The sequence below is a fragment of the Mustelus asterias genome, chromosome 1 (assembly GCF_964213995.1).
Source record: "Mustelus asterias chromosome 1, sMusAst1.hap1.1, whole genome shotgun sequence".
NCBI classification, from domain to species: Eukaryota; Metazoa; Chordata; class Chondrichthyes; order Carcharhiniformes; family Triakidae; genus Mustelus; species Mustelus asterias.
The window spans coordinates 124,393,111-124,659,452 of record NC_135801.1 but is presented as its reverse complement, the minus strand read 5'-3'; the positions used below and the strand labels follow the sequence as shown (position 1 = coordinate 124,659,452).

General features: G+C 43.2%; 3 protein-coding genes and 2 pseudogenes across 4 annotated transcripts; 3 read left to right on the top strand and 2 right to left on the bottom strand.

The window, feature by feature from the left end:
- Positions 1-5,426: 5,426 nt before the first annotated feature.
- Positions 5,427-63,448, bottom strand: LOC144497190 (small glutamine-rich tetratricopeptide repeat-containing protein beta-like). The gene is made up of 12 exons (XM_078218065.1): positions 63,190-63,448; positions 42,412-42,519; positions 35,263-35,366; positions 34,161-34,242; positions 26,022-26,121; positions 22,208-22,312; positions 21,636-21,774; positions 18,793-18,855; positions 17,807-17,844; positions 17,635-17,718; positions 9,925-10,045; positions 5,427-9,357 (listed from the first exon to the last, which is right to left on the bottom strand). The coding sequence occupies exons 2-11, from the start codon at positions 42,509-42,511 to the stop codon at positions 9,934-9,936; spliced, it is 927 nt and encodes a 308-aa protein (XP_078074191.1). The 5' UTR covers positions 42,512-42,519; positions 63,190-63,448; the 3' UTR covers positions 5,427-9,357; positions 9,925-9,933.
- A 29,706-nt stretch (positions 63,449-93,154) lies between these two features.
- fam149a (family with sequence similarity 149 member A) lies at positions 93,155-211,904 on the top strand. Of its 2 annotated transcripts, none has more exons than XM_078218029.1 (16): positions 93,155-93,798; positions 159,293-159,406; positions 164,308-164,443; positions 165,678-165,820; positions 166,362-166,487; positions 167,889-168,068; positions 174,568-174,764; positions 179,630-179,787; positions 184,675-184,778; positions 188,400-188,627; positions 191,099-191,203; positions 196,060-196,183; positions 197,613-197,738; positions 200,980-201,058; positions 205,413-205,559; positions 209,867-210,050. In XM_078218029.1, the coding sequence occupies exons 1-16, from the start codon at positions 93,245-93,247 to the stop codon at positions 209,926-209,928; spliced, it is 2,583 nt and encodes an 860-aa protein (XP_078074155.1). In that variant the 5' UTR covers positions 93,155-93,244; the 3' UTR covers positions 209,929-210,050. The 2 variants fall into 2 exon arrangements, with proteins under 2 accessions (XP_078074155.1, XP_078074166.1); XM_078218040.1 differs by lacking the exon at positions 93,155-93,798 and adding an exon at positions 144,043-144,570 and having other exon boundaries at positions 209,867-211,904.
- LOC144502071 (5S ribosomal RNA) lies at positions 131,754-131,865 on the bottom strand (annotated as a pseudogene).
- LOC144497182 (ubiquitin-like FUBI-ribosomal protein eS30 fusion protein pseudogene) lies at positions 176,946-177,419 on the top strand (annotated as a pseudogene).
- A 6,888-nt stretch (positions 211,905-218,792) lies between the features above and the next one.
- On the top strand, positions 218,793-257,832 carry LOC144497176 (cytochrome P450 4V2-like). Its single transcript, XM_078218014.1, has 11 exons — positions 218,793-219,222; positions 221,048-221,160; positions 223,953-224,038; positions 228,157-228,347; positions 231,874-231,943; positions 234,015-234,141; positions 236,141-236,329; positions 246,393-246,495; positions 249,675-249,809; positions 252,283-252,462; positions 256,136-257,832. The coding sequence occupies exons 1-11, from the start codon at positions 219,042-219,044 to the stop codon at positions 256,297-256,299; spliced, it is 1,539 nt and encodes a 512-aa protein (XP_078074140.1). The 5' UTR covers positions 218,793-219,041; the 3' UTR covers positions 256,300-257,832.
- The last annotated feature ends 8,510 nt before the right edge of the window (positions 257,833-266,342 follow it).

Genomic DNA, 266,342 nt, shown 5'->3' with positions numbered 1-266,342 from the left:
GAATCAGATGATCTATGGGGCTGCTTGGAGTCAGTGGACTGGTCAGTATTTAAAAACTCTGCGACCAGCCTGAACGAGTACGCCACTACAGTAACTGACTTCATTAGTAAGTGTATAGAAGACTGCGTGCCAAAGAATCAAATCCGTGTGTTCCCCAACCGGAAACCATGAATGAACAGGATGTCCACTGCTTGCTGAAGTCCAGTTCTGAGGCGTTCAAGTCAGGCGACACTGACCTATACAAGAAAGCCAGATACGATCTAAGAAGATCCATCAAAGATGCCAAAAGACAGTACCGGACCAAGTTAGAGTCCCAAGCTAGTCACACTGACCCCTGCCGACTATTGCAAGATCTGCAAGACATAACAAGCTACAAGATGAAGGCATGTAAAATTGCCAGCTCGGATGCACCCCTCCCTTATGAGCTCAATGCATTCTATGCCTGTTTTGAGCAAGAGGTCAGCGAGAGCATACCCTCCACCCTGGAAGCCCTGGATGAACCTGTATCTGGGGTCGTCACCATTGCAGATGTCAGAGCAGCCTTCTCGAGGGTCAACCCATGGAAAGCGATTGGCCCGGATAGGGTACCCAGATGAGCACTCGGATCCTGCAACCTCTCTCTACAACGATTTGAGGTCCCTATCTGCTTCAAGAAGATGACCATCATCCCGCTATCTAAGAAAAACCAAGCAGCGTGCCTTAATGACTATCGGGCAATCTATGTCACTGGTGCTGTATGTTTCCCTTCCTGGTCTATTCCCCTCTGAAAACATTCTAAATTTTCTGACACCTAGTGTCAGAAAACTCTAGCCAGGCTTTTGTCGAGCTAGAATTTTCTGAATCATGGTATATGGGATCCATAAAAAGATCAAGTCGGATTCCATGACATAAACCCTTTGTGACTTTAATGGAATCCAAACCCAAATAAAAATGTTAAATGAACTTTCTAAACTACCTGTCAGAACTATTTTTGGTCATGGGATGTGGGTGTCACTGTCTCGGCCAGTGTTTATTGCCCTTGAGAAGGTAGTGATGTGCTGCTGCCTTATGTGTTAGAACCATCTTAATTGCTAATCCTCGCACTCTTTTGAAGGGCAATTTGTTGCAATTATTAGAACTGGTTGCAGCACTCCAATAGACACTAACACTTACTAAAATTAATTGCTTTTCTGTAGGCACTTGACCTTGCACTCATTTTCATTTCACTCACTTATGAATTGTATATAGCCTTTTACGCATATTAATAGCTTGCACATTTTAGCAGGAATTGTAATTCTCTAGCTGTTTATTTGCACAGTTAACCAAATCCCCTCCAAATTCATACTTATCTTCACTTTCCCACTTAATTTACTATACAAAAACTCGAACAACCATCTTTTAAAATGAAACCACCCCAATTAGTATAACATTGTGAAATAAAACAATATCCACAATTTTTGACAGGAAGCCATTGGGAAGAATACAGAAACACCCAAGGTTCAGGGAGGCAGAAATGTTCAGTCGAGTGTTCAAGTACTGGGCCTTCCAACTGTTTTTGATCTGTATAAACCATCTGAATTTAGAAATCTGTGTTGGGTCATATTTGCACATGATGTGGAGGAACATGAGAGTTTGATAAAGCAGTCTAGGGATTATAGTATGATCTGGATCATATAAGTAGATAAAAAATGTAATACTTTGCACTGAGAATAGTCTTCCTCACGAGAGGGAATCATATGGGAACATGATGTTGAACTAGCTAGAGGAAAGATTTTAAATGTATCAGTGATTGTAAACCATATAACAACTATGCAGTTATTGCAGACACTATAGCAAGCAGAATGTTGAACTAAATTACCAAATCAGTGGACTTTAAGTATTTAATTACAAGACTTAATCTGGATACTGCTTGGTAGATATTAGTATCTTGTATGTATCTGTTAGTGCCTATTCCAATGGAACATGGTGCACTTTGGGCAGCTGGACAAATGCTGAGACCAGAAAGGACATTATGAAAAACAAGTATACCATTGTAACGCCAATGTGCACTATTTGTTTTTGCTTTGTGTATGACTATTAATTTAGTATGAAAATCTTCCATGAATATACTACATACCAACAATTCTCTACATTCCATAATCCCACTGCATTCCTGGATTGTTCCCTCTTAAACCACAAATGCTTCAGAGGGAATGAGTGCCAAATGTTGGGAACATTTTTAGTGACCGCTTACAGCATTTTAAGACCATTCTTTGGGATCCTTTTCAAATTTGATGCTAAAGCCCTTGTTAGCAATCCTATTTGGATTTATTTTGTTGTGAAGTATTAAAACTGGAATTGCAGGTACTTGTGGTCAGGAATTAACCAGCAGAGTACTTCACTGCATGCTGCTTAATGTTATCAAAATTCTGTTTGATGCCACGATGCCAGCAACATACTTATTGCCTGAACCAACCCTTGATTATTGGCATTTGTACTAGGGTTTAGTCAACTAGCTAAATACGATTTGCCAACATAGCTGATTATTCTGTCTCAAGTTCCTATCAAGCAGCACCTGCTTAGCAATAACCAGTTTGGGTTTTGCTAGGGTCACTCAGCTCCTGACCTCATTACAGCCTTGGTTCAAACATGGAGAAAAGAGCTGAATTCCCGAGGTGAGGTGAGAGTGACAGCCCTTGACATCAAGGCTGCAGTCGATCAAGTGTGGCATCAAGGAGCCTTAGTGAAACTGGAATCAATGGATATCAGGGGGCAAACTCTCCACTAGTTGAAGTCATACCTGGTATATAGGAAGATGGTTGTGGAGAGTCAGTCTCAGCTTCAGGACATCTCTGCAGGAGTCCCTCACGGTAGTGTCATAGGCCCAACAATCTTCGCTGCTTCATCAATGACCTTCCCTCCATCATAAGGTCAGAAGTGGGGATGTTCGCCGATGATTGCACAATGTTCAGCACCATTCACGACGACTCAGATACTGAAGCTGTCCGTTGTCAAATGCAACAAGATTTGGACACTATCCAGACTTGGGCTGACAAATGGCAAATACCATTCATGCCACACAAATGCCAGGCAATAACCATCACCAATAAGAAACACTCTAACCACAGCCCCTTGACATTCAATGGTGTAACCATCACTGAATCCACCACTATCAACATCCTGGGGTTACCATTGACCAGAAACTCAACTGGACAATAAACACAGTGGCTACAAGAGCAGGTCACAGGCTAGGAATACTGTGGCGAGTAACTCATCTGCTGACTCCCCAAAGCTTACCCACCATCTACAAGGCACAGGTAGTGGGCAGCACGGTAGCACAGTGGTTAGCACTGTTGCTTCACAGCTCCAGGGACCTGGGTTCGATTCCCGGCTTGGGTCACTGTCTGTGTGGAGTTTGCACATTCTCGTCAAGTCTGCGTGGGTTTCCTCCGGGTGCTCCAGTTTCCTCCCACAGTCCAAAGATGTGCGGGTTAGGTTGATTGGCCATGCTAAAATTGCCCCTTAGTGTTCTGGAATGCGTAGGTTAGAGGGATTAGCGGGTAAATGTAGGGATATGGGGGTAGGGCCTGCGTGGGATTGTGGTCGGTGCAGACTCGATGGGCCGAATGGCCTCTTTCTGTACTGTAGGGTTTCAATGATTTCTATGAAGTCAGGAGTGTGATGGAATACTCCCCACTTGCCTGGATGGGTGCAGCTCCAACAATACTCAAGAAGCTTGACACCATCCAGGACAAAGCAGCCCGCTTGATTGGCACCACATCTACAAACATTCAATCCCTCCACCACCAACGCTCAGTAGTAGCAGTGTGTACTATCTACAAGATGCACTGCAGCAATTCACCAAAGATCCTTAGACAGCACATTCCAAACCTATGACCACTTCCACCTAGGACAAGGGCAGCAGATAAATGGGAACACCACCACCTGCAAGTTCCCCTCCAAGCCACTCACCATTCTGATTTGGAAATATATTGCTGTTCCTTTGCCACCGCTGGGTCAAAATCCTGGATTTTCCTCCCTAATTGCATTGTGAGTCAACCCACAGAACATGGACTGCAGCGACTCAAAGGTAGCTCACCACAACTCCTCGAGGGCAACTAGAGATGGGCAACAAATGCTGACCAGTCAGTGACACCCATGTCCCACAAATGAATAAAAAAAAGTGAAAAGATGTTCCTCAGGTTCCTGAGGAATAAAACAGAATTACTTTCCACAGACTAATCCATTCACTACTGATGTGAGTAATGACAGATGTTTTAATGTGGATGATGGTAAGAATATTACCTAAATATTACATCTTTTTACAAAGAGTTCACCAGCAAAAAGATAAAAGGTAATGAATTAGATGATATTTCCATATTGAAAACATTCAGCTGGAGCTATTAATAAGACTATATCAAATATTATGCTTTATCTCAAACGTATTGAATTAAAGTCACAGGTTTCACAAAAGCAGAACTCCCATTCAGACTAAGTTTATATAAATGGCAGAAATAAATAACATTCTAATTAGCTAACAAATTGGAATCAGATTGTTCTTCCATCTTCAATTTCAAAAAAGACCGCAGTAAATCTTGGCAGCAGTCCTAGGATTGGTGTATATTAGGATGAATGTGTATTTATTGAGGAGAGGTTCAGTGATGCCCAGCATCTATGTATATTTATATAAGACTTTGTTAAATTATTAAAAATTAGAGTTTGGTCTTTTATTGTTTCATTTCAGTTGAGTATTTACTGCTGTTTACTTGCTGTGTTCCTTTGTTTCTGAGAAGTATTTCTGGTAAATAAGTTCAGCTCCTTATGGTGCTTCCTACTGAAGAATAAACAAGCACATGATGGATATGTTTTATGGATATTTGTTTCTTAATAGTGGTAAAAGGTTAGGTGTAAGGCCTGTACTGTTAGCCTATTCACAAAACACTCAAGATTATGAATTTCAGACTACAGGGGATGCTGGTCTGCTTATACAAATTGCCTTTGTGCGGTGAATCCAACGTCTGAGCTGTAACATTAGCTTTGCAAGGACCTTTGTTGGCCAGTTTCAGTATACAACTTTATGCGCCTTATTTTCAAAAGTGCATACATGTGGGACATGGACCATTGATGAATGATTGCAATATGCAAAGGGCTCAAAATTACCAAGCTTGATTTGCAGAGATGAACTGGTTTTCTTTGGAAGAAGATCATCCAAAATCTTTAACCTGGGTTTGGTAATAGTCCCCAGACAAAAATCACCCTACAAGAGTCCCTTTAGTCAGTCATTAGTAATAAGTTTGCATGGATCTCATTTAAAAGTTGTTAACACAAGCTAAATATTTATGATCCTGATTACAGGCCTTGAGTGTACTGGTTGACACAATATGTTTCAATGTGGATGTGAGCAGATTACTAAACTTTTGCTGAACATGAGACTAGAGAATCTTCCAGACATCCTATCCCCACTTCCATAGGTTGCATTGCTCAACATACAACTGTTCTACGTCAAGCAAGGAAAGTACCTTTAATGAAACTCCAGGACAGAACCATACAGGCATCATCAGACTGTGAAGAACATTTGAGATGGGTTTCCTAATGTAGAATGTGTGAGAAATATTTAGTTGAAGAACACAAACATTGACCAATAACTCTGCCTTTCTTCTCCATTCCAACCCTCATCCCATCAAAAATGACACTTAGGCAGCTATCTTCCTCATTTAACTAAGAACAGCACATTGTAAATGTTGAAAAATAATTTTAATATACAAATTACAGTGTAGGAAGCCATGCAAGTTTGAAGAAAGGTAGGGTTAGCATTTTAATTGACAGCATAAAAATATAGGCATATCAAAGATCATGATTTGTCCACAACAAAAACATTAGTGTCAAATAGATTACCATGAAGATTTTTATAAATGAAAGTGCTTACAATGAAAGATGCAGATCCCATTCTAGTGAAGTTACAATGTAGAAACTAGAGCAAAGTAAATGAAGATGAGATATGTTTCCTTATCCCATAACCTGTTGTGCTGGAAAAATTTATCACCTCGTACAGTAATCAATTGATGTGCGTGAAACACAACTGGTTCATTTAAAATGTTAGTGCCACAGTGCACGTTTCAATGAATTACCGTGTCATCTAGGAACTTTGAGCATTGGAAAAATGGGATGTTCAACAGTGCTCGGTAGAAGATTAGAGGCAGTAATCAAAAGTAAACTGCAACCACAACTAAAATATTTAGAATGTAGTGTCTAGCTAGGCACTATATAACAGTTTACCCAGATGGACATTAAACATATCACACCATAGGTTTTATGTCTAATTAAACAGGTATTTTAAATTTGGTATAGCTGTATCATTCCTAGTCAATCAAATAGAAGATATGGAATGGTACAGGAATGTGTAATTTAAACTCCATTTATGATTGTTAGAGCTAGGGGTAATTTTCAAACAGATGTCAAATATATTGTTTAGGATTCAGGTTCTGCAGAATTTTAAGGTTTTATAATTAGACATCAATCCTTAACACATTTGATATGCTTTGGATAGGCTTTTGGGTTTATGGTGCAAGGGAGAAATAGTTACCAATTATCATTAAACTGATGATTACTCCATAAATATTGCAACAGTAAAGATAAAAAACAGAATAGGTTACTGGACTAATGTCCAAACTTGGCCCATATTGATCACTTTAAATAAAGGAGGCAGACAGTCATTACACTTTTATTAGCAAATATTTTAAACCATGAAGACAAATCTACATTATATGTTTACTTTAAGGACTGCTTGGTGCAAATCTCGCTCTAATGGATAAATTTGTATTCTTTTCGAGGGGCATCACAGTTGCCTGAAAAAGAGTAATCAGCAGCTGACAGGAAATTGGGATTAGATGATGTGGCTCATGAAGGAAAACACCAATAAAATCTTGATGGGACAAATTAAGTTTCTATTATGCAGCATTTCATGATTCTAAATCTCTTAATTCACCTTATTAGAAACACAATCTCAAATTAGACATTTAGTAAAAGGGTAATAAAAGAAGCAAGGCCAAATAGGGACAGAAAGTCAGAGGGACATGTGTATTTTGCACCTGTCTCTACTGAGCAGGACGATGCTGGGGTAAAAGCAAATTACTGCAGATGCTGGAATTCACAACCACAGAAAATGCTGTAAAATCTCAGCAGATCTGACATCTGTGGAGAGAGAACCGAGCTAACGTTTCAAGTCTGGATGACTCTTGACTCTGTTCTCCCTCCATTGATGCCCTCAAACCTGCTGAGAATTTACAGCATTTTCTGATACTGCTGGGATCATGATGAAAGAGGTGGCAGTTGAGGTATTGGATGGTGCTGCTGAGTTGCCAACTGTTCTTGGTGGTGGAGGCGGATGGCCATAGTGGCAGTCGCAGTGGTAACTAATTAGTTGCCTGACTCCAGCAAAATGTGGCTGGGGGATCTGCAAAAGGCAAGGTCATTCTAGCTTTCCGGCCCACCATCAGCACTCGTGCCACAATGATAACTTTGTTCCTTCAACAGTCACTTGGACAAAAGTGGATTAATTATAGAAAACCAACAGGATTTGTTGAAGGCAAATTGTGTTTAATTAATTTGATTGAGTTTTTTGATGAGGTAACAAGGTTGATGATGGTAATTTGATGGATGTGATGTGCGTGGACCTCCAAAAGGTGTTTGACAAAGAGCCACATAAATGGTTTAACTTTGTTAACAAGCCAATAGAATAAAAGGGACAGCGGCATCATTGATATGAAGTTGGCTGATTGATAGGAAACACAGCAATGATGAAAGGTTGTTTTTCAGACTAAAGAATGGTATACAATGATTTCCCTAGGGAATATAAGTACCAATACTTTTCCTTATATATTAATGACCTAAACTTGGTGTATAGGACACCATTTTGAAATTTGCACATGATACAAAACTTGGAAGTATTGTGAACTGTGAGGAGGTTAGTGACAGACTTCAAGAGGACATAGACAGGCTGATGGATTTATTGGACACATGGCAGATGAAATTTAATGCAGAAAAGTGCAAAGTGAAACATTTTGGTAGGAAGAATGAGGAAGGGCAATATAAATAAAGGTTACAATTCTGCAGCGGGTGGGCAGAAGCAGAGGGACTTGGGGGGTATATTTGCCAAGTGTTCAATAAGGCATATGGGATCCTGGGCATAGAGTACAAAAGCAAGGAAGTTATGGTGAATCTCGAAAGAGCTCTGGTATGGCCTCAACTGGAGCATCATGTCCAGTTATGGGCACCACACTTGAAGAATATGAGGGAATTGGAGGTGAAGAATAATGAGAATGAGCTTGAGAGATTTCAGTTACGTGGACAGATTCCTTAGAGAAGGAAAGACTGAAAGGTGTGATAGGTGCGCTCAAAATCATGAGGATGGAGTCAATACTTGTCGAGCACCAGAGTACACTGATTTAAAGTGATTGGCAATTGAACCAGAGGTGGCATGTGAAGAAGAAATTTATGCAATGAGGGATCTGAAATGTCCTGGCTGACAGTGTGATGCAGACAGATTCAATCATGACTTTCAAAAGGAAATTGGAAAATTATCTGAATAGAAAAGATTTGCAGGACTATGTGGAAAAGGCAGGGGAGTAGGTCTAGCTGTGGTGCTCTCGCTGAGAGCTGGCACATATGTCGTGAGCCAAATGGCCTCTTTCTGTGTTGTAACCATTCCATGATTTTTTTGGGTAACCAGCACAGAATTTTGAAGAAGGTGGGGATGAAAGAAGGAAGATTAATGTTAACATAGTCAATGGCATAATACTACAGAACTCCAGGATTATAATAAACATTTTAGCTCATCTCAGTGCCATCCAGGATACTATTTGATAGAATGCCCAAGATGCAGAAACAATTGCAGGTATCTCCCCTACATTGCAAATTCACAATAAAGTAAAAATTGGCTGAAGTAACTAATATCCTTAATTTTAATTATTTCAGTGGCTGATTTTCATAGTTTGGCAATATATTGTCCAAATGCAATTCTACAAGTGTCACATTTTAATGAGTGCAGTGCTAATCTGTTGCTGTAACAATTCACATTTGTACAGCAATATCAACCTAAGCCTATGGACCAGATGTTCATATTTAAGGTGACAGAACTGCAAATTAATTCCTTAATATTCATTACTCTATACATACTTTAGAAACAAGTTTAATTATCTGCAAATATATTACATCCAAACTGTAAAATGAATGATACAATCCTCTCGCAAATGGTAAACATTCTCAAATCTTCTTAAATGTTTGATAACTATGAATTACAGCCAGATCCCCCATCTATTTTGAGCAAGCTGTGGTATTCTGAACCAATGGATACTTGCTTTTGACATCCAACATTATTGGGATCTCCGACATATGTATTCCCTGTTTGAGCAAAAAAAGTCAATATGAAAATGCAACTCAAAAAATGGATGGATATCCTTACAGTAATCCAGTTTTTAAAAAAGTTTATAATGCAACTTTGATATTTAAATTTTTTCATATCACTGACTAAAATATGTACTTTTTTATTCATTTGTAGGATGTGCGTCACTGGATGGGCCATTTGTTGCCCATCCCTAAATGCCCTTGAACTGAGTGGATTATTCAGCCATTTCAGAGGGCAATTAAAAGTCAACCACTTTAAAATATTTTTTTAAAGTTTAAAGTTTATTTATTAGTGTCACAAGTAGGTTTACATTAACACTGCAATGAAGTTACTGTGAAAATCCCACATTGCTGTGGAAGTCACATATGAAGCTCGAATGAAGAATCATCCAGACTTGAAACATTGGCTCTATTCTCTATTTACAGTTGCTGTCAGAGCTGCTGAGATTTTCCAGCATTTTCTCTTTGTTAAACACTTATCCATCTGAAGACATTTCACCAGAGTTTTTTTTTCAACTCGAGGATTGCATGGATGTTAAATTGGGATCAATAAAGAAAGTTTACCGCTGCTTATCATGAGTGATCTTCATTGCTGCCACTGAATGATCGGGTTCGGATCTGGTTCCTTAATTGTTCTATCAGTTCTGGGTTCTCTTCCTGCATCTGCTGTGCAAACTGCTGCCCTCTATGCAAAAGATGATGAACAGGGTAGTAAGCAGAATTATAAACCATCTCTAATGCAATATAAATAGCACCAATGGTCCATGTAGTTGGAGAAGTGTGCAAGTGAAACTCCCATTCTGGTTCTGGTAAAGATAACCAAGAAAAACCCATTTGTAAGCATAATGTTTTTTCCAGAAAATTTCTGCTGACAGGATTGTACAATGGTGTTACTAACAAAATAAAAATATAAACTAGTACTCAAGGAAGATGTAGATACTTCTGAGCTTTTCATAGAAGTAGTCCTCGATTTTAGTCAGGCTGAGATGAAATTAGGAAAGATGGTTGATACATAATATACAACATTTCTTAACCGTAAAATATATAAAGTGTGCAAAGATCTAAAGAGAAAATCATGTTTGTGAAAAAAAGTGGGGAAAAATTGAAAATGTTTTTTTCCAAGTCCCTGAAGAGAGAGACATTTGTACTGCATCATTCAAAGATATTTTCTTCCAAATACCTTACCAAAACTACTTCTCATATGGAAACATGTATTGCAAAATTATTTTGAGCATTTCAGATCATTGATTTATTGTGGTCAGATTCAAAAAAGAGGGAGAAGCTTTTAAATCCTTTAATTCATACTATTAACACTCTTTGAAGAAGAGTTACTCCTTCATGATGAATAGAACAAGATTTTTTTTCATTTCAAAATGTTTTTACTATGCTAAGATGTGGTTTTGCTGCAACATAGTTAAATTAGAACATTTTGTTCTGAACTGTTTGGCTCTGGATTCAAGTAGTATTCCATTTCTAATGTAGATACTCTGAGTTGATGAAATAAAAAATATCTTCAATTGAAACCTTGTTACAAGAATTATACTAACCAATTATCAGTCAGGCCTGCAATGTGGCTCACTTATACTTGCTGGAAGCTATTTATATTCATACTCAGAGACCGATCCTCTGCAGGCAAAAGGAATGTGCCCAGCCACTGCACCTTTTTCAAGTAAACAAAAGTATGGGGATAATAGTTCCTGTGCATTCTCCATGGCAATGTCTTGATGAATCACCATTGACTTGCCAACTAGTCAGTAAAGTTAAAGTTTATTTATTTGTCATAAGTAAGACTTACATTAACATTGCAATGAAGTTACTGTGAAATTTCCCTACTCGCCACAGTCTGGCGCCTGTTTGGGTCAGTACACCTAATCAGCACATCTTTCAGAATGTGGGAAGAAACCAGAGACCCGGAGGAAACCCACGCAGACACGGGGAGAATGTGCAAACTCCACACAGACAGTGACCCAAGCTGGGAATCGAATCCGGTTCCCTGGTGCTGTGAAGCAACAGTGCTAACCACTGTGCTACCGTGCCGTTCCTTCTTTCCATACAACATAAATTGTTGCTCCTTTTGAAATCTGGGATTCTTGCCTCTTCTGATGAGTGTAAGACAAAACATTACAACAGCATATCTTTCTTTCAGCAATAAACCTTGTTATCTTAGTTTTGAGAAAAATAAGATTTTGGTCATAACATATCATTTAATAATTTAAATTTTTTGCTTTATTTTTATAACCTTCACTTCGGAAGACAGCTGATTAACAGAATTTTCAGATGTTTTAACCTTATTTTCTGCAGGTTTTGCTTTTATAGCTTTCCTGCTTTAATATGTAAATTGAGAAATCAAATTTGTGGGCTAATGTTGATGCTGCAGGATATTAAGTTTACAAAAGATTAAAAGATAATACAAGGCAAATCAAAATAGTAGGTGACAGAAATCTTTACTTCACAAAAATGAATACTATATTTGGAAAGAAAATAGTTAAGGAATTGTTAAGAGTTTGGGAAGGAACAAATTGAAGTACAAAATTGCACAATGAGTCTTAATAAAAACAAGGTGTGGATGAAGGAAGGAAGTACATGAGCACTGACCATAGTAACATTTATGAAATACATAGAGCATAGGCTTGTTTTTGACAAGAAAATGAGGGGAAAAAAGATTAAGATTAGAACTGACATTCTTGCATTCTTTTGAAAAGAGCAGTTTTTATTTTCATGGAGTGCAAATGTGGTTGGCAAGGGCAGCATCTGTTGCCCATCCCTAATTGCCTTTGAGGTGTTGGTGAAGTGCATCTGATGTAGGTACACATGTAGTGCTATTAGGGAGGGTGTTCCAGGTTTTTGAACCAGAGACAGAAGGAATGGCCTATAGTTCCAAGGCAGGATGGTACGTAGCTTGGAGGAGTATCTGCAGGTGGTGGTGTTCCCATGTGTCTGCACCTCTTGTCTTTTAGGTGCTAAATGTGTTGAAAGTTCTGCAAGGGAAGTCTTGGCAAGTTGTTGCAATGCATCTTATAGACAGTACACACTATTGCCATTGTGCGTCAGTGGTGGAACAAATTAATGTTTAAGGTGGTGGGGATGAGTGCCGATCAAGCAAGCTGCTTTTTCCTGGATGGTGTTAAGTTTCTTGAGTGTTGTTGGAGCTGCACTCGCCCAGACTAGTGGAGAGTACTCCATCACACTCCTGACTTGTGCCCTGCAGATGGTGGACAGGTTTTGGCAAGTCAGAAATGGAGTTTCATGCTGCAAAATTCTCAGCCTCTGACCTGTTCTTTTAGTCATATGGCTGGACCAGTTAACTTTCTGGTCGATGGTGATCGCCAGGATGTTTAAGATCATGATTCAGAATGTTAATGCCATTGAATGTCATGGGGAGACGGTTAGATTTTCTCTTATTGGAGTTGGTCTTTGCCTGGCACTTGTTTGATGCAAATGTTGCCTGGCACTTGTGTAGCACAAATGTAATTATCTCTTATTGGTCCAAGTCTGAATGTTGCCTCTGTCTCATTGCATGCAGGCATGACTGCTTCAAAATCTGGGACTAATAAATGATTCTGAACATTATCAGTGAACAGGTCCATTTCTGACCTCATGTTAGAGAGAAGGTTACAGATGAAGCAGCTGAAAGATGGTTGGGCCTAGGATAATACCTTGACGAACTCCTGCAGTAGTGTCCTGGGGCTGAGATAACTGGCCTTACAGTATAAAATCTATCACATTTTTTCCCCTCTATAGTTCTGTAGAAGTCATACAGACTCGAAACATTAGCTATTTCTTGCTCCACAGATGCTGCCAGACCTGCTGAGGTTATCCAGCATTTTCTGTTTTATTTTAGGTTTCCAGCATCGCACTATTTACTTTTATTCCTTTGTGCCATGTATGACTCCAACAACTAGAGTTTTCCTCCAGATTCTAATTGCTGTCAATTTTTGCTAGGGCTCCTTGATGTCAAGTAACTGTCACCTCTGAAATTTAGCTCTTTTGTCCACGTTTGTACCAAGCCTATAATGAGGCCTGGAGCCGAGTGGTCCTGTCTTCGACATGTGAGAAGAGTATTGAAGTATTTGTTGAGCTACCTGGAAAGAGGCTAATGAGAGTAAAATAAATCTATGGTATGAAAGAGTAAAGTAAGCTTCTCAAAGGCATCTTAGTTATGGGGAGTTCTAATTGAAGCCGTGGGAAACAGCAAGGCCAAGAAGTGTGAAAAATGGAGAACTGAGGTTGGTTTCATTGAAGAGATGATGTAGCTGTTAAACTTAAGATATGAAAAAATTGTCAAAAAATATGAAAAAGCCTGAGGGTGAAACTGATCTCTGCCTGTAGCTGCAAATGAACAAATGGTTAATGTGCACCACATTTTATTTTGTTTGAAATAGAAAAGCACACTGGGTGCCTGTGTAGAATGGACTACAAATTCACTTTTGATCATGGGATGTGGACACTCGGCAGGGCAGCATTTATTGTTCATCCGCAATTACTCTTGGGAAGATAGTGGCAAGTAGCCTATTTGAACTGCTGCAGTCTGTGTGGTGAATGTACTTTCATAGTGTCATTAGGGAGGGAGTTCTATGATTTTGACCCTGTAATGAAGAAGGAACATTGATACAAGTCCAAGTCAGGATGGTATGTGATTGGGTGGGAACTTCCAGGAAGTGGTGCTCCCATGTCCTTGCTGTCTCTGCAACAAGGTTGTAGAGGTTGCAGGTTTGGAAAGTGTTGCCGAAGGTGCCTTGCTGAGTTGCTGCAGTGCATCTTGTAGATGATACACAATTTAACATTTTGCCGGTGGTGGATGAGTGCCAATCAGGTGGACTGCTTTGTGCTGGATTGTGTTGAGCTCCTTCGATGTTTTTTCAACTGCACTCATCCAGGCAAGTGAAGAGCATTCAATCACATTCCTGCTTTGTGCCTTACAGATGGTGGAATCCAGATGATTTAGTCTCAACAGGAAATTCAGCCTCTGAACTGTACTTTTAGTTGCACTAATTATGCAGTTAGACAATTTTTTTTCTTTCATAGGATTTGAGTGCCGCTGGCAAGACCGTCATTTGTTACCCATCCCTAATTGTTCTTGAGCGGAGTAGCTTGCTAGGCCATTTCAGAGGGCCATTAAGAGTCATTCATGTGGGTCTGGAGTCACATGTAGGCCAGACCAGGTAAGGAGGCAGATTTCCTTCCCATAAAAACCAAAGAAGGGGGGCCATTTGACCCATCTTGTCCATTGTGGAAGTTAAAAAGTTCAGATTGAAGTTTCATAGTTTGGAAGTTAAATTGTGCGGAAGTTAAAGTGTTCAAATTAAAAAATTCATGCTTTCTCTGTACAGTAGTAGAAAATGTTTATCAGCTTACTGACCTTCAAAAAGATTCAGTCTCTGCTATTTCTTCACAGGCCCCCATAACATTTTCCTTTTTCGCCTTCAAAGGGTGTAGAAGACCAGATTTTTTCCATAACAAATACCAAAGGCAAGATATGAGGATATGCTATGCAAATGAAGGATTAGCAGAAGTCAATTTTTTATCAAATGAGAAAGGGTGAAAGGCTGGGGTTTAATTGGCTAATATATATGTCAATGAAAGATGTGAAAAATCTCTTGTTCCTGATTTGCTGTAATTGGCTATAACTGCTGAGCTGTTTCTCTGTGACCTCAGAACTGCTCCGGTCAATCCGATTTGGCCGTGGAGAGTTTTCCTTGTGCACAAGTAATTAAAGACCTTGCATTGGATGCATGGTGTCCAGCGCTGTTTGTGCAAGGAGTTGACTGAGTGCCTCGAGAGAACTCTAACACCATGCTGACCCAAAGACACCCAGGTGCCCTTCCTAATCCTATCGTCCTTTACATGGCCCATAGCCCTGCAACTTACATGGTTTGATTTGATTTGATTTAATTTAATTTAATATTGTCATGTATTAGTATACAGTGAAAAATATTGTTTCTTGCGCGTTAAACAGATAAAACATACTGTACATAGGGAAGAAAAGGAGAGAGTGCAGAATGTAGTATTACAGTCATTGCTAGGGTGTGGAGAAAGATCAACTTAATGTGAGGTAGGTCCATTCAAAAGTCTGATGGCAGCAGGGAGGAAGCTGTTTTTGAGGTGACTGGTATATAACCTCAGACTTTTGTATCTTTTTCCTGATGCAAGAAGGTGGAAGAGAGTATGTCTGGGGTATGCGGGGTCCTTGATTATGCTGGCTGCTTTTCTGAGGTAGTGGGAAGTGTAGACAGTGTCAATGGATGGGAGGCTGGTTTGCATGCTGGACTGGGCTTCATTCACGATCCTTTGTAGTTTATTGCGGTCTTGGACAGAGCAGGAGCCATACCAAGCTGTGATACAACCAGAAAGACTGCTTTCTATGGTGCATCTGTAGAAGTTGGTGAGAGTTGTAGCAGATATGCCAAATTTCCTTAGTGTCCTGAGAAAGTAATGGCGTTGGTGGGCTTTCTTAACTATAGGCTCGGCATGGAGGGACCAGGACAGATTGTTGGTGATCTGGACACCTAGAAACCTGAAGCTCTCAACCATTTCCACTTCGTGCCAATTGATGTAGACAGGGGTACGTCTTCCACTATGCTTCCTGACGTCGTTGACTATCTCCTTTGTTTTGTTGATATTGAGGGAGAGATTATTGTCGTCAACTAAAATGGTGGGGCCTAGTATATGAGTGTAAAAGACAAGACTGAAGCATTTGTAATCCATCTCTGCCTCCTCCTGAAATCTCCCACATCAATGAAGCCAGTCCTCTGTATCTTTTTCAACATGCCTTTTTTGCTCTCCTTGGGCATGTCTAATTCTGGTGGCTGTGATTTCAGTTCTATTTTCTAAATGTTTTGTTTTCTCATTCATTACTATCCTGGAGTCTTGTCCATTGAAGGTGGAATGTCCATATCTGGCATCACCTTTTCAGCAACCCGTGTTATTGTGCAAGAAGTTCCAAGAACAAGGAAGCAAGGAAAGAGTGGAAACTGAGAAATTTCAGCAAAGGAGAACATCTTAAGCTCCTTGTGTTGGTCTCAGTGCCCTGTAACGCCCAGTTTCTTTAATATTCCTTTCTCAGATATTTATCCTCTTCACAATCATACTAAATACTTGTCTTAACGGCCACATATGGTGAAGCATCCCAATGTCTAACATCCCTCAGTCTAAGAACCTTCCTCTTCCTTTCCCCCTTGGATATTCCACATTATGGGCTGCTCCCGCTCCATGTTGATGTTGCTTGCGGGTCTACAAACAGTGATAGTGCTCATCTCCCAATATTCCAACTCCGAGTCCCCTTACCTTCCATTTCTCCCTGTGATCCCTATTGCCAGTCTCCCTCATTCCCCAAGCTCTCATCCCTCCCTGGCCCCGTTCTATGTCTTCCTGCCTCTGAATTCAGAGGCCCAAATTTCAGACATCCACCTCTAATGCCAAGACCAGCTATCAACTTCACCACTGGGATATTATACAACGAATCAACCTTAGATGTGGAGTACTTTTTTCTGCTGCCATGGATACCGAGTAATGAGACCTGCAATCCACTAATACCATTTTATTTCACCGGTTTCCGCCTCACACTTACCTCCAAGCCTGTGTTTTCAGTTGTAAATGGACTTGATGTGTTGAAGGCTGTCCATAGTTCATAATTTGCGAATGTCCTTGGTTTCAAGATGCAGCTTGTATCTATTATAATGTAAGTTATTTGGGATTGTCAGTAAGTGTCTGTATTTTGCAGGTGTATTTTTTCGGGAGGGGTGTCTGTTTGTTCAGGTTTAATATAGTAATATTTTCCAGAAATTTCTTCGTACTGACGTTGCAGGAAACACAGGTAAATCTGTACATGCCGTTATCTGATTTGTGACAAACTATTCAACATCAAATAAAAATCTGAGAAGTGTCTGTATCAGTGCAATTTAAAACCATTTCAAGAGATTCAGAACTCATTAGGCCGGCAGTCATTGATGAAGTGTTACTGGTTGCATTGTTTAGATAAGACAAATCAGGTCTTTATGTATCAATCTTATACAACTAAACTATTTAAAAATAATAAATTTGAATGCAACTAATTTCATTCAATCTCAGGTTTCTTGACTTCACAAATTGCTTGATCTATACTTCAGTAGTTGGAACTGCTAGATTAAAATACTATTTGTAACTCACTTAAGGAATATTTTACCCAGTAGTAAATCCTCAGCAATAACTAACATGAAAATTCAAATACTCTATCACAGTTCTGGGAAAGAATTTACTGAATTATATACAATTAAAGATTACAAGATAGATACTTACGCTTGAATAAGGCTGCCCATGTCTGTTAGACCTCCTACACCTGCTGCTGGACCACTAATCGCATTAGACATCATCCCTGACATTCTGTGCATAATACAAATATAGAAAAATGTTCAGTAAAAAAAGGCTTTCCTTTAGCCAATTAATAAAAGTGAAAAATATGACAACTCACAGTTGTTGTAACTGGGGGTTTTGCATCAAACTTGCAGCCTAGAAAAAAGGATAGTAAAATAAGCAGCAATTTTCAAGTATTTTTTAGAATGCACAATAAATTTGAAAAGTATGTTTTTTCTCATCCAGGCAAGTGGAAAGTATACCATCATACTCTTCCTTTCTTGTGCCTTGAAAATGGTGAACAGGCAATTAGGAAAAATATTTTTTTGCCTGTTTGCCAGACATTTTTGTCTTCCCTATTCGTTTGAAAAGTGTCTTAGTTTGTTTGGTCTCTGCACATAACAAAACTCTCTAATGCCTGGTATCATCTAAGTGAACCTCTTCTGTACCTCTCCAAGGCCTTGATATTCTTCCTAGAATAGAGCACCCAAAGTGGACACCATATTCTAACTGCAGTCTACCCAGTAGTTTATCAGCATAACCCTATATTCATTTTTCCCTCATATGTTTATTTGGCTTCCCTTTAAATGAATCTATACTATTCATCTCAACTATTCACTGTGATAGGAAGTTCCACATTCTCACCACCCTGAGATAAATAAATTTCTGCTCAATATTGTGTATCAGTTTTGAAATCATTCAATTTGTGGGAATGTTTGCTATCTCTTGGCTGTGGTGTGGTTAAAATTATGAAATTAGCAGATTGGGGATCTGCATTTTGTGGCACCATGTTATGCTGATGCCATGTTCTGGGTTGTTTTGGTCATCTCTCCTAATATCTTTGGCCCAACAACAACTTTGCGAAGCTCCTTGGGACTTCCTCAAAATTACAGATGATCAGTGCTTGTTGTTAACCTATGTCCCCTAAGGGAATGGTGATGAAAGAAAAAATGTGAAGAGAAATAAAAGTCAACCCTTCCCTCTTATTTTTCCTTCACTAACCAAGTAAATCTTCTAAGCCACTTAATGTCATCATATGAAACAAATCCACAACTAATGTTTTGTATAGGTTTGTTTTAGAACACTGACTTTAATCATACTTACCATGCTTACAAAACTTGGGTTATTCAGTAAACTTGCCAAATCAAATCCCAAACCAGCTCCTGTCTGCAGATATAGAAATCAGTTCAAATCCAGTCCTTATAATTTACCATTATAAATTTATCACACTTCTGATCAAATCTAGACAGCATCAAAAATAGAAAAATAGGTCGATAAATGGTTTGATGGAATGTTTGGCCTCTATAGTATAATTAATCTTAAACTGAGTATTAGCAACTCTGATAGCCTATATATCTCTCATTACTATACAGTTTCTGGCATGGCTTTGATACGATTACACAGCGACATACGCATTAGCATAGTGAAGCAGTTGAGCAGTTATGTTTGCTCAGGGTAGCTGCAGGTTTTGCTGTAGAATACTTATTACAATTATGAGGTTTATAAGATTATTATGTTTTTGTATTGTGCCTTTAATTTGGGGTAAGGTGGGGAAGTTCCGTGCTGTGGTTTAAAGCTGTATTTTTCATAGTTGGGGGGCCATGACCCTTGGATGGGTTGCAGGAGCCAAAATTGATTTCTCAAAAATTGATTCCCTAACATTTTTTCTCTGGGTAAATGAAATACATATTCTCTCTGCAGTCCACTATATGAACATATGAAGCAATAAATAGGTCAGTGTGCCCTGTATATGCCCAACGCAAAGCCAGATGCAAAGCCCATGTGTGTTATATGCAGGGAAATATTGACGAATGAGAGGACTAAGCAGGCTCACATTCATGTTAAGTAAGTGACTTTAGTGTGGATCACATGGATTAACCATTAGGTTAAAGTGGGTTGCCAAGAAAAAGTTTGAAAACCACAGGCTTAAAGTATAAGTTGCCTATAAAGTCAATAGTGCTTTTAGTCTTTTGTTTCAGTCTTATTTAAGACTTAGTTTCTCCAGCCCCATACAGGACAATCAGCAGCACAACTCCACCTTAGACTGTTCATTGCAATCACATTTGCACCAGCCAAGATGGGGTACCACTTTTGGAGGTCCTTCTTAACCTATTTTTCCAGGTCTTCTTTGGCTGGCCCCATCTTCTTCCTCTGCCTGGTGGTGCCCACATTATTGGCACTCTGCTGGGGCGTACATCTGGGGAGCAAAGGACATACCCTGCCAACATCAGTCACCTCTCCATTGCAATACCCTATATTTGCCTCTGACCAGTCCGCTATAGTCACAGTGGCTATTTGGAATGGAGAAACTGAAGGACAAAGACACACCTGCCAGTTTCTGGTTGGTCTTCACCAAGCTACTATTGATGACTGGCAACACTGAGGAAGAGTGGGACATCTTCAAAACAGGGATTAAGGATAGGGAAGATGTCACCATCGGGCAGAGGGAAAAAAAAACAAGTAAAAATGATGGCTACTGACCCAAACTGGAAGTTGACTGGTGAAAGAAAGCTGGCAAAGATCAAGAGGGACCAAGGAAAGAACATTAAACAAAGATGACAAGACGAGAAGGACAGAGGACTGGATAAAACCATGAAGAAGAACTGCAGGAGAGACAAGCGAGGGTGGAGAGAGTTCAAAGGCAGCAAGGCACATGTAGTAGCAAATCAGATCAACTCCAACAGTACAGGATACAGCTGACTGGTGCAAGAAACAACAGTACTGTACCAATCAAGGGCAAGGACAGCAGGACGCTATTGGTGTACAAGGAGCAGGAGACGTGATGGGTGGAATACTTTCAGTAGATTCTTACCCATTCCAACACCAGCTCCATGTTTGAGTTTGATGACAGCACTGCACCTGAGTAGCTGAACATCAACCTGGGACACTGCCACATAAGAGCTCCAAAGCCATCAAGGTCTTGAAGAACACAAGGCATCTGTGATCAATGAGATGACACCACAGCTGTTAAAACATGGCAAGAACACCATCACTGAGTTGATGGACCTGTTCAACAAGATGTGGACTGCAGAGGATGTCCAAGATTACTGGAGGCGATGGATAATTGTCAAGCTGCTGAAGAAAGGAACCTCGATGACTGCCAAGACTGGTGGAGCATAACACTGCTGTCAATACCTGTCAAGGTCTTCAGCATGGTGCTCCTCAACAGAATGAAACCAGAAGTAGACGGTACCCTTCGTAAGAACGTGCAGCAAGCAAATCTTTATGCTCAGGAACATCAACGAGTAGCAGAGTCAAGGCTCTCAGAAGCCTCTTGCTATCAACATCATTGATTTGAAGATAAGATTTCAACAGCATCCATGGGCAGTCACTCTGGTACATCACAAATGTGTATGGCATCTCGGAATGGTATAATAACATCTTCAAAACCTTATACCATGACTCCAGCTGCTGCATCAAAATTAGCATGGGCACCACTTTTACATCACTGCAGGAGTATGGCAAGGCTGCATTTTCTCCCCGTTCCTTTTTCTCGACAGTAAAAGTCTTAAGAAATGAAATCTTATTGTATTGTCCTTCCAGCTATTGCATGGAAATTTGAATTTATTTTTTAACAGTTTTGGTCTCCACGGAGATCACAACATACCCAAGGAGAAACACAAGAAGCATAGATCCCCATTTCCAGAAAATAAATAATGGCTATCTTATGATTTCAACATTTGTATCCATACTATATGTCCCAAATACACAATACGTACATGATTGGTAGTAACTGTCTGCCCAAAATTACCTGAAAGTCATCCATAACAACCAGCTGGAGATCATCATTGAAAAATATTGTTATTTATTTTTCAAGGGGCAGGAGAACAACATGACACAAAAAACACATCTCAATGATCTGTAAAACCTAGGTGTAAAGTTTAATTTTAAAGCTGGCAAGTTACAGTGCATCACGTGGACTACATCATCAGTAAAACAACACTTACTGGACTTGACGCCTCTCCAATTTTCTGTTCTGCCACTCTCAGATTTGATATGAAAGTGCCATTTTCAGGATCCAATTCCACAGCTTTTTTGTAATAGGTGATTGCTTCTGAATGTTTATTCAAAGAAGTCAATGCCAAACTGAAAAAAATTGTAATTATTAATGGTATTGGATGTGTTATTAAATTGTAGGTAAATAATTTTCTAAATTTAGTTATCTAACCAAAGAATACAAAGAAAAAGCACACAGCAATGCAGGCAGTGATAGGTACATGATTTATAATCCCTGTGACCATTAACCGCAGTGACGGTATGTTTGGACACAAAGCACAACTGATATAATCTCTCTCTTTGTCCCAATCACCACAATCAGTTGCCAATTTTCATTGTCCAGGATCAAACATGAAGCATGTTGATTGGATGAAGTACTGGAGGACTACTGGCACTCATGGCATTGCCTGAAAAATTATTGACCTGCAGTCACGCTTATGTGGGCAATCACATAATTAACCTTTTAAGATCTTTGCTTTTTTTATATATACTTAAAATAAAATTGAAAGATATAATTACGTACCCCATCCTTCCATAAGCCTTGCTATAGCCTGGGTCAATGGTTATTGCTCTCTTGCAGTCCTCTATTGCTGCAGTGTAATTGTTAAGTTTGCTCTGAGCAGCAGCTCTAAACAAGTTAGATTACAAATTTTAGCATCTGAGTTCTATGAAAAGAAAAATCAGGTTACATCATATTTCAGTGTTGGGTGTAAAAATGAAAGATTTATGTGCCAAAATGTACTGGCCAAAGATCTAGGTTTTAGTATATTCCAACTTTAAAGAGGCTGGGCCCGATTCTCCCATCCCCACACGCACCATTTTTGGCCATTTCGTGGGATTTGTGCATGCGTTCCCGGCGCATGCGCGTCTTCCACAGCCGGAGAGGAGGCGCAGTTGGGACCGTGCTGGAAACCGGCGGGAAGACGGATAAGTGATTTAAATCTGTTTTTAATCTTACTTAAGTGTCATTATCGGGGCCAATACTGAATTCTCTGGGCCCGATAGCATCTCCCACCCCGCGAAGTGTATTTCACGCCGGCGGGGTTTAGACCACCTCCCCACTTGCAAGGAACTAACAGGAGACCCTGCCGGAGTGAAGGGGGGGAGCAATCGGGGGCCCCAGGGGATCAGGCGGCGGGGGGGTGGTGCCCCCTGGGCATGGGCACCTTGGCAGTGCCAGCCTGTGCCCACCTGGCACTGTCCATGGGGCAAAGTGCCCATGCCTAGGGGGCACCTTGGCACTGCCCACTGGGCATCAGGCAGTGCCAACAGGGCAGGGCCTAGGGCTGGGGCCTATTGTGCGAGGCGCCTATTATGGGTGAGTGTGCGGTGCTCTGAGACGATGGTGGGTGCTGGTTGGGGCTGGCCCAGGAATGCTTCTGCGGGCCGTGGAGGTGTTGCGAGGGGCAGGAGTGCGGGGGTCCTGGGCTGGCCAGCAATTGAGCTGGCCAGCAAATTGCAGCCTGACAGTTCGGGGCCATTGTGCATGTGCAGAGGCCCGGAACTGTCAGACTCTGGATTGAATAGAATCGCCTCCCGAGCTTTTAATGATATTCACGATTGTGACCTCTGCATTGCACAGAGTGTGGGAGATTCGAATCTGAAGTTGCACTGAAAAAACAATCACGAATTACACCATTTTTCTTGCCAATTCAGCACTTAGAATTTTTTTGGGAGAATCGGGCCCGCTGTTGCTGAGTAGTGTTTCTGAAACAGTTTGCAACACAAGATACCAGGATCACACACAACAGGTAATCATCAGTAAAACTGAACCAAGCTGCTTTAGCACAGCCTTCTCATCAAATGTTTTAGTGACCAATAATTTAATGATAAATTTCTTATTAAATAAAAAGCAAGCGATCAGCCAAGGTACACAATAGATCCATGACATAGTGTCAACAAGAAATGTATACTCAGATACTTGCTAAACACCCTTTGACTGGATTACATAATTTTTAGATGATCAAATTAATTTTCATCTGGTAAACTGAAGGTCAAAATTATTAAATGGTGCTACCTAGAATGGATGTATAATATAAACTATTATACTCTGTGCATCACGATATTTTATTGTGCAATTGAAATACTATACCCAGTTAAGAAAGGCAAACCAACATTTTACTTAACAGGCAATATCTCATTCAACACAACTCAATATAAATAGACTGAGTGTTGGTGCAACATAAAATATGGTCAAATTCTTCATGCTTTATTAAAGTAATCACTGTTTCAATAAAATACAATAGACGCAGCGGCATGAATGAAAGGCTTTCACTGGAATCTTGGGGTTTCCTTGTCATGAAAACAGAGGGAGGAGTTAATCCGTGTCTATTGTCAAGAACAGAAGGTTGGTTAGGGCAAGTTTAGGGCCAGTTATAGATGGCAGAGGGAAGTTATGTGTGGAACCGGAGGAGATTGGTGAAGCATTGAACCAATATTTCTCTTCGGTGTTCACGCAAGGGGACATGAATATAGCTGAGGAGGACACTGGGTTGCAGGGGAGTAGAATAGACAGTATTACAGTTGATAAGGAGGATGTGCAGGATATTCTGGAGGGTCTGAAAATAGATAAATCCCCTGGTCCGGATGGGATTTATCCAAGGATTCTCTGGGAGGCAAGAGAAGTGATTGCAGAGCCTCTGGCTCTGATCTTCAGGTCGTCGTTGGCCTCTGGTATAGTACCAGAAGATTGGAGGTTAGCGAATGTTGTCCCATTGTTTAAGAAGGGGAACAGAGACTTCCCCGGGAATTATAGACCGGTGAGTCTCACTTCTGTTGTCGGCAAGATGTTGGAAAAAATTATAAGGGATAGGATTTATAGTTATTTGGAGAGTAATGAATTGATAGGTGATAGTCAGCATGGTTTTGTGGCAGGTAGGTCGTGCCTTACTAACCTTATTGAGTTTTTTGAGAAAGTGACCAAGGAGGTGGATGGGGGCAAGGCAGTGGACGTGGTATATATGGATTTTAGTAAGGCGTTTGATAAGGTTCACCATGGTAGGCTTCTGCAGAAAATGCAGATGTATGGGATTGGGGGTGATCTAGGAAATTGGATCAGGAATTGGCTAGCGGATAGGAAACAGAGGGTGGTGGTTGATAGTAAATATTCATCATGGAGTGCGGTTACAAGTGGTGTACCTCAGGGATCTGTTTTGGGGCCACTGCTGTTTGTAATATTTATTAATGATCTGGATGAGGGTATAGTTGGGTGGATTAGCAAATTTGCTGATGACACCAAAGTCGGTGGTGTGGTAGACAGTGAGGAAGGGTGTCGTAGTTTGCAGGAAGACTTAGACAGGTTGCAAAGTTGGGCCGAGAGGTGGCGGATGGAGTTTAATGCGGAGAAGTGTGAGGTAATTCACTTTGGTAGGAATAACAGATGTGTTGAGTATAGGGCTAACGGGAGGACTTTGAATAGTGTGGAGGAGCAGAGGGATCTAGGTGTATGTGTGCATAGATCCCTGAAAGTTGGGAATCAAGTAGATAAGGTTGTTAAGAAGGCATATGGTGTCTTGGCGTTTATTGGTAGGGGGATTGAATTTAGGAGTCGTAGCGTTATGTTGCAACTGTACACAACTCTGGTGCGGCCGCACTTGGAGTACTGTGTGCAGTTCTGGTCCCCACATTACAGGAAGGATGTGGAGGCTTTGGAGAGGGTGCAGAGGAGGTTTACCAGGATGTTGCCTGGTATGGAGGGGAGATCCTATGAGGAGAGGCTGAGGGATTTGGGATTGTTTTCGCTGGAAAGGCGGCGGCTAAGAGGGGATCTTATTGAAACATATAAGATGATTAGAGGTTTAGATAGGGTGGATAGTGATAGCCTTTTTCCTCTGATGGAGAAATCCAGCACGAGGGGGCATGGCTTTAAATTGAGGGGGGGTAGTTATAGAACCGATGTCAGGGGTAGGTTCTTTACCCAGAGGGTGGTGAGGGATTGGAATGCCCTGCCAGCATCAGTTGTAAATGCGCCTAGTTTGGGGGCGTTTAAGAGATCCGTAGATAGGTTCATGGACGAAAAGAAATTGGTTTAGGTTGGAGGGTCACAGTTTTTTTTTTAACTGGTCGGTGCAACATCGTGGGCCGAAGGGCCTGTTCTGCGCTGTAATGTTCTATGTTCTATGTGTGTATTGTGTGTAGTAAAATGGAAATGTGTTCAAAAAGGACAAATTTGCACTTCTGATATTCAAAAGCACTGGAGAAATCTTCTCTCTAGATTTGTTGAATCATAGCTTTACTATTCGCTTCCAGGTGATACTTATTTGGTTTTAAACTTGAAAAATTTAACAATATTGAAACATACAAATCAATACAAAAGTGACAATGGAAATAATTCTTACCGGTTACAAAAGTAAACTGCACTATTTGGATCCAATTCAATTGCTTGAGTGTAAGAGTCTACAGCAGCTCTGTAGTTCTCCTCTTTTATATAGTTGTTGCCTGAAATATTTTTTTAAAATGAAAATTACAAAGTAAAGTCAATCATTCATATTTAAAAGTTTATTCTCACACCATGAGTGTGATTTTCCCAGCCTGGGAAATACAAGTACCCATTATCCAAAGATGGCACAGTGGCCAGGAAATACCAGCGGGAGGGCTGAAACGGGAATCGCGTCCAGACAGTCATGACTTTCCCAGGCCATTTTTATGGCATAATCAGCCTCACGACGGGAAACAGCACGAGGCTGATTACAATACGGAAATAGTGATTTGAATCTCATTAGCGGGTCCAGGACGGTATTGTCCAGGCTTGCTAATGTTTCAGACCCCGGCGGGGGAGGTTACCACCAGCAGGGATTAAATCTCGTCCCCAGCAATGGAGACCAGGTGTGATCACCTTGCTAGTGGGGGCAAAGGCCAGTGAGGCTCCCCAGGAGGTCGGGGGCAGGGAGGGTGTCCCTTGGGCAGTGCCAGCCTGGCCCCCTGGCAGTGTCCACTGGGCACTGGGGTAGCGCCAAGAGGGTGGGGCCTGAAGGGACAGGGCCAGAGAGGGGGCGGGACCGATTGGTGGTGGTGGTTAAATTGTCTGTTAAATCTGTCAATGGGGATGCTTCTGGCTCCTGGGTGCGCCCGCCAACTGTAATGTTGCATGCGAGTGCGATGACCTCAGGATGCACATCTGACATTTTCTTGCGCATTTTCACACAATTTCGGGTCGGGTATGCACCTGCTTAAACAATGTGAAATTCTGGCCACAGTATCATCAATCACAAAGGGCAGATTAACAATGCCAACTTTGGATTTTAAAAACCTGAAAATCCAAGGAGAATGAAAGACTGAGGGATGCCAGGAGTTCGGAAGTTTTGAGATCCTGAGAGAAAGAATTCCGATCACTGTGCATCCAGTCTTGATTTTATTTCCAGGGGAATGTGGGGAGAATAGAGAGGATGCAGGGGGTATATTGGAGCTCCAGAGAACATACAAATATATACTATACTCTGAATAGGTTTAAAAGGAGATAAAATTAAGAACTGTTTACAGTGCTGATATCCCTAACAAGATAGTTAAAATATCAGAAAAGATTTGCAATTAAAAATCACCTAATCACATTGCAAATGTTTCAAAATGCTTCACATATAATGAAGTGTAACAATGGGGAAATAATATTTAAGGATATTTTTGAAAAGAAATCAAAGCAAAAATCACTTTAGAAAGCGAAACAAAATGAATGGAAAGTTAAAATTTCCAAACACTAATTCATTTCCCTGCAGTATTGCCCACATACTGTAGATCACAGCATATAAGTAGACCATTGAAGCAAAGAACAAAGAAAATTACAGCACAGGAACAGGCCCTTCGGCCCTCCAAGCCTGCACCGACCATGCTGCCTGACTTAACTAAAACCCCCTACGCTTCCAGGGACCATATCCCTCTATTCCCATCTCATTCATGTACTTGTCAAGACGCCCTTTAAAAGTCACTACCGTAACCGCTTCCACTACCTCCCCCGGCAATGAGTTCCAGGCACCCACCAGTCTCTGTGTAAAAAATCTGCCTCGTACATCTCTTTTAAAACTTGCCCCTCGCACCTTAAACCTATGCCCCCTAGTAATTGACTCTTCCACCCTGGGAAAAAGCTTCTGACTATCCACTCTGTCCATGCCTCTCATAATCTTGTAGACTTCTATCAGGTCTCCCCTCAACCCTCGTCGCTCCAGTGAGAACAAACAAAGTTTCTTCAACCTCTCCTCATAGCTAATGCCCTCCATACCAGGCAACATCCGGGTAAATCTTTTCTGTACCCTCTCCAAAGCCTCCACATCCTTCTGGTAGTGTGGCGACCAGAATTGAACACTATATTCCAAGTGCGGCCTCACTAAGGTTCTATAAAGCGTCAACATGACTTGCCAATTTTTAAACTCAATACCCGGGCCGATGAAGGCAAGCATGCCGTATGCCTTCTTGACTACCTTCTCCACCTGCATTGCCACTTTCAGTGACCTGTGTACCTGTACACCCAGATCCCTTTGCCTATCAATACTCCTAATGGTTCTGCCATTTACTGTATATTTCCTATCTGTATTAGACCTTCCAAAATGCATTACCTCACATTTGTCCGGATTAAACTCCATCTGCCATCTCTCCGCCCAAGTCTCCAACTGATCTATATGCTGCTGTATCCTCTGATGGTCCTCATCACTATCCGCAAATCCACCAACCTTTGTGTCGTCCGCAAACTTACTAATCAATCCAGTTACATTTTCCTCCAAATCATTTATATATATTACAAACAGCAAAGGTCCCAGCACTGATCCCTGAGGAACACCACTTGTCACAGCCCTCCATTCAGAAACGCACTCTTCCACTGCTACCCTCTGTCTTCTTTGACCGAGCCAGTTTTGTATCCACCTTGCCAGCTCACCTCTGATCCCATGCGACTTCACCTTCTGCACCAGTCTGCCATGAGGGACCTTGTCAAAGGCCTTACTGAAGTCCATGTAAACAACATCCACTGCCCTACCCTCATCAATCATCTTCGTCATTTCCTCGAAAAACTCGATCAAGTTCGTGAGACACGACCTCCCCTTCACAAAACCATGTTGCCTCTCACTAATACGTCCACTTATTTCCAAGTGGGAATAAATCCTGTCTCGAAGAATCCTCTCCAATAATTTCCCTACCACTGATGTAAGGCTCACCGGCCTGTAATTACCTGGATTATTCTTGCTACCCTTCTTAAACAAAGGGACAACATTGGCTATTCTCCAATCCTCTGGGACCTCCCCTGTAGCCAGTGAGGATACTAAGATTTCTCTCAAGGCCCCAGCAATTTCCTCCCTCACCTCTCTCAGTATTCTGGGGTATATCCCATCAGGCCCTGGAGACCTGTCTACCTTGATGTTTCTCAAGAACCCCAATACCTCCTTCCTTTTTGATCTCAACATGACTCAAACTATCTACACATCCTTTCCCAGACTCATCATCCACCAAGTCCTTCTCTTTGGTGAATACTGACGCAAAGTACTCATTTAATACCTCGCCCATTTCCTCTGACTCCACACATAGATTCCCTCCCTTGTCCTTGAGTGGGCCAACCCTCTCTCTGGCTACCCTCTTGCTCTTTATATATGTGTAAAAAGCCTTGGGATTTTCCTTAATCCTGCTGGTCAATGCTTTTTCATGACCCCTTTTAGCTCTTCTTACTCCTTGCTTAAGTTTCTTTCTACTTTCCTTGTATTCCACACTTGCTGCGTGTGTTCCCAGCCTCCTAGCTTTGACAAATGCTTCCTTTTTCTCTTTGACTAGGCTCACAATATCTCTTGTTATCCAAGGTTCCCAAAACTTGCCATACTTATCCTTCATCCTTACAGGAATGTGCCGGTCCTGAATCCCTATCAACTTACTCTTGAAAGCTTCCTACATGCCAGATGTTGATTTGCCCTCAAACATCTGCCCCCAATCTACACTCTTCAGTTCCTGCCTAATATTGTTGTAATTAGCCTTCCCCCAGTTTAGCACCTTAACTTGAGGACTACACTTATCTTTATCCATCAGTACCTTAAAGCTTACTGAATTGTGGTCACTGTTCCCGAACTGCTCCCCTACTGAAACATCGACCACCTGGCCAGGCTCATTCCCCAATACCAGGTCCAGTATGGCCCCTTCCCTAGTTGGACTATCTACATACTGTTTCAGGGAGCCCGCCTGGATGCTCCTTACAAACTCTGCCCCATCCACGCCCCTAGCACTAAGTGAGTCCCAGTCAATATAGGGGAAATTAAAATCTCCCACCACAACAACTCTGTTACTTTTACACCGTGCCAAAATCTGCCTACACATCTGTTCCTCAATCTCCCGCTGGCAGTTGGGTGGCCTATAGTAAACCCCCAACATTGTGACTACACCTTTCCTATTCCTGAGCTTTACCCAGATTGCCTCGCTGTATGAGCCCTCCGAGGTGTCCTCCCGGAGTACAGCTGTGTTATTCTCCTTAACCAGTAGTGCAACTCCCCCACCCCTTTTACATCCCCCTCTATCATGCCTGAAACATCTATATCCTGGAATGTTAAGCTGCCAATCCTGTCCTTCCCTTAGCCAAGTCTCTGTAATGGCAACTACATCATAGTTTCTAGTACTAATCCAAGCTCTAAGTTCATCTGCCTTACCTGTTACACTTCTCGCATTGAAACAAATGCACTTCAGTCCACCAGACTCTCTCTGATTAACAATCCCACCCTACCTGCTGTTTCTCTGAGTCTTACTGGCCCTACTCTCTGGTTCCCCTTCAGCTAATTCACCTTTGCTTTGGGTCTCACCCCCCTGCCAAACTAATTTAAATCCTCCCGTGTGACACTAGCAAACCTCCTGGCCAGAATATTTGTGCCCCTCCAGTTTAGATGCAACCTGTCCTTCTTGTACAGGTCCCATCTGCCCCAGAAGAGACCCCAATGGTCCAGATATCTGAAACCCTTCCTCCTACACCAGCTGTTTAGCCACGTGTTGAGCTGCACTATCTGCCTATTCCTAGCCTCACTATCCTTGAAAATTCCTTCTAAAAACAGGGATCAATTTATACACCAAGTATAAAATGTAAACTGCTGGTGCTGTAGGTGGTCACCATTTTCAGACGTGAAAAAAACCAGTAGTAATTCAAATTAAAATCTTTGTGACACATTTTATTGCATTAATTCCACAAGGATAATTTTATCCACAATCTAAACATTTAAAAAAATCAAATTCATCACCTTCAGCATTGAATGCAAAGTTAATCAAATTTATTCTGACTCATTTTGGCATCATCGCAAGGTTCATACTATGGATCAAATGGAGCTTTCAGTTTCAGAATCATCCCTCCACAACAAATCATCTTACTTTCCACCCACTGAATCGGATCCTCCGCATTTTTTTTGAATGACTAAATGACAATTTGTACAAAAGCATCCGATGATTTGATAATGAAACCACACAAAACATCAAACGGGGCAGCATATACATTTTAACTCATTGTAAAGGTTTTATCTCCATCCACCTGTTCCATTCAGTGCAAACATGATTCTTGAGTGGTTTGTTGAGGCATACCTCTAATGGTTGATCTACAGACATTAGACCGTCTGGTATAACTATAATTTGGGTGTTATTTCTTCACAGATGCCTGTTGATCTCATCAATTATATGGGATCTGAACATGGCATTGGCCACTGGGAGATTTATTCCACATGCTATCAATCCACAACTTCACTCCATGTTCATCCATCCATTGTCACAAACATGCAGAAAAACATCTGAAAAAAACTTGATTTTAGGCATAGTTTTAGGTTTGAAAATTATCAGAGGCTTTAATTTCATTCCATTTGGCATGGAGGCTGGTGCCACTATGAATCTTGTCTTATTATGTTTCACTAGAACTGTCTTCGCACCTTTCCTCTCCACAGTTCAGTTGCTGGACATATTGAAATTCATGGGCATTTCATCCATGTTGCCGATGTGGTATAATGGCTACTCGTATTTTTGCCACTGTCTGATGAAGGATCATTGGAAACATATAATTTTGACATCTTTTAGTAGTTTCTAAGCTATTTTGGTTTTATGCGTCAACGCTAAACATTTTCATTCCATAGAGTGGCTACCCCAACCAGCGGTTGCTCTGAAATCTTTGCTGGACTCAGGGTTTGATTTGGCCTACTTGAGTGCATATGTATGCATTGCATTTCCGGTGACGATGTAATCATTCTGAGGATCTTCCAGGACCCATTCTGATGCATGCTTCTCATGACCAGGCCAGTGGCTGGTCCCTGTTCTCATGGACAATTTGGTCTTGGGTGTCTTCTACAAGAGGATTTTCTTCTTCTATTTTCACACCAGTTTTTCCACTTACACTGAATTCCTTCACTGCAGCCGAGGTATTTATCGAGTTAGTAAATGTTCTGACTTTTAGCTGGAAACCAGCTTCATACTTTGTTGTTTGTTGGGTGATCTCTTTTTGTTCATCATTCGCCACACACAGTCTGCTCTGTGTGGGCGTGTCTTAAACTCCTGGGCATCTTCTCGCCAACAAAGCCCATATCATCTATTTGATTTCATGTGCCTATTTACAAAGTAAGTAAAACATGCATCTCTGAAGTGAAAAAATGAGACTAACTCTTAATGGAGTATAGCATTTCTTAGCAGAAAAGGTCAACTTATACACCTAGTATGGGCCTGAACATGGTTTTGGTGCTGATAAAACAGGGTCTCTTATATGATGGGTCGACATTTACGCTGCGATCTACAATAACTATTTTTTATTTATGATGTCTACCTGAGCACAACAGCTTTTAATAATGTGACATTTTCTGAAGCAGTAGGTACTGCAACAGGATAATCTAACTATGTTTTATTTTATGTTATGAAATTTTAAAGCATAGCTTTCTTTTTTAATAAGGTGGTCTGTTGCACACAAAAAAGAGTTTTTTACCATAACAAAGGCAGGGAACTGAAGATCGGGCCTGATGGATAAAAAGTACAGTAATAGTGTTGCTTACTTCCCTTTCCCTTGTCTATCTCCACTTCCATTTGGTGCTCCTTAATGTAAAAGGATATCAGTCATGGGAAAATTGTCTTATTTTAATTTGCATACCTAGTGTCAACATGAGGTGCTCGCTGGTTAGATACTGAATTAGTGAGGTGCAGAACAAAGTCACTTGTCCCAAAATTACGCTTTAATCCTGATTTAGGATGAGGACCTTCTTTCTACTTGACATTTCTATTCCCCACACCAGCAAAATACATTGTTTTAATCTGTCAAAGCTCACAACTTGGAAGACCAATATTTACCAGATCTCTTCCATCTGGCTAGGTTACGTTGGGATTTCTGTCGGCTAAGTATGACCTTCTTCAGATCTCACATATTGCAAATGCTGCTTTCCCTTTCATGGTTTATTGATCTTAGTAAAAAGATATCATGTGCAGTTTTTATTTTGGAAGATGAGTTGTCTCAAATATTATTTATACAGGCTTGGCTGTGGGCAGAGCTTTCTTTTACAAGGCACTTATATTTTTCTCCCCTAAAACCCCCATCTTCTATTGAAGGACCAACAGGTTTCTGACCATAATATGCACCAGTAGGTGCACTGGAGCAAAAATGACCCATCTCCCATTTTTCTATCATTAATGTAAAAATACAACAAACCTTTGATGTGCCTCTCTATAATAGCAAAGTTAAAGGCATCATGCATGTGTAATTCCTATTACATTGGCGGAATAGAAAATGGATTGCATGGAAATTGTATTGTTTTAGGAAGAGATATTTGCCAGGAACAGATAAAAATGTTGTGTTAATTATAACAGGGAAACATTACAGACCTGAAACATTGGCTGGAATTCTCCGATCTCGCATGCCCCACTAGTGCAGCTAATAATCCCAACTGCAGCTAATAATCCCAACTGCAGTTGAGGTCGAAGAATTCCAGCCGTTAGCTTTATTTCTCTCTCCAAAATTGCTGCCATTTTCTGTTTTTATTTCAGATTTCCAGCACTTGAGTATTATGTTTTGGAGCTACTATGGAATGTTTCAGATTTGAAACGTATTTTTCAATAAGTAGTCCTAGATGAGCCAAATGATTAAGTTATGTAGAGTACAAACAAGTAAGAATTCTCCAAGCACTGGTTAACTGCTGCCATAGGCTTTTCTGATATTTTTCTAATCTTCTCCAATATCTGCTGAGGCTTTACTATCTTGAATCTACAATATGTGCCAAGACAAATACAACACACCATCCCTCCCCTGACTGGAGGAGCGGGGAAATGTACCGATAGCTGATTGCTTAATCACGTCTAAACCAGCAACTACGCTGGAGAAAATGATATAATTCTCATACATTTTTAACATTTCAAAATGATGACTGCTTCTTAAATACAGTAATTTGCAACAACAAACACCACCATCTGTTGTCCCTGAGCAATTCCATCAAGTTAACAAAAATATTGTGGTCATTTTGAGCACTATGATTAAGCATTTTAAAATGATGACACAATAACTGCTCCTACACACAAAAAAATACCTTCATTTTTCAACTGTTCAGCTCTAATTACATCTTGTGCAGATGGAGTAAAGTCTGATGGGGTGTTCCATATCAAATCGTTCTAGAAGAAAAAGTATATTGTACAAATTTTGTCAGTGATTATTTTTAGATCAACGGCATTCCAATAAGTGGAAAATTTTCCATTGTAAATTACTTTATCTTGTAACAAACTACTGGGAACTCAAATCATGCTGCATATTTAGCATAATCTCCCTCTATATGCTCGAACACAAAATAATTAAAATGAGTTTTCCACTTTACCAAGTCCCCACCCCCGCTCCCAACACACTCATTCTCAAGAGCACACTGCCACTTGCTAGGTTGGCTTTGGTTCCAAAGGGGACAGTAGCAGCCCATGAATATAGTACCCGAATGGCCATCCTTCATGCAAAACTGGATAGTGAGTTTTGGAAGGATATTTAACCATGTAGGGCAAACCCAGTCACATTCAGGATGAAAATCCACAGATGCTACTCTTTTCAACAGTGTCCCTGAGTCTCAGTGTGGCTTCAGTGCTGGTAGATCGACTGTTGACATGATTTTTACACTTCGGCAGTTACAGAAATGTCGCAAACAGTGAAGACCTTTCTACATTGCCTTCATAGACCTCACCAGCACCTGTATCAGTTGCTTAAGGACTGTCACACACAAATCAGCCTCTACACTCACAACAGACAATGTTCAATACAGAAGTTAACATACATCCTGGGTGCAGTCCATTGTCTTCCTAGATGGACAGATGCCATAGAGATGGAGCCTGGGTGGTAATCAAAAGCTGCAACTTTGGTCGATTTTTCTAACCAAGGGCTATGAAAGCCAATTGTTAGGTACCAACTGTTGCCTCAGCTATGAAGAATAAGTCATCACACAAAGGTAATTAAACTCACATCCCTCTAATCTGTATGGCTTAGTGTTACGGTAGGTGTTTCTTTTATCCACCATGAATTCTAAATTTGCAGCCAAATGGCTCACGTTTTGGAAGAAAAGGTTTCTGAACTTAATTCATATCTATTTTCTCCATTATTTTCCTTACTTCCTATCCATTATTATTAGTTTTTTCCTGTGTTTTATTTGGACCCACCTTAGTAATGGCTGCAGAAAATATCTCTGTTAAAGGTGGTGAGATTGCCAGATGAATATCTTGTGAACTTATTTTGAAGACATTTTCCAAGCACTGCATGGCAACTGGAAACAAAACAGATTTTATTCCAAAGTTGATAGTTTGATGGGCAAAATTAGACCAAAAGAAATGTTCCTATGTATGGCATTTTTCATACAATGAATTTTCAAAATATAATTTTTATTCCAAACAACAGGTATTACTATTAAAGCATTAAATTGCTTAAGATATTAAAATTCAGTAGTTAAGTACAGTAAAGGCCATTGAATAGTTAGAATTGAAAAGCCTACAATTACTCATTTGGATTATCCACCCCTGGCCCCTTTCAATTTCCTGATGAAAACATAGTGCAAACAGCATAAAAATCAGTGAGACTCGCCTTACCAAATCTCATGGTGGGCTTATATGACCCAATCCTCGAGTACACCTTAAATTAGGCATTCAGCAGAGGAGGTGGGAGCTTGCTCTCCCCCATGACCAATGCATTGCCTTGGAGCAGCCATTGAACACTTGCAGCTCATCAGCCACATGTTAATAAGGCCCAACGCCAAGATGGTTCAGAACTCTTTCTGTTGCAATTTGGCAGACGGCACAATTACAATATCTACCAACAACCCGATTATAGCAACAAGCCAAATCAGCCCCATCATTCACGAAAAAAATGTCCGTTTTTTCTCTGCACTCTTTAGAATGAATGAGGCTGGAGTTAAAACCTTTATAGTGCTGTATCAGGCTGTATCCTAATTACTGCTTTCAATTCTGGTCACCAAGAATTGCATGAAACATTCAAGTGCTGGAGCCAAGGATCTAATTTGAAAGCAGTGACTAAATAACTGAAATTGTACTGCATCTTTGATTAAAAAGCCCAGCCTTCATTGATATAATTGCTATAAAAATGTTTATTAAGCTTTCTTCCAAAGATCAACCTATAAATCTCAAATCTTTTTTCAAGGAATGGAGAGGAGGAGGAAAGAGAATGTAGGAGAAGAAATTGAGTTATAGATTTATTTTGCTCCAGAACTATTTTCATAAACTCCCAAGATTAGGTAGGCCCAAAGTGAGACAAGACCAAGCAGATTCTGTGACAGTGTGGATTTTGTAGATCAATTGCTTCTGTGCAACATTACTCAGGGCGGGACAGAGATGTAAGAGTTTTAAGCTAATTTATTAGTGTCACAAGTCGGCTTACATTAACACTGCAATGAAGTTACTGTGAAAATCCCCCAGTTGCCACACTCCAGCGCCTGTTCGGGTACACTGAGGGAGAATTTAGCATGGCCAATGGACCTAACCAGCACGTCTTTTGGACTGTGGGAGAAAACCGGAGCAAACCCACGCAGTCACGGGGAGAACGTGCAGACCCCACAAGCTGGGAATCAAACCCAGGTCCCTGGCACTGTGAGGTAGCAGTGCTAACCACTGTGCCACCATGCAATGCTTTGGTTAATACAAACAACTTGTCTTCTTGTGCCTGCTCCTTCAAGGATCCTATGTTAACAAAATGTCAACTGTAGGTTTCATGTCTCTTGCTTCTTTCAACAGTTCATCCAATTTGAGATTATGTAATTTCTGCAGCAAGCAGAGATTCGATGGATATAGAATGCTGTGGCCCTGGGTACAGCACAGGCTTTTTGCTTAGCAAACCACCTTCAATAGTGCACCATTAGCCCCGAAACTGAGGAAGACATATCTTTTCCTACAGTCATGTTATTTTTATAAACGTCACACTAAAAGTGCTTATGGGACCAGAATTTGCCCTCACTAGTTTTGTATTCCAGACTCTGGTCATTAAAACCAAGCTGTGAATGACCAGAGTTATTTCTCAGAAGATTATTCACTGGTGATAAATATAATCATGGCTGTCATTCCAACAATCTAAACTGAACACTAATTGAAGCCTTTGAAGTAAAACACAGCATAATGCTAACCTACTGCACTATGCAAGGTTAATTAAACAAAACACTGGAATTAAAGAAAGTTCTCCTGGGCCTCCTTCTCCCAATAGCAACTTGATTGAGTGAGATCTGCAGTGAGACAAACTAAAAGCAAATGTCTTTATTTGTTTAAGTGACTCCTATAGTTTGGAATATTTTCAAAGGTTTAAGCATATATATATCAAATCAGACAAAACACAATGCTGGGAATTCCTGTCGGCCAGAGAAATCCTCTCATCATGCGCATTAAAGCAATAATAAGGCAAAATATTGTCCAAGTACCATACAGAAAGGTCTGAACAACAGAGTTACAAAATCCCTGTGGAGTGGTTAAAAAGTACTGAATTTTGAGATAGTTTTGATGGAGAAAATAGTATCCCTCACACAATGTTGCCAGTTGCAACTGCGATTAACTTTTGTGCAGAAATGCATGGTCTCCAATATAATAACATAGTACAAAAGCCGTGGAGGCAGGAAATCTGACACAGATGTAGATAATACTGGAAATATTCAACAGGTCAGGCAGCATCTTTAGAGAGAAACAAAGTTAACATTTCAGGTCAAGATAACCTTTCATCAGAACTGAAGAAAGATAGAAATGTGAGTTTTTAAGCGAGTGGAAGTGGGGAGGGGGCAGGAAGGCTAGAGAGTGCTGTGCTGTTCCTTGGGCTTGCATTAAATCTAATTGCAACGCTGTAGCAGGCCATAGATAGAAAAGTCAGCATGGGAGCAAGGTGGGGAATTAAAATGACAAGCAACTGGAAGTACGAGATCATGCACTGTCATCACCCAGTCTGCATTTGGTCTCCCCAGTGTAGAGATGACCACCTGTAAATACAGGTAAATACCTGTAATGACCACAGTAAATACAATATACTATATTGTAAGAAATTCAAGTAAATCGCTATTTCACTTGGAAGAAGTGTTTGGGGCTTAGAAGGTGAGATGGGTGATGAAAAGATAGGTATTACATCTCCTGCACTTGCATGGAAAGGTGCCATAGGGAAGGGAGGGGATGGAGGGGCTGACTGAGAGGTTAACCACATTGTTGTGAAGGGAACAGTCCAGTCGGAATGCAGGAAAAGATGTGTCTGGTACCTTTTTGTTCTTTGCTACAGTATTCCAATGAAGTTCAGTGCAAGCTCGAGGAACAGCACAATCATTGTGAAGTATTATAAAATCCCTACAATGCCATTTGGTCCATCAAGTCTGCACCGACAACAATCCCACACAGTTTCTATCTCCGTAACCCCAGAGAACATAGAACATTACAGCGCAGTACAGGCCCTTCGGCCCTCGATGTTGCGCCGACCAGTGAAACCAATTTAAAGCCCCTCTAACCTACACTATTCCAATATCATCCATATGTTTATCCAATGACCATTTAAATGCCCTTAATGTTGGCGAGTCCACTGCTGCTGCAGGCAGGGCATTCCACGCCCTTACTACTCTCCGAGTAAAGAACCTACCTCTGACGTCTGTCCTATATCTATCACCCCTCAATTTAAAGCTATGTCCCCTCGTGCTAGCTATCACCATCCGAGGAAAAAGGCTCTCACTATCCACCCTGTCTACTCCAATGTAACCCCATGTATTTACCTGACACTAAGGGGCAATTTATCATGACCAATTAACCTAACCTGCACATCTTTGTGACTGTGGGAGGAAACCGAAACACCTGGAGGAAACCCACATAGACATGGGGAGAATGTGCAAATTCCACACAGTCACCCAAGGCCAGAATTGAACCTAGTCCCTGGTGCTTTGAGGCAGCAGTGCTAACCACTGTACCACCTTCATCTTTTGACTGGGCACTTTTACAGCCTTCCGGACTCACCATTGAGTTCAACAATTGTAGATCATAACTTCTGCCCCATTTTGTTTTTTTTATTTTTCTCTTGTTTCTTTCTGAATTATTTCACATTTGGAAGGCCACTTTCCTGCCACTCACACCTCCTCCAGAGATCTTTTATTTCTTTACATGTCCCCATTAGCTTTGCATCATTAAACTTTTAGTCATTTGGGCCAGAATTTTCTCGCCCTTCCGGTGGGGCCAGTGAGCCATTGAAATCTCCATTTATAGCAGTGGGACTGGAAGGGCTAGAAAATTCCTGTCTTAATCTCTCCTACTCTCTACCCTGTCACGTACTTTCCCTGTTGTTCTTCTTGTCCCGTCTCCCCCTGCCCTTTCACTTGCTCAAAACCTACTACCTTATTAACTTTTCACATAGAATCCCTATAGTGCAGAAGGAGGCCATTCGGCCCATCAAGTCTGCATCGACTCTCGACAGAGTATATTGCCCAGGCCCTATCCCCGTAACCTCACATACTTACCCTACTAATCCCCCTCACCTACACATCTCAGGACACTAAAGAGTAATTTAGCATGGCCAGTCCACCTAACCTGCACATCTTTGGACTGGGAGGAAACCAAAGCACCCGGAGGAAACTCACGCAGCCATAGAAAGAGTGTGCAAACTTCACACAGAAAATCACCCAAGGCTGGAATCGAATCTGGGTTCCTGATGCTATGAGGCAGCAGTGCTAGCCACTGTGCCACCATGCCGCCCTGCCCATCACATTTCTTATGAAAGATTACAGACCTGAAACATAAATGCTGTTTCTCGCCATAGACGCTGCTATATCTACTGAGTATTTCCAGCATTTTCTATGTTTTATATACAATAAAAGGTACGGTGCATTTAGGGCTAACTAGTTGAGCTGCAAAATAATAGAAGAAAGTCATAGAATAATTCATAACACAGAAGAAGGCTATTCGGCCCAGAGAGTTCATGCCTATTTCCTGCAGGGCAATCCAGTCAGTCCCACTCCCCTGCTCAAACCCGTGGCCCAGCAAGTTTATTTCCTTCAAGTGCCCATTCAATTTCCCTTTGAAATCATTTATTGTTTCCTCTTCCATCACATTGACAGCAAGTTCCAGTTCATTACCACTCGCTGTGTAAAACAGTTCTTAGAAACTTAGAAACCCTACAGCACAGAAAGAGGCCATTCGGCCCATTGAGTCTGCACCGACCACAATCCCACCCAGGCCCTACCCCCATATCCCTACATATTTACCCACTAATCCCTCTAACCTACGCATCCCAGGACACTAAGGGCAATTTTGGCATGGCCAATCAACCTAACCCACACATCTTTGGACTGTGGGAGGAAACCGGAGCACCCGGAGGAAACCCACGCAGACACGAGGAGAATGTGCAAACTCCACACAGACAGTGACTCAAGCCGGGAATCGAACCCAGGTCCCTGGAGCTGTGAAGCAGCAGTGCTAACCACTGTGCTACCGTGCCGCCCAGTTCTTCCTCTTCTGTATTAGATTGTTCTTTGTTCTTCACCATTATTAACCTAGACCTTACAATATGATGATCACTCTTACCCAAATACTCCCCACAGACACTTGGTCCACTTGATCCATCATTTTTCCCAGCACTAGATCCAGCAATGTTTGCTTTCTAATCGGGCCATGAACACACTGGCCAAGGAAGTGCTCCTGTACAAAGTTCCAAAATTTCTCCCCTCTTTGTCCTTTAGCATTATCCCAATTAATATTTGGGTAATTAAAGTTCCCCAGTATCACCACTCCATAGTCTTGCACATATCTGTGATTTCCCTGCAAATTTGTTCCTCTATTTCTTTTTCCCACTATTTGGAAGCCTTTGAAAGTAGTGTGATCTTACCTTTTTTGCTTCTCAGTTCTAACCAAATGGACTCTGTCCTTGTCCCTCAAGGACATCCACTCTTTCCAGCACTGCAATATCTTCCCTAATTAGTACTGCCACCCTACCCCTTTTATCCTTCTCTCTCTTTTCGGAACACTTTTTATCCTTGCACATTAAGGACCTAGTCCTCACCATTTTAAGCCAGGTTTCTGTTGTTGCCACTACATCATATTCGCAACAACGGCTTGCAGCTCACCAACCATATTCAGCACACTTCGTGTGTTTACATACATGCAATGTAGTCCTGTCTGTATTCTTCCTAATCCTTCATTGTCTGTTTCTGTCTAATATAGTACCACTTCCTTTTCTAGTACTGTCCAACACTCACTTTAGACACCAAAATGAGAGAGAAAAAACACATAGTTTTCTCTGTATTGCAAGGTTCTGGGGATAGAAGAAAGATAAATATTTCAAAAGCTACATAAAGCTCCCTACTTGAGTTCTGGATAAATATAGCAATAGTCAGTTGCCTGCAGCAGACTTCCCACCCCCTTATTATCAGTTCCAGATAGCACTCTCAGCTGGAAGAGGAAGAAGCAAAGGAAGAACAAATAATAAAAGGAGGGTGTGAGCGCTTCATTAATATGTTCATCAGAAGGTTTACTACACCAATACCAGGAATAGGCAGATTTTTTTAATGGGAAACGGTTGGATAGGTTATGCTCTTTTTTAATGCACACTGATCACTGTTAACTAGATTGCTGATGCAAGTCTCTTAATTTTCCTGCTGGTTATTAATTTCAACATTTTACATGGAATTGAAGTAAAGCTAATAGGTTTATAATAGCCTGTGTCGTTTGTCTCATTTCTTGAATATGGGTACTGCACTGACAGATTTCCACGCATATGGAAATAAGGCATTTGGAATGCTCTCCTTCCTTGGCAGAGGTATAGAATACAAAAGTAAGGATATAATGATGAAACTATATAAGGCATTGGTAAGGCCACAACTGGAGTAGTGTGTGCGGTACTGGTTACCTCATTATAGGAAGTACGTAATTGTTCTGGAGAGAGTGTAGAGAAGATTTACTAGAATGTTACTAGGGCAGGAGATGTAGCTACAAGGAGAGATTGGAGAAGTTGGGGTTGTTTTCCTTGGAGCAGAGTAGGCTGAGGGGTGACATGATTGAGGTATACAAAATTGTGAGGGGTAGGGAGAAAGTGGACAGGAGGAACTTGTTTCCCTTGGCAGAGGGGACTCTATAGTTAGGGGTGCAGATAGGCGCTTGTGTGGAGGCAAAAAGAAGAAATTCCAGAAGCTATAACCTAGACAACTGAAGACATGGCCACCAATGGTGAAGCAATTAAAATCAGGGATACTCCAAAGGCCAGAATTAGGTGGTACCATTTACTCTTAGAAACTGAAACATGTGCAGCTCATAACCAATAACCTTGAAATTGAGGGCATTGCACTGAATATTATGGATTACACCAACCTTCCAGGCTTTCCCGTTCATCAGAAGTCCAAGCCTGGGACTTTGTCTGTTCACGCAGAAAGTCAATAATTGAATAGGCAAGACGCTTCAGCTCTGACATTTTACCACCTTAAAAAATTTAAAAAGAACATTAACTGATTAAATACATTTGATAATTTTTCAATTTTATGTGAAATTAAGCCTGTAAAATGATTCATGTTATAACTTGCAGATATTGACCACTCATAACTTTAAATAGTAATTTATCGACCCTCTCAGACTCTGCGGGTGGAATTTTCCCATCCCGCTTGCCAGGGGAATCGTAGCGGGCAGGGGTGGACCATGCAAAGGTCCGTTGACCTCAGGCGATCTTGGGGCGAGTGCAGCTGGAAAATCCCGCCCTGCAACTTAACTCCAGTCCACAGAAACATCACTCTTGAATAAAGTTGGAGTGCACATCAAGTTGTATTTGCAAAGAATTTCATAGAAGCGAAGAAGTTAACAAAATGAATTCATCATTCATTCTGCATCTCTGTTTTGGTGTTTCTGTTGACAATATCCTGCTGTTATCTCAGTTGTAAGATTAACCATCTTTGCCTACACATCTACATCCTCTCTCCAATAAAATTTAAGCAAAATTTCTAATGTGTTAAACCTGCCCCACTAACAATGGTGGAGAATTATTCATATGCAAGATCCACAATTTTAGCATTTTTTTAAGGTAGGGAAGCGACTGCAAGTGAGGAAAAAGCACAGCTTGATTGCCAAGCTGTGTCCTCTAATATGATGGCAGAGAATGAGATTAAATCTATATGCAATGCCTATGTGCATCCATCAAATCATAAATTTTGGTTCCTTTGCCTTCCACACCATTTATCTCTGAATAATGTGTACAAATACAATTATAGTACACTAACTGCTTGCTGATAAAGATTGAGCAAGCAGCAGTAATGTTAATGATACATGCAGAGTAAATTATTTATAACAAGCTAAGATAAAAGGAGATACATAGCTGAAGAGCCAAAGATGGCAAAATAGAACTGTTTTGCATTTATCCAGTAACGCCATCCTGAATATTATTTCCTTTTCCTTGTCAGAGTATCAAAATTTTCATAAACAATCTAGCCTCTGCAGAATTTTAAAGCTTTATTAATTTGTCAAGCTAACTTTCTTCAAAAATTGAACTTCACTTACCAATTAAAATTTATAATGGATTTATGCTACATGCCTTTGTAATTAGATTTCTCTTTTTGTCTCTCCTACAATGAAAGGGTTAGCTTATGAGGAGAGACTGAGTAGACTGGGACTATGCTCATTGGAATTTAGAAGAATGAGGGGGGAATCTTATAGAAACATATAAGATTATGAAGGGAATAGATAAGATAGAAACAGGGAGGTTGTTTCCACTGGCGGGTGAAACTAGAACTGGGGGGCATCGCCTCAAAATAAGGGCGAGCAGAGTTAGGACTGAGTTGAGTTGGAACTTCTTCACCCAAAGGGTTGTGAATCTGTGGAATTCCCTGCCCAGTGGAGCAGTTGAAGCTACCTCATTGAATGTTTTTAAGGCAAAGATAGATAGAATAGCAAAGGAATTAAGGGTTATGGTGTGCAGACGGGTAAGTGGGGCTGAGTCCATGAAAAGATCAGCCATGATCTTATTGAATGGTGGAGCAGGCTCGAGGGGCCAGATGGTCCACTCCAGCTCCTAGTTCTTATGTTCACACTTGGCAATGACTATCATGCCTTGGTTTGAGTATGAAAGCTGCAAAGAAACATCCAGAAGCAGCTGGGAGATAATTAAAGGCTGGCCGGAGCTCTTCATGGGGCTGAAGCAGAAAGTGCAGAACAGGGGTTAGGGAACACCTGCTACACAGCCAAGTCAGATGAAGAATTACCTGAGACCACTGCAGGGAAAAACAGGGTCAGCACTGAATCAAGATTAACATTTAAAACACGCTCAAGTTAGCATTTTCTTTTGGCAGACAGTGATCAGTTGTCTCCTTTGTTGTTTGATAAAATATGAATACCAGGACAGAGAGGAGAATAGCATCTCGTGGGCACACTGCCAATAATGATGAAAGTCAACCAGCCCAGGTTTTCCTACAATGGTGAGATGTGCACCGTAAACCTTGCTGTCTGGGGAATCCATCTTAGCAGTGGCATCATGCCCAAAATTCTGACAGTTTTCTAATTAGAATACTTTGCAGTGAGCACAGGGATGTATCATGCACTTATCAATGACAGTGCATTCATCAGAGGAGCCATCGGGAAGTTTTAAAAAAATGAAAATGCAACTTAGTAAATAAACTTTAGAAACACAGAAACTAGAAGCAAGAGTAGTCCATTCGGCCCTTCGCGCCTATTCCACCATTCATTTTGATCATGGATGATCATCAAATTCAATATCCTGATCCTGCCTTCACCCATATATCACTTTAGCCCCAAGAGCTGTATCTAATTTCTTCCTGAAATCACACAATGTTTTAGGTTCAACTACTTTCTGTGGTAGTGAATTCCAATTCGCTACCAATAGTAATTTACAATTATTTTAAAGTTTTAGAGTTGATGGGCAGAATTTTCCGATTCTTTTCTGAATGTCAGCTTGGGTGGCAAACGAACACCCCACGTGACCCCACCTCCAATCTCTGCACAGAAACTCCCCCACCACAGAAATCCCGACACTGCCCAGGCACCATTTTGTCATTGACTGGGGCTGGAGACAATTGAGCGGGTAAATCCTGTTGGCCTAAAAGACGTTTTGGGTCTTCCACTCAAATCTCCACCATTTGGGGCGGCACGGTAGCGCAGTGGTTAGCACTGCTGCTTCACAGCTCCAGGGTCCCAGGTTCGATTCCCGGCTCGGGTCACTGTCTGTGTGGAGTTTGCACATTCTCCTCGTGTCTGCGTGGGTTTCCTCCGGATGCTCCGGTTTCCTCCCACAGTCCAAAGATGTGCGGGTTAGGTTGATTGGCCAGGTTAAAAAAAACAATTGCCCCATAGAATCCTGAGATGCGTAGGTTAGAGGGCTTAGTGGGTAAATATGTGGGGGGAGGGCCTGGGTGGGATTGTGGTCGGTGCAGACTCGATGGGCCAAATGGCCTCCTTCTCCACTGTAGTGTTTCTATGATTTCCTGCCCCTCAAAAACAGAGGAGTAAAGTCCCCCTTAATATTTCTCAGTTCCATCACAATAAATGATGTATGAATTCAGGTCATTCCAAGTATATTTAGGAAATTAGGAATACAATTAGTTTTTATTTTTATGCATTTCAAAAGCATAAATTGGGCTGAGCAAACTCACCGTAAACCTTAGAGAAGTTCTGATAATTATTTTGGTTTGAATGAGATTGAAAATCAACAGCAAAAATATAAACAATCACATGCTGATTTTTATCTTCGTAAATGGGCTTGAAATACTTGAGATATTTCACTGTACATAATTTCCTCATCACTGAATAAAACAATACTGTGTTAGTGGCTCTAGTGAAGTTGAGCACTATGAAAAAAAGGAGTAATTTAAATTCTAAAAATCTGAATTGAATGGGTTCCAGATATGCGGCAATACTTAAAATTTGGATCTCAGGAGCAGAAAATGGATACTCAAAAGACCTTAGTTGTTTAACTTCTGCATCAGTAATGCAATATTAATAATCAACAGTTTAGAAATAAATAGCACCACTGCCACATCACTAGCACCATTACTTTAAGTCTTAAGTGGAAATGGTGTGAAAACTAGTTTAATTGCAAAACACTGACAAAGGACTATAGTGCAGAGCTAGAAAATGGATTTTTTAAAAAGAGATTAAAAAGTGGCAAAAGAGAACACTTAAACATTATCAGAGATGAAACTAATGGTTTTTACAAACACATACTTTTTAAAAGCTGTCTTCACTATATAAATGCCGAGATGCAAGGAAAACTAACATACAAACATACAAATTAGGAGCAGGAGTAGGCCACTTAGCCCCTCGAGCCTGCTCCGCCATTCAGTAAGATCATGGCTGATTTGATTGTAATCTCAACCCCACATTCCTGCCTACCCCCAATAACCTTTTATCCCGAGTTAATCAAGAATCTATTTAGTTCTGTCTTAAAAACATTCAAATACTCTGCTTCCACTGCCTTTTGAGGAAGAGGGTTCCAAAGGCTTACAATCCTCAGAGGAAAAAATTCTGTCTTAAATGAGTAGTCCCTTATTTCTAAACAGTGACCCCTAGTTCTAGACTCTTCCACAAGAGGAAACATCCTCTCCACATCCACCAAGTCGAGAACCCTTAGGATCTTAAAGGTTATGATCAAGTCGCCTCTTACTCTTCTAAACTCCACTGGGTACAAGCCAAACCTGTCCAACCTTTCATCATAAGACAACCCGCCCATTCCTGGTAATAATCTAGTAAACCTCCCCTGACTGCTTCTAGCACATTTACATATGTTCTTAAATAAGAAGACTAATGCAGTGCACAATACTCCAGATGTGGTCTCATCAATACTCTGTACAACTGATGTATAACCTTCCTACTTTAATAATTTAACAATAATTGACGGTAATGGGACTGTAGGGGGTGAGGACCTGAAAACGATCACTATTACTAAAGAGGTAGTGCTGGGTAGGCTAATGGGACTAAAGGTAGACAAGTCCCCTGGTCCGGATGGAATGCATCCCAGGGTACTAAAAGAAACGGCAGAAGTAATAGCAAATGCATTAGTTGTAATTTATCAAAATTCACTGGACTCTGGGGAGGTGCCAGCTGATTGGAAAACAGCTAATATAATGCCACTGTTAAAGGAGGTAGACAAAAGGCAGGTAACTACAGGCCGGTTAGCTTAACATCCGTAGTTGGGAAAATGCTGGAATCTATCATTAAGGAAGAAATAGCAGGACACCTGGAAAAGAATGGTTCAATCAAGCAGACGCACCGTGGATTCATGAAGGGAAAGTCATGTTTGACTAATTTACTGGAATTTTTTGAGGATATAACGAGTGCTGTTGACAGAGGGGAACCGGTGGATGTGGTGTATTTAGATTTCCAGAAGGCATTCGATAAGGTGCCTCACAAAAAGTTGCTGCATAAGATAAAGGTACACGGAGTTGGGGGTAAAGTGTTAGCGTGGATTGAGGATTGGCTATCCAACAGAAAGCAGAGAGTCGGAATAAATGGGTGCTTTTCCGTACTCATTGGAGTTTAGAAGGTTGAGGGGAGATCTTATAGAGACATATAAGATAATGAAGGGGCTAGACAGGGTAGAAGCAGCGAGGTTATTTCCACTTACAATGGAAACAAGAACTAGGGGGCATAGCCTTAAAATACAGGGGAGTCAATTTAGAACAGAGTTGAGGAGGAACTTCTTCTCCCAGAGGGTAGTGAATCTTTGGAATTCTCTGCCCAATGAAGCAGTAGCGGCTACCTCGTTAAATGTGTTTAAGTCACAGATAGATAGATTTTTAACCATTAAGGGAATTAAGGGTTATGGGGAGTGGGCGGGTAAGTGGAACTGAACCCACTATCAGATCAGCCATGATCTTATTGAATGGCGGAGCAGGCTCGAGGGGCTAGATGGCCTACTCCTGCTCCTATTTCTTATGTTCTTACACTTTTATAATTAATTCCCCTCACAATAAACAATAATATTCTATTAACTATCCTAATTACTTGCTGTACCTGTATACTAGGCCTTTGATGATTCATGCACTAGGACACCCAGATCCCTCTGAGTCTCAGACTTATGTAATCTCCAAACTAAAAATAAAACTAAGGTAAGGAACTAAGTGGATTTAATACAAATTCTAAAAAAATAGTGATGGAGAAACAAATGAGGTTAAAGACAAATAAATCTCCAGTACTCGATAGTGTCCTCCCCAGGTTTTACATCTTCTGGATCTCAAAAGTTCAAAATAATCACACTTTTAGATTGAAAATGTTTGAGCTTCAACAAGTGTATTTGTTATAGTTCTCCATGTGGATGGTGGACTGATTCTTTGCTGTTAGCACCTAGCTGCAGTGCAGCAGTAAATGTGGCACCGTGGGTGCACATTTTCAGAACAAGTTCCTAGCTCTTTACAAATAATAAAAATTCCCCTTTCTTTAAAAAATATAATACCTCTATGCTTTGAGTAATAATCTGCTACTATGAGATATCATTCTTGATTATGTGTGAATAAATCAGATTCCACTGTATGCCCTGATCTGGGTGGTATTTCAGTGGCGAACATCTCCTCTTTCTGCTGTGTATTTCCGTACTTCTGGCATATATGCATGTAGGTACCATTCATTCGATGTCTTTGTAGATGCTATCCAATACACAGCTGATCTGGTTCTGAGAAATTCATTCTGCATAATATTGGGTGTGATTATTCTGAATCTGGCCAGCAGAGTGTGGTGTCTTCTAGTGAGATGTCCTCTCTGATAGAACCATATTGCTATATTGATAGCTGCTCTTGCTGGATCTTAACAGGCCATTCCTGGATCACTCGTTGTGAGAGCATATGTAACTCTTTATCTTTGCTGGGCTCATCTCTAGAAACATAGAAAAACTACAGCACAAAACAAGCCCCTCGGCCCCACAAGTTGTGCCGAACATATCCCTACCTTTTAGGCCTACCTATAACCCTCCATCCTATTAAGTCCCATGTACCCATCCAGGAGTCTCTTAAAAGACCCTATTGAGTTCGCCTCCACCACCACTGACGGCAGCCGATTCCACTCGCCCACCACGCTCTGTGTGAAAAACTTCCCCCTTTGGATAGGTAACTGGCTGTCTGATCGAAGACAGAGGGTGGTGGTGGATGGAAAATTTTCGGATTGGAGGCAGGTTGCTAGCGGAGTGCCGCAGGGACCAGTGCTTGGTCCTCTGCTCTTTGTGATTTTTATTAATGACTTAGAGGAGGGGGCTGAAGGGTGGATCAGTAAATTTGCTGATGACACCAAGATTGGTGGACTAGTGGATGAGGTGGAGGGCTGTTGTAGGCTGCAAAGAGACATAGATAGGATGCAAAGCTGGGCTGAAAAATGGCAAATGGAGTTTAACCCTGATAAATGTGAGGTGATTCATTTTGGTAGGACTAATTTAAATGTGGATTACAGGGTCAAAGGTAGGGTTCTGAAGACTGTGAAGGAACAGAGAGATCTTGGGGTCCATATCCACAGATCTCTAAAGGTTGCCACTCAAGTGGATAGAGCTGTGAAGAAGGCCTATAGTGTGTTAGCTTTTATTAACAGGGGGTTGGAGTTTAAGAGCCGTGGGGTTATGCTGCAACTGTACAGGACCTTGATGGGACCACATTTGGAATATTGTGTGCAGTTCTGGTCACCTCACTATAAGAAGGATGTGGAAGCGCTGGAAAGAGTGCAGAGGAGATTTACCAGGATGCTGCCTGGTTTGGAGGGTAGGTCTTATGAGGAAAGGTTGAGGGAGCTGGGGCTGTTCTCTCTGGAGCGGAGGAGGCTGAGGGGAGACTTAATAGAGGTTTATAAAATGATGAAGGGGATAGAGTGAACGTTCAAAGACTATTTCCTCGGGTGGATGGAGCTATTACAAGGGGGCATAACTATATGGTTCGTGGTGGGAGATATAGGAAGGATATCAGAGGTAGGTTCTTTACGCAGAGAGTGGTTGGGGTGTGGAATGGACTGCCTGCAGTGATGGTGGAGTCAGACACTTTAGGAACATTTTAGCGGTTATTGGATAGGCACATGGAGCGCATCAGGATGATAGGGAGTGGGATAGCTTGATCTTGGTTTCAGATAAAGCTCGGCACAACATCGTGGGCCGAAGGGCCTGTTCTGTGCTGTACTGTTCTATGTTCTAACATTTCCCCTGTTCTAACATTTCCCCTGTACCTACCCCCCAGCTCCTTAAACCTGTGTCCTCTCGTAGCAGTCATTTCCACCCTGGGAAAAAGCCTCTGAGAGTCCACCCGATCTATGCATCTCAACATCTTATATACCTCTATTAGGTCTCCTCTCATCCTACGTCTCTCCAAGGAGAAAAGACCGAGCTCCCTCAGCCTATCCTCATAAGGCATGCCACTCAATCCAGGTAACATCCTTGTAAATCTCCTCTGCATCCTTTCAATCTTTTCCACATCCTTCCTGTAATGAGGCGACCAGAACTGAGCACAGTACTCCAAGTGCGGTCTGACGAGTGTCTTATATAGCTGCATCATTATCCCCGGACTCCTAAACTCAATCCCTCGATTGATAAAGGCCAGCACACCATACATCTTCTTAACTACCTCCTCCACCTGCGGGCCTGATTTTAGAATCCTATGGACCCGGACCCCAAGGTCCTTCTGATCCTCTACAATACTAAGAGTCTTTCCCTTAATATTGTACTCCTTCATCCCATTTGACCTGCCAAAATGGACCACTACGCATTTATCTGGGTTGAAGTCCATCTGCCACTTCTCCGCCCAGTCTTGCATCCTATCTGTGTCCCTCTGTAACTTCTGACATCCCTCCAGACTATCCACAACCCCACCAACCTTCGTGTCGTCGGCAAACTTACCAACCCATCCCTCCACTTCCTCATCCAGGTCATTTATGAAAATGACAAACAGCAAGGGTCCCAGAACAGATCCCTGGGGCACACCACTGGTGACCGATCTCCATTTAGAAAAAGACCCATCTATACACACTCTCTGCCTCCTTTGGGCAAGCCAGTTCTGGATCCACAGGGCAGCAGCCCCTTGGATCCCATGCCCTCTCACTTTTTCTAGAAGCCTTGCATGGGGGACCTTATCGAACGCCTTGCTAAAATCCATATAAACCACATCTACCGCTTTCCCTTCGTCAATGTGTTTAGTCACATTTTCGAAGAACTCCACCAGGCTCGTAAGGCATGATCTGCCTTTGACAAAGCCATGCTGAGTATTCTTGAGCATACTAAACCTCTCCAAATGCTCAAGAATCTTGTCCCTCAGGATCTTCTCCATCAGTTTACCAACCACCGAGGTTAGACTCACCGGTCGGTAATTTCCTGGGCTATCCCTATTCCCCTTCTTGAAAATAGGAACCACATCCGCAATCCTCCAGCACCTCTCCCGTCTCCATCGACGACGCAAAGATCATTGCCAGAGGCTCTGCAATCTCTTCCCTCGCCTCCCACAGTAACCTGGGGTACATCCCATCCGGACCCGGCGACTTATCTATCTTGATGCCATTCAAAGATTCCAGCACAAGCTCTTTGTTAAAGTCCACATACTCAATCTTTTCAGTCCACCGCAAGCCTGCAGTACATCCACCCAGGTCCTTCTCCTCTGTGAAAACCGAGGCAAAATACTCATTAAGCACCTCTGCCATTTCTACTGGTTCCGTACAGACTTTCCCACCTTCACCTTTTATAGGCCCTATTCCTTCACATCTCATCCTTTCACTCTTCACATATTTATAAAATGCCTTAGGGTTTTCCTTAATCCTACCTGTCAAGGCCTTCTCGTGACCCCTTCTGGCTCTCCTAATTTCCTTCTTTAGTCCCTACAAGCCGTATACTCATCTCAATCGTTATCTTCGCCTAGCTCTCTGAACCTTTTGTATGCTTTCCTTTTCTTCTCGACTAGGTCCTGCACAGCTTTCATGCACCACGGTTCCTTTAACCTACCAACTCCTCCCTGTCTGCTCGGAACGTTGTCCTGTAGAACTCTAGACAGACATTCCTTGAAAAACTGCCACTTCTCTTCAGTACATTTCCCCGAGAATACCTCCTTCCAATTTACTCCTCTAATTTGCTGCCTTATGTCTTCATATTTCCCCTTACTCCATATAAACGCTTTCCTAGCTTGCCTGATCCTCTCTTTTTCCAATGCAAGCATAGAGGAGATAGAGTTATGATCGCTATCCCCAAGATGCTCTCCCACTGAGAGATCTGACACCTGTCCAGGTTCATTGGTCAGTATCAGATCAAGTACAGCCTCTCCTCTTGTAGGCTTGTCCACATGCTGTGTCAGGAAAGCCTCCTGAACACACCTAACGAACTCCTCCCCATCCAATCCCCTTACCCTAGGGATATTCCAATCTATGTTTGGGAAATTAAAGTCTCCCATCACAACAACTCTGCTATTATTTCATCTCTCCAGGATCTGTTTCCCTATCTGCTCCTCCACCTCCCTGTTACTATTGGGCGGCCTATAGAAAACTCCCAGCAAAGTGATCGACCCCTTCCCACTCCGAACTTCCACCCACAGAGACTCTGTAGACAATCCCTCCAGCATACACCTTCTCTACAGCTGTGACACTATCCCTGATCAGCAGTGCAACTCCACCCCCTCTCTTGCCTCCCTCCCTGTCCTTCCTGAAACATCTGAATCCCGGCACCTGGAGTATCCAGTCCTATCCCTGAGACATCCAAGTCTCCGTAATGGCCACCACATCACACTTCCAGGCATCGATCCACGCTCTGAGCTCGTCCCCTTTATTCACTATACTCCTGGCATTAAAGTAAACACATCTCAATCCTTTGGTCTGAGCTCTCCCCTTCTCTATCCCCCATCCATCCTCCCTCTTGCACTGTCTATAACCCTTCTCTGTTTGCGAGCTAACTTCCTCGCTCCCAGTCACCTCGTCTCGATCCCCTCCCCCACAACCTATCTAGTTTAAACTCTCCCCAGTAGCCTTAGCCAACCTTCCCGCCAGGATATTGGTCCCCCTGGGATTCAAGTGCCACCCGTTTTTTGTGTACAGGTCACACCTGCCCCTAAAGAGGTCCCAATGGTCCAGGAACCTGAATCCCTGCCCCCTGCACCAGTCCCTCAGCCACACATTCATCCTCCACCTCACTCCATTCCTGCCCTCACCTTCTCGTGGCACAGGCAGCAATCCTGAGATTACTACCTTTGCTTTCCTCCTTCTTAGCTGTCTCCCTAATTCCATATACTCTCTTTTCATGACCCTTTCCCCCTTCTTTCCCACATCAGTGGTACCAATATGTACCGCTATCTCTGGCTCCTCTCCCTCCCCGCTCAGGATTTCTGGGACTCGACCAGCGACATCCTGGATCCCGGCCCCAGGGAGGCAGACCACCATCCGAGACTCCCGCCTGCCTCCGCAAAAACGCCTGTCCGACCCCCTTACTGTCGAGTCCCCGATTAACACTGCCTTCCTCCCCTTTTCCTTAGCCCTCTGAGTTACAGGGCCGGACTCCACTCCTGAGACACGGTCACTGCTGCTTTCCCCAGGCGGGCTGTCCCCCCCAGCAGCACTCAGGCAGGAGTACTTGTTGTGTAGGGGCACATCCACCGGGGTGCTCTCAATCACCCGAGCTTTACCCTTCCTGGCCATCACCCACTTAGCCTCCACCCATGGCCCTGGTGTGACCACCTGATGATAGATCTTGTCTATCACCTCCTCATTCTCCCTTAACAGCCTAAGATCCTCGAGCTGCAGTTCCAGCTCCCTAACACGGTCCCTCAGGAACTGCAGCTCGACACACCCCTCACAGATGTGGATGTCTGGGAGGCCAGGTGCCTCCAGGACCTCCCACATCCTACACTGGGAACAACACACTGGCTTCACACTCATATTTGACCCTTTATACTCTAATTTGACTCAGTTTCATTTACTAAGTGATGGATGTTTCTACCTAGATCTTTTATCTCATGTTTCTTTTGTGGGATCAGCTGGCATCATTTTTCTTCCTGGCTTGTATTTCAGGTGAAAAAGCAACCTCTGCAGTCTTTCTGGTTCTCAACACAGATAGGTCCTTCCATATCCACTCTGTCAAGACTCCCTCATTATTTTATGTACTTCAATTAAATCTTCTTTCAGCCTCCTCTATCTCAAATTTTAAAACCCCAGCCTATTCAAGCTTGAAGTATGGCAGAGTTACAAAAAATCAATAAAAGAGAAAAAAAACAGTATTCTGAAGCTTCTGAGTTCAGTGAGAAGCTTTGCAGGTAAGAAGAAAGCCAATGGGAAAAATAAGGTATTAAAACGTATATCGGTGTTCTAGGAGACTTGAAAAAAGAACGGCAGTGTTAACTTAATAGAGCCAGACAGAACAGATGTAGTAAAAGGAGGAAGCACTTCAGGCTTAATGGAGTGTAAACTGATTGTATCAACAATGAACTCTTTGATCTGCCATGGTGATGTCAGTCAAAATAGTTTAAGCAGCTAATGGACCATCAGTTCCTTGTGTAAACAACCTTGGCTAATCCCCTCTTTCATCTGCTCTGGAACTGTCAATCAAAAAAGCTTGAAGAGGTTTCAGAGCTGCTGGGGCTTATGAGAGAAAGCAAAGCAACCTCCTTCGTGAAACTGACAGCTCCTGTCTCTCAAAGCACTTTGAAGAGATTTCAGAGCATCTGGGGCTTATGAGAGAAAGCAAGGGGATATCTCTCGTGAAAAGAGGACTGGTAACACACGGGGCTTCTGAAATCAACCAAGGGCAATCCCTACTGTAGATATAATTGCTGCTGTGATTTTGAAGGCTTCCAGGAAGCTTGGATTTTAATGAGACCAGACCACTTCAAAGATTTTACAGAACTCAGACAATACATTAATAATGAAGAATTTTAGCAGAAAGGTGCCTGAAGTCACCATCCTAAAATGATTTCCACATTTCCCAGGGCAACAAAGAGAAGTCCAGCCACGAGAATCCCACCCCAAGGGTGACCCCCGAAGGTCAACCCCTTCTCCCCGGCCCTAACCCTAACGCAACCCCCAGGTCCCTTGAGGGACCTCCCCTCTGCAGCCTGGTAGAGGCAGAGGAACCCATGGGCACATTTGGAGGCAGTACCCACCTCCTCCCCCCCCACTCCCCCCAGAGTACATGGCACCTGGTCCCCACTTGTCAGGACTATGAGATTGGCACCTGCAGGATTTCCAGCAGGGGAGCATATATCAGGAGGTTGAAATGTCCAGCCTCAAATGTAGTAATTATATTTAAATGAATTTAAATTAACTCTGATCAGGTTCTCGCTCACTCTGGGCGAGAACCTGATCTCACAAGGTGCAACGGACTGGGAGACTCACAACGGGCTTGGCACCCGGTGAGAACCCCGATTCAAGGGGCCATCGGGAATCACGGCTAGATTAGTGGCCCCAGAGAATCGCCCCTTAGATGTTTGAATAGACAAATGAACCGAATGAACAGCCTCCAAATATTAAAGTGGCAGCTCCTGTGAATGACAAGTTATCCCCATTTACACTGTGTTGCAGAACCCAGATTTTTGTCACATATAAACAAGGTACTTGCAAGAGTACTTTTATAAGGCAAGAAAATCCTTGCAGTAATAAAAAGCATGATGGAAGCCAGTTAGCTTTTCAAGTCCATTTGGACAATGCAATACTCCTCCATTCGTCCAATCAAAATTACTGTTTGACAGCAATTTTAATGTACCACTTCTATTTAACATTTGGAAGCAACATTTGGGTGATTTTAATTTCATCTATACCAAAAGTGAATTACTGCCAATACCAAGTTTCAAACATTGAGCTCTAATTTTGGATGGCTCTTAGACCTTCAAGACCTGTGGCTAGAAGGAGAAGGGCAGAACCCTGTCATAGAACAAAGAGCAAAGAACAGTACAGTACAGTACAGCACAGGAACAGGCCCTCCAAGACCGCACCAATCACATTTACCTCGCTAAACCAATCGCTTATATCCCTCTATTCCCCGTTTGTTCATATGCCTATCAAGATAAGTCTTAAATGTGGCTAATGTAACTGGCTCAACCACCTCATTTGGCAGTTCATTCCAGGCCCCCACCACCCTCTGTGTAAAAAACTTCCCCCGCACATCTCCACTGAACTTTTCCCCCCTTATCTTGAATTTGTGCCCCCTTGTAATTGTCATAGTAGCAATTATTAAGTTTAGAGTTGCATTATTGAACAGCTTTAGGAATGCAGCCACTGACTTGCGTTGCTCAGCTAACACTGGTTGTAAGGTGTTCTGGTACCTGTTATCTGCTAAGCCACTTTCCCGGTATTTGTTTCAATATCTTGCTGTTACTTGCAGGGACCCTCCTCCTGTGACTTTCCCCATGTCTCTGGCCTGCAGCACCTCCTTCCTGCATTTATGTTACCCGCTGAACCCCCTCCTCCTAAGTATCTCTCCTCTGTGCTATCTCACCTCCCACCCCAACACCCCTGGTATTTTTTGCACATAAAATGTGCACATTTTTTGCTCCGAAGGCTAGTGGCATTTGAACAAAGGACAAAGAACAGTACAGCACAGGAAACAGGCCCTTCGGCCCTCCAAGCCTGTGCTGCTCCTTGGTCCAACTAGACCAATCATTTGTATCCCTCCATTCCCAGGCTGCTCATGTGACTATCCAGGTAAGTCTTAAACGATGTCAGCGTGCCTGCCTCCACCACCCTACTTGGCAGCGCATTCCAGGCCCCCACCACCCTCTGTGTAAAAAACATCCCTCTAATATCGGAGGTAGGCGGGATTCTCGCATGGTGGTCTGCCTCCCTGGGGCCGGGATCCAGGATGTCGCTAGTCGCGTCCCGGAAATCCTGAGGTGGGAGGGAGAGGAGCCTGAGGTAGCGGTACCGCTGATGTGGGTAGGAAGGGAGAAGGGGTCATGAAAAGGGAGTACAGGGAATTAGGGAGACAGCTGAGAAAGAGGAAAGCAAAGGTAGTAATCTCAGGATTACTGCCTGTGCCACGGGAAGGTGAGGGCAGGAATGGAGTGAGGTGGAGGATGAATGTGTGGCTGAGGGACTGGTGCAGGGGGCAGGGATTCAGGTTCCTAGACCATTGGGACCTCTTTAGGGGCAGGGGTGATCTGTATACAAAAAACGGGTGGAACTTGAATCACACGGCGGCCAATATCCTGGCCGGTAGGTTGGCTAAGGCTACTGGGGAGAATTTAAACTAGATAGGTTGGGGGGAGGGGAGCTAGAAGAGTTGACTAGGATCAAGGAACTAATTGATGGGGGGGAGGATGCAGGGGTAAGGGGAATTACAAAATTAATGGTAGAGGAGAGGGTGCAAGTGAATGAAGGCGGTAATTTAGATAAGGGAGTAGAGGGAGAGGGTGTTCGCGACTCATCAAAGCGGGTCCAGATAAAAGCTGGAATAAGGACACTTTGCCTGAATGCACGAAGCATTCGGAACAAGGTAAATGAGTTGATGGTGCAAATCAGCACAAGTGGGTACGATCTGGTGGCCATTACAGAAACGTGGCTGAAAGGTGACCAGGACTGGGAGATGAATATCCAGGGGTATCAGGCGTTTAGGAAGAATAGACAGGAAGGAAAAGGTGGTGGGGTCGCACTATTAATAAGAGATAATATCAGGGTAGTACTGAGGGATGACATAGGCTCTGAGGAACAAAACGTGGAATCATTATGGGTAGAGATGAGGAATAGTAGAGGGAGAAAGACACTAGTAGGTGTGGTATATAGGCCCCCAAATAATAATGTTGAGGTAGGGAGGGCTATAAACAAGCAGATAAGGGATGCGTGTAAAAACGGAACGGCAATAATCATGGGGGACTTCAACATGCACATTGACTGGCAGACTCAAGTCGGTAAGGGTGGAATGGAGGAAGAGTTCTTAGAATGCTGTCGGGATAGTTTCCTTGAACAGCATGTTACGGAACCGACGAGGGAACGAGCTATTTTGGATCTGGTATTGTGTAACGAGGTAGGTAGAATTAAGGATCTTATTGTGAAGGACCCTCTTGGGTCTAGTGACCACAATATGGTCGCATTTCTGATTCAGATGGAAGAGGAGAAAGTTTGGTCCCAAACCAGTGTCCTCTGTTTGAACAGAGGGAAATATGATAGGATGAGGGATGAATTGGCGAAGGTAGACTGGGAGAGCAGGCTGGCAGGTAGGATAGCTGAGGAACAGTGGAGGATTTTTAAGGAGATCCTTTTCAGTTCTCAGCAAAAATATATTCCAGCAAAAAACAAGGATTGTAAGAAAAGGGAGAACCAGCCGTGGATAACGAAGGAAATAAAGGAGAGTATTAAAATAAAAACAGCTGCGTACAGAGTGGCCAAAAATAGTGGAGAAACAAGTGATTCGGAAAAATTTAAGAAACAACAAAGAGAGACTAAGAAAGCGATAAAGAAAGGAAGGATAGACTATGAAGCTAGGCTAGCAATTAATATAAAAAATGATAGTAAAAGTTTTTATAAATATATAAAAAGGAATAGAGTGGCTAGAGTGAATGGTGGACCCTTGGAGGACGAGAGGGGGGAGTTAATAGTGGGAAATGAGGATATGGCTGAGTCTTTAAATAAGTTTTTTGTGTCGGTCTTCACGGTGGAGGACACAAATAGTTTGCCAAATATTAACGATAGAGGGTTGGCAGCAGGAGAAATACTTAATACAATTAATGTTACCAGAGAGGCAGTGCTGGGTAGACTAATGGGACTGAAGGTGGACAAGTCCCCGGGTCCGGATGGAATGCATCCCAGGGTATTGAAAGAAATGTCAGAGGAAATAGTGGATGCGTTAGTGATTATTTATCAAAACTCGTTGCATTCTGGGGTAGTGCCGGTTGATTGGAAAACGGCTAATGTTACGCCGCTGTTTAAAAAAGGAAGGAGACAAAAGGCGGGTAACTATAGGCCGGTCAGCTTAACGTCTGTAGTAGGGAAAATGCTGGAATCCATTATTAAAGAGGAGATAGCAGGGCATCTGGATAGAAATGGTTCGATCAATCAGACGCAGCATGGATTCATGAGGGGAAAGTCGTGCTTGACGAACATGTTGGATTTTTATGAAGATGTGACTAGGGCAGTTGATGGAGGAGAACCGGTGGATGCGGTGTTTTTGGATTTCCAAAAGGCGTTTGATAAGGTGCCCCATAAAAGGCTGCTGAAGAAGATTAGGGCACACGGAGTTGGGGGTAGTGTGTTAAAGTGGATTGGGGACTGGCTATCCGACAGGAAGCAAAGAGTCGGAATAAATGGGTGTTTTTCCGGTTGGAGGAAGGTAACTAGTGGCGTGCCGCAGGGATCGGTACTCGGGCCGCAACTGTTTACCATTTATATAGATGATCTGGAGGAGGGGACGGAGTGTAGGGTAACGAAGTTTGCAGACGACACAAAGATAAGTGGAAAAGTGAATCGTGTGGAGGACAGAGAAGATCTGCAGAGAGGTTTGGACAGGCTGAGTGAGTGGGCGAGGATATGGCAAATGGAGTATAACGTTGAGAAATGCGAGGTTATACACTTTGGAGGAAATAATAACAAATGGGATTACTATCTCAATGGAAACAAATTAAAACATGCTACCGTGCAAAGGGACCTGGGGGTCCTTGTGCATGAGACGCAAAAGCCCAGTCTGCAGGTACAACAGGTGATCAAGAAGGCAAATGGGATGTTGGCCTATGTTGCGAAGGGGATAGAATATAAAAGCAGGGATGTCTTGATGCACCTGTACAGGGCATTGGTGAGGCCGCAGCTGGAATACTGTGTGCAGTATTGGTCCCCTTATATGAGGAAGGATATATTGGCATTGGAGGGAGTGCAGAGAAGGTTCACCAGGTTGATACCGGAGATGAGGGGTTTGGATTATGAGGAGAGGCTGAGGAGATTGGGTTTGTACTCGTTGGAGTTTAGAAGGATGAGGGGGGATCTTATGGAGACTTAGAAGATAATGCGGGGGCTGGATAGGGTGGAGGCGGAGAGATTCTTTCCACTTAGTAAGGAAGATAAAACTAGAGGACACAGCCTCAAAATAAAGGGGGGTCGGTTTAAGACAGAGTTGAGGAGGAACTTCTTCTCCCAGAGGGTGGTGAATCTCTGGAATTCTCTGCCCACTGAGGTGGTGGAGGCTACCTCGCTGAATATGTTTAAAGCGCGGATGGATGGATTCCTGATCGGTAAGGGAATTAAGGGTTATGGGGATCAGGCGGGTAAGTGGTACTGATCCATGTCAGATCAGCCATGATCTTATTGAATGGCGGGGCAGGCTCGAGGGGCTAGATGGTCTACTCCTGCTCCTATTTCTTATTCTTTATCCATTCCGGATAAATGCGAAGTGATGCATTTTGGTGGGAATAATGTAGGGAGGAGCTACACGATAAATGGAAGAACCATAAAGGGTGTAGAGACGCAGAGGGACCTGGGTGTGCAAGTCCACAGATCTTTGAAGGTGACGTCACAGGTGGAGAAGGTGGTGAAGAAGGCATATGGCATGCTTGCCTTTATAGGACGGGGCATAGAGTATAAAAGTTGGGGTCTGATGTTGCAGATGTATAGAACGTTGGTTCGGCCGCATTTGGAATACTGCGTCCAGTTCTGGTCGCCACACTACCAGAAGGACGTGGAGGCTTTGGAGAGAGTACAGAGGAGGTTTACCAGGATGTTGCCTGGTATGGAGGGGCTTGGTTATGAGGAGAGATTGGGGAAACTGGGGTTGTTCTCCTTGGAAAGACGGAGGATGAGGGGAGACTTAATAGAGGTGTATAAAATTATGAAAGGCATAGATAGGGTGAACGGTGGGAAGCTTTTCCCCGGGTCGGTGGTGACGTTCACGAGGGGTCATAGGTTCAAGGTGAAGGGGGGGAGGTTTAACACAGATATCAGAAGGACATATTTTACACAGAGGGTCGTGGGGGCCTGGAATGGGTTGCCGGGCAAGGTGGTGGAGGCGGACACACTGGGAACGTTTAAGACTTATCTAGACAGCTATATGAACGGAGTGGGAATGGAGGGATACAAAAGAGTGGTCTAGTTTGGACCAGGGAGCGGCGCGGGCTAATTGTTCCTGGTTTCTCGTTTCAAGGCTTCATTCTATGATCATCTTGCTGGTGCCAGTACAGAGTGAGACTGCGGATAGTTGGGAACCTGTCTCGGGGGCAGGGAATTCATATGGTGTTCGTGGAAGTGGAAATGACTAGGGTTGGGAAGCATTTTGTGATCAGGGCCATTGTGATCTCCTGGACTCGTTTCGATCGCCTCAGGGGGTCGGAGAGGAATTTCCCAGATTTTTTTTCCCCATATTGGCCCTGGGGTTTTTCACTCTGGGTTTTCGCCTCTCCCTGGAGATCACATGGTCTGGAATGGGGGGGTGGGGGTAAGTTAATAGGTTGTAATGAACAAAGCATTGTAGCTGTGAGGGACAGCTCGGTGGATAGGATATTGGTATGTAGATAGGCTGGAAAATTGGGCGGGGATCCTGGATTCAGGATTCAATCCTGGACCGGGGAGCGGCGCGGGCTTGGAGGGCCGAAGGGCCTGTTCCTGTGCTGTATTGTTCTTTGTTCTTGTTCTTATGTTCTTATATCGGAGTTATACTTCGCCCCTCTCACCTTGAGCCCGTGACCCCTCGTGAACGTCACTTCTGATCTGGGAAAAAGCTTCCCACCATTCACCCTATCTATCCCCTTCATAATCTCGTACACCTCTATTAGATCTCCCCTCATTCTCCGTCTTTCCAGGGAGAACAAGCCCAGTTTACCCAATCTCTCCTCATAGCTAAGACCTCTCATACCAGGCAACCTCTCATGCCACCTCTCATACCAGGCAACATCCTGGTAAACCTTCTCTGCACTCCCTCTAACGCCTCCACGTCCTTCTGGTAGTGCGGCGACCAGAACTGGACGCAGTACTCCAAATGTGGCCTAACCAGCGTTCTATACAGCTGCATCATCAGACTCCAGCTTTTATACTCTATACCCCGTCCTATAAAGGCAAGCATACCATATGCCTTCTTCACCACCTTCTCCACCTGTGTTGCCACCTTCAAGGATTTGTGGACTTGCACACCTAGGTCCCTCTGTGTTTCTATACTCCTGATGACTCTGCCATTTATTGTATAACTCCTCCCTACATTATTTCTTCCAAAATGCATCACTTCGCATTTATCCGGATTAAACTCCATCTGCCACCTCTCCGCCCAATTTTCCAGCCTATCTATATCCTGCTGTATTGCCCGACAATGCTCTTCGCTATCCGCAAGTCCAGCCATCTTCGTGTCATCCGCAAACTTGCTGATTTCACCAGTTACACCTTCTTCCAAATCATTTATATATATCACAAATTTGCTACCAAATAAACCTGTTGGACTTTAACCTGGTGTTGTGAGACTTCTTACTGTATTTTTTGCACATCCCTTAAAAGGGATGATCCTCCCTGGATCTCTTCGCCTTAGCCTTGCATCTTCCCATTTCCATGTATCTCCCACCCAGTATCTCCGCACCCTAAACCTTGCTCCATTTCGCTGACCCCACCCAGTGTCACTGTTACCTTCCCCAGTTTCTCGCCCCAACTTATCCCCTTCCCCCAAAATCTCTCTCCCCTGATACCTACCCAGCATCTCTGTCACCCATCCCTCCGGAATCTTGCTGTCCAGATCTCTCCCTGGGATCTCCCTCCCAACTCACTGTCTGGGATTTCTGTATGAATCTCTCAACCCCCAGCTCTCCACATGGGGTGTCTCCTAGTGATCTCTCCCCAGAATCTTTCTCTCTTCCCTGGATCATTCCCTGGGATCTCTCCCTCCCCATGATCTATATACGGGATCTCTGCTCCTCATGATTTCGCTCCCCAGCATCCCTCTCTATTTGGGATCACTCTCTCCCAGGTTCTCTCTGTGGAATCTCTCTCTCCGCGGATCACACTCTCCCCGAGAGATTTCTCTCCTCTAAATCTGTCTCTGGGATTTCTCTCTGCATTCGGCTCTGCATTCTCCCGGGGATCTATCTCTCCCGGGGATCTATCTCTCCCGAGATCAAGCTCCTGGATCACTCCCCGGGATCTCTGTTCCCCATGATTTCACTCCCCAGCATCCCTCTCTCTCTCTGGGATCACTCTCTCCCCGGGATCCGGATCTCCACCCACTGGGATCTCTCCCTCCGCCCCGGAGATCTCTCGCCCTCTTCCCCGGGATGTCGGTACCTGCCGCCGTTACCGCTCCTCTCCGTCTCTGCACTCGCGCTGCCCGACACAAAGTTCCAGAGCCAGATGGCGGCGCAGGCGCACTGCCCCAGGCGGGTGGAGTTGGCTGCTGCCCACAGCGCCCGAGACAACAACGGCAGCAGAGCAGCAGCAACGCACGAGGCAACAACAGCGGCAGCAGCAGCAGCGCGCGCGACACAGCGGCAGCAGCAGCGCGTGAGAGAGGGCAGCAGCGGGCGACACAGGGCAGCAGCAGCGCGCGACACAAGAGCAGCAGCAGCGCGCGACACAAGAGCAGCAGCAGCGCGCGACACAAGAGCAGCAGCAGCGTGCGACACAATGGCAGCAGCAGCGACACAATGGCAGCAGCAACACGTGAGACAACAACAGCGGCGGCAGCAGCAGCGCGCGAGACAGGGCAGCAGCAGCGCGCGAGACAGGGCAGCAGCAGCAGCGCGCGAGACAGGGCAGCAGCAGCGCGCGAGACAACAGCGGCAGCAGCAGCTGGCCAGGGGTCCGCTTTCAAGCTCTAATCAAAGTTGTTTGGAAGTAAACCAAGCCATGAATGGAATGTAGCTCCTGCATACAATCACAGGATCCCTGCAGCGCAAAAGGAGACCATTCGGCCCATCAAGTCTGCACCGACCACAATCCCACCCAGGCCCTATTCGTGTAACCCCACATATTTACCTTGCTAATCCCCCTGACACTAGGGACAATTTGTCATGTTTTTTAAAGTTTATTTATTATTGTCATAACTAGGCTTACATTAACACTGCAATGAAGCTACTGTGAAAATCACCTAGTCGCCACACTCCAGCACCTGTTTGGGTCAATGCACCACCTCAGTACGTCTTTCAGACTGTGGGAGGAAACCGGAGCACCCGGAGGAAACCCACGCAGAGACGTGGAGAATGTACAAATCCCACACAGACAGTGACCCGAGGCCGGAATTGAACCCGGGTTCCTGGCGCTGTGAGGCAGCAATGATAACCACTATGCCACCGTGCCGCCCACCTGCAGACCAAGAGCAAATTGTGATTTTTTGATTTGATTTGATTTATTATTGTCACATGTATTAGTATACAGTGAAAAGTATTGTTTCTTGTGCGTTATACAGACAAAGCATACCGTTTATAGAGAAGGAAAACAGAGTGCAGAATGTAGTGTTACAATCATAGCTAGGATGTAGAGAGAGATCAACTTAATGCAAGGTAAGTCCATTCAAAAGTCTGACAGCAGCAGGGAAGAAGCTGTTCATGAGTCAGTTGGTACGTGACCCTCAGACTTTTGTATCTTTTTCCCGACAGAAGAAAGTGGAAGAGAGAATGTCTGGGGTGCGTGGGGTCCTTAATTATGCTGGCTGCTTTACCGAGGTAGCGGGAAGTGTAGACAGAGTCAATGAATGGGAGGCTGGTTTGCGTGATGGATTGGGTTACATTCATGACCCTTTGTAGTTCCTTGCAGCCTTAGTCAGAGCTGGGGCCATACCAAGCTGTAATACAACCAGAAAGAATGCTTTCTATGGTGCATCTGCAAAAGTTGATGAGAATTGTAGCGGACATGCCAAATTTCCATAGTCTTATGAGAAAGTAGAGACATTGGTAGGCTTTCTTAACTATAGTGCTGGCATGGGGGGACCAGGACAGGTTGTTGGTGATTCAGACACCTAAAAACTTGAAGCTCTTAACCTCCGGTCAGTGAACAGGCAAAGGATTTTACTGCAGGTTTGCATTATCAGAAATAGCAACTGCAGACTTACTGTACCCACGATGATCCAGAGAAGGATAAGAATGGTTTTGTAATAGGCATTCGTAGCAGAGCATTGCACAGTGTATATGAAAAGCTGCATTGTAGCTGCGGTAGTGATGAGCATAAATGCCAACTGGACAAAACAATGGGAGAAGCAGGCGTGAGATATGCTGCAGACAGGCAAACCACTGAACATAGGAGAATAGGCCATTTGGCCCTTTGAACCAACTCCACCATTCAAAAAGATAATGGCTAATCTGGTTGTGGTCTCAGATCCACTTTCTTGTCTGCTGCCCCCAGCAACCTTTTACTCCTTTGCCTGCCAATAATCTAACTCAGCTTTGAATAAAGTCAAAGACTCAGCCTCTATGACTTTCTGGGGAAGATAATTCAACATACTAATGATCCTCAGAGAAGACAAATCTCCTAATCTCAGTCTTAAAAGTGTCCCCTAGACTGAGATTAGATTTTTTTTTCTCTGAGGGTCATTAGTGTGCCAATTGATTTCCATTCAGGAATGTAAGAGCTTAGAGCCTATTATTTCCTGTGTATAAAATCACATTCTTATTCTGGCTAGTGTAGTGGCAGCATGCTGAAGAACCTCAAAACTAATGGTCAGGGAGTTTACAAATGGGAGTTAACATTGATGTATGACAAAATTTTGTTAGCAAGACATTTGTCCCAGACATTTACCAGTTTATGCATGGAATTCGTCCTGCAGTTATCAGCGTTTCCTTTTCTAAATCTGTGTATAATATATGTAAAAATCTGGCAGATTGTCAGACGTTTGGGAAGTGGAGGAACGGATATGTCAGGAGATTCTGGATATGTGCAGAAAAAATAGGGTTGTTGCAGTGGGAGACTTCAATTTCCCTGGTATAGACTGGAAAGTGCTTAGGGCTGGGGGTCTGGATGGGGAGGAATTTGTAAAATGCGGACTGGAAGGTTCTTTGGAACAGTATGTAGGTAGCCCAACTAGAGAGGGGGCTATACTGGATCTAGTTCTGGGAAATGAGCCCGGTCAGGTCGTCAAAGTTTCGGTAGGGGAACATGTGGCAAATAGTGACCACAACTCTGTTAACTTTAGGATTGTAATGGACAAGGACGAGTGTTGTCCTAAGGGTAGGGTGCTAAATTGGGGGAAGGCTAACTATAGCCAGATTAGGCAGGAATTGGTGGCTGTTGATTGGGAGAGGCTGTTCGGGGGTAAGTCCACGTCTGGCATGTGGGAGTCTTTTAAGGAACAGTTGATAAGGCTGCAGGACAGGCATGTGCCTGTAAAAAGGAAGGACGGGAAAGGTAGGATTCGAGAGCTGTGGATTACCAGGGAAATTGAGGATCTGATCAAAAAGAAAAGAGAGGCGTACATTAGGTCCAGGCAACTGAAAACAGATGGAGCTCTGGAGGAATACAGAGAGAGTAGGAAAGAACTCAAACGGGGAGTTAGAAGGGCAAAAAAAGGTCACGAAATGTTCTTGGCAGATAGGATTAAGGAGAATCCTAAGGCATTTTATTCATACGTTAGGAACAAAAGAGTTGTCAGGGAAAAAGTCGGACCTCTCAGGGACAAAGGAGGGGAATTATGCCTAGAACCCAAGGGAATAGGGGCGATCCTAAATGAATACTTTGCATCGGTATTCACAAAGGAGAGGGACTTGTTGACTGGGAGTGTCTCAGAGGGAGGTGTTGACCTGTTAGAGAGAATCTCCATTACAAGGGAGGAAGTGTTAGGTTTTTTAGGTAACATTAAAACTGACAAATCCCCAGGGCCTGATGGCATCTATCCTAGACTGCTCAGGGAGACAAGAGATGTAATTGCTGGGCCTCTGACTGAAATCTTTGTCTCTTCATTGGACACAGGTGAGGTCCCTGAGGATTGGAGGATAGCGAATGTGGTACCGTTATTTAAGAAGGGTAGCAGGGATAACCCGGATAATTATAGGCCAGTGAGCTTGACGTCTGTGGTAGGGAAGTTGTTGGAGAGGATTCTTAGAGACAGGATGTATGCGCATTTAGAACGGAACAATCTCATTAGTGACAGACAGCATGGTTTTGTAAGAGGGGGGTCGTGCCTTACAAATTTGGTGGAGTTTTTTGAGGAAGTAACAAAAACGGTTGACGAAGGAAGGGCCGTGGATGTCGTCTATATGGATTTCAGTAAGGCATTTGACAAAGTCCCTCATGGCAGGTTGGTTAAGAAGGTTAAGGCTCATGGGATACAAGGAGAGGTGGCTAGATGGGTAGAAAACTGGCTTGGCCACAGGAGACAGAGGGTAGCAGTCGAAGGGTCTTTTTCCGGCTGGAGGTCTGTGACCAGTGGTGTTCCGCAGGGCTCCGTACTGGGACCTCTGCTATTTATGATATTTATATAAATGATTTGGAAGAAGGTGTAACTGGTGTTATCAGCAAGTTTGCGGATGACATGAAGATAGCTGGACTTGCGGATAGCGATGAACATTGTCGGACAATAGAGCAGGATATAGATAGGCTGGAAAATTGGGCGGAGAAATGGCAGATGGAATTTAATCCAGATAAATGCGAAGTGATGCATTTTGGAAGAACTAATGTAGGGGGGAGTTATACAATAAATGGCAGAGCCATCAAGAGTATAGAAACACAGAGGGACCTAGGTGTGCAAGTCCACAAATCCTTGAAGGTGGCAGCACAGGTGGAGAAGGTGGTGAAGAAGGCATATAGTATGCTTGCCTTTATAGGACAGGGTATAGAGTATAAAAGCTGGAGTCTGATGTTGCAGCTGTATAGAACGCTAGTTAGGCCACATTTGGAGTACTGCGTCCAGTTCTGGTCGCCGCACTGCCAGAAGGACGTGGAGGCTTTAGAGAGAGTGCAGAGAAGGTTTACCAGGATGTTGCCTGGTATGGAGGGTCTTAGCTATGAGGAGAGATTGGGTAAACTGGGCTTGTTCTCCCTGGAAAGACGGAGAATGAGGGGAGACCTAATAGAGGTGTACAAAATTATGAAGGGTATAGATAGGGTGAACAATGGGAAGCTTTTTCCCAGGTCGGAGTTGACAATCACAAGGGGTCACGGGCTCAAGGTGAGAGGGGCGAGGTATAACTCAGATATCAGAGGGCCGTTTTTTACACAGAGAGTGGTGGGGACCTGGAATGCGCTGCCAAGTAGGGTGGTGGTGGCAGCCACGCTGGCATCGTTTAAGACTTACCTGGATAGTCACATGAGCAGTCTGGGAATGGAGGGATACAAACGAATGGTCTAGTTGGACCAATGAGCGGCACAGGCTTGGAGGGCCGAAGGGCCTGTTTCCTGTGCTGTACTGTTCTTTGTTTGGCAGGAGATCCAAGTTAGGATACCTATAGTACCCAAAGATCCTTAGACAGCACCTTCCAAACCCATGGCTACTTCCATCTAGAAGGACAAAGGCAGCAGATACATGGGAACACCACCACCTGCAAGTTCCCCTCCAAGGCATTCACCATCGTGACTTGGAAATATATCGCCATTCCTTCGCAGTCGCTGGGTCAAAATCCTGGAATTCCCTCCCTAATGGCATTGTGGGTCAACCCACAGCACATGGACTGCAGCAATTCAAGAAGGCGGCTCACCACCACCTTCTCAAGGGCAACTAGGGATGGCAATAAATGCTGACCAGCCAGCGATGCCTATGTCCCATGAATGAATAAAAGAAAATGTACTGAGCTTGTAAACAATTGTCAGTTGACTCTGTAACTGATCATTCATTTGTACAAATGCTGTAACAAGAATTTTCTTATATTATTGATGAGCTATTCATCTGGAAGGTCCAGCTAACTAAACATTTCTGGTTCATATTAGATCTGGCACTGAGAGTTTGTTAAAATCTAAAGGTTTCAATGCCCAAACATCCTACAGATCAGAGAACCCTGAACAGAAAAAGGATGACTTCTGACCCTTTCCTAGCACCGTGTCAAAGATTGGATCATGAAGCCACAATCAAAGCTATCATTACTTTCCCTTTAGATGTGAGAATCACGAAAACATATTGGGGGTGATTCTCCCATCCAGCTGCACTGCTTTTGTAACGCAGTAGGCTGAGAGACTTGAGCAGAGGCCGTTTCGCAGGCTCCCCACTTGGCGCCACGGCCTCTGCGCATCTCCAGCAGTTGGATTAACGATGCCATCAGCTCCGGGCCAGAAATCGACACAGAGGGAGGGGGGCCAGGGATCGGGGTTGGCCATTGGGTGGGTGGGGGAGGGGCTGCTGGGGAGGGGGTGGGGTCGCGACTGTGGGGGGGAAATCGGGAGATGGGAGCAGCAGGGGGGTCATCGAGGTGGGCTGGGGGCATGGGGGAGTCAAACAGGCTCGGGCATGTACAGGTGACCAGCGATTGGGCTGTGGGGGGCTGTGGGGGGTAGGTTGCACAGCGGCGACCGGGAGGCCGGCAGTACGGGGCCACTGCACATACGCCAATCTAGGCACTAACAGATTGGCGCAGACACAGTGGCCTGCTCAGCGCTCTGCTGCCAGCCTCGCCAGCAGGAGTAGACCCCACCCACTGAATTACAGCATGATCCATGCTGAGGCACTCTGCAGTACACAGAGCGTGGGAGATTCATTTTGAAACTCCTGGAAAAAACAGTGTGATTTACTCCAGTTTTTACGGAAATGCGACGTAGAATTTTTTTGGGAGACTCCGCTTACTGACATGAACTCCTGCTATAGTCAGTCACTGGAAACCATTTGAGCATTACATCCAATTCCTCTCCAGAGTGAATTAACAAACCACACAGCCTCAAATATTGTTAGCAGCTATACTGGTTCACCCATTTCCCTTTGGGAAAGTGCATCAAAATTGCTAGCCTCTCCTTGCTTTAACAGCTAATTCTGGCTGCCCAGTCAGGAAAGTATTTTGAAATTCTGATAATCAACTCATAGAATCTTGAACTTAATTGTATCAAAAGCATACTGTGACCAAAAATGCATTTACGGTAGGATGCCGTTGGCCATGATTGATGCAATTGACCTATCAAAAGTTTGTGGGTTGGGGTATGCGGGATCATCACAGATAGCCTTTAACGCTTGAGGACTGCCTCTGGGGGCCCCTTCCAGATAAAGGCTTTATTGTGTGCTCTAAATGACCAATGCGTGGAGTTCTGGACCATGGAGTTAAGTACAGCGGGAACCCTAGAATCTGTGAGATCCCTGCAAACTTATTTGTGAGGGTTGCTCTTTCATAAGTTCAAGTCTCATCCACCCATTCCAGTGGGACCCATTTGTGCTGGGAATGGAGGTTAAATATCTCTTGGTCCCCAGCATGACACTGGGTCTCCTATTGACTGACCATATGGGATCTCAATACCCCTGCCCTTGATCCTGCTCCTGCTATTTTCTTTTCAAAAATATACTTTTTTCATAAAATGTAGAAAAGCACATTACACTGAGTCATAGAGGTTCACAGCATGGAAAGAGGCCCTTCGTCCCAACTTGTCCATGCCTCCCCCTTTTTTTAACCACTAAGCTAGTCCCAATTGCCAGCGTTTGGTCCATATCCCTCCATAGCCATCTTACCCATATAACTGTCTAAACGCTTTTTAAAAGACAAAATTGTACCCGCCTCTACTATTACCTCTGGTAGCTTGTTCCAGATACTCACCATCCTCAGTGTGAAAAAATTGCCCCTCTAGACCCTTTTGTATCTCTCCCCTCTCACTTTAAACCAATGTCCTCTAGTTTTAGACTCCCCTACCTTTGGGAAACGATCTTGACTAGCTGATCTATGCCCCTCATTATTTCATAGACCTCTATAAGGTCACCCCTCAGCCTCCTACGCTCCAGAGAAAAAAGTGCCAGTCTCTCCTTATGACTCAAATCATCAAGTCCCGGTAACATCCTAGTAAATCTTTTCTGCACTCTTTCTAGTTTAATAATATCCTTTCTATAATAGGGTGACCAGTACTGTACACAGTATTCCAAGTGTGGTCTTGTACAACTTCAACAAGACGTCCCAACTCCTGTATTCAATGTTCTGACCAATGAAACCAAGCATACCGAATGCCTTCTTCACCACTCTGTCCACCTGTGACTCCATTTTCAAGGAGCTATGAACATGTACCCCCGAATCTCTTTGTTCTGTCACTCTCCCCCACGCCCTCCCCTTAACTGAGTAAGTCCTGCCCTGGTTCAATCTACCAAAATGCATCACCTCGCATTTGTCTAAATTAAACTCCATCTGCCATTCGTCAGCCCACTGGCCCAATTGATCAAGATCCCGTTGCAATTGGAGATAACTTCCTTCACTGTCCACTATACCACCAATCTTGGTGTCATCTGCAAACTTACTAACCATGCCTCCTATATTCTCATCCAAATCATTAATATAAATGACAAATAACAGTGGGCCCAGCACTGATCCCTGAGGCAAACCGCTGGTCATGGGCCTCCAGTTTGAAAAACAACCCTCTACAACCACCCTCTGGCTTCTGTCATCAAGCCAATTTTGTATCCATTTAGATACCTCACCTGTGAGATTTAACCTTATGCAACAACCTACCATGCGGTACCTTGTCAAAGGCCTTGCTAAAGTCCATGTAGACAACATCAACTGCACTGCCCTCATCTATCTTCTTGGTTACCCCTTCAAAAAACTCAGTGAAATTTGTGAGACATGATTTTCCACTCACAAAGCCATGCTGACTGTCCCTAATCAGTCCTTGCATCTCTAAATGCCTGTAGATCCTGTCTCTCAAAATACCTTCCAACAACTTACCCACCACAGATGTGAGGCTCACTGGCCTGTAGTTCCCAGGCTTTTCCCTGTAGCCCTTTTTAAACAAAGGCACAACATTTGCCACTCTCCAATCTTCAGGCACCTCACCCGTGACTATCGATGATTCAAATATCTCGGCTAGGGGACCCACAATTTTGGGCCAGACCTATCATTCTCCATAGTTATCTTAAAACTAATAGAATCTCCTTACATATTTTGTAACCTTACATATATGGTTTGGTCCAATTGAATGAAGCTTTCCGCAGCAACATGACCAGACCCTTCCTTAGTGTTTGAGTACTGAGGGTCTATGGCCAGCTATGCACACAATGGTGGTCATCAAGAATGAGGGCAACATTGGTTATGTTTGTCAACCGTTATCTAGAGGTTTAGATATCGTGTTCCTGCATTCATGGTCTTTTTTCAATCTCCAGGTGAAGCAGAAGATGATTTGGGTGACCACCTGCACTATATAGAGCAACACCGAGAATACTTTGCACCTGGGTCTTACCCACAATGGCGAGGAACATCGCTCCCACATATCCAGCAGGGCCCGGGAAAAGGGGGTGCAAATGGTGTCAAACACACAAGAGCTTTGTGGGGGGTGGTTGTGGGAGGCTGGCTCAGGCTTAGTATTTCAAATATTTTCTCAACCTCCACGCTGAGTAGCCAGAGCTGCAGACCTGGAAGACCAGCTTTAAAAAAAAACGTACTGTTGGGTTGAGAGTTTCAATATTTTTAAAACTGGCCTGTCAATGTCAGGTCAATGTTACCAGTCTCTGCTGCTACTTCCAGCCTTCATGCAGCTTTGCAATTCCGATTTTTAAAAAAGCCCGCCAGCAATTCCCAAACCTGCCCAAACGTGAGAATCAGCAGCAGCAACTAAGAGTATTGAAAAATGGAAAGTTAAATTGGGCAGCATGGTGCCACAGTGATTAGCACTGTTGCCTCACAGCTCCAGGGACCTGGGTTCAATTCTGACCTTGGGTAACTGTGGAGTTTGCATGTTCTCCCCGTGTCTGCATGGCTTTCCCCCGGGTGCTCCGGTTTCCTCCCACAGTCCAAAGCTGTGCAGGTGAGGTGGATTGGGCAATGCTAAATTGCCCCTTAGTATCCCAAGATGTGTATGTTAGATAGATTAGTCATGGGAAATATATGTGAGGTTGCAGGGATAGGGTGGGGGAGAGGACCTGGGTGAGATATTGTCTCAGAGAGTTGATGCAGACTCGATGGGCCGAATGGTCTCTTCTACACTGTAGGGATTCTATTAAATCCCTGTAATTTTACAACTAATTTAGTAGTGGGAGAGGGAGGCTGACAGGAGCTGGGGGGGATGGTTGGAGGAGAATTGGTTGACAGTTGTGGGGGTTGGATAAGATTGGACGGGGGTTTGGGGAAGGGTAGAGGGGGTATGGGGGATTGAGGGGGGATGTGGAAATTTGGGGTTGTGGGATGGCTGGAAGGGGTGTTGGGGGGAAGGATAGGGGGATTTGGGGTAAGGTTAGAAGGGAGCTGGGGGGAGGATGGTGTGGGGCAGGGTGGGGAGCTTTGGGGGATTGAAGGGGAATTGGGGGAAAGTTAGAGGGGGTTGTGTGAATGTTAGAAGGGGGGTTGGGGAAGGTTAGGGGAGTTGTTGGAATGTTGGAGGAGCCATGATGTGGAATGCCGGCGTTGGACTGGGGTGGGCACAGTAAGAAGTCTCAACACCAGGTTGAAGTCCAACAGGTTTATTTGGTATCACGAGCTTTCGGAGCGCTGTTCCTTCTTCGGGTGAGTCAGGTCAATCTCCTGAAGAAGAAAATATGAATCAGGAGATGGGGCTACTGGGGAAAATAAGGCCAATGAATTAATATGCTTGTCTTAGGAATAGTTCATATTTCCTCACCTGAGGCCAAAACATTTATTGTTAAAATGTATTTGGCTTTTTCGTTGTCTTGCATTTATTGGTCCTGGTTGGCTAAGCTAAAGATACATCTGTATATCTAATGAAATAAGTCTGTCATATAGTGTTAGTTACAAAGTGATGCAGAGACAGAATTTAATTACATCAGAAACCTTTTATCATGCTACCTATCAGTCTGCTGCATCCAAATATTGACATGTAAAATGGATTTTCCCATAAACGACCTAATATACAAATTTCAATGCATTTGAAAACAAAGCGGTGAAACTCTCTCCGCTTTTTAATATATAAATAGAGAAGAGCCAAATAAGAAAAGGATATTGCCATAATTATCAATTAAGAACACAAGAGCTGTGAATAAAGCATAAGGTTAACCTTTAAGTTTGTACTTAAAACATTAAGAAATTAAAACAGAACCATTTGAATTTGGAATTATCCAAAAGTGATAGTGCTCTTGGTAAACAGGATACCAATTTAATACATGCAAAATGAATTCTGCTGCTGATTCTATCAGATTTAATTTTTATTTTCATATTGTTAGAGGACTAATTTGCTAAAGCTACAGCAGCAGGACAATGAGAGGATGAGGCAGTGAATTCATTGCTTTATTCTGAGCTAATCCTAATTAGATTGAATCAAATTGTTGATAGGGCCAATTTCCTCTTTCAACATTTCCCATGTTACATGGAGTCATCACAACGCTAGTCAATATCAACCGTCATTTTTGGATTTGGCAGTTGGAGCCAGATGCTCTTGATGCCACTAACCCTAACCATTTATCCTGGCTGGGGACCAGCACTGATAAACACCAGCCAGCCTGCAGCAATTGTTCGGTTCTTTCATAGCCAACAAGGCCTGCAACAGAACTTGAACCTGGGGCCTTCCAGCTCAGAAGCAGGAGAGCTACACACTGAGCTACTTCAGCTCTGACATGGCCAATGAATATTGGTGATAAAATAAAAATTCAGCTGAGTTTTATGTTCAGACCCCATAGTTCCTCATTTTTTAAACAATTTACATAAGTTGGGGGAGGGTGGAACCTAATCCGCTGGAGAGGCCGGCAGCAGAGTGTTCAGGGGGCTATCACTCATGTGCCGATCTCCAAATATACTGGGAGATCGGTCGTCATGCCCCCCCGCCCCTCTGATTGCTGGCCCCGACCCCCCCCCCCCCATACATCGCCTGCCCCAACTCCCCCCCAGATATCACCATTCTCAACTCCAACAACCCCTCCGATGGACAGCCCCAACCCCTGATCGCTGGCCCCACCTTAGCCCCACCACCGTTTCAGAGTTCCCCCTTCCCTCCCCTCTCCTCCTTACCCCCCCCCCCTCCCCCACCGCTCCCTGGGGTCTGGCTCTGCACCTGTCTGGCCCTGCCCCCCTCGTGAGGCCTCAGGCCCCACCCCCTTGGCACAGCTAGTGTGCCAGGCTCCCTCACACAAACACTCATAGAACATAGAACATAGAACATTACAGCGCAGAACAGGCCCTTCGGCCCACGATGTTGCACCGACCAGTTAAAAAAAAACTGTGACCCTCCAACCTAAACCAATATCTTTTCGTCCATGAACCTATCTACGGATCTCTTAAACGCCCCCAAACTAGGCGCATTTACTACTGATGCTGGCAGGGCATTCCAATCCCTCACCACCCTCTGGGTAAAGAACCTACCCCTGACATCGGTTCTATAACTACCCCCCCTCAATTTAAAGCCATGCCCCCTCGTGCTGGATTTCTCCATCAGAGGAAAAAGGCTATCACTATCCACCCTATCTAAACCTCTAATCATCTTATATGTTTCAATAAGATCCCCTCTTAGCCGCCGCCTTTCCAGCGAAAACAATCCCAAATCCCTCAGCCTCTCCTCATAGGATCTACCCTCTCACACATACAAACAGTCTCCCTTCTCTCCCTCACACACTCTACCCTTTCTCACATACACATTCCTGTCTCTCTCTCTCATACACACACATATGGGCACAAACACCCTCTCTCTGTCTCACACACACACACTCCCCTCTCACTGAGAAATAAATTAACAATTACTTTATCATCTCCAAATCACTTTGCCTCACATTTGTGTGTGTTTCTCCGTCCTATTTTTCCAGTACTCTCACATCTGCTATCCTTCCTTTTTAAGAGGTGAAAGATGGCATCAGTGGAAAAGAAAGGGAGAGAGAATATAAAAGCAAAATACAGATGCTGAAAATATGAAATAGAAACAGAAAATTATGGAATTACTCAATAGATCAAGTAACATCTGTGAAGAGAAACAGAGTTAATGGATGAAGCTCCACACTACCCTCTACCCCCTACCTCCCAAAGTACTACTGCCAAATAAATATTTTCTGGATTATGCAAAAGAAAAAAAATAAGGCCTTATTCTCCTCGGTTGAGTGGGTTTGGAGGTGATTCAAAGGTAAATATTTTCACCATTTTATGATTCCAACCATCCATTGGTTTTGATCAACATTAGCCTTGCTATTAAGAAAGCCACTCTGCCTTTATCATCAAGGTCGGGGAGGAAACATCATTTAAATCCTGTCAGAGCTTGTGAGCAGCCAAGTCAAGAATGTAAATGGCAGGATTTAAGACAAGAGATATTAATCTGTTGTAAATACCCCATTTACACAAAACAGTGAGAAAACACACTTCTTTCCAGTGGCAGAATTGGAACTGAAAATATATGGAACACAACATGGACAGATCTCAGATGGATCCAAGATTCAATAAATATTCCAGTCTTCCCAAAAAAAAGTACCCATTCTTCTTCCGTCTTCGCTCCTATCAGAATTCTAGGGTTAATGGTTATGTTTCTAAACAGATTATAATGAAAATCTAGGCTTTTGTCCATTTTTTCAAGAAACAAAAGACATTTGACCTTTACTTCTCACTGCATTAAATCACTAATCACCACTAACTCCATGCACGCTAACTTTTCTGCTCCCTGATTCAAACCTTTCTCTGGTAATACCTTTATTTTTCAAATGCCATTGTAATATATCACTGCAAGCTTACCTTCTAATCTCAGCTGAAAATGTTAGCTTTAATAAAAACCAAGCTCAGCAGTATTGGTTCACTGGTTATATCAGTTCCCAGTTGGTATTACTATCTGCTAATCATCAGTTCCCCTAACGCCTTCATAGCAAAGGTTCCTTTATGCTCTCGAAAGAGCTGCATCACTCATTAAGTACTGCAGTATAAGCTTGTTATCTTAATGTTAAGAAAATACTTTGTCCCATCAGTAGCTTCAGCCCAGATGATCCTTTAACATGTTGAGGTATATTGTTTCCAGTACACCATTTGACTGAAGCTCCCCAAAGTACCAAGGGTACAATGATACTTGTTCACAGGTTCCAGTGTAAATAGCCTGGAAGAGGCTTTACAGTAGACCTGCTTGACACTGCTAATCTTTTGTTCTGGGATAGGTCAACCAAAGAGTCTTTACCTAGGTTACTAGGAATGCACTTGGTAGTAATGTACTACAGAGAGAGAAAAGTGGAGGAAGCTCTTCTAGTGTTTTTAAAGCTTTCATTTGACCCAACATACTGAATTTTAACAATTGACAATGGGAAGACTGATGGTCTCTTTATATCAACTAAATTGTTGCAACATACAAAACCAGAGCTATAATATTAGGTAGATCTTTCAGAGATACATTTATGATCAGCAAATGTGACATAGATTACATAATCCACATAAACCTACGAGGATAAAATTGCAATTGGTGAACTTCATGTATCACACTAAACATCCCCAGACTACATTCCTATATACATTATTTGTACACAAGTGTTTATTAGTTTCCAGTAGTATAAACACAGTGTAGGTTGTCATTTTTGTCACTAAGTTTGTTGATTGGAATTTCTGTGTTAATTTATTTATGAATGTGGCACACATAGAGTCATAGAGGTTTACAGCATAGAAACAGGTCCTTCGGCCCAACTTGTCCATGCCGCCCTTTTTTTTAAAACCCCTAAGCTAATCCCAATTGCCCGCATTTGGCCCATATCCCTCTATACCCATCGTACCCATGTAACTGTCTAAATGCTTTTTAAAAGACAAAATTGTACCCGCCTCTACTACTACCTCTGGCAGCTTGTTCCAGACACTCACCATCCTGTGTGAAAAAATTGCCCCTCTGGACACTTTTGTATCTCTCCCCTCTCACCTTAAACCTCCAGTTTTAGACTCCCCTACCTTTGGGAAAAGATATTGACTATCTAGCTGATCTGTGCCCCTCATTATTTTATAGACCTCTAGAAGATCACCCCTCAGCCCCCTACGCTCCAGAGAAAGAAGTCTCAGTCTATCCAGCCTCTCCCTATAACTCAATCTATCAAGTCCCGGTAGCATCCTAGTAAATCTTTTCTGCACCCTTTCTAGTTTAATAATATCCTTTCCATAATAGGGTGACCAGAATTGCACACAGTATTCCAAGTGTGGCCTTACTAATGTCTTGTACAACTTCAACAAGACATTCCAACTCCTGTATTCAATGTTCTGACCGATGAAACCAAGAATGCCGAATGCCTTCTTCACCACTCTGTCCATCTGTGACTCCACTTTCAAGGAGCTATGAACATGTACCCCTAGATCTCTCTGTTCTGTAACTCTCCCCAACGCCCTACCATTAACTGAGTAAGTCCTGCCCTGGTTCAATCTACCAAAATGCATCACCTCGCATTTGTCTAAATTAAACTCCATCTGCCATTCGTCAGCCCACTGGCCCAATTGATCAAGATCCCGTTGCAATTGGAGATAACTTTCTTCACGGTCCACTATGCCACCAATCTTAGTGTCATCTGCAAACTTACTAACCATGCCTCCTATATTCTCATCCAAATCATTAATATAAGTGACAAATAACAGTGGGCCCAGCACTGATCCCTGAGGCACACCGCTGGTCACAGGCCTCCAGTTTGAAAAACAACTCTCTAGAACCACCCTCTGGCTTCTGTCAAGAAGCCAATTTTGTATCCATTTAGATACCTCACCCTGGATCCCGTGAGATTTAACCTTATGCAACAACCTACCATGCGGTACCTTGTCAAAGGCCTTGCTAAAGTCCATGTAGACAACATCAACTGCACTGCCCTCATCTACCTTCTTGGTTACCCCTTCAAAAAACTCAACCAAATTTGTGAGACATGATTCTCCACTCACAAAGCCATGCTGACTGTCCCTAATCAGTCCTTGCGTCTCTAAATGCCTGTAGATCCTGTCTCTCAAAATACCTTCCAACAATTTACCCACCACAGATGTGAGGCTCACTGGCCTGTAGTTCCCAGGCTTTTCCCTGTAGCCCTTTTTAAACAAAGGCACAACATTTGCCAATCTTCAGGCACCTCACCCGTGACTATCGATGATTCATGAAAATAGGTTATATTTTTAAACGAATGTGAGTTAGCTTCATTTCAGCTAAGTAATTTTTTGACAATTGTGTCTTGCAGCACCACAATACTAATTCATTGGTTAAGATAAATGAGTCTGTCCCTTTCTTCATTTCTTGTTAATAGACTACATCTGATGCTATAACAATAAATGCAATGCTAAGATTTAAACCATCAGAGAATGCAAGCAGATGGGCATCTTGAGTCCTGAAGTCTGAGCTCACTTTGATCCATAAGTCCAGTTCTGGAGTACAGGACCAACATTTGGGCTTTAATCAGGTACAGCTGAGACAACCTTTTATAAAAATGTATTTATTAATTTCTGACAATACTAAATTAGGGAACGCAGTAAGAGCTGTAGTTGTCATAGAATCCTACAGTGTGGAAGGAGGCCATTCGGCCCATCGAGTCTGCACTGACCACAGTCCCACCCAGGCCCTATCCCCATAATCCCATGCATTTACCTTAGCTAGTCCCCCTGACACCAAGGGTCCATTTAGCATGGCCAATCAACCTAACCTGCACATCTTTGGACTGTGGGAGGAAACCGGAGCACCCGGAGGAAACTCACGCAGACACGGGGAGAATATGCAAACTCCACACACACAGTGACCCAAGCCGGGAATCGAACCGGGTCCCCGATGCTGTGAGGCAGCAGTGCTAACCACTGTGCCACCGTGCTACCATGTAGGAGCAGGAAGTTGCTTTCATTGCTAGGTTAATCGAGTGGACAATTTATGGCAGACGGCTTTCGGTGTGTGGAGTATGAGATCACCCATTTTGGACGCAAGGCAGATTAGAGTACTTCTAAATGGTAAGAGGCTCGGAACAGTGGATGAGCAGTGAGCTTTAAGTGTCCATGTACATAAATCATTAAACAATTAGTGTACAGGCATACAAAATAATCAAAAGATGAATTGAATGTTGGCCTTTATCTCTAGGGGGCTGAAATACAAGGGGGTAAAAGTTGGGTTACAGTTAAATAAAGCTCTAACTAGACTGCAATTAGAGCACTGCATGAAGTTTAAGGCAACCCATAGAGAAAAGTATAAGTTGACCTTAGAACATGCAGCATAAATTCATCAGAATGAATGAAAGAAAAAATGGCATATAACTGATGAATGGATCAGAATTTAATCAATATGCTGAGGCCATTTGAGAAATGAAATGCAACTTTCAGTGAAGTCATTTTAATTGCAGGAACACTGACAGAGACTTGTTAAAGAAGCTGTCTGGATCTGAAGCCATACAGTGTTCGAAGCTATGTTTTTGAGGGAGGGCAGAGGAAGATGGAACATGACATTGTTTAAAGACAGACCATATTTAAAGGTCTCACAACAGGTATTGCCTAATCCAGTGTGGGATCCAAACTTGATCTGGAGTCATGTTCATCCTCTGCCACATAATGATTTCTGCTTTGCTTAATGGAACTACTCTATTTATGTTGAGGGCTGGATGCAGGTACCAGGACCACCAGGGGAGAGCCAGGAAATGAGTCTCCTTGCTGATCAGGAAGATCAATAACCCAACCCAGAGAATATACAGGCAAAGGATGTCCTATGGAATGATGGGAGCTGTATGTCAGGAGACAATGCTTCAGCAAAGAAGCAATGGGAAGCTTGTGTGAAATGTTGAAGGAAGACCTGAAGCTAAACTCAGAATGCCACACTGCCTTAACAGTGGAGATGAAACTCACAACAGTCCTGAATGTCATTGCACGTGGGTCATTTCAACCTAGAATTGGTGTCATGTGTAACATTTCTCAGAATGTTGCGAGGGCCTGCGATTGAGGCAATTTTTCATGGGGCTTCCAAGTTGATTTGTGTTGACCTGTGTCCTGTGAGGGTGAAGGAGAGGTCCCTCATGTTCTACAAGATTGGTGGTTTCCTGGATGTTATTGGGGCTGTAAATTATATGCACATTTCACTGAAGATGAGACCATTTCCTTCATCAACAGGAAGGAGTTCCGTTCATTGAATGTGATGATAGTGTGTGATACCCAAATGAAAATCTTCAACATAAATGCAGACAACTGGGGAAGTGCCCATGACTCATTCATCAGAGAGCGGCATGGTGGCACAGTAGTTAGCACTGCTGCCGCACAGTGCAAGGGACCTGGGTTTGATTCCAGACTCACGTCACTGTCTGTGTGGAGTTTGCACATTCTCCCCGTGTCTGCATGGGTTTCCTCTGGGTGCTCCGATTTCCTCCCACAATCCAAAGCTGTGTAGGTTAAATGGATTACCCATGGTAAATGTGTGGAGTTATGGGGATAGGGTGGGTGTGAGGGTTTGGGTAAGATACTCTATCAGAGAGTTGATGCTGACCCAGTGGGCTGAATGGCCTCCTTCTGTACTGTAGGGATTCTATGAACCTGGCAAACTTGCATTGGATCACCACAACATCACCAGGAATTACAGGATGGCGAAGGGGTAATAAGGGATATCCATTGAAAATGTTGCTTACAACACCATTTCGGAGACCAGCCACAAAGCTCAGGAGTGGTACAACCATCAGGTGTTGGAGAGGTCAGTAGGACTTTTAAAGTCACATTTCCGTTACCTGGACAGGTCAGGGGGCACTTTACAATACTTATCTGTGAGAGTTTCTAAGGTTGTAGTAACATGTTGTGCATTGCACAACTTCACCCTATAGCAAGGACTGAGCCTTCACCCTGAAGATGATTTAGTGCCAGAAATGGAGGAGCTGGAGGAGTGCCATGTGGATCCAGATGCAGACATGCCTCCAGGAACACATGAGGAGGCCCGGGCACCAGTTGCCACCAGGGCAACTCGAGATCGCTACTGCTTTTGGACATTGAGTTCTGAAAATTCACCATCTGTTCATCCCTCTCTTTTTTCAAAATAAGACAAGACAACCTTTGTGTACAAGGTTTACAAAATGCTTTACCTTAGTACAATAAATGTGAGAAACCTGAGCAGTTATTATCCAACATTTCAAAGTGCAGTTGTTGAAAGCATTATTGTGTTCTCAAATATTTTAGATTTTGTATCTCTTCCATTTGTTCTGTGAATAAATATTTTTCATAAAACTTTTCAGACTACTATAAATGTGTTATTGCAGCATCAAAAATACTGAAATCTTACATATGAGAAAAGTTAGAATTCAATAACATAACTCAAATAAACAACAAATTTGAAGTGGAACAATGTATTTTTAAATAAAGGCATAAATATACTAATAAACAACACAAACCAAAAATAAGTCAAGTGTAACAAAACACGGGGCCCGATTTTACCATCAAGTTGTGCCTGTTTTTGGGCACGAAAACTTGGTAAAGTCAGGCGTGAGGCAAGTAGCGTGATCCGCGCCTGCCTCTGCACTGGTTCCCCCTTTTACCAAGGCCCAAAAATGGCTAAGATCAGGACCGCGCCCGAAACGGGCGCATGGCCATTTAAATGCATTTGCCCCTCCAGAGTTGGTGCAAAACAGACATGCTCCACAAAAGTCCAATTCAGGCAATCCAGTTGCTTGAGATCAGTTGGGGGGGGGGGGGGGGGGGGGAGGTGATGGGGAAGATGGGTGCAATGGCTCTCTGCTTGAGATCGATAGGTGGGAGGGGGGCTATCCGCTGCTACTCTGCCTGTGATCAGTGAGGGGGAAGGGAGGGTCCGCTGCCACTCTGCCTGTGATCAGTGAGGTAGAAGAGGGGGGGTTTGCTGCCACTCTGCCTGAGTTCGGTGAGGGGGAAGGGGGGGGTCCGCTGCTACTCTGCCTGAGATCAGTGAGGGAGAAGGGGGGGTCTGCTGCCACTCTGCCTGAGATCGGTGAGGGGGAAGGGCCCATGATCGGTCTGGGTGGAGGAGGGGGTCGGGGGATAAGGAGGTTAGTAATGTTGTGGTGGTGGGGGCTAGGGGGGGCATTATCCGGCCTGGGTGTGATGTGACAGGGGAGCTGCATTAGAATCATAGAATCATAGAAACCCTACAGTACAGAAAGAGGCCATTCGGCCCATCGAGTCTGCACCGACCACAATCCCACCCAGGCCCCATCCCCATATCCCTACACATTTTACCCACTAATCCCTCTAATCTACGCATCCCAGGACACTAAGGGGCAATTTTAGCATGGCCAATCAACCTAACCCGCACATCTTTGGACTGTGGGAGGAAACCGGAGCACCCGGAGGAAACCCACGCAGACACGAGGAGAATGTGCAAACTCCACACAGACAGTGACCCAAGCCGGGAATCGAACCCAGGTCCCTGGAGCTGTGAAGCAACAGTGCTAACCACTGTGCTACTGTGCCGCCCCGTGCATTCTATCATTTCTTTTTCTGCGCATGCACGGTTGGAGATGCCGATCGGAGCTGCAGGATTTCAGGCAGATTAAGCTCCGCGCACAGGCGATTCGGACTTGCTGATATTTTTTCAGGCAGAGTGCATCTGGGGGTGCCTCAGAACGGGCCTAAAAGTCGGATCTGAAACACCCCCACATTCAAGTCCGCTCAGCACTTAGAATCAAAATGGTAAAATAGGGCCCACAGTGTGCAGTTAAGTCAGTGGTCAAAATAGCAATAAATAAGGAACACAGAGAAATGAAAAAACAAATAAAATATCCATCATTAAAAAATGGGGGTGAATAAGGTAGAAGCAGTGTTGGGGTATAGGGGGTGGGCCCATAATTCCTTCTGCATCACCCCCGTCCCCATGATGCGACCTTCTGTGTCCCAGATGCGTGGCCAGCAGCAAATGCCTCTACGCTGGGCAGCTGCTGGACAGAAGGTGCTGCTGCAAGTGCTACAATTTTAGCCAGAATCTCTCAGGGAAACTCATTATGCCGTTTTATAAGCTAATTTGGCACCTGAATAATCTGCACATGCTGAAAATGAACTTCAGTTCATCTTCGCAGATGCTGTCTACCATCTGTCTTTATATCATAGAAATCATAGAAACCCTACAGCACATATCGGTTTAAGGCTTGTTGATGCAATTATGAATTGGCCTCATAACTTTCAGCCCCTGTGACAGATCCTGATGTAAGAGGTCAAGAATCAGTTCAGCACCTTCATCATAACCTGCATGGGCAGCAAATTGCTGCGTGGTTGTAGAGATGGTGAGCTTCTCCTGCCAATGCTGTAGGTTCCTCAGCTCTTGAATGTTCTGAGTGCCCTCCAACCAACACTCGGGTCCCAAGATGTCAGGCCTGGGTGTCAGTGTCAGGGTGCCAGGGGCAGTGCACTGTTAGCTGTGAAAGGGGTTGAAGAGGGGCCTGAGTGAGGTGTCTGAGAGGGAAAGGGGCCTGAGTGGGAGGTCTGAGGGCAGGGGACGGGGTGGGTCACCGACATGCTTGCATGGCGTGGGGAGGGAGTTCCATGAGGAGGAACACCATTTTGGTTTTTGATGGGGAGGGGGACCTGTCCACCGTCGCAGAGATCGGGGTGCGCTGGGTGGTGTGGACCGTGGGATGCATGTATTCGCATCAATCAGGTGGCAGCACGATTCACTCCCATTTTCATGCTAGCAGGAGCACTTAGAGTAAAAATGGATAAATACGCCCCCTATAAATCACTCATAGAATAACAGATACAATAATGAGATTACAAACATTTGTAAGGGTCCCCGCACAAATGCTGTACCATGTGCAATCTCACACTTGTTCCAATATGGCCTCCTGAATCATGGATCTCTCACTTTTCTCACTCAATGAATTTAATCTTCAGATCACCTGCAGTGATAGCTCCACTCCATTCGAGTCCCCTGGAGACAGTTGTCCCCTGGATACACTCCTGCAGAACGTCATTAGCTAGGTTCAAGACAGTGTTGGTGGCACAGATTCCCCAAAGACTCATTAATATTACATTATTAATAAACCTTGTTAAACTGTCTGGTCGGCTCTGACAAAACTGAAACGTAGCTGCAGAATTGTCCAATTCACAATCCTTGCTCTAATACTGTCTTCAGATTTCTATCCTTCTTAACTGCATTACACACACACACACATGCACACACGCACACATGCACACACACACATGCACACAAATGTGTCTTCTTTGTTCTTACCGTTCTGCAGCTTCTTTATCGTCTGCAAATCTGCTTTGTGTCTGTCAGCTACACAGCCTCTGGTATTAACATCCTTCTTGTTGGTATTGCCTCAAGGTCAAGGGTGGCAAGGACATATTTAAGTTTTAAGTTTACAGACTTACATTAACACTGTAATGAGTTACTGTGAAAATCCCCTAGTCGCCATATTCCGGCGCCTGTTCGGGTACACTGAGGGGGAATTTAGCATGGCCAATGCACCTAACCAGCACGTCTTTCGGACTGTGGGAGGAAACCGGAGCACCCTGCGGAAACCCACACAGACATGGGGAAAACATGCAGACTCTGCTTAGACAGTGACCCAAGCCAGGGATCGAAGCCGGGTCCTTGGTGCTGTGAGGCAGCAGTGCTAATCATTGTGCCACTGTGCCGTCCCATATCGACCAGCATTGACCAGTATTGCTTATTATCCAAAATAAATCACAATTAAAATCGATTACAGATTCCACTGACAGTTTAAATTAATTATAAATTTCCCTTATGGTACAAATTCCCGGTCAAATGTTATGACAGACACAGAAGGTGGAAGGTGGAAAAATGATCCGTTAGATAATTTGATGCTTAGAAATTTTCTGTGCATGTATATTTGATGAATGCGATGCAGTGACTTTAGTATTGGAGGATGAAATTGAAGTGGACATGTATGTTGCATGAAATGAACAGCTGAAAACTAAACAGAAAAACAAAAGATACTTGGCTGTCCCCTGAGTCTGCTCAAACTCCTGACTTTTGGTTGCAAAATTGATTTTTTTTTACTTATTTGATTATATTAAAGGGTATATACAATTCAATAAAAAACAATTTTTTGAAAAACAAAACTAATGGATAAATGATTTGTATACTGACTAAATCTGTAATGTGCAATATTCATGTAATCATAGAATCTTATGATACTAAGGAGGCTAATTGACCCTGTTCCAGCTCTGGAAGAGTCTAACAAGTTAGTCCCTCTTGCCCTGCTCTTTCCCCATAGCCCTGCACGATCCAAAACTCTTGGCTTTCAAAGTGCAACAAAAAAAAATCAGCAATAATGCAACCTTACAACACTTTACATGAAAGTCATCACAAGGAACAGATGGCACATAATTGCATTGTTGCAACCCAGTGAAACAATAGCCATATTTGTAGCATGATGTTAGAGCTTCCAAATAAAAGCTCCTTTAAATGTCAAGCCAAATGATAGATCTTGTGTGCAATACTTGAAGTAACAAGCCCCTACATGCAGTAAAACAAAAGCTTTGTGACATTTTGTTGCTATTGGATCGTATCTAAAGCATTAAAGCCAATAGTGTTTAAATATTCAGTTATTTAGGGCTGTTGGAATGTGTCTGCTGCTTTGACATAAGTTTATATAGTGACTGCTGTGTTAGTCCTAGGTTTAATTCCTTTGCTCAGATGCTATAGCAATCCAAATGTACACAGTATAAATCTTTCCATTTCAGATGGCTTGTCTGTGTGAAATCTGGCAGTTATTTAACCACATTTGTTTGATGGCCCAGAGAGGTTTAATTATAACTTGTTTTCTATGTGCACTTCTCAGCTGTCTTTATGGGTCCATCCCACAGCAATGTGAGCTGACAGTAACAATTCATTTTCTTCAAATTGCAAAAAGAAATCCAAATGATCTGTGTTACAACCAACTTCCCAAAGACGTTCAATTATGTTATATCTTCCATTGGAAAAGTGCCAAGCAAAAGTAGAAACTCCCAGTTCCATAACCTTTAATCTAATATTACTACTAGATTAGCATATTACTATGTCAACTGCATATTAATTGTTTTAATTGCATGCAGGTGATGGGCATTATCGCAGTGGGTGAAAGGCTGGGGGGGGGGGGGGGGATAGAGGTTACTGGTGAGTCCTGAGGGTGGTGGAAGAGTTTGGTGCAGGTAATGGGCTTCTGGTGAGACCATGGAGGTGGGTAACGGCTGCTTTGGGTGTGATGGAAGGGGGATGGTCTGCTGTGACCCTGAGATTTGGAAGGAAGGGATAACAATCAGCTTTTGCATAAGACTGCCACGCAACCTTGTGCCCACCTGATACTGCCATCCTATGGACACCCATTGGACAGGCTCAAATACAAACCACAAACTGATGCATGCGCAGACATAAAGCCTGCATAGACAGAAGAAATCTGGGACCAAAATCGTAACACAATCAGGGAGAGTCAACTTGGCTTTGTGAATAGGAAATCATGTTTGACAAATTTATTCGAGTCTTTTAAGAATGAAACAAGCAGGGTGGATAACATGAACCTGTCCATGCTGTGTATTTGGATTTCCAAAAGTAATTTGATAGGTTGTTGCATGAACAAAATTAGAGCTACTGGTGTTGGCACTGTTTCATTTGCATGGATAGAGGATTGGCTAACTAACAAGAAATGGTGAGTTAGGATAAATGGGTCATTTTCAAGTTGATACATTAGCTGGTGAAGAGCCACAGGGATCAGTGCTGGGACCTCAACTATTTATGATCTATGTCAATGACTTAGATGAAGAGACAGACTGTATTGTAGCCATGTTGGTCATAAGGTAAACATAGGAATTTGATCATCCAAAGGGTGTGTTGAATATTGTATACAGCACAGATTCCTCAACAAGCTTCATGTTCCAGAAGCTATTTCTGTCGTCAAGGTTGCTGAAAACCTATGTTCCTGCCAGTGCTGTTGTGATCCTTTCCAGTGTTGGAACAGGGTGATGATTCCTCTTTGTTGCTGGGTTAAGATTTTTGGGATCCAGACAAATTCTTAACCATCCATTTGTTTCTCTCTCTCTCTCAGAACAACGGAACTTACCTAATCTGTAGGTTCTGTGGGTGAAATCCTCCACCCTGAAGCCTTAGTTTGGTGATGGATGTGGAAATGTGATTGATACCAGCGGAGGGGGTGGAAATGTGATTGATACCAGCGGGGGGGGGGATGGTTGAATGTGTATGACGATGCGCTGTACAGTGCATTACTTATGCATCAGTGCAGAGCATGGTGAATATGGTGAAGTTCATGGTGGTGGGTGAGCGGGAAGTCACTCTACCTACTGATACTTCATGGGCTTGAAGGTCAAGGTGCCATATTTAAAGGGCACCCAGACACTCTCTCTCCCTTCCTCCCTTTCCCTACCTTCTGTTTCCAGGCTCTGCTCCACCCTATCTATGCCTGACAGCCCCTTCTAGCCTTGGAGAAGCTTGTGCTTCCAGCAACCCGGTATGAGTGAAGTTATGAGGATCCCCAAGAAGGTGAAAGCAGCATCTACTGATCTGAGAGTCTTGGAAGAAGTGAAGTTTGCCAGGTGAACGTCACTTGTATACACTCGTAAATGTGAATGTTCTAATTTAGTGGTGGAATTTAATTCTGATGAGATAGCCTTTTAATGAACATGCATGACATGCTAATACATGCATAAGGACTTCCCAACATTGTCGTCAGGAAACCCGGCCCACCCCCCCGAGAACAGAATTCCGACAATTCATCCCGATGTTGGGGAACTGATTTTTGGCTTCACACCAAATTAAATTCTCCAACTCACCAAGCATCCAGGTGTTGATGGGGCTGGAAGATTCCTCCCTGCGACTCTGACAATCACTTACTTTTCTTTATCTCCTGAAGCTCTCTTTCAAGCTTTCCTTTATTTCTGTTGGTACTTTTTGTGGGGGATGAATCACTGGTTTCTTTGCTGGATCAATAGTGATGTGATACTCAAAATCATCAAAGCATCCAACCGTTTCATTAAAATATTCTGGATTTATTTGGACCAGATGTTTCTGATCAATGGTTGCTTTTCACTGCAAGTACCAACTTCAACGCTCAGTGATTCCTCTTTCATCTGAGATCAGCTTCAGCTCCTCATGACAGCTTATCATCAGGATAGCACCACCATCATTTTCAGTGACGTGGATCAGGCAGTTAAATCCTTTCCTTTTTGGTGTTCAGATCACTTGTGTTGTTCCTAGTTGTTGAATCTCAGTTGCACCAGAGGCTGTCAGAGTGATGTTGCTCAGGTTCAGAGCATTGTCCTTTGGGTAATCATTTTCTTTCAAATTTTCAGGAAAGATCTTCTGATACAGTCTGAGTGGGATGATGTTACTCTGTGCTCTAGTATCAAGCTTCAGCTTCATGGTTTTGATTTATTTCCCTCCATCTTCCTGATCTGAATGACTGAGTGAATTTCTTTACTTCCAGACATTTTGTGCAATTGCACGGTTCCTGTCTGTTGTATCCTGAAACTCTTCCTTAACTTCCAGGATGTGGATGTCTTGGGGGTTTTTCTTTTTCATCTGCCCTGTCGTCTGTCTCTGATAACTCCTTTACCATCTTCTATTTTTGTCCTGCACATCTTCTTGCAGTGATTGCACTATCCACAAGATGTGAAGTTTGATCCGTATGCAAGAGATTTTCTGCTGTCTCGCTCATCTTTCTTTCTGTCTGGTATGGACTCTTCTTTGCTACATCAACCCTGCAGCCTTTCTCTTGCCTTACCCGAAGGATAGCCATTTGGGTAGTCAGTGTCTTCTTCTGTCTACTCATGGCTACACGTGCTCTGACAGTTTCCTTTGGTATTGTGGTCCTGGTGGCCTTGTCCAATCAGAGATTTTTTGTACATCAGGATGTCCAGAACCCCAAATGTGTTAATCTGCCAGTCTTTCTTCCAATTTCTTTGAATTTACATTTGCTGGCTACATTTTGCAACTTTTGTTAAGAAATTGTCAACAATTTCACCTTGTTCCTTTTCAGTGGATTCAATGGTTTGACTTTGGCTGGAGATGTGTGCTGCATATCTTAAACATGTTGTCCTCATTCATCCCCCATCTGCTGAAGGGCTTGAAATCATACTCTGTAGTCCATGAAAGGATGTGGCTGCCTTTACCTCTTCATTAATAGCTTTTATAACACTACTGCATGTTAATCTGCACTTTTATGAAAACTTCTCATATACCTCTACGAAATAATCAGCCTACCAATTCATCCTGATCTGTACATTTAAATCTGCACCAGTGGCCACTTTACACAATTCAGTCTGTTTTTTGCACTCTCCAGTACTTATTCAAGTTGATTTTTTCAATCAAATCCAGCATCAAATCCATTTAAAATGCTTGTGTTTTACTCACAGACACCTGCTGTCACCATGTTATGTTTTGTGGTTCCTAGAAGTCTGAAATAATCATACTTTTAGAAACAGATGTTGGAGCTCACATTGAACGTATATCTCCAGATCTCACCATGTGCTGTGAAATGATACATTGTTGCTTTGGTCCACTGACTATAGTGCAGTACTGAGTAATGCGGCATTTTTGCTAGACATCTATATATGTGCGTAACATAATTCCTAACTCTTTTCAAGCAACATAACAATGTAACAAAGATTCAAAATTAATTGTTGTAATATTTTGGCAATACTGTACATAAGGGGCAATTTTAACCTAACAACCTATCAGGAAACTGACTAGATCGGCTGTAATGGTTTTACACTCTGCTTGATTTGACTATCCATTGAAGTGAAAGCTGGATAAAAGGACTGAGTTTTCCCAGACCTATGCAGGTGAACTTGGAAGCCGCAGGGCCATGAATCTAGCAGGAAACACTCTTGGGATGGCTTCCTGATGCTCTCCCTGCCTTTGGCCAACTTTCCCCAGGTGCTAGCTGCATGGAGGTGGATAGACAATGAAATCAGTTAAGGCCCTAATCAGGAGGTAATGTCCCCGAGTGCTGCAATTTCCTCCGTTTCGCATGAGCTCTCCGTGGAGGTGGCCTCTTTTTGGGGGAGGCTGTTCAGCCATGGATGGCTGCTTTAAATGACAGTATCACAGGGCTGCAGAACTCACATGGGTCCAAGACCACTGCAGAGGTAATTTCTCCATCCTGAGGCCCTTCATATTGCTTTATTGTCTTTCTCACACCTGAAATAATTCAGCTTTTCCTCAAAATGGATTGAAATGTTGATATACTACTGCAGAGTGGAGCTTGACTCCAGACTGCAAAGCTAAAAGCAGCTTGATTCATTTACAATCAAGCTGTTAAATGAAGACTCCATAATTAAAGAAAGCAAATTATTCCAGTTGCTATTCATGCATCTCATCTTCCAGTGTGCCTTTTCTTTGCAGGTGATAGTACTCCTGTCTGAAATTAAATACCCTGAAAGATGAGCAGTTTGTTAGATCAGCTCCACCAGCTAAAGATCACACAGTAAACCTCCACTGCGTTCCATTTAGACGCCATTATTTCTCTGAAGCTGGCACAAGGCTTTTGAAGAGATATAAAATTGTTAATTACAATGCAGTGAATTTATTTTCTCAAATTATTTAGTGTCTTTAATAGTCAATCATATTTTGATTCTTTCAAGGAATGTTGTCATTGCTGGCTAGGCCAGCATTTAGTGCTGATACTTAATTGCCCTTGAGGAGGTGATGCTGAGCTGCCTTCTTGAACCATTTCAGTCCCTGTGATGTAGGAACATCCATAGTGCTGTTTGGGAGGGAGTTCCAGGATTTTGATCCAGCAAAAGGGTGGCACGGTGGCACAGTGGTTAGCACTGCTGCCTCACAGCGCCAGGGACCTGGGTTCAATTTTGGCCTCGGGTCACTGTCTGTGTGGAGTTTCCACATTCTCTCCGTGTCTGCGTGCATTTCCTCCGAGTGCTCTGGCTTCCTCCCACAGTCCAAAGATGTGTGGGTTAGGTTGATTGGCCATGTTAAACTGACCCTTGTCAGGGGGGGTTAGCAGGGTAAATATGTGGGATTACGGGAATAGGGCCTGGGTGGGATTGTGGTCGGTGCAGACTCGATGGGCCGAATGACCTCTTTCTGTACTACAGGGATTCTATGATTCTATGAAATGCTCCTCAAGGCCTTACAAATATAATTTGTGTTACTGGGACCCTCACCCTACCCAATTGCAACCACTTTCCCCACCTCCCTTGCAATCAACTTGCTAGCGGCTAGATGTCCCAATACTGCAAGGCCAAAATCTGTCAGGCTGCATTGAGATACGTGCTTGCTGCCCTGTTGCCCACAGCCTGATGTTAGTGTGACTAATTCCTCACAGTCACCACCACTGGGGGTGTGGACAGGATTGACCTCCTGATTGCAAATTCTGGCATAGGAGCTAAAGCAGTGATGGGCCATGTGCAGCCTTCTGGATTCCGAGTGCGGCCCACAATACATAGTTGACTGCTACCCTCGCACTGGGTTGCAACATTCCGCTGATTTCCATCTATGTAGTTTTTATCCTACCTATTTGACTGAAGTGATATATACAAAAAGCCAGGGATATGAAGTAAGGTGCATACTGATTGCACACATTGACTGTGAGAGCTGTGCACTCCCTCTGCATTCAAACTGCAAATATTTCTTATGTTTTTACCATTTGAAGTTGATGACAGTTCTATTAATATATAAATGATTAAGCATTTTCTATAACTCATTATGAAATATTCGGCATGTGTTAAATTTATTTACTCTTATTCATGCGGTCATGGTTAGTGAATATGCCCAATTTCAATCTTGTGGCCCACTGAGATGAAGGAGAGTCACTCGTGGCCCATTCACTAGCCTAGGTTGCCCTGTAGTGAGTTTAAAGAGTCAGTGCAAATTCTCTGGAAGGAGAATCAGCAGCGGCCAGAACTTAACATAGGAACATATATACATAACTATGTGCTGTGCAAGTGTTATATAAATCCTTCATTGTTTCAGAATCTAGAAATCTGTTTCCTGACATGGTAAATAAGAACCGCCCTTCAGTCTTGGTAATGGACCAACCAGAAGTAAGGGTTTTGTTTTGCATAGCAACCTGTGCTGCTGCTGTCACCTGACAGGCATGCTGGCCAGCCAACTCTGTTTTTGATAGCAATCTTTTGTTCTTGTCCTCTGAAGAGAGTTATTACTTTACAACCAGCCAAGCAAGCAGGAGGGTTGCAGTTATTTCTTCATCTGTAATAGAGCAGCAGACCAACCAGCAAGCCTGGCAAACAAGACTGTGTTTGTTTTCTTCAGTCATACCATGGGTACAGTGAGGCCTATTGGCGAGGACAGCAGTTTCTGTTAGAGAAAAGGAAAACTTCACCGTCTCTTGGAGACTCTGTAAAATCTGCAATACTGATTTTCAAAGAAACTGTTTTCTTTTCATCGCAGCTAATGGGAAGGTATCAAATTTCTTCAATTAAAAACTACAGTTCCTGTTGCTTGGAGCCCTGCGAAGCTGGCTTGCTTTAATTTTCTTGAACGAACAAAAATGAAGCTTGCAGTGATGGACTTGGGAACCATTTTTGCAAAGATTTTCAAGACTTCTGCTTCTCCTGTTGCCCCTCCAGCTAGTTCCTCAAAAAGCGGATCATCAGCCTCACCTTATGGACCATCGCTGATACCAATTCCTTCATCTAAAGCAACACCTCTCACTTCTTCCTTATTCAATGTCTCAGGGAAAGCCTCTGTTCTTCCTGGAACTGCCTCTGCTCCGGGTAGCCCTGCCACTGTTAAAAACAGTAATGCCTCTCTTCTCGCCTCGGTCAGTGTCACTAAATCAGCCGGGCTGAGTGTCGGAGCTGCAAATCCGATAGCAGTCCGGCCAGCTCCAAGTTCCAGTCTGGTTAGTTTAAATGCAGTGAAAACCATGCAGGCTCAGACTGGATCAAACAACAGCATCATGTCTGGTTCGGAAAGGGCCTCGGCATACGTTGCAGATAGCGTTACATGGAACCCACCCAACAAGCAGCATCCATTCACTTTGCCCGACATCGGTGAGGAGTGGCTCACAGACACCGATTCAGTAGAAAGCAGCAATGAAAAGTAAGGAGTTTGAATTTTATTGGAGTGGGGGATTGGGAAGGCGGGGACAGGAGAGAGAGATGTTGCAGATTTACTTTTTAAATGCAGGTTTGTTTTTAGAAAGTTTGCAAAGGTTGTTTAATAGTTGCCTTGACTTGAAACTAATCTTGATTTGATCCCTGGTCTTTGTTGCTCTGTGGTCCCTGATGAGAAATGTTTAACAACAACAACTTGCATTTGCTGAAAGGCTCAACTCATGCAGAGGGTACCTGGATCTATATCTAAAGTGCTGTAACCTGTAAGGCTGTGGACCAGGTGCTGGAAAGTGGGATTAAAATGAGCAACTAACTTCTTTTTTTTTGTCCAGTGCAGACACAATGGATTGAATGGCCTCTTTCTGCACTGTAACTTTTATATATGATTTTACATAGAATCTTTAACATAGTAAAATGTTCCAAGATGCTTCGCATGAGTGTTATCAAATTTGATACTGAGCTACAAAAGGAGAGATTAGGACAGATGAATAAAAGCTCGATCAAAGCTATAGGTTTTGAGGAGGATCTTACAGAAGGAGAAAAGTGGAAAGCTTTACGGAAGGAATTTTGGAGCTTCGGGCCTGGCCAGCTAATGGAGCAATGAAAATCAGGAATATCCTCGTGCCAGGACCAGAGGAATACAGATATCCAGGAAGCTTGTGAGGCTGGAAGAGACCACAGAAATGGGGAGGTGATTAAAGGCCATGGAGAGATTTGACAAGAAGGATGAAGATTCTAAAAAATGGAGGCATTGTTTAACAGGAAGCCACTGTAGGTCAGTATGCATTGGGGTGAGTGTTGAATGGGACTTGATGTGATACATGGGCAGGGTTTTGGGTGACCTGCTATTTGCAGGGAATCAAGGGTGGGAGGAAAGGGATATTGGGAATGTGTTGAAATAGTCAAGCCTATAAGTAATAAAGGTTATGGATGAGGATTTTGGCAGTAGATGAGCAGGGGCCACTAAGGTGGAAACATTTGGTTTTAGTGAGGGCATGGATACGTGGTCCGAAGCTCACCCTGAGGCCAAATATGACACCAAGGTTGTGAACTGTTTGGCTTAGCTTCCAGGCAGTTGCCAGGGTGAGGGATGAATCAGTGGCTAGGAAATGGAGTTTATGGTGGAGACTGAAGGCAATCATAGAATGATTACAGCACAGAATTTGCCCCATCATGTCTGTGATAGTCTCTGCAAGAGCAACTCAGCTAGGCTCGCCACCAACTTCTCAAGGGCAAACAGGGCTGAGCGACAAATGCTGGTCTAATCAGTAACGCCTGCATCCCATGAACAAATAAAAAAGAAGTCCCTCTCCCCAGCCTTTTCCGCATAGCCCTGTAAATTTGTTTCTCTTTGGGTAACTATCCAAATTCCTTTTGGAAGCCACAATTGAATCTACCCCCGCCACATTCTCAGGTAGCGTAATCCAGATCCTAACTATGTGCTGCATATAAATGTTTTTCCTCATGTTATCTTTGGTTCTTTTATCTTTCACCTTAAATCCGTATCCTCTGGTTTACAGCTCTTCCGCCAATTGGAGCAATTTCTACTCTGTCAGGATTCCTCATGATTTTGAACAGCTCAATCTCCTCCCAAATTTCACTTCTCCAATCTACCTTTGAACTTAAGTTCCTCATCCCTGGAACTATTATTGTAAATCCTTTCTGCACTCTCTCTAATGGCTTCACATCCTTCTTACTGTGTGATACTGAGAATTGGGCAAAATACAGCAATTGAGGTAAAATCAGTGTCTTACAAAGGTTTGCCACAATGTCTTTGTTGTACTCTATGCCTCTCTTTGTAAAGTCCAGGATCCAAAATGCCTTGTTAACTAATTCCTTAACCTGATCTGGCACCTTCAATCATTTGTACATATATACCCAGGTCCCTCTGTGCTTGCACTCACTTTAAAATTATTTTTATATTGCCTTTCCTCATTCCCAAAACAGAGCACTTCACACTTTTCTGCATTAAGTTTCATCTGCAATGTGTCCACCCATTCCCCCAGTCTATCAATGACCTTTTGAAGTCCATCTCTATCCTCCTCACAGTTACTTCCAAGTTTTGAATCACCTACAATCTATTATGCCCTGCAAACCCAAGTCTAGTCCATCAATTGAAGTCAGGAAAATCAGTGGTCCTAATATTGATCCCTGGGGAACCACAATATATCACTTCCTCCAATCTAAAATATAATTGTTGACCACTGCACTAAGTTTCAATGATTTAGGTCTTCCCAATATTATGTTGGAAGAAGTTTTTTTCTTATCTAGTACTGGATGTTGAACAGGCAGTCTTACTGTTTAGAGAGATTGTAGGGGTTGAGAGAAGTGATGGTGAGGGAGAGTTGGGTTTTGTCAGCATATATGTGGAAACCTTTTTGTGTTTTCAGATGTTGTCGCTGAGGGACAGCATGTGGATGAGAAATAGGTGGGGGTCAAGGATAGACCCTTGCGGGACACCAGAGGTAATGATTCGGGGGCAAGAAGAGAAACCATTGCAGGTGATTTGCTGGTTATGATTAAATAGATAAGGTGGAACCAAATAAGTGCAGTCCCACCCAGATAGATGATGGTGGAGAGGTATTGGAGGAGGATGAGCTGGTTAACCATGTCTAAAGCTGCAGATGTTAAGAAGGATGTGGAAGGATAATTTATCTTTATCATAGTCACACAATGCCATTTGTAACTCTGATGAGAGCCATTCCGGTACAGTGGCAGGAGTGGAAACATGATTGGGGAGATATTGGCAGGTTGAATAAAGAAAAATCCTAAGTTGTTTTGCAAGTACTTTAAGGGCAAAAGGATAACTAGGGAAAGAGTAGGGCCATTAAGGACCACTGTGGTAATTTGTGTGTGGAGCCAGAAGATATAGGTAGGGTTCTAACTGAATGCTTTGTGTTAGCATTCACTAATGAGAGGGACGATGTGGATGTAGAAATCAGGGAGAAGGCCGATGATACAATTTTAAAAATTAATATAGACAGAGAGGAGGTTACATAGAAACATAGAAAAACTACAGCACAAAACAGGCCCTTCGGCCCCACAAGTTGTGCCGAACATATCCCTACCTTTTAGGCCTACCTATAACTACCTAAGTCCCATGTACTCATCCAGGAGTCTCTTAAAAGACCCTATTGAGTTTGCCTCCATCACCACTGTCGGCAGCCGATTCCACTCGCCCACCACCCTCTGTGTGAAAAACTTCCCCCTAACATTTCCCCTGTACCTACCCCCCAGCACCTTAAACCTGTGCCCTCTCGTAGCAGCCATTTCCACCCTGGGAAAAAGCCTCTGAGAGTCCACCCGATCTATGCCTCTCAACATCTTATATACCTCTCATCCTACGTCTCTCCAAGGAGAAAAGACTGAGCTCCCTCAGCCTATCCTCATAAGGCATGCCACTCAATCCAGGCAACATCCTCGTAAATCGCCTCTGCACCCTTTCAATCTTTTCCACATCCTTCCTGTAATGAGGCGACCAGAACTGAGCACAGTACTCCAAGTGGGGTCTGACGAGGGTCTTATATAGCTGCATCATTATCCCCGGACTCCTAAACTCAATCCCTCGATTGATAAAGGCCAGCACCCCATACGCCTTCTTAACCACCTCCTCCACCTGCGGGGCCGATTTTAGAGTCCTATGGACCCGGACCCCAAGGTCCTTCTGATCCTCTACAGTACTAAGAGTCTTTCCCTTTATATTGTACTCCTTCATCCCATTTGACCTGCCAAAATGGACCACTACGCATTTATCTGGGTTGAAGTCCATCTGCCACTTCTCCGCCCAGTCTTGCATCATTCTATGTCCCTCTGTAACTTCTGACATCCCTCCAGACTACCCACAACCCCACCAACCTTCGTGTCATCAGCAAACTTACCAACCCATCCCTCCACTTCCTCATCCAGGTCATTTATGAAAATGACAAACAGCAAGAGTCCCAGAACAGATCCCTGGGGCACACCACTGGTGACCGACCTCCATTTAGAAAAAGACCCATCTATACACACTCTCTGCCTCCTTTGGGCAAGCCAGTTCTCAATCCACAGGGCAGCAGCCCCTTGGATCCCATGCCCTCTCACTTTTTCTAGAAGCCTTGCATGGGGGACCTTATCGAATGCCTTGCTAAAATGCATATAAACCACATCTACCGCTTTCCCTTCGTCAATGTGTTTAGTCACATTTTCGAAGAACTCCACCAGGCTCGTAAGGCACGATCTGCCTTTGACAAAGCCATGCTGAGTATTCTTGAGCATACTAAACCTCTCTAAATGCTCATAAATCTTGTCCCTCAGGATCTTCTCCATCAGCTTACCAACCACTGAGGTTAGACTCACCGGTCGGTAATTTCCTGGGCTATCCCTATTCCCCTTCTTGAAAATAGGAACCAATAGGTTCTGAGTGGTGTGGCAATCTTAAAAGTAGATAAATCTCCAGGGTCGGATGAAATGAATCCCAAGCTATAAAGTGAGGCAAGGGAGGAAATAGCAGGGGATCTGGCAATAATTTTCATTTCCTCTTGGGCTACAGGAGAGGCGCCTATATGGTGGACATCCAATGTAGTACTATTATTCAAGAAGGGAGGAAGAGATAAAGCAGGAAACTACAGGCCACTCAGTCTAACCTCAATGGTGGGAAAACTGTTGGAAGCAATTCTGAGAGGTAGAATTAATCTGCATTTGGTGAGGCAAGGACAAAGAATTGCTCCAGGGATGAGGAAATAGATTGGAGAATTTGGGACTATCTTCCTTGGAGAAGAGGTTGAAAAAGATTTGATAGAGGATGCTGGGCAGAGTAGATACGGAGAAACTGTTCCCATTGCTGAAAGGATCGTGAATGAAAGGGTACAGATTTAAGATAATTGGCAAAAACAGCAATGTAGACTTGAGAAACATTTTTACGCTGTCTGAGAGTGTGGTGGGAACAGGTTCAATTGTGTCATTCAAGAGGAAATTGGGTTATTATCTGAAAAGGAAGAAGGTGCTGAGGTATGGGGAGTAGGTGGACAATTGGCATTAGATGAATTGCTTTTTTGGAGAACTAGTGCAAACATGATGGGCTGAATGGCCTCTTTCTGCACTGTAACAATTCTGTGATTTTTGAGAAGTTATAAAGGTAATGTTGTGTAACTAGCAGGTTTAAACAGAGGGACTATCAAAAGATGTTCCCTGCCAACCCTTAACTGAAATAAAAACAGAACGTTCTGGAAATACTCAGGTCAGGCAGCTTCTATGGAGAGAAACAGGTTAATGACTGGAATCTTTCAATCTGGTATCTAAGTTCGGTGGCAGACACTGAAGTGGGAGTGATTTCTTCCGGGGGGATGGTTACGACCATGTGCATTCTTGTGCTGTTCAGCTCAGTCAATATACCTTCACGAGGAGCTCACCAATTCTCACCGTGGGGGGAGAATGGATGGGGAGGTGGGGTCAAGCAGAAAGTTGCCATCCCTGCCTTTACCTCATGGAGTGCCATATTTAAAGGTGGCGGTGAGTTTGCAGGGGGAAAAGAGAGGCAGTGAGGGCAAGGCTGCCTGCTGGGGACTGGGTGAGAAAAGGCTGTGAAGGAGAGGCTGCCTGTCCAGGAAGATGAGGCAGTGAGGAAGAGGCTGCCTGCCAGAGGCTCGAGGATGAGGGGGGGTGTTGGGAGTGCTGGTGGGAGGGGTGGTGGCGTGCTTGTCAACAGTCGGAAAGTTGATATGTTATCCAGTCAGCAGCTGAAATGTGGCATTATTATGGTCTATGTGGATTAGCTTTGTTAGAGTGCCTCTAGCTTTGAGCCTTCAAGAAATGTTATGCCTTGGGAATATATGCATGGCGTGGAGTAGTACAAATTATTTTCATAAATAAGTAAATACTCTATTGCACAAAATATGACAGCATGATAAGAGTCTCGGTAACGTTTTACTGATGTTGTTTGAAAAGAAACATGTAGGTGATACCTGGATAGATGTCCTTTTTGCTGCACTCAAGTGTTAACATTTCCTCTGACATGGCGAAATAGTGTGGTCTATTTTATTTACAGACCGTTGGAAATTTGAATGGATGGTGCAAAACTAGTAACGAATACTGTGTGGGAAAGCTGAAGAGGCCATTGTTGTTATTTGCAGAGAACCATTTCAACACATTTAAACTATGAAATATATCACCATTTGGGTTCCTGTGACCGTTTATTTATTTCCTGATCAAACCGAGATATAATACTGTCTTTAAAAGTGGCAGAGCGGTTTCGGGAGGGAATTCCAGAATCTCAGTATGTGCTTTGGGGAGGAGTTGATCTGATCTTTCCCCAGGATATTTCTTAAAAAATCAAACCAAGCACTGGTGTTCATATCTAGAAGGATAAGATTGAAAAGGAGGGAAGTATGTTAACCTTGTATAGAATCTTGATGAGACTACACTTAAGCTTAGCACTGCTGTCTCACAGTACCTGAAGTATCTAAAGTATGGTAACACAGTGGTTAGCACAGCTGCCTCACAGCGTCAGGGATCCGGGTTCGATCCCGGCCTCGGGTAACTGTCTGTGTGGAGTTTGCACTTTCTCCCCCTGTTGCCATGGGTTTCCTCTGGGTGCTCTGGTTTCCTCCCACACTCCAAAGATGTGCAGGTTAAGTGAATTGGTCATGCTATACTGCCTCTTAGGGGATTAGCCATGGTACATACGCAGGGTTATGGGGTCGGTGGGGGGCCTGGATAAGATGCTCTTTTGGAGAGTTAGTGCAGATTTGAAGGGCCAAGTGGCTTCCTTCTGCCCTGCAGGGATTCTATGGAGTGCTGTGAACAGTTCTGGTCTCCATAATTATAAAAAGGATATGGCACTCAAGAACTACAATTTAATAGAATGCTATCAGAACTAAGAGGTTATATTTATCTGAAAAGATTGAACTGGGACTCTTTCAAAAAGAGAAGGCCGAGGTGTCAAAGTCTTTATGATTATGGAAGGATTTAATGGGATATACCGAGAGAAAATGTTCCCATCTGCAGGCAAGAGCAGAACATGAGGCCATGAATAGCCCTCAATAAATGCAATGGGGAACTCAGCAGAAACTTAATTACTCAGCGTGGTTAGAATGTGGAACTTAGCACCACAAGGAGTAGTTGAGATGGCTAGAATAGTTGGATTTAAGGGGAAACGGGATAAGGATATGAGGGAGAAAGGAATTAGAGAGTATATTGATGGGGATAGGTGATCGATGAAGAAGGGTGGGGTGGCACAAGTTTGATTACCGGCTTGGGTCACTGTCAGTGTGGAGTTTGCACGTTCTCCCCGAGTCTGCGTGGCTTTCCTCCGGGTGCTCCTCTTTCCTCTCACAATCTGGAAGACATGCTGTTTAGGTGCGTTGACCCGAACAGGTACCGAAGTGTGGCGACTAGGGGAATTTCACAGTAACTTCATTGCAGTGTTAATGTAGGCCTTACTTGTGACTAATAAATAAACTTTAAAAAGAGGCTCGGATGGAGTATACGTGTGGCATAAACCTGTTGCGCTGAATGGCCTATTGCTGTGTTGTAAATACTATACAATGTGCTCCGTTAGTGTGAATATCCTCTTCACTTAGGGAAGTTGCTCATCTCCCTGATGAAGGTCTATAGGGAATCCAAATTTGATACATCCTTTAGTAATATGTTGCAGAGAGCAATAAGTATTCTCAAACAGCTACACTATTTCCTTGCATATGTAGTTTAGACTCATAGTCCTCAATTCCCCCGTTGTTTTTGTTGTTGCATGTCATTCCTTCATATTCTTCATCATAAAAGTGATGCTTAGTAATATTTATGCAGCTAAATATTTATATGAATGGCACAATGTGCAGTGGTGTGCTGCACAGTATTGTCCCCATTTGTGTCAATATTTGATGTCACCCATGTTCCCAACAGCAATGAGAAAATGTGGTATTCTCGACCTTGTGCTCCATTTCATCTCTGTGTGATAGCTTAAGAGAGCAGAAGGTGTTACGATTGAACAGACATCTCATACAATTATACCAAGTGATCTGGGTAGGAGTGATTGCTGTCATTCTGCCAACTGTTTGCTTCTAGTCTTGCACTCTCTGTTATAGCTGACTTTGGCGAAGGTTGATTTTAATACTTTATACCAGAAATGCGAAGTGCACTCATCTTTAACTGACATCCTTCAGCTTGGAGAGCACAATACCCCAAAATAAATCAAATGCTTCAAGGCAGAGATTAGAATTTGACTGTCTAGGGACTGAATCTGCTCTAGGAGTCATTGGGCTAGATTTTATTTCTTAGTATTGACCATTTTCATGAAATTTTGAGCCCTAAATTGAGACAAATAGGGTGATATTGCCAGCTGGTGCAAAACCATTATCAAAAATGGTGCACCAAAATTATTCTCGGTAAAACATGGCAGTCTGCAGCGTCACCTACACGACATCCTGCCACATCGCAGCATTTGTTCACCCAATTCACAAAGGAGAGGGATGTGTTGACTGGGCGTGTCTCGGAGGGGAGTGTTGAACCGTTGGAGAAAATCTCCATTACAAGGGAGGAAGTGTTTAGGTTTGTTAGAGAATATAAAGACTGACAAATCCCCAGGGCCTGATGGAATCTCTCCAAGGCTGCTCAGGGAGACGAGAGATGAAATCGCTGGGCCTCTGACGCAAATCTTTGTCTCGTCACTGGACACAGGTGAGATCCCAGAGGATTGGAGGATAGCTAATGTGGTCCCGTTATTTAAGAAGGGTAGGAAGGATAACCCGGGTAATTATAGGCCGGTGAGCTTGACGTCCGTGGTGGGGAAGTTGTTGGAGAAGATTCTTAGAGATAGGATGTATGCGCATTTAGAAAGGAATAAACTCATTAACGATAGTCAGCATGGTTTTGTGAGAGGGAGGTCCTGCCTCACTAACCTGGTGGAGTTTTTTGAAGAAGTGACCAGAATGGTTGACGAGGGAAGGGCCGTGGATGTCGTCTATATGGACTTTAGTAAAGCGTTTGACAAAGTCCCTCATGGTAGGCTGGTGAAAAAGGTTGGATCTCATGGGATAAAGGGGAAGGTGGCTAGATGGGTGGAGAATTGGCTAGGTCACAGAAGACAGAGGGTGGTAGTGGAAGGGTCTTTTTCCGGCTGGAGGCCTGTGACTAGTGGTGTTCCGCAGGGCTCTGTATTGGGACCTCTGCTGTTTGTGATTTATATAAACGATCTGGAAGAAGGTGTAACTGGGGTGATCAGTAAGTTTGCGGACGACACAAAATTGGCAGGACTTGCAGATAGTGAGGAACATTGCCAGAAGCTACAGAAGGATATAGATAGGCTGGAAATTTGGGCAAGGAAATGGCAGATGGAGTTCAATCCTGATAAATGCGAAGTGATGCATTTTGGTAGAAATAATGTAGGGAGGAGCTATACGATAAATGGCAGAACCATAAAGGGTGTAGATATGCAGAGGGACCTGGGTGTGCAAGTCCACAGATCCTTGAAGGTGACGTCACAGGTGGAGAAGAAGGCATATGGCATGCTTGCCTTTATAGGACGGGGCATAGAGTATAAAAGTTGGGGTCTGATGTTGCAGATGTATAGAACGTTGGTTCGGCCGCATTTGGAATACTGCGTCCAGTTCTGGTCGCCACACTACCAGAAGGACGTGGAGGCTTTGGAGAGAGTACAGAGGAGGTTTACCAGGATGTTGCCTGGTATGGAGGGGCTTAGTTATGAGGAGAGATTGGGTAAACTGGGGTTGTTCTCCCTGGAAAGACGGAGGATGAGGGGAGACTTAATAGAGGTGTATAAAATTATGAAAGGCATAGATAGGGTGAACGGTGGGAAGCTTTTCCCCAGGTCGGTGGTGACGTTCACGAGGGGTCATAGGTTCAAGGTGAAGGGGGGGAGGTTTAACACAGATATCAGAAGGACATATTTTACACAGAGGGTGGTGGGGGCCTGGAATGTGCTGCCAGGCAAGGTGGTGGAGGCGGACACACTGGGAATGCTTAAGACTTATCTAGATAGCCATATGAACGGAGTGGGAATGGAGGGATACAAAAGAATGGTCTTGTTTGGACCAAGGAGCGGCACGGGCTTGGAGGGCCGAAGGGCCTGTTCCTGTGCTGTATTGTTCTTTGTTCTTTGTTCAATTACTGTCCAAATCTCAGGTGGAAAGCGCAATGTGGTTATAGACAGCACAACAGGAACCCTGAGCTGAATACTGCCTTGTGGAGGCCTTCTTGATGAAGACATCTTTAATGTTTCCTGGACATTAGTTTCTGCTGTCTGATACTCTGGATCTTCTGGGAAAACTTCATCTGCCAATTATAGTCATAATAGGAAAACACTAGGCCCAGAACTTCTGATCTTCGGGGAGGGGGTTGTACCCAGGAGGGACCCCAGAAGATGCACTGGGAAACCTACCGGAAATCCTCATGCAAGGCAATTGCTTGGGCGGTTTAAACTTCCGATGCGCGATTGGAACCATCCAGTACTCGGAATTAAATTGGAGACTTTGGATGGTTCCGACTCTCTTGGCAGAATAGTTACACAGGAAACGTTATAAGGATTAAAACCACTTCCAACTCCTGGCTACACCCTCTGGTCCCCATGACAACCTCCAAATTATCCCTAACCCCAGACTACCTCCCACATTCTTACTATATCCCATCTCCTTCTCGAATAATCACCCCCCATCCCCAACTACCCTCTCCACCCACTGATTACCATGCCGACACCCCGACTACCTCCCTACCTTCTTCAATGAGAAAACAGCTTTGTCTGTATCAAAGTAAGAAGTCTCACAACACCAGATTAAAGTCCAACAGGTTTATTTGGTATCACGAGCTTTTGGAGTGCTGCTCCTTCATCAGGCAAATGATTCACCTGATGACAGGGCAGCACTCCGAAAGCTCGTGATACCAAATAAGCCTGTTGGACTTTAACCTGGTGTTGGGAGACTTCTTACTGTGTCCACCCCAGTCCAACGCTGGCATCTCTACATCATGTATCAAAGTAACCTTGAGTTTATTTTTGCCACTATTTTTCCAGGCAGTTTGAGCTCCCTTAGTCACATTGTTCAGGGAGCAGCTCCTTATTGTGCGAAGAAGGTGACAGATATTCTATTTGGGTGGTCTTGAAATTTATTATCTTCTCCATGACTCCTGCAAAACAATGAGAATGAAATGTCCAATTGTACAGACTGGCAGGGTTCCCACAGACACAAGGAGCAACTGACGGAAGTCATGTGGCTCTGAAACCCAATATCACAACACTGTTAATTTTGTGAAAAGAGGAGAATTTCATTCAATTAGTGTAAAATTAATGTGAAGTGCTGCTTATCCGTCCAATACAAAGACCTTTTATCCTGTAAGCTGAATTATTTCATCCATCACTCTGCTAAATCTCCTGTGTATCCATTCCAAAGCCTTAATGTCCTTCCTAAAGTATGGTGCCAGAATTGGACATAGTAATCCAGCTAAGGTGTAATCAGTGATTTTAAAGGGATCATCAGAATTGCTTGTCGACTCTATTTATAAAACAAAGCATCCCATATGTTTATTAACAGCTTTATCAACTTGTCCTGACATGATCAACGATTTGTGAATATGAACCTACAGGTCTCTCTCTTTCTGCACCCACTTTAGTGTCTTTTAAAATGCCTCCTCCTTTTCATAATGGCTTCGCTCCCACTAAAATGTTGAAAGGCTTCAGGTAGTGATAAATGAATAAGATGGTTTCTTTATTGACAAAAGAAAAATTATGCTTTCCATTTGAATGTTTGTTTCATAAACAAGGTAATGAGTGCTGCATGGTGGCACAGTGGTTAGCATCGCTGCGTCACAGCATCAGGAATCTGGGTTCGATACTCAGCCTTGGTCACTGTCTGTGCAGAGGTCTGCGCGTTCACCCAGTGTCTGCGTGGGTTTCCTCCAGGTGCTCCGGTTTCCTCTCACAGTTTGGTTAGGTGCATTGGCCATGCTAAATTCTCCCTCGGTGTACCTGAACAGGCACCAGAGTGCGACAACAAGGGAATTTTCACAGTAACTTAGTTGCAGTGTTAATGTAAGCCTACTTGTGATACTAATAAATAAACTTAAACTATTACCCAGTTTGTTTTTCCAGTTGTAAGCTATGGAAGAATAGTGCCTTGGAACTGACCCATGTGCATACCGATTGATAGTCACTGTGCATAATTTGATTTATCCCTACCTGAATACTGGTAACATTTCATAACAGCCTTTTGAGCATTGACATGACATCCATTATTGTCGTTCAACCATTATGGTGAAACAACATCAAGATAGTTACAAAAATCTGATGCATGCTGTTATTTGGTTAGCATAGTAGAATGAAGGGAAGATTGTGAGTATCTTAGTGAATTACTGAGATTCAAGGAAAAGAGGTTTGTGCATCATCTATCTGATCTCACAACTACCATTCCTGGACTCATATTAGCTGATATTATTATAGATCTGCTTTCTTCATGTATTCTACTCTTCCCTCCTTCAAATCTGCCATTGTCACTCCTCTCCTCTGAAAGCCAACAAATGACCTCTCCATCCTTGCAAATGACCATCCCATCTCCAACCTCCCTTTCCTCTCCAAAGTCCTTGAATGTGTTGTCATCTCCCAGATCCTTGGCCACCTTTCCCTTCATTTTTGAGTCCCTCCAATCAGGTTTCCACTCCTATATCAGAACCAAAAAGACACTTATCAAAGTCATAAAATATTTTCTATTTGAATATAAAAAGGTAAATTTTCCACCTTGTCCTCCTTGATCTTCCTGCAACCTTTGACATAATTCATACTCCATCCTCGTTCAGTGCCTTTCCACCATCATTGAGCTGGCTGACACTGTATCTGATGGTTCCGTTCTTTTCTGTCTAACTGTCGCCAGAACATCACCATTAATGGCTTCTCTTCCCAATCCCACATCGTTACATGCATGGTGCCCAAGGATCTATACTTGGTCCGTGACTTCAGCAACTTGATCTGAAAACATGAAATTAGTTTCCACACCTATGCTGTACCAAACTCTACCCACCTACAACTCTCTTGATCACTCGGCTGTCTTTAAATTGTCAGTCTGCTTGCCTGACATCCAATACTGGATGAGTAGATGTTTCCTCTAACTAAATATTGGGAAGGATGAAGCCATTGTCTTTGGTCCTCACTACAAACTCTGTCACTTAGACAGATGCCAACGTGGAATTGATTGCTGAGTCTAAACCAGACTGTTCTCTATGTTGTCATATTTGACATCAAATTCAGCTTTCAACCATATATTCGCACTCTCACTAGGACCATCTATTTCCATCTCCATATCATCTGAGTCCATTCTGCCTCAGCTCATATGCTGCTGAAACCCTCATCCATGCCTTTGTTACCTCCAGACTAGACTTCAACACTCTCATGGCTGGTCTCCCATGTTTCATCTCTGTAAACTTGGGGCCCATCTAGAAATTTGCAACTGTGTCCTAACTTTCACTAAGTTTGTTCATCCATCAAACTGCTCACTGACATACGATGGCTTCTGGTTAAGCAAAGCATTGATTTTCAAATTCTCAAACTTTTGTTTTCAAATCCCTCCGTGGCCTTGCTTCTCTATATTTCTGTAATCTCCTCCAGACCCATGACCTATTTACAATCTACATATGGTGGCTAAATTTGCTGATGACACCAAGGTACATTGGAAAGTAAGTTGTCATGAGGAGGTAGAGAGTCTGCAGAGGGACATAGATTAAGTGATTCGGCAGATGGAGTATAATGTGAGAAAATGTGAATGTATCACTTTGACAGGGAGAATAGAAAAACAGTATAATATTTAAATGGAGAGAGATTGCAGAACTTGGTGATACAGAGGGATCTGGATGCCCTGGTGTATGAATCACAAAACGTTAGTGTGCAAGTAGAGCAACTGATTAGGAAGGCAAATGGAACGTTGGCATTTATTGTAAAGGGTTTTAGACTATTAAAGTAGGGAAGTTTTACTACAGCTGTATAGGGCCTTGGAGAGATCACATCTGGAATACTGGCTGGAATTCTTTGGCTTCTCATGCTGGCGGGATCTTCTGGTGCTGCTGATGGCATACCCCCGCCACGGGTTTCCTATCAGCATGGGGTGGAATCAATGAAAAATTTCATTGACAACAGCAGGACCAGAAGATCCCACCACTGGTGAGTTGCGTGCCACTTCCTGCTATTGATAAACACAGGGCTCGGAGGGCAGTGAATCCTGTCCATTTTGTACAGTTTTTGTCTCCTTTAATCAAACAAATTGCATTCAAAGCAGTTCAGAGAAGGTTCACACAACTCATTTCTGGGATGAGGGCTTATCTTATGAAGAAAGGTTGAACAGGTTGGGCCTATACCCATTGGAGTTTAGAAGAATAAAAAAGTGATCTTATTGAAACATATAAAGATCCCAAGGGGATTTGTAGAAGAGGAGACGTAGTTTAAGAATTAGGGGTCTACCATTTAAGTTGGAGATGAGGAGAAATATTTTCTCTGAGGGTCATTGATATGTAGAATTCTCTTCTCCAGAAAGCAGTGGAGGCTGGGTCATTGAATTTATTCAAGGCTGAGTTACACTTATTTTTACTTAGACGAGGGAGTTGAGGGTTATTGGGGGTTTGCAGATAGCAAACTGGAGTTCAGACACAACCAGATTAGCCATGATTTTATTGAATGGCGGAGCAGGCTCAAACAGCTGAAAAGCCATTTCCTGCTCCTAAATCCTATATTCCTTTAACCCTCCCAAGGCATCATTCTTCCAATTTTGATCTCTTGATAATCTCTGATCTTAATCATTTCACCATTGGTGGCAATGCCTTCGACTGCCAAAGCTTTGAATTCTCTTCCTAAATCTCTTTGCTTCTTTTCCCTCTTTCCTTCTTTAAGATGCCTCTTAAAATCTACGTAACTTAGCCCCACTGTCTCCTTAAGTGGCTCAGAGCCAAAAATTGCTTGCTAATGCTCCCTTGAAGCACCTTGGGTCCTTTTCCTATGTTAAAGAACCTATATTGACATACGTCTTTCACTTTCTTGAATGTGAAATATGCAGTAGCGACAGAACACACATGATACTGCTACAATCCACTGAAAACTTTATCAATCAGGAGTCTGGCTGTGAAGTTCTCAGTGGAATATTTTCTTAATTCAGTGACTGCAGAGCTCAACAGCTCATTTTACAAAAAAAACCCCTACAGCCTGTCTTTCTCCCAAGACTGATTGGAATAGACAGTGCTATGTTCTACAATTTGTAGATGTTTTAAATACAAAAGATTATGCAATCATATTTTAGATAAAGTATCACAGTATTAGGAAAATGGTTCATGAAGAAAGGTTGAACAGGTTGGGCCTATACCCATTAGAAGAATTCTTAAACTGTGTCCCCTCTCCCACAAATCCCCTCAGAATCTTGTGTTTCAGTAAGATCATTTTTCATTCTTCTCAACTCCAATGGGCATAGGCCCAATCTGTTCAATCTTTCTTCATAAGATAAACCCTCATTGCAGAAATGAGTCGCATGAACCTTATCTGAACTGCTTTGAATGCAATGGCTCGGTTGAGAACCGCTTTCAAAATATGGGAAACCTCAGACAATTCATACACTGCCACTTGGAAAGAAAATTAATTAAAACAGCAAACCAAGCCAATCTTTCTATAGTATAACATTTCTTCCCTGAAATGAAATATATAATACCCTGCCATTCAAGGGCCTGAAAACTTGAGCTCAGGGTTAAGACTGAAGTTTTCAATATTTAATTGTCTCAGTCCAATTTAAGCTCAGAGTGCAAGTAACTAATTAAAAAAATGTTAATGCAAGAACAACTGGGTGTAGGTTTTCATTCTGCAGCTGGAAGATCTCGTTCCTTTTTGACTTTAATATTTACTGCCTTTTATTCTAGTCACTGCCTATTTTATTGTGTTTCTCAGAGCACTGATAATATCTATGGTGCTATCGCAATTAGAATGAGTGATATGCTTCAGATTGTAAAAGTAAATGTGACACTTGGAGAAGATGACTAATTTCCCTTTGTGACTGAAAGGGGGAAGAATGTCTTTGCTTTTTTTTCGTGAATATTCATCAGGTGGTAGAAACAGAAGATACTCCAGGTGTAACTGGAGCATGGATTTTATCTCAAGTGTCTCAGTCATTGAGGTCATTGTTGCTATTCACAATATCTCAGTCATACAGCACAGAAACAGGCCCTTCGGTCCACCATGTCTGTGCTGACCATTAAATACCAATCTATACTAATCCCATTTATCAGCACTTGGTCTATATACTATTATATACTACTATGCCTTGACGATTTAAGTGCTTGTCCACATACTCCTTAAATGTTGTGTGAGTACCTGCTTCCACCACCCTTCTAGGCAGCATGTTCCATATTTCCACTACCCTCTGGGAGAAAATATTTTTCCTCAGATCCCCTCTAAACCACTTACTCCTCACCTTTAACCTATACCCTCTGGCCATATATCCACTTGTGCCATGGGGAAAAAATTCTTATGATCTACCCTATCTATGCCTTTCATAATTCTCACCTGATGAAGGAGCAGCACTCCAAAAGCTCGTGATTCCAAATAAACCTGTTGGACTTTAACCTGGTGTTTTGAGACTTATTATTGTGCCTACCCCAGTCCAATGCTGGCATAGCCACATCATTTCATAATTTTGGATACCTCTATCAGATCCCCCTCAGCCTCCTCTGCTCCAGGGAAAACAAACCCAGCCTATCCAGTCTCTCCTCATGGCTGAAACTTTCCATCTCCGGCAACATCCTGGTGAATCTCCTCTGCACCCTCTCCAGTGCAATCACATCCTTCCGATAGTGTAGCGACCAGAACTGCACACGATATTCCATCTGTGGCTTAACCAATGCTTTCTAAAATTGTACCAAGACCTCCCTGCTCCTATGTTCTACGTTCCGGCTAATGAAGTTAAGCATTCACTACCCTAGTTACCTGTGCTACCACCTTCAAGGATCTATGGACTTGTACATCAAGCTCCCTTTGTTCCTCCGTACTCCTTAGGGACCTACTGTTAATTGTATATCCTACTCTTATTAGAACTCCGAAAATGCATCACTTCACACTTGTCAGGATTAAATTCCATCTGCCATTGCTGTGCTCAATTTACCAGCTGATTATTATCAGTCTGTAGCCTAAGACTATCCTCCTTACTATCAGCAACACCACCAATTTTCATATCATCTGCAGACTTACTTATATTTTCTGCATTCACATCCACGTTGTTAATGTATATAAGAAGCAGCAAGGGTCGCAGCACCAATCCCTGTGGTACACAGGCTATCAATCACACAAGCAACCCTCCACCATCTCCCTTTGCCCCCTATTAACAGGCCAATTTTGGATTTAATTTGCCAACTTGCCTTGGATCATATGGGCTCTAACCTTTTGGACCAGCCTTCCATGTGGGATCTTATCAAAGGGCTTAATGGAGTCCTTGTAAACCACATCAACTGTGCTACCCTCATTAATATTTTAGTTACCTTTTCAAAAAACTCAATTTGGTTAGACACCACCAAATCCTCGCTGACTGCCTCTGATCAATCCCTGCTTTTCCAAATGTTGATTAATCTGTCCCTTATAATTTTTTCCAATAATTTCCCTACCAGTGACATTAGACTAATGGCTGGTAATTACCTGGCTAATGCCTGCTGCCCTTCTTGAATAAAGGTACCACACTAGCTATCCTCCAATCATCTGGGATACATTTCATCAGGCCCTGGTGATTTATGCACTCTAAAACATCTAATACCTCCTCTTTATTAATGTGCTCTAGAACTTCACTGTCCCAACTGAAATTTCCAGCTACAATGTCTTTCTCAGTGAATACAGATTAAATATATTCATTTAAAACTTTGCCCACATCCTCTGTTTCCCTGCACAGATTGCCCCTTTGGTCTCTAATGGGTCCTACTTTCCCTGGTCACCTCTTGCGCTTAATAAATTCATAAAATGCTATGAGGTTTTCCTTAATCTTATCTGCCAATTATTTTCTGTGGCCTCTCTTTGCCATCCTAATTTCTTTAAGCACCACCTCCCCCCTTACATTCTCTGTACTCCTGAAGGGCTGTTTTTAGTGCTTTACACTTACCATATGTTTCCTTTTCTTTCTTTATCAAACCCTTGATATCCCTTGATATCCAGGATTCCCTGAATTTGCCGTCTTTGCCCCTCACCTTTAGAGGAACACTTTGGCTCTGAACTCTCACCATTTCACTTTTAAAAGATTCCCACTTTTCAAATGTAGATTTACCTGCAAGTAGCTGCTCCCAGTCTACGTTTGCCAGGTCCGGTCTAATGATATTGAAATCGGCCTTCCCCCAATTCAGACACTTGATTTCTGGACTATCCTTACTCCGTTCCATAATGACTTTGAAAATAATGAAACATAAGAGTTATGGTCACTATCCCAAAAATGCTCACCTACTGACACTTTGACCAGTTACCTGGCTTCATTCCCTAGGATTAGGTCCAGCACCGTCCCATCCCTAATAGGACCATCCACACACACTGGCACAAAAAGCTCTCCTGGATGCACTTTAAACATTTCACCCTGTCTAATCCTTTCACACTAAGGTGATTCCAGTTAATATTGGCGAAGTTGAAATCCCCTACTACTATAACCCTGTTCCTCTCACACCTCTCCATGATTGCCTACATATCTGCTCCTCTATCTCCCTCTGACTGTTGGGACACCTATAGTATAATCTCAGCAAAGTGATCATCCTTTGTTTATTTCTAAGCTCTAACCATATGGCCTCATTTGAACAGCCTTCTAAGACATCATTCCTCATTACTGCAGTGATGGTCTCTCTTATCAATAATGCAATGCTCCCTCCTCTCTTGCATGGAATCATAGAATCCCTACAGTACAGAAGGAGGCCATTTGGCCCATCGTGTCTGTACCGACCACAAGTCCACGTTCCCCCCCCAACTTGGGTGAAACTTCTATATCCTGGAATGTTGAGTTGCCGATCCTGCCCTTCTTTCAACCATGTCTTGGCAAAACTATCATATTTGCTCATGCTGATCAACGCTCTTAGCTTCATCTACCTTACCAGACAGGCTCCTTGTATTAAAATAGATGTAATTTGGTTTTCCAATCCTCCCACGTGCCTTATCATGACCATGTCTACTCTGTCTGCTGGACTGACCTAGTCTTCCTTCCATATTTGACTGAACCTCACTCCCAATTGTACATCTACTCTGTGTCCCATCCCCTGTCAAATTAGTTTAAAACCTCCCCAACAGCATCAGTAAACCTCCCAGCAAGGATATTGGACCCCATCTGTACCTTCCATTGTATTAGTATTGATAAGAGGTCATTTTCTTGCTTCACACTACCATTGAAGAGTCTCAGCCACCAGGAACACATATAAAATGTTGGGCTTGCTGAATGTGATTTTCAATCATTAATTGGTGGAAAGTTATGCTTAGCTGGCACCGGAATTTTCAATAGACCTTTGGAGGGGGCGGAAACCCACATTGTGATGCCAGCATACAAGAGTGGATTCTTGTTTTTAGTGCCTAATTGTAAAGTTTTGCCTGGATGCAACTTAATGAGGAAGGGTAGTTATAATGCGGCAGGATCCCGAACAAAGCTGCCTAATTTTTCCTCCATTTAAATTAATGAGATAGGCGTGTGATCTTTCGCACTTAATTTCTTTGTTTGTGCTGCACGTAAGTGATGATTTATGCCTAGGTGTTAGAGGCATAAAGTTATCCCAAGCATCCAATGTCACCTATGTGTCAAGTAGAAAGACATTTGTCAATAAGGTGAAGGCCGATTAAACTGGGAAATGGAACACTTTCTGTTATTGACACCCATGGTTGGCATCAAAGCTTTGAAAGGTGCAGAGTGAAGCTCACACTACTTTGCCCTTTAACATTCATCAGCTGCACCCTCATTGCTGTTGCAATTGGGGATTTCAGAGTCTTGTTAACTCATTCACTCCCAAGTTGTAAAATGATTTGATGTGATAATCCTTATCGATGACAGTTGTTATATTTTATTCAGTACAAGAAAGACTTGATACGTACTAATGTCTGAGATGCTACATACATACAAAACATACGAGTATATGAATTAGGAGCAGGAGTAGGCTACTCTGCTATTCAATTGGCCATGATTTAATGTTAACATCAACTTCATATTCCTACCTACCCTGATAATCTTTCAGCGCCTTGTTTAGCAAGAATCTATCCAACTCCTTGTCTCAGCAGAAGAGAATTCTAATGCCTCACAACAATCAGAAAAACAAATCCTCATCTTTGACTTAAACGGGCCACCCTCCTTTTAAAAGAGTGGTCCCAGTTCTAGATGCTCCCACAAGAAGAAACATCCTTTCCACATCCACTCTGTCAAGTCCCATTAGGATCTTATATTTACAGTACAGATAACATGTAGGACATGCAGTGGCACAATGGTTAGCACTGCTGCCTCACAGTGCCAACGATCTGGGTTCAATTCCGTCCTTGGGTAACTGTCTGTGTGGAGTTTGCACTTAGTGTCCCAAGTTGTGTAGGTCCTAGCACTGATCCCTGTGGTATCCCACAAGCCACTGCCTGCCACCTGGAAAAAAATCCTATTTGCTTCCTGCCTGCAACCAGTTTTTTATCCATCTCAATTCACTTCCCCCAATCCCATGTGCTTTAATTTTACACGCTAATCTCTTATGTGGAACTTTGTTGAAAACCTTCTGAAAGTTCTAATCAACCACATCCACCAGCTCCCCTCTTCAACTCTACTAATTACATCCTCGAAGAATTCCAGTAGATTTGTCAAGTATGATTTTCCTTATGTAAAGTCATGCTGACTCTGTTCGACCTTGCAACTGTTTTCCAGGTACTGCTTTTCCGAGGCAGCGGGAAGTGTAGGCAGAGTCAATGGATGGGAGACTGGTTTTTGTGACGGATTGGGCTACATTCACGACGTTTTGTAGTTTCTTGCGGTCCTGGGCAGAGCAGGAGCCATACCAAGCGATGATACAACCAGAAAGAACGCTTTCTATGGTGCATCTGTAAAAGTTGATGAGAGTTGTAGCTGACATGCCACATTTCTTTAGTCGTCTGAGAATGTAGAGGTGTTGTTGGGCTTTCTTAATATAGTGTCGGCATGGGAGGACCAGGACAGGTTGTTGGTGATCTGGACACCTAAAAACTTGAAGCTCTCGACCCTTTCTACTTCGTCCCCATTGATGTAGACAGGAGCATGTTCTCCTCTACGCTTCTTGAAGCCGATGACAATCTCCTTCGTTTTGTTGACATTGAGGGAGAGATTATTGTTGCTGCACCAGTTCACCAGATTCCCTATCTCATTCCTGTACTCTGTCTCGTCATTGTTTGAGATCTGACCCACTATGGTGGTGTCGTCAGCAAACTTGAAAATCGAGTTGGAGGGGAATTTGGCCACACAGTCATAGGTGTACTAGGAGTACAGTAGGGGCCTGAGAACACAGCCTTGTAGGGCACCGGTGTTGAGGTTGATCATGGAGGAGGTGTTGTCACCTGTCCTTACTGATTTTGGTCTGTGGGTTGGGAAGTTCAGGATCCAGTCGCAGAGGGAGGAGCCGAAGCTCAGGCCATGGAGTTTGGAGATGAGTTTCGTAGGAATGAAGGCTGAACTGTAGTCAATAAATAGGAGTCTGACATAGGTGTCTTTGTTATCTAGGTGTTCCAGGGTTGAGTGCAGGGCCAGGGAGATGGCGTCTGCTGTGGACCTATTGTGGCAGTAGGAAAACTGTAGTGGATCCAGGCGGTCCGGGAGGCTGGAATTGATTCGTGCCATGACTAACCTTTCGAAGTATTTCATAATGATGGATACCGAAGCCACTGGACGATGGTCATTAAGGCACGCTGCTTGGCTTTTCTTTGGTACCAGGATGATGGTCATCTTCTTGAAGCAGATAGACACCTCAGATTGTTGTAAAGAGAGGTTGAAGATGTCTGCTAATACCTCTGCCAGCTGATCCGCGCAGGATCTGAGTGTTCGTCCGGGTACCCCATCCAGGCCAGTCACTTTCCATGGGTTGACCTTCGAGAAAGCTGCTCTGACATTTGCAATGGTGACCGCAGATATAGGTTCATCCATGGCTTCCAGGGTGGAGGGCTTGCTCTCGCTGGCCTCTTGCACAAAACGGGCATAGAATGCATTGAGCTCATCAGGGAAGGGTGCGTTGGAGCCAGTGATTTTACATGCCCCCATCTTGTAGCCTGTTATGTCTTGCAGACCTTGCCATAGTCGGCGGGGGTCTGTGTGACTAGCCTGGGACTCTAGCTTGGTCTGGTACTGTTTTTTGGCATCTTTGATGGATCTGGCTTTCTTGTATAGGTCAGTGATGCCTGACTTGAACGCCTCAGATCTGGACTTCAGCAAGCAGAACCTAAATTGCCCCTTAGTGTCAGGGGGACTCGCTGTGGTAAATGCATGGAATATCGTGTTCAATTCTGGTTGCCACACTACCAGAAGGATGTGGAGGCTTTGGAGAGGGTACAGAAAAGATTTACCAGGAGGGCATCAGCTATGAGGAGAGGTTGGAGAAACTTAGTTTGTTCTCACTGGAACAACGGAGGTTGAGGGGAGACCTGATAGAAGTCTACAAGATTATGAGAGGCATGGACAGAGTGGATAGTCAGAAGCTTTTTCCCTGGATGGAAGAGTCAATTACTAGGAGACACAGGTTTAAGGTGCGAGGGGCAAGGTTTAAAGGAGATGTATGAGGCAGAATTTTTACACAGATAGTGGGTGCCTGGAACTCGTTGCCGGGGGAGGTAGTGGAAGCGGATACGGGTAGTGACTTTTAAGGGGCGTCTTGACAAATACATGAATAGGATGGGAATAGAGGGATATGGTCCCCGGAAGTGTGGGGGGTTTTAGTTCAGTCGGGCAGCAGGGTCGGTGCAGGCTTGGAGGGCTGAAGGGCCTATTCCTGTGTGGTAATTTTCTTTGTGGGGATAGGGGCTGTGGGAGATTGTGGTCGATGCAGACTTGATGGGCCGAATGGTCTCCTTCTGCACTGTAGGATTCCTTTATCATATGCATCTCTAATTTCCTGTTTAATGCCACAACTAGTGAAGATTCATAATTTATAATCAATCCATCACAACAGTTAAATTAGCTCTCATTAATTAGTCTGAAAATCCGATGTAGAGATTTCCTAGGATTCTTGCATTGTGGCAGTTGTATGACAGCTTCTGTTTTTCATATTAACCTTTTTCTAGGTGCTGTAAGTGAAATTATCCATTTATTGTCAATTACTGCCCAACTTTTCTTTCCCCTGCCAGTTGCTCCCAGGGGACAGAAATATGCAGCGCACCACAGTCCCCTTGGTCACCACCAATTCAATCCGACACTAATTAGTATCACTAATGTTATTAATTAATCAGCATCTGGCCAGTCTCAGCCAAGCCTAAACTTGGCTTATAATCAGTGCCCTCAATTCAAGCTTTGCAGCCCGGGTGGGCATCACCTCAATTGATTGGGGCACTGATTATGTGGTCTGTAGGCATTTTGGATAATTCCATCAAGCGGTCTTTGCTGACACCGAGTTGGGCTTTTCTGTGGATGAGGGAGTAGGTTACTGGCGTAGGGAACATCAGATGGTATTTGAGTGCAGGCTGTGATTGGCTGGTGGCTGATGTTGGCTGCCATTGCTGGGTGCTGATGTGTTCCTGCAATGCTTTGTTTGGCCATTCGGAGATTGAGGCCAATTTCTGGTGGACTCCCTTAAGTTGCCTTCAGTCAATCAAAGGTTGCAATTCTAATCATGCTGTTAACCTCCTTTCTGCTCATCCCAGTAATGTCATAGAGTCATAGAGATTTACAGCATGGAAACAGGCCCTTCGACCCAACTTGTCCATGCCGCCTTCTTAGAGGTCTATAAAATAATGAGGGGCATAGACAAGGTAGATAGTCAATATCTTTTCCAAAAGGTAGGGGAGTCTAAAACTAGAGGGCATAGGTTTAAGATAAGAGGGGAGAGATACAAAAGTGTCCAGAGGGGCAATTTTTTCACAGAGGGTGGTGTCTGGAACAAGCTGCCAGAGATAGTAGTAGAGACAGGTACAATTTTGTCTTTTAAAAAGCATTTAGATCATTTGACTCTGCCAATGGATAAATATTAATTAGGATTAGGTTAGGATTATATTCACTGGAATTTAGAAGAGTGAGAGGGGATCCCATAGAAACTTATAAAATTCTAACAGGGTTAGACAGGATAGATTGAGAAAGAATGTTCCCAATGGTGGGGAGTCCAGAACTAGGGGTCATAATTAGAGGATAATGGGTAAACCTTTTAGAACAAAGAACAAAGAACAATACAGCACAGGAACAGGCCCTTCGGCCCTCCAAGCCCGCGCCGCTCCCCGGTCCAGGATTGAATCCTGAATCCAGGATCCCCGCCCAATTTTCCAGCCTATCTACATACCAATATCCTATCCACCGAGCTGTCCCTCACAGCTACGATGCTTTGTTCATTACAACCTATTAACTTACCCCCACCCCTCCATTCCAGACCATGTGATCTCCAGGGAGAGGCGAAAACCCAGAGTGAAAAACCCCAGGGCCAATATGGGGAAAAAAAATCTGGGAAATTCCTCTCCGACCCCCTGAGGCGATCGAAACGAGTCCAGGAGATCACAATGGCCCTGATCACAAAATGCTTCCCAACCCTAGTCATTTCCACTTCCACGAACACCATATGAATTCCCTGCCCCCGAGACAGGTTCCCAACTATCCGCAGTCTCACTCTGTACTGGCACCAGCAAGATGATCATAGAATGAAGCCTTGAAACGAGAAACCAGGAACAATTAGCCCGCGCCGCTCCCTGGTCCAAACTAGACCACTCTTTTGTATCCCTCCATTCCCACTCCGTTCATATAGCTGTCTAGATAAGTCTTAAACGTTCCCAGTGTGTCCGCCTCCACCACCTTGCCCGGCAACCCATTCCAGGCCCCCACGACCCTCTGTGTGAAATATGTCCTTCTGATATCTGTGTTAAACCTCCCCCCCTTCACCTTGAACCTATGACCCCTCGTGAACGTCACCACCGACCCGGGGAAAAGCTTCCCACCGTTCACCCTATCTATGCCTTTCATAATTTTATACACCTCTATTAAGTCTCCCCTCATCCTCCGTCTTTCCAAGGAGAACAACCCCAGTTTCCCCAATCTCTCCTCATAACCAAGCCCCTCCATACCAGGCAACATCCTGGTAAACCTCCTCTGTACTCTCTCCAAAGCCTCCACGTCCTTCTGGTAGTGTGGCGACCAGAACTGGACGCAGTATTCCAAATGCGGCCGAACCAACGTTCTATACATCTGCAACATCAGACCCCAACTTTTATACTCTATGCCCCGTCCTATAAAGGCAAGCATGCCATATGCCTTCTTCACCACCTTCTCCACCTGTGACGTCACCTTCAAAGATCTGTGGACTTGCACACCCAGGTCCCTCTGCGTCTCTACACCCTTTATGGTTCTTCCATTTATCGTGTAGCTCCTCCCTACATTATTCCCACCAAAATGCATCACTTCGCATTTATCAGGATTGAACTCCATCTGCCATTTCCTTGCCCAAATTTCCAGCCTATCTATATCCTTCTGTAGCCTCTGACAATGTTCCTCACTATCTGCAAGTCCTGCCAGTTTTGTGTCGTCCGCAAACTTACTGATCACCCCAGTTACTCCTTCTTCCAGATCATTTATATAAATCACAAACAGCAGAGGTCCCAATACAGAGCCCTGCGGAACACCACTAGTCACAGGCCTCCAGCCGGAAAAAGACCCTTCCACTACCACCCTCTGTCTTCTATGACCAAGCCAGTTCTCCACCCATCTAGCCACCTCCCCCTTCATCCCATGGGATCCAACCTTTTTCACTAGCCTACCATGAGGGACTTTGTCAAATGCTTTACTAAAGTCCATATAGACAACATCCACAGCCCTTCCTTCGTCAACCATTTTGGTCACTTCTTCAAAAAACACCACCAGGTTCGTGAGGCATGACCTCCCTCTCACAAAACCATGTTGACTATCGTTAATGAGTTTATTCCTTTCTAAATGCGCATACATCCTATCTTTAAGAATCTTCTCCAACAACTTCCCCACCACGGACGTCAAGCTCACCGGCCTATAATTACCCGGGTTATCCTTCCTACCCTTCTTAACTAACGGGACCACATTGGCTATCCTCCAATCCTCTGGGACCTCACCTGTGTCCAGTGACGAGACAAAGATTTGCGTCAGAGGCCCAACTATTTCACCTCTCGTCTCCCTGAGCAGCCTTGGATAGATTCCATCAGGCCCTGGGGATTTGTCAGTCTTTATATTCTCTAACAAACCTAACACTTCCTCCTTTGTAATGGAGATTTTCTCCAACGGTTCAACACTCCCCTCCGAGACACTCCCAGTCAACACATCCCTCTCCTTAGTGAATACCGACGCAAAGTATTCATTTAGGATCTCCCCTACCTCTTTGGGCTCCAAGCATAAGTCCCCACTTTTGTCCCTGAGAGGTCCGATTTTTTCCCAAACAACCCTTTTGTTCCTAACGTATGAATAAAATGCCTTGGGATTCTCCTTAATCCTGTCTGCCAAGAACATTTCGTGACCCCTTTTTGCTCTTCTAATTCCCCGTTTGAGTATTTTCCTACTTTCATTATACTCATCCAGAGCTCCCTCCGTTTTTAGCTGCTTGGACCTAACATACGCCTCTCTTTTCCTTTTGACCAGTCCCTCAATTTCCCTGGTTATCCACGGTTCTCTAATCCTACCCTTCCTATCCTTCTTTTTTACAGGCACATGCTTGTCCTGTAGCCCTAACAACCGTTCCTTAAAAGACTGCCACATACCAGATGTGGATTTACCCTCAAACAGCCTCTCCCAATCAAGAGCTGCCAATTTCTGCCTGATCCCAATAAAGTTAGCCTTCCCCCAATCCAACACCTTACCCTTGGGACACCACTCATCCTTTTCCATCACTATCCTAAAGCTAACAGAATTGTGGTCACTATTTGCCACATGTTCCCCAACCAAAACTTTGAAGACCTGACCGGGCTCATTCCCCAGCACCAGGTCCAGTATAGCCCCCTCTCTAGTTGGGCTGTCCACATATTGTTCCAACGAACCCTCCTGTACACATTTTACAAATGCCTCACCATCCAGAGTCCCTGCCCTCAGCGATTTCCAGTCTATACCAGGGAAATTGAAGTCTCCCACTACAACAACCCTATATTAGAACTGAGGTGAGGAGAAATTTCTTCACCCAGAGGTTGGTGAATGTGTGGAATTCACTACCACAGAAAGTAGTTGAGGCCAAAACATTGTCTGATTTCAAGAAGAAATTAGATATAGCTCTTCGGGCTAAAGGGACTAAGGGAAATGGGAGGGGGCTGGATCAGGATATTGAATTCGATGATCAGCCATGATCAAGATGAATGGCGGAGCAGGCTCGAAGGGTCAAACTGCCTACTCTTGCTTCTCATTTCTATGTTTCTAATTGCTGCTCACTGCAGTTCCCTCCATTACCTCACAGATCAGGTCCTTGCCATCTACTACATTTTAATGGATGACTGCTCGGATATCCTGGCTTTGACAGAAATTGGCACGCTGGTGGTGACACTCTTCCCTTACCGAATCATCATTGCTGGACTAGGCTTTCTACCACCTTTCCTTTTCAAATCACTGTCGTGCCAGCATCACTAAACGTGGTCCCTCCTTAACCCTTTGGCACCTTCTTCTCTTTCGAGTACTTCATCTTGTTTCAACCTACTTGCCCCTTCTTTAAAATATTGCTCTCCATTATCCTGATAAATCTCACCCTGAGTTTCTCCCTGGGATATCCTTCCTCCCTCACACTCTACACTGCTCAGATTTAGTGTTGCCAACTCGCCTTGTCCCCTCTCCTCTTATGTCACTGCCCTCCCTAAACATTTCTTTCCACATAAAATCTCATCTTCCTGGCTTTGCCCTGTCATGTGACCCCTCTCCTCCCAAAGTTTGGATCACTGACAAAACTACCTCCAATTGCTTCCTTCTAATCCTCATCATCCGCATCTCCCTACCACCACAAACTCATTTCCATCTGCAAACCCCTTGGAAAAGCTTGATCCAACACCGAATAGTTGAAAAGGTGAACAGGGAGCAGGAATAGGCCATTCAGCCCCATGACCCTGCTCCGCCATTTATTCTGATCATGGCTGATCTGATATTAACCTCAAATCTGCACCCAGCCTACCCCAATATCCTACCACCTCCCTCCTTACCAAGAATCCATCTGCCTCTGCCTTAAAAATATTCAAAGACTCTGCTTTACTCACAACCCTCTGAGTGAAAAAAAATTAAAGTTTAAAGTTTATTTGTCACAAGTAAGGCTTACATTAACACTGCAATGACGTTACTGTGAAATTCCCAATTCACCTCATTTGTTTTAAATGGTTGACTTGTTATTTTGAAACAGTGACCCCTAGTTCTAGATTCTTCCACAAGAGGAAACATCTTCTCCACATCCGTCCTATCAAGACACTTCAGGATCATATGTGTTTCAGTCAAGTTGCTTCTTACTTTCATAGCTCGAGCGGATAGAAACCTAGCCTCTCCATCCTTTTCTCATAAGACAACCCATCCATTCCAGATGTTAGGCTGGTAAACTTCTCTGAACTGCTTCCAATGCATTTACATCCTTCCTTAAATAAAGTGACCAATACTGTACACAGGACTAAAAATGTGGTCTCACTAGTGCCCTGTACAAGTGAAGTATAACCTCCTTACTTTATTATTCAATTCCCCTCACAAATGATAAAATTCTATTAGCTTTCAAATTTTTTTATTTGTGTCATAAGTAGGCTTCCATTAATATTTCAATGAAGTTAGTGAAAATTACTTGCTGTACCTGCACACTATCCTTTTGTGATTCATGAACTAGAACACCCAGATCCCTCTGCGCCCCAGAGCTCTGATCTATACATTTATCTATATTTAGATAATATGCTTCTATTTTATTCTTCCTGTCAAAATGGACAACTTCACCTTTTCCCTCATTATACTCCATTTGCCACATCTCTGCCCATTCGCTTAACCTGTCTATATTTTTGTAGCTTATGTCCACTTCACAACTTACTTTCCTATTTTTGTGTCACCAACAAATTTGGCAGCCATCCCTTCATCCAAATCATTTATATAAATTGTAAATGGTTGAGATCCCAGTACTGCTCCTATGGTACACATCCTGCCAACCTGAAAAATACCCATTTATACCTACTTTCTGCTTCCTGTTAGCCAGCCAATCTCTTGTCCATGCCAGTATGTTACTCCCGATAACATGGACTTTTATTTTCCACAATAACCTTATCAAATATTTTTTGCAAATCCAAGTACAGCACATCCATCAGTTCTCCTTTTCCACAGTACATGTTAACAATAAGTTGGTTAAACATGATTTCCCTTTCACAAAACCATGTTAACTCTGACTAATTACCTTGAGCTTATCCAAGTACCCTGCTATAACTTCTTTAATAATAGCTTTTAAATTGCACTCAGCCTAGCCTTTAGCCCTCCATTTTCCACAATATATGTATAATGGTTGATTTTTTAATTCAATTTCTCCCTCATCACTTTTGGTGTTGTCTGAAGTAAAGCCTTTCTCTCTCTCTTTTCTATCCTGGTCTTGCCTTGTATAACCCAAACACAGTATCCTCAGCCTAAAAGACATGATTTCACCATGTCCGGTGCTCAACTAGTTTAGACATCCATTGGTTGATCTAGATTAAAGACAACCTGCTGCTTTTCCTGCCCCCTCGATCCTCACCTCCTACAAGTGTGAGAAACTCATGGATCTTTTCAAGAGCACATAAGGATGGGCAATCGCCTAGCCAGCGATACTTGCATGCTGCGATTGAATAAAAATAATCTTCCTGTCACTAAGATTGAGATTATCTGTTCAACTGCTTCTCCATTTTCCCACCATCCCACTCCCACATCCCCGCGTTTCTCCCCCCACCTCTCCTCCACCCTTTTCTCCAACATGCCAAATCATTTTCCAGACTACTTTCTTACCTAGCCCTGAACTTGCAACTTTCTTTTGTTTTTCTCCTATCTCACCCTTACTCTGACCTTATCTTGTCCGTGAGACTCACCTCCTGCTCCCGAGGCCCCATTCCCAATAATCTGCTGACCAGTTTCTCTTTCTGACTCCCATGCCAGCAGATATTGGAAATGGTTCTCTCTCCTCAGGTATAGTTCCCTCTTTTGGAAACCCACCTGCATCATCCAACTCTCAGAAAACACACTCAACCCATCTGTTTACTACCATGACATCTCTAAGCTCACTTTCCTTTTCAAGCTCCTTGCCTACCTCTCTTGGACGTTTGAACCTCTCCAATTGGATATCCACCACAGCTCTGTCCTGGCAATAATTTTAGTGTAGGTAGCGATGTGTTATGTTGACTCTGACTCTGGTTTTAAAAAAGTTACTCAAATTATCTTTAATAACAGATTATTTATTTAAAAACACACCAACATAATAATATGTGCATTTTCTCCTGTTTATTTGATCTGGTACAGTACCGTTTCACATAATATGGGTGGAATTTTCTCATTATTTGGCAGAGTGGCACAGTGGGTGGGGAAAAACAGGGTGGAAGCCATTGGTTCCAATGGCTACTTTCTCTGCAATATTGAGAGCCTTTTAGAAGGAAAAATGATGAGGGATGGGTTCCAGGATGTCACACTGGCAGGCAGGTTCTGATTAAACCTACCCCACCAACTTCTTTTTCAGGGTGCCTTAATTAAAAATAAAAATAGAACACTCTCCCTCTCCCCCCCCCCCCACCCCCACAGAACACCCCCTTTGCACTGCCACCCATTTGAAATGGAGATGAGGCAAAATTGTTCAGAGGGCCGTGAGCCTTTGGAACTCTCTTCCTGTAAAAGGTGGTAGCAGAGTCTTTGAATATTTTTAAGGCAGAGGTAGATAGATTCCAGTTAAGCAAGAAGATAATAGGTTATTGTGTGTAGGCAGAATGCTGATTTGACGACACTAACAGATCAGCCGTGATCTTACTAAATGGCAAAGTAGACTGGAGGGGCTGAACGGCCGACTCCTGCTTCTTGTTGGTATGTTTTCAGTTTAAAAAAAAAAAAAATTGCTGCTGTTCTGAAGACTTAAAAAGGGCACTGAGTGGAAGGGGTCCCCATGCATCATGTTATTGAAAAAGAGCTTCTACAGAGTTAACAGCTCTTACCTTAAAAAAAAAGCGCCCATCTGCCAAAACTCCCAAAGCACAGAACGTTTAAACAAGAGGACCTGCAGAGGTAAAAGAAAAAAGGAAAGAAACGCAAAGAAAAGAAATGCTCCTACCCTGAAAGTTTAGAAGTTTAAAAAAGGCCCAAGATTGCCAAAATCGAAAAGGATGGGAAACTCACGACAAAGAAAACTGACAGCTGAAGACAGGCTCAGTGAAAAGAATGGTTGCTGCACTGACAACCTAAAAGGGGCCGCGACATTTAAAGCTGTAACTACAGGAAAGTACCACCATGGACAGGAAATCAGAAGAGAACTGAGGGAGGGAAACTCCCAACGAAGTGCTGAGGGCAACAAAAGATCTGAGAGAGAAGACAATGAAAAACCCCAGAGTGAGACTGACAATATTCGAGTAAACCCCCAGCCAGATGGTTGCCGACCGTGTCAGTGCAATGAAACGCACGAGTCGAAGAGTTCAGCGTGGAAGAAAGAAATGGCTGAGATGCAACTGAAAGGGTCAAAACTCGAGTTCCTTGAAAAGGGTGACAGTACCCGAAGTGCAACAGCAGATGGCAGTGTGGAGTGAGTAGATGGAGATGAATGAAGAAAAGCTATCGGAGGTCACTCAAAAGAAGCAAAAAGTGAATGGAGCAATTAGACAGGAAAATGTTCACATCAGAGCTGAACTGGAACAGTTGAAGCGCAAGATTCAATCTGAGTCAACTAGATGAGTTGGCAAGAGGTCAACAAGGTGAGGAACAGTTGAAAGACCAGTTGATTGTCCTTCAAGATTAAATGCAAAAGGAATGCATTAGCATTCAGCAACATGAAGAAACAAAGACCGTCTTAAGCAGAATGGAAGCACAGCAGAAGAAACTGGAGGAGACTTTGTGAATGTCAGAAAAAGTCAAGATAAGCAAGCGTGCATCACAAAGAAAAGGAAAACCTGTTAAAGGATATTCACATGAGACAAGAATCTCTCCAGTCAAAGTTTATTCCTGTGGAAGATTGTGAAGAGAAGCAAAATGAATGTAATGTCATTCTGAACAAACTGAAGAAGCAGTTAGCAGAGGAGACTCAGCCAAGTTCAACATTCCAGGTGGAAGCTGAAAGCTACAAGAAAGAGATGGAAGAGTTGGAAAAGCAGCTGACTGGAAAAGAGGAGATATTGAAAGGAAAAGCCGCTGAACTTTCTAAACTGAGAGTGGATAATGAAGTCAGGCGTAGCACAATTACAGAACTGAAACAGGTTAAGACTTCGCTAGAGGCAGATTTGGTAAATGGTGAAGCCAAAATGAAGGACACGGGTGGCACACTGCTGCCTCACAGTGCCAGGGACCCACGTTCAATTCTGGCCTTGGGTGACTGTCTGTGTGGAGTTTGCACATTCTCCCCGTGTCTGCGTGGATTTCCTCCAGGTGCTCTAGTTTTCATCCCACAGTCCAAAGATGTGTGGGTTAGGTTGATTGGCCATGCTAAATTGCCCTTAGTGTCAGGGGGATTAGCAGGGTAAATGTGTGGGGTTATGGGACTAGGACCTGGGTGGGATTGTGGTCGGTACAGACTCGATGGGCCGAATGGCCTCTTTCTGCACTGTAAGGATTCTGTGACTCTATGACAAGGTTCTGTTTCAGACAAAGCAAAGACAGACGTGAAATTGGAAAATGTAAATCCAATACTGAAGTGGAAGGAACTAGAAGAAAAAGCTGAGCTGAATGAAAAGATTCGTAAGCTTGCAAAACAACCCGAGAGTAAAACAGCAAAAGAATGTTTGGCTGAAATTGTGAAATAATGGAAAGGAAGGTTCCATTTGTGAAACGTGCATGTCCAGTGGGAACATGATGGACATCACACAAGAAGAAAATTGAAGTCCACTCTTGGAATGGACGGAGTGCATATTCCCCTTGGAAAGAATGGGACAAACCACAGTATCTGGAAAAAGTAAATTATTTGTTAATAAAGAGAAACGCAGCTAGCACGAATGCAAAAGGTGAATCAAATACCAGAAACAGAGTACAACTACCATTCCTCCAAACGTGACAGACTGAGATGTGAAAGAAATGTCAAGACCGCCTGAATTTATAAAGTCATAGAGACTTGAAATAGGGGAGAAGGGATAGTAAGTAAAGATTGTGTTGCAAATGGTTATACTCCATTGGAAGGAAGGAACCTAAGAACTAGGAGCAGTAATAGGCAATTTAGCCCCTCGAGTCTACTCCACCATTTAATACGATTATGGCTGATCTCATCTCGGCCTCAACTCCACTGTCCTGCTCTCTCACCATTGCCCCTCAAACACATTACTAATTAAAAATCTGTCCACCTCTTCCTTAAATTTACTCAATGTCCCGGCATCCACCATGCTCTAGGGTAATGAATTCTACGGATTCCCTTTGAGAGAAGTAATTTCTCATCTGTTTTAAATTTGTACCCCTTATCCAAAAACTATGAACTCTTGTTCTAGATTATCCTATAAAGAGGAAAGATCCTGTCCATGTCTACTTTGTCAATCTCCCTTATCATCTTGTACACCTCAATTAGATTTTCTCTCATTCTTCTAAACTCTGGGGAGTACAGGCCTAAACTGTCCAAACTACTTCGTAAGACAAACCCCTCATAACTGGAATCAATCTAGTGAAGCTCCTCTGAACTGCCTCCAACACAACTAATTCCTTCCTCAAGTAAGGGGACCAAAGTTGTACACAATATTCTAAATGCAGTCCCAATATTGCTTTGTACAATAGCAGCAACACTTCACTACTTTTATATTCTATTTGTTGAGCAATAAATGCCAAGATTCCATTTGCCTGCCCTATTATCTGCTGTACCTGCATAGTAGTTTTCTATGATTCATGCATATGTACACCCAGATCCTTCTGCACTGAAGCACTCAGTTTTGCTCAATTTAAATAATAATTTGCCTTTGTATTTTTCCTACCAAAATGGATAACTTCACACTTATGTTAAACTCCGTCTGCCAAATTTTGCTCCATTCACTTAACCTAACCGTATCTGTTTATAAATTTATTTCATTATTGCAACCTACTATCCCACCTATTTTAGCCTCATCTGCAAATTTGGCTATGGTATCTAATACCTCTGCATCCAAGTCGTTAATATAAATTGTAAATAGTTGGGGCCCGGGAACCGAACTCTGTGGCACCCACTGGCAACATTTTGCCAACCAGAAAAAGACCTATTTATCCCGACTCTCTGCTTTCTATTGGTGAGCCAATCCTCTATCCAAGCTCGTCAATTACCTCTAATCCCATGTGAACTAACCTTGTATATTACCCTTTTGTGTGGCACATTATCAAATGCCTTCTGGAGTCCAGGTATATTAAATCGACATGATCCCCATTATCTACCTTGCTTGTTACGTTTTGACTTTCAAAATGTCCTGTTTTACTTCCTTAATAATGGATTCTAGCAATTTCCCAATGACAGATGTTAAACTAATTGGCCTATAGTTTCCCACATTTTGCCTCCCTCACTTTTTGAATAAGAGCGTTATATTAGCATTTTTCCAATCCACCAGAAACTTTCCCGCATCCAGGGAATTTAGGAATATTGTAACTAATGGATCCACTATCTCTAATTCCACTTCTTTTAGGACCCTGGGATGTAGGCTATCAGGCCCTGGGGACTTGCCTGCCTTCAATCCCAATGGTTTGCTCAGTACATTTTCCCTATGATAGTTCTAAGTTCCTCCCTTTCTATAAACTCTGTATTTTTAGTTAACTACTGGAATCATACTCTTGTCCTCCACTGTGAAGACTGAGACAAAATATTGATTTAGTGTCTCAACCATTTGTGTTCCCCACTATTAACTCTCCAGCCTTATCTTCCAAATATTCACTTTAGCTACACTCTTCCTCATTATATACTCATAGAAGCTTTTGCTGTCCGTGGAATGTTTTCTATTGAGAAGAAAGGGAGTTGTTGTATTATATGTCTGCACACCATCGTAATGTAAAGGTTTAAAGTTTATTTATTATCGTCACAAGTAGGCTTACATTAACACTGCAATGAAGTTACTGTGAAAATTCCCTAGTTGCCACAGTTTGGCGCCTGTTTGGGTACACAGGGAGAATTTAGCATGGCCAATTCACCTAATCTGCACATCTTTGGACTGTGGGAGGAAACCGGAGCACCCGGAGGAAACCCACACAGACACGGGGAGAACGTGCAAACTCCACACAGACAGTGACCCAAGGCGGGAATCGAACCCGGGTCCCTGGCACTGTGAGGCAGCAGTGCTAACCACTGTGCCACCACGGTGCTTGACAGAGCAAGGGTTAATGTGGGACTGGAGAATAGCATCACCCAAGGTATGATGTACAGAGTCACGTGGTAATCGACTCAAGACCTGCTGGAAGCAGCCTGCATGGGAGAAGTGGCACCATGCATAACAATATTTGAAATCTGAAAATAGTTAAAGATTATCAATGAAAGGTTCATGTTTAAATATACAAGTCTCAAGATCTCACCATTGAAACATCCACAGATCCCATATTACAAGAAATATCCTACTAACCCCAGTATAAAGAGTTAACATAAGACGATCAAACATTTTTGTGCCAATCAAGTTGACAAAGGGGCAGTTTACATCATACCTTGGGTGGTGCTATTCTCCAGTCCCACATTAGCCCTTGCTCTGTTCAGACACTTAAGACACTGAGGCAGCAAACATGGGGACTTGATATGCTGGTTTAGCCTGAATTTAGCTCAATACATCACCTTGATAAAGGAGTTGAAGCATATGCTAGGTACAGCTATCCGTAGGCCGGTCAGTTAAAAAGCTCTACAGTAATTTGTTGGCTAGCACTTGACCTAATGGCATCTCCTAACAACAATAGATATTTGTAAGGAAATAACTCATTGAGGTAGATTTCAAGAACTAATTAAAGGGAAACTCATCATGAAACAGTCCATGTCTATATTCAGGAACACTTTGGACAACATTTGGGCTGATAAATGGTAAATAACATTTGCACCGCATAAGTGCTAGATAATGATCATCTTCAACAAAACAGAATCTGTCCATCTCCCCATGACATTTAATGGCATTACCATTGCTGAATCCCCCCACCATCAACATCCTGGGGGTTACAGTTGAATAGAAACTGAACAGGAGCAGTCATATAAATACTGTGACTATCAGAGCAGTTCAGAGGCTGGGAAGTTTGCAATGAGTAACTCACCTCTGGCTCCCCAAAGCCTGCCAATCATCTACAAGGCACTAGTCAGGAATGTAATGGAATAGTCTCCACTTGACTAGGTGAATACAGCTCCAACAACATGCAAGGAGCTGGACACCATTCAAAAAAAGAATCCTGCTCGATCGGTACCACATCTTCTACCTTAATCGTTAACTCCCTCTATAAACAGTACATAGTTGCAGCTGTGTATGCCATCTACAAGATGAACTGCAGCATCTCACCAAACCTCCTTCAACAGTATGTTCCAAACTTATACAAAAAATGCTGGAAAATCTCAGCAGGTGTGGAGAGAGAATAGAGCTAATGTTACCTGCTGAAATCTTGCAGCATTTTCTGTTCTTGTTTCAAAATTCTGCATCGCAGAATTTTGCCTTTATCTTCCAAACCTGACAAATACCACCTAGAAAAACAAGGGCAGCAGGTACGTGGAACACCACCCTCTTTAAAGTTACATAGCATCTGACCTTGAACTATGTTGCCATTCCTTCATTGTTGCTAGATCAAAATCCTGGGACTTCCTCCCTAACAGTACTGTGCAGTACCTTCACATGGACTGTAGCGGTCCAGACAGGTGCCTCACCACCACCTTCACGAGGCAATTCGTAGGGACACCAAATGCTGTGCATTCTGAGTGAAAGAAACCACAATTAATGTAAAGGCAGACGAAAAAGTCTAATCACATCAGCACTGAAAACAAAAGCAATAAGGTGATATAAGAACATAAGAACATATACCTAAGACCACAGGTAGAGTACTGTGTACAGTTGGGAATTTTCCATTATAAAACAGAACAATGGAAAAGATGCAGCATAGACTAACTAGATTGATACTCAACAGGAGAACAGGCAGAGAATCTTCCACACCTAAAGGAAAGGAATTGAAACATGCATTAAGAATGATCACACTGAGGATCATTCAGGCTCTGATTGCTAATTAAATTCCTGAGATACATACTATTTTGCTGTTTAGCATTTCAATTAACAATCTTAGCTAACAGCAACCAGCTGAACAGAACAGTTCATTGCTGAAGTTTTCAAGTGCTACTTAAAACCATATCACACTTTCATTGCTCACTAGTTGGGGATGGACTGACTACATTTTGTTTAAGATTCTCAGGGACACCTTCTTAAAATTCCACCAAAACTCCCTTATCAACATCTATCTAAATCCCTTTATCATCTGCGCATCATACTTTCCTACCTAAATCACCTAATTCCTACCTAAATCACTTATATCATCTGCGCATCTTACTTTCCTACCTATCATCAAATTTAACAACTACACCATTGGTCCCTTCATCAGTCATTTGACAGGCGGCATGGTGGCACATGGTTGGCGCTGTTGCCTCACAGTGCCAGGGACCCGGGTTCGCTTCCCGTCTTGGGTCACTGTCTGTGTGGAGCCTGCACGTTCTCCCCATGACTGCATCTTCTGGGACCCTTACGTTGCCACTACCGAGTCTCAGGATATGTAGTACCTGGACCAGTATCCCTTTCCACTGCACCTTATATTCCCAGGCGGTCTCCCATTCAAGTACTGACCAGGCCTGAGTCTGCTTAGCTTCTGAGATCAGACGAGATCAGGCGTTTTCAGACTAGTGTGCATCTTCTGGGTGCTCTGGTTTCCTCCCACGGTCTGAAAAATGTGCTGGTTAGAAGAATTGGCCATGCTAAATTCTCCCTCAGTGTACCCGGTGCCAGATTGTGGCGACTAGGGGATTTTCACAGTAACTTCATTGCAGTGTTAATGTAAGCCTACTTGTGCCACTAATGAATGAACTTGAACTTGATATAAATTGTGGAAATTTGAGAGCTGATCCCTGTGGCACACCACTCATTATATCTTGACAAGCAGAAAATACTTACCCTCTGTTTTCTGTTAGCTCTTCTATCCATGTCAATCTGTTACTCCCTGTGTGAGCTTTTTTTTTTGCAATAACCTTTCTTGTGGGACCTTATCGAATGCCTTCTGGAAATCTAAGTCCAGTGCACCCACTGGGGGTTCCTCTTGGGGGTGGTCGGGATGGTTGCCTAATTTGCTGATGTCACAAAGATAGGAAGGAAGGAAGTTGTGAAGAGGACATGAGACTACAAAAAGATATAGATGAGCAAAGATCTGGCAATTGGACTATCATGTGGGAAAATGTGAAATTGTGCATTTTGGCAGGAAGAATGAAATATTATCTAAATGGTGAGAGATAGTAGAGCTCATCTGGGTGTCTTAGTGCAATAATTACAAAAGGCCAGTATGCAGGTACAGCAGTAATTAGGAAAGCGAATAGAATCTTATCATTTATTGCAAGGGGAAGTTAATATAAAAGTTGAGAAGTGAAGCTTCAGTCAGAGCATTAGTGAGATCACACTTGGACTCCTGGGCACTTGGTCACCTTATTTATAGAAGGATGTAAATGCACTGGCAGCAGGTCAAGGAAGATTTGCCAAACTAATACCTGGAATGGGCAGGTTGCCCGATGAGGAAAAGTTGGACTTTCTCATGTTTGCTCCATTGTCGGTCATAGAACTATGTAATCAGGGCAATACACTACAAACTCTATCCTTATGAAGCCTATATATGTATATCTGATTGCTTTGAGGTGACATTAAGTGGTCTCAATGTGATCAGAACTAACTAAAACTTGGGTACGTAGAAAATAACTTGTATTTGCCTTATTTAAGTTTCTTAAAGCTCTGATTTTGCCATTTGTCTGAACCTTGATGTGCTAGGATCATGAGAAGGAAGCACATTTGGTTGATGCAAAATGATTCACCTTCAGCCAGGTTCCTTCCTAACAGAGAATCAGATTCATCGGGAGTTAGTGTAAATGTCAACAAAGATAGTTAGCTAATGAACTCCTTGTCAACAGTTCAGTATTTTAATGGCCAAACTGCTCAACCATATATGATTTCTTAAACTTTTGCATAAGCCGAAAGGAAAACGTCTTCTAACCATTTTAAGTTGTTTCTTTTGTTGCAAAAAATAAATTCTACTGTAGACCCCAAAGAATTCACAATGGATCTGAGAATATTTTAAAAATTCTATCAGTGTAGAATGATAAATATTGAACTATATGAGAGATCATACTGATATCATATAATTTTAATCCCATATTTTAAATTCATAGTAATAGTGAATCATTAACCTCCAGCAAGCAATACTTTTGCCATTACCGGTGAATACAAGTGCCTATCGTGGCTACCCATTTATTTTCATGAACATGTTGGTTTTATCCAAGATTTTACTTGACTATTCTTTCCATTTATGAAATACATTTTTACAGGTACCTTAAGCTTTTTTTGTTTTCTACTCGAGGCTTAGTAACATGGGGATCAGTATAGTTTTTTTTTACACAAGTGTTTGTTTGTGTTGTGTGCGTCTGTTCAGCTGCAACGATTAAACTGAGCACTTGACATTTTGACATCCGGATAAGAAAAACAAAGTTGAGCTTTTAAAAAGAGTTTCCGCATTCTGAAGTGAATGACACACAAAGATGTCTTTAATAGTTACCATTGCCTCTGAACCTGGTCAGGTTGAGATGGCAATCTTCATACGTGGATCTATATTAGTGTTAGGCTATTTAACCACGGGAGGCATCACGGCTCAGCCTCACACAGCCTCATCTGGCATTCCCTCCTAGATAGCAATGGGGCTGAATCCTGGGCTGTTTCTTTCTATCTCGATCCCAAAATTATGGAGGCCAATTGTAACACTCCGATTATTGTCCTGGATAACATCAACTGACTCGCAACAGTTTAAAGGTCAATTTTGAAACCTTTTAAATCTGGTTCTGTGCCACACTGAACCAGTGCACTTACTTACTGAGATGCTGGAGAAAATATAGCAAAGGTGCTGCTATGCTGAATACTGTCATTAAGGAGTGCTATCAAGAATGCATTCCAGTTTTTCAGTGCTCCAGGCATCACAAGTAATGAGTTACATTCCAACCATGAAAGGCCAATCAATAAGATGCATTGTACAAGGCAAAGATTGCACAAGCCATATAATTTAACAGATGCAAAGTCTAGATTTAAAGGACTGTAACTTTGATCTATATTAGTTGCATAGTTAGAATTTTCTTCCAGGGTGTGTTTGGATCTGAGGTTGCCAGATCAAAGGAAAATTCTTCCAAAGGAACATTTTTCAAAAATAAAAAAAATCACAATAGAGTTCAGAAACATCTTGACCTCTATTAATCTAGCTCTTCATATAAAGCAAGTGCAAAGGTAACCACCCTTGTCAGAACAATGCACAAAGTCCAAGCACTGTGTACATAACACGAGTCTATTTATAGTTTCACTGCTATTCACTGCAATATCCTGATGAACATTTAGAAACAAGAGCTCTGCTAATGTTTAAATTGTGGAACTGAATGGTTCTGGAAGTATGCCAGTTGTTAAGGCGCAAGCTCTTTCAGAAGAGGGATGATTCAAGATAAGAAAATGAAAAAGATTACGGATGTTTTAACACTTTGGACACCCACTTCCTAAGTCCATGATTTTATGCTCAAAGAAACAGCAATACAGTGTGGAGTATTTCATTAAAGCTGCAGCTCATCCCATTCCAATGATTAACTTAATTACATCACTAAAATGAAGCAGCCAGTGACCTTTATTTACACCTGAGATGATGCTGCCTTTGAACAAAACTCTTCTCCCTTTGAGAGGAAATATTTTTTCTCATCTCTGTTTTAAATGAGTGACCCCTCATTTTTAAATAGCTTTAGATTCTCCCATAAGAGGAAACGCCCTCTCTATATCCACTCTGTAAGTCCCCTCAGGATCTTATATGTTTCAATTAAGTCACTTCTTACTCTTCTAAACTCCAGCAGATAAAAGCCTAGCCTGTCCAACTTTTCCTCGTAAGAATCCGTCCAATCCAGGTATTAGTCTAGTAAACCTTCCCTGAACTGCTTCCAATACATTTGCATCTTTCCTTAAATAAAGGAGACCAACACTATACACAGTACTCCTGATGTGTCTCACCAGTGTCCTGTATAATTAATTAAAGCATAGCCTCCCTACTTTTGTACTCAATTCTACTCGCAATAAATTGTAACATTATATTAGTTTTTTGAATTACTTGCTGTATCTGTAAACTAGCTGTAAGTCACCCAGATCCCTCTGCACCTCAGAGCACTGCAATCCCTCACCACTTAGATAAAATGTTTTTTTATTCTTCCTGCCGAAATGGACTAATTTACATTTTCCCACATTATTCTCCATTTAACAGACCTTTGCCCACTTGCTTAACCTTGCAGCCTCCTGCGTCCTATTCACAACTTGCGTTCCTACCTATCTTTGTGCCATCAGCAAATTTAACAACCAAACCTTTGGTCCATTCAACTAAGTCACTTGTATAAATTGTAAAAAAATTGAAGGCTCAGCACAGATCCCTGTGACACACACACATTACATCCTGTCAATTAGAGAAAAACCCATTTGTGGCTACCCTCTGTTTTCTGTTAGCTAGCCAATCTTCTATCCCATGCCAGTATGTTACCCCTACACTATGAACTTTAATTTTCTACAATAACTTTTGATGTGGCGTCTTATAAAATGCTTAATGGAAATCTACATACAGTAGATCCAGTAAAGTATGTCCCCTTTATCCAAAGCACATATATGACTCCTTGAAAGAAATAAATTGGTTAAACATGATTTCCCTTTCACAAAATACGTTAACTTTGCCTGAATACCTTGAATTTTTTCCAAGTGCTGTCATAACATTTAATAATAGCTCCTAATATTTCCCTATTTGTTAAGCTAACTGGTCTGTAGTTCCCTCCTTTTTAACTCCCTCCCTTTTTGAATTAAGTGAATTTTGGAAAATTAAACCCAACGTTCCAATTATCTCAAGATAAAAGCAAAATTCTGCAGTTGCTGGAATCTGAAACAAAAACAGAAAATACTGGAAAATTCTGGCAGGTCTGACATCTGAAGGGAGAGAATAGAACTAATGTTTTGAATCAGGAGGACCTTTCATCAGAGCTCCAGATTCAAAACGCTGGCTCTATTCTCTCCCCACTGATGCTGTCTGACCTACTGAGACTTTGCAGCATTTTCTGTTTTTGTGTCAACTATCTCACTAGTGACTTCTTTTAGGACCTTAGGATGAAGTTCCTCAAGACCCGAGGATTTGTCAGCTTGCAGCTCCAACAATTTGCTAAGTACCACTTCCCTGATGATTGTAATTTTCCTGATTTCCTCCCTTCGAATTCTCGATTTGCAGCTATTTCTGGGATGTTACTTGCATCCCCTATAGTGAAGACCGATGGAAAATATCTGTTCAACTCATTTGTCATCTCTTTATTTCCAATTATTAACTCCCCGGACGCACTTTCTATAGGACCAGTGCTTACTTTGTTAGCTCTTTTCTTATCTCCGTGTCTAGGGCAATGCTTCTTATCTGTTTTCATATTTCTAGTTAGATTTCTCCCCTAATTTCTCCCTCCTTATTAATCTTTTTGTCATTCTTTATTGTTCTTTATATTCTGTCCAGTCTTTGTGCAACTATATGCTTTTTCTTTAAGTTTGATACTGCCTTTATCTTTTTTGGTTAACCATGTTTGGTGGATCCTCCCCTTGGGATTTTTCTTTCTTGTTGGAATATATCTATTTGGTGAATTCTGAAATATCCCCTTAAATGTCTACCACTGCATCTGTGGACCTATTACTTAACCTCATTTTCCAGTTTATTTTTGCTAGCTAAAAATTAAAGTTTATTTAATAGTCGCAAGTAGGCTTAAATTAACGCCGCAGTGAAGTTACTGTGAAAATCGCCTATTCGGGTACATTGAGGGAGAATTTAGCATGGCTAATTCACCTAACCAGAATCACAGAATCCTACAGTGCAGAAAAGGCCCTTCGGCCCATCTTACCTGCAATAATGCATGAAATGCCCTGACCTGCCCACCTAATACCTCTTGCCAGCACTTGGCCCATAGCCTTGAATGTTATGGCGTGCCAAGTACTCATCCAGGTACTTTTTAAAAGATGTGAGGCATCCCGCCTCCACCACCCTCCCAGGCAGTGAATTCCAGACCGTTACCACCCTCTGAGTGAAAAGGTTTTCCTCAAATCCTCCTTAAATCTCCTACCCCTCACTTTTAACTTGTGTCCCCTCGTAACTGACCCTTCAACTAAGAGGAACAGCTGCTCCCTATCCACCCTGTCCATGCCCCTCATAATCTTGAACACCTCAATCAGGTCGCCCCTCAGTCTTCTCTGCTCCAATGAAAACAACCCAAGTCTATCCAACCTCTCTTCATAACTTAAATTTTCCATCCCAGGCAGCATCCTGGTAAATCTCGTCTGCGCCCCCTCCAGTACGTTCATGTCCTTCCTATGATGTGGTGACCAGAACTGCACACAGTACTCCAGCTGTGGCCTCACCAAAGTTCCATACAACTCCATCATGACCTCTTTGCTTTTGTAATCTATACCCCAATTGATAAAGGCGAGTGTGCCATTTGCCTTTTTCACTGCCCTATTAACCTGCCTTTCCACCTTCAGAGATCTATAGACAAACACACCAAGGTCCCTTTGTTCTTCAGAACTACCCAGTGTCAGACCTTTCATAGTATACTTCCTTGTCAAATTATTCTTTCCAAAGTGCATCACCTCACACTTTTCAGGGTTAAATTCCATCTGCCACTTATCCGCCCAGTTGACCATCTCATCTATATCTTCCTGTAACCCAAGACTCTCAACCTCACTGTTAACCATCCGGCCAATCTTTGTGTCATCGGCAAACTTACTGATCCTAACCCCCACATAGTCATCTATGTCATTTATGTAAATGACGAACAACCAGCAAGTCTTTCAGACTGTGGGAGCAAACCGGAGCACTTGAATAAACCCACACAGACAAGGGGAGAATGTTCAGACTCCACACAGACAGGGACCCAAGCCGAGAATTGAACCCGGGTCCCTGGCGCTGTGAGGCAATAGTGCTAACCACTGTGCCACTGTGCTCCTTTCGTTCCCACATTATTTTGCTTCTTTAGGTTTAAAATGCCAGCCTTGTCGGTACACACTCTTGTTTCCCTCAAAATTAATGTCAGATTCAATTATATTATGGTCATTGCTACCCAAGGGTACCTTCAGAGAGGTTATCAATTAATCCTAGCTCATTGCACTCTACCAGGTTTACTATAACCTGCCCTCCAGTTGGCTCCACAATGTGTTGTTCTAAGAAACTATCCTGCAAACATTCTATGAACTCTTCATCCAGGCTACCTTTTCCCATCTGAGTTTTCCACTCTCTATGTAGATTAAAATACTCTATAATTATCGTTGTACCTTTTTGACAAGCTCCCATTATCTCTTTCTTTGTACTCTGTCCCACTGTGTAAGTACAATGAGAGGACCTGTACACCACTCCCACAAGTGACTCTTCTTTCCGTTATCCCTTCTCATATCAACCCACAATACTTCTACATCCAAGTTTCCTGAATTTACATCTCTCTAATGCACTACTACCTTCATTAATTAGCAGAGACACCCATCCACCTTTTTCTAGCGTTCTGCCCTTTTTAAAATCATGTACCCTTCAGTATTCAGGTCCCAATCTATTTCACTCTGCAACCCATGGGTGGAATTTTACGGCCTTGCTCAATCTGAGCCTGGAAAATCCCACCCGAGGTCAGAGCACATTTTCATTGTCCGCCCCTTGTCGGCTCCGGTTCCATGGAGGGCGGGGCGGTAGCTTTCCGCCGCATGTCTCTGTAATGACCAGCAGATCATTCTTATTTATTTCTATATGTGCTATCAGTTCATCTGTTTGTTTTGAATGTTATGTGCATTCAGATACAGAGCCTTTAGATTTGTCCTTTTATTATTTTTGTAGCATCTAAACTTATCTGCTGATTTACTCTTTAATTTGTACGCTCTATCCCTTCCTGTCATATTCCATTTATTATTTCCCATATTAATACCATTTCTTCTTGCCTTATCTTTCCTCTCTGGTTTACCACATCTTCCCAGATTTGATCCCTTGCTCTCCCACTAATTAGTTTAAAACCCCTTCTTACTTCCCCAGCTATGTGGCTCAGTAGAATACCAGCCCCAGCACAGTTCAGGTGTAGACCATCCCAATGGTACAGATCCCACTTTCCCCAATGCTGGTGCTATTGCTCCACAGACAAGAACTCACTTCTCTCAGACCAGTCTTTGAGCCACGCATTCATTTCTCTAATCCTATTTGCCCTATGCCACTTTGCAAATGGCTCAGGTAATAATCCATTATTACCTTTTAAGGTTCTGCCTATTAATTTAGTGCTTAGTTCCTCCCATTCTATGCAGAACTTATTTCCTAGCTCTACCTACATGGACCACGACAACTGGATCTTCCCCCTCCCACTGCAAGTTTCTTTCCAGTCCGGAGCAGGTGCTCCAAACCTTGGTACGGGAAGGCAACACAGCTATCTTTTCTGCAGAGGACTGTGACTATCTCTCTGACTATACTGTTCCCTGTTATCACTACATTTCCACCCACCCCCCTCCCCACTGGAATGGCTTCCTGTACCACACATGCCATGGTCAATTTGTTCATCTTCCCTGCAGCCTCCATTCTCATCCAAACAGGCTGAAATAACCCAAACCTATTGGACAATTGCAAAGGCAATGGCTCCTGAATTCCAGTCTTTTGTGTCCCATGCAAGCCTCATTCACAGTCACACCCTCCTGTCTCTGACCAAATAAGAAGCTTCTATCTGGCGAGGTGGTGGTGTTGTGGTATTGTCACTGGACTCATGGTAATGCTTTGGAGACCTGGGTTTGAATCGCACCACAGCAGATGGTGAAATTTGAATGCAGTAAAAATGGGGAATTAAAGTCCAATGATGAATGTGAAACCATTGTCGATTGTGGTAAAAGCCCATCTGGTTCACTAATGTCCTTTAGGGAGGGAAATCTGCCAACATAAATTGATCTGGCCTACCTGTGACTCCAGATCCACAGCAATGTGGTTGACACTTAAAATGCCCTCCGGGTTAGGCAAAAAATGCTGGCCCAGCCGGCGGCACCCTCATCCCATGAACAAAGAAAGATTCCTGGTCAGCCATGCTTGATGTGGAGTGGTATCCTTCGAGCTGTAAGCCTCTGGTGACAGACTAGCGACCTGGTCCAGGAAAAACCTCACTATGGGAACAGATGAAAGTCTGCCTTGTGCACCACTAGATGCGAGAAGAGGAAAAAGAACAAAAAGAACAAATGCCTCCCAATTGTGAGTAGGTTTTGTCAGAAGAGGAGAATAGGTTCCTACAAATTCAGTTTCTTTATGAAAGAAACAATAGGCATAATAAAGTGAATATTTTGTACAGGTTTAATTTTATGTGCTAGGATTTCTGAACATGATCAAATAAATAGAAAACTGGATGAATTAAAAATAACAGCTTTTTAAATTGCTTTGAACTTCAGTTATCAGGCTATTTTCAAATGGCAAATTAAAAAAATAGTAGAAGCTGATGTTCCCCTGAACTATCGGCAGAAAATCAAAGGATAAATTAGAGGTTGTATGTGAAAAGCTGAGATATGTAAACATGCTATATGCAGTTCATTAACATTGAGTGTGGAAGCACAGTGGAGAAGGGGTTTCAGTGGCAGATTTCATCATTCTAATGTTACAGTAACTACTGAGTTGAAGTGTGATGCCAGAGCCTCAGAACTATGCATGATTCTATGCAATTATAATAACAAACTATTCAAGTGGTTAGTTGCTGGGTTCACTAATTAATTTGTTCCTTCACATGCAGCCAAGGAGAAATAGTTTATTGTACATCTATTGAGCGCACAGTATATGGAGTAATGGATGGAGTAACTAACAACACTAGATAGGATTTCCTCTGTGAATCTTGTGTTACAAGTCCAAAGCTAATTCACACCGAACGACGTAGAGAGGAAATCTGTTTCCCTTTTATGAAATGCAAATGTAAGCAACAGATAGTTTGGGAGGTTTTTAAAAATTTGTTTTCAGAATCAATGACAAAAGTTTGTACTTAAGATACAAGGTGGATATTGATTCTCACATCATTGTGCATTTTTTGGTCAGACATTTGCAAAATTACTACTGACGCATTAGGAACTACTGTGAACTTTGTTATTCATGTTTAATGGCGATGCTTTATGTCGGAAATTAAATGATTAAATGCTGATCTCCTGAACCTGACTTGTCTTAAATTTTTGGACAAGTACAGCAATTCAGTCAGCGTCCGTGGAGAAAACATCCAGCTAAAGGTTCAGGTGCAGGCTCTTCTTCAGATCTGAACAAAATGAACAGATGTACAAAATTTAGTGAGAGACAGAAATGAGACAAGTGGGTAGGAAAACACACCTACAGGGCACAAACACACACGCACATCAGAGAGAAAACAGAAACACTTGTGAAATGGTGAACAGGAAAATGAGGAGCTGGAAAACAGGGCTGTGAGCTGAGGGACCCACCTGAATCTTGCCCGACTTGGATTTTCAAGCTGAGGCCAAAATGTGCAATCAGCGCTCGATCCTGCCGGAAACGGGGGGGGGGAATTTAAATATTTATTTAAAAATAAGTCCGACATCCATAGAACCATAGAAAAGCTACAGCATAGAAAGAGGCTATTCAGCCCATTGAGTCTTCACTGGCCAAAAAAGAAACTTACTGCTAATTTTAATTCCACTTGCCAGCACCTTGTCTGTAGCCTTGCCGGTTACAGCACTTCAGATGCAGGTCCAGGTACCTTTGAAATGAGTTGTGCATTTCAGCCTCAACCATCAACTGAGGCAGAAATTCCAGATGCCCACCACCCTCTGGGTGAAATATCTTTTCCTCATGTCCCCTCTAATCCTTCTACCGGTCACCTTAAATCTATGTCCCTGGTAATTCACCCCTCAGGTCTTTCCTGCCTACCCTATCTAGCCCCTCTTAATTTTGTATACCTCAATTAGGCACCTTATCCACCTGTCCTGCCACCTTCCAGGATCTGTGGACATGAACTCCAAGGTCTATTACTTCTTCAACCCCTCTCAATATCCTCCTGTTAATTGAACATCCTTTGCTTTGTTTGCCCTTCCCAAATGCATTACCTCACACTTTTGGAAGAATTCATGGTCTTGATCCTAGGAATTTGCTGGCAGGTTGTGTCTGTTGAAGATGTGGCAAAGTGTTCTTGTGTTCTGGAAATTAGTTCACTGTGTAGGCAAAGTACAGGGTTCCTTCGGGAAAATAGACTTGGGGTGCGATCTTTCCAGCCCACTACCCTAGGCGATTGGCACTGAGCCAAGAAGAAAGCACGTGAGGCTTTTGCACCAGGTGTGAACTGGTCATGAGCTGAAAGTCATCTTCCTGGCCCTGTTTCGTCCATGTGATCGGCTTCAGCCCCAGGATGAGCTTGAAGCAGAGTTAAATGTTAATGTCATGATTTACGTGACACTAACGCATCTGGCACGGCTGTTTCTGGCCTCCCAGATGTTTCCTCCCTCAGCAGCAAAACCTCTTGCCAACGAGAATCACTCATGGTCCCCACCAACAGGGACCAGACATGATGGCCACGCCAGGGGTTCGGAGGCCATTGAAGCCCTTGGGTGGTTAGAGGCATGACCTGGTAGCACCCATCGGGCATTACCAACCTGACAGTGTCCACCTGGCACCCTGGCACTGCCCACCAGGCATAGCAGTGCCAAGGGGGTGGGGCCTGAGTGCGGATGGAGCTATGACGACGAGGTGTGGGAGCTCTGCTCGTAGGGAAGGCAGGGAGGGAGCTCAGTGGGAGAGGGAGAACAAAAGGAGGGGAGCTCTGAAGGGGTGAGGCATGGAGGTGAGCTCTGCGGTGGGGGAAGGCAAGGGGAGTTGCTCTGCAGTGGAGAGTATGCAAGGGGGGTATTCGGCAGAGTGGGGCATGTGGGGCTGTGGTCGGCAAATGGGGGGTGTGCAGGGGGAGAGGGGGTGCAGAGAGGGTGGACCGCAGATGGAGTCATGATGGGGAACTTATTGGGAGGGTCCCGATATTGGCGACCTGTTGTGGAACAGGTGTGATGTTTTCCTTGTTGTCTCCCTGCCATCCAAACATTGTTTCTCAGTCACTTCTACTGCAGCCAGAATGTGCCTACGCTTTAGGAGACACTGGTTACAGTAATGCAGTCTGATTCTAAGTGGTACTAGCTTCATATGATCTTGAGGTGTGCAGCCGCTTGGTTTGTGCTGGGCAGCATGCTGGCTAACATTTAAATTGTAACAAATGGGCATGGGTTAATCAGGCATCGTAATTCCTGCACCAGTTTTTGGGCCGGATCCAATTTTCCCCCTCTGGGTCTAGCTCCTCTCTTTACCACCTGTCACTATCTGTAATCCATTTCATAGTCTGTTCAATCTGTGATACATTTACTGGAAATAAACTGAAGAATTTCACGTTGAGTTTCAGAGGAGGAGGAGTTTGCTGAAATGTATAATCTGGGTGACTGGATTATTTTTGAGGATTCATGTGTAGGATTTATGAATGGCTGATTTGCATTCAAAATGTAAGTCATGAAATAAACAGTTTAAATTACGCGAACCAAAAAAAGGTATAATGTTGCTTTAAGGGCTGATGCTCATTTTTCTAATATAAATTGCCAGTAGCTTGCTGCAATTCTTTGTGACTCTGTGTTAACAGTTTCATGGATGACCAGTTCCATGCAGTTCACAGCAGCTGTTATTGTGGTTTGCTGCCTGCCTGAGGCTGGTGGGAGGAGAAAGTCTCTCTGAAAATAAATAACTCCATCCTATATTGATGTATCTGTGAGTCATAGTGCGGCTGTCACTTACTGCAAAGCACTCTGCTCCATATGGCAAAAAAATCGAACAAGTGCCAGCCAGCAAACAAACAACTCTTCTCATGACACATGTAAAGCACGGTTTCATCTCTGACCAGAGTGCCCATGTGCTCAGGAATTCAGCTGCAGCATGGTTTGGACAGCGGATGAGGAATTGCAATACTCTGATGGTTCTGCAGAGCTAATGTTGGTATCACGGGTATTTGATGTTTGCAAATCAGGGGAAGCTTCATCTACATTCTACATTTTTTTTTGAAAAACTGAAGACTGTCAGGCGCGGACGTGCTGCCTCAGATCGGACACAGCAGCAATATTTGCCTCCTTACTTGCCTTTTTGTGCTGTGTGATGTGAATTCAGAAACACTTCTTTGATCTGAAGGGTTTGTGATTTAATGCTTGACTGATGCATGGTGCCAGCGCCGTGTTTCCTCCCAGTTTTGCCTGTCTTTCCTGTAACCTGCAGCAACTGTATAAGGGCAGCAATAAGGAAGGTCGGCTGAACAGAAACCTGGGCCTTATTGTTATAGGGTGAGTATAGGTTACGTCCACTAAGTGATAAATTTAGTGATCCTTTGTTAGGCCTGTTAAAGCATTATGCATTTCCCAAAATAGGTCTGCATACAGCATCAATGCACAGAATATTAATGTGTCTTTTTTCAACACAGAATTAAACTTGTTCTGGTTATGCCATTGGGGGAGCATGTCTTTTAGATTATTTGTTTCCGATATTTTGAATGGGCAAAGAGGATTATTTGTATAAAGTCCATAAAGTATGAATTAGTAAGGTTCGCAGGTTTGTGCTTCCAGTCACTAAAAATGCAACATATTTTTCCTATCATTATTACTTCTGGTACGGGGTTCTCATTTATTCAATGTTAGTCCTTGAGATCAAATAGAAATAAAACATAATTCGCAGGTATTGTTTACTTTTAGCCTTTCGGCACAGTTAAAAAGAGTGAATAAGACATGTAATTACTTTCTTCATTTCATTAAGAACATGCAATCTTCAAGAAGAAGCCTCCCATTTTAGATATTTGTGTTGCTATATTTATATTCATTGTATTGCCCTATTTATTGATCCTTACGACATTTACCATTATTAACCTTCATTTTTATTTAGAAGCAAATGCAATTTTGTTTATTTACAGATCATCATTTGAAATTAAGTGGGAATAATGATTTTTCCATATTGAAATAATATTTACCATTTTCCTAACCATAATTTAGGTGTTGTTGTGTTGGAAAGTCAAAGATCTTATGGATGTGCAAAATTGACATTAAATTCAAAATGTATTCTGCAGGAAATGTGTTTGGCTATTGCCTGTGGCAGCATGGCCCCTTTAATGAGCGATCCTGCATTGTAGAGATGCTATGATTTCAGAGGGCATTTTAAAAGTCAATCACATTATTGTGGATCTGGAGTCACGTGTAGGCTAGAGAAGGTAAAGATGACAGATTAACCCTAAACCTAATGTGATTTTCTTCCCTCGTGGACATTAGTGAACCAGATTGTTTTTATGACCATAAACAATGGTTTCATGATCATTAGACTTCTAATTCTATATTTTTATTGAATTACAATTTTACCACCAACTGTGGTGGGATCCAAACCTGGGTTCTCAGAGTATTACCCTGGATTACTCAGTTTCTGGATTACTAGTCCAGTGACAATACCACTATGCCACCGTTTCCCCTTGCCTATATTTGCCACACACTTCTAATGTTCCTAAAATAGTTTTAAAAAAAATCTGCAACGTTTTAATTTTCTTCTGAGGAAATGAGATTCCACATTTGTAAATTTTTAGAAGTACAGTAGTAATTAGTTCATTAAAAGTGATAATTTAGTGTGTTGTTCAAAGCATAGTTACTCCTGAGTGAACCGGCCTTTTCAACCATCTTTACAGTCAGAAAAGGTCATTAAGTTGATGCCAAGTTTGATTCTATCTGTGAAGGCAAAGCAAATTGTGGAGTAGCAGAGTATAACCCAACAGCAATTTCATATTTCCACATTTAACTGCAGATGTGTGAATGCCAGAATTCCCTTCCTGCTTTCGTAGAATCATAGAAGCCCTACAGTGCAGAAAGGGGCCATTTGGCCCATCGAGTCTGCACCGACCACAATCCCACCCAGGCCCTACCCTCATATCCCTACATATTTACCCACTAATCCCTCTAACCTACGCATCTCAGGACACTAAGGGGCAATTTTAGCATGGCCAATCAACCTAACCCGCACATCTTTGGACTGTGGGAGGAAACTGGAGCACCCGGAGGAAACCCACGCAGACACGAGGAGAATGTGCAAACTCCACACAGACAGTGACCCCAAGCCGGGAATCGAACCCAGGTCCCTGGAGCTGTGAAGCAGCTGTGCTACCGTGCCGCCCCATACCGTGCTTTACCAAGTAATAACAGCTGCAGCATTATTACTACTGTAAATTCCACTAAGTCTGATATTATTTGGCAGCTTTGACAAAGGGTCATCTGGGCTCGAAACGTCAACTCTTTTCTCTCCTTAGAGATGCTGCCAGACTTGCTGAGATTTTCCAGTGTTTTCACTTTTGATTATTTGGTGCTTCTTGACTTTGACCAGTTAATATCAATCATTAACTACGGCTGTTTACATGAACTTACCGTTCGTCTGCTGCATAATAATTCACCTAACAGGATTAATGCCTGAAGCTCGCTGCTGCAGAACAAGTATGAGTACCTAACCTACACCAGTCATTCAGGGAAATGTCACGTGGAGAGAGGTGAACTGTGCTTCATACTTTCCTGGCCCACACTGGTGGCTGGTATGTGGCACGTTCTCAGCAGTTTGAGAGATATTTGATTGACCTTCTGAGCTACAATTGCATCAGATCAGGCACACAAAAGCCAATATTAAATTTAACATCCTTCTCATTGACTTTAATTCCCTCCACCATCTTCCAATATCTGATTCCTGTAACCTCCCCAAGAATTATATCTCACCTGCTCCCCACCCGCTTCCCCAATCTATTTCTGTCGCTCTGGATGCCAGTAGCTTTTTGGAATGAGTGATAGCTGGCTATTCCAGTGTGGAAGATATCACAATGAACTTGATTCTGTCCTCAGATAAAAGCAAATTACTGTGGAATCTGAAACAAAAACAGAAAATGTTGGAAAATCTCAGCAGGTCTGATAGCATCTGTGGGGAGAGAAAAGAGCTAATGTTTTGAGTCTGGATGACTTGAAACATGCTCTGCCGAAGGGTCATCCAGACTCAAAACATTGGCTCTATTCTCTCCCCACAGATGCTGTCAGACCTACTGAGATTTTCCAGCATTTTTGTTGATTCTGTTCTTATTCGGCATCCATGGACATGTTGAGAGATCAATGAATGCTGTTAAGAATAGAAACCATGGCTGAGATTTCCAATCTTACTCTCAATGTGCTTAAGATAGCTGCATAAAGTGGGAATCAAACCTGGGATCTTCTGGAATCAAAATTGAAAATGCTGGAAACACTCAGAGGCTCAGGCAGCATCAGTAAAGCTTAGAATCTTTTAGGTAAAGACGTAATGGGTGAAGTCTTACCAAACAATGGCAGTGTTGGTTCTGGCGTGAAGAATGGAGTATTTCTCGTCAACAGCACTAGTGTGTTTTCGGGCCGAATCTTAAGCTTCATTAGCAATAATTTTTATGCCCATGAGTTTCACGCTGTCCTATGTGATGTTCCCTCTGATTCCCGCAATGACTTAACTGTTGCAAGCACTGGGGAGCTCCATATAAACGGCTCCCAGCACTTGTTCCACAATGACTGCAGGAGATGGCAGCCAAGAAGCCCGCATAACACTTTTGAGAGGGAGCCCTCTATCCAGGAGGGAACATCACATAGGACAGCGTGAAACTCATGGGCATAAAAATTATTGCTAATAGAGTGGAGCAGAGGCGAGATACATTCTACCCCCACTCCAGGAGCTGGCCTTCCAGCAGGGTCACCACCCTCGCCTGAGATGCAGTGGCTGCCCTGGTCAGTCCAAGAGCATTCCAGAAGAAGATGGGGCAGCAGTGTCGGAAGAAGATGAATGATCCTCTTCACTCAGCCAGGGTAAGTGAACCACCCCCAGTCTCCCACTGGACCCTCTTGCATACCCCTCGCACACCCAATCCTTTCTCTCACTCAGTCATCTTGGGCTTTGCCAATACCAGGCACCCCCCCATCCCTCCCATAATCCGTGTTCCCCCAGTAGCTGCTATGCTCCTCACACTCCAGCTCCCATCCAAGCCCCATGCATGCCACACCTCACCACCATCTTAAATATCAACACTATTCCTCTCTGTGTCATTGCAGGACAAACTCAACCACAACAGGTGTCAGTGGGCACAGCCAGCTAGAGTCATACCCGAGCTCTGAACCCTCACATGTTTTGAGGAGTGAGCCCTCGACCTGGTCGGGGAGGAGGAAGAGCGTGCCAGCACTGCTGGTGAAGTGGGGGCAGCAGAGAAACATGAGAATCCTCAACACATATGTTGTCATTCCACAAGTCTCAACTGAGTTATCAATGTTCCCTCCATGTCCCCTGTAATGCACTGATGCAATGTGCCTTCTCTTGCAGGTTGGCTAGCGGAACAGCTGGACCTTCCTCGTGCCCCCTGGACCCATCCGACTCCTGTAATGTAGAGGAGTCTTCTCCAACCCCACCATGGAACAGGCATCACAGCTGTTACCCACACCCAGCATCAGTGCAGATATTCACACCTCGGTGGGTCCAATAAGTGGAGAGGCTTCTGAGTCACTCACTGATGAGTATCTCACAGCTAAGATCCACAGCAGATGGGGACAGGGACGTCCCAGCAAATCGGTGCTCGGAGGGATGCCGGAGCCCAGGACTCTGCTGAGCCCCAGGCCAATGGTTGTTCTACAGCTGCTGGAGCTGCAAAGGCAGAGTCATGAGCATCAGGAAGGGATGACAGCAGCATTCCTCAGACCACAAGGCCAATTGGAGGAGCCCCATCGCCTTCTATCCGAGGGGATGGTGCCATCACTGCAGCATATCGAGGCCAACACTGCAAGGGTGGCATCTGCAGTGAGGACCTTGGTGCAGGATGTAAACTCTTGGCAGGAGATGTCCGTACCATGGTGCAGGGCTTCGACTGCATGGTGCAGCCACTGGTGGGAATCCATGAGTGTCAGCGACAGAGGACGGTAGGGCTTCTGGATCTCACTCCAGCTGCTCCTCCATTCCATAGATGAGCACAAAGGCCCCCGGGAACCCAAAGGGATGAGGCCCGGGGCTCTCCAGCCAGCGGACCCTGGGCATCTCCAGCCCATCTGACACCCCACTCCCTGTGAGCGACACACCGCCAGCCCCTGACACGAAGGAGGCCAACAGTCCAACGTCCATGCTGCCGAAGAGCAGGCCTGGTTCCTCCAGGTCCCGGCCTCCCCAGGGAGGGCCACCAACATTACCATCTCAGGCAGAAGGGCATGAAAGTCAGCAGGCCACCTCGACCTCAGCTGGGGATACACTAGATGTAATAGGAGGGTGAGGCAGATTAAGAAACCGTAGGCACTTAGCGGGCATGGGTGAATGTAGGCACTATTGCAAATAGGTGACCATTTGTTTGGGATCTTTGGCAATAGATTTCACTTCATTCACACACAGAGCCTCCACCTTGTCTATTAATGCCATCAAGCTTTGGTGGAACCATTGCACTCAGCTTGCGCCTCACCCCTGTGGAGTGTGAGAATGTGGAGATGCCGGCGTTGGACTGGGGTAAACACAGTAAGAAGTTTAACAACACCAGGTTAAAGTCCAACAGGTTTATTTGGTAGCAAAAGCCACACAAGCTTTCGGAGCTGCAAGCCCCTTCTTCAGGTGAGGCTTCACGAAAGCTTGTGTGGCTTTTGCTACCAAATAAACCTGTTGGACTTTAACCGAGTGTGAGAATGGCAGTGCTATGTCCCTCCCACCCTCTTGCCAACCCTGCTAAGGAAGGGCACATCCTCAGCTATGATATGGACAGGAACCCAGAAAGGAGGACACGGTAAGCATTGTCTGCTTACCAGTCTTCACAACCCCTTTGAAGCAAGAGGCTCCCCGACATGAAGGGCAGAGAAGGCCTGCAAGTGACTCCTGCTGACTCCCTCTCCAAAACGGTGATTCTGGGACTTTCACCCCCAGCCCCGAGGCGAACTTATTTGTATCCTTGAGCAGTGCACGTTGCGGAGGGTGCTGCCTGCCTGAGCACTCACCTTCAAGACTCCCCTCGGAGGTGAAAGCGCCAGGTCCTGCTTATGTAGACCTGTTGTAAATGGCACCACCATGATGTCACACCAGCGCCCGTTGAATATCCGGTGAGGGGGGAGATCCCGGAGAGACTGTTCACTAATTATATGTAACATATTAAAATGGGCTTTCTGCAGTGCCACAGCATGTTTCACGCCACTCCATTGGCGAGGGGTCGGTAAGATCAAAACTCAGAAAGTGGCCGGCCTGAATCGCGCTCACTGGATTTTGGGCATGCTCCACCAATCCCGCAGATGGAGAGTGCAGATTCAAAATCATCCCCAACATGTCCAAAAGTATGAAAAGAAACCTGACGCTGGCATTCATCTTAGCTAGTGCACAATATAGTCATCCCATACTATAACGTATTGATTTCAAATGAATTATAGTTTCAGGAAATAGATGGGCTAAAGATTGAACAAATATCATCCCACTAAGCACAAACTTTCAAATTGTATAGGCAAAGGCCATGGTAAGTAAAGAAGCGTTATATTAGATTCTGTAAAATACAAACCTGGTGTTGGATGGCATAGAGGGAAATGTATTTCTGACCTGAAACCACTTTAGCTTCACAGTGCAAATCAGTAACCATGGAAACTCACCTCGAACACATGTAAAATATCTCTTCACATTATGTTAATTAATAATTTAGTCAAAAGCATGATTGTGCGCTCCATGAAATACTTTACTCTGTTAAAGGTGCTATTTAAATGCAAGCTGTTATTGTGAAGTGCATGGTAGCACAGTGGTAGCACTGCTGCTTCACAGTGCCAGGGACCCGGGTTAAATTCCTGGCTTGGGTCATTGTGTGGAGTTTGCATGTTCTCCCCGTGTCTGCGTGGGTTTCCTCCCAGATGTTCTGATTTCTTCCCACATTCTGAAAGACGTGCTGGTTAGATAAATTGACCTGAACAGGCGCCAGAATGTGGTGACTAGGGAAATTTCACAGTAACTTCATTGCAGTGTTAATATAAGCCTTACTTGTGACTAATAAATAAACTTTATTACTTTATAACATATATTACTTTATTTATTATTTAAAAGAGAGAGAGAGACTTGCATCTATATTGCATCTTATGGCAGCTCAGAAACATATCAAAGCAACTCCCATAGGGTTGTAGTGGTCAGAAATACCGGAGAATACTTGTCTGATTTGTAAAGCAAACATTATTTAATTTTTGAAAATATGTGATATAAGATATACTTTTTGCTATTATTATTTAAAATGCATTGTTCAGCTCTATATTAGTGCAGCAATCTGCTGCTGGCTCCCTGGATTGGTAGCTCCAGGGTAGAGTGTCTGCTTTGAGCCAAAGGAATGAGGGATTCTAGTAACAAATATGATTTTTTATTAAACTTGTATTAAACTTTTATTAAACTGGAGGATACATTAAGAATAAGAGGGTTGTGAATCTGTGGAATTTGCTACCCCAAAGTGCGGTGGATGCTGGGACAGTGAGTAAATTTAAGGAGGAGTTAGACAGATTTTTAATTGGTAATGGGTTGAATGGTTATGGGGAGAAGGCAGGAAAATGGGGATGAGGAGCATATCAGCCATGATCGAATGGTGAAGCAGACCCGATGGGCCGAATGGCCTAATTTTCCTATATCTTAAGAACTTATGAAGAGCTTGCCCTTTAAGATGGAGACTATTTTTCCTTTCAGAAGGTCATTAATCTGTGCTGTTCTCTTCCCAAGAGAGCAGTGGAGGCTTGGGGTCATTGGACTTACTCAAGGCTGAGTTGGGTAGATTTTTGATAGACAAAGGAGTTAGGAATTATGGACATCAGACAAGAAGGTGGAGTTGAGACCACAGTCAGATCAGCTATGAAATTTTCTCACACCAACTTTAATAAACAATCTATAAACAAAATCAAATGCCAATAGATTTATAAAACCTTGTTATTTTTAAATCATTCTTTGAATTGTCAAGACGCCGTGCCTTGATGTGGCAGCATCTGGTTTTGTTCCAGTGATCTTCCATTGAAAGCCAAGCTTGCTCAGCACTGAGTTCAGGCTTAACTTTTGTGTCTCTTTTAAGTTCTACACACAATTCAAATCAGCTTCTTACTTTTCCTCAACCTCAGTTGATGTGGGTCCAAAACAGCATGTTTTTCCAAGAAATATCCGCGTGCACAATCTTTGAAGTGTAAAGAACAGAGATTGTAGAAACTATTTAAAAATATGCTGCATTGGAGATGGGAACTCTCGGGGTAACTGCTGGAAGCGTTCCTAGTTGTGCGTCAGATGAGCTATTTGATTATCTGTTCCGTTACAGGGCTCATTTTGTGAAGAGTCTTCTATTGCTCTCACTTCCTTGGTGGAGTACTCTGGTGACATCAGTTGAAGAGGTGCATTGGGAATGTGCCCTCTTCCTTTCATTAATCTCTGTTTACTTTCGATTGATTGCAAGTTAACCTATGTGATTATTTTCTCGATACACACCAAACTTTTGTTGACATGAAGTCGTTGATTGCGTACTCCTCCAATTGTAACTCTTATGGGTCTTCAGAAAAAGACATGCATTCGGCACTTCTCACTATGTTGTAGGTAAAGACAGAAAATTGTTTACTTATAGATCCACCCTTCTGTTTGATTCTTCAAACAAAGAGTAATCTGATAGATGAACATTGTAATTATGTCAGTTTTATTCTTAGCACGCCGGCTGACTATCATCAGAACTGATCAAATATGAGCTGTCATTGTAACTAGAAATAATCCACTTGAACTATCAATTCATCTTGTTATCTGACAAAAATAAATCAACTCTGATCATTTATCTATTTCTGTTATTTTTTTGTAGCTTTTGTGGTTGGTTGAAAGCTTGGAAGATTTGGGGGTAGAGGATTGGGCACAATGAGCTTCAGAAACTTGAGCTCGAGCAATGACTGGAGCGACTGTGGTGCAAGTGCGAGGCTGGGAGCCATGTCAGTAGCATGTTCAGAGAAATGGTCACACTGTGGCTTAAAGGCCTGGAGGTAGAGAGCGAATGGGTGGCCACCAGGCAGTCATAGAGTCATAGAATTATACAGGTTTATAGCATGGAAACAGGCCCTTCGGCCCAACTTGTCCATGCCACCCTTTTTTTTAAACCCCCAAGCTAGTCCCAATTGCCCGTGTTTGGCCCATATCCCTCCATACCCATCTTACCCATGTAACTCTAAGCACTTTTTAAAAGACAAAATTGTACCTGCCTCTACTACTATCTCTGGCAGTTTATTCCAGACACTCACCACCCTCTGTGTGAAAAAATTGCCCCTCTGGACCCTTTCGTATCTCTCCCCTCTCACCTTAAACCTGTGCCCTCTAGTTTTAGACTCCCCCACCTTTGGGAAAAGATATTGACTATCTAACTGATCTATGCCCCTCATTATTTTATAGACTCTATAAGATCACCCCTCAGCCTCCTACGCTCCAGGGGAAAAAGTCCCAGTCTATCCAGCCTCTCCTTATAGCTCAAGCCATCAAGTCCAAGAAAACGAAGCAGGTAGTGCAGGAGTGTGCTGGGGTCCCACTCACCAATTGACTTTTTGTTTTGGAAGCTTGTTGACGACGCTGGTTCCTCAGAGGAATGCAGTCAGAGCCAGGTTTGTGGTACCAGGAGTGACTTGGCTGTACAAGAGGGGAGGAAGAAGATGGGAAGAGCAATAGTGATAGGGGATTTGTTAGTTAGGGGAATGGACAGTTGTTTCTGTGGCTGTAGACATGAATCCAGGATGGTATATTGCTTCCCAGGTGCCAGAGTCAAAGATGTCACAGAGCGGGCAATAGGACAATTTTCTGGGGGAGGGTGAACAGCCAGCGGTTTTGGTCAACATTGGTACCGATGACTTGGATAGGAAGGGGGATGGAGTCCTGTAAGGGAGCTATTTAGAAGATTAGTAAATATAACCTCAAATGTAGTAATCTATGGATTACTCCCAGCGTTACGCGAAAGTGAGTACAGAAATATGCAGATGAACACGTGGCTGGGAAGAAGGTGCAGGCTTTAGATTCCTGGGATACTGGGACTGGCTCTGGCAAGCTGGTACCTGTACAAGCTGGGCAGGTTAAACCTGAATAGAGCGGAGTTCCTTGCAGGGTGTTTTGCTAGTGTTGTTGGGAGGGCTTTAAACTAACTCAGGAAGGGTATGGGAACCAAGAGGAAATACCTGGATGCACAAAATACTGGGAGGGACAGATTGGAGAGAAGAAGGCTAAAGGGAGATTTGATAGATGTTCAAAATCATGAGGGGACTGCACAAATTAGAGGGAGAAATTCCTGTTCATAAAAGGATCAAAATGAATTGCCACAGTGATTTGCAAAAGAAGCATATATGATGTGAGAAAAAGCTTTTTCACACAGTGGGTGGTTTGGGTCTGGAATGCGCTGCCTGGAAATGTGGTGGAGGTAGATTCAATTGAGGCATTCAAGAGAGCGTTAGATGGTTAGTTAAATAGAAACAATGTGCAGGGGTATGGGGAAAAGGCAGGAAAATAGCACTCGGTTCAGATGCTCTTTTGAGAGCCGGTACAGACACGATGGGCCAAATGGCCTCCATCTGCGCCATAACAAATCTGTGATTCTGTGAACCACTTTTTTGGTGTGTGGGTGTGCAGCTTGCATTCCCTGTTTTTGAATGGTGAAGGTTGACGTGCCCATGATACTTGAGCCACTGTGGCACACGGAGCCAGTCAGTGAAGAGGAACCCAAGATCAGGCCCTTACTAGAGTTGTGAGATTTAAATTTCCTGGGTTACATCAAGGGACATATTTTGCAGAGAATCTAAACTGTACTGGATGGAATAATAGTATAAAATGTATCAGGAGGAGAAATGCAACATTTTTTACAGAGAATTATTGCCATGGATGTTCTAACTGAGCAAGTGAGATGGGAATTGCATGGTCGATGATGTTTGCAGATGGCATTGAGTTAAGTCGTGGGAATGATGAGAACATGACCAAGTATCTGGAGAACTTGGAGAAAAGCACTGGAAGACACAGATATGAAGATCAATAGACCAAAGATTCAGAGAAGATAATCAGATTGAGTGTGTAAGCATGAGTGAAAACCTGGAGAAAGCGGGCAGTTTCAAGTACCAGTTTCAATGGTGGCAGAAGATGGAAGTACAGAATGGAAATTAAGCAACGGATCTGGTTGGAGTAATTGGATGAGTGGAGAGATGTGTGATCAAAAAATATGACTGAAATTTAAAGGGAAGAATCTGGAAGACAGTTGGGAGACCAGCCTTGTTCTACCGTGCAGAAACATGGGCAGCATCAAGAATTGAAGAGCAGCAATTGGATACTAATGATTTTTTTAATTCATTCGTGGGACATCGGCATGGCTGGCTGGCCAGCATTTATTGGCCATCCAAAGTTGCCCTTGAGAAGTGATCTGAGTGGCTTGCTTGGCCATTTTAGGGGGCAGTTGAGAGTCAACCACATTGCTGTGTATCCTGAGTCATATATAGGCCAGATCAGGTGAGGACGGCAGATTTCCTTCCATAAAGGGCATTCGTGAACCAAATGGGTTTTTCTGACGATGGTTTCGTGGCCATCAGTAGATTCTTCATTCCAGATATAGCGTGGCGGGATTCGAATCTGGGGTCCCTGGAATATTAGTTGAGTTTCTGGATTAATGGTCCAGCGATAATACCACTAGGCCATTGCCTCCCCTGCTGAGATGGATATGTGGAATAATGAGAAAAGACCAAATCAGGAATCAGCACAACAGTAGGTCAATGCAGATTGCGGAAGCATCAATGAAAGTGGTTAAGAGGAGAAGGAGATGACCTGGTCAGCTGCTGCAGAGTGAGAGAAGACATTTGGTGAGGTGAGTGATAGAGATGGGACTGCTAGGAAACAGGAGAAGAAGAAGGCCTAAGACCAGATGAAAAGATGCAGCGGGTGAGAAACCTAAATGCAGCGGGATTGGAAGAGGACTGATAGGAGGAAAAAGGGAAAGGAGAAAGATGATCAACCAGCATTGTGGTGACTCCCAAGTGAAATGGGAGAAGCTGAAGGAAGGAGAAAGATATTATAGAGAATGATAAATATGCAGGGATGAATGGTGGGAAATGTGAAATCGATGGTTGTGAATGGGAGTCAGGGAGCTGGTGAGGGTGGTACATGTATGCCAACCATAATTGTCTTGCTGCAGTTGGAGGTAAAAGGATGGGAAAAATGTAAATGACCTTGGTGAATATTACCAGGAGCTGCTAACTGACTTTGGATGCCCAAGATGGTGCTGGAACATGACGATTTCATTCTATCCTTTACTCTCGAGCTATGCCTCTAAAACTCTATTCTAAGTCTTTTAAACTCAGTACATTCTGCACCCTCTCCTTTCCTTATCTATGTACAGTATGCTTTGTTTCTATAGCGCGCAAGAAACAATACTATTCACTGTATACTAATACATGTGACAATAATAAATCAAAATGGAGTTGTTGCTTCTCAGGCCTGATGACAACATTGTACTTTGACCTTAAGGGCCTGGTTTCAAGTTTCACACTCATTGGCCCAATAAAATATTGAATTATACACCAGAACTGTAGCATGCAAATCAGGGGAAGTCGTGATTAAACTGGTCAGACTACATTTGAATCATATCTCCAATTCTGACTTAAAAGGGAGTCAGTGCAGTGAAAAGCCACAAGGGGGATTTCTAGAGGATTGAATTAATAGGTAAGACTGGAGAGATTTCCTATCTCCTTCAATATTCCTCACCACTGGCCCTCACCGAGACTTGCAGGGTTCGGAGAGGTGTGTCTACAACTCGGCTTCCTTGGCCAGGATTTTACTGCGGAATATTACGGTTTTGCCAGACTGAATGGAGATTGAAATGGCTCAGTGCATCCACTGGGGGATGGACCCCACAGAGGGGCCATAAAATCCAGTCCTTGGGGGTGAAACTGTGGTGTCTTTACTGTGGGCTGGCAGGCCAGGGGATGGGGGAGTTGCCAGCAGTCCATTGTTTCAGGGGGCTATTTTAAAATGTAGCAAAACATGTCCTATATGGATTTCAGTAAGGCATTTGACAAAGTCCCACATGGCAGGTTGGTTAAGAAGGTTAAGGCTCATGGGATACAAGGAGAAGTGGCTAGATGAGTGGAGAACTGGCTTGGCCATAGGAAACAGAGGGTAGTGGTCGAAGGGTCTTTTTCCGGCTGGAGGTCTGTGACCAGTGATGTTCCGCAGGGCTCTGTACTGGGGCCTCTGCTATTTGTGATATATATAAATGATTTGGAAGAAGGTGTAACTGGTGTAATCAGCAAGTTTGCGGATGACACGAAGATGGCTGGACTTGCGGATAGCGAAGAGCATTGTCGGGCAATACAGCAGGATATAGATAGGCTGGAAAATTGGGCGGAGAGGTGGCAGATGGAGTTTAATCCGGATAAATGCGAAGTGATGCATTTTGGAAGAAATAATGTTGGGAGGAGTTATACAATAAATGGCAGAGTCATCAGGAGTATAGAAACACAGAGGGACCTAGGTGTGCAAGTCCACAAATCCTTGAAGGTGGCAACACAGGTGGAGAAGGTGGTGAAGAAGGCATATGGTATGCTTGCCTTTATAGGACGGGGTATAGAGTATAAAAGCTGGAGTCTGATGATGCAGCTGTATAGAACGCTGGTTAGGCCACATTTGGAGTACTGCGTCTAGTTCTGGTCACCGCACTACCAGAAGGACGTGGAGGCGTTAGAGAGAGTGCAGAGAAGGTTTACCAGGATGTTGCCTGGTATGGAGGGTCTTAGCTATGAGGAGAGATTGGGTAAATTGGGGTTGTTCTCTCTGGAAAGACGGAGAATGAGGGGAGATCTAATAGAGGTGTACAAGATTATGAAGGGTATAGATAGGGTGAACAGTGGGAAGCTTTTTCCCAGGTCGGAGGTGACGATCACGAGGGGTCACGGGCTCAAGGTGAGAGGGGCGAAGTATAACTCAGATATCAGAGGGACGTTTTTTACACAGAGGATGGTGGGGGCCTGGAATGCGCTGCCAAGTAGGGTGGTGGAGGCAGGCACGCTGACATCGTTTAAGACTTACCTGGATAGTCACATGAGCAGCCTGGGAATGGAGGGATACAAACGATTGGTCTAGTTGGACCAAGGAGCGGCACAGGCTTGGAGGGCCGAAGGGCCTGTTTCCTGTGCTGTACTGTTCTTTGTTCTTTGTTCTCCCCTGCCCAGTCTTTGGAACACAGTAAGAAGTTTAACAACACCAGGTTAAAGTCCAACAGGTTTATTTGGTAGCAAAAGCCACACCGTGTGTTTCACACCCAGTCCAACGCCGGCATCTCCACATCAGTCTTTGGAATCCAGGCACTGACATCAATAAGGGCTACTAGATGGAGCCCATCTTTTGCTGCTATCAGCTAAGTACTACCAGATATGCCTACAGCAATGGCATTCCTGTGTTTGACTGAGGGCAGAGAAATGGGAACTCAAAAGGAAGTCTACCTTGATGAATGTTTTATTCATTTGCTGGGCCAGCATTTATTGTCCATTCTTAGTTGCCCTTGGACGGCAGTTGAGAGTCAACCACATTGCTTTGGCTCTACAGTCACATGTAGGCCAGACTGGGTAAGGACAGCAGATTTCCTTCCCTAAAGGACATTAGTGAACCAGATCGTTTTTTCCGACAATCAACAATGGTTTCATGGTCATCAGTAGATTCTTAATTCCAGATATTTTTTATTGAATTCAAATTCCACCATCTGCCATGGCAGGATTCGAACCCTGGTCCCCAGAACATTAGCTGAGTTTCTGGATTAGTAGTCTAGCGATAATGCCATGAGGCCATGTAGGTTTGTTTCATTCCCCCCTCCCCCACTCACAAAGCAGTGAAGATAAGACCCTGCGGTGTATCAGTGTTTGAAACTGTCCCACCGGTCTTTCAGTGAGACTCTGCTGAAACAGCCACGATATTTCAGGAAGGAACTTTTTTGCAATTGCCACATCAAGAAGTAGATAACTTTCCTTTCATTACTTGCCTTTTGCCTTCCAACAGAAAAGGACTATCAAAAGGAACAGCCGACTATCACCGCTTTCCTGAGAAAACAAGTGATTCTCTTCCTGCTACTTTTACAAAACCGGTTCAAGGAGCAATTCAGAGTTACAACAGGTAAAATGTTTCCATGCATTATTCAAGAGATAATTAGGAAGAAATTGTAGAGTTCTGAATGATTAATGTACCTGGGAATTCCTGTAGTCATGATGTGTAGCCAGGTGTAATTGCTGAGTATAGGTGTATCTGCACTGACTGGACTCCTGACAGACATTGTTGTGTTTTTTAAAATCAAAAGATGTAAAGCAAAAACAATGGTCAGGGTTTAATGGAGTCCACCAGGCTTGATGATGGGGGTGGGTAGAGAATGCTGGGAGAATTGGGCAGGCATACTCACTTCCAACATTGAGGAAACTGTCTCCAATTTTGTGGGGCAGGAAGGGCCCGACATGGGAATCTCACCTGCTGGCGGTGGGATGTTAATTTGGCTCATTAATCTGACTTTTAGAGCCGATTTTACCTGAGATTACTAGAATTCAACAGTGGTTCAGGGATTTAATGGGACTCACACATGCCTCCTGTGGCTTCCTGTCAGGTTAGCCAGTGGCCTCACGGTGGAGGGGGAATTGTCCCATGTTCACTGGCACGCTGTGCCCGAGCGAGGGAACCAACTTCGGGAAGGAGGGTGGCCCTGAGAGCCAACCCCCTGTGCTTGCCTCCAACCCCCATTCCACTCCTCATTGGCAACCCCATTGCCGCAATACCCATCCTGCCACACTCAGCAATCTCCAGTGATTCAGCAATAATTTTTGGTGAAGGCCTTGGAGTATGACTGGCAGTAGCCAGTGTTCCCACTGGGACTGCTGGCAATGGAGAGCTGCCAGCCTCCCATTGGCCAGCAGCTCTTGTGGACAGGATTCCCACCCTTTCAGGGCCTTGATCTCAAGGGAGGCTCGCTGCTGGCTCGATAAGTTCCCGGAGAAAAGTGACGTGGGGCTCCACTAGTTTCCAACCAGCTCCCCATCACTGGGACTGAATTCTGTCCTTTAGCTTCATTTATTTGAAACACACCTTCCTCTATTGCTCACACTCTGGAACATTATACTTTGCTCAGTTTTTAATATATAATTGTGTTTGAGTTTTCCAGTTCTCTCTAGTGAAATGATTTGGCTTCGAACAAATAATTAGTGTGAATTTAGACAACAATAAAGAAAGTGGTGTCATGTAATATTGCAATGTCTGTTGTGGTCCTTCAGATCATGATTGCAGTTGTAAATATACAATGTATCAAAGCTCTGTGATTCCTGAGCTATATAAACCACTAATGTTTCCAGGATCAATCTTACTCCAGAATCAATTAGCTACTCAAACTTTCAGGAAGTAGGAACATGTGAATTGGTCCTAGTACCATGAGTTGGTGAGGAGAAAATCAGGCAGATCTTAAGTTCCTGTCCAGTTCACAAGAATGGACATCAGGTGGTGACTGGATTAATACCCGTTGGGGTGTTTCTATGATAGGATAGCCTGCTGTCATTTTCCTGATGGATTGAAACTTGGGATGATTCTTGGCAATTGTTTAAAAAAAAACCTCCGAATAACATAGCAGAAGCAAAGGAGTCACCATCATCAGCAAGAAAATTGTGGGGAGCGGGGGCACGATTAAGAAAAAATGGTTAAACCTTTGACATCATAAGTTTTTCACCACATCACACAGAAGCATAGAAACTAGAAGCAGGAGTAGGCCATTCGGCCCTTTGAGCATGCTCCATCATTCATTATGATCATGGCTGATCATCACATTTGTTTCCATTTCAAACATTTTGTCAAAATCTATGTTGTTTATGTGATGTCACGATCTGTCGCTACGCCCCTACGGGTGACTCCAGATCATAGTAATGCTGTTACGTTTCTGACAAATATCCATCTGGCCATATCAATGCCCTGGTTAAGATATTTGGAACTGAAACATTTTGTCAGCCTTTTGATAAATGTCCAGTGTCAGGTTACAAAACAGAGGTGGGGAGAGTGGGGATACCGCAGTGGGGTAAGAGAAATAATTATTTTTGTCTATCGGTGCTGTGGGCTCCTCAGCAGCTCCACTGTTGGTTTTTGCACATATAGCCTCCTCTTCCCATATACCGTTCCCTCCTCCTACTACTTCAGGCAGGAGTTACCAACTCCCTTTACCGCAGAGAAGGAAGGGTCAATGCTGGAGGTCACTGGAAGGAGCTCCTCCTTATTTATGGTGGTGGAGTGCTACCACAAACTTTTGGGATTATTATAACCAGTAGAAAATTTGGATAATCTTGATGTGTTGAATGTTGGTGGGTATAGATCAATTGTGAATTCAATTTTAAACAGGCACAACTATGCTAAAACACTGAATAAATACAAAATATTTGTCCCTATGGCGGGGATGTTTCAACTTTTAAAAATGCGTGCCTGCATATTTTTATCAAATTATCTCCCAGCAACTCTGATTGTGATAAAATTATTTAGAATTGTTCAAGACATATTTGGATGCCTGAATTTATATATCAGTGCCAACCTTGATTCAGTGGTAGTACATTAGCTATTGAAGATTACACGTTCAAGTCTCAATAAAGAGACTACCTCACATACTCTAGGCTGACAAGGGAGTGCTGCACTGTGAAAGGTGCCGCCTTTCAGTTGAGAAATTGAGCTGTAGCCCTGTCTGTCCTATCTTTTGGATTGTAAGAGTTCATGGCATTATTGAAGAAGAGCAGGGAAGTTATCCTGAAGCCAACACCAAAAGCCAATGACAGTAATTTATTTCATTATTGTTTGTGAGACCTCACTGTGCACAAAATGGACATTAAAACACTGACTACAGTTCAAAAGTATTTAATTTGCTGTGAAGTGCTTTAAGACATCCAGAAGTTGAGAGAAGACACTACATAAATGCAAATTCTTTCTACATTTTAATACCATGTTGTGAGAAATACAAAGGAAATGTGGGGCTTCTATGTTAAACCAAATATTACAATTACTGAGTGACTGACTGGAGAAATTTCAGAAGGAGAGCATTTATCTCCATTTGGAGAGGCAAAGCTTGATCAGGGATAATCAATATGGCTATGTCAGAGAGAGGTCATGCCTAACAAATTTGATTGAATTTTTTGAGGAGGTGACCAGGTGTGTAGATGAGGGTAGTGAGGTCGATGTAGTTCATATGGATTTCAGCAAAGCCTTTGACAAGGTCCCACATGGGAGACTTGTAAAGAAGGTAAATGCACATGGGATACAGGATAATTTGATAAAGTGGATTCAAAATTGGCTCAGTTGTAGGAGACAGAGGGTGATGACAGAAAGCTGCTTGAGTGGCTGGAAAAACAGTAAGGAGTCTAACAACACCAGGTTAAAGTCCAACAGGTTTATTTGGTAGCAAACGCCACTAGCTTTCGGAGCGCTGCTCCTTCATCAGGTGAGTGGGAGATCTGCTAACAAACAGCAAACAGGGCATATAAAGACACAAACTCAAGTTACAGAATAATGAATAATGATTGGAATGCGAGTCTTTACAGCTAATCAAATCTTAAAGGTACAGACAATGTGAGTAGAGAGAGCATTTAGCACAGGTTAAAGAGATGTGTATTGTCTCCAGACAGGACAGCCAGTGAGATTTTGCAAGTTCAGGCAAGTTGTGGGGCTTACAGATAGTGTGACATGAACCCAAGATCCCGGTTGAGGCCGTCCTCATGTGTGCGTAACCTGGCTATCAGTCTCTGCTCAGCGACTCTGCACTGTTGTGTTCGTGAAGGCCGCCTTGGAGAACGCTTACCCGAATATCAGAGGCCGAATGTCTGTGACCGCTGAAGTGCTCCCCAACAGGAAGAGAACACTCTTGCCTGGTGATTGTCAAACGGTGTTCATTCATCCGTTGTCGTAGCATCTGCATGGTTTCCCCAATGTACCATGCCTCGGTACATCCTTTCCTGCAGCGTATCAGGTAGACAACATTAGTGACTGGAAGCCAGTGTCCAGTGGCGTACCACAGGAATCCGAGTTGGGCCCCCTATTATTCGAAATTTATATAAATGACATAGATGATAATGTGTGGGGTAGAATTAGTAATTTTGCAGGTGACACAAAGATTGGCTGACTGGTTAACAGTGAGGCGGAGTGTCTTGGGCTACATGAATGGTCAAAAGGGCAGATAAGTGGCAGATGGAATTTAACCCTGAAAAGTGTGAAGTGATACACATTGGAAGGAGTAATTTGACAAGGAAGTATTCAATGAATGGTAGGACACTAGGAAGTTCTGTGGAACAAAGGGACCTTGGCGTTTTTGTCTACAGATCTCTGAAGGTGGAAGGGCATGTTAGTAGGGTGGTGAAAAAGACATATGGGACACTTGCCTTTATCAATCGAAGCATAGATTACAAAAGCAGGGAAGTCATTTTGGAGTTGTATAGAACTTTGGTGAGGCCACTTCTGGAGTACTGTGCAGTTCTGGTTCCCACATTGTAGGAAGGATGCGATTGCACTGGAGAGGATGCAGAGGAGATTCACGAGGATGCTGCCAGGGATGGAACATTTAAGTCATGAATAGAGATTGGGTAGGCTAGGGTTGTTTTCATTGGAGCAGAGAAGACTGAGGGGCGACCTGATCGAGGTGTCCAAGATTATGAGAGACATGGACAGATTATAAGGAGCAGCTGCTCCCCTTAGTTGAAGGGTCAGTCACGAGGGGACATAGGTTCAAGCTGAGGGGCAGGAGGTTTAGGAGGGATGTGAGGAAAAAGTTATTTACCCAGAGGGTGGTGATAGTCTGGAATGCGTTTGCAGGGAGGGTAGTGCCTCACATCCTTTAAAAAGTACCTGGATGAGCACTTGACATGTCATAACATTCAGGGCTTTGGGCCAAGTGCTGGAAGATGGGATTAGGTGGGAGTTCAGATGGTGCGGACTTGATGGGCTGAAGGGCCTCTTCGGCACTGTATGATTCTATGAATTCTTTATTATGTGATGGAAAGTAACTTTCCTTTTCTCTTCAGTAGTGAATCCATTGTATCTGAATCATCCAGTGGGCAGACCACACCAACATATCTTAATAATTCTTGGTCTGCAATCCAGAGCTATACAACAGGCCTGTCCACAGAGCGTAGTTCAGTCTACTCCTGGAGAGATGACGTGAGTATCACAGGGTAACAAGGATTCTGGCAGATATAGATAGGAAAGGAGGATGCTGGGAGTAATAGACAGGGTATAAAGGATGTTTGAGAATCATAGAATTGTGATGGCGCAGAAGAAGGTCATCTGGCCCATCGTATCTGTACCAGCTCTCCAAATGAGAGGCAGCTGACTAGGATGCTGGGAATTAAAATAGGGTGAGAAGGATGATGAGAGTTATACACTGGGTGAGAAGGACACTGGGAATTATAGTTGGCAAGTAAAGGATGCTGGGGGTTACTGACAATGTGTAAAGAATATTTAGGGTTACAGGAGGGGTGTAAGAGATGTTTTGTATTGTAGAATTAATCTGAATTCAGAATCGGTTCCTTACAAAGCTTTTTATTTACTTCCAAAAAACACCAAATGGCAGGGAGGAAAGGGTACTCCCAATTTTCACCTCTTTTCTCCCCATCCTTTATTGAAAGTCAGAACTCTTCAGGCATTTCCTGCCCCCTTGCCCAAGTGCCTTTTCTTTCTTTGAATGTGAGGAAACTATTCTAACACCGTGGATTCACTAGAAAATCTGCTACGGTTCTTGCCTTGTTTTTCACACATTGCACTTTCTAGCAGTATCACAGGATAACACAGGAATAGGAATATATGAATCACAAGATGATAAAAGCTCGAAGGTTCATCCAGGTAGTTGCATGATTGAACAATCATGGAATTGTTGACTGATCATAGCAATCCATCATTATTAATCAGTCTACAACAGACCTAGCATGAAGCAAGGTAAACGCCAGTGGTGGGACATTTGGCAACCTTTGATCCAAACTCGCCAGTTCCTCCTGAGTATGCTACCCTCACCATCAATCATGTCTCAGATTATTTATGGACTGTACCCAAAATGTTATTTTCTGGAAGTATCCTATCTGATTTGCCAGGGAATCTGGTTATTTTTTATTTCCTTTAATAATCCAGGGGCATGTAAGTCTACTCCTTCCCCAGGACTGATCAAATTGATCCGCACTCATCTCAAATTTGGGTTTCTTTGTATTGCAATAATCAATTTTTGCTGTGTAAGTTCAAGGGCAGATTTTTGTGTTTCCTATCTGATGTTACATTCTCATGCACCAGATCAGCTGAAACCCAAATTTCTCTAGATTGGATCCATCCAAGTAAATTCAGTTAGTCCTCCATCACAACTGCTCTCTTATTCTCACCTGAGTCAGTCTTTGTGCTTGGGTTTTAGGAATTTGACAAAGCAAACACACGGACAGTACATCAGCTGTTCTGGGAAATCGATGAGATGTTGTTTGAGGATAAAGTGAGCTGTCGTACAGAAAGCATTCAATCTGAGTGTCGAGAATGGAGAGAGCGTTCACCTCAGCTCAGGTCAGTACTTCAGAAACAAGAATATGTCACCTATCTCTGGATAACAATTAACAACATTATCAATTGAGACAATCCAACCATTGATGCAGTGGGGATGAGAGAAAAATGTGCAGAGGGCATTTTAACTTCTGTTCAGCAAAAATGTTGATTGACTGTGCTAAATTGCTCCTTTAGTGTCCAAAGGTGTGTAGGTTATGTAGATTAGGGGTTATGAGAATTGGGTAGGGGACAGGTGTGGCAGGGCACAGGCAGAGGGAGCAGGGAGGGGTGCGGAGGGGGCTGCTGTGTGGGCCTGGGTAAGATGCTGAAATGGTGCAGACTTGACGGGCCGAATGGCCTCCTTCTGCACTGTGGGGACTCTAGAGACTCTATGTTCCACTGCTGTAGAGTCTGGAAGGTTTGGCCCTGTGAAGTTACATTAAAAATGTATATAAGTTGTTGTTTGCTTGTTTCCGTATTTTGCTATTTCTAATCCTGATGAACAGCAATGTAACCGGCTGAACTGTTTGCTTCCTGTCATGTGTTTTCATACACGATGCAGGATTTTGGGATCCCAACTCCTGCTGCCAAAAGATGAAGGTTTTCAACATTTCCAGAGTGGAGGAAACAGCTCTGTGACAACGAGGACATTACCTCGTTTCTGTGATAGCACCAGTGACATCAAGGAGTAAGTTCTTAAATCATCAATTAAATAGACCTTCAATGAACCGAGACCACAGGGACTGCAATGGCTCAAAAAGGCATTTTCAGAAGGGCAATTAGGGATGGGCAAGAAGTACTGGCCTAGCCAGCGGTGCCCACATCCCATGAATGAATTAATAAAGGAACATCAAGAAAGAATTTGTCAGCTCTTTTATATAATTATTGTATCATAATGGTTCTGGTCAGTTTTATTTCATAAATTCATTGCTGTTATCAAATTGTGATATTTTGAATTTCCTGTAATTAGTCATGATTACAGAAAATATAAAATTACTTAGAAATTACCATGTGTCATCTAAATGGAAAGATGATTATTATATTTTTATGAGATGCCTTTGTCCATTATTTTAATGCAGGCATTGATCTGCCTATTTTTAAAAAGTTCAGCGGTCCTGGAATATGGAGCAGACACTGGATTCATAAATTAAAAGCAAACAAATTTTTTTTTTTATAAACTAAAAGCAAACAAATACCCTGTAAGCTGGCAGTAATGAAACAAGAACATCAGCGGGTCAGTCAGTACTTGTGGAGTGTATGTTTTAGTCGTGCACATTTTACCTGAACTGGAAGAAATTGCAGCTGAACAGCATTTAACCAGAAAGATGTTTGTGTGTTCATGTTGTGCGCTTGCGTGTTTATATTGTATGCACGTTTGCATGTGTGTACATGTGTGCGTTTCTGTGTATATTTGCGGTTGTGTGTGTCTTTGTATGTGTTTCTGCATGTGCGTGTCTGGATATGTTCTTGTTTGTGTGATGTGTGTGTTGTGTGTTCGTGTGTGTGTTCGCACGTGTATGTGTGTCTGTATTCGTGTGTGTGTGTGCATTCATGTTGTGTGCGCGCATTCATGTTGTGGGTGTGTATGTGAAGACCCATACCTTCTGTCCTCTTTCCCTTCATTCTGGGCAGGATTTTCCAGTCCCGTCAGTGGTGGGCATCATCGCGTGTGGACAAGAAAATTTTGGAAACAGCCAAAAGTCAATTGACTTGTGGCTGCTCTCCAAATTTTCCCACCGCTCTTGGGTGGGTGGCAGCCACTGTGTCTCTTTTAAATGCTGCCCATCTGTGATTTCTTCCAGTTCTGATAAATGGTCTACATCTGAAAGATTAACTTGGCTGCTCTCTCCCGAGACACTGACTGACCTGCTGAGGGTTTCCAACAACCTCTGCTTTTGAAACAATACATTGTTGTTTAGCCACTGATACCAGCAGATCTCCAGCTTTTTAAAAACTCCATTACATTTTGATATTCTTCAGTTATGTGTAAGGAACAAGTACAGCGAGCATTGGAGGACTGTCCTGTTGGTTGCAATGCTTAGATCTCTAACAAATGTAGGATTGAATAAAAACATTTTTCTTCTCTCAGGCTGAGCCTCTCAGGCCTCCGTCTACTTCCTGCCCAATCTCCCTTCCACAGTGGGTTAGGATCAAACTCCACGATGAGTTCCCTTGACTCAAACTCTTCTATTTTCTCATTCCTGGAGGAGGAGATCTATGACGTGGATGGAAACATTGAGGAGTATTTTGCATATGACAGTGAAGAATGGTAAGCGGAGGTTACGTACATGCAGACAACAGTATATTTTCATCTCAGAAGTAGTAAATGATGTAGTTTGTCTGAAATAGTATTTGCGTGTAATCAAAAGCATACAATCCAATTGTGCTTTATTTAAATGTAGCTTACTGCTTCCAGGAATGGGTTTAGGCTGGTAATGTAAACTCAAAATAAAATGCTGTGGGTGCCAAAAATGTGAAATAAAAAGGGAAAGTGCTGGAAATACTCAACAGGTCAGGCAGCATCTGACAATGAATGGTCAATGGTTTGAAATGTTAACTCTGCTCCTCCGCAGATGCTCCATGACCTGCTGAGTATTTCCGGCACTTTATGTTCTTATTTCAGGTTAAGTTGTGTTTCTGTTTTTCATTCCTCAGAGTGTATGAAGTAATAGTGCAGCGGGCTCCACCTAAGGTCCAGCTAGTTTAATGTGTTTAATTGAGCTTGAATCCTCTACTTTCAGAGTTAGGGGTCAACATTCGACAGGTACGAGGGGAAGGGCAATGGGCAATTCCCCTAGACAAGAGGAATGTCTACACCACACTCTTCTCAAACCCCCAACAGAAGTCACTTACTGAGGCTGTATGTGCTGCAGCCTTGAATTTTGATTATCTGCTTAAGTTGTGTATCTTCTCGATTAAATGGAACTGTTTGGAGGGATGGAAAATCAAATTATTCTACATGTTCCAAGGCCTTATTACAGATTTATATAAGAACATAAGAACTAGGAGCAGGCCACTTGGCCCCTCGAGCCTGCTGAACCATTCAATAATATCACGGCTGATCTCTTCGTGGACTCAGCTCCACTTACCCACTCGCTCACCATAACCCTTAATTCCTTTACTGTTCAAAGATTTATCTATCCTTGCCTTAAAAACATTCAATGAGATAGCCTCAACTGCTTCACTGGGCAGGGAATTCCACAGATTCACAACCCTTTGTTTGCAGAAGTTCCTCCTCAACTCGGTCCTAAATCTGTTTCCCCTTATTTTGAGGCTATGCCCCCTAGTTCTAGTTTCACCTGCCAGTGGAAACAACTTCCCTACTTCTATCTTATCTATTCCCTTCATAATCTTACATGTTTCTATAAGATCTCCTCTCATTCTTCTGAATTCCAGTGAGTATAACCCCAGTCTACTCAGTCTCTCCTCATAAGCCAACCCTCTTAACTCCGGAATCAACCTAGTGAACCTCCTCTACACCCCCTCCAGTGCCAGTGTATCGTTTCTCAAGTAAGGAGACCAAAGCTGTACATAGTACTCCAGGTGTGGCCTCACCAGCACCTTATACAGCTGCAACTTAACCTTGCTGTTTTTAAACTCCATCCCTCTAGCAATAAAGGACAAAATTCCATTTGCCTTCTTAATTACCTGCTGCACCTGCAAACCAACCCCTTGAGATTCCTGCACAAGGACACCCAGGTCCCTCTGCACAGCAGCATGCTGTGACTTTTTACCATTTAAATAATAGTCCATTTTGCTGTTATTCCTACCAAAATGGATGACCTCACATTTACCAATATTGTTCTCCATCTGCCAGACCCACTCACTTAGACTATCGATATCCCTTTGCAGACTTTCAGCGTCCTCTGCACACTTTGCTCTGCCACCCATCTTAGTGTCATCTGCAAATTTTGACACACTAGACTTGGTCCCCAACTCCAAATCATCTATGTAAATCGTAAACAATTGCGGTCCCAACACTGATCCCTGAGGCACACCACTAGTCACTAATCACCAACCAGAAAAACACCCATTTACTTCCACTCTTTACTTTCTGTTGGTTAACTAATCCTCTATCCATGCCAATACATTACCCGTAACACCGTGCACCTTTATCTTATGTAGCAGTCTTTGGTGCGGCACCTTGTCAAATGCCTTCTGGAAATCCAGATACTCCACGTCCACAGGTTCCCCATTGTCCACTGCACATGTAATGTTCTCAAAGAATTCCACCAAATTAGTCAAACATGACCTGTCCTTCATGAACCCATGCTGCGTCTTACCAATGGGACAATTTATATCCAGATGTCTCGCTATTTTTTCCTTGATAGATTCAAGCATTTTCCCTGCTGCAGAAGTTAAGCTAACCAGCCTATAGTTACCAGGCTTTTGTCTACCTCCTTTTTTAAACAGTGGCGTCACATTTGCTGTTTTCTAATCTGCGGGAACCACCCCAGAGTCCAGTGAATTTTGCTATTTCTCCCGCCATCTCTTTTAGTACCCTGGGATGCATTCCATCAGGAGACTTGTCTACCTTTAGCCCCATTAACTTGCCCAACACTACCTCTTTCGTGATAATGATAGTTTCTAGGTCCTCACCTGCCATAGCCTTCCTGTCATCAATTTTTGGCATGTTATTTGTGTCTTCCACTGTGAAGACCGACACAAAATACCTGTTCAATGCCTCAGCCATTTTCTCATTTCCAGTTATTACATCCCCCTTCTCATCCTCTAAAGGACCAATGTTTACTTTTGCCACTCTTTTTCATTTGATATATTTGTAGAAAGTTTTGCTATCTGTTTTTACATTCTGAGCTCGTTTACTCTCATAATCCATCTTACTTTTCTTTATAGCTTTTTTCATGACTTTCTGCTGACCGTTAAAGACTTTTTCTCCTTACTATTTCTAATTTCCACCCAAATGGATTCAACCTTTTTTCCATAGAACCTATATCATCTCTCACTACCGCCCTGATATTATCCTTAAATATCAGAGCTACACCACCTCTCTTACCTTCCTGTCGGTCCCTCCGAACAGTCTGATACCCCTGGATATTCAACTCCCAGTCGTGACCATCCTGCAGCCATGTCTCTGTAATGGCCACCAAATCATACTCATTCGCAATGATTTGTGCTGTCAACTCATTTACCTTGTTTCGAATGCTACGAGCATTCAGATAAAGTGTCCTTATGCTAGTTTTTGTACCTTTTTGAATTCTAACACTTCCATTAATAACATCTCCTGATTTCTGGGATGCAAAAGTGCAGGTGGAAACATAGAGATAAAAGTTCCAATTAAAACCTGAGCCAGTAATCAGGCAAGTGGGCTCAAATTAAGTGACAAGTCACCTCAAACCTCAGCAGCATGAGGCCCAGGCTATTTTAACTTTTGGGCCTCATCCACAATCTCCTGATCAGTTGCTGACCTAAAATGGATGGGAAGTGGCTGGAGGGAGTGGACTGTTAACCAGTATGAGACCACTTGGCAAAGACTAGAAGAACCATCCCCAGCAATCAACAAAGTCATGAGGAGGGGCTTTCAGGAGCATCTCATGATCAGGAGAGAGGGGGGAGCCCAGGCAAAGAGGCTGAAATCTTCCTTGTGGGACCTGGAGGAGAACTCCTCATTCTGGCTAGACAAGAGGAGTAATTTAAAAAAGTTAATTCCTTGGCTCCATTTTAGTTAGTCTCTTCCCGCCAATTTCAGCTTGTGGCTAAGTTTCAATAATTTCTCCACTCCGACTACTGGTTTAAATAGCAGACAGGTTTCGGTGTTGTCACTCGAAACTAATATGAATCTTTAAAGAAGGACAACTTTAATTTCCAGTGGGTATCCTTCCCACCTGCTTAGAAGAGCAGGTTAATTTGAGCAAATCATCATCATGGTGGTGACAATAAGCTTAGAATTTATAAGTTGTTGATGGCACGTAGCTTTTAAGATAGCTTTTCCTCACTGTCCAGTCTGGGTTCAAATTAAGTGATTGCTGACTTCAGTGGCTTGAAGCTGATGATATCTGAAGTGTGCCAAGACTTTTCATTGACATTGTTTGTTTTCATTAGTTCAATGTAATAAAATATCGGAAATCATCTTTTAAACTATTTGGTTTCATTCTTCTTTCTACATTTTCATCCTTTCAAATAAACCATCCCTGATCACTTCATTATACATTGCTTAAAAAATATTTTATTTTAAAATGGTGCAAAGAACAAAATGCACTCACTTAAAATGTACAATGTGCATCATTTGTCACTTATAACTTCAATTTGAAGTGGTAAATCTGGTTTGTGGAAATTTCCATTGCTGCATTTTTATTGCTGTTTATAATGTTGAACCAGGTAATCTGGACATTCTCCAATAGTTGTTTCCTCAGTCTATTTTTTCTGACATGCAACACTCCACACCTTCTAGTGGTTTGAGTGAGAACTGACTTAAGCCATTGGGCTAAAGCAGATAGATTACAATTCCAGGCAGCGTGGAAACTTGATAGTGAAAGATAGAGTTGTCTTGCCTCTGGTTTTAAAAACATAGTAACATAGGAGCTGGCATTAGGCTATTTGGCACCTTGAGGCATTCAATAAGGTCATGGTGGATTGTTTACCTCAAGCCACACTACCCACGCTATCTCCATAATCTGCTCATTCCCAAGTACCCAAAAATCTATCGATTTCTTACCTGAATATATTCAATGACTGACCATCCTTGGCTCTCGGGGGTAAAGAATTTCAAAGATTCACGACCCTCAGAGTGAAGGAATGTTTTCTCTCAGTCCTAAGTGACTGGCTCTTTATTCTGAGGCTGTGACCAGCCAGAGGACACATCCTTTCAGCTTCTCCGGTGTCAAACGCCTTAAGAATTTTATGTTTCAATTATGTCATTTTTTTATTGAATAAAATACGAGGGAATGTGGCCTTGTCTACTCAATCTCTCCTCATAGGACAGCCTCCTCACCCCAGGTATAACTTTGTCTGTACTCCTCCTAAGGCAAGTACATCATTCCTTACGTAAGGAGACCAAAACTATACACAGCATTCCAGGTGTCGTCTGACCAAAGCCCTACACAATTGCTCTAGGACTTCTTTACTCTTATCACTCCAATTTCTTTCTAATAAATGCTAAAATACCATTTGCTTTCCTAATTTCTTGCTCTATCTGCAGGTTAACTTTCTGTAATTTGTGTACAGTGACACCCAGGGCCCCCTGAATACCAACATTTCCCTATCTCTCACCATTTAAAATATGCTCTGCCCTTCTATTTTTCCTAACAAAGTGGATAACTTCATGTTTGACCATGTTATATTTCATCTAATCAATGCCTACTCAATTAATCTGTCTGAACTGTTTTGCACCCTCTTTGCATAGAATCATAGAATCCCTGCAGTTCAGAAGGATGCCATTCGGCCCATCGAGTCTGTACCAACCACAATCCCACCCAGGCCCTATTCACATAACCCCACACATTTGCCCTGCTAATCCCCTTGACACCAAGGGGCAATTTAGCACGGCCAATCCACCTAACCTGCACATCTTTGGGCTATGGGAGGAAACCGGAGCACCCGGAGGAAACCCATGCAGACACGGGAGAACGTGCAAACTCCACACGTTTGCACGTTCACCTGAGGCTGGAATTAAATCTGAGTCCCTGGCACTGTGAGGTAGCAGTATTAACCACTGTGCATCCTGTTTATAGCTTACTCTACCACCTTGGTATCAGCAGTGAACTTGGATACGTTACACTCAGTCCTGTCGTCGATGTCATTAATGTAGATTGTAAATAGCTGAGGCCCATACACTGATCCTTGCGGTACTGCATTATTTACAACTTGCTAATCTGAAAATGACTGACATTCCCACTCTCTGTTTTCTGTCTCTTTAATGTCTCTGCCATTTCCTTCCTTTCCATTATAATTTCACCTGTCTCAGTGTGTAATGCTCAGTCTCAGTGTGCATGCTCACTGCTCTCTTCTTTTACAAATGCCAATAGAAACTTTTAGAATCTATTTTTATCTCTCTAGTGAGCTATTCTTAATCCTGACTGGAACTTTCTGGCCATTTATACTGGCGGGATTTTCTGTTCCTGCTGACGGTGCGTCCCTGCCGCAGGTTTCCCAGCAGTATAGGTTGGATTCAGTGGGAAATTCCACTGGCAGCGGCAGGACCAGAAGATCCCACCATCGCCTTCCGCTGCAAAAAACACGCAACGGGGAGAGACTAGAAAATGCCCTCCCACCATTTATTTTTATCAATTTGTCGATCCTCCTTTGCTGAATTTCAAAATCATTTCAATCCTCAGGCTCAGAACTCTTTTTGGCAACATTTTAAACCTCTTTCTTTCACCCGATTATGGTTTGAATTGTCTGGTTGTACCATTGTTTTTCCTGAGGGCTTTCTATTGATGAAATATTTTGCACTGAGCAGTGTAGTTTTTGAGGGGCCAACTTGAAATGTCTATAATGAAAACTGGGCACGAGCGGTATGTTTCTCAAAATGGAAAGAAACAATGTTTATTGTTATTGAAGGCAAATGAACTTTCCCTGGATCTAAAGAAGACATTGGAACTGGATCCATCATTCTTTGCTCACTCTACCCTAATTCTTTCAATCATAAGGCAAAAGCTTCACTCCTTTAAATAAATTTATATTAATAGGAGGTAAAAAAGGATAATTTTCCACTTAAATTGTACAAAAGGCTCAGTGATACTGTCGTACTCAATGTCTGTGTGAGTCATGTTTAACTTCATGTTAATGCTGCTGCTTTGCTTCAATTACAGCATTAGCGATGATGAGACTTCTGAACAAAAGGAAGTCCAGCTTGCTCGAAGGAGAAATAAACGGGGCATTCCTCCCATTTCTCCCAATGCTTGCATTAAAGATGCTGCATCAGCGGAGATATTTGATGATATCTGGCGGGATGTGATTGAAATGTTGGAAGAGCTAATCAGAAAACAGTGGGAAAATACCATTTCAGGTATTTGGAGATCAAAGACTCAAAAGTTGTTTGTTTGATCTTAAAGAAGTTCAAACTATTCTGAATTTACTTTTATGAATGTAGAGCTTAAGGTAGTTTATTTAAACCCTGAATGCTATCAATGATACAGTTGAATGTGTACTTGCAGTCAGCCTGTGATCTCTAGCGGCCATACCCTGTAGTTCTGGCCAATGATTGAGTGTGTGAATGAGGGTAGTGCAGTTGATGTAGTTTATATGGATTTTAGCAAAGCCTTTGACAAGGGCCAACATGGGAGACTGATTGAGAAGGTTGAAGCACATGCTATGATCACTCTTCCCTAGAGGATCCTTAACTATGAGATCATTACATAAACCTAGATACCATATCCTGCACCCTCTCCTTTCCTTCTCCCCTATGCACTCCATGAACAGTATGTTTTGCTTGAATAGCACGCAAGAAACAATCTTTTTCACTGCATTCAAAATCCGATCTAGAATAACCTGCTCCCTGGATGGTTCCACAATGTATTACTCCAAAAACAATCTCTAATACATTCAATGAACTATCTCTTGCCAATTATTCCAGTCAATATGCATCTTAAAATCACCCATGATTACTGCTGTTCCTTTCTGATAAGCCCTCAGTATTTCTTGGTTGGGGATCTATAGATTACTCCCACCAGGGACTTCTTACCCTTGCTATTTCTTATTTCTACCTAGACTGATTCTACATCTTGGACTCCAGTGCCTATATCATTTCTCACTACAGCATTGATCTCTTCCTTAATTAACAAAGCTACACCACCTCCTTTTCCTCCCTGCCTATCCTTCCAAAATACTGAGTACCCTTGAACGTTCAATTTTCAAATCTGGTTTCCCTGCAAGTACGTCTCAGTAATTGCCACTAATTCATGCCCATTTGTCGCTATTTGCGCTGTTAATTCATTAATTTTATTTTGAATTCTTTGTGTATTTTATGTACCCTATGCCAATTTGCATATGGCTCAGGTAATAATCTGGAGATTATAAATTTGGACTTGATTTATTCCTTCATGGAATGTGGGCATTGCTGGCAGGGCCTAGTTGTCTTTGAACTAAGTCAACTACATTAGATTCACATGTAGGCCAAACCAGGTAAGGATGGTTTAGTGAACCAGATGTTATTTTATGACCATCGATGGTCACCATTTCTAGCTTTCAATTCCAGATTTTACTGATTCATTGAATTGAAATTCCATGACGCCACTGGCTCCCCTCCAGTGACACCAGCACGTGCTCCCACAGTGCTTTGATGTGTTGTAAATTAATAGGATGGGATTTGTTCCTGCAGATACACATCGTGCAACTTTCTAAACTCTAGTGGAGGTGCTGACTATGAAATGGAAGCAGAAGGGAGTGGAATTATGGGCCTTGAAGTTACTTGACCCGTGGAGTAATATTTATATAAAAACACTCAACTTATTCATCTGAAATTCCTTTATCTGTCATTTTAGTTACTCATTTAATGTAAATGGGTAAAAGCCACCTTTAAAATATGAAATGTAGTGTGGTTAAACAGCTACAGTGTTACCCCACAACGTAATTTCAAGGGCATATAAAAAAATTGGAAAGCATTTTAAACTGACTCTCATTTATCTCCAAATTCATGATGATAGCACATGATTAGTGGAGGGCAACCTACGAAGCAGCAAGCAGCCTGTGAGTGTAGGGGAGGAGTTAAACAATAGAGAAAGGGCTCAGATATCCTCACGGCCCTCTTGGTGAGCTCCCAATGTAAATTTAGCAGCCACAAATCCGACTGAAACCTGAAAACGCTGGCAGTTTCCCAGGGTCTAGTTGGGTGTTGTGCCACTGCCTACCATAAAACAAAGTTAGCCTCTCGGCCGTGTTTTCTGAAGCATTCTGTGTTAACGGGAGTGACATCCTCATTAGATATTGCCATGGATGGCTCAATCTTCAGTTTGAGGAGACTTCAAGCTAAGACCAAAGTGCATAACGCTGTGGTTAGTGACTTCCTTTTTGCTGATGACTGTTCCCATCCAAAACAAGAAATGTAACTGCAAGTGAACTTTGGTTTCACAATCAGCACAAAAAAGACTGATGTCATCTACCAGCCTGCCCACGTGAAGCCAACGTCAAGTCAATAGTCAAAGGCTTGAAGCAGTTGATGGATTTACCTGCCTCAACAGCACTCTCGCTCTCCCTTTCTCCCAGTTGTGAGGTGGTGAGCTGGTTGTGGCCATTTTCACTGAAACCCGGGCCGCCTTCTCTCGAACCACCATGCAGCTGTTTCTACGTGCTCAAAACACCCACACTCTTGATGTGACTGGGGAAGAGACTGTTGGGGAAATTAAGGCCCATGTTGAATCCCTGGAAGGCGTCTCTGCTGTTGACCAAGTTGTCCTTTTGTCTGGCACTCCCTTAGCTGATGATGCCATCATTGGCCAGTGTGGTATCAGTGACACTGCACTCGGTTGCTCGGCTGTTGGGTGGCAAGGTCCATGGATCCCTTGCCTGAGCTGGATAAGTAAAAGGTTAAACTCCAAAGGTTGCAAAGCAAGAGAAGAGGAAAAAGAAGACTGGCCGAGCAAAGAGACGCATGCAGTACAATCGCCGTTTCATAAACATTGTGCCATACTTTGGCAAGAGGAAGGGACCAAATTCAAACTCCTAAATTTTGTTGCTTTTCTGTTATCAGAAGCTGACTTTGAGTCAATAATGAATTTAGGTCTGTGCTTCACTCTGTTGTCAGCATGGTTCACTGTACAGGAAATTTCAAAAATCAAGTAATTGGCTTATTAATCATTTAAATTCTGTAATGACTAATAAGAACACTTAAATTGTGTGTTTAAAAAAACCAGCACTCTCTCCAGAGTAGTTCACAATGATGAAGTGAACACCAGAATAGCTAAGGCCACCATTGCCTTTGGTAAGTTATAAAAAACAGTCCGGGAGCAAAAGGAATATGTCTCTCTATAGTAGTGAAGGTAAACCTAGCAGCTGTCCTGTTGTATGCTGGTTTTTTGTGTCTCTGTGCACTGTTTGAGAGCACATTTCCACTCCATCTGACGAAGGAGCAGCGCTCTGAAAGCTTATGGTATTTGCTACCAAATAAACCTGTTGGAATTTAACCTGGTGTTGTGAGACTTCTTACTGTGTTCACCCCAGTCCAACGTCGGCATCTCCACATTGTATGCTGGTTAGGCATGGACAGTTCACTCCATGCATTAAAACAGGCGACATTACTTTCACGTGACCTGCTTGTGGGACTACTCAAGTTGGCAAAACAAGATGCCTAATACTGAGATGTTCTTACTGGCTGACATACCTAGCTGCTGAACAGAGCTCGGATAAGCTGGACTGGATATGATGCCAGATTGCCTGATGACAGTTTGCCAAAAAAGCTCTTCTACAATGAGCTAATTGATGAAAATGCTGACATGGAGACCAGAAAAAAATCTTCAAGGACACCCGGAGGATATCACTGAAGAGGTTCATCATCACTCCTGAGACATGGGAGAAGCTCGTATATCACCCTATATGGCACAGCCTCAGCAGCAAAAGTGTCATCTCTTATGAATAAAGAGAGTCACATTGACCAACGGGAAGCATGAGCTTCTGCACCAACAATACCCATGCAACAGATTCTTTCATGCTCTAATTGGCCTGATATGTCATACTCAAACACATCACACGTGAAACTTAACCCATTGAATTCTAATTGATGTTGTGGTCATCTTTAACCAAGGGGGACAGACATAGACATCCTCATGAGAATTCCACCTTTCCCAGGCTGACAGAAGGCCTATACACAGCCAATGTACACATGGAGAGAACAAGAAAACCCTCCTTCTCAACAGTGCAGATGATGCCAAGCAGTGCGTTCAGGCTTGGACTGTGGCCATGATGCTGGAAAAACACAGGTGATTGTCCAAATTTTATTGGCCTCCCCTTATAAAGAACACACAGCTAATCCTTTGGAGTGGACCACGATCCTCCCCTTCAGAATTGATGTATTGCACTGCATTCAGCAGTCTCTGGGAGCAGAGAGGTGCCTGACATACACCAGCAGGGATAAAGCAGGTCAGTTTGTTTAAAATAGATGACCTGCCCAAGGCTGTGTAAAAGCAAATTACTGCAGATGCTGGAATCTTTGTCGGGTCATCTGGACTTGAAACGTCAGCTCTTTGCTCTCCTTACAGATGCTGCCAAGCCTGCTGAGATTATCCAGCATTTTCTCTTTTGGTGCCCACTACTGTAAGTTGCTAGCAGGTGATTGAAAAGAGTGATAGAACCAAGCAGCGCAAAAAGAGGATGTTTGGCCCATTCTGTCTGTGCAGACTTTTTAAAACAACAATTCCGTTAGTCACTCCCCTGCTCTTTCTCCTCAGCTCTGAAAACAATTCCCTTTTAAGAGATTCTGCGATTATTCTGTCAACCTTGCTCTTGATGTAATCAGGGTGAAAATAAATTTAAAGGAGTTTATTTATACAGGTTAATGTTCCACCATTGGAAGTACAATACCACATCGCATTTTAGGTTCTATTGTTAGAATGTGTATGATGTTTAGGAACTCTTTAATTTCAACTCCGAATGCTGGTCAACCTATGTATGAATCACAATGACACATTGGATGCTTAATGTGATGAGTTCCTGTAATAAGCTGTAAAAAATATTTTGAACTGGAAAAGCTGTACTCTGTGTGGTACCTTTTTGTTGCTTTAACCAACTTGCATTAAGCACCTGTTTTAGAGATGTCTCCTTGAAAATTACATTCAAGTTACCATTGTAGATCTTTGCACTGTCTGATACAATGCAGTCTTCTCTCCCACAACAGTGTACTGGGTAACTAGCACTTCCTTTTATCTCCTACGTTGGTTACAGATGAGGATAAGCTGACCGTGAACATGCAGAGTTCAATCATGAGCAAACTCCCTCACATCAGTGACTCTCGAATCATCGTAACAAACTATAGCATTCCACCATCAAGAGGCTCTGAGACGCGTGTCTTGACATTAGGCTCATCCTTCATCCACTCTCAGGTACAATTTCAGTCTGAAATGTGCTTAGAGATTTGATCATTAAAAAATGCAGAACTGTTTGTTAAATTTCATGGTAAATGTGCGGCAGATTATAATTGCAATTCGCATGTTATACATATTGTGATTTGACCATGAGAATTGTCTTAAGAGGTTTACAGGACTTAAGAGGTAGAGAATAGCAGAATCAAGCAGTTATTAATAGCTTATGTAAAAACTTTAAGACCTGCTGTTCTTGGTGACTTAGTTAGTATTTTCTTTATCCACTGCAGAGCTGATTGATGTAAATGAGGTAAGTCCCAAATTCTTTGCTAGATGGTCTGGTCTCTGATGGCAGTCAGTGTGTTATAATTGGTCTCAACATCCCTCGGCTAAGAGAGAGAGAATTTAAACAGGTTCTCGCTCCTGATCACAAGCAGGAGACTCCTGCTGAAAGTGGATCTGTGTGACTGTCCAGCAAACACAGGATTAAATTCAGATTTGATGATGGTGAGTGGATCTTGTGTAGTTCCCTCTAGTGAGTTTGGTGTCAGGGAGTTGTTGATCAGGGACATGTTAGCGAATGGGGACCCCACTACCTTTCTGCCTCCACTCGGTTAAGTCAATACGGGGAAGGCCAATGGACGGCCTTCCTGTCCTGACATTTGTTGAGATCCTTAAGTGAGCAATTAGCACACACTCATCCTGCAGCCACTGGTATTAAACTGCGAGGGTGTTGCTCCTGGGGGTGAAGGTGTCCTTTGTTCAAAGGTAGTCAGTACCTGATCAAGGGATCTGACATGAGGAAGGAGGAGCCTGCTGAGAGTCACCCCACTGCCAATCCCCCTCTCCCATGACTCCCACCCTGCAGCCCCTCCTGCCATGACTCACCTGTGGTCTGGGAACCAGTGATAATACGAGAACTCGGGTGAGTGTCATACCGGCAGTAGCCACTACCTCCTAGTGGTGCTGCCATTCAGTAGAGCTGCTATCTCTTATTGGCCAGCAGTTCTCATGAGACTTGATCCCAGGGAATGCATGCCGCTGCCCAGCGAAGTGCCTAATTGGCATTTAACGCATCTAGAGCTTTCCTAAATGAGGAAACGCAGAGTTCACCCTAGAATCCAACCAACAGGTGAGACCCTTGTCACCTCCATTAAATTCCAGGCGCTGTGTGTAAAATAGTTTGTTGTCCCTCACTCACTAGGCTCAACCGAGGAAAAATAGCACGTGACCAGGTATTGGAATACAGCTGGGATTATAGATCAACAATTTCAGAAAACCTTTTATTTTATTTATTCATTCATAGGATGTGAATGTCGCTGGCCAGGCCAACATTTATTGCCCAACCCTACTTGCCCTTGTGAAAGTGGTGGTGAGCTACCTTCTTGAACCATTGCTGTCCATGTGGTGTATGTATACCAACAGTGCTGTTAGAGGGAGTTACTTGCTACAGAATTCCCAGCCTCTGACCTATTCTTGTAGCCACAGTATTGATATGACTGGTTCAGTTCAGTTTCCCAGTCAATGATAATCCCCCTCACCTAAAACTGTGGTAGCCTGGTTGCAAAGGCTATTTATAAGTTATTTTTTGAAAATGCTGAAGTGAGAATGTCTCCATTTTCAAGCATTATCTCCCTCGCTTACTGGCCAAAGCTTTCTGCTGCTGCCTATTAAGCTAAAAGGCCTCTGGTTCTCCAGCTTTGAGAGTCCATTTGGCATCTATTAATTGGCCATGTGGGAGAGTCACATTAAATCCTGCCTGCAGCTTTTCACTAAATTGTACGAAACAGAACAACAGAACATTGTGTTAAAATGGATTTGTAATCTTCCTTATTATCCTTGCTCACAAAATTCCCCATAATAAGGGCTCATATGACATTGTTAATATATACTGCAATAGGTCAAGTAATTCAAATTATGTCAGTGAAAATGAATTTAGGATTTATTCTTCATAGGCATAAATTTCCAATTTGGTTCTTTTTTTGAGAATTTGCAATTTTAAAAAACGTTTAAACTTCATCTATTAGTGTCACAAGTAGGCTTATATTAACACTGCAATGAAGTTACTGTGAAAATCCCCTAGTCGCCCATACTCTGGCACCTGTTCGGGAACACTGAGGGAGAATTTCGGATGACCAATGCATCTAACCAGCATGTCTTTTGGACTGTGGGAGGAAACCGGAACACCCGGAGGAAATCCACGCAGACACGGGGAGAATGTGCAAACTCCGCAGTCAACCAAGCCGGGAATCAAAGCCTGGTGCTGTGAGGCAGCGGTGCTAACCACTGTGCCACTATGCCGCCCTATTGAAGGAGAAATGTTCAATCTCAGTTTATTTCCCTAGCTCAGTCTGAAACCTCAGAAAATTGTTCCAGTCCTTGGATTTTTTATTCTGGTCAGCTTGCCAAGTGACACAATTCAAAACCTAGCCCAGGTTTGAAAAAGCGTTTAACCAAACACGTCAAAGCCACAGAGGTAAAGTTTCTATTAGTTTGATCTGAAGTACACAGTGCCCCTTTACATATACTTTCATTTTGCTCTTTATATGGTTAAACATAGTCAGCATCAGATCTGGATGTAAATTTAATGTCAACCGTATCCCATATTTCCCATACGAGAACTTGTCACTAGTGTCATGTACTGCACTCTCAGGACAAAAGAACGTGATGTTGTAGCACGTGGGGTTGGCTGCAAACAACAACGCAGATTTGTGGAATAGCTGTTAACTCTACAAAGGCCTGATCTAGACTGAGACAAAGTCCGCGAAGCAGCTAATGACGTTACGAACTATACACATGATTAGACTCTTAAAGTGACCACGCTACATCACAGCAACAACCCTAAATATATAACAACTATGGGAATGGAGAATGTTACATTGGGAAATGTAATGCTCTGAGTATGTGACTCACTACACTTACTACAAAGATTTAGACACAGTAAGAAGTCTCACAACACCAGGTTAAAGTCCAACAGGTTTATTTGGTAGCACGAGCTTTCGGAGCGCTGCCCCTTCATCAGGTCATCAGGTGAGTCACCTGATGAAGGGGCAGCGCTCCAAAAGCTCGTGCTACCAAATAAACCTGTTGGACTTTAACCTGGTGTTGAGACGACTTACTGTGCCCACCCCAGTCCAACGCCGGCATCTCCACATCATGGCTACAAAGATTTAGGAAATACAATCTAGAAATGGCAATGGGAGGTATTAGCAGGTGAACTTGTTCATGTGACAGGTGTCTGTGTTTTGAATGGCAGGCTTCACCCATAAACAAATCTGGATTAAAAGAGTGGACAAAGGGACATCCTATGAACCCATTATATCTTTTCCCATTGATTCCATCCACAACAATCCCCGACTGTAATTAAAGACTCGCTAAAAGAGAACCGAAGATGTAAAATCGCAAGTGGAACAAGAGGAATCATAGGGTATTGGGGGCGCCGTTGAGTACCTCTAGGTGTTAAACTCCTTGAGAACAAGTGGGGCTCTTGAAAGAAGAGAAGTGGGAGAAACAAACAACACTGCAGCAATTAGCATTTTTAGACAGTTGTCAATAAGTGTCCTTTCCTATAATTGGAGAGGTATGAGCTGTATCCAAGTGTACAAGCAAAAGCCAATCGGAACAAAACTACTGAAGTGTTTGAATATTCAGAAGCAAACCAGCAGATGGGCAGCAGCTGTAAATATTTCAGGAAAGACAGTAATAATGGAAACTGAAGCAAAAATATTTTTCAGTTTATTCAGGAAAGGGGAAGTATCTAATGGCTGGAAAGATGTGAGCACCCCAATTTTTAAAAGTAACACATGAGTTCGAGGCATAATCCTGAGCATTTTAAGACTTTAAGGTCTTTAATGCTCACTGTGCAATTAGAAAACATGTGCCCTCTATGGTAAAGGAAGTAATTCTAGCAATTCTAACAAGGGAGCGATTTCCAAGAAGTGCCCAGAACAGGAACAAAGTTTGCGAAGCAGGCGCTGTGTACACTCCTCCATTCCAGTGTTGGGCACAAGCCAATCTGAGGTTCAGTGAGCTGACGGAGGTTTGCCCTGTTTTGGAAAGGAAGGGAATCAGTCATGATATGTTGTGGTAAAAGAGGAGGGTAATCTAGGGATTGGCGTGGAGTGGAGAGTGTGAGGTCAAGTGGACCTGGAGTGGATACCTAGAGTCATAGAGGTTTACAACATGGAAACAGGCCCTTCGGCCCAACTTGTCCATGCCACCCTTTTTTTAAACCACAAATCTAGTCCCAATTGCCCCGTTTGGCCCATACCCCTCGATACACATCTTACCTATGTAACTGTCTTCGGTAGAAAGGGTGGAGTTGTTCAGCCGCTGAATCCATAGAGTGTGTGGCCCTGAAGTTTCAGAATGTTCACCACATCCATGGCAGTGACCCTCTTGCGCTTGGCGTGTTCAGTGTAGGTGACGGCATCCCTGATCACGTTCTCCAGGAAAACCTTCAGCACCCTGTGAGTCTCCTCATAGATCAACCCGAGATCCACTTGACCAGGCGGCGGATTTCCGGCTTTGTGATGCCCTGGATATTATCACGAAGCACTTTGCGGTGCCGCTTTCTCCGCCTTTCCCCAGTCCTTTGCCGCCTTTCCCTCTGACAGATATGATGATTCTTCACTCAGATCACCCCAGAATTCCTGTTTGAGATGGGCGACCTGTTCAACTATTTAAAGGACCATCTAATGATTACATTCAACAGGTCTGAAGTGTCCATAGAGAGACACTTCTGCAGGATGGCTGACATCTCCTCTGCCACCTCCACCCCCACAACAATTTGAAAATGCTAGGTGGCCATTTTTACCTACGTCCTTTTATCTAATGCTATGAGTTCCAGCATTTCAAACCTTGGAGTGACTCGTCACATTGTGTGCATTCTTCTGTTGAACGTTGTAGGCTTATCGCATGACAAGCACTTATCGTAATGATTTAAATGGTGTGATGACAATTCAAGCCAAGCCACTTCAGCAGAGGCACGCAGGATTACCTGACAAAACGCAGTGAGTAGCGCAATAAAAATTATTGCAGACAGAAATTTGACCTGGAATTTGTAAGCTGTTTAATGGTGAACTGTCAGCATTAGCCATCATCAATATCTCTCTGAATCTGAGTACCAATTCAGGATTTAGCAAAAAAACACAGATTAATGTGGAAATCCTGAAGTTAGTCTGTTATTTTGCCGAGCCCTCCCTCCCAGCATTGGCAATCAGCCAAATCAATTGATCTCAGCAAGAACATTCCTTTTACCACTATCATAGAATCATAGAATATGATCATGGAATCATAGAATCCCTACAATGCAGAAGAGGCCATTCGGCCCATCGAGTCTGCATTGACTCTCTGACGGAATATTTTATTCATGCCCTCTCCCCGCCCTATCCCTGTAACCCCACACATTTACCATGGCTAATCCAACTAACCTACACATCTTGGGACACCAAGGGGGCAATTTAGCATGGCCTATCCACCTAAGCTGCATATCTTTGGAGGAAACCAGAGCACCCAGAGGAAACCCATGCAGACACTGGGAGAACATGCAAACTCCACACAGTCACCCAAGGCCAGAATTGAACCCGGGTCCCTGGAGCTGTGAGGCAGCAGTGCCACCATGCCTCCAAAATTATCATTAGCAACCCCATATAAAGTTAGGCCTTGTTCAATTAGTTCTTAATGGAAATCTTAGTTGTAACTATTGCTAAATTGATCTGGCCGTAAAAATATTATTTTATATTTGGGGAAAGTTGTTAAATTCCTGCATTATGAATTAATGACTAGATTTTTAAAATTACTTTTTTAAAAAAGTTTGTTTGTGACATGGGTTCTACCTCCATTCCATGTGCATGTCTCGATCTTTATTTTGCTCTCAATGCAGTTTTTTTTAAAAATGGATTTGATTTTGGTGCTTCAAGTACCTGGTTGGCTGTGTGTGAAAATGTGTTAATGTGATTGGCTGCTTGAACAGCTTGATGAGTTCACATGCAGTTCCACACTGGGAATCCCCAGTAAACGATGCTAGTCTGCTGCCCAGTGAGAGAGTTCTCACCACAGAGATCGCTGGATCTCTCAACGAGACTTTCTTCAAGGTCAGTGGCAAGTGTCCTTGCTTCACCATAGACTGCAAAATCTGAGTGTCTAATATCATAAAATCATATAGAATCCCTACAGTGCAGAAGGAGGCCATTTGGCCCATTGAGTCAGCACCGACCACAATCCCACCCAGACCCTATTCCTATAACCCCACATATTTACCCTGCTAACCCTCCTGATACTAGGGTCAGTTTAGCATAGCCAATTAACCTAACCTGCACATCTTTGGACTGTGGGAGGAAACCAGAGCAGACTCGGGGAGGACGTGCAAACTCCATACAGACAGTGACCTGAGGCTGGAATTGAACCCGGTCCCTGGCGCTGTGAGGCAGCAGGGCTAACCACTGTGCCACCCAAATAATAATAAATATTGTCTTTAAATGTGTGCCATTGTATGGCTGGGAGGCTAGATTGGGTGCATAATCTGCTCACAGGCATTTGAAAATATTTAGGTTGATGGGAGAAGATGTGTGTGTGACAAGAAAGTGAAGATTTTTCATTTGAAGTTTCCCTCATTTCCCTTCCTTCCCTAAATTCCTTTATCACTTTACCTTCCTCTCCTTACAACTTTCCTCCTCTTCCAACAAGGTTTTAGGCACCCCATATAATCTCCCCCTTTCTCAGCTTGATGCATTTTTCCATACATATATTGAAGTGCTGTGGGTTTTTAACATTAAAAGTAAAATATAAATGCAAATTTTATGCTTGTTCTTGGTAATATTTCTGGAGGATTCAGCTGACATTGAGGGTTCATCAAAAAAACCACTAAGAATAATCTAGGTCCTATTATTCCGTAGCACGGCATTGCATGTTGCTACATCAGTAAACAACTGATGATCATTCCTTTCAAAATTTGAGGGAGATATTTAAAATATACTAAATTCCAGAATTCATCTTTTCAAAACAAATTAGTTTACTTGTAAATCTCAGAGTTAGAAAAACATAAATTAGTTTGAATTTTCAAGGGCCTGTTTAAGTCTTAGCTCCCATTGTGACAGAAAGTTCTAGAAAACGTAATATTGTTTATTAATTTAAAAGTGTTCAGAAATGAGTTGTGACTTGGTTGGATGGGATGCTTCCCAACATTCCTTTAGCCTTTTTGATTGCATTTTATACCTGTTTAGTAGGGTTTTATGATTTGTATACTTGTAGTCTGCAATCTCATTGTTCTTCTATAGTTTCCAATTTCTCATCATTAAGACAATTTGGGGCTGATTCTCCCAGCCCGCTGCGCTGCTCCTCCAGCAGTGCAGTGGGCCAGGAGACGTCAGCAGAGGCCGTTTTAGCGGGCGTCCCCAGGGCCTGGATTTCCGGCATTGTCAGCTCCACGCTGGAAATCAGTGCGGAGCTGATTTAAATATTTAAATTCTCATTTCCCTATCATTTGTGGCCCCCGGACTGAAGCCCACTAGCCTCTCCACCCCTGCCAGAGTGGTTCATTCCAGCGGGGTTTACAACAGCTCCCCACTAATGGAGAACAGGTGGCCTGACTCCGCTGGAGTGAAGGGAAGTTGTTGAGGCCCCCAAGCAGGTCAAGGAAAGGGCGGGTGCCCCTGGGCAGTTCCAGCCTGGCCCCCTGGTACTGCCCAAGGGGCAAACTGGCAATGCCACTGGGCATCAGGCAGGGCCAATGGGATGGGGCCAGAGGGGATGGGGCCTATGGGAGGGAGATTGGTGGGGTGGGGGACCCCCTGCCATTCTGTACAGGGATCGCGGTCAGAGGGAGGGAAAGGGCTGATCGGGGCTGGCTATCCGGGTGGGGAGGGGAGGGGGGGTGGTGGGATTGGGAGACGTCCAGGAGGCCAGCCATCGAGGGGTGGGGGAGTCGCACAGCCAGTGATCTGGGGTCACGGGGCCAGTGATCAGGAGGTTGGCAGTGCAGAGCTGCTGCGCATGCTGCGATCTCTGCTATGACAGATCGGCGCATGCGCAGTGGCCCACTCAGCGCTAAGCTGTTGGCCCCTCCAGCGGGAATAGGCCCCGCCCCTGGGTTTTCAATGTGAATCTGTCCGAGGCAGTCTGCAGTGCTCAGACTGTGGGAGATTAATTTTGAAAATTCAGCTAAAAAAAAACCAGTGGGAGTAACTCCCGTTTTTACGCAAATGCAGCACTTAGATTTCTTTTGGGAGAATCCCGGCTTTTATCTTTCATAAATTCAAAGTGGGTGACTTCACACTTGCCCACGTTAAACTCCATGTGCCATTGTTGTCCCCATTCACCTGATTTGCCCCTTTGCAACATCTTGCTCACATCAGGACTTCCTAATGTCCCTCCTCAGTCTATTTTTTTCTCTCAGGACCGTTTATGGGAAATAAATTAATTTCCCCTAAAAATGGGAATCCTAAGGTGATTGGGGTGTGGGGGTGGAATTCATACTGGAAGAATCAGTCAAACGTTGGATGGAGTTGGCGTGAGGAGCTCCATGGTACTTTCTCAATTCGGATTTTCTTACAACTTTAATTCACAGGCCCCATGGGAGCTTTCAGTGAGCATTTATCAGACGTGAACCGTAAATATTTTTTTCCCACCTCAAGGTGTGACCAGGATGAGAAACAGTTAAGTACAGCCTCCAGCATTTTGTCCTCAATCCGGAATCGCCAGGGAAGGACTGCAGATCACAATGTTCTCTCAGCATCTCGTATCATGCAGGCATCTTCACGAAAGACAGGTACACAACGTAAGCTGCCCTCACTTGGTTCAGAGCTGTTAAAGGCGAAGGCTGCCAATGTCTACAGTGATGAGATTCTTCGAGGAACTAAACTGTGAGTACCGTTTCCTTTTTTGGTAATGCTTTAATTCAGGTTTGAAAAGTAACAGGTTAGGTGCACAGAGAATAGCTGGGAGTGAATTGAAGGTCTTTACCTGCAAAAGATAAATCAACATGGCGAATCCTGTGTCACTTAACCTTAGGCTAATCAACAACTTTGGGGGGAATGGGTGGACTATGCAAAGGTCCGTTGACCTCAGGCGGGAATTTCCGGCCTTGGGTAGAGCGTGGCCGGAAAATCCCGCTCTTTAAATCTGCCTGTGAAAATTCTTCCATTTGATTGGCTGATCAGCCTGCCCATGACTGCAGCCTGCCAGTGACTGCATGCTATAACCAATGTTCCCTTTAGGCTGTGCAGCCACACAGTAATCTAGAACTTACTGCGCAGGGAATAAAGAGGCTGCACACAACTAACATCCCCTTTGAGATGCGCACGAGTGACCAGATTGCCATCTTATAGAGGCCCTGCAGTGCAACCGGCATCTCCACATCGTGCAACAGAGAAGCCAGGCATTGTAAAGAGATATGACAGAGGACTGGAGAACAGCTAATGTGGTCCCACCATTTAAGAAAGGTTGTAGAGACAAGCCAGGGAACTACAGACCAGTGAGTCTGACATCTGTGGTTGGAAAACTACTGAAGAAGATTCTGAAGGAGGGAATCTATCTCTATTTGGAGAGGCAAGGTTTGATCAGGGATAGTCAGCATGGTTTTGTCAGAGGGAGGTCATGCCTAACAAATTTGATTGCATTTTTTGAGCATGTAACCAAGTGTGTGGATGAGGGTAGTGTGGTTGATGTAGTTTACATGGATTTCAGCAAAGTCTTTGGCAAAGTCCCACATGGGAGACTTATTAAGAAGGCTAATACACATGGTACACAGAGTGATCTGATAAGGTGGATTCATAATTGGCTTAGTGGTAGGAGAAAGAGGGTGGTGACAGACGGCTGCTTTAGCGACCAGAGGCCAGTGGTGGTGGACCATAGGGATTCGTGCTGTTCGTCATTTATGTAAATGACATAGACGACCATGTGGAGGGTAGGATCAGTAAGTTTGCCGATGAGACAAAGATTGGCCAGGTGGTTAACAGTGATGTTGTGTGTCTTGGGTGACAGGAAGATATAGATGAGATGGTCAAATGGGCAGATAAGTGGCAGATGGAATTTAACCGTGAAAAGTGTGAGCTGATGTACTTTGGAAGGAGTAATTTGACAAGGAAGTATACTATGAAAGGTCTGACACTGGGAAGTTCTGAAGAACCAAGGCCATTTTCGCCATTTTCACCACAATCGAGAATCTCTCTGACAAGGTTTCTACTTCTAATCATTGCCTTGATGTGACCATCATGTGTGTCTATGGAAATCATATGGGAAGAGCATCAGGTTTGATTGTCACATTGCTTCCCAATGGTCATTGCTTAAACTTATGAATGTAGAGGGATCATGTGATGGAGATACTGGAGCATCTCCAAGAGCAATGCTTTCAAAACAGGGAAGAAAATATTTTAAAAACTGTACACAAGTGGGTAATGTTCAGGTGATATGTTGCTTCAAAGTGAGAAGAATTCTATTCGTTTCATATTTTACAAGCCACAAAAATTAATTCAAAGGTGCATTTAAAGGAAGGCTCCCAGCCACATTTATAAGCCTTCGTCCAAGTACTGTCAGCTATTGATAAGCAATGTTCAATTCACTTTTTAAAGATCTTGCACTTTTAAATATTTCAGAGAATGGCTTGCAACCATTATGTGGTCCCTGTTCTTGTTTGAAATACCGCAGTTGCTCTGAAAAGATGTACTGTGATGTGAAATTGTTAGCCTCATTCCCAGCTTCAGCAAAGTTGGGGATATTAAACTCTACAGTTTATTGTTCAATGAGATACAGCAAAGTGTTGAAATAGAGTCAACCTAAAGATGAGGGAAGGCTCACAAAAATGATTCAATGGAACTGATTCTTTAGTGATATTCGAACTGTTCGTAAGAAAATGGCAAATATTTCACATTCCATATATTCATTTTATATTAAGTATTTAATAAACTGTGTTGCATAAACTAATATTGAAATAGTGCAATATAAAATCTGTGTTCAATATGATAGCTGGTCCTGTGATAATGAAACAGATTAAATATTTTGCATGCTTATTATTAGTCCAAAACATTGGAGGGTTATTATGGTAACCTATTGACCTGAAGATTGCAGAAGAGACTTAAGTCTGTACCAGAAAGATTGAAACTGCCACGTGTTCAGTGTTGCAAAATTCGTTCATTTCCATACCCAAAGTTCTCTCTGGAACACTCCTACAATGTTGAACATATCACGAGTATTCACATTGAAAAATCTGGCCCAGTATGTTGACAGAAGATTTCTCAAGCAATCAACCACATTTTACAGCTCCTAATAAGTGCATATTGTGTCGGAGTCCACTGGACAGAGCAAAGTGATTTTTTTCCCCCTGTTTATCTCACAGTGCAAACACTTCCACGACTTATAAGAACAGTCAGAATGTTGAAATCACCGCAAAAGGCCACAGTGGATCAAGGCACCAATTATATCAACACTTCACACTAAAGAGGTAAGATTGAACATTAATCAGATTATACCTGCCTGATTTGAATTGAGTACAGCAGACTGGCCAACTACTATCAATTAGCTGTATAATGTGTTACATAATGTATTATATAAAATAGAAGGAAATATTAGCAGGAGGAGTTCTGTAGCAAGTGCAGTGCCATGTTCCCTCTTCCCCCAGTTATCTAAAGAAAACGATATTTCAAGATTCCTTGACGTATTTTTATAAACACTAAATTACCATCCTCTAAGGACAGTGTCCCTTGTATCTTGGTGACCAGTACTGAATGTCAATTAGGCTAAACAACCTGGTTTCTGTACCATAGACTCAATGGCGACTCTATGGACTAGACTTTTGGCCCTGATGGGGCTGGGATCAGGATGGGTGCAGGAGACAATAACTAGCCCCACTGGCTGGCATGCAAAGTTTATTTATTAGTCACAAGTAAGGCTTATATTAACATTGCAATGAAGTTACGGTGAAAATCCCCATGTGGCCACATTCCGGCCCCTGTTCGGGTCAATGCACCTAACCAGCAAGTCTTTCAGACTGTGGGAGGAAACCCACGCAAACATGGGGAGAACATGCAAACTCCACACAGACAGTCGCCCAAGGCCGGGAATTGAACCCGGGTCCCTGGCGCTGTGAGGCAGCAGTGCTAACCACTGTGCCACCGTGCCGCCCATACCAGTTCCCTGGCTCCACTCTTGTCTTTTACATCCGCCCTTGTTCCTGGTGTTGACCAAGCTATGAATAATCTTTCTCCACTGCTCACACTGCCTGTTCTAGAGAGGTCAATCCACGTTCTGATATTATCCAACCGTGCCATCTTGGGTTGTCCTTGTGCACATGTTCCAGCTGGAGGGAACAAAACGACTGAGGCTGTCCAGGAATATAGTGACTGAGCTCTGTGCCTTCCTTAATAATGATTTAGCCCAAAGAAGTACCCCATGGACAGACACTGCCAGTAGCACTGAAGACGTCCTTGGCCCTCAACATCTTCACCTCAGGTACATTTCATGCACTGCTGTTGACCTCTGTCTGTCGGGTGAATGCTGACTGCACCATTACAGACATCCGCTTTCTAAAGGAAGCTGACTTCATTATGCAGCCTCACAAACATAAAGGCAATGAGTTTCATTTCTATAGCCAGGATCTCTCAGGGCATCAGAGATTGCATCCCTGTGGCTTTGGAGTATTGCACAGAAAGATCAGATAGACTCACTAACAGAAAGGAATATCATTCCATTAATGTTCAGCAGGTCTGCAAACATAGGGAGAACTTTCTGCACGCCTTCCAAGGAACTGCCATGTTTCCTCTATACTCTGTAAGTCAAAGCTGTCTCAGCTCTTCTATCCCAACCGTAAGATACGCCGGTGGATTCAGGGCTACCCTCTGAGGAGGTCGTTTCTGACCCCACTGAGGGACATTCAGACAGAGCCCCAGTACAGATACGAGAGCTGCCTGCAATCCAAAACGGTTTTGATGTCTTGGCCGCTCTGGTGAAGCCTTACACTCGCCTGCCTGGATGGCCTGACTGGTTGTCATGTGCGGTATACTGCGCAACATAGTGCAGCAGAAGGGTTTGATGTTTGAGGAGGCAGAGTACGAGGAAGGCCTCATCATCCGAGGAGGAGGCTGGAGAAGAAGGGCCAGGCTACCCCAAGGTAGAGGAGGCAGAATCACCAGGTGGACCACAGAGACATGGCAGAGCATGGGTCTGGAGATGTGTTAAGGAATCCATGCAGGATGCCATTGTTGCAAGGAACCTACTGATTCAGCAGCAGTTGAGCTGAGGGCACTCTGAGTAGCTAATGACGGAACACATGCCTAATACTGGGCGAAGTCTGAGCCTTCAAATGGGCAGCAACCTTTCCAATGCAGGATCAGATAAAGATGTCCTACTGGCTATGGTCTCTAATGACAATGGTGAGCATCTGATGACATCTGTGTGCTTGGTAAGTAGTCTAGGTATAGATCTACAAATGGTGTGCAAACCATTGCATAAACCAATTACTTTAGTATAGCATTGAGCGAGACAATTTTCTTATATACCTACATAAATAATGGTGACCCACTCAGTGTCCAAGACGCTCTAGTGTCCTCCAAACATGCACATTCCCACACAATGTGCTCTGGAGGAGGTGGAGAGGCCTGCTCGCATCTTCCGCTATGCGGCTGTGAGGATTGAGGTGGTGGGCCTTATTGTGTAGGGACCCATTGGGGTCCTTCCTGCATCTGGACTGTTAGTAGCTGTGCAAGGGCAGCTGTTGTCAATGGGTCCTGGATCACAGCTGCTCTCCCTCTTGGAGGGGCCAAGGAAGCTGAGGATGCTGAGGTTCCCTCAATCTGCATGGAATCCTCATCCTCCTCTGGATTATCCTGGGATCACGGTGTGCTCTCCCACTGATTAGGAGGGGCTGTTGGCCTGTTGCTGGGGCAAAGTCCATCCAGTTACCATTGCACTACCAGTGAGAATGTCCTGTTCAGGTTTGGTAGCTTCTCATGTACTCCAAGGACATCAACGCTCAGGCTCTTAACTGAACAGCTACGGGGAGAGCTGTGCATCCAGTGCAGGGCATTGCACTGCTCCTGCATGCAATCCACGTGCTGACACATGTGCCTGTCCATGACGTTGGCCACACTCTCATAGATGGTGCTCATGTGCTGGATTCCCCAAGACATGGCTGAACATACTGAAGCACTGACCACTACCCATGTTCATAGAAATCATAGAAACCCTACAGTACAGAAAGAGGCCATTCGGCCCATCAAGTCTGCACCGACCACAATCCCACCCAGGCCCTACCCCCATATCCCTACATATTTACCCACTAATCCCTCTAACCTACACATCTCAGGACACTAAGGGGCAATTTTTAGCATGGCCAATCAACCTAACCCGCACATCTTTGGACTGTGGGAGGAAACTGGAGCACCCGGAGGAAACCCACGCAGACACGAGGAGAATGTGCAAACTCCACACAGACAGTGACCCAAGCCGGGAATCGAACCCAGGTCCCTGGAGCTGTGAAGCAGCAGTGCTAACCACTGTGCTACCGTGCCGCCCAAGAGGACATCAATGTTATCTGCATTGATGCCCTCTTGGTCATGACTGCTGACATTTTGCAGCCTGCTGGGGAGGGGATGTCCCTTCTATCACTGCCTGTACCAGCACGTCGAGGTTGCGGACACTGAAGGGTGGAGCTGGAGTACCCCAGTTCTCCTGGCTGTTCCTGTTCAAACATCCTGCTATTGGTGTGGATGCAGTATGTGGGTCAGTTTGTGCATTGTCCATGTGTGTGGGACACCATTAGCTTGGCACGATGCTGTGATAGTGAGGAGAGCTGAGTAGCAGTGATGTGCTCACAATGCAGAGGTTTGGTGGACTCACTGTTGCTGTGCGAGTGCCAGGGTGGCAGCTCTTGACACTATGCTAGGATGTTTGTGGGGGGGGGGAGGTGGGGGAATGGGATGGAACATCTAAGGGGCAAGACCTCTGCTTTAGGTACAGCTGAGAGTAGCCAGAGCTTAGCAGATGTCCTCCTCTGTTGAGGTTAGAGGGTGAGGTGTTGTGTCATGGACTGTAGAGCTGAGGTGGAGAGCAGCTTCTCAGCAGGGTTGCTGTGCGCACTTGTAGAGATGTGCTGTTAACCACTGTGTGCTCACTGAGCTGAATGCAGCCACTTTCAGGGGAGGGCAGAACAAGGCTGGCTTAGCAGACTCCTCAGAGCTGGATCCTCACAGGCAGCAGATCGTGGCAATAATGGATCATACAATGAGTTGGAAGTTCTCTGAGGGTTTCTACACACTGGACCAACTTTCATGGGGGTTGTTAGCCAGAAATTATGTCATCAATGACAGTAAGTATGCATAGGTCAAAGTTCAGCCAACAGTTCCAGCACTGTTGACAAGTTCTCCAGAACCTTTCCTGCAATTTTTGAGACACAGCTGGTGGCGAGGTGGGCCATTCATTGGTTCGGAGATGGAATGGACCCATTTATACACCCGGCCCCATTTGCACCACTGATTCAGCCATTAGTTGGTCTGGAAGACTGCAGGCCCGATTCCAGCCAGCCCCTGCCTCCCTGCCATGAAAATAACATTGGCAGTCACTGCTGGTCAGGCGGTGCGATCACAAATGGGGATCAGCTCTAAGATGAAAATCCAGCCAGTGGTGTTAGTTCCTGAAGATCAACTGGGTTTGACCCTTTAAAACTCTTATCTATTCACATAATTAATATCAACGCTTAGTTGTGGAATCTACAGTAATTGATATCCCTATACTAGCGAATACTGCAAAAAGAATGATTTAACAATAAAGCAGAAAGTGGTGGAAATTCCTGGTGTTCTCGTTGACCATTTTATTGATATAAATATTGGTGTACATCACTGACAGTCAATCAGCACAACTGGCAGGGGAACAAATTATTACAAATAAAACTCCTCCTTAGGAGCTTAAGCAATTTGGAACATATTTGAATAATCAATCTGAGAGAGATTGCTTCAAAGCTCTAAGTAAAATATTGACATTCACATGATGGTTGTAAACTGTTCAAGCTTTACTTAGAATGATTTAGAATATTAATTGAAAGCCTCTGTCGGATTACGTTACATTTAATCGTTAAGTGAAATTTCAGTAAGTAGTACAAAATTGGAGATGACTCTCCCAGCATTATGTCATTGATAGATAATTGGAACTGACTTTTCTTTCTTCTATTGTACTGGTTTTACAGCACCAGTTCTGTACTGGTTATTTGGCAATTAAAGTCTTTAACGGTCCTATAAGAAGCCCTGATTTAAGGTGTATGCAATATTGTTACTCTGCTAAAGAGGCTTCTAATTCCCATCCATTCAGACAGGTTGGCACTGACCGGCTCTCCTCTCCTCCAGTGCACTCTGCTCGTACTCACCAATTGCCACCCATTCATTCAGAATCAACAGAAGCACAACTTCACTTGCCTGGATCAAGATATCAGCTGGTAAGATGGAGGCTTGATGCATTTATGTTCTGTCAGTCAAATCTGCGTCCATTGCTAGGTGACATATTTATGTCACCTGTATTATGAATTTGTAATCATGGCGGTGCTGTTAAGATATCACCGCCAAGGTGTTGTGAGGAGCTTATAATTAACTTCAGTAGCCACGAGCTCAAATTAGACAGAATTTCCACTGCTGAATATGTAAGTAGCAAGTTCCCTCTGTTTTCAGTATTCCCCAACACTTTGTCTGGGTGTACACATGGAGAATGGTCAATTAGCAAGGCACCAACATGGCATCTTACTTGTGTTTGGCAATATGTCACCATATTTGTCAGAAAGTAGAGAGCAATTTGAACAAAATCTGTCAGTATTTACATGCAATTGAAATCTAACTGTCTACGGGAAAAATTGACTGATGCTGCTTATTCACAGAAACACAGAGCAGGAGGAGGCCATTTGGCCCTTCGAGTCTGCTTCGCCACTCATAGAATCCCTACAGTGCAGAAGGAGGCCATTCGGCCCATCGAGTCTGCACCGACCACAATCCCACCCAGGCCCTACCCCCACATATTTTACCCGCTAATCCCTCTAACCTACGCATCTCAGGACTCTAAGGGGCAATTTTTAACCTGGCCAATCAACCTAACCCGCACATCTTTGGACTGTGGGAGGAAACCGGAGTACCCGGAGGAAACCCACGCAGACATGAGGAGAATGTGCAAACTCCACACAGACAGTGACCCGAGTCGGGAATCGAACCCGGGACCCTGGAGCTGTGAAGCAGCAGTGCTAACCACTGTGCTACTGTGCCGCCCCCACTGTGCTACCGTGCCGCCCCCACTGTGCTACCGTGCCGCCACTCATTATGATTATGGCTGATCATCCAATTCAATAACCTTAATTTGCCTTCCCCTCCCCCCCAACAGATCCTTTGATCCCCTTTGCCTCAAGTGCTATGTGTCTGTGGGGAGTGTGCACTTTCTCCCCGTGTCTGCGTGGGTTTCCTCTGGATACTCTGGTTTCCCCCCACACTCCAAAGATGAATTGGTCATGCTAAATTACCCCTTGTGTCCCAAGATGTGCAGGTTAGATGGATTATCCATGGTAAATGTGTGGGGTTATGGGAATAGGGCAAGGGAGAGGCCTGGGTAAGATACTCCGTCAGAGAGTCGGTGCAGACTCGATGGGCTGAATGGCCTCCTGCTGCACTGCAGGGATTCTATTAACTATAACAGCTTCTTAAAAACATGCAATGTTTTAACCTGCTTCCTGTGGTAGCGAATTCCACAGGCTGACCACTCTCTGGATGAAGGCATTTCCTGGATAACTTTCCCAAACAATACAGAGCAGCAAATCTTGTACTTACAAACATTAGATTATTAATCGTCATTCAGTTTAAAAGATAAACAAAAAAAAAGTTATTCCACAGAGGGGAAGATTTCCACGTAGCAGAGTGTCAAGCGCTGTTGGAGAAGGAACAGGCCGACGACCTCTCAGGGAACGACCTATCGCTATGGATACTTCTTCACGGCCCAATACAACACATTCATTTCGGGTAAGGCGTTTGATTTTGAATATTTATATAAATTATTTCATATAGAGCCACCATAGCCTGGAAATAACTACTGGTGGATGAATACATCCTTTGCTTGTGTGTTCAGAAGAAGCTTAAAAAGTTTTCATTACAGAAATGCATTGTGTGCTAACTGTCTTATATATCTGACCAAAAATAAAAGACTAACCGCTTGTCACAGGTTACAAATATCTGATAGACAATCATTTTTCAAAACCTCAGTCTGGAGCTTTATAACAAACTCAATGTAGAATAAAATTCAAGTATCCTCAGAATGCTCTTACGAACCAGACACTTTAAGGTGGGAGAAAATAACAAAGATAAAAACAGATGAGACATTTCTCCACCAATTTTATTGGATGAAAAGGTTGCCCTATCCTCAAAAAGCCATATTTCTCATTTACATTTCCATTGGGCAAAGCTCTTTGTCAGAAGCATATACTTACAGTATAAGGAAAGAAATATTTGCATATGTATAAAAGTATTTCATGCCCCATGACGTCCCTATGGAGTCCTTCTGGAATGAAGTCACTGTTGTAATGTAGGAAATGGAACAGTCAATTTGTGCACAACAGGGTCCCCCAGACAGCAATGTGACAATGACCAGATAATCAATCTTTCATTGTTAGTGAAGTGATAAATATTGGCTGGGACCATAATGGAAAAAGCTCCTCTTTTCTTCTTTGAAATAGTGCCATGTACATCCATTTGAGAGGGCAGTTCGAGCCTCATTTAACATCTTACCTGAAGGAGCCAATTGCCCCACAAAAGCACATTGATGAGTTAAACTGGTGTACCATTTCCATAAAAATATCATTTAACAGGAGAATTAGATAAAGTTTATATTTTGTTTGTACTTTGGAGCTCATTGAGCGGAGATGACCAAATGAGGCAATAGTTCTGTTTAGGTACAGAACATCAGGCCATGTAGAGCACTATAAGGCAGAATTCTCCATTTCTGAGATTAAGTGTGGTGGCAGTTTTGGTGGCGCCTTTTCCATCAACCGGAATGGCAGGATCCTGCACCAGACTCTGCACTTGGAAGCTCATTGATTCATCATGGGCAGGTTCCGCTCCGAATCATCTGGTGGGCCTACCTGTCCTGCAAACCATGCAGGATGTCCTTAACCCAGAGGCAAAAGGTTAACACTTTCAAGGCGAAGTCTGTACCTCAATTCAACCACCCACTACCCAAGCCCATTGCCTGTGAGGACCCCATGCCTCACTTGGACCTCTACCCACCACATCTGAAGTCGGGTGAATGTTTCATGCCTTGTCGGAGTCCAACCTCCCTTGTCTTGGTCTTCTCTTTACCTTCCATTGTTTGAAATCCACATCCACCTCCTTGCACCTCCTCCTGCCATTGTGCTCTCTTGTCCTTCCACCCCTCGCCTTTGCACAGCCCTCCTTCCACATTGCACCCCCCCCCCCCCCCCCCCCGCCATTGTCTTCATAAATTCCACCCCCACCTTTACCTCGCAACCCACTCCTGGTTAAACTTCAGACCATTGGACTGGGGCGGTCCATGAGTCCAGCAGCATAGTGCTGTCCATAAAGACCAGCTCGGCATGCAGCTGAAGGGCATGAAGTAGTCTACCCCAGCAGTATGGCAGGTAGGCTATGCATGTTGCATTCACCTCGGAAGTCTTGAGCAAACTGAGGTCCACCTTGTGCACGTCATTCTTTTTCAAATGGCAATAAAACATGCCAACCTGATTTCCCCCTGGCGTGATGCAAGATTGGAAGGCCTGATGAGACTTTGGCGATCAGCTGTTTGGTGAGTTTTCATGAGACGCAAATAGTGCTCAGGCCACGAGGCAGTGGGAGAACCATCCCACCATTGGGAGAATTGCAAACTGTTTTTACGCAAGCGGGATCCTGACTTTATGACTCCTGCTAGATTCTCCACACTAGTCTCATACTAGACTCCTTGAGTAAGATGCAACCACAGAGACTCAGACTGCCAGAATATTCATTTTGTTTAGGACATTTGCAGCCAGTAAAGAGGAAACTTTGAATCTGGGGTGCATTCAAAACTCATTTTCCACAATGAAAGGTGCCAACTATTTCCACCATTCTGTCCACTAATAATAAAGGAGGATAAGCTTTTTAAAACTTTTTGTATTTTTAAATCTCCAGTCATATCACCAGTGGTAAGAATCCATTGCAGACAATCATGGATAAAGATTTTGGAAAAACTGAAGAAATTAGGTGTGTGTCTAAATTAGTGTTAGTCTTGGATCCGTAGAATTACTCTTGTCTCTGAGTTGTAGATTTGAGCTCTATTCCAGAAATTTAAGCATATAATCTATGCTGACACATCAGTGTATGGCACAAAAGATCCCTTAGTACTATTAGAATCATAGAATCCCTACAGTGCAGAAGGAGGCCATTTGGCCCATCGAACTTGCACCACAACAATCCCACCCAGGCCCTATCCCCATAACCCCACGTATTTACCCTCCGAGTCCACCTGACACGAAGGGGCAATTTATCATGGCTAATCAACCTAACCCGCATATCTTTGGAGTGGGAGGAAACCGGAGCACCCGGAGGAAACCCACGCAGACATGGGGAGAATGTGCAAACTCCACACATTCCGAGGCCGGAATCGAACCTGGATCCCTGGCACTGTAAGGCAGCAGTGCTATCTACTGTGCCAGCGTGAAGAAGAGGGAGAGTCTTCCAGGTCTCCTGGCCAACATTCAACCCTCAAACAACACCACAAAAAACAAATGATCAGGTCATTTCTGTTTGTCAGTCCTTGCTGTGCACAAGTTATCTGTTGTGTTTCCCTTTGTTAGTGATGATACTTCTCAAGTATTTTCTTGTCTGTGAGGTAATTTAGAATATGATGAGGTTGTGAATGCTGCTATATATATTCTTCCTTTAAATAGCTAAATTATTTTTCAACTGGTTTTATTGGGGTATTGTTGTCCAATCAACGAGAAGATTAATGCAATAATTGAACCTATCCTTAACTGCTATCAATGACACACTGTTCAAAGTAGGACCATGAGTCTGTTAATATTTTGTTAATTGCGTAAGTTTACATGACTCCAATTAAAAATTGCTGTTTGAAGTCTTTGAAAACATCTTTGTTGAACAGATAGTCGAAGCCTCATAGTCTGTGCTCCAATTGAATGATTTCTTTAAATTAGGAATTTCTGAATTGAGCTGAATACTTTGAGCATTAACTGTTGCAAAATGTGTTCCATTTCAGTCTGATACACCATTCAAACGGTCTTTCACACCAATGGACTATGCCAGCCACACTCGGACACGGCGGGCTTCCTTGACAGGTAAACAAGCAGCGCTCTGCTAAACATATATTTAATCAGAAACCAAGGAGTATTTGCATGAATTCCAGAGCTACCTCACTGCAGACCTTTAGAATATTGTCTTCTGATTGTTAATCAATGACCACTGTTAAACTTGAAAATATGCAAGTGAAATTTGGAGCAAAATGGTGTTCAGTTGTAATGATTGCCACTGTTCAATTCCATTCCAATTCTCTTCCCACACCTAGTGGTGCACTAAGGCAGAATTGTATCTGTTTCCATAGCTAATAATTCCCGGAACAGGTTGCTAGTCTGTCATGTGCTTATAGCTTGAGGGGCACCACCCACATCAAGCATGTCTGATCAGGAGTCTCTCTCACTCTTGCCATTCGCTTGTTTGAAGCAATATTATTCAGTATTATTCTTCTTGCAAGATTTGCTTGCATTCACCATGACAGATTCCAATTAAACAATTGACAGACTCAGTCTTCCTTGACCATCAAGTCTTAGGGTGGGACTTGAACCCGGAACTTCTGGCTCAGAGACAGGGATGCTACCCACTGCGCCATAAGACCTCCCCCACTGTTGAATACCCCGGCACAATTCAACATCTAGGCTAAGAAATGAAGAGTAGCCATTTGGGTATGTCATTTGTGGCTCTTTGCTGCCCATTGAGCAGCATCCCAGTGAGAAGGGGAGAAAATTTAGGAAAAAGAATCTTAATGGAGTCTTCAACAAAATAAATTCCCATTATCCTAAGTAAATGGATCAGTTGTTGATGTGGAAGTGAAAGTATCACCAGAGAAGATGGTGCTCTTATCTTAGACATATTAGAGGTTAAAATCATACCCCCAGCATGAAACCATGACCCTGAGGCAATTTTTTTATCAGGAATTTAGGCATTGAGTCCAGTAGATTTTCCACCAATTAATTTTAATAAATAGAAAATTGCAGATAATAGATGCCCAGATATACCGCTCTGATTAGGAGCATCAGTTTGAAAGAATGATCTCCAATGTGCCAAGATTGGAAGTTCGAATAAGAACCACTAATTGGTTAAGTTGATTATCGGAAGGTTGATCTTTTGAGGCCTAGTGTTATGTTGCTATACCATGCTGAAAAAGATTTAAAAATAAAGTAAGAAGTTTGTTTTTCTCATTTTATGAATAAAAGATTAATTGTCCATTTATTGTAGAAAAAAGGGAAGATGCATAACATTTAGCATCTGAAGTTTCTGTTTAATTGAAATCTGTCATGGTGAATGCAAGCAAACCATGCAAGAAGAATAATACTGAATAATATTGCTCCCACGTGAGGTTATGGGGATAGGGCCTGGGTGGGATTGTGGTTGGTGCAGGCCCGATGGGCCGAATGGCCCCCTTCTGCACTGTAGGGATTCAATGATTCACATCTCTCAAGCACCTAAGATGGCAAAAAACAAATGCAAAAGCTGGAATTTTCTGGCTCCTCCTGCCGGCGGGATCTTCTGGTCCCACCGAACGCAACGGAAAAATGGAAAGGCCTGCCACATTTTCCAACCCCATCCTAGCCACAATGGGTAAATTCCAGCCAGATAGCGAATACTTTGTTCATCTAGCTACAGAGTGTACAAAGCTTACAAACCAAATTGTCCCAGTTAAGATTTGCTTTAAAGATTGATCCTGCCTCGCTAAGATTCGATGATCTGCTCACAATGTCTGGTTATTTTGAGGTGAGGGTCTGACCACAAACATTTAAAACATTAATTGTGACAGATGGAGACAAATTCAATAGGCCTATATTCCCACTGGATGTCCCTGTCCAACGTCCTTTCATGGCTCATACACTCAGATGAATGAACTTATAGCTGATCAGTCCACCAGTGTTAATACAGAGAAGATGGACATGTAGGGAAATGTAATGATGTGTATCAGCTTGTGGCTGACGTGCCAGCTCTATGGTAATTTATTGTGCCATTTTATTTAATTAATTCCTTTAAAACCTGGTACTCCTATCAGTCTGTTATCATCATATTAAGAGTGATAGATTTAAGACAATTTTATTTATATGATATAATTGGTTCGACGGGAGGAAATAGAGTTTCTCAAGGTAGCAAATGTCCCAAAAACTTTCTTCTGGACTCCCTTCCACTCACTGTGTACATCAATGATTTGGGGACATGGGACAATAGAAAGACTACAAGGAAAATTCACTGGGACTCTACCTGGTATAAAAAATGTAAATATAATGGAAGGACCTGAAAAAGTAGAGTGATTTTCAGTAGGAGAGCGGAAATTATGGGGCAATTTCTAAAGGTGTTTGAATCTCTGGAAGGATATAAGAGCTGATAGGAACAGATTGCTTCCAATTATTACAGGATCTAGTATGAAGGGGTCACAAAATGAGAATAATTGAAAGAGATTAGAGAGATAGGACTGAGAGCAGGAGAAACATTTTATACAAGAGGGCTTGGGTATATGGCACAAAGTACGAATGTTAGTGATTAAATCAGAGGCTATGTCAACATTTAACAACAGATTAAATAGCTGACTGAAGGAAAGAGGAAGAAAGTGACATGGGAACAGAGCAGCACTTGGGATTAGGAGGACATGAAGGAGATACACTAGCATGACTGGTTGGATTGTATGACTTATATCTGTGTTATAGAAGCATAGAATCCCTACAGTGCAGACGGAGGCCATTTAGCCCATCGAGCCTGCACCGACAACAATCCCACCCAGGCCCTGTTCCTGTAACCGCATGCATTTACCCCACTAATCCCCCTGACACCAAGGGGCAATTCAACATGGCCAATCCACCTCATCAGCACATCTTTGGAGTGTGGGAGGAAACCAGAGCATCCAGAGGAAAGTCGCTCAAACACTGGGAGAACGTGCAAACTCCACACAGACAGTAATGATTTATATGTAATTCTGAGATGAAAGATGAGAAATATTGATATTTGGAGGAATTTGGATGTTATTGTACATGAATCATCGACCACTAAAATGCAGGGGAAGGTGATGGTTCAGTAGTATTATCGCTAGACTATTAATCCAGGAACACAGATAATGTTCTGGGGACCTGGGTTTGAATCCCACCATGGCAGATGGTGGAATTTAAATTCAATTAAAAAAAATTTGGAATTAACAATCTACTGATGACAATGAAACCATTGTCGATTGTCGGAAAAACCCATCGGGTTCACTACTGTCCTTTAGAGAAGGAAATCTACCATCCTTACCTGGTCTGGCCTACATGTGACTCCAGTCACAGTAATGTGGTTAACTCTCAACTGCCCTCCGAGGGCGACTAGGGATGAGCCAGCCAGTGACGCCCATGTCCCATGAATGAATTAAAAAAATCTACAGCTATTTGTTAAGAAGGTATTGGCAGGCTAGCTTTTGTTGTGATGAGGTTGAAGCGTAAGAGTAAGAAAGCCTTGCTGTAATTGTACAGGACTTTGGTGAGACCACACCTGAAGTGCTGTGTATAGTTTTAATCTCACTTAATTTAGGTGGAGTGAATGGAATGTTTCACCAGTTTGATTCCTTGGATGGGATAGTTGGCCAGTGAGGAGAGAATGAATAAGAATGGGCCTATCTTCCCTGGAGTTTAGAAGAATGAGACATCATCTAATGAAACACGTAAAATTCCTTGAAGGCTTCATAGAATCCCAACCGTGCCGAAAGAGGCCATTCGGCCCATCGGGTCTGCACTGACCACAATCCTACCCAGGCCCTATCCCCATAACCCCACGTATTTACACTACAAGTCCCCCTGACAATAAGTGGCAATTCAGCCTGGCCAATCAATCTAACCCGCACATCTTTGGACTGTGGGAGGAAACCGGAGCACCCGGAGGAAACCCACGCAGACATGAGGAGAACATGCAAACTCCACACAGACAGCGACCCCAGACGGGAATCGAACCCAGGTCTCTCGCGCTGTGAGGCGGCAGTGCTAACCGCTGTGCCACCGCCACCCCAAACTCCGGCTTGACTGGACAGATGCTGAGAAATTGTTTCCCCAGGCTGCAGAATCTGGAACTATGGGTTCTAGGATAAGGTAATGAACATTTAAGATTGGGGTAAGGAGAAATTTCCTCACTCGGAGGGTTGTGAATTTTTGGAATTTTTTTCCCCAGGGTTGTGAATTCTCAATCAACAATCAAGAATGATGGATTTTTGAGATTCAAGGGAAATGGGAAGGTTGAGTTGAGATCAAAGATCAGCCATGATCTTATTGAATTCTGGAGCAGCCTTGAGAGACCATGTAGCTTATTTCTGCACCTATCTCTTATGTTTCTATATAATATGATAGGATCAAAACTGTTTTTTACCAAAGGAAGCAAAAGCCACTCAATGTTACTGATACTTTAGAATTTTCTTTGCAGATCGTGCTGGAATTGGTGTGACTGGCATCAGTCTAGGAATTTCTGCCTCTAGTTCGAATTATCCCACAGATTTTGCACATCACCATCATCACCTATTAACCCAGCCACCCATCGAAGGTGATGAGGACGAGTATCGAACAATGTGGGGTACTGCAATTTTTAATTCCTATCAGATATTCAGAAAGACAGTGTAGCTCCCTTGTCTGACAAATGCTGTATTATTTGATTCATGAACAAGTCCTATGTTGGGAAAATACCAAAATCTCACCTAAACAATTTTCTGTCAAAATATAAATGTTTACTTGTGTAAGCCAAGGATATGGTAGATCGTGCATGACCCTCAGAAGAATTGAATGGCGTTGCAAATTAGTGTTGACCTTTTAACTCAGAATTTGCATTCAGATATGGACTAAACTGATGAAATAATACTCTTTACATGTATTAGCCATGAGGATCTTTTTCTAAAATTAATTTGAACAATTACAATCCAGTTGATTGATAAGCAGATGTAGGTTTATTGTTGTTTTGAAGATCTCCACTCCCCACTCCAAAAATTGCATGTTTCTGTCTAACCAACTCCACCATCGCCTCTACTTTCTCAGGAGGCTAATAAAATATGGCATGTTCACTAAGACTCTCACCAACCTTTACAGATGCACCATAGAAAGCATTCTTTCTGGTTGTATCACAGCTTGGTATGGCTCCTGCTTTGTCCAAGACTGCAAGAAACTACAAAGGGTTGTGAATGAAGCCCAGTCCATCACGCAAACCAGCCTCCCATCCATTGAGTCTATCTACACTTCCTGCTGCCTTGGAAAAGCCACCATCATTATCAAGGACCCCACGCACCCCAGACATACTCTCTTCCACCTTCTTCTGTCGGGAAAAAGATACAAAAGTCTGAGGTCACGTACCAACCGACTCGAGAACAGCTTCTTCTCTGCTGCCATCAGACTTTTGAATGGACCTCCATACATTAAGCTGATCTTTCTCTACACCCTAGCTATGATTATAACACTACATTCTGCACTCTCTCCTTTCCTTTTCTATGTACGATATGCTTTGTCTGTATCACGCGCAAGAAACAATACTTTTCACTGTATACTAATACATGTGACAAAACAAATCAAGAATCTAAATTGAGGCAAAGAACCATGTAGGATTGGTAACCCTTTCTGAAAACTCAGATGCAATGTTTACATGGTAACTGAAACTATATTTGCTTTATGAATATTTTAAATTTTTTTATCTGTGCGGATTTCATTGTTTCAATTTTCTTTTCAGTTTCAGTCATGAGAATCATAAAGTCCCTGCAGTGCAGAAGGAGGCCATTCGGCCCATCAAGTCTGCACCAACCACAATCCCATCCAGGCCCTAGTCCCGTAATCCCACATATTCACCCTGCCAATCCCCATGACACTAGGGTCAATTTAGCACGGCCAATCAACCTAATCTGCATATCTTTGGACTGTGGGAGGAAACTGGCGCATCCAGAGGAAACCCACGCAGACACGGGGAGAAAGTGCAAACTCCACACAAATGGTGACCTAAGGCCGGAATTGAACCTGGGTCCCTGGCGCTGTGAGGCAGCAGTGCTAACCACTGTGCCACCGTGCCGCCTTCATAATATGTCCTCTCATAATATGGTGAAATTTCACTTCCAGAATCTAACAGAAGAATCACCTTTGCCTTCTTTGGAATTTTAATGACCCACTAAGAACCCTGTGCTTTCCAAAATTACAAATTTCAAACTCGTGCACAACTGGGATTTTATTAGAGAGTCATTAAATACAAAGAAAACTAAAGAATCTTCCAGGTTTCTTGGAAATGACTTCCATTTATATACCACCTTTTATAATCTCGGAATGTCCCAAAGTTCTTCACAGTCAATTAAATACTTCTGAAGTGTAGTCACTGTAGTCACGTCAGAAACACCGCAGCCAATTCACACACACCAACATCTCTCAAACGGCAGTGTAATAATTACCCAATAATCTGTTTTAGTGATCTTGGTGAAGGGATAAATATTGTCCAGGACACTAGAGATAACTCTGCCCCTCTCTTCCAAATAATGCAATGTAAGATGTACTGACATCACTGAAATGGCATATTTGGTTTAACATCTAAATGATGGCACATAAGAAATAGGAGCCGGGGTAGACCATGTGGAATCTCCAGCTAGCTCCACCATTCATTATGACCAAGACCCATCTTCTGTCTCAACTTCATTTTCTCGCCCGTGTCCCTTGATTTCCTGTCTATCTCAGCCTTAAACATATTCAATAGTAAGTCATCCACAACCTTGTGTGTAGAGAATTCCAAAGATTCACAACCTTTTACATGGAGAAGTGTCTTCTCGTCCCACTCCTAACTGATTAGCCTCTTAACTTGAGATTGTGCCCTTGTGTTCTAGATTCCCCAGCAAAGTAAAAATAATACTTACTATCTAACCTTTCAAGCCCCTTCACAATCTTGTATGTTTCAGGTCACCTCTCATTCTTCTTAACTCCAGAGAGTATAGGCCTAATTTAATCAGGCTATCACTGTATGCCAACCCACTCATCCCAGGAACCAATGTAGTGAACCCTTGCTGCACTGCCTCTAATGCAAGTATATCCTTCCTTGGATATGAAGACCAAAACGATGTACAGTATTTCAGGTGTCGTCTCACCTAAGTTCTGTATTTTCTAGCAAGATTTCTTTATTCTTATACTCCAATTTACATGTAATAAAGGCCAACATACTAATTGTTTTTAGTACTTTCAAGCTAACCTTCTGCATTCCTTGTATGGGGACACCCAAATCCCTCTGAACATTAACATTTACGAGCTTTAAATGCTTCCACAAGTGCAGCATTGAAGTGTTAGCCTAGACTAAGTACTCAAGCCTTTGGAGTGGGATTGGAACTTACCCTTGAGTCATAAGATTGTAAGAGTGCTACCACTGAGTTATAGCTTGCATCTAATGTCATTCCTTTGGGTTTCTCTAAAGGACTCCCACTTACCTGACGAAGGAGCAGCGCTCTGAAAGCTAGTGGCTTTTGCTACCAAATAAACCTGTTGGACTTTAACCTGGTGTTGTGAGACTTCTTACTGTGTTGCTGGCATCTAACGCTGGCATCTCCACATCTTCTCTAAAGAAGGCAGAGTTTAATCTAAGAAGGTTAACTTTTAAGCTTGCCCCTGAAAATTGTATTTGAGAACCATAGCAGGAAAAAAGAAAATGTTGATGACTTTAATTAATGACATTTTTGTTCTTGGGATGTGGTAAAGCCATAATTACTGGCTATTTGAAATTGTCCTGAGAGAATCTTCTAATGAGTAGGTGTTTATAGCTTCTGCTTAGTGGCAAATATTTATACAACTTAGAGGCTTGCTGCTCACTTTCAAAAGGTAATTAAAATCAATCACATGGTAGCTCAGCTTAAGTACATTGCTGACTAGAAACTTGGGAATTCCAGCCTTTTAGCGAATTGATTACAGTTCAAAAAATGTCATCCGCTTAATGAAGTTCCCACAAATTTCCTTGCTTTAAGGCACATTGAGATTGGTGGGATCTCAACCCCCAATGTTTAAAATTGTTCCTTTTTTACCTGTGTAGAGAGGTCCAATTGATTGGTGATTTGTAAAGCCATTGTATATTTATTTTAGATTTAGATACTACAGTTCTAGCTGTATATTTCAGGATTCTGCTAAGGTTTTAATTACTTTGCTATGTGGTGTAGGTATTGAAAATTGCAGATCTACTATAGCTCCCGAGGTGGCCTTTATATTTTCCTTTTGCCAATTTAATTCGTTGCATCCTTATGTTCTGAATTTTAACCCATGTTTAATATTTTATATTTATTTGTGCCAAATTTCCATAACCCATTGTAACCCTTTTGTGACCCTCTTTCTCTGCATTCTTTAGTCAGGATTTTCCGGTCCTGCCCATGTGGGACTAGAAATTCCTGCCCAAAGTCAATGGACCTTTGGCTGGTCCATCAAATTTTCCATCCTGCCCATTGTGATTCCCACCGTGGGCAGGACTGGAAAATTCTGGCCTTTGTTTTTAACAATCTTTCTGTTTTTTTCCCTGTTGGTGTGTGACCATTATTCACTGCACTTATCTTGAATGTAAATAATACAGGATTTGTTGAGGGCTGTGTATGATTTCATTATCTAAAATGTTGAAGTTGAGTCTCTTTCCCAGCAGAATTTTTTCGTGTCAGATGTCTTCCTACAAAAAGAATATTATGTTTAATTATACTGTTTTGCAGATCGCACAGGGGTGGATTTAAATTGGTTAAATAAGTGAACTTGTGCATTATTTGAAGCTACTTTATTTGGAGAAATTTTGATTTGATATTGATATTTTGATTTTAATTACTCTTTTCCACTCTTGACAACTTCTTCAACTCCTGAATTGGTTAAAAATAAGTCTTCTCACTTGTTGTCTGTCTTTGCCCACTCTAGGTCCACAAGCCCATTTCCAATCCAAAACATTCAGTCGTCTTCCTACAAATTTCAGAAAGTGATTCCCAAGTGGTTTCAAGGGTAAAGTCAGTTTAAACATCGGAGAATGGGAAGCTCAAGAATTAACGAAGACAATCTGCTTACAGCAGGCCACAAACAGCACTAACAGAGAGCCTGATTAGAAGAAAAGGTGAAATGAAAATTCAGAGAGCTTTAATGTGGTGAGAGGCTTGCATCGATGCAGGGTCCACTTAACACTGAGGCAGTGATCAATGTCTGTTAGCTGTCTTCCAATGAATTAATACCTATTCAGCAAACTATGCAATAAAAGCATAATTTTTACAGGAACTTGCAAGGCTATTTGCCAAGGCAGCAGGCACTGGACTCTAGGAGAGCAACATTTCTTGGTATCATAACTAGTGACTTGACACTTTAATTCCGTTGCCCTTAAATTGCTCATTAGCTCCAACATGATATTTATACCTCAATAACCTTCTGACAGGCAGCTACTACAAGCACGTTTGTGTTAATTAAGGAACTAGACAGCTTTAACAATTCAAATCTGTATCCTTGAAAGTCTGTGCTTGTTGAATTCAATATGAGCAAGGTAAAGTGAAATATCAGTTTGCAAAAATGCAAGGTATTCCTTTTTAGATGCGTGTGCTTTCTTATAGATTGTCAGTATTTGCGTGAAAACAAACATCTACGGCATGTGCTTGTCATCTCTTCCTAATTTCATAAAGGTGTAACATATCCTTTTGTTTTAATTTCTTATTTATATTATTTATAATTCAAAAATGGCATTAAAAAGTATTCATATAGCATTTAGTAATCATGTTGCACATATCAGTCCGTATTATATGTAATGTTACATACACTGTAATCTATGCAGCGACAAGAATAGAGCTCTGAAAAACCAGATGCCAGCAATGTTCCCTCTAATTTGTTCAGATATTATTAAATTATGCATCCAACTCTTAAACGTAATTCAATGGGTCAAATCTTGCTGGTGTATAATATATGCCATTGACTTTTCTCTGCACGGTAACTTTTTGGAAGTAGGATCTGAGTAAATGATGGAGCTGAAAGTATAACCCCTTTATCAATGGGATTTAGAGATTGTGAATGAAACGGAGAAACAAAGAAGAGGGTGAATTAGAGTCAATTTGAGTACAGAGAGGGAAATAATCATTGCTTTGGGAGAGGAACAAAAGTGGTAGAAAGGAAAACTAAGTTTTTAATCTTCAATCTCCAAAATGAACTTATTTACATAAATGAAACTGAGCAGTTTAGATTTTCTCTTCTGTGTTGCAGAGATTCATCGACATTGCTTTAACAATAATCACGTCATTGAAAAGTTAATTATGAGCCTTAACATTTTGCAGTGAGTTTAATGGGTAATTAATGTGCAAAGCCAGTGAGTTCTTAACAATATTGGAGAAACAAAGGATGCCATTTTTGCAAAGCAAATAGAAGGACGGTGTGAGTCAACCAGCAAGTTCAGGAAAACCAAAACTCACAATGTAGCTCTTCATTCTCTGAACTTGATGGCTGATTTGCGCAGTAACTATAGCATGCTTCATGAATTCGATCTTTTACCAGGAATATCTGACCCATTATTTAGTAAAAAATTGTTAATATGAAGATCCTGTTTTTACAATGTAACGGTATTTTTTAAATTGTATTTTAACGTGTGAATTTGCCAAATCTTTTATGTTGTTCAGAATGTGTGAATGTACTATTTGTGATATAGGTAGATGACTACTTAATGAATTTGTGTGATATTTCTCTGCTTGCCAGTTTAGCTGAGATGTTTGTTATTAAACAAATAGGTTCATGCCAGTCCTAAAACAGAGGAATGTCATACAGAGAAATTAAGTGTTCACTTGGTTTTACCAACAGTAAATTCTAAACCATTACTGCTTGGATTTTATGGTATATCATAAAATATGTTTTATTTATAAATTCAAATACTTTTGGTATGCCAGATATTGTTTCTGCTTTAATGTTATTGTGAATAAACAATTTATCATGATGCAACAAGAATTCACTTTTGCGTTAGTTTTCCCTTGGTTGAATAGTCGGGTACATTTACACAGTAATATTATTTGATTGTGTAAAATTACTTGGTGTTACCTTGGATTAGTTGGTATGTTTCAGAGTTCAAAGTTTGAAGATTCAATATCCTCTACAAGACTCAGCAAGTAAACTAAGCCGCATTCTAATGCAGTGCAGAGCTATCACTGTGTTTTAATCTCCTTCAGATGAGACATTAAACCTGACCTCATTTGCCATGTTCTAATGAATGTTGGATACACATTCAATGAAAAGCAAGGTATTGTTGAAAAAGAAAAAGGCTTTGAAGCTTTTCATCTTGCACTTATCAGGTCAGATGTAAGACAGCCACAATTTGGACTGCATGAGAAGAGGTTAATGATTGGTTGATTCTGGTTGAGATGTTGCTTGGAGAATGTACCAAGGAACTATTATGCCTCACACTTTTGTTGAACTCAATAAAGATGCAATGACTGGACATGCTCTTTCTACTTGCAAAGTATAGTCCTTTCTTATGAATAGATATATCTTCGAGCAACTGTAAGTGAGCCACACTGAGCCCAACTAATGCTTAAACTGGTTATAAGTGTAATTCTCAGCACACTCGGGATTGTTCAGCAAGTGTTGTCCAATCAATGAATCACATCTAATGTTAGAAGTTATGTTCTGAGCTTTTCAGACATGGCCTGGTTGGGTATAGTTAGTACCCTGCTTATTACTAACAAACAAAGGGACATGCCATTTGATACAGTCCACCAGTTATTAGGATATGGGTCTTTGTACCTGCATTGTATCAGCAATTAATCTGGAATGGGAAGGTGGTTTTAAGAGGAAAGGCTAGATAGGCTGGGCTTATATTTGCTGGACTATAGAAGAGTAAGAGGTGACTTGATTGAAACATATTTTGTGGATTCTTGACAAGTTGTATGTGGAGAGGATGTTTCCTTTTGTGGGAGAATCTAGAACTAGAGGTCATTTTTAAAAAAAAATAGGAAGTCGCCCACTTAAGAGGGTTGTGAGACTTTGGAACTCTTTTCCTCAAAAGGTAGTTGAGGCGGAGTCTTTGAATATCTTTAAGGCAGAAGAAGATTGATTCTGGATAAGCAAAGGAGCAAAAGGTTATTGGGGGTCTTTGGACTGTGGGAGGAAACTGGTGCACAGGGAGGAAACCCACGCAGACACGGGGAGAATGTGCAAACTCCACACAGACAGTGACCCAAGCCGAAAATTGAATCCAGGTCTCTGGAGCTGTGAGGCAGCAGTGCCAGTCACTGTGCCACCATGTCGCCCATCAACCAGGAGGTGTGCCATTGAGAGGTGGGGCTAATGTCAGTTTGTAGGGTGCAAGTATGTTCCAGTAGGGACAATGGGATTTCAGATGAATGCATGTTTTTTTTGGGCCCCTTCCACCGCTTTGTTTGCTGTTAGCGAATGGTGTTTTTTGAGGAGAATGTTTCCCTGTGGACATCAGGAGGTTCAATGTGTGTTAGCATAGGAAGCCACTCAAGCTCAACATCCCAGAAATAATCCTTATGACTTACTGGCCAATATGTGGTCAATGTCCAGGGAGAATAGATTTGAAGTAATTTGTTGAAGGTTTCGAGGGAAGATGAGGATAAGATTCTTCACCTAGAAGGCGGAGTGTCGGGGGCGGAAAGTCAATACCTGAACGTGTGGTCGAAGCAAAATCCCTTCTCTCCTGTCATAATCTACAAGGGCACAGACCAAGAGATGGAAAGTGGAATAAGGCTGGATAGCTCATTTTTGGCCAACGTTGACATGATGGATCAAATGGCCTCTTTCTGTGCTGTAAGTATTTATGCTCCTCCCTTTCTGCTCGAGTCAAATTTTTAAACATGGTTGAAAAAAAATAAAGAAGTCACTCAACTGTTTCTCTCCACAGTTGCTGCCTGACTAAAGGAGCCTGCACTGGTTAAGGAAAATGAGTAGAATTGATAAATACAAAACAAAACCAAGTCAGATATGCATGGGAGTGATATCAAATGGAGGAAGGGAAAATAGTCCTGGCGCTCTTTGGTATCTTATCAAAGCAACAGCTTCCAAAACTTCTCTCTCTTTTCACTGCAAATAGGGGCAAACTGAGTGGATTGGGACAGGAATTAGAAACTAACTTTGGACAGGGATAAAGGGAAATCGGGTAAAACAGCGAGCTCGATGACAATTCCAAATGTTTGAACAGCAGAGGGAAACTGGAAAGGTTAAAAAACACGGGGAATTTGTGGAGTAGATGGTGCAGATCAGAGAGTCAATGCTGGTCAAGTGTAGATGGGAGACAGAGAGTGGAGACTCAGAAAGATATTTTAAAAGGGTGCTTTTGTATTCTACCTCTTAAAGCTATTGATGTTGTATGCAGACATATCCTGCTATCTTCAAATATCTGTGTATGCATAAGCTGAGGTCTCTTTATTCTTACCAGGGTGATCAACCATCACAGATTTTCTGGGGCTGTCCTGTAATCTGGCCTTTCGTCCCATGTCCTGGGTTAGGTTTTCCTGGGAGGAGATGACCATGGTATCTTATTTTGCAGTATTCCTGTGTCTGTATGTTTCAAGCTTGACATGTTATTCTTTTGTTTCTGTGAGTCAGTCTAGGTGTGTTCGTAGTTTGAATTCTGGGATATCTTGCAGCTCAATGGAATGGTTGGTAGCCTCTTGCTCTTGCAGATCCTACATCCTGTCCTCGTCCCATTTGGCCCCCACCCATTTGGTTTTGGTGAAACCCTCACTCCCGCTGCCAGCTGTCCTTATAGGTTCACCCTGCAAACCTTTTCACTGGTTCCTGTAGCCCCTTCTAATGTTATACTGTTTTGTTAATATTACCTCTCCTCATTCTTCTTAACAAAAGATCCTCAGGGGTCTTCACAGGATGGATGTAGAGAAGATGTTTCCTCTTGTGGGAGATTCTAGAATTAGGGGTCACCCATTTAAGACAGACATGAGGAGGTTTTTTCCTCTGAGGGTTGTGGGCCTCTTTCCCTCAAAAGGCAGTGGAAACAGAGTTTTTTGAATGTTTTTAAGGCAGAACTAAATAGTTCTTGATTGACACGGGGTGAAAGATTATTGGGGGTATGAGGAATGTGGGGTTAAAATTACAATCCGATCAGCCATGATCTTACAGAATGGTGAAGCAGGCTCAAGGGGCCAAGTGGCCCACTCCTACTCCTAATTTGAATGTTTTTATGTGAAACGTAGCACATTATACTTATTTGCATTAAATTTCACCTGCCACATGTCCATGCATTTCACTAGTTTGTCTATATCCTGCTGAAAAAAAAATTGCTGGAAGTACTCAGTAGGTCAGACGGCATCTGTGGAGAGTAACAGATGGGCTGGATTTTAAGGGGAATAGATTATCTGCCTCCTCCCCCTCCCCGGGAGCGATAGGTCGGTCAGATGGCATCTTTCACCAATGTGAAATTTGAATGCTCCATAGCAATAGAAAAGCTGGGGTGGTTTTGATTGGAACAGAATAGGACGTCTGCCACTCAGAGACAGCAGGTCCCACTCTGCAGAGCCTCTCTAGTCCCAGTAGCACCAGAAGAGTATAATGGCCACTTCTGCACCTACAAGCAGTACCAAGAAAGAGGTGAATGTGGATACCGGACTTGAGTTAACTTTGGGGATTTTGAAAAGGAACGGCAGGGAGGCTTCCTGGTGGTGCGGGATGGGTGGTTGGATTAGAGAGGCTAGGGGGTGGGGGGAGGACAATGGATGCTACCTTATTGTGGGGGGGGGGGGTTCTGATACAAATAGGCATAAGGGACCCCTGAAGGAGGTAACCCTCTCTGCCTGCTAGTAGCCCACACAGTTAAAGCTGCAGGGCTGTTCTCCATTCTCCTGCTTTTCCCTGCAGACTGGAAAAGTGCAGTAGAGGCAGTAGTAGTCCTTAAGAAGCAGTTATCTTGTTTACTTAAGGGCCTCAACAAGCGTAAGGGCAGCCAGACTACATGACACCTTACCCACTCGCTGTAATATGGGGACAGGATGGGTGTGGGCAAGAGCACAGTGGGCTGGCAACCCACTATTTTATGTGCCCCTTGCCTTCAAATATGTCAATGAGGATTGTAAAGTTCACCCGAGTTATTAGGCTGAATTTACCAGTCCTTTGAGAACAGGCTAGGAGGTGAGAAGGTTGGCAAGATGTTGTGGGGTGTTGTTAGGTGGTGTGTCCATTGTCTTCCTGATGCCATTCCATTTTGCCAATGGTGGGAAAGATACTGGACAAGTTTTGCACCACTCATACCACCCCATGCTCAATTGTGTCAATTAAATGGCCAATTAAGGGCTTCTTCTTGCCTCTGCTGGCATTTAATCAGTGGCTGGAGAGGTCAACTATCATGTGGGGAGATTGCCCAGGGCAAACTGTTAGCCTCCCGGCAAGGAAGCCTTTTTGGGCACTTTGTTGTCAACAGGGAGCCCCTTAATAGATCAGTCCACCGACAACCTCCCCCCCCCAATCAATTGTGGGGCCTACCTGTCAGGTCTCAACAACCCCCAAACCCTCTTACCCCTCTTTGAGAACACCAGCCATCCATGTGCCATCATTCTGTGGGTGCAGCACCAGCAATGGCCACTATCAACAGTGGTGCTGTTGAGCTGTTGGTCTCTGATTGGGCCGACAGCTCTAGGTGGCCAAGCCATTGGTATTTTTCATAAGAGCTATAAAAGAAAAAGCAAGATGCAACAGGTTTTATGTAAGCACAGAGGAAAGAGCAAAACAAAAGGGAAGATCTGTGATGAAATGGAAGCCATGATGTGGAGATGCCAGCGTTGGACTGGGGTAAACACAATAAGAAGTCTCACAACACCAGGTTAAAGTCCAACAGGTTTATTTGTAGCACAAGCCAGTAGCTTTTGGAGCGCTGCCCCTTCATCCGGTAAGTGGGCGTTCTGTTCACAAACAGGGCATATAAAGACACAAACTCAATTTACAAAATAATGGTTGGAATGCAAGTCTTTACAGGTAATCAAGTCTTAAAGGTACAGACAATGTGAGTGGAGAGAGGGTTAAGCACAGGTTAAAGAGATGTGTATTGTCTCCAGCCAGGACAGTTAGTGAGATTTTGCAAGCCCAGGCAAGTCGTGGGGGTTACAGATAGTGTGACATGAATCCAAGAACCCGGTTGAGGCCGTCCTCATGTGTGCGGAACTTGGCTATCAGTTTCTGCTCAGCGACTCTGCGCTGTCATGTGTCGTGAAGACCGCCTTGGAGAATGCTTACCCGAATATCAGAGGCCGAATGCCCGTGACCGCTGAAGTGCTCCCCCACAGGAAGAGAACAGTCTTGCCTGGTGATTGTCGAGCGGTGTTCATTCATCCATTGTCGTAGCGTCTGCATGGTCTCCCCAATGTACCATGCCTCGGGACATCCTTTCCTGCAGCGTATCAGGTAGACAACGTTGGCCGAGTTGCAAGTGTATGTACCGTGTACCTGGTGGATGGGACACAGCGGACAGCGTACCCTTTGTCGTCCAGTACTTCCCCGGAGCGGAGAAGCTACGACATCTTCTCTGGAGCCTTCAACATGTCACTGATGAAGACGAACATCTCATCAAGGCCATCCCCACACCCCCACTTCTTGCCTTCAAACAACTGCACAACCTCAAAGAGACCATTGTCCGCAGCAAACTACCCAGCCTTCAGGAGAACAGTGACCACAACACCACACAACCCTGCCACAGCAACCTCTGCACAACGTGCTGGATCATCGACACGGATGCCATCAGCTCACGTGAGAACACCATCCACCAGGTACATGGTACATACACTTGCAACTCAGCCAACGTTGTTCTCCTGATACGCTGCAGGAAAGGATGTCCCGAGGCATGGTACATTGGGGAGACCATGCAAACGCTACGACAATGGATGAATGAACACTGCTCGACAATCACCAGGCAAGAGTGTTCTCTTCCTGTTGGGGAACACTTCAGCGGTCACGGGCATTCAGCCTCTGATCTTCGGGTAAGCATTGTCCAAGGCGGCCTTCACGACAACGCAGAGTTGCTGAGCGGAGACTGATAGCCAAGTTCCGCATACATGAGGATGGCCTCAACCGGGATCTTGGGTTCATGTCACACTATCTGTAACCCCCATGACTTGCCTGGGCTTGCAAAATCTCACTAACTGTCCTGTCTGGAGACAATACACATCTCTTTAACCTGTGCTTAACGCTCTCTCCACTCACATTGTCTGTACCTTTAAGACTTGATTACCTGTAAAGACTTGCATTCCAACCATTATTTTGTAAGTTGAGTTTGTGTCTTTAATATGCCCTGTTTGTGAACAGAACTCCCACTTACCTGATGAAGGGGCAGCGCTCCGAAAGCTAGTGGCTTGTGCTACCAAATAAACCTGTTGGACTTTAACCTGGTGTTGAGATTTCTTGCTATGAAATGGAAGAACAGAGAAATTAAATGACAAAAGGGATGGAACGAATCAAATAAAGAAACAAAAGTCCAAGGGAGATGTAGATGAGAAAACAGAATCATTACCAAAATAAGCAGATTATGATTTGAAATTGTTGAACTCAGTATTGAGCCTGGAGGGCTGTCAAGTGTCTCCTGAAATCTGTTCTTACCCTCTTCACTGTTTACTATATTGCTGATTTCAGCATCATTTGCAGATTTTCAAATAATGCTCTGTATATCCCCAATTCCAGGTTATTTATACAAATCGAAAAAGAGCTTGAGTCGTAACACTGACCCCTGGAGACACCACAGCACACTTCACTCTCCCTATAAAACAACTCAGCTGCTGCTCTGTCTTTTTTCATGTGGAATCCAAATACAGCTGAGCCGAGGGAACCTCTGAGCTGAGAGTAAGCAGTTACATTGAGCAACAGCACATGACGAGGCAGTCACATGATCACATTTGCTGAAAAATATTGAAACAGAGTTGGCACGCCCCAAGCTGGGACAAAAAAAGATTGTGAACGCCGGGAAGAGTTTAGATTTTATGCCAACAATGTCCTAATAATAAGCAATAAAACAATAGGTGGGGGGAATTTGATAGGAGAGGAGCAGCCAGTGAGATTGCAGTGAGACAGTCGATGCAGCAACAGCTGCAGTGTTTCCCCGGACACAGTGCACTATCGCAGCGGGATGGAGGAGCTTCCTCTCGGCGCTGTCTTCAGCGCTGTCTTCCTCACTCTCCTGGCTGCGCTCGCTTTCCACTTGTTCGGCGACTACGTGCGCAAGTGGAACACCATGAAGCGGATCCCCGGGCTCAGTCCGACCTACCCCATACTGGGAAACGCACTCCTCTTCAAACCCTCCGGAGAAGGTAGCTAGCTACACGCAGTGATAATGCTACCCACTGCCGGGTGCTAAACCGTGTTAACCTCTAGTGTCTTTTTAATTTAGAATAAAATCAGACTCGCTTTGTTGCACACGTACAAAATGCTTCACAGTTTACTGAATCCAGCAAGCTAACTTGTTCATGTTCAGTATTAAAAATACAAATCTTAAACGTCCGTGTCAGTAGTAGAGGCGTGATGTGGAGATGCCAGCGTTGGACTTGGGTAAACACAGTAAGAAGTCTAACAACACCAGGTTAAATAAACCTGAACTTTAACCTGATGTTGTTAGACTTCTTACAATAATAGAGGCACCCGGCAGTAGGATATACTGTATGGAAACAAGATGAATTATATCGCACTTCTGTCGTCTTCAAGATGAAATGTTTTGTAATGTACTTTTTATAAATTTTAAAGATATTAACTTTTTTCTAAAGGTATACTTTAAAAAGTCACTAATAAAGAAAGTAATTTTAATTATGATCCGGTAGCTGAAGTTCTACATGTATTTAAGCGTGTTTGTAACAAGCTTTGCTGAACACACCAGTTATTATGGCACATTGTTGATCAAACGGGCTCCCCCAGTATAAATAAGAAAAGTAGAACCTATGATTGGAGAAATCGTTTGTAGTCCATAGAATAATAATTGGTTTAAAAATTCTTTATTTTTAATAAACAAATATTCAGGCTTGGGCTGTCAAGTGGCAAGCAACATTCGCACCACACAAGTGCCATGTGATAACCATCTCCAACAACAAAGAATGTAAACACTGCTCCTTGACATTCAATGACATTACTATTGCTGAATTCCCTGATGTCAATACCCTGAGGGTTACCATTGACTAGAAACTGAACTGGACTAGCCATAGTCTCTCTCCCCTTGCCCTAGACATTCAATGACCTGGCCTCCACAGCCTTCTGTGGAATTCTTTGCTGCAGAAGGCTTTGGAGGCTGGGTCATTGAGTGTCTTTAAGACAGAGATAGTTAGGTTTTTGATTGATAAGGGGATCAGGGGTTATGGGCAGGAGAATGGGGATGAGAAAAAAATTAGCCATGATTGAATGGCAGTGCAGACTCGATGGGCCATGTGGCCTAATTCTGCTCCTATGTCTTATGGTCTTATATAAATACTATGATTTTCAACCCATCCACAAATATTCACTCCCTCCATCACTGATGCACAGTAGCAGCAGTGTGTACAAGCTGCACTTCGGGAACTCACCAAGGCTCCTTCGACAGCATCTTCCAAACCCACAACCACTACCATCTGGGATAAGGGCAGTAGACACATGGGAACACCAACACCTGGAAGTTCCCCTCCAAGTCATTCACTATCCTGATTTGGAAATATATCGCCACTGTCGCTGGGTTAAAATCCTGGAACTCCCTCCCTAACAGCACTGTGGGGGTGTACCTACACTGCTTGGACTGCAGTGGTTCAAGAAGGCAACTCACCTCCACCTTCTCAAGGGCAGTTAGGGATGGGCAATAAATGCTGGCCTAACCAGCGAAGCCCACATCCTGTGAATGGATAAAAAAATGCCTAGCTTGAAAATGAAGCCTTTGAAGTGTCTTGCATATTGTACAATTTGATTTTCATTTTTGGGATCTTAATTTATTAAGATTATTAAAGAGAATAAAATTCTTGGAGTGATCAGAACTATAGACATTTAGAATGATGTGAATAATAACAAGAATCTGAGAATTAAGCTGGGTTCTAATTCAGTGTTTTAAAGTTATTCCTGTGTATATTATATACAATAGTGTATTCTTTCACTTATGTAATTAACAACTATTTTCGGGTTCTTTAGATTTTTTCCTTCAGCTGATTGAATTTACCACCAAGTGCAGAGATGAACCACTGATGAAAATGTGGATAGGACCACTACCCTTTATTGTGTTGTTTCGTGCAGAAACTGTAGAGGTAAGTTATAGATGAATGGTCTTTGTGTCTGTGGTTGATTTACGAAAGTATATATTTTTATTCATATATAATTCCCTTCAGAGTGTGGTGGTGAGCCACTTTCTTGAATGCTGCAGCCTATATTTGATTTGATTTGATTTGATTATATGGTGAAGGTGTTCCCACAGTGTTGTTGGGCAGGGAGTTCCAGGACTTTGACCAGCAATGATGCAATGTGATACATTTCCAAGCCAGGAACTTAGAGGTGATGGGGATGGTGTTCCCATGCCCCTGTTGCCCTGCCCATCTAGTTGATGGGCTGTAATTTGGAGTTGTTGCAATGCATCTTACAGGCAGAACACATTGTAGCCACGATGCACCAGTGATAGATGGAGGTGCCAATTAAACAAGCTGCCTTATCTGGGGTGGTATTGAGATTTTTGAGTACTGTTGGAGCTGTACCCATCTAGGAATGTTGAGGATATCCCGTCACACTGACTGTGTCTTGTAGGAGAGTTATGGTGGCACAGTGCTTATTTATGTCCTGGTTCATGAATTCTGGAGATCATAAAGCCCACCAATTTATATTTGTTAATTACTTGGGCTTCTTGGTGCCACATCAGCTTGAGTGTACTTTGAGGTCAAGACAGTCGCACTCAACTCACTTCTGGAATTCAGCCCCTTTGGCCATGTTTGGACCAAGGCTGTAATGAGGTCTGGAGCAGAGCGGTTCTGTTGGAACTTAAACTGGGCACTAGTAAGCAGATTATTGGTGAGTAAGTGCCGCTTGATAGCACTGCTGATGCCACTTTCTGTCGTTTTGCTGATGTTTCTGATTTAATTTTCATGGCGTCATGACAAAGGCTATGGCACATCATAGTGCGATAGCCTAGTGGTTTTTTCACTAGGCGATTAATCCAGAAACTCAGCTAATGTTCTGGGGAACCGGGTTCGAATCCCACCACGGCAGATGGCGGAATTTGATTCAATTAAAAAACAATCTGGAATAAAGGGGTGACATGGTGGCACAATAGTTAGCACTGCTGCCTCAAAACACCAGGGACCCCGGGTTTAATTCCGGCCTAGGGTGACAGTCTTTGTGGAGTTTGCACATTCTCCCCATGCCTGCATAGGTTTTCTCCAAGTGCCCCAGTTTCCTCCCGCAGTCCAAAGATGTGCGGGTTAGGTGGATTGGCCATGCTAAATTGTCCTTTAATGTTGGGAGGATTATCAGGGTAAATAATTGGGGGTTACAGGGATAGGGGATGGGTGGGATTGCTGTCAGTGCAGGCCCGATGGGCCTAATGGCCGCCTTCTGCACTGTAGGGATTCTATCCCTCTATCGTTCTTTGATAGTCTATCCAATTAATTCCAGTCCCCTACTTTCTCCTCACAACCTTATCATGTTTTCTCCTGTTCAAGTATTTGTTTCATTCTTGGTTGAATATTCCTGTTGAATTTGTTTTTCAGGCAGTACGCTCCAGATCACATTTCGCTTTTTAAAAATATTGCCCCCTGCCACTGCTGGTTGTTTTGCTGTTTACATTTAATCTGTCTCCTCTGGTTACTGACCTCTCTGCAACTGGAAACATTTTCACTTTTACTTTAAAATCCATGCCTGATTTTGAATGCCTACCAAATGTTTTGCTCTAAGGAGAGTGACCTACTGGGCATGACATACCTAATTACATAGTTTTCCACTTTGGTAGATGCCAGTGTTGTAGCTGTACTGCAACAGCACTTGGCGTGGGGCATGGTTACTTCTGGAGCACAAGTCTCGAACAATATAGCACTGTGATTGTGACCCATTGCATCAACCATTTCTTGATATTATGTAGAGTGAATCAAATTGGCTGAAGATTGGCCTGTGTGATGCTGGGTGGATGCTGAGATTGATCAACTACATGGCACGTCTGGCTGATAGTTATAAATGGCTCAACCTTGTCTGTTATACTTGCGTTGGGCTCTGCTCTCATTGAAGATGTGGGTGTTCATGGAGCCTCCTTTCTCATTAGTTTAATTGTCCACCATCATTCATGACTAGATGTAGTAGGACTGCAGAGCTTTCATCTGGTCTGTTACTTGTGGGATTACAGACTCTGTCTATGACATGTTGCAAGATATGTTTGAATCTTTACCATTTAGCACAGTGGTAGTGTTATACTACACAAAGGGAGGATGACATCTGTGTGAAGGTGAGACTTTGTCTCTTTATGGACTATTTGATGGTATTTCCTACCATGGACAGATGCATCTGAAATAGATAGCTTGGTGAGGACACTGCCAAATGGGTGTTCGTGTATCTTATCTGTGCAGGCTCTGGAAGACTCTGGAAGAGTGTTGCTGCCTATGGGACTGGGACAAATATTGGGGACTGGACCATCTATCAGCTGTATTGGAGAAAAATAAATGATTGGTGCACTCTCTGCTTTTGTACTTCACTAGGCCTGCAATGTAATGTAAATTATACAATCTGTCCTGCCGGAGTGCTGATATAGATAACCTTTTTGGACAATATTTGCATGAATAGGATTTAAAATATTTTGAACTGAAAATAAACTGTTCAGATTTTAAAGCAGATCAGAAATTTGTAAATTTTCACCTTGTTGTACAACAGTGGAGTCGGCGCACTGCATAGGTCAGTGTGAATGACCAAAACTGCAATGTTGGCAAAGAGTGTTTTTGATTATTTTGTTTTGAACTGCTAGATTGGAACATAAGAGCAGTTTATCATTTCTTACAAGTATATAAACATTAATTGAGGTTCTATTAAAAATGCAGACTCGAGTGTATCTCGTCTTGTTATCCTATAGGTGATACTGCGCAGTTCCAAGCATCTTGATAAATCCTATGCATACAAGTTTCTTCATCCCTGGCTTGGCACAGGACTATTGACGAGGTATGGTTATTGCATCTACATATATCTGATAGAACCTTTGCTCTGGTCAGATCACAATGAAATGATTTATACGAGAGTAATTTTCTGCAAAGTTGTCATCATAATATAAAGATAATCTTTGATGATTAGATTTCTTACTAATGCAAAAAAGGAGTGTCTTTGTTCACTGTCATCATAATTAAAGTCATTGTTAGCTGTCATCTTCAGTAGGACTGCAGTAATAGTGCGAGATATTTTAAAAGTATATTTAGATTGTCTTAGTTTGGTAATGTGAATATATTTTAAATGTTTTGTTACCTTCCTCCTCTGCTTCAGTTCCTCTGTCCATCTTTTGCTGAGAAGATGTCAAGCAGAGGTCTTGCTGCCATTTTAGTGGTGTTCTGTTTCACCAGGGAGTTACTGAACAGTTTTCATCAGCTTTTCTCTGTCAGGTATCACCTGAACTTTGTTCACCTCACTATGGTGTTAGATTTATGAGGTGGGGAATTGTCCGGCAACTTGTGCTCACTGAGAAGGGTCATGTTGCATCTGCTGCTGCTTTTACTAATCTTGAGTGACAGATTTCTTTATTAAAAGCCATTAATTATGGTTAGAGTCCCATTACATTTGGCCATATGTGCTCAAAGCTGGGTGTGAAGTTATATGTGATAAAATATCACTGACTTTTGGGATCTGAAATTCAAGCTACCCATCTTCAATTTATTATGTTAACACCACCAGGGAAATAGATGCATCCATCTCAACGAACAAGTGGATTAGATTATTGCATTATATACTAAATAATTAAAAGATTGGATGGTTCACTTGAACTAGACTACTTAGAACAAACATTTATTAAAATTTACTGAATATGTGGCTTCCCTTGCACTAACTCTTTAACTGGTGCATGCACAAAGGTAAGAGACAAATATTCTGATATATAAAAAAATTATGTTCCTATCCAGAAGTATATTATTTGCTGCTTTGTCTTTTTGTGGGAACCCTGGCACATGGGAAGTGATAAGTATAGACAGAGTTTTCTGAAGTACAGTGGAGCTGCATTTCGTTGTGCTAAAATTGTCTACAATGCAACTGTTGGATCATGAGTTTGTGCATTTAAATCTGTTTGATCTCAGAAATGTTGAGAGAGCTTGTTACTGACCTTTCACTATGATCCCTTATGTTATCACAAGGCTCAATTATGCAGTCACTAGAATTCAGCACATCTACCTTCTCAAAGGGACTGAAGATCCAATCGGGGAGTCGATTTGACTTTGTGAAGCAGGTGTTGGCAGTTCAGTTGTCTGTTCCTCATCTCTGCTGATTTTCATTTCCATTGAAGTCAATGAAAATCAGAAGAAATGTATAACGGGGGAATAAAATAGTTCACACTGTTTCCCAATGTGTTTGCAATGAAATAGAAGCAGGATTAATTATCTGAACTTTGTTCCATTCATCAATGATCAAGGAACTAAATCTGTATTTATGCGTAAAAAATAAACCTTTACTTTATTTAAGCATGCAAAGATACAGTTTATTATGTCAGCAAAACTGCACTTTGTGTTCAGTTATTTTAGATTACATAAAGTGAACTGTCATAAATGAGTTAATTGCTGTGCTGTACAATTAGGGAATAAAATGAAATGAAAGTTCAGCTATGTTGGCAGGTTACCCTATTCGTGAACATACACTATTACTTGTTGGTATTTCTCTCCGATGTTAACTATCATGATTAATTTCCATCCTGTCCATATGAAGGCCTTTCTTTTATCCAGTAATGTGTGTATTTTTTTTCTTTGTGGTGAACATTTGACTTTTATTCACAGGATATGGATGTTGTTAACAAGGCCACTGTTTGTTACCCATTCCTAATTGCCATCAAGAAGGTGATGGTGAACTCTCACCTTAAATAGACGGCATTTAAGAGTCAACCACATTGCTTTGGTCTGGAGTCACATATAGAATAAGGATGGAAAGGAAATTAGTGACAATCCAGTAATTTCATCATCACTTTTACTGACACTAGTTTTTTTGTCCAGATTTATTGGACGAATTTAATTTAAATTCCCGACTCCCGAGATTAGACTTGAACTTGTATCTCAGTATCATCAGATCAGGCGTTTGGATTACTACGTTACTGCACCCCATTAATTTTCATTTAAGCTGGAAAAATATAGAAATGAGGAAGGTGTTGTGGTGCAGTGGGTAGTGCCCCTGCCTCTGTGCCAGAAGCTCTGGGCTTTAGTACCATCCCAGGACTTGATGGGCAAGGAAGGTGTGTTCATAATGTGGCCAAGCAGATTGCATATCAACCCGCAAATCCCTCCAACACACAGCAATAGCAGGCGGAAGAGCAGGATAGAAGCCTGGCCAGCCGGTGATAAAAAGAAAGGTGGAGCCTTTACCTTCACTATCCATAGTTCCAGACTACAACATGCTTGTAAAAAGTGCAAGTTGCCACAGTGACTTGGACTTCCTGAGTGAACTGTAACATGCCACGTTAATATAGAATTAACGTGAATTCTGATATTAATATCAGAAAGGGTGTAGAACTTTGCCCTGTAGCATGAATAATACTTTATACATGCTCAATATGATAAGACAACATATTGCAACATCCTCTCTCTGATAAGGTTGAGGAAAGTGCCATAAATTTCAGTTAACATAAATCAAGTCAGTTGATTTTTAAAAAGAAATTAATTAGAAAAAAAATCATTATGGAATGTAGGTGTCACTGGTTCGGCCTGCGTTTATTACCCATCCCTAACTGCCCTTGAGATGGTTACATACTCGTATCGGGAAAAAAATAGCAGGGCTTTGGAGAATAATTAGACGAATAATCAGAAATTTAACTGGACCAACCTCATAATACTGTGACAGGAAGAGTTGGTCAGAGGCTAGGTATTCTGCGATGCATTATACACCTCCTGACTCCCTGAGAGCCTTTTCAGCATCTACAAGACAGAACTTCAGCAATATGATGTTTGAGCTTGATTGGAACCTCATCTACCATAATAAACATTCACTCCCTCCACCACCAACTCACAGTGGCAGCAGTGTTACTATATTACAGGATGCACTGCAGATACTCAGCAAAGCTTCTTTGCCAGCACTTTCTAAACTCACAACCTCTGTTACCTTGAAGGACAAAGGCAGCAAATACATAGAAATACAACCACTTCCAAATTCTTCTCCAAGTCACATATGCATCTTTATTTGGCCAATTATATTGCCATTCCTTCACTGTCTTTGGATCAAAATCATATAACTCCCTCTCCAACAGTACTGTGGGTGTATTTGAACCACATGCAATGCAGTAGTAGAAGGCAACAGTTCATCACCACCTTCACAAGGGCCATCGGACATAGGGAATAAATGCTGGCCCTGCCACCAATGCCCACACTTTATGAATGAATAAAATGAAAAATGGGATTAACTGGATAGCTCTTTCAAAGAGCCAGTAAAGACAGAGTTGGCCGAATAGCCTCTTTACATGCTGTATAATTCTATGCTACCACATATGGTAGCATTGTTCAATGTATCATTGTTCAATATCAGATTAAGACACAAACAGCTGATTTTTTATAAGTACTGCTCCATGATGTAAGTTTGCACAAATGCTTAATTTACTTACACATAACTCTCTCTGTTGGTATACTGGAAGTGTTGTCCAGTTTAATTTAAAAATGTTTTTTCAAAATTCTGAAGAATTTGATATTTCCTCAAAATATTGTTCAATAACATAATTGATGGTAATTTTTAGTCTATGTTCAGCGCTAGGCATCTGAGTTACTTCACATCATCAAAATCAATAAATGCAAATGATCTCATTTGTTTAATTTTGAAGTATGGCCTAATCTCTCGGTCAGCCATAAATAATCTGGTTTCCTCCCACACACACACACACTATGTGTGGGTTTGGTGGATTGCAATGATAAATTGCCCCTTAGTGTCAGGGGGATTAGTATGATAAATTGTCACGTTGGCCAGTACCAGTTCAGCGGACACTTGGGGGCATTAATATTTTTATTACAGCTTCTGGTGTGAGGTTGGCCTTCTCTCTTTATAGTTACTTTCTTAAACTGCTATCAAATAAAGCCTGATTGTGTAGAAATAATTTCCTACTCTTTGCTTTACAGTACAGGAAATAAATGGCGCGCGAGGAGAAAATCGATAACTCCAACATTTCATTTCACAATTCTGGCGGAATTTCTAGAGGTTATGAATGAGCAGAGCAATGTTTTACTGGAAAAATGGGAGAAGAAAGTGGGAAAGGGACCTTTTAACTGCTTCAATGATATCACTCTCTGTGCTTTGGACGTAATCTGTGGTGAGTTGGGACAAACTTAGAATGGGAAACATATATGGACAAATAAGAGTTCACAGCTCAGAGGAGGGTATTCAGTTGAGTGTTGGCCCTTCACTAGAGCAATTCAAAATTAATCCCTTTTCCTCTGTAGTGACATATCTTTCGTTTCAAATGTTTGATTTTTATTCTTTAAAACATGCAGTGGTCCCTACCTCAAGCATTATCAGTGACAAAGCAATAATCTGCTGCATCAGAAACTTTGCCCCTGAACTCTTTTTCCTTGTTGTTTTAGTGATAGTATTAAGTTGATGAACCCTGGTCACTGATGGGTTAGCTTGAGGGAACACTTTGCCTATTTATTATATCAAAGGCTTTCGGAATTTTAGAAAAACCATTTGGCCTCCTCATTGGCTTCTCTGCTCAAGTAGAAATATTTGTCTTGTCTCCTTGTAACGATAATTTCCCATCACTGGCATCTTCCTGGTGAATCCATGGTTTTAATATTATTCTCTAAGGGGTCATGAATATCTGTCTGCAGTTTACTAATTGGCGTTATTAATGACTTGTATAATTTTACTCTAAGGCCTCATTTAATGACTTAACCATCTGCATTGACGCAATTGGGAAATTATATATTTAAATCCCTAAGAGTCTCTTCATTCACAGTGTTGGGTATTTTTCTGTTGTGAGTACTGTACACGCCACTCAAAGTGAATGCCTCCTGTTTCTTTGTGTTAAATTGTATCTTCCACTTGTCTGACCATGCTGCTAACCTGGCTTCCTGAAGTGTTTTACCTACTTCTTCATTATTTCAATCTTGTTCTTGTATACCTTTCTATGTTGTCTGTAGACTGGCTCCTCTGTTACAACTTAATGCCTTGGTGACCTGGCCCGCACATCGATAATTGTAGTAGGAGTGGAAGTTCTCAATTCGGGAGAGATTTACCCTGTTGAGGTGTGATTTGGCAAAAGTGGACTGGAATCAGTTACTTGGGTGAAAATCAGAGGCTGGGCAGGAGGAAGCATTGAAGAAAATGGCAGCAGGGATCAGAAAAAGAGTGGGCCTCCCTAATCTAGAGCCTCATGGATGTTAAGGAGCAACAAAGAAGATAAAATAAACTCGAGCATAGCAGATTTCCTCCCTTGAAGGACATTAAAGAACCAGATGGGATTTTATGATCTGGTAATTTCATGGTCATCAATTTTGCATTTTACTCCAGATTTTTAATTGGATTTAAATTCCACATCCAGGATTTGAACTCCTGTCTCTAAAGCATTACCCAGGGCCCCTGGATTATCAGTCCAGTCCACTATGCTATTGACCCTCTAATGTAAGAGCAGGAAAGCCATGCTAGACCTGTGTAAACACAAGTGGGGCCACAGCTAGAATACTACATACAGTTCTAGCCCCCACATTACAGGAAGGAAGTGATTGCAGTTGCAAGGGCAGGAACATAGGAAAAAGAGTAGGCCCTTCAGCCCCTTCCACCATTCAATGAGATCATGAGGGGAAGAGATAGAATGGACAGAATAAAATAGTTTTCCTTGGTGGAGAATTCTGGAACCAGGGTACATGGATTCAAAATAAGTGGCAGTAGGTGTAGAGGGGACATGAGGAAGAACTTTTTATGCAGAGGGTAGTGGGTGCCTGGAATTCACGACCTGAGTTGATGGTGGGGGCAGAGACCCTAAACTCTTTTTAAAAAATACCTGGATCTGCATTTTCAGTGTTGTAAGCTACAGGACCATGGGCCAGGTGCAGGAAAGTAGGATTAGAAAGGGCACCAGGTTGTCCTCGGGCTGGCATGGACAAGATGGGCCAAACAGCCGCCTCCTGTGTTGTAATTTTTCTATGGTTCTATGACTGATCAGTGACCTGCCTCTGTAAACACACCCAAGCCTATAATCCTTTACTACCTTTGGCTAACAAAAATCTATCAATCTCAGTTCTAAAATTAACAGCATCAATTGGTGTTTTCAGAAGAGAGTTCCAAACTTCTGCCACCCTTTGCAGGAAGAGAAATTTCCTAATTTCACTCCTGAAAGGCCTGGCTCAACTTATTTGGGTAACATCAAAAGGAGTAGTGGGAGTATGTCAGAAGAGAATGATGTAAGTATACATACAGTATAAAGAGAGGAAGGGGGGAGTGTGTTTTGAAATGAGAAAGAGCTGTGCCTTTGTGGGTGTAGGTTGAAGGATGTGGGGAAGAGGTTGAAAGTAGTGTTGAGAGTTGCTGTTGAGAAATGAAAAACTGTACTTGCCCTTGCCACTCTAAGGTCATTGGATATCTTCTTGTATTGAATGCTGGATCTTGGAGGCATTCTGCTACCATTGGCCCTATCAGCCAAATTTATTTAGGTCTGCTTCATCCTGGCACTTGTGTGTTTCTGGAGAAGTATTGCTTTCTGAAGTGATCCTCACTTTCACCACAGACCTGCAAGTATCTATCAGAAATGTGAGGTGGGGTGGAGGGAGCAGGCTTGCCCAGTCTTGCCAACAACTCTCAAAGAAATTATAGAATGAAAAGCACGCAGACTGAGAATGCAACTTAGCATTAAGCTGGCCTTGAGACTTGTGCTATAAATTGCACGCAGTCACATGGGTGCTGCTTAATTCTGTGACTGATTATAAGGACAGCCTATCATAGAATCTACAGTGCAGAAGGAGGCCATTTGGCCCATCGAGCCTGCACCGACAACAATGCCACCCAGATCTTATCCCTCAAAACCCCACATATTTACCCTCCAAATCCTCCTGACACTAAGGGGCAATTTAACATGGCCAATCAATCTAACCTGCACATCTTTGGACTGTGGGAGGAAACCGGAGCACCCAGAGAAAAGCAACGCAGACACAGGAAGAACGTGCAAACTCCACGCAGACAGTGATCCAAGCCAGGAATCGAACCCGGGTCCCTGGTACTGTGAGGCAGCAGTGCTAATCATTGTGCCACCATGCCGCCTTTAAATCCATCAAATTTAACAGAGGGCCATAGGGGCTTGCTACCCACCTGATTCCTATCTGGGTTAAAATTGGAGTTTAAATGTTGAACAATGTTTAATATTTGATGCCTTGAATTTTCAGCCAAATAAATTTTTTTACAGCTGAAATAATTAAACTTCCATTAAGTAAATTGAAGCTAAATTATAAGCTTCAAAACTCAACTTCAAATGTTTATCAGACTAGAGTGTATGTTATATATCTCTTTTATAAATAACTTTGGAAGTAGTGTACAATGAAGAATCGATGAATAATGTAACTTGTTCCCAGTTGTTAATTATAGTTACAGTCACTACCCATGACTGAGATATAGTCCATAACTCAGAGCTGCTCCCCATGTATTCTCACGGAGAGTAATGATGTGTGAATTTTTGGGTCAGTGGCTTTGGTAATTTTTGTGTTGACATATTTAGTCTGCCTTTGATATGCTAGAGAAATAGCATCAGTGTTTATAAACTTAAACTTATTTGGGTATTTTTTATATTAAGGTTAAATGTTTTGATAAGCATGAATATGCTACTTACCACTAGGATTCTTTTATTCCAGAAACTGCTATGGCTAAGAAGGTCTATGCGCAGAGTAACAGTGACTCGGAATATATACTTGCAATTTACAAGTGAGTTTCTTTTATTCCATGAATAGCTTTTTCTGTTTGTCATTTATATTGTCTGTGTCTTCTGATGTGAAGTAGGAGATGATCCTTCATGATAAAGTCCACACGGAAGAATTGAATGGTGGCAGGATCGTCCATACATTTCTGCCATTAATGTTAGTTGCCATACTTTTTATTGCTTTTAATTTGATCTTTTGAAAACACTATGTTCCAAATTCAATAATAGTTTAAAGAAATAAATGTCTCCTTATACTGGATACAAAGTAAATTTAAGGACTGACAGGTACTGCTGATTACTGGGTGCATTTTAACAGTGCGGATGGATAGCTATTTATTTTTCTTCCCCCCCCATCGCCGGCCTCCTGATTGCTGGCCAGCTCTGCAGCCCTCCTGATCGTTGACATTCCGGCCCCCATCCCCCGATCGCTGGCTTCCTGGATCCACCTGGGCTAGCCCCCCACCGCCCCCCCCACGATGGCCAGCCCCGATAGCCCACACTCCCTCCCTCTTCCACCAATCCTCTTGCAGAGTGGCAGTGGGTCCCTACCCCCCAGTGGGCCCCGTCCCCTTGGCGGTGCCCAGTACCCAGTGGGCAGTGCCAGCATGGCCGATGACGCTAAAAAACTTAGCCTCAGAGACACGTGGAGGCCCGGGCACTCAGCGTGAATCCCCGAAACGGTAGTGCAGCGGGCTGGGAGAATCCCGGCCATGGAGTGGATTTTAACTCTACCCACCTGACTTCCACCAGGCAGTGAGTAGTTAATTTGGTGGGGAACACCTGTGTCATTTTATCTGCCTGCTTTGCATTGAACTTGATTTTAACTCCTAAAAGGACCAAGAATGAGAGGGCAGAGATTAAAACTGATTTGCAAAAGAAGCAAATGTGATGTGAGCAAAAACCTTTAGCACAACAAGTTGTTTGGGGCTGGAATGTACAGCCTGGAAGTGTGGTGGTGGCAGGTTCAATCTAGGCATTCAAGAGGGGATTCGATGAGTATTTGAATAGAAACAATGTACAAGGGGGAGGCTAAGTCATAATACTCATTTGGAGAGTCAGTACAAACACGATGGACCAAATGTGGGCATCACTGGCAAGGCCAGCATTTATTGCTGATCCTTAACTGAGTTAAGCGATAAGCACATTGCTGTGGATCTGGATTCACATATAGGGCAGACTGGGTGAAGCTGACAGATTTCCCCACCTAAAGGACGTTAGTGAACTAGATTTTTTTTTACAACAATCAAAAATGGTTTCATGGTCATCTTCAGACTTGTAATTCCAGATTTTTGTTGAATTCAAATTTCACCATCTGCCATGTTGGAATTTGAATCTGGCTCCCCAGAGTCTCTGGATGACTAATCCGTTGATAATACCACTATGCCACCACCACCACATGTCCCACTCCTGTGCCATAACAATTCTGTGATTCTTTAAACAGAACTACACCCTATGTAAGCCAGTGAGGACATTCTTTTTAATAAGCAAATTGAGGTCAGTGATGGCAACAAAGCTGGTCAGAAGATAAGAACATAAGAACATAAGAAATAGGAGCAGGAGTAGGCCATCAAGCCCCTCGAGCCTGCCCCGCCATTCAATAAGATCATGGCTGATCTGACGTAGATCAGGACCAAAGGAGCGCTTGGATCTTGTAGATGGCAAGCAGACCTTGAAAGGGCAATAGGCGAGTTGCTTGGTGCAGATCAGTGAGCCCTGCCCTTTGTTATAGCCACAATAAAACCCATCTGGTTCACTAATGTCCTTTATGGAAGGAAATCTGCCATCGTTACCTGGTCTGGCCTGCATGTGACTCCAGAGCCACAACAATGTGGTTGACTCTCAACTGCCCTTGGGCAACAAGGGATGGAAATAAATGCTGGTCAGCCAGCGACGCCCAAGTTCCATGAATAAATTAAAATTAAATGCTAATATGCATGATGTAAATAAGCTTTTAGTGAGCATTGAATTTTGTTCAAGCCCTCTGTAAAACAGAAGTCTTCTTTTGCAGTTATGAATAAGTGAGTAGGGTGGAGCGTGAGTACGCTGTAATGAAGATAATGATTTCTCTTTGATTAGGATGAGTGATTTGGTTCACCGCAGGCAGAAGATGCCTTGGTTTTGGCCTGATTTTCTGTTCAATACGTTTGGAGAAGGAAGGGAACATGACAAAGCTCTCAAAACCTTGCATGCCTTCACAGAAAAGGTAGATTTATAGTCTTTTTTTTTTAGACAAATGCATAAAATGATGGAAGCCCTCAGTAGCTGAGGCAGTGTCTGTGGAGCCAGCAGAAGATCCAACATTTTGAGTGGAAACACTGGAATTGTTATAGATGAGCACTGTTTGAATATTGCTGTTCTGCACTCACACTGCTAATTCTTGCTCTTCACAGATGCTGCCTCACCTGCAGGGTGTTTCCAACATTTTGTATTTTATCAGGATCTGCAGTTGCTTTTCTGATTGCTTTCTTTGTTTTTGTTAAATGATCAAATTGATTGAAAAGAAAGGAAGAGGCAATTAATGAAAATAAATATCTCATAAAAATAGAAAGAGTGAGGCAGACTGTAGAGGTGCTGAAAACCACATATTGGCATGTGAACATTAAATGTGCTAACTTTAATGAATAAAGATTTCTTTTGACACAGTGGGGAATTTGATGCTTCTGGATGCCTTGGTCTTTGACGTTAATTCATTCTCAGTCTGCAGACATTGAAGGTCTGAAGGACGTGCTGGTTAGGTGCATTGGCCGTGCTAAATTCCCCCTCTGTACCCGAACAGGCGTCGGAGTGTGGCAACTGGAGGATTTTCACAGTAACTTCATTGCAGTGTTACTGCAATCCTACTTGTGACTAATAAATAAACTTTAACATTGAATTTAGACTCTCAATGATCTGAATTCTGCCGTCAGCAGTGAAGCAAGGGTACTTGCCGTTGACCATGAAGAAAGTCTCACAGAGTGATCTTGTGATCTCTGTGTGGAGAACTTTACCTCTCGCTATGCAGCAGATTACAGCGTCATTGAGTAAGGATTTCCCATGTGGAGCTGAAGCCATATCAACAAACAGCCAGTCACATTAAAGGCTTCTCACAGATGCCAACCAAGAATTGTACAGTGGTTAGCACTGCTGCTTCACAGCTCCAGGGATCTGGGTTCGATTTCTGGCTTGGGTCACTGTCTGTGTGGAGTTTGCACATTCTCCTCGTGTCTGCGTGGGTTTCCTCCGGGTGCTCTGGTTTCCTCCCACAGTCCAAAGATGTGAGGGTTAGGTTGATTGGCCATGCTAAAAATTGCCCCTTAGTGTCCTGGGTTGCGTAGGTTAGAGGGATTAGTGGGTAAAATATGTAGGGATATGGGGTAGGGCCTGGGTGGGATTGTGGTCGGTGCAGACCCGATGGGCTAAATGGCCTCTTTCTGTACTGTAGGGATTCTATGATTCAAAAAAAAATGAAAAGCACTAAAATCAAATCACTTTTTAAAAAAACTTATATAAAGTAAAATAAAAACTGGGATTCACACATGGGTGAAAGCAGAAGCTGAAATAATTTTTTAAAAATGAAAATAGGAGATATTTAACAATGCTCCACAAATAGAAAATTAATTTTTCAGCGCCAGGTCTGTTGTTCATCAATGACTATTACTTTGGGTCACTGTTGATACCTCAGTTACACCTGATTGAACTGGGAGCAGATTTTTATTGGGTTGCTAACAGCGATGGGTCCCTGGTGGTCCCGGGTGCTCCACAGCACCGCCTGTGGTTGAGCTGTGAGTGACAGACCACAATTTCAGGATTCCTGTTTTAATCTGCACTGGTGCTAAAACATGAGGCTGCAGTGAGCTTCAGAGGATTAATGACAACAAAAGCTGACAGCTCGCCATTCAAAACAAACCTCTGCTGATCATAAGTCATTATGTATTTCTAGATTCCTCCCTTCTTGGGTTGCCGTATAAAATGCCCCTTTAACAAGACACCTGTTTCCCCCTCTCTCCTGGAGGTGCTGACTGCTGTGGGAGCATTGTCGAAGCTGAGGTGTTGAGGGGGTGCTGGGATCTGCAGCATTAGGCAATAATACCTTGGCGTCAAATAGCTGCTAGCTGGAAGCAATAGGAAGACAGTCTGTGGATTTGTGAGAACTACAATTATTATCAAATCCAATCACTTGGTAAGGCTACTTCTTAGAAAATTAATTTGTTGTTTCTTATTAGGTAATTGCTGAGAGGTTTTGTAAAACGGAGGATTCTGAGGAAGTCAACCACTCTGATTCAGACTCCAATTCATTGGGGAAAAATAAGCGCAAGGCCTTCCTTGACCTGCTTCTCAGCGCAATTGATGAAAATGGGAACAAGTTGAGTCAGCAAGACATAAGAGAAGAAGTGGACACATTCATATTTGAGGTAAGATGTAGGGTGGGATTTTCCAGCTGCTCCTGGCAGGATCTTCCGGTCCTGCCGACAGCGACCGCCGCCACGTGTTCCCTGCCGACACAGGGTCCGAACAATGGGAAACCCTATTGATAGCGGTGGAACTGGAAGACCCCGCCACTGGCCAATGACAGGCCGCCTCCGTCACTGTAAAACATACCGCAGGAGTGGGGGCAGAAACCCACCCATAATCTGAAAGGTTCAAAGCAGTTTTATACTTCAATTGGTTTATTGAACCAAATAATGATATAAGGGTTGAAATTATTGCTGGTGGATGGACAATTAACACATTCTGATATTCTCCAGTCCATTTTTAGTGGAGATGTTAACCTCATTAAAATTAATCAGTTCGTGCCTCCATTAAAATAGTTGGTCAAATCATCTGCTGATATTAACCCCACTGCCGTTTCCAGGCTGTCAATAGCATTGACATTGCTTTAAAACACTCTGAAAGGCCACTTATACCATTGCATTTACAGATTGGTTCAATAGCTTCATTGTGGAGAGACAAAGAGAAGTTAACTTAGTCTTTTGAAAAAAACATCAGGTTGGACTTTTCCGAAAGTGAGGTTTCACCACCCGACCACCCGAAGAGTCGACAGAGAATACAACCCTGCCAATTAGAGCAGCTCTGCAACTCTTAAACCCACCGAGGAGTGCTAATTGGCTGGAGATGGGATTCTGTCCCTCACTCGAGCATAAGTCCAATTTCTATTGTCTGTTTCTACTGTTTTTTACTGACTTTGTTTCAAGTAAAAAGAACATCTTAAAGCGCAGAAGATTACGAGTAACTAGGAAGATAAATGATTGTGATGGAAGTGACCAGGTAAGTGGCAATCGAATTTCAGTATAGATAAAAGCGAAATGGTAAGTGTTGGTTGGGAAAAGTGACTAAAACACACAGCTCAAACATTCTCACCGGGTTAGAGAAATGGAGTTAGTTAGAGATACAGGTTTTATAAGCAGGATCTCCGGTGGAAAGATGGGCAAATTGATTTTTTTTTTCAAAATATACTTTACTCATAAATCTGTGAAAACATTACAAAATTCTAAAATGACCATCACACAAAAAGCAATAATGTTCAGGCCCTTTACATACATCAAGTAACATTCTGAGATGCTTCAATACAGTAAAGAAAACGTTTCAGATATTTTAAAATGGTCTTACTAATGTTGCAAAGTTAATTTAAAGGTTGTCTATTTAGAAAAAAAGGGCAAATTGAATTCTGGATTTTAAATGTGCGGTCAGTGACTACGTAAAAAAGCTGATGGTGACCCAGCCCAGATTATTGGCCAGACCACAGTTGGATTAATGTGTGCAGGTCATTAATGAATAATGAAGCCTCAGAAAAGGTTCGGTGCGGATTTGCTAGAAAATATCTGCTCCAATGAGTGCAATCCTAACCTTTCCAATTTCTTGCCACAACAATTTTCTAAAGCCATGCAAAAACCTCCACTGCATTCACTAAAGCAGAGAAGGTTAAAGGGGAACTAATTGAAGAGTCTGATGTTTTTGCAAGGTTTGAAAGGGTATATTGTGACTGATTATTCTTGGTGGGCATTGAATAAGCAACAGGCGGACGCAAGTTTACAACAATAGAAAAAAAGCAAAGGATTATTGGAAAATGAAATGTCTGACCTCAAATTCTATGCAAGTAAAACATTAGATAAAGATCTTTATTATGAATGAGAGAAGAAGCTACTGATATGCGAGGAGATAGGTCCATAGGAGGAATTCAGTCCAGGCACAATGTGCTGAATGGCCTGAGTTTTTTTGTGATTTTGATTCTTTTGAAGGATTTTGTCTGAAACTGCTTGAATTTTGAAAATGATTGTCATGTGATGGATCAGTGCTGGTTGCCTTTTCACCTCGGGTGAATCTGCCTGATAAACAAGGGGCTGGAGGATAGGGAGACATCTGGCCTCTCAGTACTGTTTTTCAACTTGCTAAAAAGTTACAGAAAATATCAAATTTGGTATCTATGATTAGTAACTTGTTCATGGAAGTGTCTTTGTCTCTTTTCTTCAGTTCAGTGTGTATGCCTTTTCCTGATTCTCAGATGTCATTAGGCAAAAGCTGTTCTTTGCAGTTAACAAAATACAGATTGGATCAGGTCATAATTGGAGATGTTTTGTTTGTTTTTAGAGTTTTAAGAAACATTTCTTGCACTTTTCTCAAAATAATTCCTATTAGGATGAGGAAAGACACGCTGTCTGCCGACCTCTTGTGTCCATTTCATCACTCCTCTGGCATCCCCAAAATGCCAGGAATTAGAATGTTTGCAATTTCTAATTATCAAAAAACTCAACTGATAATCGGAAATTTTCAGTGTTTTTTTGACAGAACTCAAATTAGGGTGAGGCCAAATGCTGTCGGGGGTAAAAATGAACTTCAGCAAGATTGAAATATGGAATCATAGAACCTACAGTGCAGAAGGAGGCCATCTGGCCCATCGAGCCTGCACCGACAACAATCCCACCCAGGTCCTATCCCCGTAACCCCACATATTTACCCTGCTAATCCCCCTGACATTGCAAAACAGTCAGTAGCAGATCAGATACCCAATGTACATTTGGGAAAGGAAAACTGTTCAAAATACTTCAGCCTCAAATGGTCACATGAGCATTGGAAAAAAAGATTTGTTTAGAATCAAAACAGTGGCATTGTTGTTTTCACAACAAAGGTCAAGCAGAACACTTGATCATCGCATTTTTAAATTACAGGTTGCCATTTTAGAAATGCTTTGAAAAAAATCTGCAGGGTTGGGAAGTCTAGGTGGGGGTGGGGTGGGGGGTTGGTGTTGGTGGTGGGAGAACTGAGTAACCCAATGGCCGGAGGTTTACCGACATGCCCGCCCCAGGGTGGGCGAGGCTCGCAGAACAGAATTCTCCATTGGGCTTGGGGGAGATTTTACAAGCCTCGCCCGAGCGAGGTCATAAAATACCGGCTGTTGTGTCAAACAATGAAATCACAGCACAGTACTATTGCTACCTTCTGGTGTAAAGGGGAACTACAGAATAAATAGCCCTGGTGTCTTTCAGCTGTGTAAATACTGATAGCCGCTTATATTTATTTATTATTAAACATTCTTTTAAAATCAATTCCTGATCATTAATCGACATACGAACATATTTAATATTCTTAAACACACTTCTTTGTTCAACAAAACAAGTGAGAGTTTGGGCAATGCCATTTTACTCTTCAGCTTTCAAGCTTAAAGTATGTAGCACATGGTTTATAAGTCATCATAGTGCCTGCTTTTCTACTTGCTAGACAGGTTTTCGGTACTTTCAGAATGTGCAAAGCTGGAGCTCAATAAAGAACAAAAGGCTTCCAAGAAGCTAAATTGAATTATTGCCCTACTCCTCCCCCATCCCACCATTAATCTTTTGAGTGCTTTTAGTGTAAGGATTGATTGATTATTTCCTCTTGTGTTCAAAGTTGTTTCTTGTTTATCCACACGCTACTTTGGATCAGGAAAAACCGTGCCCCAGGTAACAAGGATTAGAATATGATTTAAAAATAAGAATGCTGGAAATATTTGATTTGATTTATTATTGTCACATATATTAGCATACAGTGAAAAGTATTGTTTCTTGCGTGCTATTTAGACAAGGCATATCATAGAGAAGGAAAGGAGAGAGTGCATAATGTAGTGTTACAGCCATAGCTAGGGTGTAGAGAAAGATCAACTTATAACGAGGTAGAACCATTCAAAAGACTGATGGCAGCAGGGAAGAAACTGTTCTTGAGTCGGTTGGTACGTGTCCTCAGACTTTTCTATGTTTTTCCTGACGGAAGAAGGTGGAAGAGAGTATGCCCGTGGTGCGTGGGGTCCTTGATTATGCTGGCTGGTTTTCTGAGGCAGCGGGAAGTATAAGCAGAGTCAATGAATGGGAGGCTGGTTTGCATGATGGACCGGGCTTCGTTTATGACCCTTTGTAGTTTTTTGCGGTTTTGGGTGGAGCAGGAGCCATACCAAGCTGTAATACAACCAGAAAGAATGCTTTCTATGCTGCATCTGTAGAAGCTGGTGAGAGTTGTCATGGATATGCCAAATTCCTTCACCTCCTGAGAAAGTAGAGGCGTTGGTAGGCTTTCTTAACTATAGCATCGGCGTGGAGGGACCAGGACAGGTTGTTGGTGATCTGGACACCTAGAAATTTGAAGCTCTTGACCAGTTCCACTTTGTCCCCGTTAATGTAGACTGGGGCATGTCCACCACTCCACTTTGTGAAGTCAATGACAATCTCCTTCATTTTGTTGACATTGAGGGAGAGATTATTGTCGTTGCACCAGTTCACCAGATTCTCTATCTTTTTCCTGTACTCTGTCTCGTCATTGTTTGAGATCTGACCTGCTACGGTGGTGTCGTCAACAAACTTGAAAATCAAGTTGGAGGGGAATTTGGTCACACAGTCATAGGTGTATAAGGAGCATAGTAAGGGGCTGAGGGCACAGCCTTGCGGGGCACCGGTGTTGAGGATGATCATGGAGGAGGTGTTGTTGCCTATCCTTGCTGATTGTGGTCTATGGATTATGAAGTTCAGGATCCAGTTGCAGAGGGAGGCGCCAAGCCCCAGGCCACAGAGTCTGGAGATGAGTTTTGTAGGAATAATGGTGTTGAAGGCCGAGCTGTAGTCAACAAATAGGAGTCAGACATGTTGTCTAAGTGTTCTAGGGTTGAGTGTAGGGCCAGGGAGATGACATCTGCTGTGGACGTGTTGTTGCTCTGGCAGCATCTGTGGAGAGGGAAATGAAGGTAAAATTTCAATGTGTCACTTTTCATCAGAATCAAAAATATCTAATTAGAAATCATAGAAACCCTACAGTGCAGAAGGAGGCCATTCGGCCCATCGAGTCTGCACTGACCACAATCCCACCCAGGCCCTACCCCCACATATTTACCTGCTAATCCCTCTAACCTACGCATCTCAGGACTCTAAGGGGCAATTTTTAACCTGGCCAATCAACCTAACCCGCACATCTTTGGACTGTGGGAGGAAACCGGAGTACCCCGAGGAAACCCACGCAGACACGAGGAGAATGTGCAAACTCCACGCAGACAGTGACCCAAGCCGGGAATCGAACCCAGGTCCCTGGAGCTGTGAAGCAGCAGTGCTAACCACTGTGCTACCGTGCCGCCCCTTGAGGAAGCCTTCTAATTCTAATTCAGAACAATACATACTAATGTCATATGAACTCCAGTATAATTCAATACATGTACTTACATAAGATGATGTTAATATGTTGTGATCATTGCTATAATTATACTTTACCCTCCTCCTTCAGGTACCATGACCTAACTTGGCATTGGCGACCTTGGATCTCAGGATTAGGGTGGCACGGTGGCACAATGGTTAGCATTGCTGCCTCACAGTGCCAGAGACCCAGGTTCAATTCTGGCCTCAGATCACTGTTTGTGTGGAGTTTGCACATTTTCCCGTGTCTGGGTGGATTTCCTTCGGGTGCTGTGGTTTCACCCAACACTCCAAAAATGTGCGGGTTCAGTTGCTAAATTGCCGCTTAGTGTCAGGGGGATTAGCAGGGTAAAAACATGGAGTTACAAGGAATGGCTTCCTTCTGCATTGTAGGGATTCTATGGATTATACTTGGCAAAGTACTGCGGTACTTTGGTCAGGAAGCTCACCTGCTCTTACACCTGCCATCAGGGATGATGGAAAGATTTACAGGCCAATAATCACATTCTTTGGTCATGTTCTAAACACACCTTCTGTGGCCATCAAGTCCTAATGTGGGACTTGAACCCAGAGCTTCTGGTCCAGAGGTGGGGATGCTTCCACTGTGTCGCAAGACCTCCGCAACTCTATCAATGCTGATTAATTTTCATTTTAATTTCAGTAGTATTTTACAAAGTATTAGTCTGTGATTTGGTGCATGTACAGCATGTGGATTCTTCTAATGGAAGCAGATTTGTGATGGAGTGTGGTCTCATTAGTTGTTGATCTGAGTTAAGCAGATGCTTACTTATAAACAACTTGATAATTATTGAAGTAGAAAAAGCTGATTCGCCATAATAAAATCTCGCTTGGGCATTATCATGGCTTAAGATATACCTCCATCTAGTGGTTTTTTATATTGTGCTAACTTTGGTCAGTGATTCAATTTCCCTTATTTCACCAGAAGAATCAATAAATTTGCTATAAAAGCTTTTCTTAAAATTGGTGTTCTGGTTCTTATCATATCCCTGGTTGAGCACAGATTATTAAATATTTTTTGTCAAATTTTCAGTCAGTCTCAGTTTTTCAGCTTTTACATCAGTTGTGTTATTAGCAACAATTCAAGACAAAATGAATAGTCTCCTGAGCAAATGCCATCCATTAAGGAAAGCTAACATGAATTTGTGAAGGACAAATTGTGTTTAACTAACCTAGCTGGAGATTTCTGAAGAGGTAACACAGAGGGTTGATGAGGGTAATGATGTTAATGTGATGTACATGAGCTTTCAAAAGGCATCTTATTAGCTGTAGCACAACAAAACTGTGAGCAAAGTTAGAGCTCATGGAATAAAAGGAACAGTAGCAACACAGGTACAAAATTGGCTGAATGATAGGACAAAGAGAGTAGTGATCAGTGCATGTTTTTTGGACTGGAGGAAGGTTTCTAGTATAGTTCCCTTGGAGTCAGTGTTGATTTTGATTTGATTTATTATTGTTACATGTATTAGTAGACAGTGAAAAGTAATGTTTCTTGCGCGCTATACAGATAAAGCATTACCGTACATAGAGAAGGAAAGGAGAGAGTGCAGAATGTAGTGTTACAGTCATAGCTAGGGTGTAGAGAAAGATCAGCTTAATATAAGGTAGGTCCATTCCCTGATGGCAGCAGGGAAGAAGCTGTTTTTGTGTTGATTGGTACGTGACCTCAGACTTTTCCACGTTTTTTCCCGACGGAAGAAGGTGGAAGAGATTATGTGCAGGGTGCGTGGGGTCCTTAATTATGCTGGCTGCTTTTCCGAGGCAGCGAGAAGTGTAGATACTGTCAATGGCTGGGAGGTTGGTTTGAGTGATATATTAATGACCTGCACCTTGGTGTATGGGATGCAATTGCAAAATTTGTGGATGGTATCAAACTGTGAAGAGGATAGAATAGAAGTTCAAAAGGATATAGCTTGGTGGAATTGGCGGAGAGGTGACTGATGAAATTTAATAAAGAGAAGTGTGAAATGATTCATTTTGGTAGGAAGTATATGGAGCGACAACATAAAATAAAGGGGACAATTTTAAAGGGAGTGCAGGAGCAGAAGGACCAGGCTATATATGTGCATAAGTCATTGAAAGTAGCAGGGAAAGTTGAAAGAGCAGTTAAAAAAGCGAATACTTACAACTAATCCAGTCTTTAAGAAACAAAACAATGGGAGTGGAGAGAGCATCAAGACAGGCTAAAAAGATGTGTATTGTCTCCAGACAAGACAGCCAGTTTCACTGGCTGTCTTGTCTGGAGACAATACACATCTTTTTAGCCTGTCTTGATGCTCTCTCCACTCCCATTGTTTTGTTTCTTAAAGACTGGATTAGTTGTAAGTATTCGCATTCCAACCATGTAAATTGAGTCTGTGTCTTATAAGTTCTGTTTGTGAACAGAATTCCCACTCACCTGAAGAAGGGGCTCAGAGCCTCGAAAGCTTGTGTGGCTTTTGCTACCAAATAAACCTGTTGGACTTTAACCTGGTGTTGTTAAACTTCTTACTTTATTAATAGAGACATAGAGTATAAAAGCAAGGACATTATGGTAAACTTGTATCAATACTAATTCACCTTCAGTTGGAGTATTGTGTCCAGTTCTGCGTGCCTCACTTTAAACAGTATGTGCAAGCAATAGAGAGAATGCCAGGGATTCTCTCCCTGGTGAAAGGTGCCAGGGATGAGGCACATCAGTTATGAAGATAGATTGGAGAAGTTGGGACTGTTCTCCTTGGAGAAGAACAAGTTGAGAGAAGATTCAAAATCATAAGGGTCCTGAAAAGACTAAATAGGGAGAAACGAATTCTGAAAAGGAAGAACATGCAGGACTATGGGGAAAGGGTGAAGGATTGGTAAATTGGAAATAATTCTTCAAGGAGCCAGCACGTATTTGATGGACTAATGGCCTTCTCTTATGCTGAAACAATTCTTTGACTCTGTGGGCCCGATTTTACCATTTTGATTCTAAGTGCTGAATCTGATCCGACTTGGAAATCTGCTTCCAGGCTGTTTACACACTCAGCCTGAAAAAAAAATCACGAGTCTGAATTGCGCTGTGGGTGGGGCTTATCGCGCCTGAAACGCTGCAGCTGCGAATGGAGCTTTGAACTGCGCATGCGCAGTGAGAACAAAATTTGAAAAATCGTGCCCCTATCACATCGCTCCGGGCCGCAAAAAGTGGATAAAGAGGCCCGGGAGCGAAAAGCGGGAGCGATGGCCCCCACTGACATCGCCCCACCCCCACAAAATAACTGTCCCCCTTATCTACCCACCCCCTGCTACTCGGACCAATCACGACCCCCTGTCCCCCGTCCCCCCCACCGATCGCCCACAGAGTGGCAGCGGTCCCCCTCCCTCCCACCAGAGAATGATCGCGCCCCCCCCCCCCCATCCCCAACTAGAGAATGATCTGCCCTCCCTCCTCCCTCCCACCAGAGAATGTTGGACCTCCTCCCCCCCCCCCCCCCCCCCCCCCTCACCAAAGAATGATCGGGCCTCCCTCCTCCCCCCACCACCAAGATACATCTGACCCGCCTCCTCCTCCCTCCCCCCCTCACCAGAGAATAATCTGACCCGCCTCCCTCGATACCCCCCTCCCTTCACCACTGATCTGAGTCAGAGAGCCATTGGAAGCTTTGAACTTATCTCTGCAGAAGCTGGAGCGCCCGTAATAGACCTTTGCCGAGCATGTCTGCTTCATGCCAAATCTGGACGGGTGAACACGATGGTAAAGGGGGACATGCTGGTAAAGTTGGGTGGGCCGCCCATTGATTCAATATAAATGCATGCAAATGCATTTAAATCGCCGTTGCGCCCATTTCGGGCGCGATTCTGATCGCGGCCATTTTCGGGCCTTGGTAAAGTGGGCATCTGCGCGGACACAGGCGCGGATCGCGTTAATCACCTCACGCCCGACTTTACCAAGCTTTTGTGCCCAAAAACAGACGCGACACAATGGTAAAATCGGGCCCTGTGATGTGAAGGCAACATATTCCTCTCTTTGTTATATTAACAACAAACGTCTAACTCTTTGCGTCATAAAATTTAAAACCTTTATCTTTTCTATACTTTCTGCTGTCCTGGTTCTGATACCCATTTTGAACATGATTGCAATGTGTTTTTCTGTTAAGAAAGGTCTTTTCATTGATGGTCATGAAATATCTGATTAAAAGTGAAGGGTGGGAGGTTTGGGGGGGGTGGTTTGAGGAAAAGCATTTTTACTCAGAGGGTAGTGACGATCTGGAGTGCGCTGCCTGGGAGGATGGTGGAGGCGGGATGCCTTTAATAAGTACCTGGATGAGTACTTGGCACCCATAACATTCAAGACTGTGGGCCAAGTGCTGGCAAGTGGGATTCGATGGGCAGGTCAGGGCATTTCATGCGTGGGCGCAGACTCGATGGGCCAAAGGGACTCTTCTGCGCTTTTGTATTCTGTGATTCTATGATATTTTATAAGGTACTTTTGAGTTGTAAGTAGATCCTGAGGTATAGCTTTACCTCAGCATATCATTTCAATATAACTGCAACAAAAGGTCAGAGGATTTTTGAGTTAAAGTAGGAGATTTTTTAATAAAGGAAATAAACCATTCAGATCATGAGCAGACCTGTTTTACTTTAGTGACAATAATTATCTTAGTTTTTAGTCGCAGTTGTGAAATAAAACCATGTTAATACACCAGATGGCTCCTCTGTTTGATCTCAACAGTGGGAGCATCTGCATTGTATTAGTTTGTTCCGATGATTGTGCTGAAACATTGGATTCAGTCTGTGGAAAAATGAGTAACTGCAAATGTATATATCTTTAAACATGTTGCGCTGTTTTTGCCATCAGGGCCATGATACTACAGCCGCTGCAATAAACTGGGCCCTTTACCTCTTGGGGTCCCATCCTGATGCACTGAAAAAAGTTCACGAAGAGCTGGATGATGTTTTTGGTAAGGTTTTAAGGGACTTAAACTCCTTCATTTACTTCACCAAAGTATTTACAATTAAAATGCATCCTGGTAATGTAAGCATCTAAAATGTTGCTGTATTAGTAGCTGATTCCATGTGATATCAAGAAATGGTTGAAGGCACTGGATATTTGGGGGCAGAGCAAAATCTCAGCTGTAATACTGAAGACTTGTGCCCCAAAACCAACCACACCCCGAAGCAAGCTATTTCCAACAAGGAAGAATCTCTCAATTTTCCCTTCACATTCATTGACATTATCATCGCTAAATCCCCCACCATCAACATCCTTCAGGGTTACTACCATTGACCAGATAATGAACTGGACCGATGATTTAAATACTGTGGCCACCAGAACAGATGAAAGGCTGGGAATCTTGCAACACTCCGGAGGATTGCCCAGATTTGTCCTGTCTACAAAAAGCAGGACAAATCTCCATTAGTCTACTTATTCATCAGCAAAGTGGTGGAAGGTACCATTGAAAGTTCTTTCATGCTGCACTTATTCAGTGATAACTCGCTCACCGATGATCAGTTTGGGTTCCACTGGAGCCACCATTTTCAGTCTTAGCCCAGACATGATGTGGGCGGCACAGTGGTTAGCACTGCTGCCTCACAGCGCCAGAGACCTGGGTTCAATTCCGGCCTTGGGCCATTGTCTGTGTGGACTTAGCACATTCTCCCTGTGTCTGCATGGATTTTCTCCGGGTGCTCCAGTTTCCTCCCATAGTCCGAAGGTTTGCAGGTTAGGTTGATTGGCCATGCTAAATTAAACCTAATGTCATGGGGATTAGCAGGGTAAATATGAGGGGTTACGGGAATAGGGCCTGGGTGGGATTGTGGTCGGTGCAGACTCGATGGGCTGAATGGCCTCCTTCTGCACTGTAGGGATTCGATGACTCTGTGATGAATTCCAGAGGTGAGATGCAAGTGACTACCCCTGACATCAATACAGCATTTGCTTGAGTGCAGAAATAAGGAGTCCGAGCAAGATTGAAGCTATTGGGAATCAGGGGGAAACTCTCTGCTGGTTGGTGTCATAACTAGCACCAATGAAGATTATATGGTGGTTGGAAGTCAATCATTTTAATGCTGAAACATCACTGCAGGAGTTCTTCAGGGTGGTGTCCCATGCCCAAACATCTTCAGCTGCTTCATAATGACCTTCCTTCCATCATTAGGTCAGAAGGGGGGATGTTTGCTGATGATTTCACCACTCCTCAGATATTGAAGTAGTCCATGTCCAAATGCAGCAAGCCCTGAACACCATTGGGGCTTGGACTGATAAGTGGCAAGTAACATTCACACCACAAAACTGCCAGACAATGACCATCTCCAACAAGGAAGAATCTCTCAATTTTCCCTTCACACTCATTGACATTATCATCGCTAAATCCCCCACCATCAACATCCTTCAGGGTTACTACCATTGACCAGATAATGAACTGGACCGATGATTTAAATACTGTGGCCACCAGAACAGATGAAAGGCTGGGAATCCTGTAGCGAGTAACTCACCTCCTGACGTCTCCAAATTTGTCCACTGTCTACAAGGCACAAATCAGGAGTGCAATGGAATACTCTCCACTTGCCTGGATGAGTGCAGCTCCAACACCACTCAAGAAGCTCGACACCATCCAGGCCAAAGCAGCCTGGTTGATTGGTACCCCTTCCACCACCTTCCAGATCCACTCCCTTTGCACAGTGGCAGCAGTGTGTACCATCTACAAGATGCAGTGCAACAACTTGCTAAGGTTCCTTCAAGAGAAACTTCCAAACCTGTGATTTCTAACCCCAGAAGGAGAAGAACAGCAGCCATATGAGAACACAGCCACTTGGAAGTTCTCCTCCAAGATGCACACCATTGTGACTTGTACCTATCCATCACCAATACACAGTGGCAGCAGTGTGTGCCATTTACAAGATGTACTGCTGCAACTCACCAAGACTCCTTTGACTGCACTTTCCAAACTATTGACCTTTTACCACCTAGATGGACAAGGGCAGCAGCTGCATGGGAACACCACATGAAAGTTCCCCTCAAAACTGCACACCAGTCTTGACTTGGAACTATATCATCGTTCCTTCACTGTCACTGGGCCAAAATCCTGGAACTCCCTTCCTAACATCACCATGGTTGTACATGGAGTGCAGCAAAGAAAAAGGCTCATTGTCACCAAATTAGGAATGGACAATAAATGCTGGTGATGCTCATATCCAGAAGGAAGTTTTTAAAAAACTTTTCAGTTTGGCAGGGCACACATCCAAAGATATCTAGAGATGCTAATATACCTCCAAAGTAAACACCTTACAGTCATGTAACACCTTCGTATGTTCCTGGGTGGTTTAACACTGAATAATGGTTGGGATAGAAAAGCAGTATATTATTTAAGAGATGTTTTGGTAAATGAAGTATAAAAGTTACGTAGGTACAGCAAGCGATTAGGAAAGCAAATAGAATGTTGTTGTTTGCTGCAAGGAAAATGAAATATAAAATTTGGGGGTGGTCATTGAGTATTTCTAAGGCTGAGCTAGATAGATTCTTGATTGACAAGGGAGTCAAATGTATAGAAGGATGGGTAGTAGAGTTGAAGCCACAATAAGATCAGCCATGATCTTATCAAATGGTGGAGCAGGCTCGAGGGGCCGAATGGCCTACTCCTGCTCCTAATGAATATGACATTAGGAATGTCTGGAATAGGAAGCATTTTGAAAGAGAGTCATGTGACTCCAGGAAAAATAGATGAAAGTAAGTAGTTAATATAGTTTTGCAGGTCATAGATCTTTACACCTCCAGTAAACTTCATTGAGATAATTGTAACATATCTATTATATTGAATAAACTTGAAGTTTATAGGTACAATAATAAACCTGGTAAATAATAAGATGGATTCAGAAAGGGAGGATTTTACCTGGCCACCTTGAGTGATCTTTGAAAATGTGACATGCCTTTTCCTCTCTCCTCTCCTCCTGTCCCACGTTTGGTGCCCTAGTGTCTCTCCCCACGCAATCGTTTCATTCTCCACCAAGGGCAATATTAATTATAGAATAGAATAGAAAAGCAGTATATTATTGATAATGTTGATCTGCTTCTGCAAATACTTCTGTAATTCATTTTTGTCTGAAAATTTACCTTTTGTGATTTGACTCTACTTTTCGTCAGGTAATTCTGATCGTCCTGCGACTATGGACGATCTGAAGAAGCTGCAGTTTCTTCACTGTGTTATGAAGGAATCTCTGCGATTGTTCCCTTCTGTTCCAATTTTTGGCCGTACTTTGCTTGAGGAATGCTATGTGGGTACGTGCAGCAGTTTTTAATCCTTTTACTTTTTTCATGTAATGGAAAGTAGGTGTAATTTATCATTCGTAATAGGAATTCCATTATTTTTCTGACTGCCTATAATAAGTTGACTGGTCAATAGTTCCTTGAAAGAGCAGGGCAGGCCTTATTTCCAAGCAAAATAGCAAAAATGCCTTTAAATGCTTGTGTTCTTCATTATAGTTTAGTACAGTGCTTCCCTAACTGGGTCCATGAACACCGGAGGGTCCACAGAGACCTTTCAAGGGGTCTGTAACACATGGCTGGCCATACAGCTGGCTGTTGTGGGCAGCCATCTCAGACACTGTGGTCAAGAGTTAGGAAGTGAGTCGTGAGTGGAAGTGTCCTGTGCTCCCCTGGTGCTCTCTCCATGCTCATGAAACCTCTTTTGCCCTCTTCATTCTCCTGTCAAGGGTCGACAGACTCTGCAGTGAGAAGCAGGTACAACCATCTCACCGATATCTGTCGGTGAATCTGTTCATCCATTTGTTTCAAAGCATTATTTAAATATTTTTACGTATGAGACTTTTCAGATTATGAATATTATAATCTAGGAGTGGGATGAGAAGTTCATGGTTACTGATCCATTTGAAAATAGTCGCTTCAACCAAAAGAGTTTGAGAACCTCTCATACAGCAAACAGTCACATATTGCTGGTGTGATTCAATGGGTAAAATACAACCTGAATATATTTAATGGGCTTGGAAGAATAGCGGTGAACTTAGAATGCTCCCTGTGGCACCACCTCAACTTCAATAGGAAGATAGCAGAAGCCCCATTTACACGTTCTGCCAATGATGATGGAGCAGGAGAAGTCCCAAGAAATTCACCGCTCCATGTAACTGGAAAATTATGAGCAAGAAGTGTTTTTGCCAAGACTTGGGGAGCAGAGGGTTGCTGGCGGAGACATCTGACGAGGGCAGTTTACTCAGATGGAGTGGAGTGAGGCCATGGACAGATTTGAAAATAAGGACAAAGATTTTGAAGTTGAACTTGTTCATACACAGGAGCCAATGGGACATGAGGAGGGCAAAGGTAGTGGGTGACTAGGATTGGTTGACCATGAATAAAATAGTAAAAAGGAGCAGCTACATTTCAAGATCACTTTATAAGTGACATCCAATCTCTTCTAAGAAAATGATTTGCACATGTTTTTTATATATGTCTGTGCTGAAGAAGTTCCTTTATTTCATACACTCCATAAGTCCTGAGCGAATACTGATTTCACGTTGGGATAAAGAGTTGAACAGAACTTTAACTTTTCCTGAGGTCAATATTTGTTCTGTTGAGTAATGCAGTTGAACTGTTTTGTTGAAGTTACGAAACTATAGCCGATAAGTGAAGTATAGATTAAAATGTCTCCTACTCTGATACTCGACTGTGTCTTTTTAATTGTGTTTTTAATTTCCTTTTCTGAAATTTTCTGTCAAGTTGTATTGTCAAGAAGCAGTGAACTGCAGCTAGGGTAGAGCATAGTGAGAGATACCCAAGCCTTGACTTCCATATCTTTTGGGAAGTGGGTAAGTGTCTGCTGCATTAGATCCCGCTGGCTTTAGCACCTGTCTCATTTTGGCAGTAATGACATGGTGATGCCATGTGTCACAACACACAGGGCTCCAGTCAGTCTGTTCAAACAAAGTTATTTTAAACCTTGCCAAGGATTACGTCTGCAGACACAAGGAGTTAAATTTGTTAATACTGGTAGTAGGTATCATTAAGCATGAGAGCTACCAAATTGTCTTATCAATGGTTTCTGGAAAAAATGATTTGCAGATTAATAATGTCGCCATCGATAAATGAACACGTGAAGATGTGTTACAAAGCTGTGGTATATTGGAGGGCTCAGGCGCATGAAATGGGATCATATACTGCCCAAATTGACATTGCTGTTATGAACTGCTTGATGGCAATGAACCCTTGGTTAACTGGTAGCAGTCTTGTTTGTGTGTCAGATGTTGCAAGGTTTGAACAGTTCTCCAGCCATTTGTGACTGAATTCTGGATTATGTCCAGGAGTCTGTCTGACTGGTGTACCCAAACCACCCCTCCAATCCATCTGCGGCTCCCCTAGTTTATAAAACTCTTTCAACACGTAAGACTAACCATCCTATTTGTTGTGTAAAGGTGGCTAGGCCAATGGTAGGAGCAGTCACATTGCAACTTGTCAGATTATCGATCTGCCTGAAAATTTTTCCTCCACTTTTTTCCAAGAAAATAGCCATAATCTGAAAAGGGGGAAAATGTGGTCATACTGCATATATATCATGATCGTTCAGTAAGACTCCTTTTGCTAGCCTCAAGATAGCATCTTACATTGTCATTTTTCTTACCTAAAACTTACTACCACCCTGTAATGATTTTAATTTTTCTGTGACTTTTTGTTAAGGGTAGCTCATTAGTCAATATTTTAAAGTTATCAATCAGTGCTACGTTATTCAACTTCTGTCTTTCAGGAGGTTTTAAAATACCCAAAGGAGTCAACGCCATGATCATTCCTTACGCTCTACACAGGGATCCCAAGTATTTCCCAGATCCTGAAGAGTTTAGACCAGAGCGATTTTTACCAGAGAATTCAACTAAAATGAATCCATATGCATTTATTCCATTTTCCGCTGGAGTCAGAAACTGCATAGGTATGTATGCCCCACAGTAGAATAGACACCCGGCTAGTGTACAGTGCCTGTATAGTTGGAGTACAGTACATTTGGAAACCCAGTGCAGCTATATGTGAATAAGTATAAACCAAGTTTTTAACATAACCACATCGCTTTTATTTTAATTTTTTAAAGCCATGTGGCCAGTGTTTCTGCTTTGGATGTAATCAGGAATCTGGATGCAAATTGTCATTGAAATTGTGCTCTTCTTCCAAAGTAAAGTTACGGTTTAGGTTTCCACCCACTTTGGTTTACATAGTCACAAGTGTAAAATCCTAGATGGATCAGGGCAACAATCGGGCAGCCTGTTATTTGTTGCATTAAAAACGATTAATTCTATTAAAGAGTGGCAACATGATGGTATTTTATTCATCCAACCAAAAAAAAGGTTTATTACAAAAAACAAACATCTTTGAAAACTGTCTGGACTCCCACCTGTGAGTAGCCTGAGTTTAGATCACTGAAAATGACTATACAGAATTATTTATTAGTTTCACTGGTCAACACCAGTCAGTCTCTTAGTAAGTAAAATACGCAACATGTGTAAAATGTGTCACGTGTAAAATATGTAAAATGTCCTGACTGGTGCCTGAGTGGCAAAGAGAAGTGAACCCAGTTTTGACCTGGAAGGAAGGTGAATCAGGGAAGTGGAATTGAGGCCACAGTCAGATTAGCCATGATTTTATTGAATGATGGAGCAGGCTCCAGAGGCTGAGTGGCCTACTCCTGCCTCAGATTTTTGAGTTGTGATAAACCTCGTTGAATGGCCAAAAATGACACAACTGACAAAAACTGGACATATTTTCTGTATCAATCTGGGGCATGGCAGGTGGGGGGAGGGGTTCCAGTGAAATGTTTCAGCATTAAATTTAGAACAGCATTAAATTTAGTAAACTGTCCACTTACGCTTGATGACATTTGCATCTCAAATTCTGCAATACTTTGCCTGATGTTTGACTGGATTGTGTTAACTCCAGTGCAAACTTTAGGCCAGAATTTTCACCAGTTCAATACATCTCCCTATAATAATCTTTTTGTCAGTAAGTCTTAACGGCTGTGGGTGATTTTTGTGTTCGATGGGTTGGGTGATTATGTTTTGTTTGGACTAATTGCATCTCAGAGTAAATTTTCTAAATGTTTGTTTGGAAAAATTTCTGCCCTGTCATATGCCACTTTGAAAAGAAAATAATGAGCAAACACTTGTTACTTAAAGAGGCCTGTGGCTTAGTTCATCATAACCATTCACCAGTCTGTATCCTGGACTCTAGCCTCAGCCTTCACACACCAACCTCTCACTGTGGTACCATTGCTCTGGTGTCTCCGACTCTGTTAAATAGCTTAATCTTCCTGCTGCTGCTTCCCCCAATCCCCTCCTTTAAGGTTGACAGCCGGCCTATTCCTAAATCGAGGTAACACTGTACTTATGAAGACCAGATGTCTGAGTTTTAAGCAGTGGCAGAGGTTACAGGATTGGCACATCAGCTGCTTTCCTTAGTTCTGATTCAGCTTAAATCAGAAACAGAATCTGCATATTGGGAACTCTGCCAGTCCTCATGATGAGTAAACCCATGTAACTGATTGAAAGCACCAACATATTATGCACCCACTCGGAGAGCCCACAATGATCCTTTCACTCGAAACACAAAACCACCGACATCACTTCTGGGCTTGCAACCTGCACCCTCCTCTTAGATCCTTCTTCCTTCCCTCTTGAATCTGATGCTCTGTAGCACCTCCCTCCTCTGCCCCTGCACAACACCCCCACGTCCAACTCTTTGCTGTTATATATGTCCATCCGCCTCCCTCTCTTATCTGGCTGAGGTTGGAATGAAATGGTGTACAATCACAGTGTCCCTTTTGATTCTGAGCTGAGCTTCAAACTCCACATTCCAGCCACCACCAAGATTCCCCATTTCTTCTCCCCGTGCCACTGAAGCCTAGAATGTAGTGAGCTCCTGGCTGGGCCTTTCCACTGCTCGATGGCTTTCCAAGCCCTACCCTCCATTTGCTGAATCCTATCCAAATGTTGGCATCTACATCTTAACCTGATCTAAATCCTGCTCCTCTGCCCTGGGAACCTCCACCAGAGATTACGTAACAATCAAAATGGTGCTGTTTGTCCAAGAGTTATTTATTGGCCTCACTCCTTCCCATCACTGCAGCCTCCTTCCGTGTGTGCCCTCTCTGTTCTCACTCTGGCCTCTTTTTAAGTCCTTCCCATCAGCTCCGCCATCAGACATAAAACCTTCACCTACTGAAGTGGCATGCGCTGGAACACTAGCTGCTTTCCCTCCTCAGTCATTAACCAGGCTGACAGTCACTTCTTTGATACTTGTCCCATCTCTCCTCATCCCATCTCTCCTCACAGTCCTGTAAAGTGCTTTAGGATGCTTTATGATATTAAGGACACTCGATCAGATTTTCCTTGGAGCCAGGAGGGCTTTAGAAATGGTGGATGGGATCCGAAGCTGGTATTTTTGCCTCCATTTCTGGTGCTGGTAATTTCCAGCAGGGTAGATTAAGGGGGTGGATTGCAGACTGGTTTCACAATGTTTCTGACACCATTGCCGAGATGGATATTTTAGACGTTTTGCGATTCTGATGGAATTGGACCAGTGTTGCTTGGCAACATGAATTATACTTGCTCAGAGATGTCAATGACCATGGTTTTGTGGCTGGAACCATGTACAATCTAAGTACAAAAGATACTATTTCATATATCATGATGAAATATGATGTCATACAAAGAACAAAGAACAGTTCAGCACAGGAAACAGGCCCTTCGGCCCTCCAAGCCTGTGCCGCTCATTGGTCCAACTAGACCATTCGTTTGTATCCCTCCATTCCCAGACTGCTCATGTGACTATCCAGGTAAGTCTTAAAACGATGCCAGCGTGTCTGTCTCCACCACCCTACTTGGCAGCGCATTCCAGGCCCCCACCACTCTCTGTGTAAAAAAACGTCTCTCTGATATCTGAGTTATACCTCGCCCCTCTCACCTTCTGCCCGTGACCCCTCGTGATCATCACCTCTGACCTGGGAAAAAGCTTCCCATGTTATGTATGAAAATAGCACAAGTTATGTAGGTTTCACATAACAGCTCTGTTTACACAATTATTTAATGCAATGTCATTATGAATGCCTGGCTGACTTCCAACCTATCAATGAATTCTGCTCAGCAGAGGTTGTTGACATAGGTGTCAAGAGGATGTGTGAGCTTATTTATTTTGACAGATTTATGAGCTTCTCAATGACTTCATATTATAGGGCTTGTGAGTGTTGTTTTTTGTGGATACTGGATGGGTGATTTGGGGATGTGAGGGGGTGAGAGGGTAGGGGGTGTGGGTTAGGAGGCCTCATACCGATCTGCAGAACTCGACCATGATGAGCCCTTTGACCTGGCTGCCTCAGCATTGACCTGCTTCCATCTTTGCCTCAAGTCTACTGTGAGAGGCAACTCCAGGTTATCATTGTCTCCCCTGGATGGAAATAGCAGCAGTGGGCACTGCAGGATAGGAGGCAGGATCACATCATCAGGAAATTCCTCTGACTCCTGATTCCTGCCTCAAAGATTGAAAACCCAGTCCACCATAATTGTGCGGGTTTCAGTGATGATTTGAAAATAAGTAAATTTTTAAAAAATTTCATTTAGGTCAAAAATATGCAATAATGGAGGAGAAGGTAATGTTGTCCTCCATTCTTCGGCGATTCCACGTAGAAGCAAAGCAAAGTCGCGAAGAGCTCCACATTGTGGGTGAATTGATTCTGCGTCCACAGGGTGGCATCTGGATAGAACTTCACCACAGAGCACAGTAAATATCTTCAATATGTCCAATGACCAAAGTACCAGATAAAACGATGCACTTTGCTTGTATAATTTTCCTCTCCCAAGCTGATGGAGAATCATTTAATGAATCCAAAAATATCTCTATTTTGTTAATATCATAATTTGTATGACAACCTTAGATCATTCTCAAGCTGCTTATGTACTCATGAGCATTACAACATTTAGCACAAGGTAATTACATTGTTGTAAGACTGGAATCTTGTATGCTTTTGATTTGTAAGTTCTACATGCATGCCAATAGAACCTCTGTAGGAAAGAATGGTATTGCTGTTAATTTTCTGATATATCATTGTGCTCTAAGGCATTGTTACCAGCTGGTATTGGTTACAGACTGAGATTGATGCTATAATCATGGCCCTGATTAAATTATTACAGTTTGAACTTTATTCCCAACTCTTTCTTTTGTATTTGTGGCAAGTAGGCAGTTCCATAATGCAACTGGTTCTTTATAAGAAACAAATTAGAACATTAAAAAAAAACTTTTCTTGGGAGTTATCAAATCGGGAACCTGTCCGACCTACAGTCCACCAATTTTCTTTTTCATTGAAACAAAGTAAAAATCAAAATTGGTTGGAGAACAAAATGGACAACCAAATTGCAAGCTCCTGAGGTGAATATATATTCTCAAGTGCCTTGTTTTCAGATAGTTGATTTTGACTTGGATGTTTAAATTTGCTGCAGAACTGAGTTGGGGAAATAGTTATTTGTAAGTAAATACAGCAGATAAATGGAGCAGTTGGTGCTGTAACTTGGAGCTGGCATAATGAAAGGAACTGAGTATTTGTTATAACTCATCACCTTGCTGTCATGCCCACATGCCCCTCCTTGGCCTACTGCAAGGCTCCAGTGAAGCCCGGTGCAAGCTGGAGGAGCAGCATCTCATCTTCCAGCTGGGCGCGTTGCAGCCCTCTGGACTCAACGTTGAGTTCGGCAACTTTAGATTTTGACCTTTCTCCTCCATCTTAAACTCCCACTTTTAAAAAAAAAAATTCACACATGTATTGCCTAAATGCTAAAAAGCCCCTCCCTCTTTCACACCAAACACTCCGTCACTTGTTCCTAAAGTTGCTACTTTTAGCTGCAGTTTATTTTGCTATGACACATTCTCCCTCCGTCAGAACTGAAGGCACTCAAACCATTCATCCTGTTTCTCTCTTGATAGATGCCGACAGACCTGCTGAGTTATTCCAGCATCCTCGGTTCTTGTTTCAGATGCCAGCATCCGCAGCATTTTGCTTATTTGACTATTTGTCCTGCTGTTGAATGCTCTTAAGATGTCTGAGCAAATTTCAAATTAAGCGCAGATTGCGAAAATATAAATTCAGAGGTCGCGGTTTCAATTTATCAGTTTAAATATATATATTTTTTCAATTACTTCACTTTTGTTTTTTCTGTAATATTAAGTTAGTTTAAACATTTGTCAAATCTGTGGACAATGTAATGACCAAACCGAGCTTTCTTACCAGCTGTATTTTTAATAAAGGTACAAAATGTCATGCACATATACGAGTCTAATTGTGTTTTTTTCCTTCGAGGAATATGTTGAGAAAACAATAGGCAGATGGGTATTGGTTCTCAATAAAATGGCCCTGATCAAATTATTTAAAAAAATATTTGGCTCTGTTTCCTGTAAGTTCAGTTGGGCAGCATGGTCGGTGCAGGCTTGGAGGGCCAAAGGGCTTGTTCCTGTGCTGTAATTTTCTTTGTTCTTTGTTCAGCAAGTGTCCAAGTCTGACATTTCAGGAATTGAAGTGTCAATGGAGGAAGGTTTTACAAATTTTAAAACCTTTCCTTCCAAATATTTTGAATTTGGAAAAAACCTTTTGTGAAATCGCAACTGAAAAAATATCAACAAATTTATCCTTGAGCACAAAAATAGTTTATCCAAGATTTTAAAAATATTTGACAGTGGGTGTGGTCAGAGAATGGTCTCTTGTCTCTACAGTGAATTATTGACTTTGAATGGCTGATTGACATTGCAACATAGTGTGATCACGTTGTATGAAGATAAAATCTGAGAAACGGATCAGCTTTTCCACCATTGTCTTTCAGAAAACAGTTTAAACCACTGAATCTTTAAAATGAGAAAGCTATTAATTAAAACTTGGTAATAATGGAATAGATCATCATTTAAAATAAATATAACCTGTTGGACAACACGGTGGCACAGTGGTCAGCAGTGCTGCCTCGCAGCGCCAGGGACCCGGGTTCAATTCCCGGCTTGGGTCATTGTCTGTGTGGAGTTTGCACGTTCTCCCCGTGTCTGCGTGGGTTTCCTCCGAGTTCTCCGGTTTCCTCCCACGGTCCAAAGATGTGTGGGTTAGGTGGGTGGGCCATGCTAAATTGCCCCTTAGTGTCAGAGGGACTAGCTATGATAAATACATGGGGTTATGGGGATGGGGCCTGGGTGGGATTGTGGTCGGTGCAGACTTGACAGGCCGAGTGGCCTCCTTCTGTACTGTAGATTTCTATGATTCTATGATAACCAATACAAATGGTACATTTAATTCCACCTCATTTAAAACAAAATCTTACAGCACTTAAGGTGCAGATCCAGGTACTACTTAAACCAGTTTAGGGTCTCTGTCTCCACCACAAACTGAAGCAGTGAATTCCAGACACCCACTATCCTCTGTGTAAAAATGTTCTTCCTCATGTTCTCATTACACCACCTGCCATTTATCTTGAATCTATGTCCCCTGTTTCTAGAATTCTCTGCCAAGGGAAACAATTCTATCTGGTCCACTCCATCTCTTCCCCTCATACTTTTGTACACCTTAATTAAGTCACCCCTCAGCCTTCTTTGTTCCAAGGAAAAGAACCCCAACCTATCCAATCTCTCTTCATAGCTACTCTTGTCTAGTCCTCGTAACATTCTTGTAAACCTCCTCTGTACACTCTCTCCAGAGCAATTACATCCTTCCTGTAATATGGCGACCAGAATTGCACACAGTACTCCAGTTGTGGCTTCACCAGTATTTTATACAATTCCAACATTATATCCCTATTTTTATATTGCATACCTGTGCCAATGAAGGAGTGATGTGGAGATGCCAGCATTGGACTGGGGTAAGCACAGTAAGAAGTCTCACAACACCAGGTTAAAGTCCAACAGGCTTATTTGGTAGCACAAGCTTTCGGAGTGTCGCTCCTTCTTCAGGTGAGTGAGGAGTTGTGTTCTCAAACAGGGCATATATAGACACAGACTCAATTTACAAGATAATCGTTGGAATGTGAGTCTTTACAGGTAATCGAGCCTTAAAGGTACAAACAATGTGAGTGGAGAGAGGGTTAAGCACAGGTTAAAGAGATGTGTATTGTCTCCAGCCAGGACAGTTAGTGAGGTTTTGCAAGCCCAGGCAAGTCGTGGGGGTTACAGATAGTGTGACATGAACCCAAGATCCCAAGATTAATAGAACAAGGCATGTTCTATTATGTTCTAAGAGACGAGAGATGAAATTGCTGGGCCTCTGACGGAAATCTTTGTCGCTTCTTTGGACACAGGTGAGGTCCCTGAGGATTGGAGGATAGTGAATGTGGTCCTGTTGTTTAAGAAGGGTGTGGAGATGCCGGCGTTGGACTGGGGTAAACACAGTAAGAAGTTTAACAACACCAGGTTAAAGTCCAACAGGTTTATTTGGTAGCAAAAGCCACACAAGCTTTCGAGGCTCTGAGCCCCTTCTTCAGGTGAGTGGGAATTCTGTTCACAAACAGAACTTATAAGACACAGACTCAATTTACATGAATAATGGTTGGAATGCGAATACTTACAACTAATCCAGTCTTTAAGAAACAAAACAATGGGAGTGGAGAGAGCATCAAGACAGGCTAAAAAGATGTGTATTGTCTCCAGACAAGACAGCCAGTGAAACTCTGCAGGTCCACGCAACTGTGGGAGTTACAAATAGTGTGACATAAATTCTGATTCTAGGATCGCATGATAAAGACTCAGGAGGAAAAAAGCAGAAATATTTATGTGAAATAGTGTGACATAAACCCAATATCCCGGTTGAGGCCGTCCTTGTGTGTGCGGAACCTGGCTATCAGTTTCTGCTCCGCGACTCTGCGCTGTCGTGTGTCGCGAAGGCCGCCTTGGAGAACGCTTACCCGAATATCAGAGGCCGAATGCCCGTGACCGCTGAAGTGCTCCCCAACAGGAAGAGAACAGTCTTGCCTGGTGATTGTCGAGCGGTGTTCATTCATCCGTTGTCGCAGCGTCTGCATAGTTTCCCCAATGTACCATGCCTCGGGACATCCTTTCTTGCAGCGTATCAGGTAGACAACGTTGGCCGAGTTGCAAGAGTATGTACCGTGTACCTGGTGGATGGTGTTCTCACGTGAGATGATGGCATCTGTGTCGATGATCCGGCACGTCTTGCAGAGGTTGCTGTGGCAGGGTTGTGTGGTGTCTTGGTCACTGTTCTCCTGAAGGCTGGGTAGTTTGCTGCGGACAATGGTCTGTTTGAGGTTGTGCGGTTGTTTGAAGGCAAGAAGTGGGGGTGTGGGGATGGCCTTGGCGAGATGTTCGTCTTCATCAATGACATGTTGAAGGCTCCGGAGGAGATGCCGTAGCTTCTCCGCTCCGGGGAAGTACTGGACAACGAAGGGTACTCTGTCCACTGTGTCCCGTGTTTGTCTTCTGAGGAGGTCGGTGCGGTTTTTCGCTGTGGCGCGTTGGAACTGTTGATCAATGAGTCTAGCGCCATATCCTGTTCTTATGAGGGCATCTTTCAGCGTCTGGAGGTGTCTGTTGCGATCCTCCTCATCCGAGCAGATCCTGTGTATACGGAGGGCTTGTCCGTAGGGGATGGCTTCTTTAACGTGTTTAGGGTGGAAGCTGGAGAAGTGGAGCATCGTGAGGTTATCCGTGGGCTTGCGGTACAGTGAGGTGCTGAGGTGACCGTCCTTAATGGAGATGCGCGTGTCCAAGAATGCAACCGATTCCGGAGAGTAGTCTATGGTGAGCCTGATGGTGGGATGGAACTTGTTGATGTCATCATAGAGTTGTTTCAGTGATTGTTCACCATGAGTCCAAAGGAAGAAAATGTCATCGATGTATCTAGTGTATAGCACCGGTTGAAGGTCCCGTGCGGTGAAGAAGTCTTGTTCGAACCTGTGCATGAAGATGTTGGCATATTGAGGTGCAAATTTGGTCCCCATGGCTGTTCCGTGTGTCTGGATGAAGAACTGGTTGTTGAAGGTGAAGATATTGTGGTCCAGGATGAAGCGGATGAGATGTAAAATTGCATCTGGAAACTGGCAGTTGTTGGCGCTGAGCACTGAGGCCGTTGCAGCAATGCCATCGTCATGGGGGATGCTGGTGTAGAGTGCTGAGACATCCATTGTGACGAGGAGCGCTCCTGGTTCAACTGCTCCATGTGTGCCGAGTTTCTGTAGGAAGTCCGTCGTGTCGCGACAAAAGCTGGGGGTTCTTTGTACAATGGGTTTCAGGATGCCCTCGACATAGCCGGAGAGGTTCTCGCACAGGGTCCCATTGCCCGATACGATGGGACGGCCGGGTGTGTTTGCCTTGTGTATCTTCGGGAGGCAGTAGAGATCTCCAACGCGGGGAGTACGTGGGATGAGAGCACGGAGGGTGTTCTGAAGGTCCGGATCAAAGGTCTTGATCAGAGTGTTGAGTTGACGGGTGTGTTCTTTGGTCGGATCTGCAGGTAACTGTCTGTAGTGTTCCTCGTTGTTGAGTTGTCGGTACACTTCTTTGCAGTAATCCGTTCTGTTCAGTATGACGATGGCCCCTCCTTTGTCTGCTGGTTTGATGACAATGTTGCGGTTGGTCTTGAGAGCGTGGATGGCGTTACGTTGTGCTTGGGTGATGTTCGGGGCTGTCTTGTGAGTGCGGCTGATGAATTTGGTGTTGACGCACCTCCTGACGGCTTGGGCATACATGTCAAGTCGAGGGCAGCGGCCTTCCGGAGGAGTCCAATTCGACTCTTTCCTCTTCGGATGCACTGCGGATCTCTCTGTCGGCTGTTCCAAGCCGTCAGGAGGTGCGTCAACACCAAATTCATCAGCCGCACTCACAAGACAGCCCCGAACATCACCCAAGCACAACGTAACGCCATCCACGCTCTCAAGACCAACCGCAACATTGTCATCAAACCAGCAGACAAAGGAGGGGCCATCGTCATACTGAACAGAACGGATTACTGCAAAGAAGTGTACCGACAACTCAACAACGAGACTGGAACAGCCGACAGAGAGATCCGCAGTGCATCCGAAGAGGAAAGAGTCGAATTGGACTCCTCCGGAAGGCCGCTGCCCTCGACTTGACATGTATGCCCAAGCCGTCAGGAGGTGCGTCAACACCAAATTCATCAGCCGCACTCACAAGACAGCCCCGAACATCACCCAAGCACAACGTAACGCCATCCACGCTCTCAAGACCAACCGCAACATTGTCATCAAACCAGCAGACAAAGGAGGGGCCATCGTCATACTGAACAGAACGGATTACTGCAAAGAAGTGTACCGACAACTCAACAACGAGGAACACTACAGACAGTTACCTGCAGATCCGACCAAAGAACACACCCGTCAACTCAACACTCTGATCAAGACCTTTGATCCGGACCTTCAGAACACCCTCCGTGCTCTCATCCCACGTACTCCCCGCGTTGGAGATCTCTACTGCCTCCCGAAGATACACAAGGCAAACACACCCGGCCGTCCCATCGTATCGGGCAATGGGACCCTGTGCGAGAACCTCTCCGGCTATGTCGAGGGCATCCTGAAACCCATTGTACAAAGAACCCCCAGCTTTTGTCGCGACACGACGGACTTCCTACAGAAACTCGGCACACATGGAGCAGTTGAACCAGGAGCGCTCCTCGTCACAATGGATGTCTCAGCACTCTACACCAGCATCCCCCATGACGATGGCATTGCTGCAACGGCCTCAGTGCTCAGCGCCAACAACTGCCAGTTTCCAGATGCAATTTTACATCTCATCCGCTTCATCCTGGACCACAATATCTTCACCTTCAACAACCAGTTCTTCATCCAGACACACGGAACAGCCATGGGGACCAAATTTGCACCTCAATATGCCAACATCTTCATGCACAGGTTCGAACAAGACTTCTTCACCGCACGGGACCTTCAACCGGTGCTATACACTAGATACATCGATGACATTTTCTTCCTTTGGACTCATGGTGAACAATCACTGAAACAACTCTATGATGACATCAACAAGTTCCATCCCACCATCAGGCTCACCATAGACTACTCTCCGGAATCGGTTGCATTCTTGGACACGCGCATCTCCATTAAGGACGGTCACCTCAGCACCTCACTGTACCGCAAGCCCACGGATAACCTCACGATGCTCCACTTCTCCAGCTTCCACCCTAAACACGTTAAAGAAGCCATCCCCTACGGACAAGCCCTCCGTATACACAGGATCTGCTCGGATGAGGAGGATCGCAACAGACACCTCCAGACGCTGAAAGATGCCCTCATAAGAACAGGATATGGCGCTAGACTCATTGATCAACAGTTCCAACGCGCCACAGCGAAAAACCGCACCGACCTCCTCAGAAGACAAACACGGGACACAGTGGACAGAGTACCCTTCGTTGTCCAGTACTTCCCCGGAGCGGAGAAGCTACGGCATCTCCTCCGGAGCCTTCAACATGTCATTGATGAAGACGAACATCTCGCCAAGGCCATCCCCACACCCCCACTTCTTGCCTTCAAACAACCGCACAACCTCAAACAGACCATTGTCCGCAGCAAACTACCCAGCCTTCAGGAGAACAGTGACCAAGACACCACACAACCCTGCCACAGCAACCTCTGCAAGACGTGCCGGATCATCGACACAGATGCCATCATCTCACGTGAGAACACCATCCACCAGGTACACGGTACATACTCTTGCAACTCGGCCAACGTTGTCTACCTGATACGCTGCAAGAAAGGATGTCCCGAGGCATGGTACATTGGGGAAACTATGCAGACGCTGCGACAACGGATGAATGAACACCGCTCGACAATCACCAGGCAAGACTGTTCTCTTCCTGTTGGGGAGCACTTCAGCGGTCACGGGCATTCGGCCTCTGATATTCGGGTAAGCGTTCTCCAAGGCGGCCTTCGCGACACACGACAGCGCAGAGTCGCGGAGCAGAAACTGATAGCCAGGTTCCGCACACACAAGGACGGCCTCAACCGGGATATTGGGTTTATGTCACACTATTTCACATAAATATTTCTGCTTTTTTCCTCCTGAGTCTTTATCATGCGATCCTAGAATCAGAATTTATGTCACACTATTTGTAACTCCCACAGTTGCGTGGACCTGCAGAGTTTCACTGGCTGTCTTGTCTGGAGACAATACACATCTTTTTAGCCTGTCTTGATGCTCTCTCCACTCCCATTGTTTTGTTTCTTAAAGACTGGATTAGTTGTAAGTATTCGCATTCCAACCATTATTCATGTAAATTGAGTCTGTGTCTTATAAGTTCTGTTTGTGAACAGAATTCCCACTCACCTGAAGAAGGGGCTCAGAGCCTCGAAAGCTTGTGTGGCTTTTGCTACCAAATAAACCTGTTGGACTTTAACCTGGTGTTGTTAAACTTCTTACTGTGTTTAAGAAGGGTAGCAGGGATAACCCGGGAAATTATAGGCCGGTGAGCTTGATGTCCGTGGTAGGGAAGTTGTTGGAGAGGATTCTTGGAGACAGGATGTATGTGCATTTAGAACGGAACAATCTCATAAGTGACAGGCAGCATGGTTTTGTAAGAGGGAGGTCGTGCCTTACAAATTTGGTGGAGTTTTTTGAGGAAGTGACAAAAACGGTTGACGAAGGAAGGGCCGTGGATGTCATCTATATGGATTTCAGTAAGGCATTTGACAAAGTCCCACATGGCAGGTTGGTTAAGAAGGTTAAGGCTCATGGGATACAAGGAGAAGTGGCTAGATGGGTGGAGAACTAGCTTGGCCACAGGAGACAGAGGGTAGCGGTCGAAGGGTCTTTTTCCGGCTGGAGGTCTGTGACCAATGGTGTTCACAGTAAGGAGTCTAACAACACCAGGTTAAAGTCCAACAGGTTTATTTGGTAGCAAACACCACTAGCTTTCGGAGCACTGCTCCTTCGTCAGATGGAATGGAAATCTGCTCTCAAACAGGGCACAGTTTTTGTGTCCAGTTCTGGTCGCCGCACTACCAGAAGGATGTGGAGGCATTGGAGAGAGTGCAGAGAATGTTTACCAGGATGTTGCCTGGTATGGAGGGTCTTAGCTATGAGGAGAGATTGGGTAAACTGGGCTTGTTCTCCCTGGAAAGACGGAGAATGAGGGGAGATCTAATAGAGGTGTACAAGATTATGAAGGGGATAGATAGGGTGAACGGTGGGAAGCTTTTTCCCAGATCAGAAGTGACGATCACGCGGGGTCATGGGCTCAAGGCGAGAGGGGCAAAGTATAACTCAGATATTAGAGGGATGTTTTTTACCCAGAGGGTGGTGGGGGCCTGGAATGCGCTGCCAAGTAGGGTGGTGGAGGCAGACACGCTGACATCGTTTAAGACTTACCTGGATAGTCACATGAGCAGCCTGGGAATGGAAGGATACAAATGATTGGTCGAGTTGGACCAAGGAGTGGCACAGGCTTGGAGGGCCGAAGGGCCTGTTTCCTGTGCTGTACTGTTCTTTTTTCTTTAACTCCATGGTGGGCTTGGGGAGGAGTTTATTCCTGTTGTTATTGGGATGGCCCTTAAAGATGGTGCCCCAATCCCACTGCAGCTGGGTTTTGCTGGTGTGTTCAGTGCCCGCCCCCCCCCCCCCCGGACAATGTGAAACTGGAGAAAACCATGCTAGTTTTCCCACTGGAGACACTGCCATTTTTTGGCAAGATTCCCCCCATTGAATACATAGAAGCAAGACAGTTTAGCTAAACCTCTATAAATCACTGACCTGGTCTTGTGTCCAATTCTGACCACAACATTTTACGAAGAATATCCAGGTCTAGGTGCTGAAGAAATTTAGCAGAAT

What these genes read in the sequence shown, in the direction of transcription:
- LOC144497190 (XM_078218065.1), bottom strand. Translation starts at nt 42,511, where the DNA reads ATGTCAGAGCTGAAGCGTCTTGCCTATTCAATTATTGACTTTCTGCGT. An exon ending in TTTCTGCAGCCATTACTAAG is followed by an intron (nt 34,243 to 35,262) that starts GTGGGTCCAAAT and finishes TTTTTCTTCTAG; the next exon opens with AACGATTTGATATGGAACAC. An exon ending in AAGGCTTATGGAAGGATGGG is followed by an intron (nt 21,775 to 22,207) that starts GTACGTAATTAT and finishes AATTTTTTTCAG; the next exon opens with TTTGGCATTGACTTCTTTGA.
- fam149a (XM_078218029.1), top strand. Translation starts at nt 93,245, where the DNA reads ATGAAGCTTGCAGTGATGGACTTGGGAACCATTTTTGCAAAGATTTTC. An exon ending in GTGGGAAAATACCATTTCAG is followed by an intron (nt 174,765 to 179,629) that starts GTATTTGGAGAT and finishes CGTTGGTTACAG; the next exon opens with ATGAGGATAAGCTGACCGTG. An exon ending in ACGGCGGGCTTCCTTGACAG is followed by an intron (nt 201,059 to 205,412) that starts GTAAACAAGCAG and finishes TTTTCTTTGCAG; the next exon opens with ATCGTGCTGGAATTGGTGTG.
- LOC144497176 (XM_078218014.1), top strand. Translation starts at nt 219,042, where the DNA reads ATGGAGGAGCTTCCTCTCGGCGCTGTCTTCAGCGCTGTCTTCCTCACT. An exon ending in GGCACAGGACTATTGACGAG is followed by an intron (nt 224,039 to 228,156) that starts GTATGGTTATTG and finishes TTTGCTTTACAG; the next exon opens with TACAGGAAATAAATGGCGCG. An exon ending in TGGACACATTCATATTTGAG is followed by an intron (nt 236,330 to 246,392) that starts GTAAGATGTAGG and finishes TTTTGCCATCAG; the next exon opens with GGCCATGATACTACAGCCGC.